Genomic DNA, 236433 nt, shown 5'->3' on the forward strand with positions numbered 1-236433 from the left:
GAATCTTAACTTCAGCACATTGGCCATCTTCCATTTTGGGGTAATTATACTCTGTATGTGAAGAATTTCCTCCGCCTTAGGCCTTCAGAAACATGACTGGATGGGGTCTCAATGCCCCAATCGCAACACCTCCTCCCAAACAAACCTTTTCTCATGGTGGTGTTAATTAGAGAAGTTTTGATACACAAGCGCACATGCACGCACAAATTCAGAACTCAGTGTTTTCCCCATACACATGACAATTTTATGCCTGCCATTAGAAAGGTAGGAGCACATTAAATAAACAATACTCAATTGGAAAAAAAAATGTATAATTTGGTTCACTATCAGACATTTGTGGTAGAAGTTTCTACCTCACCGGGGAGCTCATTAGGATAGAAGCTTTGCCTGGAGTGAAGCACAAGGGGACTGGCGCCATATCCTGGGCTTTTTGGAGGGAGGGTGGACAAAAGGGAACTGTTAGGCTGTAGGAAGCAGGCAGCTGGGACCAAGAGCAAATCGAGGAGATAGAAGTGGCCTAGCCAGCTGCTGTTTCAAAACCTTGAGTGGCTCATTTTTTAAAAGTTATGTATATTATACAGGCATATACATTCTATATTGCATTCAGCGTGGGGCAGCCCCTGCCCACGTCACTCCCTCACCCCGTCATTCCGTGAGCTGATACACTGCAGCCTCTCCTGGGCCTTTTTCCCTTTCAGAGTAGAGCTTTGACTACTTCCTTCGTCACGTGACTCTGAAGACACTGATTCTACGGCCCGCAGGTACGATGGCTCAGCCATAGGTGCAAAAGTGGAGTTCAGAATATGGCACCCATATAGCACTGGAAGCTTGTTTTAGTCAAGCAGGGCACAGGGGAGACATGCTATGTGATTGCCATTCTTCTTCCTGGCCCCACCCCTAACCAGCAAGGGACAGCCCAGGCTATTAAAGGATATTGCTGCCCTTTAGAATCCAGGTGCCCCAGCACGGCAACATTTAGCACACCTAAGCCCCGCTTTGTTACCACTGCCTTTCTGCATCCCGTTTGTGTAACAACAGGGTAACCCAGTGCGATGCCTTAATCAAAGCCTTGGAAAGATGCTCATAAAGATCAACCTCTCTCATGGCTTGGAGTTCGAAGTTTTCTTCTTTCTCCCTTTCTTCTTTCTCCCTTTCTTCTCTCACTTGCTCAGTTTTTAACATTTCATCTAACTCCCCTGAAATTGTGAGTCTACCCATCAAAGATAAAATGGGGGCTTCTCCCTAAGCAAGAGACTTTTCTGGGCCAACTAGAGCCAAGAGAGAAGCATGTATGCTCCGGGTAAGGACACGAGCCCTGGGAGTCTTAGGGAATGATGTTAGGTAACAAAGAGAAATCTACTGGGAACACTTCTATAAACAATAAGAACAACAAAAAATCCCATATACCCCCACAAGAGAGTTCAGTAAATATGAAGCGCAAACTGGCGCTGGAAGTTCACTCTGGGAGCAGACATTGCTGCAAAGGGAGAAGACTCAGCCAGGAGGAGGGTGTCCAGGGCATTTGGGAAGTGCCGGAGGCGGGTATTCAAAGACAGGGATGGAGAATAGCTGGGAACACGTGACAGACGCCCAGAACTCCAGGATCAACACAGTATTTTTGTGTAAAATGCAAACTCTCCCAGCTTTCAAGAAGCCACATTGCTTCGTTTTTCTTGATTGGGCGCAGCGCCATGGGAGTAGCTCTTGCACTCTGAATTTCACAGAGCGCTCAGGGACAGAAAATGCTAACTCCAGCAAGTAATTATCTGTTAGGGAGCGTGGTTAACGATCATGTTCAGAAGGTGTTAACAATCACGCTTGAGGAAAAGACTACGAGGGTTTCAAAGGAGGGTTCCTCCAGGCCACGTGACTGTGACACGGTCTGAGGAGCCTGCTTTAATGCAAAAATGCTTATTGTCATGGGGACAGGAGAGCGCCGGCCTGCTCACCACACCACACAAAAGCCCCCTATTTTGGCACAATCAGCTTTTAGTTCAAGATAGATTGTATAAATCACCAAATATGGAAAGCTAGATTCCACATGGTCTTATCTATCCACTGCTCTTGAAGACCTAAATTTCCAAAAGTGAATTTAATCTTAGAAAAAGTTTGGAACAGAAAGGAAGAAGAGGAGAAACCCCTAGTATCCCCACTCCGCCCAACACACACAAACACACGCACCCTCTTATTGCTTGTGGAATTGTCCTTGCACTAAGACACATCATCATCGGCTTTTCTGCTCATTTCCTCTGTTTCTTTCATAATGAAGGAGAGAGCATTTTAAATATTTTGTGATGCCTTAGAGATAAGTGCTCACCCAGAGTGAGTGAGGATTTATGGGGGTCAAGTAATAAAGAATAGGAATTTCATTTATTTTATTGCGTGTTTACCTCTTGGGGGAAGAGACAGCTGGTAAATCAGTTGGATGAGTTGGTAAATTGGGGAGGGGGGGCCTTTGTTTGCTGGGCCTAAAAGAAAATCACAGGATGGAAAGGGATCCAAAGGGTCCCTCCTTCACCCACCCCCTGCTGGGTAAGATTGCTTACAGAGCATATCAAGCAGAAAGCTATTAATTCTTCCTTTTAGAAATTCTAGGTTCATACAGACACACAGAACTTGGAGCCTCTCCCCATTGTTCCAGTTGCCTTTACGTCCTCTCACTCTCTAAGTACTTCCTTATGTGTAACCTAAATCCCTCTTGCTTTCCCAGTTAATGTAATTATTTCTCTTTTATTCATGTAGAGACTACTTGAATACAAGCATAGATATTCTGAGTACTGTCTCCTTCAAAAACTGGATTTCTTTAGGATTTCTCATCAGTTCGTAAAGGAATCGCAGAGAATCTCTAGTTGCTCCTCTTTGTAATAACAAGAACACTCCATACCCTCAAAGAGCCAGTTGAGAAGATGTGGACATTTCTTTGCTCTTTAATACGAAGCTCATCAAAACTAAGTTTAATCATTTCCTGAGAGGTCAGAGCTCCCACTAGGTGACATCATTATCTTTGTGATTAAGTAGGGATGATTTTTTTAGACCTAGTTTACTCCATAACATTTCATAAATACTCAGCGCCTCCCTGCCCTATTTGTTCTGTGATAAGGTCCTCGGGCTGCAAAAATGAGAAGTGTTGAACAGGAAAAGTGTGCAGGATCCTGCCCACACTCGACCCTGGGTCGGGGGGGAGTTGGTGTATGTTTTTAATGTACCGACATAGTGCTTTAAAAATTTTTTAGTTAGTTACCAACGTTTTATAAATGGGAAATTTAAATTAGAAGTCTGGAGTTTAGTATTTCTTTAAAAATGTAAAGATGTGGCAACAATGGCCAGTGTGGCCACAAGTGAAGACACATAGTGGCTGTCCCTCTTCATTTCTCCCTCATTCTTGCCAGTCCCTGTGGCACTGTACCCTGCCACTTAGCTCGTGTGATTTGCCTGGCTGCTCTTTTTTTTTTTTCACTATTACTTTATTCTTACTTGGGATAAGATTATATACCCAGCTGAAGTAACTTCTCTTTGGTTGTGAAATTTGGTGGCTGCTCATTCTCAAAAGGACATGCCCTAGCGGGAACTGACTAACCAGCACTGCCTCCCATCCTCTCCCCCAACCCCCAACGCCTTACAAAGGGACCTCCTGGGGGTCTGCAATAAGGGGCCTCTCTTCGAAGTCCTCTTTGACCTTCTGTCTACCCACAAGCTGCATCTCTCTCTGTGGCAGAGAATCCATATCACAGCAGCTGGGAAGGCACAAGACTTTTGAGCCAATCAAATCACCTCACAGCCTCCTCCAAGACCCTCTCACTCCTTTTCTTCCTGACTTGCAACCATCCCCACCTCCAGGGAGCCACATCCTTGTAATCCTCTCCCTTCAATATGGCGGAAGTGATGGGACGCCAATTCCGGCTTTAGTTTCTGTAAGACAGTGGCTTCCATCTCGGGTGATCACTCCCTTTTGAATTGTTTGCCCTGGGGGAAGCCGAGCTGTCCTGAAGAAGCTCACATGGTGAGGGACTGAGGCCAATAACAACCCCACGAGCGACCTTGGACATGGATTTCCCCCGAAACTAAGTCAAGACTTCAGATAAAACTCCTGCTGACAACTTAACCACAGACTCCTGAGACATCTTCTGTGAGGCTCCCAGCTCAGTCACACCCAGATTGCTGATCCACAGAACCTGTAAGACAGTACCTGTGTGTTGTTTTAAGCAACAACAGTTGATGCTGAGGTGGTGGGTCCAATGAACATACTCAGAAAACCTTGGCTGTGATAGAACAGCTTCCTCTTCAGTCTTCTGAACTGATCAGGCAGGGAAATGCTGGTCTTCAGTGTTTCTGAGTTCTAGAATGTTACGCATCCTTTCAGACTCCTTTCACCATATTGATGGCAGAAAAACATTTGACACATTGGTCTGAGTCACCAAAGAGCCCCACCCACCTTCCCTGCAGGTGGAATGATAAAGGGAAGGTGGCCTGGTTGGGCTGGTCCTCCCTCCTGCTGCCCATAGCTGTGGGAGGTTGTCAGGAGATCAAACTTCTCAGTTACAAGGACAGACGGGGCAAGGCCTGCTTATGCTGAGAGCACTGCAAGAGTCAGGGCCCAGAAAAGCTGGGGAGGTGAATAGAGTGTTTCTTGGGAGACCCTTATTGTCTCTCCCTTACTCCACCCTGGTGAACAGCCTCAAGTGCCTGGTCTGTGTCTCACTCTGTCTCTGGACTGAGTTACCAGTGAATCCACGGGAAGCTGCCACGTGTAGGCTCCATGTTCACACATACACTCCACACTCATGCATGCATTCCACATTCATACATGCATTCCATGTTCATGTGTACATACATACATGCAGGATATGTGTGTGCTCACACATACATTCCATATTCATACATACACACATACATACAGTTGTTCATATGGAAAATATACAATAATTAATAAATAATAATATAAGGATAAACTCTGTGTTTTGCATACCCATGATGGCAAACCTGCTTTTGCCCCACCCTGTATGTTCTATGTTCATATATATATCCCACAAAGCAGGAACCTTGCCTGTTTTGTTCACTGTCATGTACAAACACCTACGCTGTGACTGACAGGTAGAGGCACTCAAGTATTTGTTGAATTTACATGTTAATAGCTCAGGGTGGAACCTGACCAAAGGTAGGACCTCCTACAGGCCAGAGCACAACCCTTCCATTCCCGTTCCCTTTGCGGGACCGTCAGTCTCCTAGCACCCCTAGGAGTCTGGGAGGATTCGGAGAACACCCCTAATCAATTCAGCCAGGTCCACTGCAGTGGAGGTTCTCTGGTGCCTGGGGACAAAGTGTCTGGTGCCAGGAACCAGAAAATATAGAGTGACATTGTGTAATGAGAGCAACTGGCCTAGGGCCTCATTCGACCAGCATCAGAGGGAAATAAATCACGTGTGTCTAACAGATGTGGTGGAGAAATGTCCTGGCACCATGCCTGACATCCAGTAAGCACTTAATAAATATATTATCGAATGAATGAGAAAGATCTTAAGCCCAGCAATGTATTTATTGGTTGCCAGTGAGGAAAGGAAAGTCAGATTTGTGAAGCCAGTTGCCCCCTCTCATCCTCACAACCTACACACAGAAAGAGCAGGAAGGAAGGCCAAGAAAGGGCCCGCGAGAGGGGCAGGAGGAAGCTGTCTCTGCTTTGTAACATAGGTCGAAACACTTGCCCTCTCTGGGCCACAGCTGCTTGGTGACTCAGCACTGAGAGCCTGCATCTCTGTGCTGCTCCGAGCCCGTCCCTCCCAGCGACTGCACAGTCTGCCTGCAGACAGAGTGGGGGCTTCCCTTCCCTGGGCAGGAGCAGTGAGGAGGAGCCACTCTCATTCACGCCGTGGAATGGACCTTGTTCTCCACCCTAGGCTTTCACTGGGTGAGGAGCCCAGTTACTCCTTTTCTAAACAGAGCAGGTACTCTTCTTTGAAGACAGTTTGTAGGAGCACTGGGGAAAGGTTGAGGAGGAGAAGGTTCTGGTGAAAACAGGCCCTTCTTCTCAGGTTTTAATTTTTCATGTGCACTTTCATCCCTCTGCAGCAGGAAGCCCCATCTCCAAGAGCAGTGAGGAACAATAAAGGGCAGCACGGGCTCTGCCTGCGTGGGTCACTCATCTTGGTCTGCTACTGTGATGAGAGCGGCTGGGAGCAAGCACCGGCAGCTCTGCTTCTGGAGGGAGGAGATGAGAAGAGGTGAGAGCAGGTTCAGGAGAACAGGCTCTTCCGCCTCCTGCTCTGTGTCCTCCTAGTTTTGCCAACAGTGAAAAAAAGGTCTTTCTGAAAAGAGCAAAAGGAAAAAGTAGAAAAAGAAGTTTTAAAGTTAAATTATTAAATTATTTTTGTGAAAATAAGGCACTTATTTCAAAGTCAGTAGTATTTGTTGTAGTCAATACCCAACACCTTGCTGAATAGAGGACAAACAAATCAAAATTTGTACAGGAAATTAGAGGGATATTAACACATGTCACATGGCAAAAGGATTTAGTGCTCAACTTAGTTTGGGAAATGATTTATCGCAGGACTTCTCAGAGCCTTCAACATCTGACTGGGCATTAAAGACACTTGAAAGAGAAACTTCCTCAGGAAAGTAGAGTTTTCAGAAGACACTTTGGGAAACACTGGCTTAGGAGCGGTAACTCACTTCTCTTATTTGAAGACAAACAATGCAAATGAAAAAAAGAAATTACTCTCTCTAGTTTCAGGAGGCAAAACAAAAATCAGTACAAGTTTAAAAGTTACTAGTTTGGGGGGAATAAAATTTGTAATTTAGTTTCAACATGAACCTTTGCATGGAAGACAGAGGACAAAAGATCCAGGCTTGATATTCTCAAGTACTTGCTAACTATAGCAGCTATTCCCAAGTAAAGTCCATCTTTAGGGAGATTGAATAACCTGTCTCTGGAATAATGATAGCAGCCTCCCCAAGGGAGTGTTTGCTCTTGCTGACTCTCTGCTAAATATCATTATCTATGCCTCTGCCGGCATGGTTTAGTTGATTGGGGCGTCATCCCATATACAAAAGGTTGCCAGTTCAATTCCCAGTCAGGGCACACGTGGGCTCGATCCCCACAAGCAGAAGGCAGCAGATTCCCCGCATTGAATAAGAATAAAACAAACCTTTAAAAATAAATATCTATATACATGCAGGTAATGACATATAAAATATGTGTATATATGTTGTATGTGCATGAATTTATGTTTATATTCAATGTTTAATCTTTACAATTTTATATAAGGAGACTCCATCATTATCCCCACTTTGTAGATAAGAAAACTAGGGCTCCAGGACATTATATAACTTTCCCAAGGGCACACGGAGTGAAATGCTCAGCCAGGATCCAACGGCTGAGACATTGATTGCAGCCCTACTCTTCACCACGCCGCTATATTGATCCCCTGTAAGTCATCGGACAACAGCTGGGACAACCGGTCATGACAGGCGCATGGTAGACAACATTTTGATGTAGAAAATATGTGTTCTCTGTGACTTGCAGGGTCCTTCCAAATAGTTACGATTAGAGTTTTTCATCGACCTATCTAGACTGCTAATGATAGTATTCATAAAAACATTGAATTTAATTTTAGTGGCTGCTATGTGCCTTGCATTGTCAAAAATGCAACTGGTAAGAGATAGGGGAGTAAAAATTTCAAAGATGGTGTCTGCCCTCAAAAAGCTTATGGTCCCAGTCCTTTAAGACCAGGAACAAGATAGGGATGACTACTTTCACCACTCTTATTCAACCTATTACTAGATGTCCTATCCATAGCAGTCAGGCAATAAGAAGAAATAGAAGGCCTCCAAACTGGAAAAGAACAAGTAAAACTCTCATGACTTGCAGATGACATGATACTGTGTATAGAAAATGCTAAAGATTCAAAAAAAAAAAAAAAGCCTACTAGAACTGATAAATGAATTCTGTAAAGTAGCAGGATACAAAATAAATATTCAGAACTCAGTTGCATTATTATACACCAATAATGAACTACCTAAAGGGAAACTAATTTAAAAAATCAATTACATAAAAAAATCAATTACAATTACATAAAAAATATGTAAGAATGAATTTAACCAGTGAGGTAAAAGACCTGTACTTGGAAAATTATAAGATACTGAAGAAAGAAATTGAGGAAGATACAAACAAATGGAAGCATATATTATGTTCATGGATAGAATTAACATCATTAAAATATCCATACTACCCAAAGCAATCCATAGATTCAAAGCAATTCCTATCAAAATACCAAAAACACATTTCACAGAACTACAACAAATAATCCAAAAATTATATGAAACCACAAAAGACCCTGAATAGACTTACAAAAGAAGAACAAAGTTAAAGGAACCATGCTATCTGATATCAAACTATACTGTAAGGCCATAGTAATCAAAACAGCATGGCACTGTCATGAAAACAGACATAGAGATAACAGAACCGAATACAGAGCCCAGAAATAAACCTCACCTATATGGTCAATTGATATTTGACAAAGGAGGCAAGAACATACTATGGGTAAAGTTACTTTATTCAATAAATAGTGTTAAGAAAATTGGACAAATGCATGGAAAAAACAAAATGAAACTAGACCACCTTTTTACACCTATACAAGAATAAACTCAAAATGGATTAAAAACTTAAACATAAGATTCTAAACCATAAAACTTTTAGAAGAAAACATAAGCAGTAAAATCTCTGACATTTGTCTTAGCAGTATTTTTCCTGATATATCTCATTGGGCAAGGAAATCAAAAGAAAAAAATAAACAAATGGGACTACATCAAACTAAAAAGGTTTTGCACAGCAAAGAAAACCATATCAATAAAACAAAAAAACAACCCACTGAATGGGAGAACATATTTACCAATACATCTGAGGTGTTAATACTCAAAATTTATAAAGAATATATACTACTCAACAACAAAAAAGCAAGCAATTCAATTAAAAAATGGGCAGAGGACCTGAATAGACACTTCACCAAACTGGACACATAGATGGCTAATAGGCACATGAAAAGATCCTTAATATCACTAATCATCAGAGAAATGCAACTTAAAACCACAATGAGATATCACCTCACACCTGTCAGAATGGCTAGCATCAATAAATCAACAAACAAGTGCTGGTGAGGATGTGGAGAAAAGGGAACACTTATGCAATGCCGGTGGGAATGCAGACTGGTGCAGCCACTGTGGAGTATGGAGTTACCTCAAAAAATTAAAAATGGATCTGACTTTTGACCAGTGATCCCACTTCTAGGAATATATCCAAAGACACCCAAAACACTAATTCCTGAAAATATATGCATCCCTAAGTTCATTACAGCATTATTTGCAATAGCCAAGATATGGAAGCAATCCAAGTGCCCATCAATAGATGAGTGGATAAAAAAGGTGGTGGTACATATATACAATGGGATATTATTCAACCATAAAAAAGAAGGAAACCTTACCATTTCTGATAATAGTACCTTGAGGGGTTTATTATGTTAACTGAAATAAACCAGTACAGGAAAAGGCAAATACCATATGATCTCATTTATACGTGGAATCCATAGAAAATAACTGAACAAACACAACTGAAACAGACTCAGAGACACACAGAGCAGACAGGTGATCGCCAGAGGGGAGGAGGGGAGGAGTACTGAGTGAAAGCGGCGTAGGCGGGCGAAAGAGATGAAGTGGTTAAGGAGTACAAATTGGTAGGCACATGACAGTCACAGGGATGCGAAGTACAGTGTAAGAGATATAGTCAATGATATGGGAATAACTATATATGGTGTCAGGTGGGTACTGGAAATATCAGGGGGAACATTTCGTAAAGCATATGATTGTCTAACCACTATGCTATACACCTGAAACCAATACAAAATAATATTGAAAGTAACTTGTAATTGAAAAGTAAATAAATAAGCTTATGGTCCCACTCTGCTGTGCACAAGAAGCCAGCATTTGCTGCCTCTCACTTATATTTATACAAACATAAGAAAAAAATTCCAGAGCTGGGCAGACTTCCAAGGGCCAGCTCCTATGGATCCCTGCCTAGGACCTTTCTCTGACATCCACTTTGCTCATGCAGGATGCAGGACAAGCAGGGAGGGTCAAGGAATGTATGCTTTACCCAGCAGCCCTTGATCAATGGCTGTCAAGTGTTGGGTCAATACCCCAGTCCCCTTGCCCATCAGAAGGGTAATTCTAAGTCTACGCTGTCTGCATGTCCACACTGTTGCCCAGAACTGTCCTTGTACCTCCTGCTCCTACAGATGCATAGCATCCTCATTATCTGTGTCTCCCGCCAGAGTGTTACAACTCTGTTACAACTGAAGAATCTGCATTGACACAATATCACCCAAAGTCCATAGTTTACCTGAGGGTTCCCTCTTGGTGTTGTACTTTCTGTGGGTTTGGACAAATGTATGACATGTATCTATTATTATAGTATTTTCATTGCATTGCATTTTCATTGTCCTAAAAGTCCTCTGTGCTCCTCCTATTCACCCCTTCCCTCCATCACCAACCCTGGGCAACCACTGATCTTCTTCTGTCTCTATAGATTTGCCTTTTCCAGAATGCCATATAGCTGGATCATACAGTACGTAGCCTTTTCAGTTTAGCTTCTTTCACTTAGTAAGATGTTAACTGTCATTCTTCACTATATAGGAAAATTCTGTAAAGGAGAAAGGTGCCCGAGGAGCCGGGAATAGCTAGAACAGAGGAAGGAGAGCCTTGTGGAACGAGAAAGCAAACTTCACAGACATCACAATTTTGCCTAGGGCCTGCTTTGAGCTGAGCTTTAAAGAATGAATTTTACACTTGAGCTGTTCCTCATGAAACCCAAATTCCCACTTGTACTCAGAGACTTTCAAGCAAAGAGCAAGTCAGAAAACAAACCCTGCTGGAGCCTCTTCTAATAGCTGCATCTCTTAGTGCACCCTGCCAGAGCAGGGCCCTAACTCATTCTGTCTACGCTGGAGCAGCCAGCAGAGCAGATGATCAGGAAACAGCCCATCCAGGCTTTCCCAGGCTCTGTCATGAATGTAATCTTAACCCTCAATGGGCACATTTCATCGTTCAATTTCCTTGCCTAGAAAATGGAGTCACCTCAATACTCACCTCTGAGCAGACAGGATCTTTTAGCTTCATTGTTCTGTTTCCCTGTGGTTGCTAACTCCAGTCTTCCCAGAAAGGGAATCTGATTGCACTTGTTCAGTGGGACCTCCCCGTAAGTGAGATACAGCCACCAACCTGTGAGCGGGATTCGGGCAATGCAGGGTCTTATCACGCTGGCTTGTATGACAGGCTTTGTAAATAGGGGCAGATTCTGTTCTCTGTTGTCAACAAAAATGCCCAGTCTGAGGTTAGAAAGACAAGAGATTTTATTTAGCTGAACAATTTGCAAACCAGGGAATCACAGCCGCCAATGGAACCTGAAAGTACATTCCACAGAGCAAAAAGGAGGCCCCCCTTTTATAGAGAAAGTTTCTGTTCTGATTCCTGATTGGTGCCTTTTTATGCAAATGAGGAATCCAAATCTGCACAGTCCTGATTGGTCAGTATTGTGCATTCTATTAACTTGTTCTGGAGCAGTTCTAATTGGTCAATATAGATGCAAATAAGGATATGTTTGTGCAGTTCTGACTGAACGGGGCAAATCCTAGTCCATGGGTCGACAGACGAAACCAGGAACTCCTTTATAAAGGTTGACTTAGGCAGCAGGAGCCCAGTGCAGGAGGCTGAAAGGTTTGTGGCTTTCCCTTGATATGCAGGATCTGTGCAAGGTCTCTGTCGGCAATGGCTGCTAGGCTGTGATTATTAATTTGTGTCAACTCACCACAAGAAGTCCTTCTTGGCAGACGTATTCCTTCTTAAGGTTCACACTGTGAAGGGGCTGTGGGGGGAGAGGAGGGAAAGCCAGACGGCGTATATGAGGGAGAGCTGAGGGGACAGTTGCACAGGGGTATTTAGCCAGAAGAACTAGATGCAGGGGTGTCCAACCTTTTGGTGTCTCTGGGCCACACTGGAAGAAGGCTTGTCTTGGGCCACACATTAAATACATTGTAACACATAACCACACACACACAAAAAAATCTCATAATGTTTTAAGTAAATTTACGATTTTGTGTTGGGCCGCATTCACAGCCCTCCTGGGCTGCATGCAGCCAGCAGGCCGCAGGTTGGACACCCCTGCGAGAGAAAGGTTCCCTTGGCCTTCTCCAAGAGAGATACTCCAGGGAGCAGCAAAACATGAAGCTAGACCTAAAGGAGAGCGTTTTTGAGGATCCTAGAATCAGGCTACCCTCTTCCTCCCCGTTCACACCCCACTTTCAGGGTTTTCTGCTAATTCAACAACGAGAAAACAACTAACCACAGCGGGACACTGCGGAGCCCACAGACACACGCCAAAGTCTAACCATGGGAGCCCTGGTCCAGCTTCTGCCTCCCAAGCTAGCACATGAAGGCCTCTCTGGCGTCTTTCCCTCCACCTTTATTCCTTAAATTGGAACTCAAATTCCTCTCTGCCTCAAGCCACAGAATTACAGAGACAGGGAAGTGCACACAGTTCATCTCACTTTCAGATGCAGAAACTAGGACCCAGAGAGGTGGAGTGGCATAGCTGGGACCTGCCTTAGAGTCACGTATCTGTCCGGTCTGGCTACCTGTGTACCCTAATACCCATGGGACCTCTCCATAGCTGCCCAGAGGGGTCTCAGGGTCACACCAGCCACGTGGATGACCGGAGTCTTCCCAGACACCAGATGTGAGCAGCCTGGCAGTCCCTGAGCTTCCATGTCCTCGTAGCTAATAGAATTAGGAGCTGGGTCATCCTGGCTGGACAAGGAACATCTGTGGCCCCCTTTCCCAGGACAGCCTTGCAAAAACGAGAAACTCCAGCAAGTTATTCTGCCCACTGAGTGATAAGACATCACTGTTACTTATGAAAGGCTACCAGCCAAAAATCATTACTCATAATAAATGACGCAAGGTAGGGTTAAAAAGTTACAAAGGTGAAAATAATTCACTGCAAGTCATCTGGAAAAGGGGAAAACCAACTCTCGGACAAAATCTGTCCCAAAGCTGAGTAAAAGAATGCAGATGCTTAGCCCCTGCCCTTCCCCCTTGGTTATCTCGGGACCAGGCAACCCCAGCTCTGGAGGAACAAGGCCTGGATACAAACCCTGATTCCTTTGGTTACTAGCTGTGTGGCCTTGGCCAGGCAATTCACTAGTCTGAGGCTCCATTCTCTCATCTACCTAATCCCAGACTGTTGCAAGAATTCATCCAGATAATGTCTGCATGGGGCCCAGCCCTGGACGTAGGTACTAATGAAATAGTCATGAGCACTGTCATCGTCCGGTCCCATTGAGCCCAGACGTAACCATGACCATCGTCAAGCCAAGCAGGTGAAGCTTCAGCAGGCGAGAGCCAGGCTTCGGCTGGACCAGCTGCCACACAGTCTGCCCCGGACCTTGGTTCGTCCAATGCATGATTTCTCCACCTCGACACTATTGACATTTTGGATTGGCTAATTCTTTGTTGGGAGACCTGTTCTGTGTCTTTGAGGCTGTTCAGCAACATCTCTGTCCTCTACTCACTAGACACCAGTAGCACCCTCCCCTAATGGTAACAACCAAAGACGTTTCCAGGCATTGCCAAATATCCCCTGAGGGACAAAGTCATCCCTGGCTAAGAACCACTGGTCTAGTGAAATGTCCACAGTGGGTTTCTAAGGTGGGGTCAGAGGACCTACAGAGTTTCTGGTTACAAATCTCCAGCCCACGGTCACCTTTTCTAGTAAACCACGGAAGAACATTCATCTCACCTGTTTTACAGGCACTGCTTTTGAAAGAAGAGAATAAACTGGGGAAATAATCTGGAGAACATGTAACATTCGTACCTGTTTACAAGGGTGTTTCAACTCCCTGCTAACACATCTATGACTGAATTTCTGCGGGATAAAATGTTGGGATTTTCTAAACCGCAGGCACAGATGACAGGTTCACAGGAGCCCCTTGCCCCTGGGAAACATTGTGACCAGTCAGCAGCCCCCTTGGGGGCCCACAGACCTCCACAAGAGCATTCTTCTCAGGGATATTTATCACTTTCCAGTCCAGCATAACCAAGGCACTGTTCCAATTCCTGGGCCTCATCTTCAGGGGGCTCTTTATAAGGAAAATAACTTAAAGGATAAATGAGAGAAAGAATGAATGGAACCTCTCCATTTCATGTCACTTTTTGCTGACCCCTCTGACTCAGACTCACCACGTATAAGCTCTGCCCCAGCCACCCACCTCCCCATTGAAATAAATAAAGAAACAAACACAAATAATGGGCTGTGATTGAGACATACCTGGCCAAAAGTGTGTGTCTTGGTTCCCCCACCCCCCTCCCCCCGGGGCTCCGTCACCTGTTAGATCACCTTCTCCAGAAATCCACTGGGAGAGCCTTCTGTGGCCCTCGTAACCTCCTACCTTGAAAAGTGCAGAAACTGGTTCCTCCGAGGTGCAGGGAGCTGAAGTGGCTCCACAGTGAGCTGAGACAGGCAACCCCACCTCAGCCACTCCGAGGTACCAGAGCGCCCCGAGATCCTGGGCCCAGAGGGGAAAGGGCGTGGGAAAGGCACACAGGAAGTCGGGCGGGGAAGGCAGGCCTAAGAGGAGAGGGCCTTTATTGAGTCCTTACTACGCACCTCACAATAAGGCCTCCCATCAACCGGTACCTCCTTTTCTCCTCACCACAGGAGGGAGCTATTATCATCCCCAATTTCATCAACAATAAACTCAAGATGATTGGCCAGCTGAGACAGAAGCCAGGCTGTCCCACGGCAAAGCCCCTGTTCTTTGTCACACTTGGGGCTCCCCAGGCTGGCTAGGGAGTTCAGTCACCTGCTACAGATGCCACAGTCTTCACCAATTAAATCAGAATCCTGGCGGTGGAGCAAGCATTTATTTTTGTAAAATTCCCCCAGGTGATAATAGTGCACGCTCAGGGTCTAGAACCACGGCCCCCCACAAGGAGGGAGGTGTGGGCAGCAGGGCGCCGCAGTGGGCAGACGGGTGGTGCCCATGTTCGGTTCCCCACCCCCAGAGCTACCCGGTGCTGCAGGGGCCCTCCTCCCCCACGGCCAATCCGTGAGCACTGAGAGCCCTTTTAAGGTGCTAAATAAAATGCTTTGGGAAGATAAACCCACAGACGCTGCATGCTGCATGCTGCATGATACATGCCAGCAGAAACTGCTTTTGCATCATGGGCTTTTCCATATAGTATGTACCATGGTCTCCCTTCATTCCTGCAGAGCAAGTGCTTCTCAGGCAGGGACAAGTAGCTCCCCAGGGGATGTTGGGTGATGTCTGGAAGCATCGTTGCTTCTCACCACTCACACAGGGTAGGGAGGCGCTACTGGTCTCTAGAGGGCAGAGGACCAGGGATGCTGCTAAACATCTTACGATGCACAGGAGGCCCCGCCACAAAGAATTATCCAGCCCCGAATGACAATAGTACCAAAGTTGAAAATCCCACTTAAAAGAACAACAGTCACCACAAGATAGACACAAGGCCTTGAGTACAACCTTCAGGTCAGAAGCCTGTCCCTGACCAGGCATGTTGCAAAGGATCACAGAATCTCCGCACAGCAAGAGACTCAGAGGCAGATAGACCAACTGAAACCCCGCTGGGTTGTTAGGACAGCCCTGGAACAAAGCTACACAATGTTTACCAAACCATACTGTCCTACGTCGCTGGCTTCCCATTCTGCCCAGGTATGCGTAACAAATTAACTAAAAATGGTATTCCTTACCTCAAACTCTTAAGCATTGGTTTAACAAATATTTGTCGGGTGCCCAGTCTGTTCAGGGCACAGTGTCTCATTTCCCTGTTGCAACTGTTCCCCAGCCAGGGGTAGCCCTCTTTGTGTTCAAGGCCAGTGTAAGATCCAGGCAAGATACACAGGCTCAGAACCCAGCAAATCACCCAGCTGGGTTTATGGTAGCTTTATTGTTTTCTGGCTCATTGGCTAACTTGGCAAACTGGGACCAGGTACGCAAGGAACTGAAGGAAACCCATCCAAGAATCTCACGCAAGGTTGGGGCAAGGGGAGTTGCATATGTGAGGCTCCACACAGCCTGAAGCCCATGGGCAGCTGCCCAGCGTTCCTCCAAGATGGCCCAAAGCCACTCTCCGCCCCCAGCCCAGCCCTGCCCCCAGCTCCCTCCCGCTTCAGGCAGGTTGCAGGCAGCTGACTCTGGCCACAGAACCAGTTTCCACCTCTCTCTCCTCCTCCCCTCCCCCTCCTTCATTCCCCTCTCCCTCCTCCCCCCTCCTTCTCCTCCTCCTTCCTCTCCTCCTCTCTGGGTTATCTGCAAGAATAAGCGCTCTATTGTAACTTGCCACAGAAATGAAAACTGCTCAGGGGAAAAAATTGGGAACGTTTTGTAATACAGGGTCACAAAAGATTTAAAAGTCATTCTCTCTACTGGAGGTCTCATTTACACTGGGCACACACAGCAACAAAATAAAAACCTGTCGAATGGATTGCGCAAAAAAGGCAAAGGCTGCAGAGGCAAATCTAGTGAGGAGCGGAGAGGAAAGGGAGAGGCAGCCACACGAAGCTGCCGCATGAAAGAAGTTGAAGTCCAAGTGCTGGGAGTGCAGGGCACTGCATGATGCTGCAGCGGTGCCAGGGTGTCTCTCCGCTGCCCGGCTCCCTGAGGTGTCCCAGGTGCCGGCAGACCACCCCTCTCCATGCCAGGAGCACTGCTCCCTGCATTTCTGCTCATCCAGCGAAACTCCTGGGCACAGCTGTGCAACTAAAACCTGACCAGAGACAACGCTGGTATAAAGGGGGTGGGAGCCAAAGCCGCCTGGCATGGCGGGCCTGCGGTCACAGCATAAGCTGCCGTTGTATCTCCTGACTCTCTCCTCATTCTACAGAACTCTTTCTGAAAGGTATTTCCTCAGGTAAGGCTCCTCTAATCCCCCAGATTCATTCTTTCACTCAACAAATATATTTTGAATGAATACGAATTATTGAGCAGCCCCCAAGGTTTAGGTGCCCTTAAGTGTAATCTCTCATAGCAAACTACTCCTGTTGAACAACATTGATGGTAATTAATTAACTACTTAATGATTATTTCTTAGGGTTCATTCCCACCCCCAACCCACTAGCCTTTCCAGAATATTAAGCTACATGAGAACAGGAGCCAAATCTGTCTGGTTAATTGCTATATTCCATTGTCACTGATGGCGGGACATATTGAGTGACCGAGTAAACAAATGAATAAGCAAGTTGTCTTGGTCAGCGCTGTCCAATAGATATGCTAGTCACAATATCTATTAAATTATACACATGTAATTTAAAATTTCCCAGAAACCACATTTTAAAACATAAAAAGAAATCGGTAGGGATGTAAATTAAAACACAGAGAATATAGTCAATAATATTCCAGATGTGTAATGGAAATATGGAGGAGAACACTTTCCAAAGTATATGATTGTCTAACCACTAAGCTGTGCACATGAAACCAATACAAAATAATATTGAGAGTAAACTGTAACTGAAAAATAAAAATAAATTAAAATAAGAAAACCTTTAGCTCTGGTTGGGTGGCTCAGTTAGTTGAAGCAGCATCCCATGCACCAAAAGGCTGCGGGTTTGATTCCCAGTCAGGGCACATGCCTAGGTTGTGGGTTCTATCCCCAGCCAGGGTGCATACAGGAGGCAGCCAATCAGTGTTTCTCTCTCCCATCGAAGTTTCTTCCTCTCTCCCTTCCTCACTCTCTAAAATTAATAAATATATCCTCAGGCAAGGATTTCTTAAAAACTTTTAAAAAAAGAAATGATAGAATTAATTTTAAGAGTATGTTTTATTTAACCCGCTATATCTAAGATATTTTCATTTCAACATTTAATCAATGTGAAATAATTACAAAAGAGATGTTTTGCAATCTTTTACTCATACTAAGTCCTCAAAGTCTGGTATGTATTTTACTCTTACAGTACATCTCTATTTGGACTAGCCTCACATGAAGGCCTTAATAGCCACATGCGGTGACCCTATTGTATCAGACAGCGCAAGCCTGGGCTCCACGGGGGCCTTACCAGTGTGCTTGAATTCTGGTAGAGGAGAAGAAAAATGATGCTATGCCACACCAGGACACTATATGACCATTATGTTATGGTCTCTTGCCTGAGCCTGCCCGATTTGAATCCTATCTCACCACCTACTAATTGTGTGACCCAGAGCAAGTTATGTAACCTCTCTGTGCCTCAGTTTCCTCTTCTATAAAGTGGGGGGTGTTGAGGGTATTTACATGATGATAGATAGGTCAAGAACAATAAAGCCCTTAGAACTATGCCTGTCACACAGTAAGTACTCAATAATACTAACCATTTAACATTTTATTATGCATTTGTATCACAAATAGATATGTGTATTCACTCCTTGGCCCTAGAGATGGGAGGTACTGGTAGGACAAAAGGAAAGCCAATATCCGTTTTAGAACTGCACTCTGAACACATTCTTTTATGGACACAGCAGGATATATCTTAGCAAAAATGACTGATTATGGACATGCAAATTGCATAGGACAGAAAAAAAACTTTTAAATGCACATCAAGGAGAGACTTTACACTCTGCGAAGGCACACATTATCATTGGTGAGAATGGGAAGTTCTGGTTTAAATAAAAACCTTTCGCAATTCTGTACAGGTTGTTTCAATGCCTTTCTCTCATGTTAAATTCAAGTTCCACTGTACAAGATGCACAAGTCGCCTCTGTCCCAAACCAACACAGAAAGCAAGTGACGTTTACATCTGACTCCCTGTCTGGGATAGAAAGCCTGCTCAGGAAAGCCAAGCACTCAGCGGATTTCAGGCACAGGGCAGACGTCTTCCTCGTCCCGGCGGCTGTCATCATGGCCTTGGAGTGGGGGGTGCCACACTGGGAACAAGGGAATAATACCTACCTTACAGGAATGTTGTGAATTTGAAATAAAATGACATGAGTGACAATGCTTGACCCAACGTAGGTGCTTGATAAATGTTTCCTTAGGAGAACACAATCTGATATATGTGTCTTATAAGAGATGCCACAATCTCATTAAAAACGTCCTCTTTATTTTCAGCTAAAAATGTGTTCTAATTCTGCCCTTTACAACTATACAGAATGAGTCTAATCTCTCTTCCAAAAGCCCTCAAATATATGAGAGTAACTTCTCATACCCTCCCCACTAAACTTTCTCTTTTCCCAAAACCCTGATTTCCTCCAACAAGACAGGAATTTGTTGTCTTCAATGTAACTAGAAGCATCTGGGCTGTAGTGGATCCCAAGGCACATCTCAGCACCAATAACACGCCTGTAGCCCCACAGGATCCCACACATGGCCCTGTGGGGTATGGATAGAGTTAACCTCATGATTAGCCTAATGCTTTCTTTATTATATAAAATTCAAGGAACTTTTTCCATATGCTCTCCCCACCCCCACCACTGACTACAGATGCTGTTTTGTTTGAAGGAGACTGCGTTAAAATTAATACATTCTTCACAGCTGAAATCCAGCTCTGAACCCTTGAAGTGACATTTATTGTGGTCTTGGGAAAGGTTCGGTGGAGGTGAGAAGCAACAGCTGAGGGTGATAAATCACACACCGCTCAGTTTTCATTTAAGGGCGAACTACCTACCATCCAGGCATCCTGGCTCAGCCCGCAGCCAGCACTGGCAGTGTGTGATTTTTTATGTAAATGGTAATCGGAACATTGCACGGTGACAATTTCTTCAACTGCTAGGTTGAGCCGTCAGCTCCTGTTCTCTGCTTAAACTTGACAACTTAAGCTGCTGGTTAGAAGAGAGTCATGTTAACAAAAACATTTCAGGGCTAATCATAATCATAAAGCCTCTCTTAGGAATGAGGCTACTTGTACAGCATGTTCACGACACACCTTGTCTGCTCTGCCTCCTCAGTCGCGAATTGCCGGTGGCAATAGTCTAGCACTGACTGCCCAGAATGGCAGCCACTGGCCACATGTGGCCACTGAGCATTTGAAACCCAGCTAGCTTGAATCATGATGTGCTGTAAGTGTAAAGTAATACACACAGGATTTCAAAAATTTAATATAAATAATTGTAATATAGCCTATTAATAATCTTTATATTGATTTTATATCAAATTTGATAATATTTTGCATATATTGGATTCAACTAAACAATTTTTAAAATTAATTTCACCTCTTTCTTTTTCCTTTTTTCAATGTGGCTACTAGAAAATTTGAATTACATATGTCTTCATCATGTGACCCCCATTACATTTCTGTCAACTGCATTAGTTGCAAGGCCGGGAGCCGGAAATCACCCATTTCTCAGGCTCCTCCCCTGGGATCAGACTTAGCAGCCAAGGGCCTACGTCAGAAGTTGTCACTGACGTTACTGCTTCTCTATGGGTTATACTGCAGCAGTGGTCCTCAAACTTCAGTGAACATAAGTGCTATAGATTGAACTATGTCCCCCCAAAATTCATATGTTGAAGCCTTAACCCTCACGTGACTGCTTTGGAGATAAGGCCTTTTAAGGTGGTGGCCAAGGTTAAATGAGGTCATAAGGGTGGAGTCTTGATCCAACGGAACTGGTGCCCTGGTAAGAAGAGGAGGAAACACCAGAGCTCTCTCTTCTGCAGGAGGTGACACACTGAGAAGGAGGTGGCCATCTCAAGCCAGGAAGAGAGACCTCACCTGAAACCAAACCCTGGTGGAACCTTGATCTTGGACTTGGCCAGGCTCCGTAAGTGAGAAGAAACACATTTCTGTTGTTTAGGCCACCCAGTCTGTGGTATTTTGTTACAGCAGCCTGAGCAGATTAGGGCAATAATCATCACCTGAGGACCTTAGACGTGACTACAGGTTGTTGGGTTCTATTCCTGAAAGATGCTCATTCTATGATCTAGGATAGGCCTGGAAATTAGCCTTTTTTGAATGAGCAGCCTACGCATTCTAGCTCCATGAACTATACTTGCAGGTACCTAGACTCCTGTTGGCGCTGTTGCAGCCTGTGTTGGGAGCCATGAACTGAATCCCTAGTCCTACCACTGCAGGGATGGAAACCAAATTAGTTTGAACCTGAGCGCCGCCTTTTGGTAAAGCGTTTTTTACCTTTCGTGCAAACAGCCAAATGCACGGGTTTTCCCCATTATCGGAAAGTTGAGTGTTCCCATGAAACCTTTAGTAAACTGAAATGGTAACAGTATAAAGTAAAGAAGCAATAACTTTAGGACACATGTTGCTAATGGGTGCACAAAATGAATCTAGATGAAGCACAGATGCTTGTAGACACAGCTCCGGGTTACGACGGCTTGATGCTGAGCGTGGTTCCCGGGGAAGGAACTTGGTAGCGCCGGATTCGCTGCCCAGGGTGTGCGCTGCCTCTATAAAAGCTCGTTGTAAAACAAACACTGAACACTATTTGCACTTTTCACCTTTTTTCATAAAGGCAAAAATCCTCTTTAGATTTCTTTTGGCTGGAGAAAACAGGTAGTAACATCGGTCTTTCATAAAAGAGAAATGGCATAAAGCAAACTTTCAAAAAGTGGGGAATACTTGCATGCTTATTGAAAAGTTGCCTATGCCCAACTATAAATCATATACTGAATATTAGTAAAGTTCACTTTTGCATAAAAATAAGTAAAGGTAAGAAGTTACACTATTTTCTTCCTGGACCCCAGTGGATCACCTTTAGTCTGTAGAAGCCTCTCATTGAACAAGAAGTTGTATTTCCCTGCCTTTGCACATGCCGTTTTTATTCCGCCTTCTATGCACTTAGAAAATGACAAATCCTCAGGCTTCAGCTCGTAAATATCTTCTGCACGGCTCTTCCTTCCCGTCTGCTTTCCACAGGCGAAGGTGCTCCTTCAGCCCTTCTGCAGCACCTCTACTGACTGACCACACTGAACTGTAGCTATTTAACCTATTAGCACCTCGAGGCCACCGACTGCGCTTTGTTTCTGTTTCACCTGTGCCTTGCACACAGTTCCTGGTGCACACTATGTATTTTTTTAACGTTTGTGGTAAGCCAGCTAATGAACAAGAGTGTAGTTAATGAATACTTTAAGCAAGCTATTGCCCTTCTCCATAGAAGCAGAATCACCCCGGTGTATCATGAGAAACAACCCCCATGAAGGAGTACAGTGCAAAAAGCTACCTAAAGCCATCCTGGCTCTCAAGTTTGGGTTTACAAAAGCACATGGAATTCACCCTAAGCTGAGGATGAAAGCCCAGGGCACAGCCTAAACCACTCACAGCATGAAGAACAGAGAAGGTTTGGGTGTGCTTTTCTTTTTTACTGCTCTTTTTAATTGTTTGATTTTCTTAAGGTTAGATCCTCCTGGCAAAGGAGTACTGGATAGTCTGTGAGAGGTCTCAGCGCATGTTCGTGGGGCAGGACCAAGGCGGATGGGGAACGAGAGGGCTTTTTAAAGCGTGATAATTTGCGATCTAGGTCCAGGCCTGAGCTGCACAAAACGAAGGAATCACCTGGTCCAAGATCTAGAAACTTTATGGCTAAAAGTATCACCTTATGGAAAGATAGACCTGGCTTAGAGTGTGTAATAGCAATTGTCCTCTCCCTGTAAAATCTAATCAGCCTCATTGTTTAGAGGTTCACCTTCCCTGTTCCTTCGCAGGCATCGGTTCGGCTGGGTTTAGCGGTGGGGGCGGGGCTGAGGGGGGAGGGTTCCTAAAGTGCAGCAGCAGAGCTCCGGCTGGGAGAATTCTCTGGGTGCTCTCACACAAGTGCGGGGGCCCAGATGGATGAGATAAAGGCTTTGTCACTTCCCTGTTTACACAAAAGCTTTCCCTCTCCGCAGGGACTGGAAAGAAACCAAGTTGTGTATACTCCGTTTATCTTCTTAGACCCACTTGGAAAGACTGAGCCTGATACATTGAAAAGCAAAGTATGTTCTGTTTATGAATCCCTTTTCCAAGGTGATTAGTAAGTAACATTAGCAGGTAGACAGATTTCCATATTATTCCCCGAAAAGCAGAGTTGCCAGATTTAGCCAATAAAAATATAGGATGTCCAGTTAAATTTGAATTTCAGATAGATGATGAATAACTTTTCGGTGTAAGCATGTCCCAAAAAGTGTGTGCATCCTGCAGGTTATCTGGCAACTCTACCTGAAAGGGAAAAGCCTGTGCATAACCCTCGTGGGGAGAATGTCCTCTGTGTGTTTTTGGAAATGTTTCCCATTAGCTGAGAGGTATGTATTAATAAAAACATAAGTCTGAGAGTTGAGATATTTGAGTTCCCCTCTGCTTCACTCTCTCCATTGATGCAATCAATGTTTCATCCCATTTTTTGTGCATCTACTCTGAGCCAGGTACTGAATGAACTGCTGGAAAGTAAAGATGCCAGAGAATAACATGGTCCCTGACTTCTTGGAGCTTACAAGACAGCTCTGTGACCCTGAACCTCTCTGCACCTCATTTTAGTATCCATAGAACGAAGCGGTTGATAGCCTTGGGACTATGTTTCCCAAAGTGTGTTCTTTGCTAATAGGTATTGCATCAGAGAAGGTTCTCGTGGTCACAAATTGAAGAAACAGTGAGTTTAACAGAGTTAATGATATTTCACTCTGAGCCTTCTCAACACTTTAATGTGCCCGTAATCATTGTGATCTCTAAATGGTGCCTGACCCTGGAACTACCTCCTCAAGGAACCGGGGACCGGCGTTCTGTGGAATACACTTTGGGAAACACTACCCTAAACTAAAGCCTAAAATCCTTTATTAATCTGGATTCTGTGATTCTGTACTTGTCTTCTTACCCTTCTCTGCCTGTAGCTCCTTCATCCTTAAAGATTCAGCCCAAATGTCCCCTCCTCTGTGAAGCCTTCCCTGGCGGCTTTCCCCCCAACCCTTACCACCCCCACCCAACACACACCCCCACACCCCCACACACCCAGCGCAGGGACAATACCTGTCTCCCTCACTTCTGCATCTCAGCACCTAACACGAGCCCTGGCCCAAATGATGAGTTATAGCAATAAATGTATTTTTAAATTTATTTTTTATTGATTGATTGATTTTAGAGAGCGAGGAAGGGATAGAAAGAAACACATTGACAGGCTACCTCCCCTACGCACCCTAACCAGACATCGAACCCACAACCTAGGCATGTGCCCTGACTGGGAATCGAATCAGCAACCTTCCAGTTCACAGAACAGGGCTCCAACCAACTGAGCTTCACAGCCAGAGCAATAAATGTGTGTTTTTAGCAAATAAATAAGTAAAAGGCACACGCTGTGGACAGTTACCCTATTCCCTGCCTTCTCATAGCATGTTTTTTGTTGTGATGTAATTATTTATTTAATGTCTACTTTCTATTTATACTGGAAATATTTTGAGAACAGCAAAGAAATATTCACTTTTCCATCCCTAATAAATGAGTGCACTCTCTGCACACAGTTTGCTCTTACTAGACAACAATAAATAACAATATTGACTGTATCAGCCACTAACATGAATTATTATTTATCTAATCTTCACAACAGTCTCAAGAAGAATGTTGGGGAAAATACTGTGGATTGCCCAGCCTCTAGGCTGCAAAGCTGAAAACAATGTTTCTCAGATTCCTGCGGAGCTAGCTAGGGTTTTGCGTATTAATTAGGTTTCACTGGTTGTAAGCATTTGCAAGATGCTATTAGCATTTGGGAAGGTGGAAATGGCAGAGGCCACTTGCTGCACGCTTTGGCCGTTTCATTCTGGCAAGCAAGGGTGTGGAGACAGGAGATTTTTCTGTAGCAGCCATGTAGTTTTTCTCCACCTTCCTGGGCACTTGAAGCAGAAGCAGTGTCAACAGGCCACTCCAGTTGTGTGTCCCTGAACTTAACAGTTCCCCAAGGGGCTTCTGAGGCGCTAGCTCCCCCGTGAGTCAGGTCTGGAGGTCCGGAGGAGTGATTGACTTCTGGCCCTACCGACGATTGTGTAAGTAGATAATGCCCTGTATTAAATCCCTTTCTGCTAAAAATACTTGGAAGGTTTTCTATTTCTTATACTAATTACAGAAATTACTATCATTACCTCCACTGTCCAGAAAAAGAAAAAAAAACACTAAGGTATGGAGTGATTAATTCCCTAAAAGTCAGTCTATGAAGTGGCAGAGACAAGACTGAATTCAAAGGCCAGAGCTCTTTGTTATATCCCCCTCAGCAACATGAGGGAGGTGGGAGCAGAGTAGCTATTGGCCAAAAAGTCCGTATAGTTTTCTTCAGTCATTTAATAAAATAAAATTAAAATTTTATTTTAATTAAAATAAAAGAGTCATTTCATTTTCATTTTCATTTTCATTTTCACGACTAACTTTATTGCTTTGGATATTTTGAGTATGTTGGCTGTCTCCCACTACTGGCTTCTAGTGGGCAGAGGTCAGGGGTGCTGCTAAACATCTTCCAATGCATAAGACAGCCCCACAGCAAAGAATTATTTGGCCAAAATGTCAGTAGTACCAAGAAACTTCACAAACCACTTTTAACACGATTCAATTAGTCACAGCACCTTCTCCATACACTGTACAAATCTTTTTTTATGTGTTTCAGTTGCATTTTTACCTTTCTTAAACTAATAAAGCATAATATGCCAAATGTTGTAGATATTCTTCCATCTTTAATATTAAAATGGCTACACAAAAGTTCACCAATTTTGATAAGGTTTTTTTTTTTAATGCACACTGATGTGACAGCTGTCACAATTCAATCTAACAACATTTTTTTGAATGAAGTTAAAGACAACTAAGCACCATAGAGCCATTGTACAGAAAAAAACTAAACAAACTTTTCAGCCAACCCAATAGTAAAATGTATACAAAGATTAACCTACAAGTTTGTCTTTCAGACCATCATTTAATATAGAAGAACTTCAGAAAAAATCTCAATGTCTAATAACTGGAACTGGTTACATGAATTATCTACACAATAGAATTATGCAAGCTTTTAAAATAATGTTGCGTGAAAGAATATGATGTATAGCTTTATGCTAAGTAATTGGAAAGCCTGGCAAAAATAAAAAAACTTTCTAAGAAAAAGTTTATCAAAATTTACCAAAGAAGTGATACTAGAAAAAATGATCAATAAGTTTGACAATAAGTCTGACAAAAATTATAAAAGTTGCTGAGATTGCCCCTGGAGTGGGTGGGGGGTGGGGATACCTGGCCTCGATGGCTCCATAGATAAATTCTCTTAAATTTTCAAGGAACTGATAATTTGAAGGTTATCCAAGCCTGTTCCAAAGCGCAGAGCTTTCCACTACTTTTCAAAAAATCTGAATACTACTGACTTCAGAAACAAACAAAATCTCCACAAGGAAACTACAGCAATACATTAAAAGAGTAATGTATCAGGCAGGTTTTATTCCAAAAATAATTCAATATTAAGAAATCTATTCACATGAATCCCCGTATTAACAGCTCAAGGGAGAACAGCCATATGGCAATATAAATAAATGCCTAAAAAAGGAATTTGGTAAAATTGAATACTCATTCCTCATAAAAATCCTTAATAAGGTGGGACTTAGAGAACTAGAAATATGCGATTACATCTGTAACATAAGAAACACTTTATGTATATTTAGAGAGGGCTGGACAAATAGATAAATATGTAGATCTCAAGAAAGCCAGCTTAATACTTAATGGCAAATAACTATAGAAATACTTGCTCAAATCAGGATGATGGAAATGGTCCACTGTCTCTATTTTGGTCTAACAATAGCCTGCTGATTAATGCAATCAGATGAAGACAAATATGAGTTTTAGCAACTACAAAGCTCCCTACAGGTGTCAGCCATTGCTCCCATAGACCCCTCTATGGAAGCCGTAGAAGGCCAACTAATGTCTTAAATCAGCAAGACTTCTTCCGGGCCTGTTCATCAGTACGACTGTAAAATAATGAATGTTGACACTCATTCCCTTTCCCCTGTCCTCATACCCCAATACCAGTTCTTCAGATTTTTGTATGATGTCCACAGCCCCACGTGATCAACCTGTCCTTTGCAGCAATTCCAAGCTCCTGCTGTATCTCCTAAGGACTGAGCTCTTAGAGAAACACACCCCTGCCACGACGTTGGTGAGGACCAGGGGGTTGGGGCATGACCCTTCCCGGCAGTATGCTTCTTTGTAACACAGCAGCTTTCTAAAGACCAAATATCTTCCCTGACAGGAGGGACCTAATGGAGGGAATTTCAGGTAACAGTGGCAGATGCATGGTGCTCAGGAAGGAATTTCTGTCCTCGCTGAGCCTTTCAAAATGTTACAGCTACGGCTTCTGCCTAAAAGCTGTTCTGCATCTGACCAGGTTTTTGTTGTTGTTATTGTTCATTCTTTAATATTACATTTTGTGCATGCTTTCAAAATGGAAGTCACTTCCGATAAAAAGTAAGTAAAGTAAAAATCACCACGAGTAAACATCACATGCAGACTGGGCTTCCTGGAAGCCAAGGCAGAAAAGGAAATGCAACGCGTTCCATGCCTCTCACTGTTCCGTAAACCGCACTGTCGGCTTCTCGAGGCAAAGTTCTTCCTGGCATTAAACCCCAACATGCGCAATGCACACAGGCACACGTGTGCGCTCATGCACACAAGCATTGCACACCCAGGTGCTCCTTCACAAGCATCGTTCCAGAACAAAATTTCGGAACAAAGTTATCTGATAAAAATTCTGCAACAGAGATAAAAAGCCTTTGCCATACGTTTAAGTCCTTTTATTGGAAGATACCTCCTGTAGGGGAGGAGGGTACTGGCATCATGCAAAGGCAAAATCAGGGGGAAGATTAAAAAAAAAATTAGCTGGTCCTGATCACAAATGTGAAAGCGGGCTTAATCAGTTCGTACATGAAAAACACTCTCGAGTCTGAAAAAAAGCGCTGCATAAAGTATTCTTCATTATTGTTATTCATCAGTGTCAATGTGTGGCTTGTTTTCAATTCTTCTATATTGAAGCTCATGAGACATGATGGTAAAGTTTCAAGACAACGTGAAATTACTAGTGTCTCTTATTAGAAAGCAGCATTTTTCTTCTCAGGGTTATGCACCACCATTTTTCTTATTCATTACTGATGCCACGTCAAGCTGTGAACTTCTGCAGGGCTGAAAATAATTCATGCAACCAATCTTCTTTAACAAACTAATCATCTCTCCCCTTCAGGAAGTACAAGATATGGAACACTGGTGATGATTATGAAAAATAACAGTATTTATATAAACTCACTAGGCTCCATGGTGTCTTCTGTAAAGGTAAGGAAACTTTAACCGTGTTTAAACATCTTTCCACTATAACTCTCATTGAGAGAAAAAGGGCCTGCCGCATCTTCTGGACAGAAGTTTCCAAACATTGTTCTCAGAGTCCCTTTACATTCTTACCAAAATTATTAAGTACCCCAAAGAGCTATAGTTCACATATATTACAACTATCCATATTTGCCATATTAGAAATTAAAGCTGAAAAATTTTTTAAATGTACTTGTTAATCTTATTTTTAAAAACCTTTTACATATTAACATTGTTATAAAGCACAACTATAGTTCGTAAAACAAAAACATTAGTGAGACGAGGGGTGTTGATTTACATTTTTGCAAATCTCTTTAATGCCTGGCTTCACAGAAGATGGCTGGATCCTCGTATCTGCTTCTGTATTCAGTCTGTTCCGGTATCATACGTCATGTAGCATTTGGAAAACCCCACTATACACTTGTAAAAGAAAGAACGTAAAAAAGGAGGCACCAATTTAGTTTTATTAGTAAAACAGTTTAGACCCCACGAACCTCCTGAGAGTCCTTCTGAGAGGGACTGCGAGGGCTCCATCAATACATTTTGAGAACTGCTCATTTGGGATAAGACTGACTCCCATACGTACAAACTTAAGTTTAACTGTCCAGTGAAGAAAGCACTAGAACTGGACGAATAAAAGGTAAACAGAAGTAAAACCACAGTACCTATTTTAAGGGGGTTAAAATTTATTTTGCAATAGAGTAGTGGGTTATATTTCATTATTCGTCAAAATATCTGCAGCCCCTCTTGCCAGCTTCTCCTAAGTGGGCCCTCTCAACAGAGACTCTCCCTAAGGGACAATTATACCCTTTGCACCCAAATGTGTTCGTGTCTGGCCACCTGACTCACTTTGGCCAATGAAATGTGAATGGAAGTGACATTCTGTGCAGAAGCTTTAAGGGCCATCGCATGGTTTCTTCGTCCCTCATCTCCTCTCCTGTGAGACTCACAAGGCAGCAGGAAGCAGAGTAGCAGTCACCTCGTGAAATCCATGTAACAAAGCAGTCGCCCACTGAGAAGTTTGGGGTTGTTTGTTACTGCAGCATAACTTAGCCTATGGTGACTGATGAAGGTGGGATAAAGTACAATAAACACAGAGAAACTTACATACTAAAGTATCAAGAGTAGTTATTCCCACATATTAAAGAATATGAAGCTAGGGGTGATCAAGGTCAGCATCCTCAACTTTTTCAGCAAATATTTAATTAAATGTAACAAACACTATGGAGTCAGGAACTATGCTAGACATTGAATATTAGGGATGAGGAAGACATTGTCTCAGCATGGAAGGCGAGTGGTAGCTAGCAAGGCTTTAACATTAGATCTAGATGGGAGGCCTAATTCTGCCACTCACAAACTCTATGATTTCAGCAAGTTCCTCTGAGTTTCATTATTCTCCTCTGTAAAATGGGGACAATAATACCTACTTCAGATGATTGTGAAAATTAAATGATAGGATTATGTAAAGCATATAGCCTAGCATACTGTGTATTTTCAATAAAGACTACTTTCTTTCCCCATTTGTTCTCCCATCTCCCACCCCCCACTCCCAGATGAGGGTCTTGGGATTCTAAACTGGGTTTCTTAGTTACCTTCTAAATTTTAGTCTTTCCAAAAATAAAAAACTTCATACATACAACACACATATACACACACTCAAATATATTCATTTAAGTCTGTCATTCAACTAATAGTTATTAAACACTATACTTATTTTACAAATGGGAAACCTCAAGCAGTGAGAGGTTGAATAATTTCCCCAAGATCACATTGTCAGCACCTCGTTTTTTAAATGGCTGATAATATTCCACAGTATTGATAGATTACAGTTCCCTTAAACATTCCCTTTCTGATGGACATTTTCAAGTTGTGTTTGTGTGTCTATAATCACAACAAAGGAATATCCTTGTATAAATATCTTTTTATACATATGTGACAATATTTGTAGGATAAATTCTTAGAATTGGATGACTAGGTCAAAGAGTACAGATATTTAAATTCTGATAGATAACTGAAATTGCCTTTCAGAAAGCCTTTACCAATTTATACTCCTGCCCATAGGGCATGAGCTTGCCTTTTCCCACGAGTCTCATCTATGCTAGCTCCTTAACCTTCCACGGCCTATGCCTCTAGACCAGTGTTTACCGGACTGTGTCCCCAACACTCTCGTTGGGCACTGCTTAGGAAAGGCTGCTGCACCGAGAGCACCCCTCTTTTGTGTCCCTGCTGGGTTAATGCCTTCTTTCTCTGCTCTTACCCACAATGCATTTGGGGAGTCTGGCTGGAAGGTGGCTTTGTTCTGCTCCGAACTACACAAGAATAATTCATCTATCTGAAAGGTAACTTGTATATTGATCCAGAAACATTGCAGGAGTGTAGCTTTTTCATTGATTATTTCATAATGGGTCATTTCATTTCTATCTACTTCTGACTTCCCTATCTAACTCAGATAAAAAACCAGGTAACCCTGAGCACATAATTCATCTCATTGGAAAGCATTTTTCCTGTACTCACATTAGCTCAAAAAGTAACCTCGCAAACCTCCAAATCATTCAGAACAATGTGAAGATGGCTCTTCCAACCTGCCTTATTCTTGTTTAATATTTGGGCAAGAAACTAAAGGAGCATTTAGTTTGAAGCAAATTACATCTCCTATTTTCTTGGAATGAGACAAAAGCAAATCTAAAACATCTTTTCATGGAATGAGCCCACACTGACAAGAACACTTGTAATCGCTTCCATTGTGTGTTCTTAGCCAACTTTCAACTACATTCATTGAATTAATACCGATCAGCTAGAACTCTCAGAAGCCTAATACCCAGGGCTCTATTCGAGGGCAGCTGCCCTGACATTTAAATATTCATCGATGACAATTGGATGACAGATAGGGATGGACTCAGCCAGAAGTAAATTCAACCTGCTTGCACATGCATCCTAGCCAAGAGCCCTCCTCAGGCCACACAGATGCAGTGCCAAAAGGAATGGCATGAAAGGAACTTGGAGGATATGTGAAAACTAAAACATTGAGTCCAATAATTGTTTTCTTTAGTTAAAGGTAAAGATAAACTTCTTAAACATCACTTTAAACCAAATAGCCAACAAAAAAGAAGAGAATTTGGAATTCAACATTTCGCTTTCTGAATTCTGAATTTTCCTTCCTATTTCAAAAAATATTTGAGTGCTGCTGGACATTAGGCTTTCGATCTGTATAGAGATGAAAAGGAGCCCAGAGTAAGGAATAGAAAAAGAGGAAGGTGGAGGAAAAAAAGGCAAGAGAGGGAAAAGAAATTGATCAGAAAGAAAACACTGAAAAAAAACTATGATACAAGATCCTTTTCAACTCAGGACCTACCTTGTTAGCACTAGAAACATTTAATCATTATTTCCCCCAAGATGATTCAGCCTGCTGCTTCTACCTGATAAACAGGAAAATTACAAAACTAATCTAGCTGGCAGTGTTCATTGCCTTACTGGAGCATTTATTAGTCAAGATATGCCAGGTTATGCTGCAGTAACAAAGAACCCCAAAAATCTTAATGACCGAAAACCACAAAGGTTTATATTATGCTCACACCACATATCCATCTCAGGCTGCCAGGGCACTTTGCTCAGCACAGTACCCAAGGACTCAAGCTAGCAGAACAGCCAACTGCCCTTCAGGAGAAATCTTGCATCTGTAACTTAATGTTCTGGCCTGGATGTCAACGGCCCTAATGACTACCATGGAGGCCATGCTTAAGACAGGTCCGACTTTGAATCCCTTCTCTGCTTCTCACTAACCACGTGAACTTGAAAATGTTACTTATATACTTGGAAGCTCAGATTCTTTATCTGAAAACTAGGATAATATAATTGTAGAACCTAACATATGCCTGGGGCTCAGTAAATAATGGGCTTTTGGTTTTTTCCACATGAAAAGTCTTCCAAAGAGCCCACTGGGTTCACACAGATGTGCGCTTTTGCTCACTTGTACCACATTATAAACAAAATTCTTTAAAGCATATGTTAAACCACAATGCTTTCATGTCTCAAGGTTCTCACTGCCACCTACTGTGGTTTCTAACAGTTGAACAGTTTGATTTTGTACATGGTGAAAGGTCGCTTGAAGGTGATTGAAGAATTGAGTCAAGGCTGTTCCATAGTCAAGAAGGTGTAATGTTTAACTTTGTTCAGTCCTGATTTCCACTACAATCCTCTCTCTCATTGCTGTGCCTCACCATTTGTGCCTGGGGGCGAGAAGGGAGAATACTATAGTGCACTCCAGGACAGCATCTTTGGCAGCAAGCTTTTGGACAAAGATCAGATAAGTCAAAAGGTTATTGTTACTATTCATATGCAATGATTACTCTTTACAACTGTATTTCCCATAATTACTAAGAAAAATTAAAGAGATCCAAAACAATAATTACTACTATAAAAATAATAATAATGGCTAACATTTGCTAAGAACTTGCCCTGTGCTAGGTTCTATTCTGTAAACATTTAGAGAATTACTTCATTTAACCCTCACACTAACCCCAGAAGGTAGGAAGGAAGGTGACACTGCCCCATTTGGCAGGTGAGAGAACCGAGGCACCATGAGGTGGAGTGTCTTGCCCAGGGTCTCCTAAACAGTACGTGGCAGAGTCAGGAGTCAGGCCTAGGCAATTTTATTCCGAAGCCCATGTCCTTAACCTCCTCACTATGGCTGTAATTACTATATAGTCATTATTTTGAAATCCCGTTTATCCAAAGATGGGAATAGCTGCTGATGCAATTGTCCCATAGGGTCAAGGGCTGTGCTAAGAAGTGCAGGTTCATTCAGACATAAGATCTTACTCTTTTCTGGGAAAATACTCAGCATCTCCCTAACCAACAGGCAAGCTCTTGAACATGTAAAGAAAAAGCAAAAGGCAAGGGGCAGGTTGCAGCATGCAGAAGATGACCCACTGATATCTACTGAACGAGTGAACGGCAAATTTGCCATCACTAATTGAAAACTCAAATAGATGCTCTTCCTGTGGTAGGTAGTCAACAGCATCCCTGTCAAAAATGAAGTTCATTATTTCTACTTTGTCAGCCCCTTAATGCAAGACATGCATGCCAGGTTCTGGATATAGGGTCTCATTGCACCATGGCCTTTTCATAACCAAGGAAGACAATGTATGGAGCAATGTTTTAGGGCAGTGTGATAGGGTGGAGGCAGGAGAGAAACTCAGACTATCTCCAGGGAGAGGGGAGACCCCATGGATGGAGCAGGTGAGTTCCCTCAGGCCTATTTCCTGGCACTATTTCTGTGTTATGGAACCAATACACTGGAAAGAGAATTTAGTGCCTATTATTTAGTGCCTAAAGATATTTTTTAAATTCCGTATCTATGAATTTTTAGGGAGCACCAAGTGATTTGTGCCAACTCCCAAGATGTTATGGCTCATGCTCTGTCAAACTAAACAAATCACTTTCCAGATGAAGACAACATTAAATACAATTTTTCTGCATCTTTTTCAGTGAATAACCAATTAGCAATCACTGAGTCATGAACTAGTAGAACTTACTGGGTTCCCCTTCCTGATTTCTCAGAAATATTTGGAAATTAGCGGGATGCGATTAATCAGCCTAAGCCCATAAGCTCTTTCTAAGCCCTTGTTCCTTCTTCCTTTCCCATGACAGAGTGTGCTGCAGCTCACCATCTCTGCGATCACAGTGTACAATCACTATCGCTAGGCAGGAGCGGCAGGGTAACCGCCGTTGGCCAGAGTAGATTAGTGTCACAAATGAGGCTTTGCCAGTCAAAGACCCTCAGGTCACACACTCCTGCCTGCTGTCCACATCTCTTTAGCTGTGCTTGCTGAGAAAGACTCAGCCCCAGAGAGTGGGTGAACGGTCTGTGCTATGCTCTAGCAACGGGGATCAGAGACATACAGGCACTGAAAACTTGTAGGGGAGGTAGAGGGCAATCCTAACACACAGGTCCCAAAATAACTTATGTAACAGTCACTAAAGTTATTCATTTGTTATCAGTGACCCTCCAGCCAACTGGAAGAGAACAGCTTCCCTGCACCAACAGAGAGTCAAGGCGGCCCTTTCCCTTTTTAATTGTCAATGAGCCTTGATTTAAAAATTGTGGAAGAGCCCCTTCGTTTGAATCCTGAGTGACCTGGCAGTTCTCAAGACTAAGAGTGGCCACCCTCACATCTTCGTGATTTTCCTGGGATAGGTCTTGGTAGCCGCTTTGGAAATGGGTACTCGGCACCACCACCCTACACATACCTATGGACCTGTTACAGGAATTAAGTTGTTACTTCCCTCTGGACAGGAACTAACTATCAAATGGCCTTGTATAGTAGCCATAGCACATGTACCATTAATACCCTAAAATGCTTTCCAACTGATTGTTTATGTTGGATTAGGTCATACTGATGATACATGTATATATTGTCTTTAATGGCACCATGGCCCTGCCGATAAGTACCAAAATATATCATCTCTCACTTCCTGCGAGCGTAGTGGTTCTCCAGTGTTCCACAGAGTGCCAGGGTCTCGGGGAGGAGCGTGCGGACGGCCGCCGAGGGAGGAACGGGGAAAAAGAAGGTCAAGTGGGTGGTTCACCTATCCTACCTCCACAACCAAGGCTTCTGAATTCTGTTTAATACCTCAGGGCTATGGTTTTTCACTTGAAGAGGGGTCTGTTTCTTTAAAATTTTGAAAATCAAGGAGATGCCGCAATTATCAGAAAAATAAAATCAGTAGTTAGCGTGTCCCATCAAAGAGAAGCAGCTCACCCTACTGGGTAGCTCAGTTGGTTAGAGTGTCATCCTGATACTCCACAGTTGTGGCTTCAATGCATGGTCAGGGCACATACAAGAAGCAACGGGTGAATGCATAAAATAACTGGAACAACGAGCCAGTGTATCTCTTTCTCTCTCCTCCTTAGTCCCCCTCTCTAAAATCAATAGATAAAATTTTTTTTAGAAAAACAGAGGAGCAGCTTTGTGTATAGTAGTGTCCTGGGTTTCCAGAGTAAGGTATTTTTCTTTTTCAACAGTGAACATTAGTTACCTCTCAGTGTTCCAAGAAAAACCAGCAACCCAGAGGGCCTCAACAGGCTAAAAACGAAGTTATGTAAAAAAGGAGAAGAGGCATGAACAAAACAAGGAGAAAAACAGCAGCACTGTGCCCCCACGGAAATGCCATCCTGTTACCTTGCTCCATGGGAATTTACCCAGCTGTCGTTAAAGGGACGGTCAGACCAGCTATTGAAAGCTGCACACAATTTGAAGGACATAGAGGGACAAAAGGCTGAGTCGAGTCTGCTCTCAGAAGGCCCGTGGTGACCTGCCCACTGACAGTCTTGCTGAGTCTACAGACAGGGAGAAACTAGACCCCAGGCTGAACCATCTGTAGTCAATTCTGGATGCACCTCCAGACAAAACAGCAGGCAGACACCCTGGCACCAAAGACACGACCAAGAAAACACTGGCAAAAGATCTGTTTACAGGTCTGCGATCCCAAAAAAGTCCACAGCAAAAAGCCTTTGACTTCAAATGCATCAGACCATTTTCAAACTGGTTTTCCCTGCAACACACACAGCCCGAAGTGAAACGGACTTGGGCTGCTTTAACGTCCACCCATCAAACAACGAAGGCTCTCCAAGGTGGTGGGGCAAGAACGTCCTCCCGGGAGAAACCAGACTCCAAGATCTGAAGGGTCCGTGCTATTCCTAGAAGCCCCTGGGTGGGGACCCTTCTGTCTATGAAGTCCCCCTCATCTGTTCAGCCTCCTGGGGACCAGACAAATGTAGGGGGTCTCACTAGCCAGAGAGGAGAATGGGAAAACAGTTGATGGTGGGTGGAGAAAGAGACCCCAGGCTTGGGCGACGGGGTCTCAGAACTCTCAGCCTGCTTCTGGCTCGTGGGCCAGAGCGGCTTTTCCTTGCAGAAACTCTGATGCTTCCTCTTCGGGCACCTCGGGACACCTCCTGCCTTGCCTTTGCTTGAGCTCCCTGGCGTTCATCGCCCCTAACACTTTTCCACTGATGAGCTCCTTTCAGAGCAAGCCCAGGGGACTACTGCTTCTGAGGCCATAGCCTCACGGCGCCAACTACCCAAATGACCTTCTTTGAAGAGCTCAGGGAGGGTCAGTTTAAATGATTTTTCCTCCAGGCAGTAACTCAGGAGAAGCTTCAGGCCATCGTTTCCACTGTGTACCTCGGCCTCTGAGCTGTCTGCCTGAGGATTTTGAGGGGAAAGCAGACAGAGCGATGTGGACTATGCAGTGTTGCTTTCCCTGACACTCAGAGAACTTCCTTCAATCTGACCCAGCCTACAGGACCCTGAAGTCATAAATCGATCCTCTTTCTCCTCAAACAGAACAGCTTCTTTCACCGATATCACCAAGGCAGGCCCTCATCTTCAGCTTGGAAGGAGGTTCAGCAGCTTTGCTAGGGGGTAGCTTTGCTCTAGTATTTATATTTTATCTACACAAAAAATGTAGGGACATTTTGTAAACCCTAAAGACTTAAAGTGGATTTTTAGAGATTCATTAGCTCATGAAATCTTAGGTTATGTCATTGTTGAGTGAGAGCCAATAGAAAAGGATCTGAAATATGTGTCTCTGGTGGCCACATGGTGTTTCATAGTGAGAACTCTCTACAGCCAGGGGCCAACAGATGACCAAGTGGGGGGGAAAGTTCCAGTTCTTATTTCTCTGTTTGCCAACAAGTTGCTCGGCGGCCCAGGATTCATCTGTGAGGAGTCCCACAGGAATCCAGCAGTCACATCAGAGCAAGGGAATTTGTTCGGAGTCATTACAATGGAAAGTTACAGCAGTCATTTTCTCACATCGCTAATTCACAACAGAGACTTGCAGTCCTCGGGGGCTGAGCCGTCGTTTAGCTTACTAGGGAGGAGGGACATAAGGCTCGGCCAGAGGAGTTTGGGTCATCTTAGTACAATAGGATTTCAAGGCTGAAGGCCAGTCTACCAGTGCCGAGACAACAGGGAGAAGGAGGGACCGCCAGGGCAGGACCATGGCAGTGAAATAGTGAGGCAGTGAAAGATGGTGGCAGCCGTCACCGCCCTCGGGCTCTGAATTGCCACCCCAGCCAAGCTTGCCCCGGGGAGGCTGGAAGCAGGCTCCCTCTGCAGAGCCCCCATCTCCCACACAGCCAGCCTCCTGGGCAGTCTGGTCCACGGGCAGAGTCATCTTCCCTTCAAACTGAACGGTATAGGACAGTGACCTGGAGGAAAAGCTCAGAAGGAATTTCACTTTGAACTCCAACGCTCCTGTTAGATTACTCTTAGCCTACATTCCTTATGCGAAGGATTAAAGGCTAATGCTTTAGCTTCAAAGTATAAAGTGAAGGGCAAGGAGGGTGGTGAGCCAAGGGAGGATGGGAAGTAAATGCGGGTTAATGCCTTACTGTGTTGTCCACTGCTTCCCAACTAGTCTTAATGAGGTGCAGCCATTGCCCAATAGGTGCACCTTCTTGGCCACACAGGACATCTCTGGTGAGGCTATAAAGAGAAAAAAAAACATACCTCAGGACTGCCCAGCAAAGGGGAAAATGAAGAGAGACTTTACCTGCCTGTCTCCAGTCCATCAGCCAAAATGTCAGTGTTGGTTTCACGTCCCTGCATTTCTGAGCTGCATGGAATGGCACCCCTGCCCCTGAGGAAGCCAGACCCCCACCCTGTGCTATGATGCTCATTCCCGTCCAGAAATGGTGGGAGGAAGCGGAGACCGGGCATCAGAACTGCCCAGAGGCTTGCCAGTTGATCCCCTCCACAACGGCTCAGACGAAATAAGCAGCCACTTCTGGGAGGCAGGTGAGGCCAAGAGAATAAGAGACACCTGAGATGTGTCAGATAAAAATGACATGATATTTGGTTAAAGGAAATCGTTACCCTTTCCTCCTAACTTTCAACATAGCTGTGGTCAGTTCTGAATCCATCACTGGAATTGACAGAAGCTGAAGGCTAGGAAGCCTAATGTGAAGCAAGGGCCTCTCTGCTTCTCCAAGCAACCTCCAGGCGCCAAAGATGCTTAATGTCCTGCTCTGAGACCAGCTTTCTATTCTCCTTCCACAAACATGTATTGACCAGATGGACTCAGGTTTGGCCCATTGGGCAACTGTGGGACTCCTCGCTAGCTCTTGTTTGGATGCTGCACATCAAGAAGCCAAAAAGAACTACGCATCCCCTTTTCCATATACTGAAATGGCATCGCATGAGGCCGAGGAATTAAGGTGGGGCTCTGAAATCTGACTGCCTAACGTCACCAGGCCGCCACTTCGCAGTTATGTGGCCCCTGCCTCTGTTCTCTCATATGTAAAAACAGGCATAAAGTTAGAGCCTCCTCACAGAGCTGTCGGGAGGATGGAAGACATCCCCTATTCCTGAACTTCGTACCTAGAAGTAATGAAATAGTAGCTATTATTATTAGTAAACAGAAATTCTCTTGCCCGTTATTATACTAAATGTTTTCTCCTAGCTGCCAAAAGGTTGGGAGGTAAATTGCAATGGTACTGCTTACAAACTTGTTTATTTCTCCTGATTTCCTGCTCCACCGCCTTTGCATGGTCCTGTGCATGTCCTTTGGAACAGCTGCATCTTTTATCTCCTGTTCCATCATGTTTTCCTTCTTTAAGCAGCCCCACCCCATTCCCAGTTTTCCGGACAAAGAAACTGGCGGCTGGCTTGTGTCCTGCATGTAACACTCTTTCCAGGGTGGGTGTCTGGCTGAATGCTGAGCCTTCCATGGTTTGTGTCTGGAAAGGGCTTTGCCCTCCATTAAAAGGTGCATGCAGCCAGGTAGGATCCAGCTGTCACCATCTGGACCATCGGGGACAGGGAGTGCTGAGGAGGAGGAGCTAGAGGAAGAGCCTTAAACATGCACAAATCACTCATCAGACCTCTGCAACCTCCAAAAGCCCATGACCACCCCCAAGCTAGTTAGTACCGGCCAGTGCTCCGGCGGTGTGGGAGGCCCCCCGCCCCATCTTATGCTCCTCTGCTTTCTGCGTCCTAGAACGGTTAGTCTCTCCAGTAACGGACAGTTCATTACTCGAGATTGAAAACTCACAGCCTCAGGATACAAACCATTGCAGTTTCTTCGAGGCTCCTTGGGTCCCCAAAGGTCACACTTGCCTGCGCAATCCCTTCATAACTATCAGAAGGTCCCTGCTGCTCGCGGTGCTTTCCCTGAGCTGGCAGGGTGCCAGCATGGCCTTTCCTGCTGTAGACCCAGGGTGTATGAGGTGCTGGGAGAGGAGCAGGGAGCTCGCAGCTGCAGGGCGTGCCTCTCACCCCTGGGTGCTCCGTGCTCCCTGAAACTCGTCTCAGCTGTCCTCAAGTGTAACCATCCCGTCAGCCAGGAAGGTATGTGGGCTGCTGGGAGAAAAACAGTAGCAAGTGCCCCGACCCTATGGAGTAGAAGAAAAGCCTCCTGCTTCTTAGGAACTGCTGGTGGGCTTCCCCTGGGTGTCCCCGTGAGCCCAGGGCCTTTGTAGTCATCTCCATCGCCTGGGGCTGAGGATGTGGGTGAGCCCCGAAAGAAGGAGGAAGATTCACTGCAGACCACCCACAGCCCTTGTGTCAGGAACCCCAGACGGAGCCCGGGAACTGGGCTAAAATAAGGGCCTGGCCTCACAGTGCTGGGAAACCATTTAATCCAAAACAAAACAAGCAAAGAAAACTCCAATACCGTCCACCAGAACCAGGCCTGCTCACTTGTTCAGGCCCCAGCTAAGCCCAATAAAATAGACAGAGCCATTCGAATTTTATAAGCTCTGACTCAGACTGCCAAGGTATAACATTAATTTTATATAAATCAATTTAATTCGGTATCTGAGCCCCCATTCTGCTGATGGCAGCAAACTTAATCTGGTCAAATTTAAATAGATGTCCACGCACACCGCACCCTCCCCGGCCCCACTCTGGGCCTTTTTCAGCTCCTCCTTGCTCTTCAAGGGGACGCAGGACCTTTGGGGATTCTTTTTGCACCAAGATGGGTGTCCAGACTCCAGCAGGGTCCCTCAGGGACCCCGAATGTACTCCAGTCACCAGTGACTTCTCCACCTCTGTGGATCCCACATTCAGGGAACGCAGTCTCCCACGGTGTGGGGTCACCCACACTTATCTGAGGTTTCTATCGACATCTTCCCAACCTGGTGCTTGGCTCTGATGGTTTGATCCTTTCTCTGAAATACTCCCGACATCAAATTCAATTGATCTCCTTTTCTAACTCAAAAAAACAAAGCTGAAGACACTCCAAAGCCAAGAAGAAGTTTGTATTTGGCAGGAAAGACTGTTCTTATTTAATTATTCATTCTTTCCAGTTCTATTATGTATGAAGTCAACCTTATGATCCTTCAGGTTTTTTGACTGTGGGAACTCCAATAACAATAACAGCAATAATAACAATAATGATGAAGATAATTTTTAAATAGCAACAACGTTCCTCTGCTTGGCCAGGGACCAGGGGCTCCCTGCCGCTGGTGCAGCCCAGGGAGATGCACAGCCATGTGGCCGCTGAGGGAGCCGCCCCTCTTCCAGGCGTCCGCCCAGGGTGTCGAGCTAGAAAGAGCAAAGAAAGAAAGGGCTGTGTTTTTCAAATACGCAACCTTTCAGAGCCCAGAGGAAGTAAAAATGTCTTACCCCAAGCCAGTGCTGAACAAGCACGGGTCCAGCAGAAGCCAATGCCCCTGGCCGCCAAGAGCTGTGGCTGTCCCACCTGTCCCAAAGGGAAGCACCAGCTAACAATGGCGCCCTTCAGCTGCCATTTCTTGGTTATTTTCCCTCTTCTTTGTGAGATCCCCCTAACGGAGAAACAAAGGAAAGAAAGTTGAGAGAAGATCAGAAAGGGAGCAAGTAAGGGTCACAAGACTGTTTACTAGCCCATAAAATTTGGAAACTTTCAGAAAAACGTAGAGGTTGTTTTTCTCAGACACACATGCATCCCTAATAAATGATACTTTATTTTATTTGTAATGTCATTTTACTTTTTCCTTTATTACACAACCTATGATTTCTAACATTGATGTGATACTATTACCATCGATATTAAAATTTCCTCAATTGTCCTTAGGCTGTCCTTTAGAGTCTGATTTTCCCCATTATGCAGGAACCAGTCAAGGACCACACATTGCATTTGGTTGAAATGTCTCATTAATTTCCTTTGATCTGGGATAGTTTCCAGACATTGTGTCTTTTATGACACTGAATTTTTGAAGAATCCAGGCCAGTTGTTTTGCAGAATGTCCCCAGATTTGGATATGCTTAATTGTTTCTTCTTGACCAGACTCAGGCTCAACGTTTCTGGCAAGAGCCCCACACAGGCGGTGCCATGCCCTCCCTTGTCACACTGTGGTCAGTGTGCCGACTTGGCCATTCTTGGCGATGTCGCTTGATCACCGAGTTAAGGTAGTGCCTGACAGAGTTCTCCATCTTAAAAGTACCCTTTCCCCTTTTTAATTCACAAGTAATCAAGTAATCTAGGAAATGATACTTTGAGACTCTATGAACATTCTCTCCCCCCCAAACCCTTCACCCAGTGGTTTCAGCATCCATTAATAATTCCTACCTGAATTAATAATTACTATGGTTGTTGAAAAATAATGGTTTTGTATCATTCCTCTGTGTTTATTAATTGACATTCTTCTACAAAAAAAAAAAAAAAAAAAAGGCTTTTCCTTCTCCCCTCCTTTTTTTATTTAGTATAAATGGAGACTGGTAGACTCTTTTCCAATACAATGTGTTACTGTCCATTACTATTATTATTAACTTTGATGCTCAAGTTGTCTCAAATTTGGTTAGAGGAGCCCTTTTAAGCAAAGTCTGTGTCCTTTTGACATGTCCCCTTCAGTTTTGCACACATTATGTGGTATTCAAAGTGAAAGAAGGAGATGAAGGGAAACATAGAAGAAGGAAAAACCATGAAGGACTAAATGAGAGGGTAGTCATGGTCACAAAGGCAACTTTTTTCAACTAAAACAGAGGTCTCATTTTCAGCTAGAGTTTCCCATTGCCCACTACTGAGGTTCAGATACTCTCAGAAGCCGTAGGGGCAGGCCTGAGCACAGTCTATGTGCAGGGAAATCTCTGGGGAAGAACTCAGGACTTGTCCCCTAATAGGTTAAAAAATGTTGTTGCGCTTGGCAAATAACCTTTGTTCAGAAGGGCATGGAAAGGTAGGCTTCTCCTGGAAAAGGAGGAGGCCTGCACAACTCAATGGTCCTTGGTTGTTAGAGGAAAATAGAGAGTCTCAAGATGAAAGTGTGGGGGCTAATGCATGAATCCACTTCTAGCAAGTGCTGAATGTGAGAGAGAGGCATCTGAGATTATTGTAAAACTCTGTCACACATGGAAGCTCAAACAGTGCTGTTTTGGGACCCTTCTAGCAGGTGGTAACACAATGGTAAGGGACCCACTCTTCCCTCCGGCAACACAGCTCCAGGTAGCTTTGGTCCACTCTGCCTGGGGGAGCATCTGTACCTGGCGTGACAGAGAGGACCCCGAGGGTGGAGACTTCTTCAGCAGGACCTGGAAACTGGCCCCAGAAATACTTCAAATGGCAGAGAAGGCAAACTATTTAGATAATTCTGCATGCACAGAAGAGGCGAAAACCAGATTAATTTACAAAAGAAATATATCTGGGTGGCAAACGTGAAAATTATAATTACCCCTGAAAACAAAGGTTCGGTGGGATCCTGCTATGTCTCAAGGTCCACTAGCTAGTTAGTGGTATGTGCAAAGCTTGACTTCCCAGTCCAACATCTTTTGGAGCTAGCAGAAGGAAAGTGAAGAACTTTAGAAGAATGGAAAGAGGACAAATCACCACGGGGGGGGGGGCCCGGGGGGGGATGGGGCTGAAAATGACCTAAAAATAGCCATAGAATGATCTGTATACAATAGCCAAAGAGGCCTGCTTAGGAGTACACCGTGAAAGGGATGAGAGGGGTCAGGACATGCCTTACTAGCTCTGCCTCAGATGAGCGACGAACATGATCTAAAGAGAAATGGAGTGGAAAGAATAAAGGAGAAGCTGAACCTTGAGCCACCCAGAAATGACCACAAAGCAAACAGAGGGCAACAAGAACAATGAGAAAGAGTCCATGCTTAGACTTCAGTAGCTTCCATTCATTTGTTGGGCATTACTCACTATCCAAACTCTTCCTGATAGACGAAGATGCCTTCACAGAAACACTTGAACAATAGCACAGCATCAAACCTTGATGAGAATGGCAGCCCATCCCTAATACAAACCTTTACTTTTCTATTTTCAACCCCTGAGCATCACTTAGAAAAAAAAAAAATACACTTTCTTTCCAAGACCAAGTTCGCTTATATGCATTGTCTCTTGCCTCCCCCTAGTGATTGCATGTGTGATGTACACTAAGAATCCATTGGTGCAGTTGGAAAACTGAAAGAACCAATGAAAAATAATAACAATGCCTCTTTATACTTGCACAGTATTGAACATTCCTCAAAGAGCTCTCACATGTCTAACAGCTGGTCCCGACAGCAGCCTTGTGAAACACCGACCTGGCTTCAGAGCCGATCAACCAAAACTGGAGGAGAACAACCTAGCGATTTGGAGCCAGACCTGCATTTGGAGCCTGATGCCACCATGCGTCCCTCGGTGATTTCCAGCCAGCGGCTTAGAATCTGTACCTCCTCTTCCGCGGGTGGGAAATGGCGTTGAGACTGTAGGAAGGAATCGGTGAATAGCCCCTTGAGCTCTGTGCCTGGTGTGAGGTGAGGCCCGGAGAAATGTGAGGGTTGTTGCTGCCACTGCTACTGTTGTTGTCCGCACCACCTTTGAGGAGGCCTGTGCACTTCCTTAGAAACCCATTTATGGTTTCTGGCCCTACAGGGAGGCATTTTTTTCCTTGTATCTGACTGAAAAACCTGTCACTCTAACTACTTAAATCTACGTTCTTTTGTTCAATTTTCCTTATCTTCCAGTTATTTCTCCCTTTCGGCCTGGCTTCTGACCTGTCGTACAGTTCGCTTCTGAAGGAGAACCGTGGCATTGCAAGAGTCCTGTCCCGCCATCCCTCAGCTTCGGTCTCGGCCCAGAGCCACGTGGAAACCCCACAGGATGCCCTTCCCTCGGATTCCCTTGGCTCCATGCAAGTCTCTCCATCCACACCCCCCACCCCCGCCCCCGCAACCCGGGAGCTGAGCACAACCGGAAGAGCCCATTCACACCAGGCTTTGCCCAGAACAAATCCTCTTCCTGAGAGACTATATGCCCTGGTGGATAAAGAGGAACAAGTGGCTATGAGAAGGGGCAGGAAAATCCATGGGGAGCTCCTTAAGACTCTAACTCAGAGTTATTATCACTGAGCAAGCTTATAAAATGCATGCGTGTACACACACAAACCCACAGAGGTTCAGAGCAATTTCAGGCTCGTGAGATCTGCTTGGGGGAGTGGGAAGGAACTCCTGTAGTCAGCCACCAAAAATAGCTCCAGCACCTGGACCAAGCAGATGTCAGGATGAAGAGCAAGCAGCTTGTTCCTGAGCAAACACCTTTGACACAACAGGAGTCACCCAGGCCACCCTCGTCACTGGCGCTGGCCTCTGTCTCCGTTTCATGGAAGAGTCAAGAATCAAAGACTCTGCCAGGTTCCTGTAGGGTCTTACAAGAACACTAATGGGGGAGAAAGTAAAAAGGGAAATCGGAGACTGCCGAAACTTCTTCACCCAATGCCTCCTTCCTACCCCCGAAGAAAACACCACCCTGCCCCCTCCAAGGTGCAGGGGACTGGAATTCTCTGCTGTGAGGTTAGAGAACTTGGACTCCAGTCCCAATAGTCCCTGTTCCTTCAGTCAGCCCTGCAAGTCCACGCCTCGGGCCGACAGAATGTAATGCACCAAGGACTCACTCTGCAGACCCACCCCCAGGAGCCAGGGACACATGAGAATCAGAGATCATCCTGTTTGCATGCAACAAATATCTGCTAGATTGGACCAAAGGGTTCTATTCATATGTATTGGAAAAAAACCTAAGATGCCCCCCAGTGTTAGGTGATGATGGATTAAGGGTGTAAGACCAAGAAGTTGGCAGCTCTTGCCTTGGGAGATGAACATTCCTTGAGCACCTTCTTAGGGCTGGGCACTGTTAGGTGCTTGACCCACGTTTATCCTTAGCCCTCACAACGTCCTATGACAGAGCCAGGATTCCTGCTTGACAGATGCAAAGGCTGGAGCTCAAAAGTAAAGGTCATGTACCCATACCTGCATAGCTTCAGATACAGAATAAGGATTTGGAGCCAAAGCCTGGTTACTTTTAAGTGATCTAATTATAATGCTGACCTTCTAAGAGGTAGTAAATATCATTGGTGAGAGTTGCCACCTAAAAGATGGTACACCCAGTCAGGGATAAGCTTGGTTAAGGCAGCATTAGACAGGCCAGCTGTGCCCGGCTCAGCCCAGTTTGGACACAAGAATCTTGGCTGCAGTGGCCAGGTGGGCAACCACGCCATTCAGAAATTTGGAAGGGACCTTTCACTTAATGAAGGCAGGCAAAAGAACCAGATATACCACATTCACGCTGGGGAGTGGAGCTCAGAACTCCGGGTCTACCTCACATTGCCTGGGCAAAACCTTGTTTGGGCCACTCAGTAGCTGTGTCATCCTGGGAAAGACAATGAATCTCTCTGAGTCTCACTTTTCCCATCTGTAGAAGAGGGTAGTAACAGAATCTACTTCATTTAGTCTGAAAGTTAAATGAGATGATATGCTTAAAATATTTAGCACAGCAGCTGTTGCATAGCAATCACTCAATAAATTTTTACCTCTATTATTACCATCATTCAGTGAACAATCAGAATTATACACAACGAAATATACATAACCTACAGTAGGGTAGACACTGATGTTAACTTCTGATCTCTCCTTGGTAGGAATTGATGGAGAGCTTTAGTCAGGCATGGCTGAAGGAAGTGTCTTCCTTCTCTTCGGTTTTGCCTTTCATGCACATCCTGTTTTATGTGACATACGCCCTCCTCTTTTCCTCAGGCCATGCCTGGGGGAAGGCCAAGGTTCCTGGCTGTCAGTGACCACCAGTGTGATCACTGGAGCTTTCCTAGCTGCTGCCATGGAGTCTGCTGGTAGTACCTCTGGGGGTCCAAGGAAGAGAACCACCAACTGCCCTGCCCGTCAATGCCCCGCCACTGTGACTGGTCCCTATCCTGGGATCAGTCCTTAATACTAATGCAAGGAATAATTAATATGGGCTCCAAGTCCACATATAACTGTAAATATACCTCTATCTACTATATTTTGAAGGGAAGAGAGTTTCTTTCTTTACTACTGCTTGTTAATATGTATGTACAGGGTGCTACAGTATATTCATCAGGGGTCTCCAGAGAAACAGAAGGAATAGGGGTGGGTGGGTGTGTGTGTGTGTGTAATGAGAAAGAGAGATTATAAGAATTGACTCACATGATTATGGATGCTGACAAGTCCCAAGAGTCAGCAAGTTGGAGACTCGGGAGAGCCGATGGTATAGTTCCAGCTCAAAGTTCAGCAGGCTTCAGACCCAGGAAACGCCAATGTTTCAGTGCAAACCTGAAGGCAGAAAAAACCCATGTCCCAGGTCAAAGACTGTCAGGCAGGAGGAATTCTCTCTTTCTCTTGGGAAGGTCAGCCTTTTGGCTCTATTCAGGCCTTCAGCTGATTGGGCAAGGCCCACCCACATTAGGAAGAGCAATCTGCTTTCCTCAGTTGGCTGATTCAATTGTTAATCTCATCCAGAAATACACTCACAGACACACCCTGCATAATGTTCCATCAAATACCGGGGCACCCGTGGCCCAGTCACACTGACATATCAACCATCATGTATGTGCAAGGTAAGGGTTTTCCTCTCTGAGCTGGAGCTGTGACTCGCTGTGACCCCTCCATTTTCTGCCCATGATTTAGCCATGATAAAGGGTTTGCACTCTGCTTTTTCTGGTGGCAAGTCAACTTCCAGACTGAGTATGTACTGAAAAGCTCCCCCTATAACACAGCAGCAAATACCCCCCAAATGAAATTTCCTGAGCAACACTCTCATGAGCTGCAACAGCACAGTGAAAAGGAAATAGCCAAATCTTAGTGTCCAGACCTGGTTTGAATCCTGGTTCTATCTTTTTCCTCTTGGTAGATCTTGGAAATGCTACTTCTTCTCTTCAATCCTCAGTTTTCTCATCCTTAAAATGGGTATTATTAATATCCCACGCTTGGCAGGAAATCAACACAATAAAAGTAACGTGTGTGAAAGACTTGACCCTGTGAGGCAAGTAGTTAGTGGGGCTTTGTCATTATTCCCATGTAACCGCATCAAAGGTCCCGGGATGCAGCCGCTAGAGTGTGGTTTCTGCCCTGCATCTCACCCTGCCTGACCACACAGGGTCCTCCACAGACTCGTGGGCTAACAGTCCTCCCATGGTGCCCCTGATGCTATTCTTGCTATTGGGCTTCATTAATCGTTTCAGAAATCGCTAAGACACAACTCTCCAGAGGCTCCTGCTGTGCCCCAGAGAGCTTACAATTCTTCTCATTAAAAAATGAGCATGCTCGAGTCTTCATTTCTTACTCCAAGCCCTCCGGGACATGTTTAACACAATCATCAAAGCAGCATAACCAGGTGACTCAGTCTTGAATAAAACAGGCTGTCCCTAATCCCATTCCTCTTGAGCTCCCTAAATGAGTTTCCGTCCCACTGTAAATCAAGTCTTCCTTTCCAGGGCATGAGGCTGAGAGCCCTAAACGCTCTCTGCTGCCTGGCTCCTCCCGAGCTCCCCTCCAGTCCATGCTCACCGTCCTCTCTCAGCCTCCCAAGTTTCTTAGTCTCCTGCCCCAACGTCGCTATGATGGTGACAACTGATAACACTATGGGACACTATGTGCTGGACATTGTTCTAAGCAGTTTACATATACAAAGTTATTTATTTCCCACCACAAATTGAAGAAGTGTGTATGACCCTTACCCCTGTTTTTGACATAAGGTGACTATGGCACCAGCATATCCGAGTAACTAACCTAACCCAAGATCGCAGAACTAGTGGACGCCCATGCCCGCCACACATTAAGGAGCTTTCAGCCATCCTTGAGCCCTTCTTCTCCCCCATCTCTTCCCCAAGTCCTTACTAAGTCCTATCCCTTCTGCCTCCTAAATTGCCCCTCAGTCCATTCCTGTCTCTCATCTGCATGGCCCTGCTTGCGCGCAGGTTCTCCTGGGCTCCTGCCTGCATCCTCACCCCTACAACCTCTTCGCTGGTCTCACTGCCACTGTCTCCTTCCAACACCATCTTCCACACAACCATTGACTCATTCAGTCCTTCACTCACTTAAAGAAGTGTTGCTAAGCAGCTATTACATGCCAGGCACTGTAGACACTTTTGGAGTCAACAAAATGGTAAGATCGTCCCTCTCCCCAAGGAGCTCACAGTATTGGGAAAGTCAGACAGACACACCAAAATGAATAAATGCTTGGTGATAATGGAATGGAAGACAATGCAAAATGTAAGGTTGAAACTCAGAGGAAGGATTACAAGTTTCTGTCTAGCATGGTGTACCCATTAGGATTTATTTTGGCTGCAAATCACTATAGAGGTTTAAACAAAATCATGGGTTTGTTCATTTCTTTGTCTGTTTAACATAATCAGAAGTTTGGATGTGGGAAGTCGCAGTTGTAGGCCAAGTTTCAATGACTTCAGAGCCTATTCTTCAGCAATTCTTCTAGCTTGTCCTTCATGGTCACAAGATGGCTGCTGCATCTCCAGCCATTGTGTCTGTGTTCAAGGCAAGAAAAAGAGGAAAAGCAAAAGGGCTAGATCAGCTCATACATTCCTTTGTTCTTTCTTTCTTTCTTTCTTTCTTTCTTTCTTTCTTTCTTTCTTTCTTTCCTTTCTTTCTTCCTTTCTTTCTTTCTTTCTCTCTTTCTTTCTCCTTTCTTTCTTCCTTCCCTTCCCTTCCTTTCCTTTTCTTTTCTTTTCTTTCTCTCTTTCTTTCTTTCAAGAGAGCTTTCACTTTCCCAGAAGCCTCTCCTATACACTTATGCTTCGGGTTCATAGCCCAGAACCGGGTTACATGGCTATCCTTAGCTGCAAAGGAAGCTGAAAAAGTATTTGACTTTTCAGATCCTATAGTGGGAGGCAGCTAAGGAGGAGGCTGAGTATGGCTTTTAGATAGTCAGGTCACCCATGGTCAGGAAGGTTTCAACATAGATATGATGCTTGCTATCCTCCCAAATGTGTCCTCCCAAAAGTCATATGTTAAAACCTAACCTCCAGTGTGATGGTATTAGGAGGTGAGGACTTTGGGAAGTGATTAGGTCCTGAGGGATAATGCCCTTGTATCCCTCTACAGGGTGTGGTCATAGGTGTAAAAGAGATGAAGGTCTCTTCAGTTACAGTAGTCCAACCAGCGGCCCCCCACAGATAGCCACATACTGATCCCTGTACCCTGTGAACATGTTGTTACATGCCAAGAGGGACTTTCTTGAGACAAGATTATCCTGGATGATCCAGGTAGGCCCTAAATGTAATCACAAGGTCCCTGTAACAGAAGGCAAGAAGGCCAAAGGAGGAATTAGGAGATGCGACAACCAAGGCAAGAGACTGGAGCGATACAAGGAAGGGCTCGCCAGCCAAGGGATGCAGGAGGCCTCCGGAAGCTGAAAAAGGCAGTGGAGGGGCGCTCTTCCAGAGCCTCCAGAAGGAAGCAGTCCTGCTGACACCCCAACTTTAGTGAGATTGACGTTGCATTTCTGGCCTCCGGAGCTGTAAGAGAATGAAGTCGTTTTGGTTTAAGCCACAAAGTTTGTGATAATTTGTCACAGCAGCCGTAAGAATCTCTACAGGAGTCAAGGTCTAAATTCTGCGAGCTCAGAATGCTGGGCGGGAGACCCAGCGCAAGGTGAAATCGCCTGTGAGAGCTGTGGCCCCGGCATTGGAGAGAAAGCTCCCCGTGGATGCCCGTTTTTAACAAACCAGAGGAGCGACTAGGAGGTATCTGACTGGAGCAAAGAGAGTATTTCCAGACAGCGTGAGATTCGGCGCAGGAGGGGTATCAGTTTTCCAAAGGGAAGAGTTTTCAGAGGCATGAGGGGAAGGTTCAGGAGAGAAGAAAGCAAGGAGAGTCTCTGAGTCATGAGAAAGCACAGGGCAGTGTGAGGATGAGAGGCTGGGATCTGAACAGGGAAGGTTTAAAATAAAGAGTTGTTACTTATAACAGGGGATGTCCTATACAGGGTAGAAGTCGCTCTGAAGAATACCTTAGGGCTGAGGGGAAGCACCTGGGAGGACAGACTTGGGAGGGGAGGCCCGTGTGGCTGCCACTCAGGGATGGCGGAGAAGTTCACTGGGTTGCTCTGCGCCCCAGCTGGTCCAGTCGCTGGAAAAGCTGAACCCCAGGTACAGGAGACTGGAAACCACAGCCAAGAGCATTTCTATCAGTTTCCTGTGGCTGCTGTAACAAATTACCACAAACCCAACCAGCTTAAAACAACACAAATTTATTCTCTTACAGTCCTGGAGGTCAGAAGTTCAACCTGGGTCCCAGTGATATAAAATCAAGGTGCTGCTAGGACCGGGTTCCAGAGGAGGGAATCCTTTTCCTTGCCTTTTTCAGCTTCTAGAAAGTCTAGTCTTTGAGTTACCAAAAACTCAACTTAGGCATTGGAAAACTAAATATTCTAAAGACTATACTCCACCGGCAACATATCTTTCGGGATAACCTTTAAAAGTAGCAAAATGAAATATGCACTTAAAAGACTTAGCATGGTACCTAGAAAATGGCACTCAGTAAATGTTTGCAATTATTTCGATTCCCACTTGTTTAGTATTATTATCATTAATAACATGACCCAAAGTACACGTTTAATTAGTTGCATTATATGGGCATAGGTCATAATCTAGTTAAAAGTTGGGTGAGATATTCTAAGTATTATTCTAGGATGTTGGGTGAGGTAGTCTAAGGTGGTGAAACAGTTCATACTACACTCCTAAGCCATTCTGAGAATAATTAGAGAGTGAGGCCAGTCGTCTGTTAAGGCTACTTACAACATTCAAACCAGGTGCTCAGCACATGGAAGAAAGTTTTGTATATCTTATGCAAGTGTGGGTGAAAAAAAGCAGTTAGCTTATTCAAAATAGGTATCCAGTTATGGGTAAACTGCTACCAAGATTGATCATTGGAAAAACCCTGTTCCACCTGACCGGACATGTTTTCCCAACAGAGGAACAAGTCCACAGAGACTGTCAACTGAAGGGAACATGAAGGCAAAGACTCTGTAAGAATCTTTACACCTGAGTCTTCATATTATCCTCATGCTGCTGAGCGCATAGGTCATCCTGCCCAAGGAGATCAAAGTCATAACATTGGTTAATGGGAGAATAGCATTCATACATATCTGGGAGGAGGGCATAAAGAAACCCGCCGAAGAGGGAAAAACTTAAGATAACTTGTTTTAAAAAATTACTCCTTGTGTGACATAACAGGAAATATCAAGAAACACAAGAACACCAAAAAACCCAGTAGTTATCACCTGACTTTTTTTTTTGGCTTGTTTTGGGAGAATTCCGCTTTCATGGTTTACTGAACACTCCTCTCTCTCCTTTAGAAATGATATAAAAATAATTGGTGAATATCAAGCAATGTTTGAAAACAAGAAGAGCTGTTATTTGACAAGAAACTGTGAAGAAATTGCAGAAGACAAAAAGCAAGTTGAAAACCATAATGCATGATTTGCACGGTGTGGTCCTCAAACCAGCATCAGCATCACTTGGAGCTTGTTTGAAATGCACATTCTTGAGCCCCACACCCCAGATCTAACGAACCAGAAACACAGTTTGGGAACTGTGGGAATGCGTCATTGACAAATTTGAATTAAACAAATATACAATATCCATTCTTTTCAATTGCTCGGAATATTTACAAATATCGACCATGTGTGTAGTTAGCAACCAAATAATTACTGGAGAAAAATCATTATTGTATTTGATTTGGAGCTTCCTAGAGCCACATTCTTGTTTTGCTTGCACAGCTGGCAAGGAGGAAAACTAGATACAGGGGTCAGAAGAGCCTGCGCAATTTAGATGCTGATGGAACGTCACACAATTCGTCAAAGTAAGTGAATTTCCATTTTCTACCACTATAGCGAATAGATTAAATCAATAATACTGTGTTTCAGTATTTCAGATATTTTTAAAGGAATACTACATTCAGTAGATAAACAGAAAACTGATACTTGACATTCAATGCAAACCCAAGAATTCTGCATTGAATAATAGCTCAGGAAGAACCTGCTCTTACCTCAAAAACTCATAACTTCTTGAAGCTTCATAGCAAGAGAAAGAGACATGCATTAAGGTAAATAAATGTACATGACACCTTTCCCCACCTATTTTATTCTTTTTCCTGTATTCTTTAGATCATCAAAAATAAGTATTCCCCAACTCTTTCTCATTTTCTACCTGAAGAGTTTAAGAGCCAGCCTAATAAAGTAACTTGAAAATTCAAACTATTTCACATAATAACATTACTTCTTGCCAAAACTTAGCATTCTTGCTGGTAGCCTCTTTTATTCTAAAGTAAGACTAAATTATTTTTTTCTCTTTTGGTTTATAGTTTTTCTCAAGTCTCCACAAATTCAGAAAATTGCTGTCATACAGGCTATGTTCCCTGACCTAAATGTAGTAACTCTAGAAGACATTATTTAAAAATCCATGTTGTGAAAAATACATACTCCAAAAATATCTTAAAGGAAATCAAAATAAAAGTTACATAAAATTTTTATAAGTTGGTGACAACTTAAATGTCTCTTAGCAGAGAAATGAACAAATAAATTGTGGCATATCCACAGTTAAAAATGAATTAATAAAAGTTGCAGGCTGATATTGAGTAAATAAAACAAATGGCAAAATGAAGTTATGAAACATTTGAAAACATGCAAAATACTATTACATGTTGTTTCTGGATAGTGTGTATGTATTAATGGTATAACAACATGAAATTAAATGCTAAACAGCATCTTCAGCACAGTAGCCACATCTGGAGAGGGAGGGATGGGACCAGAAAAGTATATGCAAGATGCTTCAACTGTATCTAATTTTTTTTACTAAAAACAACTCAAGAAAATATGCAAGATGTTAATATTTAATATTGTGCACTATGCTTTTTCCCATTTTTCCATGATTTTCTATATGTTTGAAATATTCATGATATTTTTAAATTAAGAAATGAAAGACAATAAAATCACTACATAAAAAAAATCTGTGGAATGCAAAGAACCCACAGGAACACTTACAGCCTAAAATGAATTTTTTTTTTTAAAGAATTAAAAATATATGAACTAGCTTTCGGTATCACTCACCCTTGGCACATGTAGCATTTGGAGTAAGGAAACATCTTTGGACATCAGTCAGCTATCTATGCGGGACAAAATTAGAAACTCATGATGAGGCTTTGACTGGAATGTCATGTATGAAAGAGACATGCACAGATTCTGAATGCCACCAGGGAAGCTCTAAGGAATTAAGATTGACTTTGGAGGTCAATAAAAGTCCCTTTGAAAAATGGCCTGGTACCTTGCTTACATGGTTCACAGTAGTCTTTCCAGATAGGGAATGAAGGTTGCTTTTCTGGGAAATGGCAAAGAACGAACCTCAAAATATTTGGGGGGACCTCAAGAACCTGAGTCAACCAAATCTATAGGTATTTCAGGCAAAGTCTAATGGCAAAGGTGTATCATAGCTTGGCTTCTTAGCCCTGAGAGGCTAATTAAAGCTCAATCCAGAGATTCCTAATGAAATTCGAGCAAAACAGATTTAAGAGTTTATATGCTCAATTGCTATTCTTGCCATATGTGAACAACAGGCCAAATTAATTGAAATTAAACTCAGGCAATGAATTAGTCTTAACTTGGCTATCTTTGATAAAATGAGGATAATTTTAAAGAGAAAAAATTGTTTCAGTAGAAACTATAATGTGCAATCGGATATTATTAGATTCTAGTTTGGTGATTTGCTTTGAAGTTTTATTTTTCACCAGTGGACTGGACGGCATCCTGAACCTCTCTAGTGAGGTGTTTGGCTGCAGCCCTCTGGACTAGGGTTTCCCTTTTTTCTCCAACCTTTGCCTTGGAGTTGTTGGGCACGAAGACTTTTTTTCTGAGCCTTGCAATTCCCGACTGCAGCTAGATGACATACTGTAACTTCGGAGAAATGATCATGACCGCTCACGGCGGGCACGCCACACAGGGAGCTTGCTTGAGCACCTGATGACGTCATCGGGGCAGCTGGGCTGCAGTCCAGGGTAATCTGTCAGATTGTCACCGCCTGCCTTCCTACCAGCAGAAATGAAGTTCCAAGCCTTTCACCTGGTGTTCTTGACTGGCAGCCTTGCAGACTCAAAGACTGGCATAAGGATTGCTGTGATCATCACTTAGGTACAGGTATCCTGGCCTAGTGCTGCTTCGACCACGGCTGTGGTCTCTGCTTCTAACCTGAACCCGGAAAATGCCCCCTCTGAGGCTCAGGGACCGTCTTGGAAGAGGTGGGCATGTGAGATTGTAAAATCCAATTGCCTTATTTCCCTCAAGATTGAGGGATGAACAAAAAGGGGGAAGTTTTAACAGAGAGAAATGCTCCCTCTCTCGGAAGGCCAGCAGTCTAAGAGCTCTGCTATGGATATATGCTAATTAACTAGAGGAATTCTGCTTAAGGCTTGAGCAGCCACTCTGTCAAGCGGAGAGGTGGGGAAATACGCACAGAGAACTCCAGAACTCAAGATCAGTGAGGTCAACAGGGAACAAAGAGATGTAGAAATTTTGTGCTTTACTTTAGACCTCTTTTTGGTGCCTGGCTGTCTACAGCCTCTGTCCACCTCTGTGCTTGACCCATCCTGTTATCCGTGGAAGACAAGTTCCTGTGGTATCACGAGAAAAAGAATTTCCTGAGACCCGCACGGGAAGATGGGGCTCCGAGGTAAACTTCATTGATGTGTCAAATTAAGGGGGTTCTCATCTCCATCCATCTCTCCATGGAGAAAGTCTAATCTTATCTTCAGGAGGGAGCATAAAGGCTACTGCCCAGAGTTTCTGCTTCCTATGCAAGCACGGCCCCGGCCAGCCTCCGGCGACCTTCGAGTGTTTCCAGCTTCAGTCCACCGCTGCGCCGCGGTGTTCCGGCTCCCTCCGCGAGCTGGCACTTGGTGTCTGAATGGCCTCAGCCACGCAGCTCCTAAGGCCACATGGTCATGGCGGGAACAAGCACATGCTCCATGTGAACGCAGGTCAGCCAGGCGGAGGGGGGAGAGGGGGGAGAAGAGGGGGTCGGGGGGTGGGGGGAAAGAGACAGAGAGAGAAAGAGACAGAGACAGAGAGACAGAGAGAGAGACAGAGAGAGAGACAGAGATTTCTTTGTTTCCCTGGGATTATGTTAGTTTGGGTTTGGGACGAGCCTGGTGCTTTTTCAAAAGAACCAATCAACTTCCCAAGCTTTTACAGGCGTTTGATAGGTTTACACTCCCTGCTTAGGCTGACAGGCCTCTGATCCAGCACCTCCCCCTGCACCACCCCTGCCCCCAAAATCTGGTACCAAAGCGGGAAGGGAGGAGCGTTAATCCCCTTGGCAGAGCGCAATGCTGCGGTCCCCTGGAGTGCGAAACCGGTAGTTTCCTGGTGAAGCAAATGGGTTTGCGATCCCCAGATTATTAAACTCACTGTCTAGTGCCCCTTGCTCCCTTTTCTTAATAATTAATAATTAACTAAATACTGATAGTAACACTATCATATCCCATGATATATAAAATGCCTGAATTTTGAGCTCTCTTAATATGGATTTGAGAATTAGTTCTCCCATCTTCTCAATCAATAAAACTTAATTGAATAATGGCCTTTCTTTTGAAGCATCGGGCCCATGAACAGTGTAACAATTTTAGTAATCAAAGTAACTTTAAAATTATGCATGCATCACTGATTCATGAAAATGTCGTCTGAAATTCTGTGATGTGAAAATGAGATAAACTCCAAAGGGTATATGAAACCATTGTTGATAAGTTAGCTTCTTTATATTCAGGAAAGTTAAAAGATAATAAATTGTCCTGGCTATAAATAAAATATTGACATTAAAATAATGCCATGATATTTTTAAAAAAAATGAAATTTGAAGACAAGAAATTGGCAAAGTAACAAAATAAATCCAAAGAAAATAAAAAGATAAAAATGATAAAAACATAAGCAAATTAAACATGAAACAAAATATAACAATGACAAAAGAAGTGCAGATAGGGTTGCCCAGTATATTAAAAACAGTTAGAAAAAAAACCACTCTAGACCAGTAGCTTTCAAATTTTTGGTTTCAGAACTCCTTTTACTTCCTTTTTTTAAAATTGAAGTATCATTGGCATGCCATATTTTACTAGTTTCAGGTGTACAACATAGGATTTGACATTGGTATACCTACAAAATGATCATCAAGGTAAGTTTAGCACTTACCTGTCAACTATACAGTTATCACAGTGTTAATGATGATACTCCCTATGTTACACATTGCAACCCTGTGTCTTATTTTGTAACTTGGAGTTTGTACCTCTTAGTAACCTTCTCTTTCACCTGTCCCTCCATCGCCTTGCCCTCCAACAGTCTACAGCTTATCCTCTGTATCTATGCGTCTGTTTGTTCATTTGTTTTCTAGACTCCACCTGAGTAAAATGATATGGCATATCTTTATCTAACTTATTTTTATTAGCATAATAGCATCAATGTCCATCCATGTTGTTCCAAGTGTTAAGATTTCATTCTTTGCTATGGCTGTGTAATATTCCATTGTACATCCCTTACACTTTTATAAGATTTTGTCTTTGTTATTTCTGTCAATATTCAATGTGCAAGAAATTAAAATCAAGAAAAATATAAATGTTCATTTTTTAACTTATTTTAAAATACCAACATTACGTAACCCTAACCCCACCATTTCTTCACATCGTTTCCATAAATGCTGACTGACTTTGGCTAATATGCAGCTTGTAGATAAACAGCATGTTTGTGTAAGAATTCTAGGAGTGAACTTCAAAAGAAGCAGAGTCCGACCTTCAGGCATTCCAGCTCCGGGAAATTTCTGCTCTTCAACCACGAGACTGGGCTGACACACAAAACCACTGCTTGGCCTGTTTCAAAGTCCTCATCAGAATGGACTGTGCTGGTCTGCACATAAAGAACTTTTCAACTCCTGCCCCTTGATCTTTGTTCTGTTTCCCTCTCCCTCCTTGTAAAAACCTTTGCCTGCACTGAGATATTAAGATGGGCTTTGGGACAAGAGTCCTGCGTCTTCTCAGGTGGCCAGCACTTGAGTAAACACTCTCCTTATACCAGCACCTGTTTTCAAGTATTGGCTTTGGAAGTGGCAGGCAGCTAAACCTGCATTTGGTTTCAACTTTCAACAATGCATATGTTTTTTGTGAAATATAACGTTTTTCAAACAAATGAACCAAAGAGATGCAGTGAGAAGACTGGCACTGCTTTACATGTTTGCAAATTTCTTTAATATCTGGCTTAATAGAAGACAACTGCTCTGCATTCCATCTGTTGTAATAAATTGTTCTGGTTCAAGTATATGAAGAAAATCTGGCCTCATACAGATATGTCATTGGAAAACATAAAAGTAGCCATCTCAGATAATTGCGGATATTCTTTGATACTACAGCAAAACTCAACACATGGCAATTTCTTAAAGATTAGTTACAATATGGAATCCGAATCCCTATCAATAATTTTTTTGCATGTGGTACATTAAAATTCATTAGTTTCTCTTGCTCTTTGAGTGGATCTTTTACCCATGCACGATTCGTTAACATTGTGCATTGACATGTTGGTTCACTGAGTTATCCAAATCTTCCAAATGTTGACACACTTCATTACACATACCCTGAAATCATTTCCATTAGAAATTAAATGAATCTGATCTTGTTTTCACCGCAATAGTGGTGAAAATACAGTAACTACTAATTCAGTTTGGAACCACTGTTTTGATTTTTGTCGACATATCAGTGATTTTATCCATATGGTTCTAACACCATCAGCAAAGAAGGCAAATAACAGCACTGTGAGGGTAGTTTTCACCTTGCTGACTCCTATGATGGGATCTTGAGGATTCCCAGGGCTCTGAGAACCACTGAGGTTGGCAATCCCTTGGGAAGTACAATCAGGAGAAAATGAGAAGCTACACTAACATCTGGAACAACTGCAGGTAAAGAAAACTATACAGCCCTAGCCATGTAGCTCAGTTGGTTAGACCATTATCCCACTACACCAAGGTTGAGGGTTCTATACTCAGGGCACATAAAAAAAAAGCAACAAAAGAATGCATAAGTGGAACAACAGATTGATGTTTCTCTCTCACACACTTTATCCCTTCCTCTCTGAAATCAAACAAAAAAAAAGTTTTAACGATGTATTACTTTTTTTAATTGTAAGACTATACCTATATATTTATGTGACCATATATTCAATATGTGAATGTTTGAGTAAGTCAATCAAGCCAGAAAGCTTAGGTTGGAAATTGGAATCCTCTTTCCTCTTAGTAGCTGTGAGACTTTGGACAATATAATTACTTCCCTGTGCCTGTTTCCTTAGCTATAAAATGGAGATGATGCTAAAGGCACTCCAATATTTTGGTGAGAATTAGTTAAAGTGCTTAAAAAATGTCTGGCATGTGGTAAGTTGTATAAGTGGTATGTGTTAACTCTCTTGTAGAATTCCACCAGTGAATATGAAATGGCCCTATTTTCAATGAAAACATGACAAAAATCGAGTCAAGAATAGAAAAATCAACCAACCAGTTGGTTGAACAGCCTAGACTCGGTCTCATTTTACCCACCATGATCTTTGACCACATTCTGCAGCATGTCCCTCTTAAGCACGTCCTGAGCAGGCCCCACGGTTGCCCTCTGACTTTGGCTAGTATGAGTCCAGCCCACCCGTTTCATACCCCATCTCCCACGTCCCCCCAGTTCCGGCTTGACTACCTGCCTTAGAATCTGTTCTTTAACTCATTTGCCCTCCATCCTCTGGGGACCCAGATGAGGAAGGGAGAAAGGGACAAACATCTCTTTATTCAGCTGAGGTGCAACTACAGCCCTTCCCTGACGGTCACTTCTTCCTTATTTACACATGCCATCTGGGAAGGCCCCATGAATGGCAGGTGTCCACACGCCCTCCACTCTGGGACGCAAGACACATGGAAAATCTAGCCCTGGCTCAAACTGGGCAACACAGGTTCTGCCCAATGGTGCACACCCTACAGCCTCTCCCTGCTGGGTGAACACCTGCAAGCCACTGAAGCCTGGGTGCTCTACACAGCGTCACTGCCCTCCAGGGAACTTGCCAGCGTTGCCACACCAAGCAAGGTTCCAGCTTGGTTCATAGGCCTCCCCTCACTCCCCACCCCCTTCCACGTCTCTCCATTCTGTTTTGGGGGTAACAACTCTGCCGCCAGCTACACTGATCTTTCTCCTCCCTGTTGGTTCTCCCCGCAGTAATTTTCTTAGGGCTTCCTACCTCGATGGGCTGCAGTTGTGGCAAGGGGAGCCACTAGAGATCGAGGACACACGGCTTCCCCTTAGGTTTGATGCTCCCTTTCTCTCCCAGGGATCTTAATAGTACATGGGGCAAAGGTGGAGAGTTGGGGATGAATGCGGCAAGTAGGCTAGTGTGGCCTTTCATCATTCAGGGTAACTAAGAAACTGGGAATTCTTAACATAGAGGGGAATGGGCTTTGAGAGAGCATGGAGCAAGCTTGATATATGTGAATAACCGAATGGGAGTGTGATATGCTTTTCCTATGTGTCTGCAGTAAGGAAGTAGGACAAACTGATGCAAGTAACAGGAACAGAATTTTAATGTAACTTAAAAACCATTAACTCTCTCATATTGGAATAGGGATGCTGTGAAATTCCTGCTACTTCAGAGGCAAAAAGATGAATGTGTATTTGGCTGGGATGTTGAGGAAGAGGACACGAATTAATAAGACACTGGACTGAGTCCTCTTAGTCTCTTACAAATATTTTATTTTTTAAAAAAATACATCATAGAGTGAGGTTGAAAAATAATACAGTTATACAATTCTTCTTAGGAACTAAGCTCTGAAGGGAGAGAAAAGTAGCAAGAAAAAGTTGTCAGTCAGAAGACAGCATTTTTGTTTGTTCTTTTCAGGTGTTAGAGACATATGTATCTTTATAGGCAGAGAGAAGGAAAAAGAGGGAGAAGACGCTGATACAGTATCTGGCCTCCAGCTCCGTGTCCCAGTGGTTTGCAGAGAGCAGCCAGGCAGGGCCTAGGAAGCCCGCGTCCCCAGGCAGTCGCCCGGGCCCACAGCAGCCTCTTCCCTTCATCTCTACACACCTTAGAAATAGTATTTGATACGTGTGCTATGAGGTGACAAGGTTGGGAAGCAATACTTTAGGTAATCTCTAAGCTAGAGAAATAAATTTCACCCATTCATTTATTTAACTAGAGCACAATTAAGTATCAGGCACTTTCTCAGAGCTGGGGATACAGCAAAGAACAAAAGAGAGGATTCCTGCCCTCGTGGAGCTTACTCTGTGGTGGGGGACTAGGGAGTGACCGTGTATATATTGGAAGAGTATAAATGTTATGGGCAAGAACAGGGGACAGGGAGGCAGGGGGATACTGGATGAACAGGAAAGACGTGATAAGAAAGGTGCCATTTAAACAGATCTCAAAACTGTGAGGGAGCAAGTCAAGACAGGTATCCAAGAAAAGAAAGCTTTACGCACAGAACAGAAAGTGGAAAGTCCCCATGGTAGAAGTGCGACTAAAACAGCGGGGTGGCCAGGTACTTTAATGCTTCGATACTCAACTGCATGATAATTCGTCAGTGTGTTTTTAGCATCTGAAAGGCTCAGTTTTTCATCCAATTATTTAAAAAAAAAAACAACAAACAAAACTTTCTTCAACAACAAAAAAGGTAACACATGTAAACTGTAACACAGTGCCTGGCAAGAAGGAAACTAAAAAGTTAATTATTATTACTTAAAATAATAGGAAGAGTAAAAAATAAAGTGGAGCCCCTCAGCCTGAAGTGGGGTGGTGAGCCTGCCCCGCCCCGTGCTTGCCGGGTCCTGGCTGCAGCCCGCAGCTCCGCTGGGCGGGGGCGCACTGCGCAGAGCCGCCGAGGGGACGTGCTCCTGCAGAGGACCACACAGGCAACTATACCTATCTCACCTTGGCGGAAGGCTGCAATTGCTGATTGTGTTCTAAATTCTGCTGTCTATAGACCTAATAAAATCTGTTGAAAGCGCAATGAAATTAGAACAAGTCTGAATAATAAGCATCCCTTTATTTGCTGGCGCCATTACAAAAACCGGTTACATCAGCAACAAAAAGTGTTTGAGTTGAAGTCAGAGGCAGTTACTCCCCAAAATGTTCAGTAAAACAGTGTGCAATATCAGTATTAAAATGTTAAATTTTACATTGTCTTTACCACTTTTGATCTTCTGAACAATTTTATTGAGCAAAATAAGATAAAAGATTACATGTTTATTTTATCTTCAGGAATGTAAAGGTCTAATTATTCAAAGTTTTATTATAAAACTAAACTCTGAAGGTGTCTACAGAGTTGGCTTTTTTTTAATCTTTAAATCAGTAGTCTAACAAGGATTAGAAAAGACAGAGCTCTGTTCAGTGTTTCTGACGAAGTAGAAAGGGTGAAAACATAAATAAGGCTTTAATTTGGCAAAATATAATACAATGCCTCCTGTTATCCTTGAATGAACAGTTTCCCAATTACTTCACTCTGCAAAAGATCAGAAAGAAATAAATTCATTTTAAAACAGAAAAACAAAGGGCAATCAGAAACATCTATCAAGCACTAAAACTACACATTCCATTTGATCTAGCATGGTCCTTTTGATTAGGATCAAGGCAATTAAGATTAATTGTAATCAAAAACAAGAGAAAAATCTCAAGAACTCAGAAGAAGCTTTTACATAGATTTTAAAATATGTGAGCCAAAACCTTAGACTGAGAATAATATAAGGACTTTAAAATCCTATTTAAAAACATTTAAGAGAAAAACATTGAGAATCCATTTTTATTAGTTCTACTCAAGAGAAATGTAAAGCTCTTAAGGTGGGCAGCACTGAAAAGAGAGGCTGAAATTTACAGCTCTCCACCCCAGAGTACATAGGTTCAGACAGAGATTTTTCTGAAGTTATATGAAGCTTTCCAAGTCAGACAGAATGACTGATGAGATGAAACTTCAAAGGATTTTACCAAATCATGTGAATATTGATTGGATTTTGTTTTGGGAAAAATTAAAGATCTTTTGGGTATAACTGAAGAAACTTAAACAAATATGGATTTAACACTGGATGATATTATAAAACTACTATTTTATATCTTTTTGGATGTGGGTATAATTGAAAAGATATATATGGGTTTAATACTGGACGATATTATAGAACTACTGTTTCTATTTTTTTGGATGTAACAGTGATACTATGGGTTTGTAAAAGAATGTCTTTGTTCCTAGGAGATGTACATACAAATACTTAGGAATAAAATGTCATCAGGATACCTGAAAGCTACTTTCGAATGGTTCCATATCAACAAAATATACAAACATATAGAGAAAGATGAAGCAGATTAAGGTGTGTACATGTACTGTTCGATACTTCTTTATATATGAAATTTTTCAAAATAAAAAGCTGAGAGGAAAAGATACAATTAGAAAGTTAAAAAGCAAAATTATCATTGGCTATCATGTTCTCTAAAACAAGACTAACCGATCAGAAAGTCTAGATATTAAACTTAGGAAGTGCTATGTAAACACATTACGCAAAAGGAAAACCTGATCCATACAATAATAGTTAAGAGTGCAGAGGAAAAAGCCAGTTTTTATCTGCTAACTCTGTACTTCAGTAGCACTACAAAAGAACTTTTTTTCTTTCAGAAGCAAGACACAAGAGCAACATATAAGAATCTATCTATCAATGGGAAAAGGGAGAACACATACACACACACACACAGAACTTCACCTCAGTTTTTTCTGGATAACACTGAGAGCCTCTCTAATTCACTACTGACAAATCAAATAACAACTTAAGGAAAAAGTCAGAATTGACTAAAGAAACTCTAAGAAGCTGGGAACAAAGGATTAGACAGAATGAGGAGAAAAGAAATAAGGGGCAACAGCAATCAAAGCACACGGTGCCCAAATCAGGGATAACGGCCCTGGCCTGTGTGGTTCGGTTGGCTGGAGTGTCGCTCCGAACACCAAATAGGCTGTGGGTTCACTTCATGGCCTGGGCACATGCCTGGGTTGCAAGTTTGATCCCCAGTTGGGACATGTATGAGAGGCAACCAACTGATGTTTCTCTCTCACATCAATGTCTTTCTCTAAAAGCAATGCAAAAATGTCCTCAGGTAAGGGTTTAAAAAAAAAAAAAAAAAAGAGAGAGTACAGGTCCTGGGCCCAGACCATCTTGATTTAAATCCCAGCTCACCCAGCTACTAGCTGTGTGATCTTGGGCATGTTACAGAACCAATTTTGTGTCTGCTGTAAAATGGGAATTAAAAAATTAATAATACCTACCTCCCTACCTACTGTGCTGGGTTGCTGTGAAGATTAAATGGGTGGCAGTGACCATGTGTCAGAAACATGCTCATGCTTAGAGGAATACTCATGAAGCGTCAGCTATTAAAATTATCACCCTCCCTCCACAGGATTCCACAAACTGGTTCCAAAGTAAGGAAATCTCAGTGTTAGGGTCTGAATGTTTGTGTCCATCCAAAATCCCTATGTTGAGATTCTTTAACTCCCAATGTAAATGGTATTGGGAAGCGGGACCTTTGGAAGACTCCACTGGCATGAACAGGATTAGTGCACTTATGAACAGAGTCCCAGACACCTCCCTCACCCCTGCTGTCCTGTGAGGACACCATGGGACGATGCTCATCTATAAACCAGGAAGCAGGCTTCACTAGACACTGAATCTGCTTGTGTCTTGATCTTGGACTCCCCAGCCTCCTGTGAGAAATAAATTGTTGTTGAAGCCACCCAGCCTATGGGATTTTTGTTACATTGGTCCAAACAGATCAAAACACTGCGGTGACGACAGGTACACAACACTCAGAGCGCTAGGAAGGCAGACAAAGATTAAACATAAGGAAAAGTTGGTATCTGGGAACAAAAAAGTGTACTATAAAATACTAGTGGTTACCAGTCCAAAGTTACAAGCAATTACATTTAATTAAAAAAAAAAAATTCCCAAAATGGAGATGATAGCCTTCTTTGGGGGGGGGCGGGGAGTAGGGGACTATCAGAAGGGGGAAGGAATAGGAGAAGGGTGGGAAGACTTATACACAAGAAAAGTTAAAGTTTTACAAAATAAAGATAAATGATAAAATACCCACCCCTACAGAAATGCTAAGTACTGTGTATTAGGATTTAGAAAACTAAATTACTCTAGATCACTTCTCTCATTTGTCTTTTAAAAATAGGTCCCCCCCCCCAAAAAAAAGGAAAACCCTTTCCCTTTAAAAAAAGGGTTATCTTTTAAAAAGTTTCTTGATATCAGATATTAACCTGTTACTTACACTCTGATGATTAAAACATATTTACAATTTAATTATCCAGTAGTAATTTTAAACGATTTCACAAGAGGGAGGATATACTGAGCAAAAATGATTGCTTAAGTTAAAAACCTGAGAGCTAACACAAACTTTTCAACAAAGAGCTACGGAAAACAAGGGATCAGTGCGGAGGAGTTAGCATTGTCACTGCTGGGTGGAGTGTACGGAAGAAGCAGGGTCTCAAGCGCCGAGTGGCCCACTCCCTCCATACAGCTCACCCTCTCCTTCCTGATGTACTGCTCCTGCTCAGCCACCCCTTTCACTTGCCCAATTTGGACTTAAGCTCATCCGCTGACAAAAGAAAGCTGAGTTATCACTTACGGGAGCTGCCTGTCAAACAGATCCCTTATAGCTGTGTTGCCAGAGTATATGTATTTATTTTAACAAGTTACTATAATTTTATAAATCAGGGCCAAAAGGAACCTGAAAAATAAAAGTATCATTACCAATGATCAGTATAGATGTTAAATGTAATCTGATTTAAGGCAAATGTGGAAACAGGCAAATCAAAAATGGTTCACAAGATGTGTATGAGCAGCCCATGTGTTTGGGGGGAAAAAAGGAATTATTAAAGAACACCTTTGAGAGGCTGAAGAGAGACTGCTGACGAGGTCTAAGGACAAGAGGTAGTAGGTAATCTCAAAATTGCTTTAAACTCTTGGAAATGAAGCCCTTGCCTTACAACACAAAAGCCTATGGACTGACATCTGCATATTAAGCACATTTCAAAACTATTTTCAGTATCTTACATGCAAAAGAAGGACCTGTATTAGATCTAGCAATTAGGAAATCACTAATGACATCAGCAAAAACAGGTTTCATTGGAATGGCAGGAAGAGAAGCCGTTCTAGAGTGGGTGAATGAGTTAATGACAGGAAGCAGAGTAAGAACAGTGGTGGGTGGGGCAAGGGAAAGTGGTGGCGGGAAAATGGAGACAACTGTACTTGAACAATAAAAAAATTAATTAAAATTTTTTAAAAAGAATACTTTCTTATTTTAAGAATCTTTGTTAAAGAATGTAGTAATTAATATATATGTATATGTATGTGTATATATACATACACACACACACAGTGGTAACGTAAAGGAAGTGCATGGTGAACATAAGACATCTCTGAACATGTTTTCAAGACTGAACAAAAGGAGCATGAGGAGAGAAGAAAGTAGGACTCAGGACAAGGGAAGGAGAGTTTTTCTGTGAAGCAGGACGCAAAGGTATTCCTAATTTGAGGAAGGCAGTAATGTGGCAGAAGTGTAACTCTAGGCAACTGAAAGGTTGGCTGACTAAGACTAAAAGATTACAGAACAATTATTTTTGCTGACAGGTTAAAACAACGAGCTGGGTTTATTTGGAAGGTGTTTGTAAAGGCAACTGACCTAAAATAAATAACATTTTAAAGGAGAGTGTATGCTAAGGCAGGCCAGAAGATAATCATTCGGTAAATGCAAGACAGAATGCCCCTGTAATAAAAATGGCAGTCCATCCCAGCTTCTGGAGGACACCTAACCCACCCTGAGGTCTCTGTATAGACTGAAGAGTCTCAGGTATGGGTTCTGAAAAGGAAAATTCAGTGATGAATTGCCCCTTTGTGTTGCACAGGCCACTCACCAATCTCCAGGATACCATGATTATTTTAGAACTGATAGCTTTAAAAGACGAATATCTCAAGTATTCAGTGCATACTGGAATATCATAATTACCCAAGGCAGTATGACTTAAGTCATTCTTAAAACAGGCAAAACCCAGCAATCAATCAATCAATCAATCAATCAATTTTACTCACCAGCTGAAAGATAGGTCATTTTAAAAGTATGTACATTTTAAATTTATTTTTAAATTACAGTTGATATATAATACCAGTCTCAGGTATACAACAGTAATTCAACATTTATATACCTTACAATGTGATCACCACGGTAAGTCCAGCAACCACCTGTCAGTGAACATAGTTATTTTACTACTGTTCTTACTCTCTATGCTATACATACATCCCTGAAAGCCATTCTTAAGTGCCAACAAATCTGTTAGTGATGGGCTTATTTATCTTCAATTAAGGCCATCACTTCAGAAGTTAAAAAATGGATCTGATTACCTGTAAGCAAACAAACAACCAACCCCATCCCCAGCTTCCAATTTAAAGAAATTGTGATGACCTGATTTTTAGTTAAGAATCTTAACTTAGTAAAAACATTAGTCACTTGCTTTATCAAATCATTAAAAAAATATTGCACAGATACTTTATCAAACTTAGAAGAAGTTGCAGATATTATGACAATGAACAAAACTGTGTAAACAAAGTTACAAGAGCATCTGTTTTATGCAGGGGGCAAAGGAGGCAAAAATAAAGCCCTTCCCCCACCAAGCTACAAGACCAAAATATGTCCAAAGTAGAAATAAAACTCCCAGACAGCTGAAGCTGTCATCTGGAGATTCTGAAAGAGATAAGGGGAAATATTTCCACTAGGGCAATGACAGCTCCTGCATTTATAATAAACACACCCTACACATACATTCACATACTCACACTATGTCAATTACCAGTAGACAGTAATACTTGTTACTCTTACCTAATACAGGGTAGTGTTCTTTCTCTGTGAGCTGTTGATTTATTGCCTGAAGCAACTGTTGCAACTGTGTTACAGTCTGAATTAGACTTAAAGACACTGTCTCCTTCTCAGAAGACTCCTAAAAGATGGAAGTAGTTAAAAACTCCAAACATGAGAAAAGGACATTTGTAGTCAAAACCAGAAAATTTTTATTTTAAATACAACATAAAAAATCTGAAAAATGACATAAAAATCAACAATAAAAACCACACAGTGTTTGCTACCTAGTGATGCAAATTAGATTGCACCAAAGAAAATTGTCATAAATGTTGTCACTGACCCACAAAGGGAAAAATCTAGAATCTATGACCATCAAATATAAATTCCTTTCTTTCCTCATAAAAAAAAATTTTCCGGGCACCAAAGAAGAGAATATTCATAACAACAGTAAAAATATATTGAGCTCTTACTAAGTGCTAAGTGCTGTCGTGTTACCAACTATTTTAAGTGTCATATAGTAATTCACTTAGTCCTTTCAACAACCTTACAACATAGGCACTATTATCATCACTGCCTTTTACAAATGGGGCAACTAAGCACAAAGAGGCTAAGGAATTTGCCCAAAGTCACGTAACTACTAAGTAGCAGGGCCAGGATTCTAACACAGGCAGTCTAACCACAATACTTCCCAACACAAACCTTAAAATCAACATAATATCTCACTAAGCTAAAGTGAAAACAAACATTTATAAAAACACTGCATTTCAAATATAGGATATCAGTTAAGAAAGCAATGTAATTGACGGAAGCATATTACAAAGGCATTTTTTAAGTGATAGATGGATCTTGTACATGTTTTTTCTTCACATAGCTTATATACTCCAGGGATTTGAAGTTAAAGAAAATGCATACCATTTCTGGAGAAACATCACTATTCTCAATAACAGTCGTATCTCCAGCAGCTTTTACTATTTTTGACTGAATAAGATCCACTGACTGTTGAGCCTGTAAGGAAAGCAATGTGGTAGTTTCCAAGTACTACAACTGATAATTAAATGCAACAAGACCAAAAAAATGAGTAATTTTCTGTACATGTGTAGCCACTTTGTACATGATTAAAGCTCTTTTAAAAACACAATGAAAGCCAATCTATTCAGTTTTTTCTCCAAAATGAAAACAGTTTCCTCTCTCACCCAGATTATTAAAAACACATGGTTCACTGTGTTAAACAGTTCAAACAATACGCAGCTGATATTTAAGTTAACATAAGTCTAGTTTAGGGGTCAACCAAATCTGGCTTGTTTTGGTACAGCTCACAAGCTAAGAATGGTTTTTACATTTTTAATGGGTTAAGTTAAACAAACAAAGAACAGCATGTGAAAGAAAGCATAAATGGCCCTCTTCTGTGTATACAAAGCAAAAAAATTTATATAAATGCTCTTTAACTTACATGTTGTTTTATACACGTGCTTGTTTTATAAAGTATTTTGTTAACTTTTTTCATGTCGGTAACTATTTATTAGAATTTCCGATCAAGTGTTACGCGGTATTTCCATACAGATGTGGGGCAGTTCACTGTCACCTACTGCTGTCATTTCAGCCGTCATAAATAACATAGCATGTCCACTATCTTTCAGTACCTGTTTACTATCCTTAAAACGCCTTCTGAGAAACTAAACTGCTAGGCTAAAACTGCATGTTTTATAATTTTTGATCCAGAGGTCAAAAATTAAAATTACATACCAAAGTAGATTAGACCATTCAGCCTTGATATTGTATCACGTACCTAAGTTTTGAGCTCTGAAACAAACTTCCTAATAACACATTTTATCTACTAGTAACAATAATACCAAAATAATTTGAAGCAATTCTGGATTCCTAGACTTTTGCATAACATGATACTGAACCAACAAAATATTGGGTTGGCCAAAATACTCACTTAGTTTTTTCTGTACAGCAGCTCTTGTAAGTGTATAGTTGTCTTAAACTTCATTCAAAACAACTCTGTATTTTGACAGCTGTCATATCAGCATGCATTTAAAAAAACATCAATATTGGTGAATTTTTGTGTAGCCACTTCAATATTGAAGAAGGAAGAAAATAAGCAACACTTCTGATGTATTATGCTTTATTAATTCAAGAAAGGTAAAAATGCAACAAACACAAAATTTGTGCAGTGTTTGGAAAAGGTGCTGTGACTGATTGAATCGTGTTAAAAGTGGTTCGTGAAGTTTCTTGGTACTACTGACATTTTGGTCAAATAATTCTTTGCTGTGGGGTTGTCTTACGCACTGGAAGATGTTTAGCCGCACCCCTGGCCTCTACCCACTAGAAGCCAATAGCCAACATATTCAAAATATCCAAATCTAAAGTTATTGGTGAAAATGAAAATTGTGTTTTTTATTTTATGGAAAAACCATACAGGGTTTTTGACCAACCCAATATTTCTTTCAACTTTTGAACAAGTAACATATTTCTTTTAGTAATGACTATGTATCCTATGAACAATTATAACTCTAAAGCATCTTTCATAATACATGTGAATTACACTTTGAAAAATACCTCAAAATTACAAATAACTTGTCAACCTAATGCAAAAAATAAAAAATGTAATCCTAAAAACTGCCTATTTATATGGATTAAGAAAAATATATCCCCACAAAGAAATAAATGAAAGGAACAAACTTCTGAAACATCAGAGGTCTATATACATCTTTTAGATCCATGAAGATAAAAGTACATAAGCTAACTGCCCCCAAAATATATGGATGTAACCAAATTTTTTAAAAAAGAATAACTTCAATTAAATTTAAAGTTTATTCTATACTTTATAAATCAATTAATTACACAAATGTGATGAAATGATAAAGCAAATTAAGAATGAAAAAACACCCTGCGATCCCCACTTCTGGAAATATATCCAAAGGAGCCCAAAACAATTAATTTGAAAAAACATAAGCACCCTTATGTTCACTGCAGCATTATTTACAATTGTCGAGGTATGGAAGCAGTCCAAGTGTCCATCAGTAGATGAGTGGATAACAACTATGGGACATTTATACAATGGAATATTATTTGGCCGTGAAAAGGAAGAAAATCTTCCCCTTTGTGACAGCATGGATGGACCTGGAGAACATTAGCTAAGTAAAATAAGCCACTCAGAGAAAGACAAACACTGTATGATTTCACTCATGTGTGGAATCTAATGAACAAATTGAACTAACAAGCAAAATAGAGACAGATTCATAGAGAACAGGATGACAGCTAAGGGGGCAGGGTAGAGGGTTGAGGGACTGAGCAAAAAGGAAAAAAGGACTCACGGACATGGACAGCAGTACAGTGATTGCAGGGAGGAGGGGAGTATAAGGAGACTAAATGGTAATGGAAAATTAAAAATAAAAAAACTTTTCAAATAAAGAATGAAAAAACAAGCCAAAAACTTCAGTTCCAAAAACTGTATAACAGTTTAAATTTATAAACACATTAAAAAATGCAAAAAAATAAATACAGAATTAACAGTATGTTTGCTTAAGATTCAAGGCACAACATAGTTTGATGATGTAACATCTTCTTACCTTATGCAAGTCACCAGCTACCTTCTGTCTTTCATTTTGTTCAGTTCTAAGTTTTGCACGTGTTTCATTTAACTGTGTTTTTAACTGTGAAAATAAAAGAACACTATAATTAACTTTATTTTCATCCTTCTTTGATTATGCTTAGACCTCTAAGACTGAAGAATGAATGAGAAAGAATGGAATCTCTTAACAGTTATTTTGCACAGTGGATTAGCCAGTATGCTGCACCAGATGCATAGAAAAGCTAAGCAGGGGAGGCTGCCATCGGGTAAAGCTAAATATAGGAAAAGATATAGAAACAAACTAGAATAGAGTAGAAAGCTGCAAATATAAAAACAAAACCATCAAATTCTAGTAAAATGCCTTCAAAAACTGTTACTATCCACTATTCATAAAGTAGTTCATTCATATTTAAATTATTCCAAATTAAAAGGCAAGTACTCAGAAATTTTACTAATTAGTTTTTAAAGAATTTCTTGACCTATACAGTTATGAAAATTCAATTGTGTAACACTTTAAAAGACACTGAACAGAAGATTACAAATCCAGTTAACTGAAAACTTTAAAAATTTAAATGTTGACCACCCTTTAAGACATCACTGAAGAGACCAGGGCAAGACCACACTGGCCTAATAATACTATCAAGAAACGTCTTAAGATATATTTCTCAATAACCAACTTGTCAAAAGAGTAATGAAGCTCTTTAAAACTCTAGTGACAATATATAATGCCTCAAGTCTTGGTAACTGCTCCGATTACACATGAGTAAGAGAAATGGGCTACACTGACCAAAAAAAAAAAAAAAAGAACTGTCTTATTTAAACTCACCAAGCTAATTGATTTAGCCTCCCACCCACAGGCATGACATTCCATACAGGTCTGGAGACCCAAAAGGGGGAAATACAAGATGCTGACACATCCAACCGGAGGGAGAGTTGGTGTGGGACATTTCATGTGGGAATTTTATTTTTAGAACTCTAAATACCCAACTTCTTCAGTTTTTGTTCCTTTACTTTAACTCTGATTAAATATACCAGAGATTATTCCTTTGGCCCAAGAACACACATTATATGTATAGGCAAACAAGATAATTTTATCTTAAAATGCGGCAACAGTTTCCCTGAACAAACAAAAACTAAAATAAAGATTACAAACTCAATGCAACAAAAACACCTCTAGACAGAATAACCTCTAGACAGAAGTTGAGGAGCAAAAATTACAAAGGGAGCAAGCACCCGGCTGAATGAGGACTCAACCATGATCCTGTGGGTTTGATGACACTGCTGGAGTCAGCCAAAAAGCACCAAAGTTAGAAGTACTATCTCCAAGAACTGTAGGAGAAATTGTTTTCTGAGAACATACTCTAGAGTAAGGCTTACAGCTATGGCATAGCACAGCTCTCATCTGTACAATGTGCAGTTCACTTATGTATAAAACTAGTTTCACACTGCAGTGGAAATAATTCAATTAATGTAAAACGAAGATAAATAAAACAAAAATTTTACTTCAAAAATAAAGAACTGGTGGGGGGGGGCACCTATATTTGTACATTCCATAGAGCCCTATTCTGAAAACTTATTCCCATAAATTGCTACCATAACACAGAAGACCAACTACAAATGAGTAAGTTAAGAAGTTTTCTTTGGTACACACACCAGTACCAACAGGAAAAATGCAAACTGGGCAGGATTAACTTGGATTAAGGAAAAAACTCACTGTAATCTTCCTAGAGTTCATTCAGGTACTTTAAAAAATCTAATCACATGCTGTAATAATTTCTAAGTCACAGAAAAACATGATTGTTTTTGAAACATACTACAGGATAGTCATAATTACCTAACAACTAACCCTGTCACAATCCTATCAATTTCTGGAAATTTAAGAATGGGAATACAGAGTACTCTATGTCTTTATAAGACATTTAGCTAACTTTAGTTCAATCTTTTAAGTCTATAGTTTTATGATTGCTATGTCCTAAATGATATGCTTATCATAAAGAATTTCACAAGCTTTTTGTTATCTATAACCTATAGAAAGACCATGTAAAATAAGAATCTGGGTGGATTATTACCCTTGAATAAAGAGGATGGGATGCATCTTCAACTTTTAATAATCTCCTTCCTCATTAAAAAAAAAAGGTTAAGTTAACTATAAAACTCTGAGAAGACGATCTTCAGAAGCCAGTCAGTGTTTATCAGCTTATTTCATTTCTTTATTCATAATGCTAAGAAATTAAGTTTTATAAAAAATGGAAAATTTTTTGAGCAAGAGTTGCAAGCCGAACATGCCATTGTTAGGAGCTAAGAAAAGAAGAATCATCTTAGGAACCAAGAAAAGGAAGATCACCTTAGGAGTCATCAGAATATGAAGATAATCTTAAACTTGCAAAAAAATGCCAAGCTAAAGATGTTAGCATGGAGAAAAAGTTTGGATGGTTTCTCTGCTTGTCGACAAAAGTGTTTCCAGAGCCTACTTGATACCCAGTGGAGAACAAGCTTCTTACCAAATTTAGCTCTTCATTCTGTCTTACTGCTTCAGAATATGAATCATCAAGTTTTTTCTGCAATTCAGTCAACAGATCTTTCAGCTGCAATGAAGTTTAGAGTTTAAGATTGATCTCCTTACAGTAGTCCATGTTATGTATGCTACTTGGAAGCTTTGCCACAAACAACTAACACTGACGTATTTTATCAGTCTGTTATAAACTGAATTTAAATTGAAAAGCAAGGTTGAAAAAATTCTACTATAAATACCTCTCTGACTTCTGTAACGTAGGTAGACCGTTCAATTTCTGCCTTCTCTAGTTCCATTTCCAAACTCTCTCGTTCTCTTCTCAGCTAGCAATGCAACGAAGAAGGAAAAGTTAACAACACATTCAACATTTCCTCTTATGATGCTTCCCCACAATGGAGAGTTATGACACTTGAGTATAAAACTGTATCACCTCAAAAACTACAAAGATATTCTTAAATGCCTAACAACTACGTCAATAGATTAAAGAAGTCTTTAAGACACAGATCTTAAGAAAAACCTCAACGGTTAAAATGAGTCCACAGGTTACAAAACAAACAATGAAATAACATACATTTTCAGTATCTTTATTTTCTCTTCTTAATCGCTCTAGCTCTTGTTCCAAAGATGTGAATGACAACTGCATCTGAAATGTGAAACAATTGTATGACCATGTAAACCGCCAAGAATATAGAGGCTTCTATCTTCTAGAATTTTAATCCACTGGACACTTCAGGTCTTGAAATGCATCTCACTTAAATCCTTACTGACTTTTAAAGGATCTTAAAAAATGAGAGCATCACATTTAACTTGATTTACACTGCATTCAAAACCCACCCTATTTGCATGCCATTATATGAGGCCCTGCTGGGAGAGCTTAATGTTTAAATAATTAACTGATAACTGACTGTATTTAACCCCCAAATGCATTAACATAGAATACCATCAGCATCCCTAAATTCTGCACAGGTTGGCCCAGGAAAACAAGTGAACAACATATGACACTCTACCATGCCCAAGTAAATGGATAAAAAATTAAGATTGCACAAGAACATTCAGGTACCTGAAGAACAGGGCTTACTAACTTTTTCTTGAATACTATATCATGAGTCACAGTACAATGTTTTAAAACTCATTTTGAACCCCAAATTCTTTACCTCATGTTACCACACAGTAGTTCTGTAACTTTCAAAGCGCTTTACATTATTTATCATTATCCTTTAGTTGTACTCTAAACCAGTGATTCCCAATCTTGAGCGGGAATCACAATTACTTGAGGAGCTCTTTAAAACTTTTAAAGTAACATTTTCTTTAAAAATAGTACTGGCCCCACAGAGTTACAGATTTAGTAAGTCCTGAGTGAGACCCAAGAATGTACTTTCAATAAGTAACCAAGTAATATTGATGTTGCTAGCCCAGGGCCCACACTTTGAGAATCACTGTTCTAAGCTCTTCCTTTTTAAATACCTGTTTAATAGTCTTTTGTGATTCATCAACCTTAACTTTCCATTTATTTTCTTCTTGTTCCACACTCCTCTGTAGCTTCTGTAAAATACCTTCCTACAGACAAAAGTATAGTTGTTTTAAAAAATTCACATTCCAACGGTAACATAAGCTATTTAAGCCACTAAAGAGTAAGTTAATGATTTTTAAATGAAACCAAAATGTAGATTAAAAATCATTTCCTACTGTTTCTGCAAGGACGGATTTGTATTTTTCACATTCTAGCTGTAACAATGTGTGCATTTCTTCAGCTTCTTTCAATTTGTGCTCTAGTACCTGCAAAGAATGACATACAGAAAAATTCTGTAGTTTTATCAGAAAGTTTTGTGCTTCAAATTGGTTTCAGTACTTACTGGCACATTAATGGCAAATGGCTTCTAACTGTTTTATAATGAAACAATAACATTTCAACCTTCTTAAGGAGAAATAAAGTTCAGTGACCTTTTTGGTCATTTGGTTTTTGCTAATGTAACTCTCCAAGCCTGCTTACAACAAAACACATCACACAGTTTTATAATAGGCTGACTTGTCACTCTTAAGCAGGATGGTAAAATCAAAGCAGATCCACAGGTGAAGTAAAATCATAATACCTATGCTACGCACACTGGGAAAGGGGATTTTAATCATGCCACTTAACAAAGAAAAGTTAATCTCCCAAATTTCAATAATCAAGGGTAAAAACGTATCTAGGTTCTGAACACCTCTAGCGATATATTTGGGGATACATTAGCAAACCAGTCAGTTTCTACCTACCTACCTTAACTGAGCTTTACTTTTTAAACTCAGACCAAAAAGAGAGTAAGAGATAAATATTCAGTTTTTGAAATGAATTATATAAGAGTTAAAGAAATTACAAACAGTAACTTTGTATATAAATCTAATGCAAGGAAGACGTATAGCATTTTCACCGAAATTTATACAAAATGAAATCACCTTATAATTTCTCAAAAAATTATTAGTCTACTCATTATACCATATTTTGCCATGTATAATGCGCACCCATGTTTTTGTGCACATTATACAAGGGATTTCTTTTTTACCCATTATTATACCCATGGTATGTAATGATTATACCCATGTATAATGTGCTCATAAGGACAATTTCTGATTTACTACTTTTTTGGTTAAAATACCAATACTTCACTTCTTAAACTAACCTTAACCTCCTCTGAACCAGAAATTCCAGTCACACATTCTTTCGCCTTCTTTTCAAATCCATGCAACCATTCGCTATAACTCTGTGGAGAAGAAAAGTGTAGAAAGAACCAATTTCTAAAAATATCTAAATAAAATAGGTAAAAAATTCTTAAATAACCACATTAGATGGGTATAAAAGGAAGTTACATAGACAAACACCAACCCTCTGGAAACTTCAAAAAATAATATAATGCATAAACTGTACATAACCAAGCCTTGAAAACAAACACCAAAAATATACCCACATACTACTATCAAAATTAAATCTTATCTATCCAAACCAAGGCTATCGGCAACATATAGGTAAAAGGTCTGGGCTCCAATCCAGCCTTCCCACTTACTAGCACAAGGACTAACAGATTCAACCTTTAAAACACAGAAAATCTAGAATGAATAACTTTTCAAAACATTTTTTTCAGGTAAAACATTTCTCAAAAATCAAGTATTCTGAGATTATATCTAAAATTAACTAAAGATACTCTATTCAGAGGATTACTCTCTGAAGGTGCTTCAAGGATACTGAAAATATTTCAGAATAAATATGTATTAAAGGGCTTTTAAAATCATAATGAGAAATGATAAGAATACACCAACATTGACTTGTTTAAACAAACAAAAACTCTGTGCTCACAGATTAGCTGATGCAAACATAAGGCATATTATAGTTTTAGCCATTATTCTAAATTTTAGAACAAATTATTCTACATTTTTAATGCTTCCTATCTAAATTTTAAACTTTGATATAGTATTTATTTGTTAGATACTTTAAGTCAAAATTTCTTTTAGTCCTCTTCTAAGCCTTTGGTTTATTTTAATCTAACAAAAAAAAACCACTACTTATTAATTAAATTTATATTAACTGCTGTAATTTAAAGCTTTATTTACATGGCTGAATCAGGATTCTCTATACTGTATCAAGTGAGAAATAAAAATGAAAAACAAACTGAATGTTGAGATCAGCCTACAGTATGACAGTGTAATATCTGCCATGGCACAAGTTAGTCAAAAAAAAGCCTCCTCTTTTTTAAAAAACAAAATTACATTCTCACATCAAAAATTTGAACCAAGACTGAATGGATATTATGAAAATCCTACTTAGCTTCCAATACTAGGATTCAATATAAATACAAGTCAGCTGAAAAACTGATTAAGTAGTTTTAAGTTTGCAAACCTTCCCCTAGGTCACACAGTTTAGATCTCTCCTGTGCTGATGGAGTGGACAATATTGCCTATGAAGTTCTCTCGTCTTCACCCCATCCTGCTCTCCAAGTATTGAGCCTGGATATAATCAGGCCTCTGCTGACTACCAATTTATGGAATACACAAAGGACAGAGGAGCACATTGGTACTAGAGGGATTCAACAGCTAAATCCAGACTGGGAAACTGCATATAAAACTACCAGTTTTTCTTTCTTTCTTTTTTTTTTTAAGGGGGTGGGGATAGGGATTGCTAACAAATAGAAGGGAACCCATGGAATAAAAAAGATCTAAAAGATATCTTAAAAGAACCACATGTTGACCCTTACTTGAGTCCTAACTAAAACTACGATAAATAGTTATTTCATTAAATAACTATACAGACAACTGACATGACAATTAGAGAAATATATGGACTAGATGTATGAAATTAAGGATTTTAAAAAATATATAGTAGTATTTATTTAAGGAATCCTTATATTTTAGATATAGGTATACAGATATACTTATAGAGGAAATGCTCGGATGTTTGACTTCCTTCAAAATAATCCAGGAAGTGCAGGGTAGGAGGTAAAACAAGATGGTATATATTATGGATTCATGCTGTGAGTTAAAAAATTGTTGAGGCAGAATATTGGACTATTCTCTCTACTTCTGAGTATGTATACAATTCTCCATCGAAATAAAAGAAAGATCTACACTAGCATTTTAGGAAACTATATGTATTCACTGGCTTTCTCTGTCCTCAAAAAGTCAATGCATTAATTGTCTGAATCAAAGCAACTCTTCTCTCCCACTTAAGACACACCTAACTTCAAGTAAAAGAAGTTGTTCTGTTATCCTCAAGACTTTTACTTGAAGACCTTAATAGATGATCAAAATCTTGAGTTTTGAAATGAAAAGAGCTTGTTCATGGTATTAAATACATTTAATTAAAAAATAAAGTGTTCCTAAAACTAAAAAGCAATCACTTAAGTTTCATTCCGAGTAAAGCTGTTAAGAACATTACTGGCTTATTAACCAATAAGAGATCATTCTTTCCCAAATATGGTATTTATGATCTTCTCAGTAATGCCTCATATTTAAAGTTTATTAGAACTTCCAGTCACAATGGCAGCATGGGCAGACATGCTTGCCTCTTCACACAACCTCATAATTACAACTAAAATATAGAATAACCATCACTCGGAACCATCAGAAATCGAGTTGAAAGGAAGTCTGACAGCTACGGAATTAAAGAAACCATATCCCTCCAGACTGGTAGGAGGGGCACAGGTGCCGAATTGGCTGGTCCCACACCCAGATGTGGTGGATAAAAATTTGGGGAGGGGTATCTCTGGAACGAGGAGTCCCAGCCCCACACCAGGACCCCCAGCCCAGGGTTTCTGTGCTGGGAAGGAAAGTTCCCACAATTTCTGGCTGTGAGAATCAGCAGGGATTGAGTAGGTGGAGGAAACTGCTGGAGCCTTATGCTGTTCCTCTTAAACAACCCATACATGGACTCACCTACTCAGACTCACTCCCTCTGGGCTCCAGCACTGGTGGTATCTTGAAGGGCACCAGTGGTATACAGAAAGAAACTGAAGTCTGGCACCAGGTTGAGCAGAGGTCATTGTCCCTTTTCTAAACCCTCCCTCCACAGAGCTGGTAAGCTGGTGCCATATCTGAGACTCCATCAACCTAGTACTGTTTGACCTGCCTTGGAGATCTCCAAGGACTCTGCCGCACCTGACTTATGGCCCACCCAAGCTGCTTTTCCTTATGAATGGCAGGTGTTGGATCGTGCTGCACAACATCCTAAATCCTATCAAACCAGCAAGGGCTGGCTTCAGTGAGGCCCAGGCCCAGCTAGCAGCAGCCAGCTTAGATTCACAGCATGGCTTTGCATGGAAATGTCCAAAACCAGCACAAGTAGCAGCCATCTCAGATTGCTTTATAACACAGGCAGGATGCCCCAGGCAAAACACAGATAGGGGGTGACCTTGGCCTTTACCACCGGGAAAACCCCAGGGCCAGCACAACCAGTGGACAGCTACAGACCACACTGGAACACCACCATCCTGTCCCTGCACAGCTGATCCTCCTATGGAGGGTGAAGGTTGGGGGTCAGTGGTCATTGCCAGTCCTTGCAACTGACTGGCCTGGGTAAATCCCTCCCATTGATCTGCCAACAGCAACCAAGAGGAGGCAATACTCAGCCCATACGAAGGGTACACCTCGGGTACCCAGCTTGGGTGATAGGGGAGGCTGTGCCACTGGACCATAGAGGACATCCACTAAATTAGGCCACAGCACCAAGACATGGAGTCAAAGCAGCTCTACCTGCTATACACAAACAAACACGGGAAGGCTGTCAAAACGAGGACACAAAGAAACATGGCCCAAAGGAAAAAGAGCAAACTACAGAAAAAGAGCTAAATGAAACAGAGATAAGCAGTCTATCAGATGGAGAGTTCAAAACATGGTTATAAAGTGAGGACCTCAACAGCATAAAAAAGATCCAGTCAGTAACAAAGGATACACTAATTGAAATAAAGAACAATTTACACAGAAACAACAGTAGAGTGGATGAAGCTGACAATCAATCAATGATTTGGAATATAAGAAAGCAAAAAACAACCAATCAGAACAAGAAGAAGAAAAAAGAATCCAAAAAAAACAACAAGAAACATGAGGGTAGTATAGTAAGCAGCCTCTGGGACTACTTCAAGTGTTCCAACACTTGCATCTTAGGGGTGGCAGAAGAAGAGACAGAACAGGAAACTGGAAATTTATTTGAAAAAGTAATGAAAGAAAACTTCCCTAATTTGATGAAGGAAATACACATTCAAGTCCAGGAAGCAGAAAGAGTCCCAAACATGATGGATGCAAAGAGGCCCACTCTAAGACTCATCATAATTAAAATGCCAAAGGTTAAAGATAAAAAAGAGAATCTTAAAAGCACCAATAGAAAAGAAGTTAATTACCTGCAGGGGAATTCCCATAAGACTATCAGCTGATTTCTGAAAAGAAACTTTGCAGGCTAGAGGGGACTGGCAAGGAATATTCATTCAGTCATGAAAGCAGGGACCTACAGCCAACATTGCTCTACCCAGTAAAGCTATCATTTAAATCAAAGGGTATATAAAAGAGCTTCCCAGAGAAGAAAAAAAACTAAAGGAGTTCATTATCACCAAACCATTATTATATGAAATGTTAAAGGGACTTATTTAAGGAAAATAAGATCAAAACTATGAAAAACAAAATGGCAAAAATTTCTTATCTATCAACAATTTAATCTAAAAAACTAAGTAAACAAGAAGAATGGAGGCAGAATCATGGATACGGACAGTGTTTTAATGGTTGTCAGATGGGAGTGGGGAGGGAGAATGGGTGAAGGGGTGAGGGGATTAAGAAGTACAAATAGGGCCTTGGCTGGTGTGGCTCAATGGATTAAGCTGTGGCCTGCAAACCAAAGGGTCACTGGCTTGATTCCCAGTCACGGCACATGCCTGGGTTGTGGGTCAGGTCCCCAGTAAGCGGCGCCCAAGAGGCAACCACACACTAATGTTTCTCTCCCTCTCTTTCTCCCTTCCCCCTCTCTAAAAATAAGTAAATAAAACCTTTTTAAAAAAAAAGTACAAATAGGTAGTTACAGAATAGCCATGGGGATGTAAAGTATAGTACAGGAAAGGGTGTAGCCAAAGAACTTACATGCACGACCCACAGACATGAACAATGGTGGGGGGACTGCCTGAGGGAGTAGGGAGTGCTGGGTGTATGGAGGCCTAAAGGGTAAAATCAGGACAACTGTAACAGCATAGTCAATAAAATATAATTAAAAAATAAAGTTTAGAGATACAACAAAAGTATTAGCTGAGTAAACACAAATAAGTTTTGAATCAAGTTACTGACCTACACTATCTAAAAGCACCGTAGGTTAAAAATGGAAAAGAATAAGGAATTGATGCACTATTGAAACCAAGCGCAGAGTGCAAATGCTACTTATTCACAAATTACCTGAATAGTGATAAAAAATGTCATGTTTTGAAAAAATAATAAATCTTACCAAATTAGAAGGAACAGACACCTTTGGAAATAATTTTTTGAGAACTTCTTTAGCTTCCAACTCAACAGCTTCCACATGTTGCTGTCTTTCCTAAAGCAGAAGATCGAATCAAACTTACAAGATTATAGAATTAAAAAAAAACAAAAACAAACGTACAGTCTTTTAAGCTCTAAGGGAGGAAGAAGTCAAAATATCTTCAAAACTCATCTTAATAATGACAAATGTCAAAAGTTTCTCATTTTAAAATGTCAAACTGCTTCCATTAAAAAAAAACCCTGCAAAATCTCTAATGCATCCTAAATAACAAATAATGTCTTATGTTAATCAAGTCAAGGCCTTTGTCAATATGGACATTTTCCTTGCCATTAGAAATCAAGTGATTTTTCCCTCCAGGAACACATCAAAAAACAAATAAATAAAACTCAAAAAACAAAATACACTTCCTACAGCTAAAACTTTATAAACTGCGTGTACAAAAAACACTTTCTATAGCTCGAACTACATGCAAAAAGTATGCAGCTGGGTGACACAAGTGAGGCTTACTGTCTGGCAATCTCTACAAAAACACGGGTCACTGATGGACTCTAATACCAGGGGAATCTAATGGCAACTTCATTATTTCCAGCTTCAATGTCAGGTGAAACTACTTAGGCTGAACAAAAAAAACAAAAACAAAAACAAAAACAAAAAACAAAAAACAAAAAAATTGACAGGTGGTACATATGGGTAAAAGAAAAAGAGAAACTGATGCCATATTACTTTACCAATGCCAAGCATCAATCAAGAAGACTAATTCTGACACTTGTATATGGCCTCTGTCAGCTGTAAATGTAAAGTTTAAGTCTTATAAATGTAAGTCTAAATTTGGTGAATTTAACTCCAAATCCCAGTCTAATGGATGTCAATTAACTCAAAATCAGTTTGTCAAAATTAGGGTAATAGTTTGATCACATACAAAATAAAAATCAATTATTCAAACTACCTACGAGATAAAAAATGAGAGCTATAAAAATGCACATCTAAACCAAGCCAAAAAATCATGTCGAAACATTTGTGAAGTTCACAAGATGACAAAGGACAATTAAGCTAGCAAGATCTCAATTAAAAAGACCTATCCCCCCCCCATTTAAATGTTATCTTTGAAATCTACTACAGAGTTAAGATGCGTACACTTCAAGAAAATCTAATAACATGAAAATCTAAAGTCAAACAATAAAAAGCTAGAGATTAATCATATTCTCTTCACACAAAAAGCTGTTACTTTCTTCAGGATTAATGGTAGGATTTTAAAAAGAGATGTTTTAATAGAGTATTTTAAATAATTCAATAAAGTCTGCTATTTCTCCAAAATATACACCCACCTAAATGCACAAAATAAGGTATACTCATTCAAGGAGAATGCTTAACTGCCAATTTAGAGACAATTAAGAGGTCATGTTTTATCATCTGACCATAAAAATAACAGAGCAATATCTAAAGGAAATCACTTAGGAAAAGAGACACTGTGGAACAATGTTTTATGAAAACTTCCCATGGAAAAAAAGAATCTAAAGAAAAAAAGTGTCTAATTTTTAACCCAGAGACACAAAGATGAAATTACTTCCAGTTTGTACTAACAATTTTAGCTAAAAAGTTTTCATTTGACAAAGCAATTTGGTTGTGGATACAATTTCCCTTCCTCTGTAACATCTAGAAAAGATCCAATAATTGAAAATTGCATCATTATAATTTCCTTACTACCTTAATCTAAGTGTAATATATGTAAAGTATCTTTCTTGTGAACCTAACATTTATAGTAGCTCCTCAAGAATATTTACTCTTTACAGCACAACTTGTGGTTCTGGGTCAATCAATATCACTTTACACCTATGCTCTCTGAGGACTAGATTCCATTAAAGTAGAGAAAGATTGTGAATTCTATTCTCTGTAGATTATTAGCTATGCGAGAAGCCATCATGCACTTGGCGGTGAGTTTTGAAATGTGGATAAATTCTTATACTCATCACCTAGTACATGATGAAACATGGATAAACTCTAGCTTTCTTTTGGAATCATAATATGCCAGAATGCCCATGACAGGCAGCATATAACTTCTTGAAGAATGATTAGGAGATTAGTACTTCCTAGATACCCAGTCTCATTACCAAAATAAAAGCTAAAACATCGCTCTTAACTGCAAACAACAAAGCTTTAAAAACAATGCCAGAACCCCCATTGCTGACAGAACTGACTGCAACCACTCACAATGAAACAATGCCTTACTTGGACTAGATTTTTCTATTCCCTGGTCTAGATTTCTCTGCTCCCAACATCTGCCAGCTGTCTCAAGTTTAAGTTTTAGTGAAAATTAGAGACAGGTGGATAGGTATATAAGTAAATTTCCATTACACCAAAGGAAATATTACTACAAACATATATTGATTAAAAAATTTATAAAAATCCTACCAAAAAAATCCTTCAAATGTCACTAAGACTTACATTTAAAATTCAACAGATTACCTTGGTGCACAAAATACTCAGAATGCTGAAATGAATCACATAGTAATGAGCTTTATTAACCCATTCGTAAAATTCAATATTCCTAATTCCACATTTATTCTTGGTAGGAACTTTCAAAACACCTGACTAATATGGCACATTCAGTTCTCTCAATCTTTAAAAACAACTTCTCCTTATTTATAGTTCATTAGAAATCTTCAAACTCATGGAACAACCTGAACTCAGGGAGAATACCCTTTATGACATGGAAGACACGGAGAGAGAGATGTTTCAGGAGTACTGTATATACTCTGGTCAAGAGAATTATCTCTTATATTAATATTCCATACTAAACATAACACATGCATCATTACTGCCCAGCCACTTCAAAACTTCAAGTTTAATTTTATTTCCCTCTCTTGTAAGGAACCATCCCTAATAACATACCAGAAGTGATCCCTTCCCTGTACTTTTAAGACTTTTATTATTTTACACCTTGTGGTGTGCCCCTAAGAACCTAGGAGAGTTTACTGTGCATTGTAGGTGCATCCTAGGTATTCAAATGTATTTCTTAATTCAGATGGGTATTTTTGGCTCAGGTTTTCATCGAAGTTTTAACCAACACAAGAGGCACACACCATCTGACAGGCGCTTACATGGGAGGCACAGCTCCCCTGAGGCTCTTCAGCTTAAAGCAGTAATCACCAAAGCTTAAACAATCAGGTAATCACAACAAACCAGCATGCCCAAACTTAAAGTTTCAAGGAGTAGATGAAAAAAGCAGAGATGGCAGAGATAAATGTGGATGGATGAGGAGATTTTATATTTAAATTGCAGTATAATTAAATGCTTTAGTCTGTTTTAAGACAAGCTGCAGATTTTCTGTTCAATGGATTGCTTCTAGGAGTTAGCATTACAACCTTGGAAGTCTTGTTCACTTTGTCCTGCAGCATTTTTTCAGTTGATGCCAATGCTTCCATTGCTTCCCAGTTTTTCTCCCGAAGGTCCTAATCATTTTTAGAAAGAATGATTTCAGTTTATCCATTATTGAAAGATTTTTGCTTTTTACTTCATCAGTATTTTGCACTGCATTTAAATGCTGGTTACTGCAAAATTATTTCAATGGAAAAATATGTATATTAGCAAAAAAATAAAAAGCAATGTTTAGAAATTTGAATGAGAAAATAAAGATGCCCACTTCTTATGTTTTAGTATACACGCCAAATATGCCAGCTTTAAAGTAATTACTGTGCACATGTGACAAAGAAGAAAGCACTGAAAAGTAAACGCACATACCAAGATTACAAATATTAAAGGATTATTTGCAATACAAAGCAAATACACAGGAACTGCAAAAAGCTTTACAAGTGACTCTAAAACAAGACCTGTATCACTCATAGGACTTTCCACTGCAGCTTAACATTTTTTTTTCTCTAAATATGTTTTATTGAATTAACACATTTCAAGTCTACCTAGGAATGACATAGTAACTCACAGTGCTTCTGTATCTTTCTTGGCATGGTCAAATGTCTATGTCATAAAGCAACCTGACATGAACTGTATGAGCTACTTGATCCAGGCAAATCAGGAGGCAGGAAGGCTATAAAACACATTCTCTTGGAAGAGAAACAGAGGTCATTGGAAACTGAACTCTGAAAGATCTAGTTTAACAGCATTTCATTAACAAATACAAGAAAGGACAAACTGCTATATGTCAGTCATTCTTCAGATTTAGAAATTCAAACATTAAAAACAAAAAATAAAAAGCCAATAACCACCATTTATTGAATGCTCACTTATGTTCCCAACAACTGCACTTGGCACTTCACGTAAATTCTCATTAATCCTCACAACAACTCTAAGAGGTATTTATTCCCATTGTATAATTGGGAAATCCACAGCCCAGATAGGTTAAGAAAATAAGTCAAGTGTACACAACAAATGAAGTGGGAGAACTAGCAATCTGCTTGCCTCCAGTGTCCTGGCTCCTTTCATACACATCAATGCCTCCAGCGTTGCTGCTGCTGCTGTTCTTGCTGCATTAGAATGGCACTTACTGTGCCCTCCTTATCTCAGAATCCCGATAATAAAACACAGTTAGGATGTTAGCAGTAGATTGGCAAAAATCAACCCAGGTTTTGTGGCCAAGTGATGCTATTAGTAACAATGCTATTAGTAAGGTTACACAAACACATAAGGTCAATTCACATACCTAATTTTGACAAACTCAGGAGTACAGGGACATTCCAATGTGTTAAATTAATAAATTAATGCAACCTTTGAAAAATTTTACTTTCATTGAAAACACATCAATTTCCTATCAATATCCCCTTAGATTTCATTAACATTGTTAACCTTGCTTAAGTCTTAGCAATCATACTTTTGTGTGCAAAAATTCCATCTCTACCAAAATGTTTGTATTCTCCTCACAGATGTCACCTTCTGGTCAGAGAGAATTTAAGAAATTCATCTTAGTTCACTATTTATCTATTTACTAAGTGTAGTGGGATTTTTATTTCTTAGAGCAGTATCCCTTCCCATTTCAGTATAAAAGTATTCAGCTCTTAACATGCTTAATTTCCCAAATTTGAACCACCTCGGTTAAAAAAAGGTTCCAGAAAGCTTTGAAGATTTAATTATTGAAAATACTTCATCTGAATACTGGCATCACTTTTAGTTTACAAAGAGGAAATATCTTGATTTTAAAATGTTGAACTGAAGGAATAATTTTCCCAAATAAAAGTTCGATAGACAGTCAACTATATTTTAATAAAAAACATTTAATCTGAAGCTATAATAATTATAGCTTCAATATTTTAAATGCTATTCAGAAATACACAAATTGGTCTTTTTACTTATTCATTAAAAAAAATCTGTCTTCTAATAAAATTACCTCAATAATCCTCCCCCAAAAAGCTACACACAAAATAGTACTTACGAAGATTAAGAAAAATCTAAATTAAAAGATTTTTTAAAAATTCAGAACCATGAAATTTCAGTGAACTACTAAAAAGAAAAGCTTTATTTTGATAAAGGTATGCTTACATTATTTTTCTTCCTCTGGTGTTCAACAGCATCCTTCAAAAAATCTAACTCATTCTGGAGACCAGTTATTTCTTTCTCTCTTTCTGAAATTCTAAACCAGAACATAAACACATAAAGCAATATTTAAACAGTGAATATTTGTTATTACAAAATAAAAACAGCAAGTAAATGACACTTTCAAAAATGCATTAACTTAACAGGCAAACTCTTTAAGGTTAGCTACTATTACCATAGAAAGTCTATCCATGAATTCTTTCTTTCAGAAATAATTTTTTTAATAAATTTTTATAATATGACATGCTGACATTTGTGTTAAAGTGCAATTGTGCCTTAAGAAATAGTTCATGAATACATGAACTGCTGTAGTTGTGGTTATTTCTATTTTTATCTGGGGAGGCAAAGTAGCTATTCTCAGAAGAGTGAAATTGATGTAAAGGCATTCTCTTAAACATATTCTTTTTTTCCAGAAGATAATAAAATCAGTTGTGAATTTTTTAAAGTGGCTAACACACAATAAAAGTACATTATTAATGTAAGGCAGTTATTCCCTTGTCATTTTCATAAGTCACAAGGTTTTTGCTTTTCTGGTTCTGTTTAATGAGTTAGTTATCTCCCAGAAATGAGGAAAGCAATGGCAAAGACTTACAATTCAATCCTGTTACACTGGATAGCAGCTTGAGTAGAAGGTTAAATTACAAATACTGAATAGCTCTTCCCTAAGAATAAGGCTCTATATAAAAGGTTGGCAAACTAAAGCTCGGAGTCTGACCCACAGTCTGTTTTTGCATGGTCCTCAAGCCAAGAGCTGGTTTTATATTTTTGAAAAACAATATACACATATACACATATATGTATATATATATGAAACAGACCTATGTGTTTCATATAGGTCCAAAATATTCTAAAAGTCTAAAATATTCACCATCAGGCCATTAATAGAAAACGTTTGTCTACCCTTGCTCTACACGGTCAAACTCAAGACTCAATTTTACAATAAATAATTCTAGACTAGTAAACCACCAACTTTGTAAACAAGTCCTAATGGAAGAACATTTAGATCACCTAATAATTAATATGCTTGACATTTAGCATGTTGAAACATACCTATCGGAAACAACCTTTAAATGTATGTAGCTTCTTACAGAAAAATACAGGCCAACAATAAAAAATGTTTCAGTTAAAAAAAAAAAAGTCTCTTTAAAAGACGAAAGCATGAAGATTTTAAGATTTTTTAAAAATGCATAAGCTAAGCCAAAATGTTCATCACTTAATTCCACCATGATAGAAGAATGTGAAAATTTAAGTTAAATAAGTAAAGCCTTCAAAGTAGTTTAATTTGATTGATGTTTTATGAATGCCTAAAAAATAAAATCTAAATCTTCTTCAACAAAATGTTCTAAGAAATCCAAATACCATAAAAAGGTACATTAGCTCAGTCAAAGGCACAGCTAAGCTCTACTGATCTGCAGTTCAAAAAATCCAAATAGAAATGAAAAAATTGGGTGACCATTTGCAGTTACATAATTTGCTTGTTTTAGAACTATTTGGCACATAAAAAGTTACCACTTCCCAAATTATGAATCAAAATTATTACTTACACTTTTAAGAGTTCTTCATGTGGGGAAAAAGAAGATGCCTATTAAAAACAGTCAAATGTTATTTCAAAACAAATCTTTCTAGAAGACTTTAAAAACTTAGCTTACTCAGATATAAATTAACACCAAAGGTAAAAAGTACATATATTCTATATGTCACCAAGTAATTTTAATAAAAACACATATAAATTTGTAAAAAGTATTGAGTACTAAATAAAATCTGCCCTGTTACTATATACTTAAACTATTTAACAAATATTTATCAATTTCATATAAGGTGCAAAGGATAAGTTAATACCTTAAAATTTTCATACTGTGTATTTCCCATTTGACTGCATTAAGCTTCCAAAAGTCAAAAAATACCATAAATGATGTCAAAAGAAAAATTATGAAGTCAACTTGCCTATAACAAGATAATTTTACATAATATATAAAGGTATATAGCCCTTCACATATATTTATTCTTTGATGATGATTATATCTCAAACTAAACTACTACATGCTTCTTGTCAACAGGAACTAATTTTTTTGCCCCTCAAAATACTTCCAGTTTATCCATATAGGTTCATAAATTAAAGGATATTTTGATTAACATGACAAAAAAATTTTATTTTAACTAAGCAGAATTACACCTCAATAAAGTAATTAAAACAGTCGTAAACTATTACTCATAATATTACACATTTCTTAGTTTTTCTCCAATTATTCATGTTTCATTTGGGGTAAGGAGTGGTAGGGTATACACATTAAGTTAAAACTGACCTCTATGGGATTTTTAACTGACTTATTAAAAAAAAACAAAACAAAAACCAACTCTAGAAGATCTGAAAACACACACACACACACACACACACACACACACACACACAGATACACAGCAGATCTGGAATACAGATCAATATTATTTGTGCGTACTTTATAAATTATATATTTCATGTTGTATATGGCACAGCAAATTGCTTTGTTTTTCAGGAAATTTGATAAACACATAAAAATAACACATACTTTATTCTCAATGAAGAAGCAAAAAGGTAAAAATACTTATAAACCATCATGGGTTATATAATTTTTCACTATATAAATAAATGGCAAGCCATCTACTAGTACCTACCTGTTGGCAGTTCTGTTGTTTAAGCTGCTCAATTTGGGATTTAAACAATTTGTTTTCATCTTGTACCTCCTATTTAAACAAAAATTAGACATCAATACCTGAAGAGATTTTTATTTCATGTATACACTTTAAAACATATCATGTAAGCCAGGAAAATTCTAAAACAGTAATAATTTTAAGAGGGTATAATAATCCCTAATTATAAAATAATTGAATTATTTAGTACTAGCCTGAAAATGGGTATGTCTCAATGGAAGAAAACAGAATCCAGAAACAGACCCAAATACCTATAAAAATTTAGAATAGGGTGGCATTTCAAACCAGTAGGACAAGTTCTAGTGATACACTGAGCTAGCTATTACTTTGTCATGGGGGGCTGATAGGATGATCAGCGCTATCCATGGTCTTTATCAACAAGATGCAATAGCAGCCCTCCACTAGCTGTGGCAACCAAAAATGTCTCCAGATATTGCTCAATGTCCCCTGGGGGGTAGAACTACAGCGGTAAAATAATTATGGACTATTTAATAACGTGGCTAGTCTTTGTTTTAAATGACTATTTAAATGACTTTGTTTGAAATGTTATTCTCATAACTTACTCAAAGTACATAAGGATAAAACATCTAAACAAAAAGAAATCATAAATATTAGAAGAAACATGTGAAAATGTTTTTATAATCACAGCACGAGAGATACCTTTCATCCCTAGACTTAAAACTCAAAGAATTACTTACATTGGCATATATAATTTGTGTTTTCTTAAGATTTTATTTATTTATTTTTAGCAAGAGGGGAAGGCAGAGATAAAGCGAGGGAGAGAAATATCAATGTGTGATTGCCTCTCATGCGCCCCCCTACTGAGGACCTGGCCCGCAACCCAGGCATGTGCCCTGACTGGGAATCGAACCAGTGACCCCTTGGTCCGCAGGCCAGCGCTCAATCCACTGAGCCATGCCAGACATGGCCACTGGCGTACATAATAATTTTAAATTTCCAAAAGAAGGGGAAAAAACACAAATGAATTCAAAAGACAAACAAAGAAATCACCTCACACATGACAAGATTAATTTCCCTTATGTTAAAAAAGATCTTACAAATTATTACGAAAAAGTTAACCTGGAGGAAAATGTAGGAAACATTAAAGGCCAATTCATATAGAAAGGAAGAGTGCTTAACATCCGTCACAACAAAATGCAAATTAAAACAATCTGACCATCTACCAAGCAAAATACCAAATGTTTCATCTTTGTCAGTGTTGGAGAGGATGAAAAGGAAATGGCCCTCAACTGGTGGGAATGTAAATTAGTAAAAATACTTTTGGAGGATAATTTAGTATCATCTAACAAATTTAAAATGAGTCTGCTTGGAAGGGAGCAGGAATATGACAGAACCTACAACACCTGGAGTATGAAAGGTGAACACGGGTAGTCAGAGATAATGCAGTCTTCTAAAATTTGCCATCACTTCAAATGCATGTTCTGTAAGTACTTTCAATATTAACTACATGAAGGTGAGGATGTACTAATTTTCTATTTTAACTATCTCTTTCAAAAAGGAAATTTGAGAAACTCTGAAGAAACCTCTGAACCATAATTTTACTTCTAGGAATTTTAGGTACGGACATACTAGCAAAAGTACTGAAAATGTGTGTGCACAAATATTCACTGTAGAATAACAAGAACAACAACTGTAAATATCTAGGTATCCATAAACTAGGATGACACAACCATAAAACAAAATTCCACAAAACCATTAAAAGTGAAAGACAGAAAAGCGTTTATGTAAAAAGATCTCAAAAACGTTATAAACTGAGGAGAGGGAGCAAAATAAAGTATGTATGGTTAAATATAAAGAACAATTAAGTATACATATGACAGGGTGCAGGGGAGGGTTCCCCAAAATAGCAGAGCATATTCCCCACAATCCTCAGTGGGGGAAGGAGGATCCCCTAAGATACTTTGCATAACAATGGCAAATTAATAGCTATGCTGCTGCCCAGGACAAAAGGCAGATGTTTTCCTGGACCACCACATGGAGGCAGAGGACAATGTACCCCAGATCCTGAAGGAGAGGGCTGCTGAGAGCGAATGGTGACTCTGAAACCCACCAAAGGTATTTTCCAAAGAGAATGGAGATCTGCTTGTGCAGCCGGCTTAAGAACAGATAAGAATATGGGGAACTTCTGGGCATGATTTTGGCTTAGAGCCAGGTGGGGAGCAAGGGAAGTGCTGGGTTTCATGAGAGAACAGGGCTCTGAGCAGAAGTGCTCTCAGCTCCACTGAATTTGGAAACCTGTATATAAAAATCTGTTTCCTTCAACACTGATTGTTGGGTCATGTATCAAGGCGCCATGTGGCCAAGCCCTGGTTTGCTTGGTTACATACATACTCAAGCATGGGCATGTTCTCCAAATATACACAAACAAATGATAGTACTGAGATTTTTAACTGATTGAGAGTCATCTGTGAGGAATGAGACCCAATAGCAAGGTGGGAGGGAGAGTCATTCTGTACTCTATTTTCTTTTATAGTAGTTAAAATTGTTTCAAAAACATGCAAAGACAATAACTCACACAATTAATTTTAAGTAAGAATATTTACCTGTAGCAGCTTTGTTTTGATAGAAAGATCACTCTCCCTCTCTTTTAGTATACTTTCTACTCTCTTCATTTCATTTTCCTTTTCTTTCAACCTAGAATTTTTACAAAGACCTTATATTTAGTTATACATATAAAAAAGGACAGCCAGACTCCACTATCATCTGTAAGATAAAAAAACAATAGCAGAAACAATGCCTATCAGCTTTCTTCCCATATTACACCAACTTATAAATTTGTTTTAAAAGACAGTATTTCCAGAATTATTCAACTGAAAGTAAAGTATATCCTAAAAACTGCTACAATTTATTTCATACTTAATGTTCTTAAGCAAGTACGGCTTTATCTAGGGGGAAAATCTAAAATAAAAGCCATAATTAGATGACTCTACAACTTGATTCCAAAACCTTTGTACTGAACAGATGCTACATATAATTTAATCTCATTCTCCCTAATCCAGCATAGATGTGTCTTACTATATGTATAGACCACGTGAATCCCAATTGCCTTTGCCACCCTAAATGCAGATCTTTCTAGCATAACACTTAACAATATTAAATGATGTTTAATTATGTATTTCCTCAGGCAGAAACCCATTTTAGCCATTTCAGTATTCTTAGTGCCAGAGGGCACAAAACAGGCTCTCAAATATTTGCCAAGTTGAATGCTATTTTCATCCCACCTTAATCTAGAATTTCAACATGTTTATTAGGTCTACTTGAAAAATGACCAAAAAGCATATACAAAGAGTGGGATTAAGAAGAGAAAAGAAACAGCAAATCTTAAATGCATTATTACTAAGTGAAAAAAGCTAATCTGAAAAGGCTACATACTATATGATTCAAATTACATGACATTTCTGGAAAGGGCAAAATTACGGAAACTAAAAAGATCAGAAGTTGCCAAATACTTTGAGGGAGGGAACGCAGGGAGGGTGGGACGGTTGTGAGGGAGGGAGGGATGGAGGGATAGGTGGAGAACAGGAGATTTTTAGGACAACAAAACTATTTTTTTCTGATGTTGTAGTAATGGATATGTGTTGTTACATATTCTTCAAAATCCATAGAATGTATAAGACAATGAATGAACCCTAATGGAAACTATGGACTTTAGTTAATAACAATATGTCAATCTTGGTTCATCAATTGTAACAAATGTACCACTAATACAAGATGTAAATAAGGGATATAGTGGAGGAAGGTATATGACATGTCTATACTTTTCTCTCAATTTTTTATGTAAACCTAAAACTGCTTCCCCTACAAAATATACTATTAATTTTAAAAAAGTATAGTATAAATAAATCTAAAATTACATACTTTAAACATCTATATACTTAGTATAAATAGGCCACAATCGTATCTCTAATCTTTCTATTAGCAAATGTGACAAAAGCACCTAGTAGTTATACAATGCCCACAAGATAAACAATTAGTTGTTCAAATGAGCAATCTTAGTGCCAAGAATAAATAGAGATAGCTCCTTTGTCTTCCTGAACACAATGACTTAATATATATCCTCAATATCTTACTTCTAAAGACACAGATTATTAGTCCACTTCTTAAATATCAATAAAAACTAATGGCATTATATCGAAGCAATATCCCTTAAAGGTAATTCTAGAAGGGACCAAAAGATAAAGTCCAGGTACCCTTTTCACCACTATAAACTGATTTATTTTAAGAGAAACAGACTTTATAGGATAAAAAATATTCTCAGATGAACATCTACAAAGACTGATGCCTCCTACGCTATCAGATGCATTATTTTTACTACTCTGCACAGCATAACTTACAGAACAACAGATACCATTTTCCCTGATAAGCAAGTTACTTTTATATAAAGAGTAAATATTCATTATCAAGATTATGGTTAAAATTATCATCTGGTTAATTCAAAGATAGTTTTTCAAATACTAAAATAATTTTAATTTGAAATAATTCTAACCTCTAATTATAAAAACTGCATACTTTTTTAAAAAAACAAAAAACTTAAAACTAGTCTATACTAAGCAGAAACAATACTTCAGAAAATGGGTTTGAAGGGTTTGGAAATGATAAAGTCTGTAGGTATCTGAAAGCACTTAAAGGGCCCATGTTTGATTATACCAAACAGAGGCTTCGCTATGTGCCTCTGGACTACAATTCCTACTTAATGAGAAAGTTAATGACTTAGCAGAAACTTGTTAAAATATTCAAGCATGTTCTGAAAAATAATGAGAACTTTCTCTTTAAAATGCCAGCTAAAAGTATACTTACACAGTCTCAAGTTCTTCAAATTGTGAGGCAGAACATGCCTAAGAAACAGATTCACATTTTTAATTCTAACATTAAAAATCAGATACTATAACATACATACACATATAGAATACATTACCAGTAATATAAAAACATAACTGTATGTGATAAACTTAAGGTTGTATCATTTATAAAACAAAAACAATGAATTTTCTTTAACTTAATTTTTTTTCTCTTTTTTGGGTTTTGCATTTTTATTTTTTTAATTAACTTTTTGGAGCACTTTTAAGTTTACAGAAAAACTGAAAATTACAAAGTTTTAACTTAACTTTTAATATCTATTTCTTAAAATGATTACATATTAATACATCAATTAAACACAGGCACTTAAAGATAAGTTTAAGAGTCCACCTGAAAATGTAAGGATACAAACTGCTCTGAGGCTTAGGCTGACAAATCAAGAAGAAACAGACTTGACGGGGATAAAAGTTACCTTATTTTACCAACAACAAAGCTATGGTACAACAATAATTTTTTTAAAGGTTAAAAATACACCTTATTAATCAATACTGAATTAACTTTCTGATTCCACATCAGTAATATCATTAAGCCTACCAATTTTTAAAAATTAAATTTATTGGGGTGACATTGGTTAATAAGATTATATAGATTTTGAATGTACAACTCTATGATACATGACCTGTATTATTGCTGCTGTGCTGCTAATACATACTGTACTGTGTGCCCACTACCCAAAGCCGAATCTTCCCTCACCATATATTTGACCCCCTTTACCCTTTATGACCCCCACACTCCCTTCCCATACTGTTGTCTGTGTCTATGAGTTTTACAGTAATAATTTTAAAAGCAAAGAAACTCAGAGAACACATTACCTTCTTTGATTTCCAATACAGTAAAATAAATATTTCTCATTTAATATGTAATACGCTGGTAATCTGTTTATACTATACCTCTTTCAAGTTATGTTGCGTTACCGCCTGAACATGAGCTTTTAAAGATTCATTTTCTTCTTGAAGATCCTGAAAAAGAATAGGGTGAATTGAATTGATATTCCAGTATAAAAAATGTTGTTTACTTTTGTTTTTATCTTCTCACCTGTAACCATTTCCCTCTATTAGCTAGATCTTTCTCCTTCTCTTCTAAAACAATCTTCATGGTATTCATCTGTTCCTCCTTTCCTTTTAATCTGACAATAAGTTAAAAAGAACTATCAATGAAAAATGTTACAGACTATACAAAGCAAAAATAGTGAAGACTACAAAGTATATTTCAGGTTGTATTTCTAGCCCAAACTAACTAAAATACATTAAAAAGTAAATATTTTAAGTGTAAAGACATACAAGGTTTTAGAGCTATCAAATAAGAAGCATAAGATGATTAAAGCCATTTATCACTATAGATTCAGATACTAAATAAATTAGGGTGGCTCTACGCTCACCCCATAGCAAGCTGTTTAAGTCAATACAAATTTAGACAGCTTATTACAAATGCTTTGGGTATGAAATATATGGCCAGTTTCACAATGGCTATTAAAATGGGCAAAAAGCATCACCTCAATTTAAAGTCATTCAGATTATAAATCATGAAAAATAAAACTTCCCACTCCATCCTTATTACCATCAAAAAACCTACAGGTTAAACCCTAATGAAAACTTAAGACCTTGAGGTCTTTATGAGACATAATTTGATATCCCCTAAAATATTACTTGAAATCAAAAAAAAAAGAAGCTATGATTTTCATTGTAATTGCATTGAACTTGTTGAAAAGAGATACTGAGGAGAAATGAAAGATATGGTACTTACATGTTCTGAAGCTCCTGAACCTGAGAAGTGATAGATAACTGAAATACAAAGAAAAAAAGTAATTCATCATCATTTCAACTTACCTTATTAAAGTTTTTATGGTAAACTTTAAAATATTCCAAATTACAAAGATTCTAGCTGAATTATTCATGCCAAAATGAGATGTGTTTTGATTTTATCATCTCCTGACTCTACTGACAGTAAGAGTAACAAATTAAAAAGTGTAAGGTAGGCGGGCAGGTGGTGGTAAGAAATATAGTTATGAATAATGAATCTAAATAATGTGACACTTCTGTAATTGTGAAAATTAAACATTATACTGTCCATATACCTCCCTACCACATCAGAGATCTTCTTTCCAAGTCTTCAAGGCCACGTACTCAACAGCACTCTATATTGCCCCTCTTTAATCTCCCTTTCTTATCACACACAGTTTAACAGTACCTCTTATCACCTATAGTTCCTTCAGATCTTAGCTTAGATGTCAATTTCTCAAGAGGAGACTTTCCTGACCTCTCAATCTATATTTAGAGGAGTCCTGTCTTTTCATCATACCTCATTTTGTTCAGCACATTATCTTCAATCACTAACATAATGCTTTGACAAGCAGAGGGAACACCAATATTGTTGGAGGAATGAATGAGTCATCTCTTCCATGCAATCTCACATTTTTTTTTTCATTTACCCTTATTAGATTAAATTCACCAAAACCCATCTATTTCCAGTTACCATTTCTACCTCTGAAATCCTCCAATGAAACCTGTACTTTGTTCTAAAGGCAAACGTTGAACAATACATATTCTATAACAAAACATTACAGTCCATGCAGATTAAAAAAAAGTTAAAAGACAATTTAATTTACCAGTGTTTTGTGTTTTAAGTTGGTAAACTAAAATGAAACATTAATACAGAAAATTTTATTAAACAGAATCTTTAAGAGTTCAAAGACACATTGATTAAAATATCAAGAACACTTTCTTAAATCAGGCAAAAAAAAAAAAAAAAGTGAGTAACCCAATATACTTACACCATACTACTAAAAGATTTTTCCAAGTAACAAGAAAAAAGCCAAACAGCTCATAAATATACATACACTGACATATCTGTCATGCTATGGCTCTGGGATTTTTACCTGTTGAGCCTTTTCAAGCTGGGTATTTCCTATTTCTTCTTTTAGAGCCTCTATTTCCTGTTTCAAATCCTTGACAATGACAAAACAGACAAGATTGGACAATGGAAACACAGAAATTGACATAAAATGCAATGTACAGACAAACACATGAAATTAAATGGTATTCACTAAAGTTGATAAACAGAAAAACACAGTTTTCTCTCTCACAATACCTGAATAGTTTTCTCCTTATTAGCAACTTTGAGAAGTTCAGCTTCCAGAAGCTCTTCCACAGACTTGATCTTTCCATCTTTCTCACGAATTCTTAAAGAAATGCAGTATTAAACTTGAACAGAAATCATCACAAACTAAGAATAGCACCAAATCATAAAAAAGCTCACCAAATGAACTCTCCCCATTTTTTAGTAAAATAACAACATATCAGACATAAGGAGAAATAATGCTAAACGCTCTTTCTAAATAAGAAATAATTAGTAACTGCCAGGTGGCTGAAGCCCATGTATAAAAGAAGAAGCTGGTGACATGCTTCAAAAGCACACAAAAGAATACAAGATTTGTATCCTGAACAATAGTAGGGCAAATCAGGTTCCTCTCAACAATACTGGCTTTTAGGGCTATAAAAGCTGCGACAGAACTTATACACAATTATGACATCAAACTTTATAGACATCTCAGAAAGAAGATAAAAGCAAGGAACTTATCTCTCTATCCAATAAAACTTATTATTTAATAGTTCCTACCACAGAAAAAGAAAATTAACAATTCAATGTCACAAGTTAAGAAAATAAATAGAATAAATTATGGAAATAAATATTTTAACAATCACATTGTACTGGGGAAAGCACAGCTTACTCCATCAATGAAAAATTCTAGAGTGAAAGGTAAACTAACATACATCAACTATCTCAACTGCACAGTAAAACACGATTTATTTATAAAGCACTAAGAAAATGAACCAAAAGAGAAAGACCAGTTTAATAATGTCATCACTTACACTTTCTTAAGTTCTTCAACTAGAGATGCAACAGAAACCTGAAAATAGAAAGCCACCCTAGTTAGCCATTTGCTCAAAATATAGATGGGTCAGAAACAGAAAATACGTTATCCTTAAATTTTCCACTACACCAAAATCCAAATGGGAAAGGTAAACCCAGGAATTAATTCTGACTATTCTAATGTCAAAATTATGAAAATGAGAAGCACTTTGAAAGTAAGCAGCTTAAAGGCTACTTACGGTTAAGTGTATGCCAAAAGAAAAATCAACACATAAATACTAAAATTATGGAATTAATAATTCTAACCAGATAAAGAGAAAACTCAACTAAAAAGGGCAAAAAATTACGTCATTTTTGCCCTGGCTGGTGTGCCTCAGTGGATTGAGTGCCGGCCTGCAAACCAAAGGGCCGCCAGTTCAATTTCCAGTCAGAGCACATGCATGAGTTATGGGCCAGGTCCCTAGTAGGGGGTGCAGGAGAGGCAACCACACATTGATGTTTCTTTCCCTCTTTTTCTCCCTCATTTCCCCTCTCTAAAAATAAATTAAATCTTTTTTTTTTAATTACCTAATTTCAGGTAGCCTCTTCTACCATTATTTATATGATTCTCACTTTCTATTTGTATACTCAAAACCTTTTATCACTGTCATAAGAAGCAATGACCTCCTATGCAGAGTACTCTACCAAGTGCTTGAGATACAGTCAGCATCCAATAAACTGCTGCCTGTTACTGATAAACAAGTCACTAAACATTTACAGATTAAAACTATAATTGACAAATTCCACTTTGGAGAAGGCAGGAACAGACAAACAATACATTCTTGCTGTCTGAATGTAACGGGTTTGTTCATTGTCTAAAAAAAATGGTTGCAGGATCTAATATATTACCTGATCATTCTGCTTAGCTTTTAAGTCTTGAACTTCTTTCAGCAAAGATGAATTTTCCATTCTTATTGCCTTTTTCAAAGACACATAAGCAGAACATACTTTTACTTTCTGAAAAAAATAGCTGGCTTCAAAATAAACAAGATTTTTGTTTTTCTTTAGCTGTTTCTTTTTCTTTCTGGAAGGCCAAAGATCTCACTTCTTCCATAAGTCTACAATTCTATAACTTCTGGAGCTAACCAAATAGATTTTCAATTCAGGTATCCCCAGAAGTATTTCTATTTAAGTTTCTACAACCTTACAACCACAAAGCGCATCACTTGTCATGCTAAACTCAAAGACACCTTTTCAAATTATTTCTTTCAGCACCTTATCTATCCAACTCAAGTTAGTTAATGATAATCATAAAATAGAACTGCAGTGTTATTGTTGATTGCAATTTGAGCATGGGTAGATGGGGGGAAGTAAATTTTACAAACCATAACAATAGTATCTACACCATTAAGGCAGTGTAATAATCAATTATGAATTTTTGTATTTCTAATAAAATCTTAAATCTAATGAAAAAATCATGTCATAAAATGTGGGTAACTCACATGCAGTTTAAAAGCTATGGGAAAAATCTTACACAAATCATAATGAAACCCCTTCACATGGAAAACAAATCTAAAAGTGATTTACATTCAGTTCCTCTTCTTTAGTGGCCACCTGAATAAGTCCAGTTTCAAGTAATTCTTCCACAGTCTTCAACTTTTCATCTTTTTCTTGAATGCTGTAGTTATAAATTTAAAGCATATGTATGAAGTATTTTACCAGGTAAATGAATAACATCATTCTTAAATATTTTACATTTAACTTCTGTTTCCAGCGTTCCTTATAATATTTAATTCTAGAAATGTTTCTGAGGATCATTGATTATGGTTTAAGGGTACTTCACCAATAAGTGAAATATGTTCAAGTAATGCATGTTTACGTGCTAACCTAAACAAATAACTCATTGCCACAGACGTGGACACCCACGGACCTAATATAATCCTGTATCAAATTGCTCAATAGCATACCACTTGTCCACTATGAAGTACAAAAAGAATTTTAAGAATCTAGATTAATATAGTTAATAATTCTGTTATATCAAAGCTGGTAGAAGTAAGCCATTAAAATATAAGAAGAAAATTTTAAATTCTTACCATTTTTCCATTTGTTCCACAACATTTTTATTAGGCTAAAATAAAAATCACCAAAAAGTTTAATTTACCAACTTTGCATTGAGTAAAACTAGTTTAGAAATAGAATTCTATGAAAATTTTTTAGTTTAATTAAATCCAATATGTGAGAAGAGGATCCATATTTGAAGACTGCTAATAATTAATTAATTTACCAAACTTAAGATGAAGATAAGCAGCTATACAAGACAGAAAATGATGAAGTATCAAATGGGCTAGTATAATTTTTTAATTACTACAAAAGAAAATCTTAAGGATAATAAGAGAATTTGCCTCAGGTCCTTTACATTAATAAATTCAGTTCTTCAAATATTAAAAAAAAATCAAAGGTTCTAAGGTCTCATAGGTCAGGAAAGAGGCTTTGCTCTTTCTTTGTATAAATGGATTTTTTTAACTTTAAAACTAATATACAACATTTACATAGGCAAACATATAGATGTTATATAACCACCAACCAGACCAATATTTAGAACTGATTATAAACTACAGAAGCAACAACATGAACACATCCTCCTTGTAAAGCATTAAAAGATGACATGTAAGATGATCCCTGCAATTAGTCCCATCCTGCCATCCCCCCATACACACAAAAGTACCCACAGTCATAATTTATTGTGTGTCCAGAGGCAGGGCTTCCCCTCAGCATTCCTAAAGACCTCCAGGCAGCTAAACACCCTGACAAAACAGGTCGAGGGTCTTTTTCCTTGAACATACTATCTTCCTCCCATCTCTACCTGCTCTCTCCTAATTTCACTAGTTTCTTAATTTTTTTCCACTGTTATTATAACCATCTTTCACATACACTATTAATTTTTCCATTACCAAATCCAAATCCTAAAATTCACCCACTTTTCTTCTGTGCTCTAGGTTAGGCTCTCAGCTTTACTAATCTCAGCTACCACAACATCCTAATTCTTCTCCTTGCCTCTAGTTCATAAGGATTATTTTGTGAGGCATACCAGAAGAATTTCCAAACAGGAAAATTTTTCCTACCATCAGAAAGAAGATAGAAGCTTTCAAAAGTTTATTTAATTCAGTTTATAAACTGTGAAAAACAATCATGCAATAAGTTTACAAATCTTTAATCAAGATGGTTTTTGTCCATCTTTATTTCTGATGAATACCATCTCACATAAAGACAACACAAAATTTGTAACAACGTACAGTGGTGGATGGCAATTACACTTATAGTGATCAATTTCACAATATTCAAAGATATCAAATCACTATGTTGTACACCTTAAACTAATATAATGTGTCAATTAAAGCTCAGTTTTAAAAAAAAGACAACACTATTAAGTCCAAGTTAACCGTTTAGTTGTTTTTTACTTTGCATCCTATGTACTTTGCCCCTACATAAATTCAAACCCTGCACTGTCATCAGCATACTCTACCTAAAATGCAAGACCAAACACTTACTCCTGTAGCACCCTTTAGAGGCATACTTACATGCTAAATGAAGTTCATGGTCCTTCCTTACACAGCAAAAAAAGTTCATAATTAGGCCCTAGTGACTCTTTACCCCTGCACCTCATTCTTTGGACTTCTACAATGTGTTCTGAATATAGCAGTTTTACCATCTACCACCACGACATTTAACACTGCATCCCCTCGGTCTTGATTGCTCCTTAGCTGTCTGGCAAATTCATGGCCATTTTTCAAAATCAGGTTTAGCTCTCCCTTCTTCTCTGCCCACTTTCACCCTCACTCTTTCCAACAGAATTCATTATTTCTTCCTCCTAACCTATACACACGGTTCAAGAACTTTATTCATTACACTTTTCTGTGCTATATATCTATTTCCACACTAAACCATATTCTTGAGGATGGGAACCAAGCCTCACTCATCTCTGTAGCCTCAGCATGCAGTGCAGTTCCTAACATACTCAACTAGTAAATATTTTAAAAAGTGACAGTTCCTTTAATGAGGTCACAGTTTAACAAGCACTCTTGGTCAACTGCTCATTCAATATTCAAATCACAAAACTGACTCAGTTTAGCATCCATCCAACATTTTTACTTCATACTTTATTTCTAATCCAATCCAGTATTTTCCTCCCTAGATGATTTTCAAAACTATATCTTATATAATAATAAACTCTTCTGCAATAAAATACAACCAGAAAGGAGGGAAAAAAGAAAACTTCCTATTCCCATAGTTTTATTACTTAATAATCTTAATCACTGAATGTTAAAAATCTACTAGAATAAGAATAAGAAGTCCCCCTGGCTGGCGTAGCTCAGTAGATCTGAACACCGGCCTGTGCATGGAAAGGTCTTCCCAGTCTGGGCACATGCCTGGTTGGCAGGCCTGGTCCCTGGCTGGGGCTGTGCAAGAGGCAACTAACTGATGTTTCTTTCCCCCTCTTCCTCCCTCCCTTACCCTCTCTCTGAAAACTAAAAAAAAAAAAGAAAGTCATGTGGCTCCTTAGCTAAAGTCAAATGCTCAAAAATAAATAAATAAATAAAGGACTCCATGTCCTACCCACTCCTCTGGGCCCAGCTGGCTAAACTGTAAGCTCCCAGAAGAAAAGTCTGGGGCTGAGTATCCCTAAAGCAATGGGCATACAGTGGGTGCTCAATAAACACAACGGGCTAACCCATCCCGCCAAAAAAGGACAACTAAGAACCCCCACCCCAAAAAGTTTTATTTTATTCAGAATAAAATGAGAGTTTGTAACTAATCTATTTGCATAATCTATCTACAGGTTGACATCCTGAATTGAAGCTTTCTCTTCTTTAGTGTATAAATAGGTTACCTTACCCGGTATTTGTTGTCTCTCTGCTTCCTACACCTCGAGAAACAACAACCTGGCATCACTGTTGGTTTCTGCTTTGATAAACTCAATCTTTTCCTCCACAATATAAATCCATGGGGCAAAAGGACTAAATTTTTTTTTTTTACATAACTGAACTGTTCATCTCTCAACTGTCACTTGGAATTCTGACTGCTGGGTAACAAAGGGTTAAAGAAAGGTACAAATGGAAAAAATGAAAATTATACTAATCTTTATCTTTTCTTTAATTACCAGTAGCAATAAAAATGATCAGAGAAAAAGTCCAAGAGATGGTTTTTTGGTCTGCCAAGATGAGATAGGTTAAGTCAGAACTACAACCAAAAACACATCATAGTCCCATGTTTTTTAAAGCTTTTTTTTTAAAAAAAGCTTTCAGAACAAGAGAGAAATTCTAATTACCAAAGAGCAAATCTTAACTTAGTACCACAAAGTGAGTTTCCAATCTTATCAAATAATTCTTAAAAAAAAAAAAAGGTGACTATGAAATTTTTTTCTGTGGACTATTTGTAAAACTTATTCATCTAAAAAAAATCAATCTCATGCTGAAAGGTGTTATTTTAAAATACTTAAAGGCACACAGAAACATCATAGTGGATAAAAGGCTAAGATATTAGAGAAGTTTAAAAAAATATTTTTAACTTTTTATTATTAACTGCTACGTGTGATAGTTTACATAAGATACTAGAATGGCAAGTTTTAGGGCATCATGTTAACTTTAAGAAAAAGAAAAATTTAAGGCTAGTAGTTTTACTCGTCTAATGATGGAGAATACCACTTTTGGTACAGAACAAAAGTTAAAAGATTTTTAAAAATTCAGATTTTTTTTAAACCTAAGTAGGCGTTACCAGCACCTTTATGACTGAAATTTTAGGACAGATTCAGAAGTTTCTAGGCATTTGTTTTTATCTCCCATGAACTTAATTTTAGAGAGTTTAAAACTTTATATATTGAAATAGGGGTTCCAGAATCTCTGATAACCAACTCACAAAAAAATACATTCTGCTTTCCTGGGTAAGAATTAACACAACCAAAAAGTACCTATCATATTTAATCTAATCCAAGTCATTGATGTTGCATCTCACAGCCAGTATTTTAGGTAGTACTAAAAATTTAAAATGCTGCCAACTACGCTGACACCACAGACTGTAAGATACAACCAGACTTCAGAGATGGATGATAAACTACATAGTAGAACCAAATGGTAATGGAGAAAAAAATAGAATAAAGATTATGTTAAAGTAGAAAAAAAGCTTACAATTGAAATATCTTACCATTTATAAGCTATACCACAACAAAGTGAGATAAGATTAAGATTTAAGATAAAATTTAACACCACTTTAGAAATATGGAGGCATGAAGTCATATTCCTGCACTAAATATCGTCTGTTCAGAATTTTCTCATCTATTACCTTTAGTTTGCAAGGGTAAAGGATATACAAAGTAATAAAAATAAAGCAAAGCACTTAATATCAACTGAAGGGGGAAGAAAAATAAGTGGATTACTTCTTGACAAGTAAACAAATGTTAACAAAATACTTCCACAGTATTTGGCACACCAATACCTGCATAAATGTGAATTTTAAAATAAAAAAGTAAGTACACACCTGATGAAGAAGTGCTATTGTTTGCAATAACTTATATTTCAGCTTCTAATAAAAGTGCATTCTAAAAAATTAACAGTATCACAAACGCATGCAAAGCTTCTGTTTTAATGTGTCAAGAATTTCTAGAATATTTTTAAAAACTGAAATTTGAAGAGTTGTGCCAAAGAAGAGTATGAAGACAAGTCTTAGAAACAGACATAAAATGGACGTTGCCTGGAGCTCTAGTTTATGCCACGATACTCATTCAGGCTGCTACAGTTTTGATGGCTTGCTATAAATATAGAAAAAAGTATGATGGTAGCAGGGGCTGGAAATGAGATGGAAAAAAATAAATATTCTAAGGGAAAGATTTTAAGGTTTAAGATTCCTGCTATATGTGAAGCACTAGGCTAAGCACTATACATAAACTTTCCCATTTAAATCTACCAAGTTTATGATGTAAATAAAATGTGAAAGACTTGGAATGAGAGGTTTCAAAAAGGTTAAGCAATTTGATAAACGTCACTCTGCTTGAAGTGCTGGGTTAGGTTTCAAATCCATTCTCTTTTTTAAGAAACCATGCTGCCTTAGAGAAAGTCAGGCTCCAAGTTTAAAGACTTTTATCCTGAGAGTGCAATGTGTCAAAGTGGCTTTAAAAAATTTTTTTATGCATCCTATTATACTTTTCTTTCTTTTTGGAGGGATGCTTATTAACATGTTAGCATTAACTTCCTCTTAGGAACAAAAATTATATTTTACTTAATTTGGCTATTTGATAAGCACAGTAACAATAGAAATGCAATTAAAAGACATACCTATACTTTCCTCAAAATTTCCCAAAATGAATGAGCTGGTTACTATTTAAGAAGAAAAAGACTTGTAATATATTGGATATTTCTACTTTGTAACTCACAAAAAGCCTTACCTGTTCAGAAATAAGAGTCTGTAGCTTCTGAACTTCTAATTGTAATGCTTTGTTTTGGTCACTTAAAATCTGGGAGAAAGAATTTCAAATTACTGTTCTTTGAAGAAAATGTTAAAAAAGCAATCATTTGAATGGGTTTTTAAAAAAATATCAAGCCCATATTCTTGTTTAAAGTACTAATAAAGTGACAGGTGAATTATGTATTGATGTACTAAGAATGCAAATCTCACATGACTCCATTTTTCAGTTTCAATAAATACATTCCAGAATATAGGAATACAGTACTAGTATAAATTACATGTACAATAATCTCTAAAACCACAATTTCTACTAAGCCCCCTAATTCAGTCATGTGGTTTATCCCAAAACGGTGCTGAAACTGTTTCCATGTGTATTTCAAAGAGTTGAACAGTTCGTGCCAATGGAATTTGGAGAACCCTGCTTTCATTAAGTGAGTACTTTCAGGTGTCCAACCTGTTGCCCGTGGGCTGAATGCAGTCCAGCATGGCTGTCAACACGGCCCAACACAAAATCATGTATTTACTTAAAACATCAGATTGTTTTGTGAGGCGAACATGATAACCACGACACTAAAACTCTTAAAAGGTTGTTTTGTAATTAACGTGTCGCAGTGTATTTAATGTGTGGCTCAAGACAACTCTTCCTCTTCCAGTGTGGTGCAGAGACACCAAAAGGCTGGACACCCCTGACAGGCTTCCTATTAAATAAAAGCAAAAAAAAAAAAGGAAATCACTACACACAGAGATGCACCCTGGCAATCAGAATGCTCTGCAGCACTCAGGCTGTTCAGCCACAACCCAGAAACTAGCACCACACCAACAATGGAGCAGACAGAACCATCACAAACTACCAACTGAAAACTGTGAGAAAAGGCTGAAACAAAACAAATTTCAGAAGTCTATCCTAAGAAGAGATAAGATAATCTAGGCAAAAAGTCTATGATAAAATTCACTATTTATATAAGACACTAAATGAACTATAGAAACACTGTTTCAGTACTTCTAGATTCACTTCAATTGAAAACTATTACAAAGTTGTTCAAAAAGCTGAGATGACAAGCTTAATCACACACCTTAAATTCTTCCATTTTCTTTGAAATTTCACATTGTAGCTGCTCTTCAAGCAAACTTATTTTATCATCCTTAACGTGAATACTACAGGGGAAAAAAATCAATTGAAATACTTCATTTATTCAGAAAGTTTACATAAATTATGTGCACAACTAGCAGTTATAAGCAGCAATATTTCCTGTAATTATACTTGCATATAAACATATGAATGGCTCCATGTACAACAATACATTAATCACCTTTTTTGCATTTTCTCCAGTTCATGTGCTGCAGCAGCCTGTATTTAGAATGAGATGAGAATAATATCATTTCTCAGAAAGCACTCTACATTATTCTTTTACTTATTTTTACATATTAAAAAGTTACATTTTCATATACATGGCGTAAAGTTAAAGCAGTATCATACACTGCTATAATACTCTTTGCTGTCCAGTATTTTGTACTTCTCAGTGATCAACTTTTATCCTAATAAAAAGATATGTCCTTTTTAAATTAAATGGCACAAGGCTAAAACATATCAGCACAGTAAGAGTGCTGTAACTGTTCCTTTGGTATCTCAAAAGTGGTCAATTCACTGGATTGAACATTGATTTCAACACGAAAATAGTTAACATCTAAGTGAGTTGTGAGAATAGTAGTCAAATAGAAGAGGATTTCAACAACACACCATGCAGCAAGACATGAGTAACCAGTATGCTTATTTACTATCTACATGAGTAAAATTAGGGCTTATAATACCAATAAATAAGTATAAATGAACTAAAAATCTGAGGTAAATGCTCAAAAGCAATAAAGATCTACCTGTTCATTTGCCCGAGCCTGTAATTTTTGCACTTCAGCTTTTAATAAAAAATTCATATTCTGTATATCCTAGAACAAGAAGGAAAAATGGAATTAGAAATATTTAATATAACTGACTTCAAAGCTGTAAATCTCTTTTCTATTTAAGCAAAGGTCTCAAAGCAAAAGTCTCAAATTACAATTTCTTAAAATTAGAAAGAGAAACCATCAAATCCTGTTGTTCAGCATATTTCCCAAGTTATTGTATATGTCACGTGAGGAAAAACCCTTTAAACTTCTCTTCTTAAACAGCTAAAAAGGATTTTGTAGTTTAGAACGAAGCACTTTTCAAATGAATTCTAGAGTATTTTCCCATTCTTCAAAGACATGTATACTGATTGCAAGGTCAGGGCAATTCAATGCCTGTAAAATACTGCAGCCGTTTATAATAATTACAGTACCTTAAGTTCCTCCTCTTTACTTGTTAAATGATCGTGTTCATTTGCTAAAGAATCTTCAGTCTGTTTTATCTGCTTATCCTTTTCTGCAATCCTTTAACGAGAAATACATTTTTGTACATTCAATAAGCATTGGGAAACAAATCACAAATCAAAGGATTAAAAAAAGCCTTAAACATGATCATCCTTATTTTAGTAGTTTTTCATGTAAATGTACCCTCCATTTTTTAGCTCCTTTCAGTTTAGGAATAACTATCATATACATTACTATACCTCCTTAAAATACCTATCCCTATTTTAAAACTTGAGGTCAAAGAAGTATTTAAACTATGAGCCTGGCAACTTCAAAACCATATTTTAGGGCTTCTAAACTCAATTACACAATACAAAAAAGCCCCCCAGAATTTTGTTTTGGGCACCACCATACAGTTGGATACAGAGTACCTACAATTACTTATTAGACACAAAAACTAATTTACTTTCACTGATCTCAAATCAAAATTATCTCTCCCACATAATTGCTCAAGCCCAAATGAAAAAAAATCCCCAACTTTTTTTATGATAGAGACATAAATACACAGATTATGTAACCTGTCCAGGAAACAAATCACTGGGGGGGACTGCAGAAGTGCGGAGCAAATGTTGCTCCAAATCTACCTGAGAGTATTTTCTGAACAAGATAGAATATAAAATTAATCAGAAGTGTTCAATCTAACAGGTATCTGTTAATGGTGACTAAGCAAGTATAAGAAATGTAGCAAGGCAGGCTTACACTTTATGTAATTCTTCTGCTAGAACTGAAGCAGAGGTCTAAGAAAGAAAAACAGGTATCAACATAAAAGCATGTAAGACAAAGCTTAAAAGTTGTACAATAATAGTCATAACAGATTTAAAACTTAAAAAAACCAATGTATACACAATTATTAAGGTAGCATCTGGCCCATGATGAGAGTGCAAGAAATAGTAGCTATTATTTTGAAGGCAAATTTCATCACCAACAACCAACAAAGGAAAAAAATGGGAAAAACAGCTACAAAGTCCATTTTTCATCTCTGTGCTTCTGTTCCTAAGTAACAATTTGCAATAATGAAATGATACAGTTCATGAATAAGGTAAGAATTAAATTTTTTGGCATTATCTATGCTCATCTTTAATTTTTAAAAAGTACTTACAGCATCCTGTAAGTATTTAATTCCCAAAACATTTTCTAGAGCTACCTTTTAGCTAGTAACTTAAGATTTCAATCTAATTTGAATTGATAATTTAAATATACATAAATATCCATAAACACACAAACATCCTTTCCTATATTAAACCATTCTTCCCAATTAATTTTAGACTACAGTCTCTAAAAAGAAGGCAATTAGAAAAAAATATTTTCTATCTCAAAGTTTTAAAGTTTCTATCTCAGGACTTTAAATTTGCCTGTCTTAAATACAAGTTTTTAATGTTCAAACTATTTTTATATAGAAAAGTGACTTGTATTCTAAGCTAATACTTTTTCTTACAACCAATTTTTAGAATGATAAAGTTGAAGAATTAAAATTCATAGTATGTGTATTAAGGAAACAAGTACTCAGAAGTGTTTTTTCTCCTGAATGCTGTATAATTTATATTCTAAAGAATATATCTACATCTACCTATGTATTATGTTCCATAAAGATGCTGCTGAAGAAAAACAGGTCTTATAATACCACTTGCAAAACTTTGGAAGGTTTCCCCACTCACTATACTGAAATATAAATCTTAAAATGATCCTTTTGCATATATAATATGAGAGTCATAGTTAACAAACTGCAAACACTGAGGGCACATAAAATTTTCCCTTATGGCTAGTCAATATTACTAAGCATTTCTAATATTATTATGTCTAACATAAATTATTATTCTTGACATCATTTGACCAATTCCTCTTCTTTAATGATAGAACTGTGGACATTTTTTCCTCCTATGGAAAAAAACTCTCTAACCTACTTCTCAATTAGCTGGACTTAGATTGTTTTCCCTCTGCACTGTATATAATTATCAGAGTGTTCAGCACTCAGGATTATCAATGTTGATTCAATGACTAGTCTCCTGACTACTAATCCAGTACTCAGCATTCAACAGGCACTCAGATGATTAGTTACATACGTAGGAAGCTCTTAGTAATGATAAGCAATAAGAATACACCATTACCTGGGCTGCTATCTGGGAATGGAATTGTTGAATTTGAGCTTTCAAAGCTTCGTTCTGTTCCAAAATATCCTTTCATAAATAGGAACCAAAAAGGAGAGGGAAAAAAGTGCACTGTTAGCAAATATACCAATACACATGGAACAAAATGAGGTACACATGTTTATCTATAAAAAGGCATTCTTAGATTCCGAAAACATTTTTTTTTAATTATATGTTATAGATTATGTTACTACAGTTGTCCCAATTATTCCCTCCTTGCCCCACTCCACCCAGCAGCCCCCCACTCCCTCAGGCAGTTCCCACACCACTGTTACATCCATGGGCCATGCATATAAGTTGTTTGGCTACTCCATTTCCTGTAACTGTACTTTACATCCACATGGTTATTCTGTAACTACTTATTTGTACTTTTTAATGCCCTTTCACTCATTTCCCCAAAACCCCCCTCCCACCAGGCAACCATGAAAATGCTCTCCATATCCATGATTCTGTCTCTGTTCTTGTTTGATTAGTTTGTTTTTTGGATGCAACTGTTGGCAGATTTGTACTTTTTGCCATTTTATTTTTCCTACTTTTGATCATCTTTTTCTTAAATAAGTCCCTTTAGCATTTCATATAATAATGGTTTCATGATGGGAAACTAGTTTTTTTTTTTCTTTTCTGGGAAGCTCCTTATCCTTCCTCTGATTCTAAATAGTATCTTTGCTGGATAGAGCAATCTTTGCTGTAGGTCCCTGCTTTTCTTGACTTTGAATATTTCTTGCCAATCCCTTCTGGCCTGCAAAGTTTCATTTGAGAAATCATCTAACAGTATTATGGGAACTCCCCTGTAGGTAACTAACTGCTTTTCTCTTTCTGCTTTTAAGATTCTCTGTATCTTTAACCTTTGACATTTTAATTATTATGTGTCTTGGAGTGGGCCTTTTTACATTCATCTTGTTTGGTACTCCGTGCTTCCCAGACCTACATGTCTATTTCCTTCACCTAATTAGGGATGTTTTCTTTTATTATTTTTTCAAATAAATTTCCAATTTCTTGCTCTTTCTCTTCTCCTGGCATCCCTATGATGCGAATGTTGGAGTGCTTGAAGTTGTCGCCAGAGGCTGCTTACACTATCCTCATTTTATTGGATTCTTTTTTTGGTCATTCTGATGGCTTGCTTTTTGCTTCCTAATGTTCCAAATCGCTGATTTGATTCTCAGCTTCACCTGTTGGCAGATCAATGGGAGGGATTTACCCAGGTCAGTCAGCTGCAAAGACTGGCTATGACCACTGATCTCCAACCTCCACCCTCTGTGGAGATCAGCTGTACAGGAGCAGGGTAGTGGTGCTCTGACATGGTCTGTAGCTGTCCACTGAATGCTCAGGCTCTGAGGTTTCCAGGGTGGTGCAGGTCAAGGTCAGCCCCCAGCTGTGTTATGCCCAGGGCCACCCTGCCTGTGCTATAGAACAATATGAGACAGCTTCCACTTGTGCTGGGCTTGGATATTTCCAGGCGAAGCCAAGCTGTGAATCTAGGCTGGCTGCTGCTTGGTGCTAGGCCTGAGGCCATTTAGCAAGAGATGCAGGTGCTAAGGACTCATGTGGCTGGCTGTTGCTTGTTTAAGAGGATTTAGGAAATTGTGAAGCATGAGCCAAGACCAGCTATTCATATAGAAAAGTCTCTGTTAACAGCCTGGCGGGGGGGTGACTTGAGTGGTGGGAGAGCGCCTGAGGGGGTCTCCAGGCCATGGGAAACAATGTTAGCCAGGTTGATGGAGTCTCAGCTATGGCCCCTGCCTGCTGGCTCTTTGGCTCTGTGACAGGAGGGTTCAGAAAAAGGACAATGGCCTCTGTCCTCCTTTCTGTCTGCGAGAAAGCTGTCCCCAAGGTCCCCCCTTAATGCCAGGCACTTTGGTTCCTCCCTGTATGCTACTGGTACTTTTCAAGCTGCTACCCTACTGCTAGAGCTCAGACGGAGTGAGCCTGAGTAAGTGCTTGTGTGGGTTCTTTAAAAGGAACTGCTTGGGACTCTGGAAGTTTCTTCCACCAACTCAATCCCCACTGGTTTTTGCAGCCAGAAGTTATGGGGACTTCTCTTCCTGGCAGTGGAACCCAAGGCTGGGGGTTTGCTGTGGGGCTGGGACTCCTCATTCCTGAGATATCCCTCCTGAATTTTTATCCACCACTCATGGGTGTGGAACCTGCCCCTACTGCACCTCCACACCTCCTACCAGTCTGAATGGATGTGGTCTCTTTAATTTCACAGCTGCCAGACTTCTATTCAACTAGATTTCTGAGTGATGGTTACTGAATAATTTTAATTGCAATTTTGATGTGGCTGTGCAACAAAGGAGAGCCGTGTTTACCTATGTCACCACCTTGACCAGAAGCCAAGCATCATTTTATAACATCAGTGATTAGGCATTTTCTTTGGAGAGTTAATTCGTAAAGTAGAAATTAAGAATATGTTGTGCTATTCATAATCTAATACAGAAAGCCTAAGACTTGGTTAAGGACATCTTCAAGTATATATTCAAACACACGAAATTGCCTCAACTGCTCAAAGATGAAGTTTTAATTATTCATCACCACTCCAGAATTAAGATAAGGTCAACTATCCTATCTCTTCTATGTAGACACATCCTACAACTGCCCACCTTTATTTTTTAAAAGAGAGAAAATTTAGATACCTGAATTTGCATTTGTAGAGACTCTTCTTTGTTCACCCATTTTTGCTCCGATTCCATTAACTGCATTAGTCTTTGCTCCAATTGCTGTTTTGATACCAAAGTATCTGTAAGCTTACTATGCAGACTCTGTACTTCACTTTCTTTGGCCACAAATTTACTCTGTAAATCTGTAATAAAGCATTGCATTTTACAAAGGTCTCTTCCTTTCCTGGCTACCGCTACTCACCTTTAGTGTAGGCATTATCTCCTCTAGAAAACCCTCCTTTATCTCTCCCTTTGCTCTCCCCTTCCTGCTTATAGCTCCCACAAACAACCTGTGCTTACTTTTAATCACAGTAGCTGCCACATGGTACCAATTCAGCGCCTTTCCCAGCTTTCTGAAATCAAAGACTGCCTTTTCTGAATGCAGAGCTGGGTCCAAGGCTTGGAACACAGTACATATTGAATAAATGTGTTAACAGAATAGTATGTGGATGTTTAAAACTGTTGCACCATTTCTTGAAAGTAGTCTTTATTTCACCAAACACAGTTTAATAGTTTAGTAAGTACTTTAAGTGAATTTCTTGTAAATGCCTTGTACTCTCCTACATGGAAAAGAGAAAGATGCTAAAAGTTGACAAATGTCCTGGTATAAGATGAAGTAAAACTTTTTTGTCTGCTTCTCTCCTTAATGGTAACCTGAAACAGGATGGGGGGATGGAGAAAGAGAGCAGGAAGGAGAGAGGGAAAACACAAACTTTGATGCAATCAGAAATAAATGTAACTCCAAATCACAAGAAATTAAGACAAAATGGAGAAATTACCACTAACTTGGCAGAGATGAGGAAAGGGAAGTGTTCCAGAATCGTAGAAAGGCTCATGAAATCAAGATACCAGGCACTATGAGAGCTGCCTCCTGGCCCTGTAACAACAATTAAGTCCAAAACAGAGAGAAGGAATGACAGGAATGGATGACTAACACCAAGGATAGAGAAGCAAACACAGGGAAGAAGAGAAAATGTATGTGTGTATGTATTAGGTATGTCTTCAGAAAAGTAGGATGATTCTTCCATAAGACGACACTAATGTCAGAATGAAACACAATTCATTAAAGAGCTCCTGAAAATTAAACTAATGGTAATGTCCAGGATTAGAATTCAGAAGAGCATATTTCTTACCAACATCAGTATAAGTTAAATGTGTGGGGAAAATTATTTCCAACCTAGAACTGTATATCCAGTTAAAACATGAAAGTGGAAAGAAAAAAACATTTTCAGATATACAAAGCCTCAAGAAATGTACTTCAAAGCGTACTCTTTGAAGCCACTAAAAAGTGCTATTAAATGAGGGAGGATAGCAAAAAAGATGGCAGGGACACAGGATCCAGAAAACAGGAGACAGAAGGAAGTGTGCAGACAATAGCTATGGAGCAAACCTAGAAAGTAAAAAGCACTCAAATAGAAAGACTGAGGAGTCCAGAGGGATATCCCCTGGAAAAATAGGTAAGTCCTCCAGTATCTAATATGTTCAGAGGCTAGGGGAGGGGAAAAGGTTAAAGGGATTTTAACCATAAGTAAAAATTTAAACAATAAAACAAAGATCAGGCAACTTAAATACATAAAGCAATAATTAGCTCCAGAAAATTAAAAAATATTTTTCAAGAAAAGAACTGCAGTTATAATATTTATCTTGGCTCAGCATTGAGTACAGAGTCATAATGATACAAACAATGAATCAAAAAGTATGCATGGCAAAAAAAAAAAGTATGTGTGACAATATCAGGAGGATGAGGGGAGGGTGGGAGGAATGGTGTGAGAGTATTAAGCCCTTATTTTTGATGACAGAAGGTTAACAGAAGCCTTTCAAGAGATAGCAGTGCAAATACAAATAATATGCTTATTTAGAAATATGATACAAAACACTAAAAGCAAAAGTAACTGCTTCTGATCAGAGGGAGGTTTTACTGTTCATACTTATATATAGTTCACAGTTACAATTCTTTTGGAAAAATTCATGTGTGCTTTGTTGATGAAATATAAAATATTGATTTTAAAAATAAGCTAATGTATCTTAACATAAACTTTACATATAAAGAATAAGGCCTTCAATATCTTGGGTGTATTTAAATATTTAACCAAAGGGAAATAAATACTTAGGGGAGAAAAAAAAATAAAAAACAGAGGAAACCAAAGGTCTAAAGAGCCAAACTCTGCATGATCTACCCTATTGTTTAAAACTATATTTTATTAGCTCACTGCCTTTCATGGGAGAAAGGGAGTAGTGGAGACATAAATAACACACACAATGGAAGCTCCATTTTCTCACAGATGGAGTCATCAAACTAAGAGTAAGTTGTAAGTTAGTGTTTAAGTAGTAGGCAGTTTTAAGTCAACCACTTGGAATAGTAATGCTCTTGCTGCTTTTCTCTTCACAATATAGGAAGTGAGTGCTTCCTTAGAAACAAAAAAAATCAAATGAAGAGTTGACCACAGTGCCAAAGGGAATAAATAACTACAGAAAGGACACACACACATCTAGGCTCCCATTACCCTACTGTGGACTACAATTTTTCTGCAACTTAATGCTTCAGACAAAGCTACTAGAGTTCTTATTTTCAAAACCCTAGAAAATGTTAAAGAAAAAAAGGTACTCTGAAAATTTCAGAGCTATTTTTATTGACTTATAACCTAAATGCAAAATTATACTTTCTCCAAAAAGGGGAGGAAATTTTACCTGGAATTACATACTAATTTACATAAATACCTTTTCCCCTTACCTTGCTGTGCTGCCTCATGCTCTGCTGTTCTCTTCCTGATATAAGTCTGGACTTCTTCCCACCTTCTCTCTGCTTCTTGTAGTTGGACCTGGGGAACAGATAAAAATCAGCACAACCACAGGATTGCAATATTTTTTTTAAAAGTATCCTCTATATTTACTGTTGTATCATATAACTGCTTATTCCAATAACTACTCTCCTGTTTTAATAAGATAGGCAGATATGCCTAGCCTGATAGCATGCACAGATACTACTAGCCATAGTCACTCTACCCCCTACACAGGATTTACAGATTGGAAATTATTTCAGAAATAATATTTGTGCTGGTGGATCAATGTACCTACTACTATGTATATATCTGATCCACTTAGCTATAATCTGTTTTCTATTAATCTTCCTTCAGCTCACAGGTTTTTAAAGGTAGGATGGTATCTTTATTGCCAAATTTCAGTAGGTACCTATAATTTATCATTTGAGGTATAGCACAACACTTTACTCTTTAGTGTCATTATCTACTTACCCATATCCAGAAAACAAACTTTCATATTTATAAATGGCAGTGGTAAACACACCAGCAAGACAAATATTAAATTAATGACAATTATATCAATCTCCCACAGGGATCCGTCAAAATGTCAAGAAAACAAAAATTACACTATTTTCTACATTTTGTTTAGTCCCAATGGCCTTTTAAGCCCCACTACTCTATCAAGTAGTATCAAGTATCTTAACTAGCATCAAGATATGCTTGCATCAAACACCTAGGTAGGAAACTAATACATTTAACTTATACAAATTAAATTAAACTATACATTCAACAAATCCTGGCCCCAGTAAAAGGAGGAAAAGACCATTCTACCCATCATTCTACTCAAATGTGCATATACTATGCAGTTTTCTTTTTTCTTTCTTTTTTTTTAATAGAGGGGTGGGGTGACGGGGGAGATAGAGAGAGAGCAATATCGACATGAGAAACATCAATCAGTTGCCTCTCATTCGCACCCCAACCCAGGGATCCAACCCACAACCAAGGTATGTGCTCTTTCAGGGAATCGAACCTACAACCTTTTGATGTACAGGAGAATGCTCCAAACAACTGAGCCACCCAGCTAGGGCTACATATGCTATAAAGTTTAAGAGAAATGAATCTATTCCTCTCTCAGTCAGCCACACCAAACCCATGCATCTCTTCTCAATATGAGCATATCACTTTATCAAGTGTCTAAAGATGAATTCTACTGTCTAAGAAAATAGTGCGTGATTTTTGTATACTATGGTTCAAGTAAAGGCTCCTGGAGCATCCTTTGGTGTTGTGCTCAGGCAAGGGAAAAAAATGTATTCTAATGCTGGAAGAAAAGTAGGTTTTATTAAACTTAGTAAGAAATCCAAGTTATAGATAAGTGATGTTGAAGATAATTTTAACTACATGATCTTTGCCTTACACAGGCAGACCCTAACCTGTACATATAAGGTGAAATTCTACTGTTTATACCTGTTTATCAGCTAATTTTATTTTTCCTATCTTCCAAACAGTCTTTAACTTCAAACTTAAGCCTATATTCAACTCTTATGTTAGTACACATGCTTCTATATAGGCAGACAAGTCCCATTAAGCCTCAAACTACATTTTTAAAACCTATGTATACATTTAGGTCACTGAATTGAGTATCTAAATTATTTATGAAGTGATAAATAAAGGGGGACATATATCACCTTCAGCTGAGTAACTGCTTGCTCAGCATTCTTCTTTTGGACTTCCTCTTGCTGCAGCTTTCCTGTTTTCTCTGTCAGCTCATTCACCAATCTAGCATAATCCTGGCGCAGTTTATTTAGTTCAGCAGACTGCCTGAAAACAGTATCTGGATTAGGAAACTTCCATTATTACAAACCCATATAAAGAATAACAAAACTTTTTACATTTTGCTAAGACAACATAAATGTGTTGCTGAGACAATAATTCCACTCATAGTCAACTGAAAAGGAAGGCTGTAAATGACCACTAATAATAAAGTTTGAGCGTAACCTCTGAATAATTCCAGAATTTAGAGAAATTCTAAAATCACTATAATTAAGAAAGCAAATGACCACACACTCATAAGCAGAATCGCCAGTGTCACTCTCAAACTGATGTTCTGAAAATCTACTAAAATCAACCAGCTGGTTTAGTCAATGCAAGCAAGTCTTCTCTAGTATACTATTTCTTAAAGTATAACCCAGAGCCAACTATATAACTATGAAAGGAATGTCTTTTCTTTTCCTCCTTTTTATTGAATTTATTGCGGAGACACTGGTTAACAAAATTAAACAAGTTTCAGATAGACCACTCCATAACACATCATCTGTACACTGCATTGTGTGTCACCACAAGTCTTCCATGAACATTTATCCCCACTATACCCTCCTCAACCTCCCACCACACTCCCCTTGCCCCAGCAAACACCACTCTTGTCCTTGTCCATGAGTTTTTCCTTTTTGCTCAGGCCCTACAACCCTGCAAACTAGCCCCAGAACCGCAACCACCCAACAGCTGTCAGCCTGCTCTCTATCTATGGATCTGTCTCGTTTTTTAGTTAGTTCATTTTGTTCATTAGATTCCACGTAAGTGAAATCATATGGTACTTGTCTTTCTCTGACCGGCTTGTTTCACATAGCATAATGCTCTCCAAGTGTATCTACGCTGTTCCAAAGGGTACGATTTCCTTCGTTTTTACTGCCTAGTAATATTCCATTGTACCACATTTACATAATGGACATCTCATCTATTTATCTACTGATAGACACTTGGGCAATAATGCTGCAATGAACACAGGAGTGCATATATTCTTTCGAATTAGCATTCCGGGTGTTTTTGGATAAATTCCCAGAAGTGGAATCACTCAGTCATAAGGCAGTTCCATTTTAAATTTTTTCAGGTAACTCCATATTGCTTTCCACAGGAGATGCACCAATCTCCACCAAGAGTGCACAAGGATTCCCCTTTCTCCACATCCTCACCAGCACTAGCTGTTTGTTGACTTATTAGCAAAAGCCATTCTGATAGGTGTGAAGTGACATATCACTGTAGTTTTAACTTGCATTTATCTGATGATTAATGACATTGAGCATCTTTTCATATGTCTATGGGCCATCTATATGTCCTCTTTGGAGAAGTGTCTATTCAGATCCTTGGCCCATTTTTTAATTAGACTACTTTTTTGCTGTTGAGGTTTTTCTTTTAAGACTGTATTTATTTTTAGAAAGGGGAAGGGAGGGAGAAAGAGAGGGAGAGAAAAACCAATGTGGGGTTGCCTCTCACACGCCCTCTATGGGGGCCTGGCGTGCAACCCAGGCATGTGTCCTAGACTGGGATTTGCACCAGCAACCCTTTGGTTTGTAGGCTAGCATTTAATCCACTGAGCCACATTAGCCAGGGCTGCTGTTGAGTTTTATAAATTCTTTATAAATTTTGGATGTTAACACCTTATCAGATGTATTGGCAAATATGTTCTCCCATTCAATAGATTATCTTTTCATTTTGTTAATGGTTTCCTTTGCTGTACAAGTTTAGTTTGATATAGTCCCACTTGTTCATTTCTTTCTTTTGTTTGCCTTTCCCAAGATGATATATGAGAAAAAATACTGCTAAAAGAAATATCCAAAATTTTACTGCTTATGTTTTCTTCTAGGACTTTTATGGTTTCCAGTCTAAGATTTAATACTTTAATCCATTATGAGTTTATTCTTGTGTATGGTGCCAGGGGTGTCCAACCTCTTGGAATCTGTAGACCACACTACAAAGAGAATTGTCTTGGGCCACACATTAAATACACAAACACTAATTAAAACTGATGAGCAAAAAAAGGTTTTAACTAAATTTACAATTTTGTGTTGGGTCACATTCATAGCCATCCTGGGCCGCATGAGGACCGTGGGCCACAGGCTGGACATCCCTAGTACACAGTTGGTCTAGTTTAACTTTTTTACATGTATCTTTCCAATTTTTCCAACACCATTTATCGACTACACTATCTTTACCCCATTGTATGTTTTTGCCTCCTTTGTCAAATATTGACTACAATGGTGTGGGTTTATTTCTGGGCTCTCTAGTCAGTTCCATTGATCTGTATGTCTGTTCTTATGCCAGTACCATGCTGTTTTGATTACTATGTGTGGGGTTCCTGTTCAGGCATAAGATGAGGGGGGGTACCTCATCCTGCAGAGTCCCCCTGGATCGCCACAGATGGTGAAAACAAGTCATCCCAGACACTCCCAGTCTGTCAAGAAAAGGGGGTGGCAATTCCCTCTATTGGAGAATGCCCCAAGCCCTTCTCTTGAAGTGGCTTTTACTGAGAATGACATGCGCAGGGGTATACAGCACAGAGGCAAAGCCATCCATTAATGTCAAAAGGCTATCTATGATTGAAGGAACACAAAGGTTTGCCTCAGGTCAGGTTCTGGTATATTAGCTGGCACTCACTGGACCCTGAAACCTGGGAAACTGAATACATTCTATGCTCAACCCCAAACATCAGTACTCATTAACTTGAGGGCATTCTTAGCAAACTGTTTCATAGGATTTAATGCATTCCTTTTCCAGGTCCAATTATCCTCAGGAACTGCCTGATCCAGTTTAGGGCTGTACCTGCCTTTAGTATTGTTTCACTGACCTGGTCAGGCAGCGGGCAGAGCAATCAAGAGATACGGAGATTTCTTTCAGATAGAATGAGGACTCCGGCCATGACGAAGCCGAGGGATGAGGGTCTTTTGCCCCTTCTCTGTGTCCCCCAGGTCCTTCCTTGATGGCCCCCATGTGATTGTGCCTGGCTTAGGTTGCCCCTGCCATCGAAGGGTCTTACCCATCACTGACTAACCAGCCATCTTCCAGGGCCAAGCACAGTGCTGTGAAGGAAGCAGGGGCTATGCCCCTGCCAGGGGGACAGGTTTTGTCTCCTCAGTGGCCTATTTTCCCAAGGCCTCCTTGCTCAGTTCCAGCCTTAAAGCCCACTCACCTGTCAGTGAGGCTACAATCCCTGAAACCAGGTGGGACAGTTCCCAACAACTATGGCCTCGCAGTATAGTTTGATATCAGGTAGCATGGCTCCTCCACCTTTGTTCTTCTTTCTCAAGATTGCTGTGAATATTCGAGATCTTTTGTGGTTCCATATAAATTTTTAGAATATTTTTTCTAATTCTGTGAAATACGCCATTGTTATTTTGAAAGGAATTGTGTTGGATCCATAGATTGCTTTGGGTAGTACAGACATTTTAATGATGTTAATTCTTCCTATCCATGAACAGAGTGTATGTTTCTACTTACTTGTATCTTCTTCGATTTCTTTCTTCAGAGTCCCACAATTTTCCTAGTACAGGTCTTGTTTTCTTAGTTTCTTTTTCTGATAGTTCATTACTGATCTATAAAAATGCAACTGATTTCTGGGTATTTATTTCATATCCTGCTACTTCACTGAATTCATTTATCAGTAATTCCAGTTTGGTCCAGGAGGAGGCGAGTGTAGCTCCCACCTACTCTGCCACCATCTTAGATCTCTCTAGGAATGTATCTTAATATGTATATTCCTGGACTCAATCTCAGAGCCACTAAAGCATAATCTTTTAGGAATAGGACTCAAGAATATGATTTTTTAACTAACATGACAGATGCTCCTCAGAATAATCAATTTTAGAACTACTGTTAAAGGGAATAGATGGTTTTAAACTTGTAAATTCAGTCTCATAAATTTGTAGACTATTAAACTGGTGAATCGTATTTAACACAGTTTAGCTGAAGAGGTTCTTCACATATCCAGAGAAGTGTTTTTGAAAATTAACTCATTTTAGAAACAATTGCAAAAAACAAAAATCTAACCAATTACTATCAAACATCATTTTGATTCAAGAAAATACTCTGCCATTCAATTAAAACTAAAGCACATTTGGAAACATACTTGCTTTCTAGTTGGTTTGTAGTGTTGCTGACAGCATCTCTCAGTATGCCATTTTCTTGCTTCAAATGAGCTATCTCTGCTTCCATCTGCTCACGAACTTGCTGGAACTAAAATTATTTTACAAACATAAGATTTAGAAAACAGTGACTACCAAAGCTAACTTTTAGAAGATACTTTATTATAACAATGTAAAAAGCATCAAGAGAATGAAGTTTGCACCATCCGTAAACAAAAACAAATTTAAAGGATGAATTACATTTTGATAGTGATGGATGCAAATCAAATACCAGGTGTCACATAATTCAAGAATGCAAGTAGATGTTAGCTATCATATTTGAAATGCAAAATAAATACAAAGAGATGTTTCAGAACTAATGATTTAGAACTTCTTTCCTACCCAGTATACTCATATAGAATTAAGCCTGTCTTGCTCCTATGTCAATCTTATTTAGGCAATATTTTTAAAAGATTCCAGGAATCAAGTTTTAAAGTTTAAATTATGTTCAACACATTTATATTAAATTACAAAGCTCTAATCAAATAGATGGCAAATTCATTACACAACAATCTATTTGATAAAATATTCGGGCCTCTATTTTATCATTTCAGAATTATGGAATCAAAAGATGAAGAACACTGAATCCTTTATCTCCATACGGATATGTCTTACTTGAATATGTATGTGAAATAATCTTATAATTTTTAATAAACCTATTCAATTTAGAGAAATTAAAGTATATGTTTCTATTTTTCAGAGAACTTATCATATGGAATCTACATATTATGACCTCTATAAGCAATCAAGTAAAAAAAAAAATGATGAATGACTTCAATAACTTTCACCCTCAAGTAAAGATGTTGGGCCCTGTCCCAGTGGTCCTTAAGCCTGCTGCTGAGTAAAGAGGGGCAGTTACAGACAGTAGATCCCTGGCTAAAGGGGGCACAGAGTGGTCTAGAGACACTTGAGGAGAGACTGGAGACAGAGGCATTGAGGAGAGAACAGAGAGAGTAGACAGTGGGATCCCGGTGCTGATTCCTCCCCTATATGGTAGCAGCCATCTGGCTCAGGCAGTCCACTCCCTTGAGCAACAGCTGCTGAGAGGACCCAATAACCCTGTTCCTAGGAGAGACTCTGCCCCGCCCTGTGGTGCCAAAGCCTGACTGCTTGAGTGCAGACTGACTAGATTAACTGAAGAAGACAGCCACAGATGGTAGATTCCTGGAAGTCTCGTACAGTCTGCCTAAGGTCAGACAGGGTCAACATCTGACATCATCAGAGGCAGATCCAGAAAGAAAAAACAGTGATCTCCTACCATAGAAGTTCACACCACAAAGTCAGGAAGTCAAGGCACATCAATTTAAGAAGCAGAAGCAAAAAAGAAAAGTCTCACAAATAAGGGGAAGACAAAGAAACACTCCCCATCGAAGGGAAAGGAAAATCCCCAGAAAGAGAACTAAATGAAATAGAGGCAAGTAAACTATCAGATATTGAGTTCAAAACAACTGTTCTAAGGAAGCTCAATGAGCTCAGTGAGCTCAGAGAAAATTACAAGAAACTACAGGGAAACTATGAGGAACTTACTGCAAACTATATCAGCATGAAAAAGGACATAGAAACTATCAATAAGAGGCAATAAGAAATGAAGAATGAATAGAAGAACACAGAAGGCCTCAAAAGCAGGCTAAATGAAGCAGAGATCGAATTGGCAAGCTGGAGGATAAGGTAGAAAAAAAAAAAAAAAACTCCCAGAAGGAGCAAGAAAATGAAAAAAGACTCAAAAAGAATGAAGAAGCATTTAGAGAAATGCAGGACAAACTGAAACGTAATAATATCTGTATAATAGAGATACCAGAAGGAGAAGAGGAGGAGCAAGGACTAGAAAACCTGTTTGAAAAAGTCATGATGGAAAACTTCCCTAATTGGAGGAGAGAAAAAGCCACACAAGTCCAGGAAACACAGAGGGTCCTATTCAAGAGGAACCCAATGAGGCCCACTCCAAGACACATCATCATGAAAATGGTAAATATCAAAGACAAAGAGAGAATCCTAAAAGAAGGGAGAAACAGGTAGTAACATACAAGGGAGCCCCGATACAGCTAGCAGCTGACTTCTCAACACAAACACTACAAGCCAGAAGAGAAATGCAAGAAATATTCCAAGTCATGAAAATCAAAGGCCTGCCATCAAGACTGCTTGACCCAGTAAGGCTCTCAATTAAAATGGAAGGTGAAATAAGGAGTTTCCCAGACAAAAGAAGGCTAAAAGAATACACCTCCATCAAACCAGCACTGCAAGATACGCTAAAGGGACTACTTTAAGAAAATGAAGAAAAAGAGTAAGAAAGAGAGGAACACAAGTACAAAAGAAAAAATGAGTAAGTACCTACCAATAACAACTTTACATGTAAATGGATTAAATCCTCCAATCAAGACATAGGGTAGCTGAATGGATAAGAAAACATGACCCAGACATATGCTGCCTACAAGAGATCCACCTCAGAACAAAGGACCTACACAGACTGAAAGTAAAGGGATGGAAAAAAATATTCAAAGCAAATGGACAGAAAAAAAAAAGCAACTGTAGCAATACTTTATATCGGACAAAACAGATTTCAAAACAAAGGCCATAAAGAAACCCAGAAAGTCACTTCATAATACTCAAAGGAAGAATCTACCAAGAAAACATAAACACTGTAAACCTATATGCACCCAATATAGAAGCACCCAAATATGTACGGGAAATCTTGGAGGACTTCAAGAAAGATAAAGACAGCAACACACTGATAGTACAAGATTTTAACCCCCCACTGTCAACAATGGATAGATCTTCCAAACCAAACATAAACAAGGATATTGTGGAATACATTAGACCAAATGGACTTAACTGACATATACAGAACCTTTCATCCCAAAGAAGCAAAATGCACATTCTTTTCAAATGCACATGGAACAGTTTCAAAGACAGACTACATAATAGGAAACAAAACAAGCCTCAAAAAAAATTAAGGAAAACTGAAATCATAACAAGCATTTTCTCAGACCACAAGGGCTTAAAACTAGAAACCAACCTCAAGGAAAAAACTAAAAAATATTCAAACTCATGGAGACTGAAGAGCATTCTATTAAACAATGAATGGGTCAATAATGAGATCAAAGAAGATATCAAAAAGTTTCTGGAAACAAATGAAAATGAACACACACAGTCTAAAACCTATGGGAGACAGCTAAGGCAGTCCTATGAAGGCAGTTAATAGCAATACTAGCCTACATTAAAAAAGAGAAACATTTCATCTAAACGACCTAAACCTCCAGCTTCAAAACCTGGAGAAACAACAACAAACAAAGCCCAGAGTGAGTAGAAGGAAGGAAATAATCAAAATCAGAGCAGAACTGAATGACATAGAGACTAAAAGAACAATTCAAAGGATCAACAAATCCAGGACCTGGTTCTTTGAAAAGATAAAACAAAATCAACCAGTCTGTATGCAGATTCATCAAGAAAAAAAGGGAGAGGACCCAAATATATAATATCAGAAATGAAAGAGAAGAAATAACCACTGATACCACAAAAAATACAAAGGACTATAAGAAATTACTATGACAATTGTATGCCAAGAAATTTTAAAACCTGGGTGAAATGGACAAACTTCTAGAAAAATATAACCTTCCAACAATGAATGAAGAAGCAGCAGAAAGCCTGAACAGACCAGTAACAGCTGGTGAAATTGAAGCAGTAAACAAAAACCTCCCAGCACACAAAAGCCCTGAACTGGATGGTTTCACAGGAGAATTTTACAAAATATTTAAGGAAGAGCTAACCCCTGTCCTTCTCAGATATTCCAGAAAATCCAAGAAGAGAGAAGACTCCCAAACTCTTTTTATGAGGCCAGTATCAACTTAATCCCAAAACCAGATAAAGACACAACAAAGAAAGAAAACTACACGCCATTATCATTGATGAACATAAACACTAAAATCCTCAACAAAATATTGGCAAACTGCATCCAGCAATACATTAAAAAGATCATCCACCATGATCAAGTGGGATTCATCCTGCTGGTTCAATAATCGCAAATCAATAAACATAATTCATCCCATAAACAAAAGGAAAGACAAAAATAGCATGGTCATATCAACAGATGCGGAAAAAGCACTTGATAAGGTACAGCATCCATTTATGATAAAAACACTCAGCAAAGTGGGAATGAAGGGGGCATACCTCAACATAATAAAGGCCATATATGAAAAACCTGCAGCCCAAATCATACTCAACAGGCAACAACTAAAAGCTTTCCCACTAAGATCAGGAACAAGACAAGGGTTTCCACTTTCACTTCTATTCAACATAGTACTGGAAGTCCTAGCCACAGCGATCAGACAAGAAAAAGAAATAAAAGACATTCAAATTGGAAAGGAGGAAGTAAAACTGTCATTGTCTGCAGATGACATAATAGTGTATATAGAAAACCCTATATATGCTACCAAAAAACTACTCGACCTAATAAGTGAATTTGGCAAAACAACAGGATACAAAGTCAATATTCAGAAATCAAAGGTGTTTTTATACACCAACAATCAAATATCAGAATCAGAAATCAGGAAAAAAATCCCACTTGCTATAACAGCAAGAAAAATAAAGCACCTAGGAAATAAACTTAACCAAGTAGGTAAAAGACCTATACTCAGAAAACTACACAAGGCTGAAGAAAGAAATTAAAGAAGACACAAACAAATAAAAGCATATACCGTGTTCATGGATTGGAAGAATTAACATCATCAAAATGTCCATATTACCCAAAGCAATTTAGAGATTCAACACAATCCCTATTAAAATAACAATGACTTATTTCACAGATATAGAACAAACATTTCAAAAATTAATATGGAACCATAAATGACCCTGAATAGCTGCAGCAATTCTGAGAAAAAAGAACAAAGTAGGAGGGATCACAATACCTGACATCACACTATATTACAAGGCCACTGTAATCAAAACAGTCTGGTACTGGCATAAGAACAGACACACAGCTCAATGGAACAGAATAGAGAGCCCTGAAATAAACCCATGTCTCTATGGTCAATTAATATTCGACAAAGGGGGCAGAAGCTTAAAATGGAGTAAAAATAGCTTCTTCAACAAATAATGTTGGGAAAGCTGGGCAGCTACATGCAAAAAATTGAAATTCGACCACCAACTTAACACCATGCACAAAAATAAACTCAAGATGGGTAAAAGACTTAAATATAAGTTGCGACATCATAAAAGTCCTAGAGAACACAGGCAGGAAACTCTCAGACATTCCATGCAGCAATATTTCACCAATATGTCCCCTAGAGCAAGGGACATAAAGGAAAGAATAAACAAATGGGACTTCATTAAAATAAGAAGCTTCTGCACAGCTAAAGAAACCATCAGCAAAATGAAAAGGGAACCAACTGTATTGGAAAATATATTTGCCAATGATACCTCGGACAAGGGTATGATCTCCAAAATACATAAAGAATTCATAGGACTCCACTCCAGGAAGACAAACAATCCAATTAAAAAATGGGCAAAGGACCTGAACGGACACTTCTCCAAGGAGGACATACACAGGGCCCAGAGACATATGAAAGGATGTTCAACATCACTAGCCATCAGAGAAACGCAAATTAAAACCACAATGAGATACCCCTTCACACTGGTCAGAAAGGCCATCATAAACAAATCAACAAACAAGTGCCGTGAGGTTGTAGAGAAAAGGGAACCCTAGTACACTCTTGGTGGGAATGAAGACCAGTGCAGCCACTGCAAAAAACAACTTGGAATTTCCTCAAATAGCTAAAAATGGAACTGCCTTTTGACCCAGTGATTCCACTGTTGGGATTATACCCTAAGAATCCCAAAATACCAATTCAAAAGAACCTATGCACCCTAATGTTCATAAGCAGCACAATTTGCAACAGTCAAGTTCTGGAAGCAACCTAAGTGTCCATCAATAAATGAGTGGATCGAAAAACTATTGTACATTTACACAATGGAATACTACACAGCAGAAAGAACGAGGAGCTACTACCCTTTGCAACAGCATGGATGGAACTTGAGAGTATTATGCTAAGCTAAATAAGCCTGGGGATGAAAAACAAATACCATATGATCTCACCTATAAGTGGAACCTAATGAACAAAACAAACAAGCGAGAAAAATATAACCAGCAACAATGAAAGGAAAAACAAACCTTCAGTAACAAGAGAGAAGGAGGGAGGGCGGTGGCAGGGAAAAGAAGGGGGTCAAATCAAGGAACATGTATAAAGGACACAGCCAAAGTGGGAAAGGATTGGGGGTGGGAGGTGAGGGTGGGTGGGGCAGGGAAAGTGGTGGCGGGAAAATGGAGACAAATGTATTTGAACAATAAAAAAAATTATTAAAGATGTTGCTACAAGTACCTGACTAATTTTCAAATGAATAGTAAGTAGGAATTAAGAGGAAAATATCATTTGAGCTGGGGAAAAATCAGTTCTTCAATAACCTTATTTATGGAAAAACAACATTTCAAATTCCTGGGGGTTGGGAAGATGGAGGACTGGGCCAAATGAAAGTATAAAAGCAGCAGTGGATGGAGTAAAAACCTGACAACAGTCATTCACTTCTTTTTTACTATTAATGTAATTCCATGTTAAACATTTGGACATTGATAGAAGTGAAGAATTAATTTAAAAATTTTCAGCACACTAGCAATGTGATCAAAATAGTATCTTACAAATATAAACCTGGTACTAATCGCGTAAGAATGGAAATGAAAGAACTATGAAGAAGGTGCTATAATTATATTAGTATAAAATAATAAAATAATGTCCAGGAATTAAATGCAAGAGTAGGTCGATACAAAGTTTCTTTAAGATTTCAGAATAATTTATAGACTGGGTAAAGGAGAAAAAAGTCAAAGAATTTAAGTGTAATAATAATAATGCCTCAAAATATTAGAAAATAAAAACAACCTAAAAAAAAGCATGAGATTAAGTTTTGACATTTGTTAAATTTGAGGTGACGACAAGAGCTTCCAAAACGAAACATCAGCCAGCAATGGAAGTAATTTCAAAAAATTTCCTGGTCCAGAGCGTTCAATTAGGGGGAGTATTATAAGCCCACTTGACAAGCAGACCCAAACCATGCTCTCCAAAGACCTATTTATCAGTGATAAACAGAATATTAATCTCAAAAAAAGAAAGAAAACAAAAATCAATGGGCTAGACCTAACTGGAATTATGAAAATGGATGGTACAGAGTAAAGACAGACAGTAAAATCTGAACCTTCTGAAATGCTAAAAAACAAGTGAAAGAAGAAAAACAGACAAAACCAAAACCTTAGGAGTTATCCTTCATTATCACTTCTTTCTACCTCTCTTCCACTGTAGCACCAAGCCCTATTATATTACTCTCACTGATTCACTCAAAATCATCTTCTCATTGCCAACATCTGATTTCAGGCCTTTATTCTCTTGGGTTTCTGCAAAAGCCTTCCAAAAGGTCTATACTTTGTTCCATTCTCCATAAGGCTGCCAGAGTAATAATTAAAAATACTAATATAATCACACTGCTGAGTTGCTTTAATTTCACCGGCTCCCCAATGTTCAGTTACACGAGGCCCTTTAAGACAGAACCTCTATTTACTTCTCTAGATCTTCTCTTCTACATTCCAGCCCTGATTCTCAAATACCACAAGACTTACTGTATTTCTTACAAATTGTTATCTCTACACAACGTGTACTGGAAACACTTGGGGTGCACTCATTGGAAAGCTCAATCCTGGGCCCCAAAACAGACCCATTGAACCATCATTTCTAGGGATGGGACTAAGGAATCACACCAAGTAAAAACCTCTTATACCCAGTGCCCATTCTTTCAGTCTCTTAGTTGACAATACGTAATTTTTTCAAAAGATTCAACATAGTCTGCATATCATTTCTAACAAGTCTTCCTTATCAATCCTTCTCTGTTTCATCTCCTATCTGCATGTTCCAAAGCACCTAATGCTTATACCACTATTGTAATGATTTACTTGTCAGCTTCCAGTCTCCCCACCTCATCCCCACCTAGAAAAGTTGTATACTGAAGAAGGCAGCCAGTTTAACTAGCCATTGTACCATGGCCCAGCACAGGGCCTTGCACATATTAGGCACTTAAAAGTTTGCTAATTAAATGAATGCAAACATTTCATTTTGTTTTCAAAGAATAAAAAGATACCTTCAGCTGCATCTGTTGAGCCTCTTGATAACTGACATGCATTTTGTTCTGAAATACATTATGTTCCTTTTCTAATGTTCCAATCCGATCTTTCATCCTTGCTATAACCACACTGTTTCTTTCTTTCTCTGTCATCATTTCCTAGAGTAAACCAGAAAAAAATTATGAAAAACTTGTTATTAAAAAATAAGTACATAAGACTATAATAATAAGAAAACCTTTTTAACATCAGCAAAAATAATGTCAGTAAAAATGTCATGAATTCTGAAATAAGTACTTGTTTAAAAAGCAAGGTCAAATGTTAAAAAAAAAACCATTGTCTTCTGCAACTTACCCTCTCTTTACACCATCTCCCTTCATAAACACTGCTATTCTGTTTACTCTTATTTCAAATGCACTTTTTGTCTACGGCCATACCACCCTGAACACACCCGATCTAGTCTGATCTCAGAAGCTAAGCAGGGTTGGGCCTGGTTAGTACTTGGATGGGAGGATTTTATGTTCAAAAGAGGTTGGTCTCATAATGTCATGAAGTACCTATGTGAATGACGCAGATATAAACCTCATTTACTCTACCGTATTTAATTCCTCAAAAACAGAAACAAGTACTTTGGGAGGAATGAGACCACATTTTTTATAGAATGTCATTTACGTTCAGTCTACATGATTTTTTTTTGAGATTTAATTGATAAAGAACATTGTATTAGTGTACAACATGATGATTCGATATATGTATATATATACTGAAAAATAATCCTACATAGTTGTAAATTTCTTCCTTATGATGAGAACACTTAATATCTACTCTTCTAGAAACTTTCAAACACATAATACAGTATTACTTACTACAGCCACCATGCTGTACCTTATATCCCAGACTTTATTTTATAACTGAATGTCTGTATTGTTGGTATGATTTTTACATGAATTTTTAAAGTCTTTCTTTACCTCTCAGAGTAAAATTTCCAGGGCATGAAAAACTCCAAAGATTAAAAATCATAAACATTTATCATAAAAACCTTTATTAATAAATTACTTATGTCATACTTTTAATTTATCTCATACACTGGATTTAAATAAGATCACATTGAGTTTTGTGCTTCTATAGAGAACAATTCTAGGTCAGATCCAACTGAACAATGTTCCAAATGTCCAAATGCTCTTGTTATTCTGAAATTAGGATATCTGTAAGTACTGTTATTTTAAATTCATAATTCAACTGTAGGCTATATATAATACAAAAGAATAAGACCCTACCACCACCACCAAAACTCTAAAAGAAAATGACTTTCACTGGTATTACTTTTTTATACAAATAATTAACTGAGAAATTATGAACAATTTCTAAAATCCTTCATTGCTTCTGATTCAGAAAGCATATCCTTTAAATACAAGAATGTCTTCACCTGGGTTAAATGTTTACACCGATCCTTCATAGCAGCAGCATCTTCCTTCACAGCAGCAAGTAATTTGTCTTTTTCTTGAAGCTGATGTACAAGTGCAGTCAACTCTCCTTTACTTGACTACAATTGAGAAATCAATACAGTATTAGTAATTAACACAGGATAATGAAACTTATGAATTATCTAGTATTAAGTGTTCTTAGGCTAATGCAGAGTTCACTATTACATATAAAGCAGAATGACTACTAACTACTTATCAGTAAAACATCATTCAGAAAAGTCACTGTATCATTACATATTCTGATGCAGATAATAGGGTACATATAATCAAAAAACAGATTTTTACAAAGAATTATGGGTCTTCCAGTTTAAACCTTGAGTCAAGATAGCAATCTCCCCCTTCTCCTCCTAAAAGATCAAAAGAACAGTATGAAACCAAAATGCAAAAAGAACCAAAATGAAATAGCCATCTGTAACGTCAAAGCATAAAATCAGGAGAGACTGCCAAAAGTAGTGGAGGTCACACACAGGTGCTTGACCACCCTGTCAGAATATCACCAAAACTACAGAGGTGCCATGGGTGCACAGTTCTCTGAAATTAACAAGCATATTCGAGAAGTAAAGCCAATAATCCCCCATCTGATATCAGGAACAAGTGCAACAATAGAAGGTAGGAATTTTCTTGGAAGAAGGTCTCAAGAAGCAAAACAAAAAATGAAGAAATCACAGACAAACTTTACTCAGAGAGAGCAGCTAGTCAGTGAGGCAGTGTCGAAGGAGATTCTCTAGTGAAACTCTCTATAGTGAAGCTTTTATCAGGGAAGAAGGAAAGCCTAAAAGATTTCAATTACATACACATCCCTACAAGAACACCAGTTGCTCTGTTTGCCACTCCCAGGTGGTCTAGTGATTAGGACTCAAAGCTCTCACCAGTTAGCCTTGGTCCTTCATTATCAATCTCCAGGCACAGAGATGATTCAAGAGAAACACCCCTCACTGGAAGAGGAGCAATGATCAGAAAGAAATAAAACAGGGTCTATGTAAGATACAAGAAAAAAAGGAAAATAATAAGAAAAAAAGGCACGAAAAATCACCAGAAAAAGATTGGCAAAGGGTAAACAAAAGCTGTAATTAAAAAAATATCACCATGATTTTTAAAAATCTAACAGAGAGGTCATTTCTGGAAAAACAAGAGCAAAGAACAGAGCTCACACAAAGAACTCAGAGAAGATAAGACCACAGGATGAGATCAAATATAAGCTGGCAAAACCCAAAGCAGAAGTAAAAGTAACACCATCTCAGAAATATCCAAATAGAAGCAAAAAACAGAAAAAGACAGATTGCTAAGAGACATAGACTACAAGGTGAAGTAAACAAAAAGCAGAAATAAACCAAAAGCTTTATTTTAGGACTAAAATATGAAAGATAAAGACAACAGTCAAAGAAGATCCAACATATGCTTAATTGATACACATTATTCCAATTATTTTAAGGAACACTGAATCTCATTATTGAAAAAACATGCTTTATCCCAAGTAACATTAATAGAGAAGTCAACGTAAAGATACAGTATAGTAAAATTACTACTAAACTTTAAAGAAGCTGAATCCCTTGATGTTTGTACAGTAGGGAGGATGGTAGAAAGCCCCAATAAATAATAACTTGGTTGACTGCCCAAAGGATGTTTTTATCCTGAGTGTACTTTGACAAAAATACATGAATAGAGTGCAAAATTTAGGCTGGTCTCAGACCTCTACCCAGCAATATGAATGTAGAAAATAGTAAAAGCAAGTATTAAAATTTCTCAAAGAAAGTGACAACCAGAAACATTATCCCCCACCAAATTATCATTCACGTATAAAAGATGACAAAGAAGCATTTTAACTTGCCAGAATTTGGGAAATATAGTTTCCATGAGCCCTTCTTGAAGAAATTCCAGGAAAAACAACTTCAGCCAACCGAGAGATGAATACAGAAGCTATGGTAAAGGAACTGGTATCAAGCTCTGAACCCACCTTAAACTGTAGAATCAAGACTAAAACAAACATGAAAATTATAGTCACAAAACAAACATTATATATTAAAAGTATCTGATAAACAAATGCTATAATTAACAAAAGCTGAGAAGGAAGAAAGAGAGAAGGTAGGGAAAAATTTAAGTAAGCAGACTTCCCATGATACAGCATGGGGCCAAAACAGTTAATAATTTAAAGTTGAAAAATCACATAATTGAGGCAAGTACATTTGAAGTCCAACACTAAGTAATAATCAACTAAAATAATCAAATAAATCTTAAAATTTGTCTTATAGTAATCACATTAACATTTTTGTTAACATTTTTGAGCAATTACTGTATGCTAGGAACTCTAAGCAACTACTATATCTTGTCTCATTTAATTCTCACGACCTGATTATCATTCCCATTCCAGAGATGGGAAACCTGAGGCACTAAAGTTAAGTAACCTACGGCCACAAGCTCAACTTGGCAGAGTCCAGATTTGGATGCAAGAAATGTGACTCCAGAGCCCAGGATCTTAACCTACACTCTAAATATAAAGCACACATCTTACAGCTTAAACACAAGGCATGCACACACACAAACAACATTAACATCTAACTATGCAAACCCCCTAGCTTTTACTGTTTTCCCCTTTCAATCTAAGCATATCACTGTTACCTCTCCAAATCATTTGTCACTTATTTACAATCTAGTACTCCAATTAAACACTTTCCAATAAAAATATCAAATCTAGTTTTTCAATCCTTAGCCTCCTTGATCTCTCTAAAGCATGTTACTGTTAATTTTCCTACCAAGCTCTGAACTCTCAACCCTCTCTAAACATCTGTGATTCCACTGTCTCTTGGTATTTCTCCTCCTCCTGCTTCATGATGGCTTTCCCTGCCCTTTAAATGTTACTGTTTCTCAGGGTTCATTCTTTAACTTTCTTACCACACTCTACCTCCTCTCTAATCTAATATATATCCACTATGTGTATTGGTGATAGTAAATTACTTGCCTAAATCACTCCCGTTGCAATCTTTTTTTCAACTCCAGAGAAACATACATACACTCGACTGTGAAAAAATTATATCCGCTTAAATGATCCAAAGGAACCTAAAACAACTTCCTAAAATTCTTCACAATCCTCTACTCTCTTCCTCTGCAAACTGTTCAAAGATACCATTATCACATCTATTCAGTTACTCAAAAGCAAAAACAAGAATTCATTCTAGACTCTTCTTTAGCTACCATATGTAATTAGTTGGCAAGTCCTCCACCTCCTCTCTCTCTTTCCTAAGCCTATGCGAGTACTCCTGCATCTTCCCCCTTTCTCTCAAGTGATCTTATTAGATTGGAGATTCACTTACATCTGGGAGCTTAAGTCTATTAAAAGGTCTGACCAAGACTCAGTTTCTCTGACAGAAAAAGGGATAAATTAAACTTACCTAGTCTTCCCCAAATACAGGGGACCTATAGGACACTGAGTCCCTTCTGATGAGAACAGAACCACTCCATGAGAAACTCAGAACTGGAAGATTTTAGTCTAAAGCTCAACATTCCAAGGAAGGAGAAAAAAATGTAAAGTTTCAAAATACTCTATTTCAAAATGCTATCTTTAGCAGTCCCCAATTCCTCCTTGGCCTACCTAAAATACCCATCAAAGGGATTCTGATTTCCCATCCAGTTGCCGAAGTTCAAACCTGTCTCAGACAATAAAATGACTACTTTTTTTTTAATATATTTACCCAATTAAAGTACATAAAATGACAAATTCTTCAATTAAGAATTTCAAGAACATTGTTTGCAACAGAATAATCTCACTTTGTATCCAAAGTCACACAGTTATCACACTTACTCTGATTACTCTCAAACACCTTGTTTACAGTGGGACATTGCTGGCACCACAGAAAGACTGCTCAGTAAGCATATACACTGTAAAATGCCACAGATTTATAAAATGCATTATCAATAGATACTTGAAAGTATGGACACACTTAAAATCCTATGAGAAATGTTATGACAAAATAGTCCAGATAGTTATCAGAAACAACAGCAGAGAGAAAAATTTAGACTGAGAAATCAAATTACCTTTATATGAAGAAAGGGTTTTTTAGTAGAGACTTGAAAGAGGAATTAGCCAAGGGAGGAAACTGAGAGGTTGAAGGGGTTTGGGGGCATGAGGAGAGTGGGGACTTGGTACACTCCAAGCAGAAGAAAATGCTTGGTATGCTCTAGGGGAACCAGAAAAGACCTAGACTGGGTGAAATGTAGTGAGGGGATGGGGACGGTTATAGAGAAAGACAGGCGTAGACCTGCTAAGGAATTTGATTACATTCTAAATGCAAGAAGAAAGGCACAAAAGGGTTTTAATAATAATTTAACCTGATTGACCTCTTAAAGGTCACCTTGCAGGTGTATGGAAAAATAAGTTACATGGCAAAGATGGAAAGCAGAAATATCGCCTAGGAAACTACTAAAGGTAACCACGTAAGAAGTGATGGCTTGAACTAAGGGGGTCTTTAAGAAAATATGAAAGCCTCTCAATGTTTTAAAAGCAAATAACTGGTTAGGGGGTGGGGGCAGGTGTGTGTGTCTGTTTAGAAGAACTATTAAGGCCACCATCTAATAATGAATACCAGACACTGTATCGTCTTATATTACACAAGTAACATGTGAAAAGTTGTCACCTTTTCCAGTATGGCATAGTACACACAATATAGTGAGCATGACTCATGAGAAATGAAATACTAACTCAAAATTTTTTCTTTTACAATTTTCAGTCATAACAATGATTCTACTATCGAAATTATCTTATAAGAGTACTATTACACACACACACACACAACAACAGATTCCCAGGTTCTTGGAATGGTACTGCCTTTAGTCACAAAAACATTCGAAATATGCTATCCAGACATCACCTGACCTTGCTTTCCATACTTTCAGTCAGAGAACAGCATGGTACAACTTAGCTAAGAGCCAAAAAACCCCAAAGTGAAATAAAATCATCTTACTTATAAGCCATTTGCTTTTGTCAAAACATCAAATGACTCAGACACCTAACTAAACTAAATACGTGTAATGATTAGTATAGGTATATGAAATAACTTCTGAGGGCATTCTAGAACTTTTAAATGTGGCTATATGCTTTGGGGTATGAAGGATGAAGGAGATGATACTTTATTGCTCTAGCAGAAGTGCTACTTGGGGAACTTCTAATCATTGTTCCCACATATGCCCATAACCAAAACTATGCTCACCTTCTTTAAAGCCTCCTGTATCACACCCGACTTCTCCTTAAGCAGGTCTACAACACACTGGGCCTCATCTTCAGAAAATACCATAGTCTTCAAGGACAGGAGAAAATCTTTAAATTTCATTTCTGCATTTTCTTAAAAAAAAAAAAAAAAAGACACTTGACATTTAAAAGACAAAGTAACTTCAGCAAAGGTAAGCATCAAGAATTCCTAAGCCAGAAAATCAATAACCAAAACAAAACACACTTACACTGCTGGTTAACAAAAATAAATACTCCAGCCAAGAGAGAGAAGTGTTTATCACCTTTAAATGTAATATGGAATAATTACATTAATTGAAAATTTGCTCAAACTGTAAAATAACAGTACCAATATGCCATCACTTTAAAACGAGATCATTCAAATGTGTAGTATGTGCTAGCATCTCTACTAGATATGTTCACAAATATTCTCACTTAACCTTAATACTCGTGTCAGATAATCCAAACTTTACAGATGAGAAAATAAGCTTGAAAATAATTATCAAAAGGAAATCTGATTTTTCAAAGATCAGCAAATACATACAAGCATCCTGACATTTAAAAAAATAAATCTATGTATCAAACATCTGATTCATCCACCTCAATTCCTCGAGTGCTCTCATACTAGGCATCAATCTACTTTTCCTAAATGCCACTGCCACCCATTAGAACCAAAAATCCCACGGCTTTTAAGATTTCAGCTACACTGTAAGTTTAAAAAGGCACTGTGTACATGTGTGGGGACAACGGGTATGTGAGAATTCTGTACTTTCCATTCAACTTTGCTGTGAACCTAAAATTGCTGTAAAATACACTAGTCTATTAAAAAATAGTAATAAAAGGTGGTTATGAATCATCATAGACATCTTGCAAAAGACAGTTGTAGAAGGGAAAAGATTACCAGCTGCGAGCCCTTGGGCAAATCAAAGCCAGTGTCCAGCTCTATAAAACTGAAAACATTGGACTAGAAAACTATCAATAAATCCTTTAATACAGGAGTCCCCAACCTCTATCCTTTGCTACAGAGGTCCCCAACTGCCAGGCCACAGACTGGTATCACACAGCAGGAGACAAGCAAGCAAAGCTTCAGCTGTATTTACAGCCACTCCCCATTGTTTGCATTACAGTCTGAGCTCTGCCTCCTGTCGGACACCTCCTGTCAGATCAAGATAGCATTAGATTTTCATAGGAGCAGGAGCCCTACTGTGAACTGTGCTTGTGAGTGATCTAGGTCGCACGCTCCTCGTGAGAATCTAATGCCTGATCATCTGTGGTGGAGCTGAGACAGTGATGCTAGCATTGGGGAGCAGATACAAATACAAATTATTGTTAGCAGAGAGGTTTGACTACACAGAGACCATAAAAAATCAATTGCTTGCAGACTCATATCAAAACCCTGTCAGTGAGTGGCAAGTAACGATGAAGCTGCATCTTGTGGCAGGCTTTATAGTGGCAAGTAAGTTGATGTACTTCAATTGTACAGCTTCATCTGGTAGCATCCTTTAAGTCAGAATCTGACACTTATTTTAGTCCACGCATGGCCTGCCCATTATTTTATTGACCACTTCCATCCGCACCTCTTTCTCGCACTATGCACTTGTCTCAGTCACAATTTTGGTAAGCCACAAGTTAACCCTAGCTAAAATGAGTAAAACAACAAATGTTGCTGGAGAGCTTCTTTGAAAAGGGGGAAAGATCCAATGATGAGACAGCAAAAGACTCTAAGGCTGCCAACAAAAAGAAAGCTGCATTTAAAAGAAAATACCAAGAGTACTACTTAAATTATGGGTTTTTTGCAACAGGTGACTCACATTCTCCAAGCCCACTTTGCATATAATATCCTGCAATCAGTTTTCCAACAAAGCCATGAAACCTTCAAAACTGCTTAGCCACATGGATACCAACCACCCTGCATTAAAAGACAAGCCTTTGGAGTTTTTCAAAAGAAAAAGTGTGAACACAGAGAACAGAAGCAATTATTGAAGACCACCACTTCATCAAATGTGTCTGCACTAAGGGCATCATTCTTAGTGACTAACTGCATTGCTAAAGCTAAGAAGCCCCTTACTATTGGTGAAGAGTTGATCCTGCCTTCTATTAAGGACATTTGTCATGAACTTTTAGGAGGCTGCAGTTCAAAAGATGGCACATGTCCCTTTTGCAGCTAGCACCATAACTAGATGAACTGATGAAATAGCAGAGGATACTGAGGCACAATCGTTAGGATTGAGTCACCTTGGTACGCAATCCAGGTTGACGAGTCTACAGATGTTGAAAACAAGGCAACAATGCTTGTTTTTGTGCAACATATTTTTCAGGAGGATGTGCGTGAGGATGTTATGTGCACTTTAGTTGCCAACCTAACACCACAGCTACAAAACTATTCAAGTCTTTAAATGACTACATATCAAGAAAACTGAAACGGTCATTTTGTGTCGGTATACACACAGACGGAGCAGCTGCCATGTGGGTAGCTTTCTGGTTTCAAAACTTGTGTCAAAGAGGTTGCTTCTGAATGTGAATCTATACACTACATCATCCATAGGGACATGATGGCTAGCTGGAAAATGTCACCTGAACTTCTAACAATGTTTTGCAGGATGTGATTAAAATTATCAACCACTTTAAAGTGCATGCCCTTAACTCACATCTATTTGCGTAGCTCTGTAAGGAGAGGGACACAAAGCAAACGCGTCTTCTCTTATACACAGAAGTAAGATGACTTTCTAAAGGTAGATCACTGGCCAGAGTTTTTGAGTTCAGAGATTTCTTTTACAAAAACAGTCACCACCAGCAGCACATTTTAGTGACAGAGAATGGGTCACAAAACTTGCTTACTTGTGTGACATATTCAACTTGATCAATGAACTCAATCTGTCACTTCATGGGAAAACAACAACTGTGTTCAAGCTGGCAAATACAGTGGCTGCATTCAAAACCAAAGTAGAATTATGGGGGAAACAAGTGAACATTGGGATTTCTGACATGTTTCAAACATTTGCAGAGATTCTGAAAGACACTGAGCCAGGGCCTTCATTCTTTCAGCTGGTGCATGATCACATATCTCAGCTTTCAAAAGAGTTTGAGCATTACTTTCCAACCACAAAAGACCCCCAAACCAGGAAAGAATGGATCCGTAACCCATTTGTGAATAAGCCAGGTGAATCAACTTTGTGCTTGGTAGAAGAGGATCAACTGCCTGAAGTCACAAATGACAATGGCCTTAAGAGTACAACTGAGACAACTTCAGATCTCCATACATTCTGGATTCAAGCCGAAGCAGAATGTCCTGAGGTTGCCACAAAAGCACTGAAAAGCCTGCTTCCATTTCCAACATCCTGTCTTTGTGAAGGTGGGTTTTCTTCAGTGACAGCAACCAAAACAAGATTACGGAGTAGACTGGACATATGCAACATACTTCATGTGTCACTGTCTCCCATCACCCTCAGGTGGGACCATCTAGTTGCAAGAAAACATGCTCAGGGCTCCTACTGATTCTGCATTATGGTGAGTTGTATAATTATTTCATTATACATTACAATGTAATAATAATAGAAAGAAAGTGCAAAATAAATGTAATACACTGGAATCATCCCAAAACCATCCCCTGCACCACCCCCACCCCAAGTTCGTGGAAAATAGTCTTCCATGAAACCAGTCCCTGGTACCAAAAAGGTTGGGGACCGTTGCTTTACTACAGTATTATTGGGTTGGCCAAAAAGTCCATTTAGTTTTTTCCATAAAATAAAAGACACACTTTTCATTTTCACCAATAACTTCAATGATTTAGATATTTTGAGTATGTTAACAATCTCCCACATGATATTACATTGATTGTTCTCAACTAATGTCTTGATTTCATCACTACCAACTTCAACTGGTCTACAACCATGGAGAAAGAAATTCCAGCAAGAAATCTCCAGCACGAAACTTTCCATCAGTCACAGCACCTTCTCTATATACTGCACAAATCTTTTTTTGCTTTTCAGTTGCATTTTCACCTTTCTTAAAATAATACTGCATATTTTCTTCCATCTTCAATATTAAAATGGCTACATAAAAATTCACCAATTTTGTTAAGTTTTTTTTTAATGCACACTGATATATCAGCTGTCACAATAGAACCTAACAAAATTGTTCTGAATGAAGTCAAATACAACTAAGCACTACTAGAACCATCTTACAGAAAAACCAAATGAACCTTTTGGCCAACTCAATATATCAGTCTTTTACAATTCACTGTTTCTATAAGAAAATATACTCAACTCCATCGGAACTCAAAAATGTGTTTTTTTCAATATAACAGATCACCATAACCTGTATAGTACCTTTGTCAGTTTCTGTCTTCAGCTTTTTAGCCCCCATCTTCTGGATTCCTTCTACTTGGTCAGGTTTAATCAGATCAATAACCTCTCTCTTATCCACTCCAGGACTTGAGTCTGCATTATCCATCAAAGGAATATAAGTAGTTGCATGAATAAGAGGTTCATCTACCAAGACTGCAATTTAAATTCAAAAGAATTATAATTACTCATTGTTTTTATAACAGAGTAATTAACCAACATGCGAGCATATTCAAGTTTAATGATAAACGCAGTTCTTTTCATACCTTTAGTAAGTACTACGTAAACTTGGCTTTAAAATCCTGTTTTATTATTTAACAAATCAAAACACAGTACTAAGTTCAGTATTATTTCATAGCACAGTAAACATTTATATCACCTAAAAATTTGCAGCCTATCTCCTTTCTAATAGTTATTTGAAAACTTCTTATACATCCACTACATTTTAATTAGTTCTCATTTTTCTATTTTAACTAAGAGTCCATTCACATTTAATTAGTACTCAAGAAAAACTTAATTTTTCTTCATGTTGGTCCTTTACTGAATTCTTATTGCAATTGATAATTTTTAATTGAGTTCCTTTCACTTGCTATATCACTTGCAAATATCTTCTCACTTCTAATAGTTAAGCCTCTAATTTCTGTGGCACATCTTACTACACCGGTTAAAACTTCCAGCACAGTAGAAGTGAAGGAAGGAAGCCTCCTTACTTTGTACCTAATTTTAATAGGAAGAATTCTATGAGTGTGAACAAAAAGTCTGATGTCTGTTGGTTTGAGATACAAACTCCCACATTTATATGGAAATCTCTCTATATTCCTACCTTTTTGAAAAGACTGGGCCTGCATAATTCTTTTATTTGAAACATAATGAATATTTAACGTTATCAAATATTTTGGGGTCATATTTTTCTATACTGACTTGCTTGCTATAATTTTAATGCAAAAAATAGAATTTCATTTTTTCCCTTTCCAATTTTACTATTTTGTAGCACTAGTTGATACCATAGCCCAGTATTACTTGAAAAATCGCCGTTTACACTACATAAATTACTTAGCTAAGTTTTTCCTGTATAATTCTGAACACATAAAAATTGCACCATCAGTTTTAATTGGGTGTTTCCCATATATACATGCAAATTATATTCAGGAATTAGTTGGGAATGTTGAGTAATGAAAGATAAAGCTAATGTCTTTAAGCATAATCCTTAAGTGATAATAAAAAGTTAAGTATTTCAGGAATACTTTTCTTCTGTATGCTATTTACGTTATTTTTAAAACTTAGTTAAGAATGAGACTATTTATAAATGTCTTAGTTAAATTTCTAATACTTCTTCATTACAAACATATCCTGCCCATGTGTCAAAGCACTACAAAGCCACAAGGCTAAAGAGAACCCAGGACTTACTTGTATGGTATTAAAGCTACAACAGTATTAGGCTGGGGATTAAAGAGCATGTGAGGGCTCTAGGGTCCTTATCAGAGTGTATTTCTCAAGAATTAGTATTAATAAAATATATATCTACACATTTCACCATTTTCTGTCTTCTGCTTCTTCGATGAAACTTTCTTCTTTCCTGATCCACTTTCTTGTTTAGTCTCTTGGGGAACTGGTAATGATTCTTGTTTCTTCGAAGATGCCGTAAGAGTTTCCACCTTTTTATCCTGATCATCTTTATTAAAAATAAATGGAAGAGCATCATGTTAAAAATAAATGAAAATGATGACCACACCAGAAAAGATACAACTATTAATAAAAACTCACAGAATGCTTTACCACTCTGATTTTAAACTCTGATACATAATTCTTTCACTAATAACTTGTCATTCTAGCTTTCTTACTTTTACACCTGCTCTTTAACTTGCTCCTTCTTTTTTATCTCATTTCTCAGCCACTCCTAATCTACTATTTCTTTTGTGACTACCATAGTTTAGTAATTCAACTTAACATTGGAAAACTATAACCTCATAACTAATCTGTATCAAATACTGCCCCATGTAATTTGTACTCCCTAGTTCTGCCAAAGTTATCTTTCTAAAATATAAATCTGGCCATGTAAACTAACCTGTTTGAAAATCTTCAACAATGGCTAAAATATAGCAAACCAGCTCCTTTGCAGTACAAAAACCATCATGCTCTAACTACTCCATATCTTTTCAGCTTTGTTTCCTAACACTCCCTACCTCATATTTCATGGTTCAACAATACACTGTACTCCTATAACTTTGTGCCTTTACACATGATATTCTGCCAATGTGGAATGAGACTCCACTACTTGCTTGGTGAAGTGACTCACTCTGGAAGACCCAGCTTAGCCACTCTCCTGTATAAAGCTTTTTTGGCCCTGGTCCCCATAAGTAGTAGCTGTTTGGGCTTCTGTGCTTCTTCTATATGTTACCCATTCCTTGTATGTCACATTTTATTATTGGTTTACATGTTATTCTCCCCTATTCTTGGAATACCCTATTCCCAGAATACCCTATTCCCACCCCTTCCCAGCCACCCAAATAAACCAGCTAGTATTTACACAATCTTTTAGACTAATTTCAGTCATTATATGACTTAAGTGGCCAATATAAAACTCTTATTAACACTGGTTTAGATATACCTAGATCATTATACAAATCTTTTTTATAATATTTGTCTGTGTCTACAGCTAGCATGTGAATACCTTGAAACTACACTATTCATCTCTGTAGTCCTAGCACCTAGTATAATGCCTACCATAAAAGAGATGTATACTAAATGTCTGCAAAATCAATCAAGGGTGAAAAGATATCTGATCTATCTCTTCATTTTTAATTCCTATCACAGTCTCAGTGATTGGAAAGTACTGGCTGAAATAAATATAAACGCTTCTATCTGTTGGCACTTACAGGTCCTTAGTGGTGTTAACAAAACAGATTTAATATATTTCTATTAAAGGTCTTTCCAATATTTGTAATATGAAGTTTAACTATAAATGTGGTTTTACAATCAATACTAATTATTTCTATCAGCATTAAATGTTAACGAAAGCAAACACACGGTAAAAAGGATAATGACCATGGCTTCAGGCTCAGTATTTAACATTCTGTATGCACACCAAATAAAGTATCAATTTCAAGATATAAAATTATGAAAACAAATACAATCATCCAATAAAGTTAAATAGAGTATAATACCGCTTCCATTTTTAGACTTCTTCTGCCCTGGTTTCTTCTTTGAAGCAGCTGCTTCAGAGGGGGGAGTGGGCTGTGTAGTAACTGGGACAGGTTCTACTTTTTTGCCTGGAATCTTTGATACATCACTTTCTTTGGTGACCTGCTCTTCAAGCACAGGTTTGTGTTTCTTTTCCTTCTTTTTTCTTTCTCTAACACTACTTGAAGTGTCAACCACATTCAGTGCAACAGGTACAAGCTGCTCATCTTCTACAGCCAAGGCATCAGATAACTTAAAGTCCCGGGGTACACTCTCAGAATCAGACTCATGGAGGTTCCCATTCTGGATTTCTTTCTTTTTATTCTTTTTCTTTTCTGCTTTCTTTTTATCTGTTTTGGTAGGAATAAGCTTTTGTTCTCTTTTCTGTTTTGCAAGAACTTCATCATATAATGTCTCTTTCATGAAAAGCCAGAAGAAGAGGAAAATTACTGTAATAACTACTGAAGGAATAAGGACAATAAAATATGTTGACTCATAAAACTCCATCGTGGTTTTGTTAATATGATCCTATAAAACCTAAATGGGAAAGGAAAAAAAACCTGAGTTAGTCTTATAAAAATTGAACATACAAACCCTCTGCTATTTCAAGTGGTATTGTAGATCTAACCTAATCTACAAATGTAAGCAGGTTAGTTGTTTAAATCACATACTTTACTAAATATTCTATGAAAGCAAAATGTGTAGTAACTAGAGTGTAACACATCCTTCTATTTTTCAATCATGTGAGAAAAAAAAGTACACATTTTCCCCCCAAAAACCAACTTGACACTTGAGTATTTAGCTTTTCTTTTATGATACAATGTTGATAAATACTACTATATGTGGAAATGAAGCAGCATTAACTATTACCAACACAATGCATAATCACTAAAAGTATCACACTATTAATGGCAAAAAGAAATAGAGAGAGATGTTTCATTTAGAGAGTTGAGTCCATCTGCAGACTGCTTGAATCTTTATTCCAGTGACTAACAGCCTCATTATGTGGTGGAATACATCAGGAATATGGAAATATATTGTCAAAATCAAAACGTTAGGATGGCCCTGGCCAGTGTTGCTCAGTTGGTTGGAACATCATCCTGTAAACCAAAAGGTCAAGGGTTCAATTTCCACTCAAGATGCCTAGGTTAGGGTTCAGTCCAGGATGGGGGCCCATGTGAGAGGCAACCAATGGATGTATCTCATATGGTATTTCTCTTCCTCTCTCAATCTCCCTCCCTTCCTCTTTCTCCAAAATCAGTAAGCATGCCCTCAGGTGAGGATAAAAAAAATGTTAGGATGTATCATTTGGCATCAAAATAAATTATAAATTAGATGCTTTGCTTTTCTTGATTTTTTTAAAGGCACTCCTTCCTTGCTGAAAACAAGATACACTGCAAAAACAAAACTGGCCATCACCATCCTTCCCAACTGCTAAAAGAAGCTTTGCCTCATCAACAGAATATCAGCCCTACTTTTAGATTAACCCAATAGCTTCAGAAAATAAAAATGTGATTTGAATGTGCCTACCCAAATCTGCCTTGAATTATATCACTCATATGAAGGGTATTTTCAGCTAAAATTGAACCTCAAAGTAAGAATGATTCTGATGTTCAGTCTAGGTATCCGTATTCTTATAAGCCACGTAAAATGGCTTGTATTCTCATAACTCATCTCAAATTGTGCAAAAAGGCAAGGTATCTAATGCAAATTAAATTAAGCCCCTAGACATGCTCAAAGCTAATTAAAGTTAACTTTTGCGACTTTAATGTACAAATAAATCTGAGGATTTTAAAGGTTTTTAAGCCCTGACTTGTGTGGCTCACTGGGTTGGGCATCAACCTGCAAAGCAAAAGGTCACTGATTCCATTCCCAGTCACGGGACATGCCTGGGTTGCAGGTTCAATCTCCAGTCAGGGCATATATATTCAAGAGGCAGTCAATCGATGTTTCTCTCCCTTCCCTTTCTCACTCCTTTCCTCTCTCTTGAAAAATAAATAAAATCTTTTTTAAGTAAGTTTCTTAATTTTTGGTCTTAAGTCTTAAAAACAGGTAATGATTAAAGAAACCAAATTCCACCTAAACAGAAGAATCATTATTCTGTTTCAGAATTAATTATTTATCTCCTTTAAAGTTGGATAAATCCAATATAAGACTTCGCAAGAAACATTTTAATAGGACTCCTGAATTTTCCAAGACAAAATAAAGCTAGTAACCACTGTGTGTGTTAAATGCCAAGACAGACCTAAGAATCTTATATTGGTAACATAATAAACTTAAGCTCATTAAGTTTAACTTTGTCTTTCTACTTATATCTCATTTAAAAATGCAGATATACTTTATTCAAGTTACACCAGGAATGGTCCAAGTCTGAAAATAGCAAGAAATGTAACCTGAGAAAACAGATGTTTATTAGGCACATTATTAACCTTTGTGATTGAAACAGCATTTGTTAGTATTTTGCACTTTCATAAGCAATTTTTTAAATGGTATTAACACAACCCTGGACTTCTTAAGACACAGTTTTAACAAGCTGAAGGAGAAAAGCAATCATGTGCTAACAAAATACTAAAAGAAATTTCATACAGAATTGTTCTTTCCTGATAATTCATGAACTATCTTTTACATGATTAGACATATTTTACTTAGGAATGCTTTTAGGAAGGAGAAATCATGATTTATTTTGGTTTTCTTTCTTTGTTTGCTTCTTTGTCTTAACATTACCATCCACAGATTACACAGGCTGTTCAACTTGGATCTATCCTGAACAAAAATAAATTTTAAGACCGATGAAGCACTAAAATGAAGTTAAGTGTCTTGACTTTTAATGAACATCCTTCCTTGGCTCCAGGGATTTCTTCTTACATAGCTTTAAGGTCTAAACCACTTACACGATCTTGGAAATGCTAGGCCAAAAAATTTAAGTGATCCCAAGCTGGTGCTACCCAGAGTGCATGTCGCAAAAGCAAATGCACATGCTCTTTTCTCCTGAAGGTGAGAAGGTGAAAGTAGAGAAAACTGTTAAAAGACAACTAAAATAATCTAGGCAAAAGATGATTAAAGCAAGGTGGTTACAAGGGAGGTAGTAAGAAGTACTCAAATTCTGGATACACTATGAAGGTAGAGACAAGATGATTTGCAGGATGTGAGAGAGTAAGCAAAGACAAAGACAACTCCGAAGCTTTTAGACTAAGCCAAAAACAATAAAATTGCCCTTTACTGGGATGGAGAAAATATGGAAAGGACATGGTTCAGGCTGGAGACCTGGAGTTAGGTTTTAGACAAGTGAAGATGTCCAGTAGACAGCTAAACAAAAGAGTGCTTAGGCAGATGAGACATGGAGGCCAGAGATAGAAATTTAGAAGTATTTAAAACATGAATTCTAGTTAAAGCCCTAAACTTGGGTACAATCATCAACAGAATAGGTATAAGTAGAGGCCAGGTCTCAAGACTGAGCCCTCGGACAACTCAATAACAGGAAGATAAAGACCAACTTAGAAAGGAGACTGAGAAGGAGGGGGGAAGAAAATAAGAAGCACACTGCTGTGGTTGCTAAATGAATAAAGTGTATCTAGAAGGAGATATAGATCAACTTTGTCACATGGTGTTAGTAAATAAAATACAATTAAAACTAGGTATTGACTGTTGGATTTAGCAAAGTAGACACTGCTGGCAACCTTGACCAAAGTAATTGAGTGCTGGTGATAAAATCCTGACTGAAATGAATTCAGCAGGTATGGACAACTTTTTGGAGGAAAATTTCCTATAAAGAAATGAGAGAAATGAAGTGGAAGCTGGAAGAGAATATGAGTTTGAGTCTGGCTCCTAAAGATGGGAGAAACAACAACATGTTAATATGCTGACACACAGTCAGTCCAGCTGAAAGGGAAAGAGTGATGATGCAGGAGCATAAGGAGCAATGTTTTCAAATGGCAAGAGGGAACAGAATTTGTTGTACAAGTAGAGACTAGCCTTAGATGGAGGCAGACAGCTACAGAAACATATGGAAGGAAGAAAGCAGAGGCCTAGGCAAGAAAGTAGATACCAGTGTAAAAGTTTGTGAAAATTCTCTCCCTAATGCTACCATTTTCTTAGTGAAATGTGACACAAAGTATTAGTTCTGGGTAGGGTGAAAAATGTAGTGTTGGAGGTCAAAAAATCCATCATAATTATTATACTGTTAAATTTTATTAACAAATTGTGTTCATTTTGAATCATTTAAATTTAACATTTCTAATGGAAAATGCAAGATGTGTAGCAATGTTCCACAAATAGATTCACTTTTGATTTAGCTGAAGAGGCAAGTACACGGTATTTATAAACCAGGAAAACAAAAACAAAAACAAAAACAAAAAACCCTAACCTGAGCTTCAATGTGGTCCTGTTCTTCCACTTCAAGTATCATCCCTATAGCTAGTCCTCCTAAAATTCTAAAGCCCTTATTCTCTCCAAACACATTCACAGAATTCTATGAGATAGGAGACAGTCTAACAATTACTGAGAAGTAGTAATATACTGAAGTATAACAAAGATAAAAGAACAGACAATAATGGAACTCATAATCTGAAATGAATCCAAATAGATTTTTAAAATTTAGTTAATTGTAAATTAGTTTAAATCAGCAGAGGAAATGCTAAATCATTCAAATCAAAGAAAAATATCCAGACAGAAAAGTTTTAAACATAAAAAAACAAAGTATTTGAAGAAAACACTAAGTAGATTTTTATTTTGTAGTTATATATACTCAAAAGTTTACAAGCATATTACATCTGCAACAAAAATTTTTAAAAATTTGATTCTATAAATCAGTAAGACACCAATGAGAAAATCAGACAAAGCATTGTTTCTTTAAATAATCATCAAAATATAAAAACTCATCTAAATTCTCATTCTCTGGTCAGTCACTACGCCAAAACTATAATGGCCCCTGAGTCCACAACACAATTATAAAATTATCTTTTAAAATAAGAGGGAAAAGTTTCAAAGTAATCAAAAGACAATACAATCTAGTAAATCAAACATTGAGTTGCCTAACATGGTAACTCCATTTACAACAGCTTTTCTAAAATTAACTTTAGAGATTATATTGAAATCTCAAAGCTGTGGCGCAATTTCTCCTTTTAAACTGCAACACATAGTTATTTCTATGACTCACAGCTTATTACCACACTCCTTAAGATATTTCAGCAACAGCCATTCTGAAGTACTACTACTACTACCAAAACCTGAAACAAGTCCAACTAATGCCAAAGATGACTACAGAAATTTAATTTTTCCATTAGGTACCAGGTACCTTTAACACAGGAAACTTAAAGTAACACAGGAAACTTTATTTTTTTTAACTGAATTTATTTATTCTTTAAATTTAATAGATAAATCAGTTTGAACAGGTTCTCCAAGAAACTGAAAAGGTAGCTGCTGAAAGTTACACCAGTATCTTTCATACTTTTCCTTACCAATCCATCAAATCCAAACTAGTCCTCTTTCTCAGGAAAAGACATTACTCATTTAAAAACACTTCCACAGTAGTCTTATTAACCAATGTCACCCCAATAAATTTAATTAAGAAAAACACCTCCACAGGAGATAAGCTGGTTAAAAACTTATTTTATAAGGAAATCAAACTTATAGCTAGACAAACTAAAAGTTTTGGTTTTCATTAATTATATTTTATTGATTATGCTATTACTATTGTCCCTATTCTGTCGCATTTGCCTCCCTCCAATGAGGCCCCCCTAACTCCTCAGGCAATCTCCACACCATTTTCCATGTCCATGGGTCATGCATATATGCTCTTTGGCGACTATGTCTTATGCTATACTTTCCATCCCCATAACTTTTCTGCAACTAGTAATTTGTACTTCTTAATCCCTTCACCTTTTCTGCCCATCCCTGCAACTCCCATCTGGAAACGATCATAATGTTCTCTGTATCTCTGATTCTGTTTCTCTTCTGCTTGTTCATGTTTTTCATATTTAACTGTTGATATATATGGATTTATTACCATTTTATTGTTCATAGTTTTGATCTTCTTAAAGAGCCTTTAACATTTCATATAATGCTCATTTGTTTGTGATGAACTCCTTTAGTTTTTCCTAGTCTGGGAAGCTCTTTATCTGCCCTTCAACACTAAATGATAGATTTGATGGATAGAGTAATCTAAGTCGTAGGACCTGCTTTTTATCACTTTGAATACTTCTTGCCAGTCCCTTCCAGCATGCAAAGTTTCTTTTAAGAAATCAGCTGACAGACGTAGAGGAGCACTGATGTAGGCAGGTAACTGCTTTTCTCTTGCTGCTTTTAAAGAGTCTGTCTTTAACCTCCTGCATTTTAATTATGATGTGTCTTGCTGTGGAGCCACTATGGGTTCACCTTGTCCGGGGCTCCCAGTGCTTCCTAGACTTGAATGTCTATTTCCTTCACCAAGTTATGGCTTTCTGTCATTATTTTTTTTAATAGGTTTCCAATTTCTTCCTCTATTCTCCTCCAGCATCCCTGGAGGATGCAAATACTGGTATGCTTCAAGTTGTCCCAAAGACTCCGTACACTACCCTTTCCTCATTATTATTTTTTTATTCTTTTTCCTTATTGCTATTCTGAATGGTTGTTTTTTGCTTCCCTATATTCTAAATCGCTGATTTGATTCTTGACTTTATCCACTCTCCTGTTGATTCCCTGTAGATTACTCTTTAATAAGAGTATACTTCATTTCTGACTGGATCTTTTATATGCTGTTGAGGATATCACTAAGTTCTTTGAGCATCTTATAACCAGCGTTTTGAACTCTGCCTCCAGTAGTTTGCCTGTCTCCATTTGTTTATTAGTTTTTCAGTTTTGTTCTATTCTTTCATTTATGGCATTATTTCTTTGTCTCCTCATTTTGGCAGCCTCCCTGTGTTTCTCCGTATTAGGTAGTGCTGCTACGTCTCCCATACTTGGTAGAGTGGCCTAATGTAGTAGGTATCATGTAGGGTCCAGTGGCACAGTCTCCCCTATTACTCAAGCTGGGTACTTGAGGTGCAGCCACTGTGTAAGCTATGTACACCCTCCTGCTGTAGTTGAACCCTGACTGCTTTTGGCATGTCCAAGGTTAACCACTCCCTGTGTTCTGTCTGGGATCACACAGCATAAGCTACAAAGCAACCTGCAAATTACTGCTGCTTGTGCTGGCCTTGGAGGTACCCAGGCAAGGCCAAGTAGTGAACAAAGGCTGGCTGCTTCTAGTGCCAGGAGGTCTGGGTCAACTTAGCAAGAGGATGGGGCTCACTGAAGCCAGATCTGCTTGTTTTGACAGAATTTAGGAAAATCTGAAGCATGTGCCCATACAAGCCATTTGCATGGAAAAACCACTCAAAACAGCTTGGGTGGGCCTGAAAGTTGCATGGGGTGAGGCCTGAGAATAACCAGGATGAGGCAAACGGTGTGACCCAGGTTGATGGAGTCTCAAAAATGGCACTCCCTGCTGGCTCTCTGCCTCTGTTGGAGGAGGGCTCAGAAAAGAAACAGCAGCCTCTGCCAGCACTTCTGTCTGGGAGAAAGGTGCACCCCAGCTCTCACCTTGATGCTGGACAGTTCAGTTCCTCCCTGCATGTCTCTAATGCCTTTAAATCAGCTGCCTCTGCACCGGAGCTCAGAGAGAGTAAGTCAAAGAGTGTGTGTGTGGGCCCTTTAGGAGGAACTGCCAGGGAGTCCAGCAGTTTCTATCTTCCACAGCTTCAATCCCCACTGGTTTTTACAGCCAGAAGTTAGGAAGACTTCTCTTCCTGGCACTGGAACCCTGAGCCGGGGGACCTAGTGTAGGACTGGGACTCTGTGCTCCTGAGATATCCCTCTCAAATTTTATCCACTACATGTGGGACTGAAACCAGCCCATTACACATATCTGCCCCTCCTACCAGTCTAGATGTAGTTTCTTTAATTCCATAGTTGTAGGACTTCCATTCAACTTGATTTCTGATGGGTCTGAATGATGGCTGCTGTATAGTTTAGTTGTCATTGTGATGTGGTTGTGCAAGGAGGTGAGCCATGTTTATCTATACTGACATTTTGACCAGAAGTCCAAAATTAAAAGTTTTAATACCAAAAACTGACCACATTTTAAATACTCAGTATTTCAAATCAATACATAAAATCAGTTTCCAAAGAACATAAATCACATAAATTACTGAAAAATTAACATCAGAACATGAAACTCACACCAATAATGCAGTAACTGTAAAACAGCTATACCATATATAGAAGACTTTCTCCCCCTAAAATTTATAATCTTGATCTACCTTTACTTTTTCATAAGATTGCTTGGTTGGAAAGAGCCATCTAATCCTTCTAGCCCCCCGCAAAGATTGGAACAAGATGTATGGTCAGTGAGCCTACACCTGAAAACCAGGAATGTGCACCTTACATAAACCCCTTTTATATCTTTATAAAAGATGTCAGAACATTCTTTCTAGTTTTGATCTAAAATCTTATCTCTCTAACTTCTCCCTCTGGCCCTATGTCTATCCTAACCTCACCAAGTATGTCCAGTCCCACTACCATGAAGTAGTCCTGATAAGTGATGTCTTTTATCTGTTAAATTTTCCAGAAACAGAAAATCTACTTCAAAATCTGTTACCCGTTAGGAAAGTTTGGCTAGCATGTTGTAGTTGAACATAATAGGCTGATAAAATAATTGTCTGATGCATCATCTGAGCTCATTCAACAATGAAAGTACTAAAATGATAAAATGTTATATTTATTCTTGCTTATTTCCAGAAAAAGCATCATATTTAAAAACATCATTTCACATACTAAACATAAGATGGAAATGACAAGACAAGAATGTCAAACACTATCCAAAAGACTGTAAGGGAACTAATGATAAAGCTTCCCTTACAAAACAAGAATTTTAAAAACTTGCCCAAAAACAGTCAAATAAACACAAACAAAAATGTGCTTAAATACATAGGAAAATGTAGCATATCATCAACAGGGCATTCCAAATCAACAATAAAAAAGTAACAGATTATTTAAAAAGTAGCACTGGCACAAATGATGGCCATTTGGGAGTGGGGACCAGGAGGTATTAAGCCCTTATCTCACCCATATATGAATCAAAGTTTTATTTCAGGCAAAAAATGTGATAAACCTAAAAAAAATGACAAACGTAGCTGCCTTTACTTACAAATATCAGTTATAATGTGAGAAAAAGATGAACCAAAAAGGAAAATGGTTGAAGGACATGTTTATAAGGTTCCCAGAGGGGAAAAAAAGATAATTTATATGTATTTTTTAATGCAAATTCAGTCACATTAAAGAAATGCAAATTAAAACAATATGCTACCTCTCTCCACTTAGCCTGGCAGAACAAGAACATGTGGGAATGAGATTACAAGTGGCAGGAGGAAATACTGGAGGTGATATATGTATGTTCACTATCTTGACTGTGGTGATAGTTTCACCAGTGTACAGGTGTGTCAAAATGTATATTATTGTACACTTTAATTTGTCATTTATACCTCAATAAAACTGCCTCAAAAAATTAGGCATAGGCCAGAGTGTGAAAACCAGTATTCTCCTAGAGTGTTAGTTTTGTCTACAATCTACTTAGAAATTCAAACAAATCTTAAAGTATAAAAATAGTGCATATTACTTTTGTGGTAGTTTATTCTACAGATAGAATCACACAGATACAAAGATATAATCAAAAAACTTTTAGCCCTTGCCAGTGTGGCTTAGTTGGCTGGAGCATCGTCCCATAACCAAATGTTCAAGGGTTTGATTCCCCACCAGGGAACATGACTAGGTTGCGGGTTCGATACCCAGTCTGGGTATGTTCAATCGCCAGTACCTGTGCATAAAGGCAACAAATCAATGGGTCTCCCTCACATCAATTTCTCTCTCCCCCTTTCCCTCTCTCTAAAAGCAATGAATAAATGTCCCCAGGTGAAGATTAAAAAAAAAAGTTCACTTTTAACACTGTAACTTTATAAAACTAGAAAGATCCCTGAATGAATGGTGCAGCTCAGTTGGCTGAATGTTGTCCTGCAAAGTGAAAGGTTGCTGATTCCATTCCCGGTCAGGGCACATACCTGGATGGCAGATTCAGTGCCCAGTTGGGGCACATGTGAGAGGCAACCAATCAATGTTATCCTCTCACATCGATGTTTCTCTACCTCTCTTTCTCCCTTCCTTGCCCTCTCTCTAAAAAATAAGTAAATAAAATCTTTTTTAAAATAAAATAAATAAAACTAGAAAGAGCCATGTCCAGCATTAGGGAAATGACTAGTTAAGCTCACTGTAGAACTTCACATATAATATGGGAAACACTCAAAAAATGTTGTAAGTAAACCAAAATTTATAAAAAGCAAGTTGCAGAATAGTATAAAGTAAAAATTTTGCTTTCTGTGACAATTATGCTCATATGTAATTAGAAAACTCTTGGAAGACACAGCAGAAACTATTAACTCTACAGTGACTTCTAGGCACTTTTCCAGGTAAATTTTTACCTTAACATGTTTCAGAATATTTACATATTCCCGCCATGCACAAATATTACTTCTATTATTTAAATTTAAATTTAATCTATTAAATTTTAAATTTGTAAATTAAATCATGACTTTTAAAAACTGATTTGAGAAATTCACTTCTAGCAATATGAGCAAAAATTATTCCAATTAAACGTAACAAAGACTATTTTCCTTTAAAATAGGTAAGTTTTCTGGAAATTAAAGTGTTAATGGCCATGTAAGGCTAAGACAGGAGACACTGGGCTGTGAGCTGAGGAAGCGGAAATGAGACAGGTACATAAAACTGAGACTTTTCAAGGGTCCACAGTCAGCAAAGAATAAACTAAGGGTTAAGAAACCCTGACACTGGCACAAAGAAAAGCAAACGCTTGTCTGCTTTTCCTACCACCCAAAAGCTAGACAAAAAAATTTTCATTAAGATTTGATAACCACAGGTTCTATGATCGGCATCTATAATTCCTACCAGTCCAGAATAGTCCAACTCCTTCAATCAAAAATATTAACACAAGCCCTCAAACCTATATAATTATTTTTGCCATTTTCCAAGATTTATTCTTCAGTTCTCTGCTTTGCATCTTTTATAATCTCCTATAGATAACTTATTTTCAGTTTACTTTTATTTTTAAGTATATTGCCTTGATCATGCTATTACCGTTATCTTTTTTTCTTTTTTTTTCGCCTTTATCCCCCTCCGCCCTACACCACTCCTCTCACCAGCATTCTGCTGCCCTTAGTTCCTATCCCTGGGTCATACATATAAGTTCTTTGGCTGCTCCATCTCCTATACTATTCTTAACCTCCCCCTGTCTATTTTGTACCCACCAATTATGCTTCTCATTCCTTGTACCTTTTCCTCCACTCTCCCCCTCCCCCTTCCCACTGGCAACCTTCCATGTGATCTCCATTTCTGTGATTCTGTTCCTGTTCTAAATGTTAGCTTAGTTTCTTTTTGTTTATTTTTTAGGTTCAGATGTTCATAGTTGTGAGTTTGTTGTTATTTTACAGTTCATACTTTGGACCTTCTTCTTTTTCTTTGGTAAGTCCCTTTAACATTTCATATAATAAGGGCTTGGTGATGAGGAACTCCTTTAACTTGACCTCATCTGGGAAGCACTTTATCTGCCCTTTCATTCTAAATGATAGCTTGCTGGATAGCATAATCTTGGATGTAGGTCCCTTTCTTTCATGAATTTGAATACTTCTTTCCAGTCCCTTCTTGCCAGTAAGCTTTCTTTTGAGAAATCGGCTGACAGTCTCATGGGAACTCCTTTGTAGGTAGCTGTCTCCTTTTCTCTTGCTGCTTTTAAGATTCTCTCCTTATCTTTAATCTTGGGTAACTTAATTAGGATGTGTCTTGTTGTCTTCCTTCTTGGGTCCAATTTTTTGGTGATTCTCTGAGATTCCTGGATTTCCCGTAAGTCTATTTCCTTTGCCAGATTGGGGAAGTTCTCCTTCATTATTGTTTCCAGTAACTTTTCAGTTTCTTGCTCTTCTTCTTCTTCTGGCATCCCTATGATTTGGAAGTTGGAATGTTTAAAATTGTCCCAGAAGCCCCCAAGCCTCTCCTCATTTTTTTGAATTCTTGTTTCTTCATTCTGTTCCAGCTGAATGTTTATTTCTTCCTTCTGTTCCAAATCTCTGAGTCCTGGTTTCCTTCCCTTCACTGTTGGTTCCCTGTATATTTTTCTTTATTTCACTTTGCATGGCCTTCACACCTTCCTCTATTTTGCAATCATACTCAATCATTTCTGTGAGCATCCTGATTACCATTGTTTTGAACTCTGCATCTGATAGGTTGGCTATCTCCTCGTTGCTTACTTCCTTTTATGGAGTTCTTTCATTTGGGCCACATTTCTTTGTTTCCGCATGCCAGCTAAGTTATAAGGGGTGGAGTCTTAGGTATTTTCCTGCATGGGGCAACCCACTCAATGTGTACTGGCACTGTGCGGAGGCAGGGGTCCAAGAGGGAACAATGCTGCTTGCTTGGCTCTCACTGGCTTTCAGTCACTTCCCCTGCTACCCACAAGCAAATTGGGCCCTACTGGTGTCAGTTCCTAGGTGGGTGGGTTTATGTACTTTCTAGGGCCCCATGGGTCTCTCCAAAGAACTCTCCTGTGAGGCTGGGAGTTCCTCCTGCTGCCACAGACCCTACAGGATTTTACAGCCAGGGGTTCTGAGGCTTCCTTTTCCCACACTGGAACACTGGGTCGTGCGGTCTGTCTTGCTCCCCAGTTGTTCCTCCCAGCTTATCCACACACCTATGTGGGACCACCTGGTCCGCCAGCTGCAGCCTTGCTGCTTGTCCTCTCAGCCCTGAATGCCCATCTCTGCCCCTCCTACCACTCTGGATGAATGTTTCTTCTTTAACTCCTTGGTTGTGAGATTTCCATACAGTTCAATTTTATGGCAGATCTGGTTGCTTTTTGTTTTTAAATTAGTTATTGCCCTTTTGGTTGTGCGAGGAGGCAAAGTGTACCTACTTACACCTCCATCTTGACCAGAAGTTTGAAATCTATATCATTCTATTAACCAATGTATCCAATAAATACAATAAAAAATAAATAAAGATGAGTGGTATAAAAACAGTATTAACACAAAAATAGCCCCCAGGTCATAAAAGTCTCTGGAGAAAAATTCCTTCTACCCAGTCAAGCCTGCACAGTACAGTATTTACAGATTTGCTCTTGCTGAAGGTGAATTTACAACAGAAAAATGAAAAATAAAAAACCAAATAGATACAAACAAGGACTATATCCCTAAGAATGACAAAAATAATGTAAGAAACTATAAAAAAAAATTGTTTTCAACTATTAGATGCATAAAAGAAACTACACAATGAAAAAAGAATAAAACATTCATATAAAAGACCAGAGCAAGAGCTGAAGACACTAAGTAGTATGTGAGCATCCATATACATATATGCATACACAAACACAGTTATTAAAAACTAAATGGACTGATTAGAATACATAGTTGAAGAGTTATCAAACAGAATGATCTAATGAAAAAATGACACTGTAGCACAAAAGAATATGTTAGGAAAAACATGAAGGAAAAACTAACAGACATGAAGGAGAGAATGAGATGGCCCAGTAAGTCAAATGGAAATTTGAGGAGAGAAAAAGAACCAAGAAAGATAGTATTTGATGAGAGAATAGCTGAGAATTTTCAAAAACTGTTGAAAGGTACAAATCTTTTCATTCCAGACGGGCAACAAAATCTGGACAGTATAAATGAAAGAAACATATCTAAACAAATGTGTAGTAAAACTGTGTACCTCAAAAGATGCAATGCAGTTCTTAAAAGCAACACAGAAAAAATTATCTATAAAGAAATGAAATTAGACTTACATATTACTCAGTAATAGAAGCCCAAGTATAATAGAATAAAATCTCCAGAGAAACAATGATCATTAACACAATTCCAAATCCAGCTAAACATTAGAATATGCACTTTTCAGAAGCAAATATTGCCTGTCAGCTATGTGTAACAAAACTAGTTATTGTTAGCAAATAATAAAAAATACTATCTGAAACTTAATAACCAAGAACGTAGCTTTTGTAAATGAGCAATACTTTTTTCAACCAGAATATGACTGATTGACCCTATTATAAAACTCTTTCATTAGGGATTAGAGCTGACGTTTTTCCTAATAAACTTTTCAAGAAACAAGGGGGGAAAATGCTAGCAAAAAAATTTCTGGCCTTTCAATTACAGTGTTCAGAGCTTCAAAACACAAAGCCATATAAAATTAGGGCAAAACTGCACAGCATGTTACAATCAAGCACACAGTTAAATAACAGTAAAAGCCTGATTATTTTTTCTAAGACTGTGCAATCTATTCTACATCTGTATTTCAATTTGTACACTTCTACGGCCTATTTTTCAATTTTTATCTTAATGTCATTCCACAAATTCTAAACTCTGCTATTTGAGAGAAAAAAGAGAGTCTACACAAAAAGCAAAATTGTGAATACCAAAATCTTACATATACTCAAAACTCCAAGTACATACAAATGAAAGAATTAAAACAGGGCAAAGAAGTACAAAATAGTCATGGGGAGTAGGGGTGGGAGGGCAGCATTGAAAATACAGTCAACAGTGTTGTAGTAGCTATCAGTAGTGCAAGGTGGGTAGTTATGGGGGGAACACTTTGTAACCAGATATGTAATTGTCAAGCCACTATGTTGTACACCTGAAAGTAATACAAAATACTGACTATAAATGGTAAGTGAAAAAAAAATAGGACAAAGAAACTACTTATATATTTTCAATTTCATATTTTTCCAGGAGAATTACTTCTGTTAATAAATTGAATATTAACCCATACTGAAGTTACAGAAGCTTTTTTAAAAAACTAAGAAATTGTCCCATTCGCACATATTGAAATTAAGCACGATTTGTTTTTATATTCAATCTTATTTAGACACCTTTCTCTGAAATTGTACCTTGAGAACTATGGTTTAAAAAAAAAATTCACTGAAGATTTTTACTCACTGATACAAATTTTACTTTATACTATTGAAAATTTAAAATGTGGAATGAGTGGCTTTCCTACTATGTATGTTCTCTCCTACATACTATCTGTGACCCAAATACAGTGCTCAATGCATTAACACTGTCAAATTTAATTCACTAAAAGGCAACCAGCATAAATATCTGGGAAGAAATATAAAAGGTTTACTTCATGGCGTACCTAATTTAAAAGCAAAAATAATTTTACACAAGCTCTTATGAGTCCTTCCCTTTCAATTTTCAAAATTAACCTTCATAAATACAGTATACATCAATCCTATTTGTGTTTACCAGTACTCTGAAACATAAATCCAAGGATGTTTTATAACAATATAAACTTTATTAAAATGTTCTTGAAGCTACAAAAGGAATATACATCAGAAAAATAAAAATCAAAAAGTCCAGATAAAATTAACATGAACTGGAAATTAAGTGCAACTTTGGAACAAATGTTTAAACCTATTATAGAAAAAGGTTTGGTTTGGTTTGGTTTTTGGTTTTTGTTTTTTGTTTTTTTGCTGTTGACTCCACTTTTTTGCTATCATTCTCAATAAGCAACCTAAGCAAAAAAGAGCAAGAGAGGTTATCTTACAAAGAACAATCTCCAAGAAAAAGTCAAGTCTCTGAAATTTAAAAAATGAATTCCCACATTCTTAAAGCTGATTTATAAATTATGTTAACATAACTGAAACACTGTATACGGTGTTTTGAAATTAACACTGTCAAATTTAAAAGTGGGCCTTCAAAATTTGTGATAGCAAAGACTTTCTTCCAGACAACAGAAATATCACTTACAATGTACAAAAGCAATCAGTTATCAGAAATCAAAATTATAGCCACAAGAAAACAATTTCATTCATAATAGCACCAAAAACAATAACACTTATTAGGAATAAATGCAGCCAAGGAGGTGAAAGATCTATGCACTGAAAACTATGAAGACATTACTGAAAAGAAAGTGAAGACACAAATAAATGGAAAGATATCACGTGTTCATCAATTGGAAGTATTAATTTTGTTGAAATGTCCATGCTATCCAAAGCTACAGTCAATACAATCCTTATCAAAAATTCCAATGGTATTTTTTACAGAAATAAAAAAATCATAAAATTCACATCAAACTCCAAAAGACGCCAGGTACCCAAAGCAATCTCGAAAAAGAACAAATCTGCAGGCATCACACTCCCTGACTTCAAACTATACTACAAAGCTATAGAAATCAAAACAGTGGTAGTCACATAAAAACAGATACATAGACCAATGAACCAGAAACAAGACCCCAGAAATAAGCCCATGCAAGTACGGTCAAATAATATTTGACAAGGAAGCAAGAATACTCAATGGAAAAAAGATAATAGTCTCATCAATAAATGGTGTTTGAAAAACTGGATAGCCACAAGCTAAAGAATGACACCAGATCTCTATATTACAATACTCACAGAATTAACTAGAAACTGATTAAAGACTTAAATGTAGACCAGAAACCATAAAACTCCTACAAGGGAAAAAAAAACAGTAAATAAGCTCTTTGATAATGGTCTTAGATGTTTTGCTTATGATATGAAAAGTACAAGTGACAAAAGCAAAAATCAACAAGGACTATGTGAAATGAAAAAGCTTCTGCACAGCACTAAATAAATAAATAAATGGCAACCCACAGAATGGGAGAAAAATATTTGCAAAAATATTTATCAAAAAAGGAGTTAGTATTCAAAATATGTAAGGAAGGTATACAACTCAATAGCAAATAATAATAATAATCTGATTTAAAAATGGGCATAGGACCTGAATGGACATTCTTCCAAAAGAAATATACAAATGGCCAAAAGGTACGTGAAAAGGTGCTCAATGTTGCTAATGATTAGGAAAATGCAAATCTAAACTACAATGATATATAACTTCATATCTATTAGAATGGCTATTATTAAAAGGATAAGATATAACAAGTACTGGTTAAAATACAGAGAAGAGAGAACCTCTGTCCACTGTTGGTGGAAATCTGGAGGTTCCTCAAAATATTTAAAATAGAACTACCCTATAATCCAGCAATCCACATCTGGGTTTATATCCAATGGAAATGAAATCACTATCTCTAAGAAATACGTATCTACACACCTCCTCCATCCACTTCATTTAAGCATTATTTGCAATAGCCAAGACATGGAAACAATCAAAGTGTCTGTCAAGGGATGAATAAAGAAAATGTAACATATATACATATATACATATTAAAAATATAGTCTATCCAGAAAAAGTCCACCCATTCTTAATATAGTAAGAACCATTCGTGCGACATTCATGTAACCTGGCAGCCAAGGAGAGGGGTCTGGAATGCATGAACAATGACTTCACTGTACTAGTCTGTTGGGGTGGTATACACCTTTGAGTAAGCATGCGTACTGTGTGGCTGTCACATTCAAAACCACTGAGCAAGTGGAACAATGAATCTACATCAAATTTTGCATTAAGCTTGAACATTCCTCCACTGAAACTATTCAGATGATTCAGAAGGCATTCGGGGACAATGTAATGAGTGCAGCACAAATAAAAGTGTGGCATCAATGCTTCAAAGATGGTCAAAAATCTGTTTAAAGCAATCATATGCCAGAAGGCCTGCGACAAGCAGAACCCCTGAAAATGTTTACTGTGTACAAGCTGCAACCAACAAAGATCAGCAACTGACAGCTGCAAGAACTAGAAGCTGATTTCAGGATTCCAAAAACTACTACATCCAAGATTTTGACGCAGGATCTTGGCATGAAATGTGTCGTGGCAAAATCTGTTCCATTTCTTCTGCTTCCAGAGCAGAAGAAACATCATGACGCAATTGGTAATGACTTGATTCAAACCGCTACCAATCAATCAGATTTCCTCAAGAAGGTCATAACCAGAGATGAATTGTGGGTGCCTACTTTGAAGGAAGACTGAGGCATCATTGTCCTATGTACAGTGTTTTTTCTATCTTGTATCCTCTTCAATAAATGTATTTTTAATATGGCATGGCTGGATACTTTCTGGACAGGCCACCCACACCTCCCTCCTTCTCTCCCTCCCCCCACCATTCACACACATACACACACAGAATATTTAGCCATAAAAAAAGAAAATACTGCCATTTGCAACAACATGGATGGTACTTGAGGGTATTGTGCTTAGCGAAATAAATCAGAAAGAAATAAACACCATACGATCTCACTTACAGGTGTAATCTACAAAATCCCAAACTCACAGATAGAGAGGAGATTGGTGGCTGGAGGAGGATGGGGTGGGGGAGAATTGGTGAAAGTTGTCAAAGAGTACAAACTTCCAGTTATAACATGAATAAGTTCTAAGAATATCACGTAGAGCATGGTCACTATAGTTAACAATCCTGTACTGTATACTTGAAACTTGTTAATAATATTTAAGTCCTCACCACAAAAAATAATAAAAACAATAAATATGTGAAGTGATAAATGTGTTAACTAACCTTATTGTGGTAATCATTTTGCAATATATACCTATATCAAATCATCACACTGTACACAAATTTATACAATGTTACATGTTAATCATCTGTCAATAAAGATGGAAAAAAACAAAATAAAATACAGCCACAAGTAGAGGTCCCTACCCTACGGCCATCCTGCTCTGGAGAGTGTGCTTAGAAACTATGTTCATACAACCTAAGAGTCTTGCAAAGATAGATACTACCCTTAACATACAGTATATAGTTGCCATGATCCTACATTTCAAGATCCATGAAAGGCCTCTGCTTTTCCCACTACAGAAGATGCCTGAAGAGTTTTTTTTTTAAAAAAAAAAAAAAAAGAGCTGCCATGTACTAAAAATAGCAGAAAACAATCAAACTTAAATTGGTGAATTCAGCCCTGGCTGGTGTGACTCATTGGACTGAGTGCCGTCCTGAAAATTAAAAGGTCACCAGTTCCATTCCCCATCAGGGCACATGCCTGGGTTGCAGGCCAGGTCCCCATCAGGGGAACATAGTGGGCAGACAGCTGATGTATCTCTCACACATCAATGTTTCTCTCCCTCTCTTTATCCCTCCCCCCACAAAATAAATAAAACCTTTTAAAAAATAAATAAATTGAATTCATTTGTGGGTAAATTTAGACAGTGTCACTAAAAAATTTAAGACATCAGCCCTGACCGGTGTGGCTCAGTTGGTTGGGCACCATCCCGCAAAGCAAAGGTCGTTGGTGTGGTTTCCAGTCAGGGTACATACCTGGTTTGCCAGTTCAGTCCCTGGACAGGGCATCTAAGGCAACCAATCGCTGTTTCTAACTCACATTGCTATTTCTCTCCCTCTGTTTCTCTCTCCTTTCCCCTATTTCTAAATAATTTTTTTTTTAATTTAAGAGACCCAAAAGTCATTTACTATACACAAGTCCTTCCAATTCTACTTTTTTTTTTTATGATTTTATTTATTTATTTTTAAACAGCAGGGAAGCGAGGGAGAAAAAGAGGGAGAGAACATTAATGTGTGGTTGCCTCTCGAGCTCCCCCTACCAGGGATCAGCCCGCAACCCAGGCATGTGCCCTAGACTAGGAATTGAACCATCGACCCTTTGGTTCACAGGCTGGCACTCAATCCACTGAGCAGCACCAGCCAGGGCTCTACTCTTTTTTGAAAGATTTTTTAAACTTATTTTTAGAGAGCCTGGAAGAGAGGGAGAAAGAGATGGAGAGAAACATCAATCTGCCTTACATGCCCGAGGACCAAACCAGGCAACCCAGCATATGCCCTGGGCAGGAAATCAAACCAGCAGCGTTTTGCCTTGCAGGGTGACATCCAACCAACTGAACCACACTGGTCAGGGCCTAATTCCACTCTTTGTTTTGTTTTGTTTTTTTAATAAAAGGTTTACTAAGTCAGGAACACCCAATACACATTTTAATGTCTGATTTGGCCAAACACTTGATACAGTAGACAAGCTATTCATGGAGATAAGACAAGTACTAAACATGGCTGAATAGTATAGTAGAAATCGGAATATTTATAAGGTTAAATGATCACACCCTAAAGATGTCACTTAGTGGTTTAGAAAGTATCTTAATCAATAATCAAATGATTCTGCTCTTTGCCTGACCTTACTAACATTTTAATCAATTACCTAGCTAATGATAAGACAAGCTTGCCAGTTTATAATTTGTTGAACACAAAGATACACTGAAAGAGGAGAACAAAGAACAAACCAACTAAATAATGTTTCATAAAATAAGATTTTTATTGTATCCTCTGCTACCAAACCCTTTCAGTTCCATAACTGAACAGCAGGAATTCCAATATGAAAGAATATTGTATTACTTCAGTCTACAGACTTACCTCATTTATTCAGTTAACTGGTTTTCATTAAAGTGGCTCTTGGAAAGAATTTTTCCAACATTGGCCTTTTCTGGGATTAGTGATTGTTCACCTGAACACATAAAATAAATTTTCTATAAAGAATGAAATTTCAACATTATTTCAGCCAAAGACTCACTCAACAATTTATTCAATACAGTGGTTTCCAGTTGAAATACATCATGTGTATTGATGTACTAAACACATTTGGATAAATCCAGAACATTTTGCTTTGTGTACATATGCCAAGCAAGAGGAATGCAGAGCTATTATCATCTCTTACAACTCTTCAGGTTTTTCTGCCTATGTTCTATTTCCACATTGCTTAAAGACTTGTGTTTGGCTTTTATTCCCATAAAGGTTATTTCTGTACCACAATGTGACTTTTAAGTGCAGACTGAATGTAACATAACCCTGAGCTCCAATAATGTTGAAACTGGTGAGGGAAATGGTAGAAAAAGAATGATACCTCACCTGCCACTACCAAGTTTTCTCTTCCTCCTTTGGCAAGTACAATATGCTTTCATTTTAGCACATTACATTTTATGTTCAAAGTGGATTTATTTACTTTCAAATTGTGTTTATACTTACACAGACCAGTCTTCATTGCTAGATCAGTATTTCTCTACGTGTGGAAACTGACTGGTTGGGATGGAATGCAGCATAATTTCCCATTAAAATAAATGAAAGTACATTTTCATGTAATAGCTTTTCACAACTTAGCAGCAAGATTTTCAAGAATGAAAGTGACTCTGGCTAGTGTGGATCAGTTGATCAGAGCATCATTCTATAGACCAAAAGGCTGCAGGTTCGATTCCCGGACAAGGCATGTGCCTAGACTGTGGGGGGCTGCAGGGTTCAATCCCTGGTTGGGGCATATACCCTGGTTGGGGCATATAAGACAATGCAACCAATCAATGTTTCGATGATTCTTTCTTTCTCTCTCTCTCCCTTTCCTCTCTAAAAGGAATTTTAAAAAATATCCTTGAGAGAAGATAAAGAAAATTTTTTTAAACAATGAATTCAAGTCATTGAACAAATGATAGGTACATTTAATTCCCAAGTTTCAGACAAACAACAGAGTTCAGGCAGCAACGGTTACCAGTCCTACCTCAAAAAAGAAAAATGTCTTCAGCCCCAATTGGACTAGCAAGGGATACCTGTACTCCAAAATAGACTAAAGAAACACAGGATGAGTGAGATCCACTAGCAGAAATGAGAACAACACTGTACAGCTTAAGGATTTTAATTGATTGTAATCATAACAAATTAGTGTGATACTAAAATCAGATTTGTTCTAAAGTTGAATTAACACCCAACAAGATTTTGAAAGGGCAGATTTGAGCAATGGAAGGGAAGAGATCACTAAATTAGGGTACTCAGGATATATTCAGCTAAACTGCAATTAAAAAAGAAAAAAAGACTATAATAGGTAAAAATAAAGAAAAAGAATTCCAATAAGGATGCTTCTATTCCAAACGCTTTAAATGACAGGTGAAACATGAAAGATTATCAAGAAGACATGGCTAAACTCAAAACTAAGATAAACATCTTCCTGAGACTAAGATAAACATCTATGTGACACAGAAAAAAATAAAAATTCAAAACAGTAGCCCATACCTCAGATGGACTGTAGGGAAGAAAGAGAGGAGGAGATAAGATGGCTAGATAATGGCTCTATAGCAAGCGTATATCATAAATTCAACTCCTACAGATAACAGCAACAGAATAGAACCAGGTTTTCTGCTTGACACCAAGGGATGAGGATGAGAATAAAATTTGTACAGCTTGGGTGGGTGGAGCAAGGAGAAGGAGAAAGTTGGAATGAGGAGAAGAGAGGAAGAGAGGAAAGATGTACAAACAATAATTAGGCTGCAAACCTATTACCTAGAGCTACAGCTTTATAGAAGCTGAGGCTGGAGAAGAAAACATCCAGTCCAACAGCAAATTTAAATTTAACAATAATTCCTGAATATCAAATATCAAGCCAGTATTCACACTTCCCCAACTGCTTTGTAAATATTTTTTCAGTTATTCTGTTGATTATTTATTTCTTGTCTCCTTTCATACATCATCCCTATATCTCTTATTTGGTTTCTTACAATTCTTAGAATTCTAAAAACCAGGTAGTTGGGTCCTGCAGAGATTCCAAGTATGAATTTTGTTGATGGCATACCCATAGTAATAAATAAGTCTGATGTCTTTTCTATTTCCTATGAATTAGTAGTTAAATTTAAAGGCTAGATCAGGATCAGGATTATGACTTTAATGCAAGACTACCAATATAGGTCTATCAAAATAGGACAAAAGTAAACAGAAGCAATATTTAAAGAGCTAAAAATTTTCCAAAATTGAAGAAAGATCTGATTCTTCAGATTATATGTATATACACTAAGTACTAGCTGGATACACAGAGGTTCACCCACACAGTGCACTGTAGTAAAACTGCAAAATACCCAGTACAGAGATACTACTTGGTTGTAGTAACTAAAACTAATAGCTCAAAGAATTATTTTTTAAAGTCTACTAAATTTACAAGTTTGCCCATAAAAAAGTGAAATGCTAAACAGCAGAACTTTGGAAAAAACAGTATCATAAGGAAGATAACTCCTTCTTCAAGGAAAAGTTGTGAAAGACCGCATAAAACTTTATCAGACTACATGCAAGACTATCTTATAACACTGAGGAACGAAAGGACTTCTTAAGACACAAAGTACAAATCATAAAAGGAAAATAATAATAAATTCAACAAACTTTAAAATGTTTAACTTTTATTAGCAAAGACACCATAAGAAAGCAAGACAAGCCAAAGTGACAGACATTTGTGATACATAATCAGCAAAGAATTAGTATTCAGAACATTTAAAGAAATACCAATCAAAAAGAAAAACCATCCAACAGAAAAATAAACAGTGATTCCAAAGAAAAGGGAACAAAAATGGCCGGCAAATATTTGAAAAGATACAGAAATGCAAAACTTACAAGATATCAACTGATACCCAACATGCTGTCTGACTTTAGTATTTGTCGATACTAAGCATAGGCAAGAATGTGGAGCCTCCACACATAAACATCAGTAAGGGGAAAAAAACTAATACAATACATTGGAAAATAATTTGGCAATACTAGTAAGGCTGGAAATGTACCTCTCCTACAATTCAGCAATTGTACTCCTAGCTAGATATAAGATCCAAAACAATTTATTTAAACTGCAAATCTCAATTCATTAGTGGACAGAAAAAACCAACTTACTGGGGTTTGATTAACAGTCTTGTTCTTAATGAATCAGACTAGCATCACAGATTTTTTGCCCAACAAACTTGTTATATATGTGTACATGTGATAATGTACTGAGTCTAATAATGCAAAATTTACTTTTTTACTGGAAGCGATAACAAAATGTTTTTAAAAAGTCAATCTTAAAAACATGGATGGATGCAAGTACACCAATAGACCTGTACAAGGTGTTCATGGAAGCACTGTTTATAATAGCAGAAAACTAGAAACTATCTAAATGCCCACTGTCAACCTTTTAAAAGAAAAAGTTAAGTGACTCAGCTAGCAAAATAAAGTTTATTCAAGAATAGCAGAGAAATTGCATTTCAGGACAAACAAGCTATGGCAGATCACAGGCAAGTCCCGAAAATGCAGGGAACATTCTTTCACAGAGAAAAGGAGGAAACTGTGAGGGGCTCTTCTGAACAAGAGTTGGCTGGAGAAGAGCAAGAGTTCAGAGTTATTGTAGCTTTTCATAAGTTAGGCTGTTGCTGGGCAAAGAGAAAAATCTTCCTTCTTCTGGCTGGGGTATGTAAAAGTAAGTTTCAGTGAGTAGTACATGTGTGAGAGCACTCTCTTCATTGCTTCTCAATTCCATTTTGTATTATTTTCAGACCATCAACAGGCAATGAATAAGTTGGAAAATATTCGTACAACATAATTCTATGCCACAGTGAACATGAATGAATTAGAACTATATACACCATGATGGAAGAATAACAAAACCATAAAGTTGAGGGGGAAAAGGATGTTGCAAACAAACTCATACAGAAGGATCCCATTACAAGCTCAAAAACAAACAAAAACAGAAAATAATTTAAAAATATACACAGATGTGGCAAAATTTTTTAAAAAGCAAATGTAATGAAGACAGTAGTTATCTCCGGGGGAAGAACATATAAAGAAATAAATAGTTAGGATAATGTTCCTGAACTGGGTATTAGGTATAAGGCTGTACACTGTGCCTTTATTCTCTGCCTTACACACATTTTATAAGTACTACTCCAAGTGTACTTAATTTTAAAGAAAAAAATTTTTAAGTGCTGAAGGAAAAGTAGACAGGTATTTGGAACACAGGTATTCATTTTATATTTAATCTTTAAACTGTTTGGACACATTCTATATATTCTGGTACACCTGAATCATTCAATATTCATTTTAATGTTCAACAAAAATATACTAATTAGGAGAATCAAAATGCAGAGCAGTGAATGGAAGTCACACTGATCTCCTCCCAGGACCAATCTGGAATTACAACTAAATTGTGGAGAAATCACCTGGAACAAACAACCGAACAATAGCGAGAGAGAAGCCTTAAAACCTCGGACAGACAGAAGGGTCAGCTTTAGCACAACCTAGCTGTTAAGGAGTGCGGTAGAGACTCGAGAAGGTGGGCACGGCGCCACGGGCAACAGCACCAGAAGGATACTGAAACAGCACGTTGGATCCCCCTGAGAAAAACAGGATCTAAACCATAAATGGGGATCTCCAGCCTACAGCACCACAGTACACAGATAACAACCAGCTGTGAAAAACGGCAGGATTGCTCTTTGCCAGAGACAGGCAGCTAAAGATGCAAAGGGCCGTTTAAGGGGCCAACGAATAAATTTTGATTTGCAGCCACTTACCCTGGGCTCTGGCAAAGGCAGGGACAGAGTGGGCTAGAGACACCAGAGGAGAGACTGGGGAAGTAGGCTTTGAGGAGAGAACTAAGAGAGTAGCCGGCGGGATCCCAGTGCTGACTCATCCCTCATACAACAAGCGCCATCTTGCTCAGGCAAACCATTCCCATGAATGGCGAGAGCGTGACAGGACACAACAGTGCCACCACCAGCAGGGACTTGGCCCTAGCCCAGTAGTGCTAAAGCCTGACTGCTGAGTATCGAGTGGCAGTCACAGGCAGTAGGTCTCTGGCTGAAGGGGCACACAGTAGTGTAGAGACACTTGAGGAGAGACTGGAGATAGAGGCATTGGGGAAGAGAATGGAGGGAGTAGCCAGCGGGACCCTGGTGTTGACTCCTCCCCTATATGGCAGCAGCCATCTGGCTCAGGCAGAGCACTCCTCTGAGCGGTATCAGTGTGAGAGGACCCAAAAACCCCACCACCAGGAGGGGCTCTGCCCCACCCTATGCTGTCTAAGCCTGATTGCTGAGTGCAGATTGACTAGATTAACAACTGAAGAAGACAACCACAGACAATAGAGTAAATTCCTAGAAGTCTTGAATAGTCTGCTTAAGGCCAGACAGGGTCAACATCTGACATCATCAGAGGTAGATCCAGAAAGAAAAAACAGCGGTCTCCTACCATAGAAGTTCACACCACAAGTCAGGAAGTCAAGACACATCAATTTAAGAAGCGAAACAAAATAGAAGAATCTCACAAATAATAGGAAAACAAAGAAATACCACCCCCCATCAAAGGGAAACGAGAATCCCCATAAAGAGAACTAAATGAATAGAGGCAAGTAAACTATCAGATATTGAGTTCAAAACAACAGTTCTAAGGAAGCTCAGTGAGCTCAGAGAGAATTACAAAACACTACAGAGAAACTATGAGGAACTTACTGCAAACTGTATCAGCATGAAAAAGGACACAAACTATCAATAAGAGGCAAGAAGAAAAGAATACAATTTCTGAATTGAAGAACACAGTAGAAGGACTCAAAAGCAGGCTAGATGAAGCAGAGGATCAAATCAGCAAGCTGGAGGGTAAGATAGAAAAAAGCTCCCGGAAAGTGCAAGAAAATGAAAAAAGACTCAAAAAGAGTGAGGAGGCATTTAGAGAAATGCAGAACAACCTGAAACATAATAATATCTGTATAATAGGGATACCAGAAGGAGAAAAAGAAAAGCAAGAGCTAGAGAACTTGTTTGAAAATGTAATGATGGAAAACTTTCCTAACTGGAAAAGAGAAAAAGTCACAAGTCCAGGAAGCACAGAGAGTCCTATTCAAAAGGAACCCAATGAGGCCCACTCCAAGACACATAATTAAAATGGCAAATACAAAGACAGAGAATCCTAAAGGAAGCAAGGGAGAAAAAGGCAGTAACATATAAGGGAGCCCCGGTAAGACTAGCGGCTGACTTCTCAACAGAAACACAACAAGCCAGAAGGGAATAGCAAGAAATGTTCCAAGTCATGAAAAGCAAAGGCCTGCAACCAAGACTGCTCTACCCAGCAAGGTTCTCAATTAAAATGGAAGGCAAAATAAGGAGTTCCCCAGACAAAAGAAAGCTAAAAGAATACACCTCCACCAAACCAGCATTGCAAGATATGCTAAAGGGACTGCTTTAAGAAGATGAAGAAAAAGAGTCTGTAAATATCCAGTTCCTTTCACAGTCATCAATACTGGATATTACCAATATTTTTAATACTCATTAATCTGATTGTGAAAATTAGGTGTTATTTTGTTACTTTATCTGTTGAAACTAAACCTGTTTTTGTATATTTCTTGCCTATTTCTATTATTTTTAAAAAGCATTTTTTTAAAATGACTTTTTGGTATTCTTTATCCATTTTTTGACTTTTTTTTAAAATGTTTGTAGACTTTTTTCCCTAAAAAGAAAAAAAAACTATTAACCCTTTTTTAGATATGTTGCAAATACTTTCCTATTCTGTTACTTGTCCTTTAACTTTTTCCTATGTATATTACTATATAGTCTTAAAATGTTAATATGGTCATATTGTCAAAGTTCTACCTTATAGCTTCTGGGTTTGAATATTTTACTTAGAATAATAAAAATAATATTTGGTATTTTCTCCTAAAACTCCTTAGATTTTACATATTGATTTTTAACTCACCTGAATATTTTTTGTATAATGTGTGAAATGGGGCTCTATATTTGTCCAAGTAACAGTTGTTCACGCACCTTATTTGTTGAATAAGCCTTATTTTCCCCATTGATTTGAAATATCAATTTAATCATATATTACCTTGTTAGATAGATACGTTTGTTACTGGAATGCTCACTTTATTTCATTGATCTACTTGATTATTTCTGTGCTGGTGACATGTTGTTTTAATTGCTGAGACTGTATAATGGATTTAAATTTTTTAATATTTTATAATGGATCTTGACATTTAAAATAAATAAAATCTGCATTGGGAAAAAAACAAGAAAGAAAGGAACTCCTACCTTTTGCAACAACCTACATGGAACTGGAGAATATTATGCCAAGTGAAACAAGCCAGTTGGTGAAAAACAAACACCATATGATCTTACCTATAAGTGGAATCTATTCAACAAAATAAACTAATGAGCAAAATAAACCACAGGCATGGAAACATGGAGCTGAGTGAAAGTGAACAGAGGGGATGGGGAAGGAGGACAATGGTGGAAAGAAAGGGAAGGGACTAGACAAAGAACATGTATGAATGACCCATGGACATGGACAACAGAGTGGGAATTAACTGCGGGAGCAGGGGGTGGGGTGGGGTGGGATGCATGGGAGAGGGAAAACTGAGAACTGTAATAGAATAAACATGATTTAAAAATAAAAATAAAATTATTCACAGACGTTCACTCCAAAAAAAAGATAAGTGGGAAGGGATACACATAAATTAAAAACAGACAAGCAAAGAGGCATATATTTCCTTGCTTCTTAAATTTACATAATTACAATTATGAACAGTGCCTAATACCTCAGAAAGTTGTACTTTGGAATAACCCCCTCAAAAAAATTAAAAGCAAATGTTTTAAAATAAGAAACTACTAAAATTTTACAGAAAACACACAGGGTTTTCTTGAGTTAGCACAAATCTACCATAAGAAATCAGACAGACATAGTATCCAAGAGTAGTAACTAAAACTTCTCTCTACACCAGTAGTAGTATGTTATTTTAAATGCTGCTGGGACTTTTTGCTTAAATGAAGATTATATGAAACTAAAAGTATATGGAATATAATTACCTGATTACGTCAAGTAAATAATGCTAGAAGAATAGACAAGAATTAAGCCTTTCTCATTTTACAATTTATATTTATAAAATATTTCTTTTCTCCTCCCAATAGATAAGGTAATTACATGTAATTCCAAGGCTAATCTTAGATATATTTTACTTGAAAAATACTCCAAAAATTTCAAGCTCAGAAATACGTTTTTGTTAAATTGAACTATATTCCTAATTTTACACCCCCCCCCAAAAAAAAATAACTAGGGAGCAGAAGAACTAGGCCACTTTAACAAAGGACCAATTTAAACTTAAAATTATAAGTAACATCTAAGTCAAAGTGGAAGCCATTTAAGAAATTATTCTCATTCATCACCAACAGTGTACCAACCATAAAGATTAATACACCACAATACCTGAAAATGTACTCAAAAATGAGAATGCGAAATGATATGACCAGTTTGAGAAATCACTTCCCAGAAACCATGACATTCAGCCAACCTCAGACATCCAGATTATAAAAACTATGTAAAATAATTATGGAGCATGTTTCAAATGAACATCACTTCCCAATAAACTAGGGAAGTACAAGTCATAAGCACAAAAATGAATTCAACCTGTGTGTGCATATACTAAAGACTAAAGGAAACATTTTATATGTTCAGCAACGTAGCATTCAGAACACTGGGGGGCTTTCAGTGTACATCTTAGCTTGTTCAAATTCATTCCAAAGATAACTAGATCTAAACACTCAATCACTAAATTATTTATGTACGTATTTCACTCAGAACATTTACATTATTAATCAACAAGATTAACTGGTACTAATCACAGAAGTATTTTTGCTGAAATTTGTGTATCAAACTTTGTTTTACATTCAACTTTCAAGAGTAAACTTGAAACACTTATTCTTGAAACCTCACTTTACATGTCATTCCATATAAAATAACTAGACACGCTAATGGAGGAGGATGGCACAAATGACAGGTAAATGACAAGTAAAGTAGAAGGCTATTGAGTCCTATTTTCAAACACTGGGCAATTCACTATTCATCAAATTCAGCACTACCTAAGTACCAGAAATACAGTTTACAGTGAAGAACAAAATTCCTGCCTCACAGTGCTTATATTCTTTATAGGTGAGACAGATATCAAGCATACAATTAAACAGGCATATATAATAATGTTAGGTAGTGATTCATCGTGCAATGAAGAAAAATAAGGCTAAGACAAAAAAATAGAGAGGATATGCTTTTTAAGGTAGGGTGATCCAGGCTGGCCTTTTTGAGATAGCTGTTGAGCAATGCCTACAAGATAACAGGGCAGTAACTCATAATGTATATAAACAAGAACTGAGACTGAAAAAATTATTTCTTGGAAAATAAAAGGATCATAGCCTACCTACTGTTTTCTATATAAACATTTTATAGCATTTTATTTTAAGTGGCTTTTCCCATTTTCTCCATTTGGAAGACTTAAAGTCTTCAAAAGTGTGAATGCTCTAACTCTAGGGGTAAAAAAATGTTTATAACCTTAATGTACCTTTCTAGCCCCTAACATCAAATAACTGTACATGGACAGTACTTTACTTTTTCCAAAAGCATTCTTACAAAATCGCTCAATTGGTGAAAATGAGCTTTAGAGATACTAACTACATCAGTTCAAATTCAGGTTCTTCTTATTTACTCTATCCCTTGAACAAATTTTTTAACCTGCCTCCAGTTTCCACCAACTAGTACCTATCTCATAAGGCTGAGAGAATTAAATGATACTGTACATAAAGTATTTACAGAGCCTTACAGCAAATAAGCATTCTGTTAGCTATCAGTTATGTAGCAACTACTAAGATAACATAAGCAGGGCAAATGAGTCTCAGACCCGTTAAGTAAGATAGGTAAGTTTACACATACAGTAAGTGGTAATAACTAGCAAAGCTATATTCAAACCCAAGCTCTTCAGACTCCTTAGCACGCATGCTCTTTTCACTACATCACACATTCTATAATTGAAGAACTAAGCAACAAGAAACTTGCATAAAAACTTTAGAGTTAACAAGGTCGAAGACCTTAGGTCTACTAACTCACGACTTCCAACTTATTATACCAGGCTAGACTGTTTCCTTGAAACTTAAAAGACTCATGTGCAAGAATAAATAACTGGCCAACGTTTTCCAGTGAACATCAGGTCTCTTGATAGACAATATATATGAAAATCATGTAAATTCTGATAATTGTAGATGTTATTCAGAGTAAAAATAAAGAAATGTAGATAAATGACATTTTCCTGTACTATCATTAAGCAGCTGGGAACTTATGGCCCCTATAAACCCATTCAATATGGAAGCTAATTAAAGGACCTCTCACTGAATTAAATGACATTTTTCCCCTTGATAAAAATACATGGACTGATGTCTATAGAAAGCTAATGATTCTGGCTAGTAGTCTACTCTCCTGTGCACTCATTTATTTCTACAAATCCATCAAATATAAGAATATAAAGACAACAGCTGTTACTGCTATGAAAACTTAGTTAAATCCTATGAAAGGCCTCAATGAAGTAATGGAAAAATCTAGAATGACTTTAAACTTGGAAAGTTTCTAGTACCTACATTTTCATTCCACTTTAAAGGAACCAATAGTAGAAATCATCAACAAAGCTTTTAGGGTATGATTTACAGAAAAAAGATCAGCCCCCCCTGCCCCCACGCCAAAGAAGAGAGATTGATCCACATAAAACAGACAAATGTTTTCAGTTAAAACAAAACATTATGGTGTGCAGATATTTTCCGTTCTTGCTTTAATCAACTTTTTCAATTACCTAACCAATGGGCCTAATCACATGGGGCTGGCAAGAAGGTCTCCACCACACTCTAACATCATTCTCTCTACCAAGGGTTCCCAAAAGCCCCAGTGCCACTTTTATTCTTTCCGACTGTTCCTAGGAAAAGAGCAAACTACATGTGTCCAAGAATGAGGTATCCATCACAGTAAGAAACTGCAGGATAAGGATTTAATTCACTTGTCATTAATAAATCTTCATTGAACACATGCTATATGACAAGCATTGTCCTAAACCCTCAATAAACAAAGCAGACAAAACGTCCTGCCCTCATAGGGATCACATTTTAGTGTGAGTTTGAGCACAGAGAGAAGAAACAATAAATACAATCAACAGAATTTATAGTTTGTTGGAATGTGACAAGCGCTATATAGTAATGTACAAATCATAAGTAGGGGAGTGCAGCTTTAAATAAAACAGTAAAGTAAGACAGACCTTTTGAAAAATACTTTAAAAGCAAAGATTTGAAGGAGACATGAGAGTCAGCCATGCAAATACCCTAAGGAAAAAATGATCAAAGATGGCGCAACAACCAGTGTAAAGGCCCTAGCCAGCCAGCAGGGCTGAAGAAAAATAAGCAGGGGGGTCAGAATAGGTGCTAAAAGGAGGGGTGAAGGGTAATGGGGAAAGCAGGAGTACCCAACTTTCTGAAGGCCTTGTAGGTCATAAGGACTTCCTAGGCTTTTACGCAGCATATGGAAAGTCACTGCAGAGTTTTGAAGAGAGAAGTGATATGATCTGGTTGCTATGTTGAAAAAGACTGCAGAGATAGAAGCCGCGAGACCAGTTAGGAGACTCACTGCAAAAATCTAGGCAAGAGATAAGAATGGCTTGGACCAGCCTAGCGAGCAGTGGAGGTATAAAGAAGTGACTTAATTCTGGATATATTTTCAGGATGATACAGAGCCAAGAATACCAAGTCAAAGAGATAAGTCAGGGATGACTCCAAAAGGTTTTTTGCCTGAATGCTGGATGGAGCTGCCATCAAATGATATAAATTGGACTATACCTAAGGCAGGTTTAAAGAGGAACATGGAAGTTTAGTTTGAGTTGACTACTTAATGTTCAAGTGGAAAGGTGGAGTGTGGCAGGAAAGTCAGGGCTGGAGATACAAATATGACAGCCATCAGAATATAGGTATTTAAAGCCATGACAATGGATGAGATCACCCGGGAAGTACAAAATGAAAAGTGAACCAAGGACTAAACACTTCAACCTAAAGAGTAGAAAACGAATGAATCATTAAGACAGTATGAGCAAAGCAATCAGTAAGAAGAGAAATCCAAAAAGCAATGACTTGAAAAGGGGAGTGTAAACAGTTTCACTTAGTAAAAAATCACTTTGCTGAAACCAGACTTAAGTTAAGGTTAAAAGTTCTTAATAATCAGCCCTGGCTGGTGTGGCTCAGTGGACTGAGCGCCAGCCTGCGAACTTAAAAGTCTCTGATTCGATTCCCAGTCAGGGCACATGCCTGGGTTCCAGGCCAGGTGCCCAGTTGGGGACATGCAAGAGGAAGCCAGTCGATGTTTCTCTCCCTCCCTTTCTCCCTTCCTTCCCCTCTCTCTAAAAAGAAAAAAAAAGTTCTTTATCAGCCTGTACTAGTTAAGATGGTATGTAAAATAACTAAATTATAACTTTTTTAAAAAGTTGAGTATTTCTAACAGATTTCCTAGGAATACTATATTTCCTATTGGGGTCTCTACTAAAAGTATTCTTAGTATTAAAAGTATATTTTGCCTATTTTATCTTTGTAACAGAAAACCAATTAAAAAGCTGTACAATTTAAAAAAATAAAAAATAAAAAAAATTTTAAAAAGCCTGAACATTCACACTGCCCTCTCTCTCAAAGACTGAAAAAACATTTAAACACCAATTCAAAAGCCTGGCATGCAAATAGTTATAAATTCTTTACTTTCCCTTTTCTAGAGCTCAGATACAGAGGCTAAATTAATCAAACTACTTGGTTCATGGCACTTAAGGTTCTTCCATTTAGCTGAAGGCACCATTTATAGAAAAAAAATAGTTTATATTCTTATCTAAACCAACATCCTTACTTTGATTTGCACATAAACTGCATTTTTAAGATCACGACACCTGAAGTCATGTTCACAAAACTGAAAGGATGCAATGAAACTCTAATCTATTAATGCATAAGAGTGACCGTCAACATCATTTCTAAAGAAACAGTTATTTGCTTCTAGCCTCTACATATACTTCGAATTTACCTTCAAAAATAACTAAAAACAAACAGTTTCCACAGAACAGCCAGTTTATAAAATGTTATTCTCAAATATTTCAATGTTTTTGTAAAGCATGGTGTCACTATATTACCTTATAACATTAGCTCAGATTCCTAGGAAACCCAAACCTTCCTGAAGTCATTAAGATTAACTTTTATTAAAATTTAAATTTTTTACAAAGTACTGTGTAATCTTTTAGGTTAAAATTTCCTTTGCCATAAGAAACTATAATACACATGAAATTAAAAATAGATCTTCAGTATATTTCAAGTAAAATTCAAGTTAAGAACTTACTGATAGTAAAAATCCTAAAACCTTTAGAAGTCTCAAAGAAAAATCCTTCACTTAAGTCCTTTAGAAAAGCCATAGACTGCTATTTGCCATCTAATTATTAAAATGTTCTCCCCACTAAAAGCAGATTAAAGCTTATAAACTAGCAGGAGGCTTGGGGTGAAAGACCCAAGAAAACACACCAAGCAGTAAAGACTGCTGGTATTAAGGGAGGATACAGGAAAAATTAAACTGGAAACAAAATCATATATTAATGGCTCTTCGTAAGGTTGACCCTGAGTCATCAAGGTTAAAAAATACTCAATATCCTTTATAATTTTAAAGTGTTTAATACAGTTAAGAAAATTTTCCATTAGGCTTTGTTATATTTTAAGTTTCTGTATGAGTCTCAGAAAGGTAAATAAATAGAACACCTCATTCTCTGAGCTCACCTGATAGAGTACTGCTATGACTGTCAATGCTACAAAATTAGAAGAGATCCTAATTTAACATGGGGGCAGGGGTAATAAATGAATTTATCTTAGAACCTACAAACAATAAGGCCCAGATATTTCTTGCCAAATCCTTGAACTAAAGGGGTTGGGTGGAGCCCTTTTTTTTTTTTTTTTTTTTTGGGTCAGAGAACACAGTATGAAAATTTATATCAAGGCATGTAGACCCGAAATACAGATCAACTCAAGAGTGCTCCAGTATTATTCTTGGGAGGATCATTCCAGTCTCATCGACAACTGCCTTAGCCAAACTGGAGACAGTGCTACCAAGTGCCTACTGGGTGAGAAGTAGGAAGAACAAGTGCAACCTAACTAATTAGCCAGAACTCAAACTCTAAGTCCCTACACAATTCAGAATGTTCAGTACACTCCAAGGTGTTTATCTTTAGCAGGCTATGGGTGTCTACATTTTTCAGAGCATCTTAAAAAAAAGAAAAAAGAAAGAAAACTCACAACTTTGAACAGTTAACTTCAACTTCAGCTGTTAAAGCAGTGCTTATTCAGATACCTGCTAAGGAATCCTTCTTCTGGTATAGGCCTAACTACGAATTTAGACTCCTCCTTCCTCCTAGAAATAACATCTAAGATTAAACAGCCCACTCTTTAACCTAATCAAGGGTAGCTGGACGAGGTCAGGATAACGCTCCCCAAGCCAGTCTCTAGTGCATACATGCTCCTTCACGATCGACACTCGGGGCTGCAGAGCCCACACCAGGTGTCTGATTACCGAAAGCCTCTTCTAGTCTGCCAGCTTGGTTTTCTGCCGAGGTCCTCAACGCCAAAAATCTCATTGTTGGAAACTGAAGGGGGAGGGGGAATCAGTAAGGAAGACACACCCCTCAGGGAGAGGAAGGGATAACTTCCCTGGTCTCGAGACGGTCCACCTTCTTCCAAACTCTCCCTTCACCTGCTTTTCCATCCCTAACCGCCCCCGACCCAGAACCAGAGACAAGTACAGGGCGATGGGAGGGGGTACTGGGGAGGGGGCACTGGGAAAGGGGTGAGGGCCGGTTCACCAAGTATCAGGGGAGCGGCGAGGACTGAAATTCCAGCATGGCGTAAGCATGGCCCAGCTCCGGCCCAGGGACGCCGCCGGAGACGCGCTCCCTCCATCCACCAAGCGAGGAGGCGGTAATCCGCCTTCCCTCCCGGGGGCCCTTAGGCCCGGCTAAAAATAGGCTCCTCGGTCACCCCAGGGCCCTCTTCCGCCGACCTCGCCCTCGGGAGATGTCCCCGAGGGAGTCCTCCGCCGCGCTCGGAGGCGCAGCGGAAAAGCTGGGGTCGGGGCCCTGGGCAGCCCAGTGAGGCCAAGCGACCCTTGGACCCCGCCCGTCGCAGAGTCCCGACCCAAGCAGGAACCCAGCGGAGGAGACCCAGTGCCCGAGGCCTACCCCGCGGGCAGTGTGCGGGCCCCACGGCCGCGCCCCCCAACCGGTGCTGCCCTCCCGCCCTCCCTGGGACCCCGCGGCCAGTGCCGCCCTTGCCCAGCGGTCCCCAGGATCGGCTCCCGGGGCCGACGCGGCCTGCTTGCCCTTACCCTGCGCGACGGGAAAAGGAGACGGCGAAGACACAACGGCACAGTCACTAGTGCCCGAACCGCCCGCTCTGAGGCGCCGCCGGCGCAGTTGCTCAGGTGCCGTCGCGCCGCCCGGCACGGGGCGGGGCGGCCCCGGCACGTCCTGGCGTCTGGGCCAGCCGAGCCCGGAGACCAGCCCCTTAAAGGGACAGACGCCCTCTGCCTTGGCCTCCGCGCGGTCTGGTAAGCCCCTGAGTCCGGCTGGCGCGGGATTCTGGGGCTTTCCTCCCGAGATAACGTTCAACACCTAAGTGGAGGGTGGGAGCTCCAGAGTTGGAGGCTCCGCGGAACTCCTTCCATTCGTTAGTCTTAGTCTGTTCGTTTTCTCTTTCTCTCTCCCTCTCTCTACCCCCGCCCCGGTCCCCCTCTCCCTCTCTCCCTCTCTCCTGTCTCTGTCTCTCTCCCTCCTTCCCCCAAAGCTGGTTTCATCTTGCAAGGCCCTCCTGCCGAAGCACCACCTGGTCCTACACACTGGATGAAAAAAAAAATTTTTTTTTTTTTTTTGGTAACCGTTAGCAAATGGTACTCCATTTCACCCTGTCCCAGATTCTTCCCCAGACATCACTGGAAAAACGAACCATTTCTCTCCTCTGTCTCCAGAGTTTCTGAATACTCCTTCAGGCAACTCTAGCTTCAAACGGAGAGAAAAATTAAAAGCCGACCCAAATAAATTGTGTGCAGATATGAAGCTGTGTGTGTCTGCAGCTAGTGGGCATTCATTAAGGCGGGGTAAATTACTAGAAGCTGCAACCGAAAGGAAAGGTTGGCCAGAATCCTGCTTACAAGTTTGCTCTTTACTAAAAGGATGGCAGTGGTCTTCCTGGTCCACTGGCAAAGAAGATGTGTTGCTTATCGTTACATATTGATTATCAATCTCTTTCAGAATTCCCGGCACTGCCAAGAACATAAACAAAACACTACAAGTTCTCCTCAAAATTCATGACAGCTCAAAATGATTCCAATCCTTTGAGGGTGTGAATAAGAAATACATAAAATCAGGACTCATCAATAACACCTCCCCTTATATCCTAAGAGATAATAGAAGCAAATCTTTATGGGATGAACAGCAAAGCAATTTCTACACCAACAGAGAATTTCCTTTATATGGGCTGGCTAGAAGCGTACTATACATTTGTATTCTAATTATTGTTGTCTTAGCTTTCCAGAGCACCTCCAAAGGACAAATGAAAACTGAAGAGTTTGCAGTAGCCTGAGATGTTGAGAATTCTGCCAGCCTTCAGCCACTGTGTTCTCCAAACATGCATTCTGTCTTATTTTAACTCCAGAAGCGCCCTCTTTTTCCTTTCTCAGTAGGGTTACTCAGCACCTCAGTGGTTCCAATGCCCTCAAAGCAATTTATCTCTAAACCACTGGCTGTCTCTTGAGCGTGTGCCAGAGGACCCAGCTTTATTGAAGAATGATGCCACTAGTCTCTTAATACAAAGAGAAAAATGTGTCATTTCTATAATGGAGTTTAAGGACTCTTGATTAGCTTACAAACAACTAATTTCCTCTGGTTAGTACTAAAGCAGGTTTTAGGTTAGAATAAAACTTTCTGTCATTTTCCTAACTTCAGTAAAACCGCGGTGACATTTTAGAGGTACATTTGTACACAAAACAATAATGGAGTTTAGGGACATATTTACCCTATATATACAACTTTTTATAATAAGGGATTCTTATTTTTGTGTTTTATTATTTGAAACATAAATGTATCAACTGTTTCAGCTTTTCTGGGTGATCAAACTTTGACTTTTTGAAAAATAAGTGATCTATTTTTTCACATCAAAATAAAAATGATTTACTAAAACTCTTACGTATGGTAAGCCCTATTAGAAATTAAGAACCTACCCTTTAAGTTTTGAAGTATAGTATAATATCATTAGCTATAATTAACATATATAATTAGCCTAAGATATAATTAACCTTTGTTGCTGCTTACTACCCTTCCGTGTTCCTGAAACCAGCGACTAACTTGCTAAAACAGATTAGCACTCCCAGCATCTAAGGTACCTTTAGTTATAACAACTAAGAAATAAAATTTTTTTGAAACTATAAAGTATAAATCTGTTACCTAAAGAGTAGTAGCTCTTTCTCTTTCTCTCTTTTTCTCTTTTCTCTGCTCTTCTATTCAAGTCCTTTTCTTTGTGTTGTCACCCCACTGACCCTCACTTTTGGCAACCGTCAGTTTGATCTCTGTATCTGTGGGTCTGTTTCTGTTTTTGATTCATTTGTTTTGCTTTTTTAGTGTCTACATATGAGTGAAATCATACAATATTTGTCTCTCTGTGTCTGACATATTTCACTTAGCATAATCCTCTCTAGGTCCATCCATTTAGTCACAAATGACAAGATTTAATTCCTTTTTCTTTTTTTTAAGTCCTCACCAGAGGACACACTCACTTACTTTAGAGAGAGGAAGAAAGAGGAAGGAAGAGAAAGAGCGAGAGAGAAAGATCGATGTGAGAGAGAAACATGGATTGGTTGCCTCTTATATACATACAAGCAGGACCAAACCAAACCTGCAACCTAGGCATGTGCCCTGACTGCCCTGACCACCCAGATGGGGAATCAAACCTGTGGCCTTTCAGTTTACAGGATGATGCTCCAACCACCTGAGCCACCCAGGCCAGGGAAAATTTTCACTCTTTTTATATTCTTCCTATATCCACTATGGTGAGAGTTTTTACCGTAAAAGGATGTTGAATTTTGTCAATGTGTGGTTAAATCTGGTTTGCTAATACTTTGTTAAGAATTTTTGCATCTAAGTCCATCAAGGATATTGTTCTATAATTTTCTTTTTTTGTAATGTCTTTGTCTGATTTTATCATCAGGTAATGCTGGCTTCATAGAATGAGTTTGTAAAAGTTCCTTCCTCTTTAATTTTTTGAAATAGTTTAAGAAAGATAAGTATTAAATCTTCTTTGAATGCTTGGTAGAATTTACCTGTGAAGCCATCTGGTCCTGAACTTTGATTTGTTCGGAGGTTTTTATGGAGTTTTTTTGTTAGGTTTTGTTTTTTGTTTTTTTTTTTAAATTGCTTCGGTTACATTGGTAGTAATCCATCTGTTAAATTTTGTGTTTCCTCCTGGTTCAGTCTTAGAAGGTTAGAAATTTATCCATTTCTTCCAGATTGTGCAACTTGTTGGCATATGATTGTGCTATTCTTTAATGATTCTTTGTATTTTTGTGGTAACAGTTCTTTCATTTTTTTTTATTTTATTTATTTGACTACTCTCTTTTTTTCTTGATGATTTTGACTAAAGATTTGTCAATTTTATTTATCTTTCAAAGAACTAGCTCTTAGTTTTAGTGACCTTTTCTATTATTTTTTAAAATTTCTATTTCATTTTTTTCCACTCTGACCTTAACTATTTTCTCCCTTCTGTTTACTCTGGGTTTTGTTTGTACTTCTTTTCCTAGTTCCTTTTGATATAGAATTAGATTATTTATTTGGGAGTTTTCTTGTTTCTTGAAGTAGGCCTGTATAGATATAAACTTACCTCTTAGAACAGCTTTTGCTGTGTCCCATAAATTTTGAAAAGTTGTGTTTTTAGCCCTAGCTGGTGTGGCTCAGTGGACTGAGTGCCAGCCTGTGAACCAGAGGGTCATCAGTTCAATTCCCAATCAGGGCACATGCCTGGGTTGTGGGCCACATCCCCAGTATGGGGTATGTGAGAGGCAACCACACATTGATGTTTCCCGCGCTTTCTCCCTCCCTTGTCCTCTCTCTAAAAACAAATAAATAAAATCTTTGGGAAAAAAAAGAAAGAAAAGTTGTGTTTTTATTTTCATTTGTTTCAAGATAAATTTTTACTTTTTTTTATTCTCGCCCAAGAATATATTCTTTTTTATTGATTGTAGAGAGAGAAGGAGGTGGGGAGAGAGAGAAAGAGATAAAGAAACATCAGTGTGAGAGAGAAACATCAATTGGTTGCTTCCCATATGCATCCCGACCAGGGATCAAACCTACAACCTAGATATGTGCCCTGACCAGGGATCAAACCCACAACCTTTTAGTGTATAGATGACACTCCAGCCAAATGAGCCACCCAGCCAGGGCAGTTTTTGATTTGTTTGATTTCCTTTTTGATCCTTTTGTTGTTTAGTCTCCACATATTTGTGTTTTTCCAGTTTTCTTCCTAAAGCTGATGTCTAGTTTCATGCCATTGTGGTCAGAAAAGATGCTTGGTATGATGTCAATCTTACTGAATTTATTGAGGCTTGTTTTGTAACATAATATGTAATCTATTCTGGAGAATATTCCATGTACACTGGAAAAAAAAAATATGTATTCTGCCTAACCACTGTGCTATACACCCGAAACTAAAATGAAATAATATTAAGTGCAAATGATGATTGAAAAAATAATAATAATAAAAATAAATAAATCAAATATGTGTTTTGCAGGTTTTGGGTAAAATGTTCTATAAATGTCAATTAAGTCGATCCAGTCTAATGTGACATTTAAGGCCATTACATCCTTATTAATTTTCTGTCTAGATAATCTATCTATTGATATGAGTGGGGTATTAAAATGCCCTACTATTATTATATTACTGTGGATTTTTCCCATCATGTCCATTAATAATTGCTCCTCCTACACCACTGCCATCTTGGACCTCCTCTCTCTCTCTCCCTCAATCTACCAGAGAGCAATTTGCTTGAGACTGCCTTCTGACATCTAGCATGTAACAACTCTCTTTTTCCTGAATTTTGGAAATGTTTTAAAGACATGCAGTACACATCTCTCCAGGAGATAGAAAGAAAACCGGCTATTCCTGTTTTGTTTGGGAAAGACTTCCCAGAAGTGAGGAGTTATGTAGAGATTTGAGTAATAAGTGAGTAACAGATTACACCTCTTGTACCACCAAGTTGGAATGGCAGAGATGAAAGTATGTTAGAAACAATTCCCAGAACTGAATTTAAAGGGAAGATTCCAGGTCCACCTTCTCTACACAAATAATGGAGTGGGAAAGTTCATAGAAATATCTGCAGCTGCAGATCTAGAAATGATTGGCTATTCTAACAAAGTATCTGGCATATAACTGTGCTCATTAGAGGTCTACATTGTGCCCCCATTGACATGTAGTCTCTTTAAGTATATGGCATTGAAGTGCTTTCATCACAGACTAAAGGCAACTACAAATTATTTGCCACTCTTTGCACAAAATGGTGGGATCTGTGTCCCCTCCTCTTGAATCTGGGAGGACTCTGACTGCAGTGACCAATAGAATATCACACAAGCAACACTGCCAAGTTCTGGGCCCAGGCTTGGAACCGTTGATATTAGAACCCTGAGCTGTCATGTGGGAAGTCTAACTACTTTGCTGGAGAGACCATGTGGAGAGGCCGCAATCACATGGGGAGGGAGAGAGACCCAGTAGGGCCCAACCTTCCAACAGCCCCACCAACGTGCTGGATCTATGAATGAAGCCTTCTACTACTCCAGACCATCCACACCACAAGCTAAATACAAAGTGACCCCAGTCAGTACCACACGGAACAGAAAAATCACCCAATGAGGTACTGTTTGCATTTCTGACCCCACATAATTTTTGTGATTTTTTTGGATGATTTGTTGGCAGTAAAATATAAACAGAACATCTTTCCTCCACTTTTAAGTAGGTACAAGAAACATTAGTCTCATTTAAGTGGAAAGAAGTTTCCACTTCACCCATACAATCCCAAAACATCACCAGGGCCTTTCAAGGGAAATCTGGACAGGAATGGGTAAGAAGATAAAGCTACTTTGTAGCATACTTAATATTATTGAGACCATCTTAACATCTCCCATCTTCAAAGGCTCTTCAGTGATTAGAAACTGGTGAATTCTCTGAGGAAAGAGAAACCAGTACGTTTTGTGCATTTGCACTCTGTGGTATTTAATGTACATTAGCTCATACAATTGTCAAAATAACACTGTAGTATAGTACTAGACTTACACTGAAAAACTGGCTCAAGGACACAGAGCTCAAATACCAGTGCCTGGACCCAGGTCTCTTTGACCCCAATTCCCATACATGTGCGCCCAAGATACAAACCTTAGGTATACAAAAAATTAAAATATGAGTTTTTATTCATATACAGGTTTTACTTACCCATGATATCTTTTTGTTGTCATTAAAATAAAGAACAAAATAATAACATTAAGTTAAATTAGCAATATTAAAAATTGGGTCCTGATTGGTTGGCTTAGTGGGTTGGGCATTGTCCCACAAAGAGAAAGGTGGCCGGTTTGATTCCCAGTCAGGGCACATGCATATGTTGCAGGTTTGGTTCCTGGTTGGGGCAGGTGCAAGAGGCAACCATTCAATGTTTCTCTCCCTATCTCCCTCCCTTCCCCTCTCTTTAAAAGATAGATAGATAGATAGATAGATAGATAGATAGATAGATAGTTAGTTTAGATAGATATTGTCTGCCAACATCATGTAAACTCTTCTAATAGAATTTAGTATAGAAATATGTACACTTTGTTCTAGTAAACCTAGCAATTGGAAGAGGCAACCTTTAAAGCCTCTTTGATTGTTGCTTCCATGGTTTTATACACTTCTTACAAAAATTTTGTTAAATATTGAATTTGCAATCACAAAATCTGGTTTTGCTCCCCAACTCTGCTCCTTCCTCATTCTGTGACTTTGGAAAAGTCACTTCACTTCTCAGCGCTTTAGTTTCTTCTCTGATTAACTGAGGATAAGAGTACTTAGCTCCAAGGGTTAATATGAGAATTAAATAAGATCGTGTATTTTTAAATATTTTAAAAATGGTACTACTGGTTCTTACTCAATATAAATATTAAATAAAGCATTATTAAATACACATAATAACTGTCATATTAGCTGCTCTCATATATTGTATATAAGTACTGATTCTAACAACAATCAAATAATATGTAATTATGCTCATTTATAGTTGAGAAACCAGGGTCAGAAAATCAAGTAACTTGCTTGGGCCAAATGGCTCTCAAACTCCACAATCCATGCTTCTTCCACTCTGCCAGATTGCCCCACGTACCAGCAGGCCAGTTCATAACCTGCGCGTACAGCATAAAAAGAGTTGACATCTTTCTATTCGCCTCAGACCAGATACATAGAAAGTGTTCTTATCTCTTAAAACCTTTCATATTAATTCAACATCCTTCCTCAGACAGCTACTTTAGTGTTTAAACATTTACTGTCCCTCACTGTTGTGTAACTCCACTATGTTCTAATCTCGATCTTGGACATATTTTTAAATGCATGCTCGTTGTTAAAAAACACCTGGCAAATAAAAATAAATAAATAAGAGAAAGATATATATATATATGCACATGCATATATGCATATATAAAATCGCCTACAGACTCACATTTAGAGATAAGCACAGGTCACATTAAATTTCTTCCATTTTTAAAATCTGTGCTTATTTTTCTTGTAGTTATGATTACAAATACCAAATGAAGTAACATGCAAAAATTTTAGATAACATCTTGTTTATTAACATCTATTATTTCTGACTTTAAGATTAACTCATGAAGTTGGCAGTGATATTACATATTTTAAAAAATAGAACAAAAAATGTGATGTTATTCTTGATTGGATCCTCAAGCAAAAAAAAATTTATAAAAAATATTTAGGGTACAAATTGGGATTTTTTTTAATATGGACTGGGTGTTGGATAATGTTAAAGGACCATTATTAATTTTTTTAGGTGTAATAATATATGTACTTGCAATGTATAGAATACCTTTATTATTGAGAAACACCACTGAAATATTTAGGAGTAAAAATCACAATGTCTATAACACGCTTTCAAGTAATTTAACAAAAACATATATAGGTAAAGGAAATATAGAAAAATGCCAAAATTATTGAGCTTAAGAGGTAGGTACAAGGTATACATTGTACTGTTTTTCAACTTTTCTCTATTTTTACATTTTTTCACAATAAAATGCTGAGGAAAAATCCAAAAGAAACATAGCTATTGTGGAAAATTTGCAAAAAAACAGAAAAATGTTAAGACAAAAATTGGTATGATTTTAAACCTTATATCTTTGTCAAGCTCACATTTCTTGAAAAATACTTGAAGAATTTATTAAAATCAATCTTGCAATATTTTCCTTTCTTTAATTCAATTACTCCCAGGTCTTATTTTCCAGTTCTCTCCTCATTTTTGGGGTCCTCACTTAACATTTTTCATGGCACTCTTTAATAGTTGATGCTACATTTATAGTACTAAGAGATTAAATAATGTGCAGGGTAAAAGATTAATTCATAATTCCTTAGTCCTAACATGCCAAGTTTTATTTGTGCAGTAGGTTTGATCAGTTGATGAATATCAGCTAGTCAACGAGGCCTAAATTTAAAATGTGGTCAATGTGCAGGCTGCCTAAATGTCACATGGGGGAAAAACACACCTCTCTTTCACCACTAGTGCTTACACAAGTTCTGCTCTAACCACCACGTTATGGGGATGAACCATGGCTTGAGGAAGCAGTCAAGAGAACACTGGTGTTTCAGCTTAAACCATTAGCACTGCTGCCCAAATAATTCTTAAGAGCATGACCTGGTGAGGGCAGATGAGTAGCAACAAATCAAACCAAGCCAACATGCATGGCATCATGTTAGGTGTTTGAACATAAAGTGTGCATTTAAAAAAAGTTTTGTTCTCCAGAATGGTGCATACTTTTTAAAATACACTTCTGTGTGTTGGCTCATATTCAGCAACTAATGATAACTCATAGATCCCAGTCAGTCCTTACCCAGTGTTTTTTCTCCCCATAATATGACAATTGTGTAATTAGCCTTTCCCTGGCTTTGTTCCATTTATTTCTGACCATGTTTCCAATTTACCAATTTCCTTTGATCCAGGTCAACAATTTTTAAAAGCCATCTCTTGGTATTTCCATATATTGTTTTAGAAATTTAATGTTTATGAGAAAAGGTGAACAGATTGCAAGCTCCATTGCAAATCATCATTCTGTGAAGGCTGCAGAATAATAACTCTGGATGCCAGCTCTCATGACACAGAGCTCTGGATGGCAGCCCTCTCAGCCTCTTCAGGGACCTCACTCCATCAGCAATGCCCTTTCTGTCTCCATTTTAACCTTTCTACTCTATCAGCCGTTAGTGCATTTAGGGTTCTCTCCACTTAAAGGAGAGGGAAAAAAGTTCCTTCAAACTCCAGATCACCCCATATACCCGATCCCCTGGCAAGTCAGGTTTTTGGTTGATTGGTTGGTTGGTTGGTTAGTTGGTTGGTTAATTGGTTAGGTAAGAGACACTAACTTGACTGCTTTTTCACACTACCCATTCACTCACTCCTCAAACTACTAGAACCTGCTTCTGCACCCACAATTCCATTCTGAAACACTTCTTAAGGAAATCACAGTAATCTCCCTGCTGCTAACTGCAGTGGATCTGCTTGGTATTTACCTAATGTACTGTTAGGTACCTCTCCGGGTACCTCTCTGTCACATGACACCACTAATTACTTCTTAAAATGCTGCCCTTTCCTTGACTTCTGTGACCATACCCACAGGGCATCCACTCTGTAGTCTTTTCCTGCTCTCTAGCCTAAAGCTCCTTCTCGGTCTCTTTGTGAGTTTAGTTTCTCTATCACTTTTTTATTGATGTTCCCTAGGGTGCCAGGCTTGTACCTTTTATTTTCTCACCCTTCAGTCCCTCTCTGGTCTTATTTTATAAAATATGTCCCCTAGTGAAAGCCAAGTTGCTGCATTTTGCAACCTCTACCACCAAGAGAAAAGCATCTGTATTACCATTCTCCAGAGAAATAGAACCAATAGGATATATATACATATATGGTGGGGAGATGTTTACTTAAGTAATTACTGATTCCTTAATTCACATGATTGTGGAGACTGGCAAGCCCAAAATTATGCAGTTGGGCAAACAGGCTGGAGACCTAGGGAAGAGTCAGTGCTGCTGTTCAAGTCCCAAGGCAGTCTCCTGGCAGAATTCCCTATTCTTCTGGGGAGATCTAAGTTTCTCTATTAAGGCCTTCAACTGATTGGATAAAGCTCACAAATCTTGTGTAGGATAATCTGCTTTACTCAAAGACTGCTGATTTAAATGATAATCTCCTCCTGGCTGGTGTGGCTCAGTGGATTTTGTGCTGGCCTGCAAACTAAAGTGTTGCAGGTTAGATTCCCAGTCAAGGCACATGCCTGGGTTGGGGACCAGATCCCTAGTTATGCAACCACAGATAGATGTTCCTCTCCCTCTCTTCCTCCCTCCCTTCCCCTCTCTCTAAAAATAAATAAATAAAATATTTTAAAAATCAATAAATAAATGTTAATCTCATATTAAAAAAAAAAACTTCACAGGAACATCTAGAATAACACTAGACCAAATATGTGGGTTCTGTGTCCTAGTCAAATTGACACATAAAATTAACCATCAATGACATCTTTGAATTCTGGAGACAACATGTACCACATTTGGGTCTGCTACTCCAACTCATTTGCTGGCTAATCTATTAGGCTGCTAATTTTGCGTGGGATCCAGAACAAGAAAGAACTCTGATCCCTGGCCAGATAGCTCAGTTGGTTAGAGCATCATCCTGATACGCCAAGGTTGCAGATTTGATCCCCAGTCAGGGCCCATACATGAAGCAATCAATGAATTCATAAATAAGAGGAACAACAAATTGGTCTCTCTCAAAAAAAAAAAGACTCTGAAGCAGATCGACAGTTTGTGCACCCTACTGTCAATGGAGGCTTGTGATCCACTAGATTCAGTAATGCTGGAGGTACCTATAGAAAATGGGAATACTGGAGTTCCGGCCAAGATGGAGGTGTGGGTAGGTATGCTTCTCCTCCTCACACAACCGAAAGAAGGAAACAACCAATTTAAAAACCACAACCAGAACTGCCAGAAAATTGAACCATATGGAAGTCCAACAACGAAGAAGTTAAAGAAGAAACATTCATCCAGCCTGGTAGGAGGGGCAGAGATTGGCAACCAAGGTGGAGAGGAGAGTTGGCAAGGTGGCAGCTCGCAGACAGGAAGGATGAGACAGCTGCAGTGGCTGGAGGACAGGGTGGTCCCATACTCACCTGCAGATAAACTGAGAGGGACAACTGGGTAGTGAGGCAGACCATTCAACCCAGGGTTCCAGTGCAGGGAAATGAAGCCTCAGGACTTCTGGCTGTAAAAACTTGTGGGGGTTGTAAAACGGGAAAAACTGCCAATCTCTTGATAGCAGGGTGAGAGCCAAGCAAGAGGCATTGTTCCCCCTCTGACTCCTCCCCCACATACAGCACCACAACATAACAAAGTGGGTTGCTCCGCCCTGGCAAATACCTAAGGCTCCACCCTTGAAAACATAACAGGTGTGTCAAGACAAAGAAATATGGCCCAAATGAAAGAACAGATCAAAGATCCAGAAAAAGAACTAAGCAACAAGGAGATAGCCAACCTATCAGATGTAGAGTTCAAAACAATGGTAATCAGGATGCTCACAGAAATGATTCAGTATGGACACAAAATAAAGGAAAACGTGTAGGCTATACAAAGTGAAATAAAGCAAAATATACAGGGAACCAACAGTGAAGGGAAGGAAACCAGGACTCAGATCAATGATTTGGAGCAGAAGGAAGAAATAAACATTCAACCAGAACAGAAAGAAGAAACAAGAATTCAAAAAAATGAGGAGAGGCTTTGGAACCTCTGGGACAACTTTAAACATTCCAGCATCTGAATGATTGGGGTGCCAGAAGGAGAAGAAGAGCAAGAAACTGAAAACTTACTGGAAACAATAATGAAGGAGAACTTCCCCAATCTGATGAAGGAAATAGACATACAAGTCCAGGAAGCTCAGAGAATCCCAGAGAAATTGGACCCAAGAAGGAAGACACCAAGACACATCATAATTAAATTACCCAAGATTAAAGATAAGGAGAGCATCTTAAAAGCAGCAAGAGAAAGGGAGAGAGTTACCTACAAAGGAGTTCCCGTAAGACTATCATCTGATTTCTCAAAAGAAACCTCACAGGCAAGAAGGGCCTGGAAAGAAGTATTCAAAGTGATGAGAATCTTTGCAGGATTACTCTATCCAGCAAAGCTATCATTAAGAATGGAAGGGCAGCTCTGGCTGGTGCGGTTCAGTGGATTGAGTGCTGGCCTGTGAACCAAAGGGTCATCAGTTTGATTCCCAGTCAGGGCACATGCCTGGGTTGCAGGCCAGGACCCCAGTAGGGGTCGCATGATAGGCAACCACACATTGATGTTTCCCTCTTTCTCCTGCCCTTCCTCTCTGTCTAAAAATAAATAAATAAAATATTTTTTGGAAGGAAGGAAGGAAGGGAGGGAGGGCAGGAAGGGAGGGAGGGAGGGAGGGAGGGAGGGAGGGAGGGAGGGAGGGAGGGAGGGAGGGAGGGAGGAGAGGAAGAAAGGGCAAATAAAGTGCTTCCCAGATAAGGTAAAGTTAAAGGAGTTCATCATCACCAAGCCCGTGTTATATGAAATGTTAAAGGGGCTTATCTAAGAAAAAGAAGATCAAAACTCTGAACAGTAAAATAAAAACAAACTCACACTATCAACAACTGAACCTAAAGAGAGAGAGAGAGAGAGAGAGAGAGAGAGAGAGAGAAAGAAAGAAAAAGAAAGAAAGAAAGAAAGAAAGAAAGAAAGAAAGAAAGAAAGAAAAAAGAAACTAAGCAAACAACTAGAACAGAATCACAGAAATGGAGATCACATGGAGGGTTATCAGTGGGAAGTGGCGGGGGGAGAATGGGGGGAAAGGTACAGGGAATGAGAAGCATAATTGGTAGGTACAAAATGGATGGCAGGGGAGGGGTTTATGAATAGCATAGGAAATAGAAAAGCCAAAGAATTTATATGTGTGACCCATGGACATGAACTAAGGGAGAATGCTGGAGGAAGGGGGCTACAGGGCAGAGAAGGAGACAGGGGAGGAAAAAATGGGACAACTGTAATAGCATAATCAATAAAATATACTTAAAAAATAAGAAAATGAGAATACTGTGTAAAGTCTCTGGCAGGCCTCCATAGAATCGTTATGCAGATTTCTAGGTTTGGGGATATGTCGAATGCCACTGTGTCCTAATCAAGATCAAGTGTATGACCCTGGAACACTAAGTGACCAGGTAGCCTGATCTGTCTATCATGAATTGAGTGTAATCTGACGTATCCCATAACTTTAGGTTTGGGAAAATATGTTCATCATCAAAAAGATGATGTATGCAAGATTTAGCTTGAGCAGGTTCTGACAGCACAAATGAATTACAGAAGCAGGTGGCTCAGACTTCCATGCCATCTACTTCAGTGCCATGTCTCCTTCACTTACATCCATGGTCTCATAAGGAATTTAACTTGATCGAGGAAGAAAAAATTTGAGGCTGGTTTAGAGATGCAAATAACTGAACGTAAACTGATACAGAATCACAATCCCAGTCATGGGTGGCCCTGAAGCACCGTGGGGAAGATAAAGCTTCCCAGTGAGCAGAAAGTCAAGCCACATATCTGGTTGTTCACTGTGCCTGGAAGGAGACATTGCCATATAGTTAGGTCTACAAATTCTCGGGCTAACAATTAGGCTTGATGGTCACCAACTTAGAAGGTACAAAATTGAAGAGCTAATAAGGAGGTTTAGAAAAGAGGCATGTGGATGTGCCCACTTAACAATAGACACAGAATGTGAGGGAATTTTTTTCCTATGTAAATGCTCCTGTAGAGCATAAGATTGCAGTGCTCTATAAACAGGTGGGCAAGATGAACCACTGTGAGTATACCAAACTCTTCCCTTGGCCAACCCGCAATTTGTTCAATGAGCTCATGAAAAAAGTGGCTATAGTATCAGATATGGAGGTTGGGTAGGAATTCAAATATATGGACTCTTCTTACCAAGACTAATCTAGCTACCACCACTGCTAAGTGCCCAGCCCACCAACAGGAGAAACTTACATTGAACCCTGGTACACACCATTCCCTAGGGGAAATAACAGCTGTCAGATGGCAGGTTAATTTTATTAAACACCTTTAATTATGAAGGGAGCAGTTATTCATCTTCATTGGAATAATAGACACTTATTCTAGATATGGATTTGTCTTCCCTGCATTAAGCTTCTGCCATTACCACCATCTGTGAACATACTGAATGTCTGCCTATTTACTGTCACAGAATACCAGACAACATTGCTCTAACAAAGGAACTCATTTCACAGCAAAGAGTGAGGCAATTGGCTAAGGCCCAAATGATTCCCTAGAAGTAGCTGACATTATAGAATGATTGGAATGGCTATCAAAGACCCAGTTTGGGTGACAAATGAGAGACAGACAATGCCTTGCAACATTAGTGTGCTCTTCTATGTATACTCTGCAATATACATATATACTGAAGCAACTACCAATAGACACAACTTTCCCCCGCCTGCCCCCCAGAGTATATATTTGCAGACACCAAGGGGAAGAAGTGAGAGTGTCTCTTCTCATTATTATACATAATCGTCCACTTACAAAAATTTTGCTTCTGATCTCTGCAGGTTTAGAGGTCTTAGTTCCCAAGGGAGGAAGGCTTCCACTAGGAGACACAGCATATTCTACTTGAATTGAAAAGTGAGGCTTCCATCTGGCCATTTTGTGTTTTCTCAAGCCACTGAATAAGAGGAGAGATGTACTCTATTGATCGAGGGGATGATCTGTACTACCAAGGCAATCTGAGCTCTGCTTAGTTCTCTCATAACTCAGGTGACCAACTTGTACCAATTGGCCTAAGATTTTTCCAGTTTCCCATCCCAGGAAACCTTTCAGTCCCATTCAGTCCCAGGTAAACTAGGAGAATCGGTCACTCAACTAACTTCCCTGAGACATTGAAGGCATTCAGTAAATTTACTTAAGACTGAATGCTGTTTATGTCAGACTAAATCCATTCCCCCTCCAAAATATATCCTTGATGACATCCACACTTATTTTGCATCCCAAGGAGAAATATTTGACAATAACATTGGCTTGCCCCTTCATTTATTCCCTTTTCCTTACAAACATCATCTTTAGTGGCTTATATGCCTTTGAGGACAGTTATGCTTCCTTGGCAAGTTGAAGTTAAAGCCCTGGCTATCACATGCTTCAGTTCATTGATAGTCTTTGCTGAGATTCTCTCATTTTTTACAGGACATGAGTTGTGTGTGTGTGTGTGTGTGTGTGTGTGTGTGTGTGAATTCTCATTAATCTAATTTTTCTAGCACTATGGAAATTTATGTTAGATCTGAAAGAGGTCATAAAAATCACTTAATCTAAATCCAAATATTTCATGCTTATTTGCAATGCTCTGTTGCTTAAACTTCATTGTTTTTGTTTTAGATCATGATTTGTCATGTTCACCAAGCATTCATCTCCTTAACTGACCAGAAATTATACTGGCACATTTACCCAGTGAGTAACTTGTTTTTTGTTTGCATTATGATTGTGAGCTCTGACTTTCAAAACCTAGAAAAAGCTCAGTATTCTTTAGCATCTCCTCAAAAGTCATTACTCAATGAGGGCTTGTTGATGAGGAACGCCAGTCTTCTAAGTATTGAACATCAGTCTCATTTTCTATTGTGTCCAGGAAATGACATCAGTGATTGTTAAAAGATCTGTTTGCAGACAGACTTGGCCTACAGCACCAATCACAGACTGGAACTCAAGATTAAGATTAATTTAATTTTAGGTCAGAAACAACTGTTTAATTTCAGAAAACAGTACACTCCCACAAAACCTCCTTTGGTACTACTCTCAGCCAAATAAGGGGTAAGAAGATCACTAGTCTTGTGTTATGTTCACATGAGTCAGTTCTTCTAATTTCTCATGGACAATAGATAAGAGCAGAATTCGCAGAAGCAATGAATTGTGTACTAACCAAGAAATATTCATCATGCTTAAAAGCTTATGCCAGGGTTTGTCAGAGTCCATGTCCTATGAAATTGCCAGGAAAAAAAGGAGATTTCTACTATCCACTAAAGGCCAAAGAAGAGTTGTTGTTTTGGTTTTATTTTTTTTACTACTCTTTCCCCTCTTTGACTTTCTGTTTTAAGATTTGATTTTATTTTTTTTTTAGAGAGGAGAAGGGAAGGAGAATGAGAAGGAGAAAAATATTACTGTGTGGTTGCCTCTCACATGCCCCCTACTGGGGACCTGGCCTGCAACCCAGGAATGTGCCCTGACTGGGAATCCAGCCGACAACCTTTTGGTTCCCACTCCAGCATTCAGTCCACTGAGCCATACCAGCCAGGTCTCCCTCTTTGACTTTAAAATTACCTTTTATAACTCTATTTTCTTCTACTGAGTGCATTGGGACTGTTACAGGAGATCTGGATTCCCATTGGTTCAGAAGATTAAAAAGCAACCAAAATTACAGAAACACAAAGATCAGCAGCAACAAACTCCTTTCAGCTTCTAGACTGACAATAGAGGTATAATGTCAAGATTAGTAAAAAAAATAAATAAATAAAAAACAGATCCAAGCATTAATGCTCCACTGAGAAGTTCCATAAATACCTTTCTCAAAAGTGATTTAACATTAAGAAAAGAGCCCTGACTGGTGCGGCTCAGTAGACTGAGCACCGGTCTGCGAACTGAAAGGTCACTGGTTTGATTCCTAGTCAGGGCTCATGCCTAGGCTGCAGGCCAGGTACCCAGCAGAGGGCATGAAAGAGGCAACAAGTTCTCTCCTTCTCTTTTTCCCCCTCTTCCCCTCTCTCTAAAAATAAATAAATAAAAAGAAAAGAGAAATACCAGATATCTCTAAAAGAGAAAAAAAGTTTTGATTAAAAGGAGTTCAAATCAATAGCAGAAATATTACACAAAGCTTCAGGTTTGAATGACCTCTAATCTTTCTTTTTAGTTTCTTTTCATAAATCTTGTCATTAATCTTGTCCTTATGGTTAACCTTGTCTCATCAGTTGTAAGAATAGAAGTCTACTGTAGCTGGCAAACAATTCTCAAATGGCTTTGGAGCAGAATTAAAATCTAGGATAGAACTACATAAGGATCCTTTATTAAGAAGTAAAGGGGATTTAAGATGGTATCACATAGATCCTCAAAGAAAGGCCTTCTAAGGATTCTATGAGTCTATCTTGAAGGCTTTCTCTATTTAAACAGCGAGACTTCTAAAAATCTAAGGCCATTGTCCACAGCAGCTTCACAGGGAGTCTAAGGTAGATAAAAACTTATTTCAAAGATATTTTTGGGGCCTGGCTTTTATATAATTGAATGGATTATGAGTTGACACTCATGAAGTCCACAAAAGTTTTTAAAGTAATTATATTAGCATGATCTGAAAAAGATAAAGATATACAGCACCAGCCAGGTTTTACCAGCATTTCTCAAAGTGTAATTCACAAATATTTGTGATCTACATCAAACCTCCTGGACTGAACTTTTTCTGGGGGAGAGGAAGTGGGAGATATATCCAGGAATCGCCATTTTTTCATAGGTACTATTTATGAATGTTAAAGTTTGGTATCCACCTGAAACAGTCCTAACTACTCATCCCTAAATATATTATTACTTGTGGCACTGCCTTGCATTTTGTCAGGTTGGGATACCACCACCATCCTGTCCCTACTTGGCATCTTTGGTGTAAATGTTAGTGTATTCTGTGCAAAAAACAGATATAAGCATGTATGGTCAATTGATCTTTGACAAGTGTGTCAGGAACACACAATGGGGAAAAGATAATCTCTTCCATAAATGATGCCAGGAAAACTGAATATCCACATGCAAAAAAATGAAATTGGGCCCCTACCTTACACAAAAAAACCAACTCGAATGGATTGAGGACAAACTTAAGACCTGAAACTGTAAGATTCCTAGGAAAAAAGATAGGGGGAAAGTTCCTTGACACTGGTCTAAGCAATGGTTTCTTGACTATGACACCCAAAACACAGACAACAAGAGCAAAATTAGACAAGCAGGACTGCATCAAACTAAAACCCTTCTGCACAGCAAAAGGAACAATTGACAGACTGAAGAGACAGCCTACAGAATGGGAGAAAATATTTGCAAACCATGTATCTGAAAAGGGGTTAATCTTTAAACATCCATTTTAAGTCTCCTTGGAAGGCTGCCATAAAAAGTCACAGATCCATGAAGTGGCTTCCCCTTGCAACCTCGCAAGCTGTGCAGCAGCATCCAGGACAACGTGGACACAGCCCACAGAGCATGGGCCCAACATCACACTGCTCGGCATCACGTTCCTGCCAGGGACCACGGCTCCTGGCACCCAGGGGGCCCAGAACGCAGGCCTGGACTGAGAGACGGAGAGATAGGAGTATGATGGGGAAGAAAAAAATAAAACAGAGGGAGCCCTTGTCTTTGAGGTGTGAAATAAATGGGGAACCAATAATACCCTGCTCTCACACACACTAGCACTTCCATGCGTTCCAGGACTGCCGTTCCAAAAATTAATCGGGAACCTTTGTTTGGAGATTGGCTTAGAAGTACCCATTAGATCACAGCTTGAAGCCTTTTCTGCCTCTTCCTTCCTCAGAAGTCTCATAAGGCATGGCCCTGGGCTCACAACCTTGTATCATGGTTCTTTATCATATTGAAGACTGATGCTGAACAACAAGGATACTACCCAAAAGTGTGACTATGATTGGAAAGATTAATGAAAGGTTTGTATTTGGTTTGTGGCTTTACTCACTGCTCACTTCTCCACCTCTCAGGCTGCTCATTTCAATTCAAATTACACAGTGCTTTCTCAGACTGTGTGCCAGCATGCTGTAGGTGCAGCTGCTGCCTTCCATCCATCACAGCCCAACCTACTCCACTCCAAGTTCCAGGTCAGCATTTCCTGATTGCATTCCTTGTCCCCGTCATGCTTCGAGCTGCCCTACTTCTAGCCATTCATCACCCAGCAATTGTTGCTGTTAGCTGTCTTTCTCACATGACCAGTCCTGCAAAGTGTGCCAGACGGGAATGCCAGTGGGCTGGCTGTCGGCCAGGATGTTGCCCAGAATTCGATAGTGATTTTGAGCATCATAGATAAATACCACTAGTGAAATCTGTGCTGAACCTAAATGCAACACCCAAGGACATTAAAGGCCTTCCTCCTTCTCTTCGAAGTTAGGTAGCATCTTAGGCCCTGGCTGGGTAGCTCAATTGATTAAAGCATCAGCCCCATACACCAAAGTTGAGGGTTCGATCTCCATTCAGGGCACATATAGGAAGCACCCAATGAATGCATGAATAGGTGGAATAACAAATCGATTTCTCTCTCAAAAAAAAATTAAAAAAAAAAAAGAATTAGGAAGCATCTTTGATTCCATTCTTGGGCTGCAATATGGACTAGTGGTTATGCATACAGACTTTTCATTCAGACTATAGGGTTCTGCCACAAACTTGAGAAGTTACTCTAGCTCTGCTCACACATAACCCCTAGGTCCATTAAGAGAACTGAATGAGTTAATTTATGTAAAGCATTTAGAATAATGCCTGCTGCATTGTGCTGTTTGCTATTGCCATTTTCTGCTCACTCTGCTTAATATGCTTAGGCTGAACACTTTAGATCATTTATTTATTCCTTCAATCAATATTTACTGAGTGGCCTATGATGTTCCAGGCACTGTGGACAGTGATCCATTTCCTTTACAGTAAGCCTTGACATGGTCATCTGGAATCCCTTTGCACTCACAGCTGTGCTACAATAGAAGCAATAAGACTCCAGAGAAGAAAGCGCTGATTGATGCACATAGGAAGGCAGATCCTAGGCAGACTTTGATTCTCATGCTCTGAGAGACAGGCAGAGGACACACAAGACACAGCATCAACTTGACCCGTTGTTCACCTCTTTCCTCCAACTCTCCATTTGCCCATCGAAATTTGACATGTTCTCTGGCCCGGCCGGCGATAGGACGGAGGACAGGGGTTGATGAAGGGGTTAATAGAGCTGTAAGGTCTATGTATAGATTCATTTTTTTGCATGTAGATGTCTAATTGTTTCAGCACAATTTGTTGAAAAGGCTATCTTTGCTCCATTGTATGGCCTTTGCTCCTTTGTTAAAGATCTGTTGATTATATTTATATGAGTCTATTTCTGGGCTATCTATTCTGTTCCATTGATCAATTTGTCCATTCTTGTACCAACACATCACTATCTTGATTACTGTAGCTTTATTATAAATCCTGAAGTTGAGTAATGTCAATCCTCCAACTTTTTTCTCTCTTTCAATATTGTGTTGCCTATGCTGTGTTTTTGCCTCTTCATATAAACTTTACAATCAGCTTGTCCATATCCACAAATAACTTGCTGGGATTTTGATTGGAATTGCTTTGGATCTATAGATCAATTTGGGAAGAACTGACCACTTGACAATATTGAGTCTGTCCATCCATGAACTTGAGATACCTCCATTTATTTAGCTCTTCTTTGATACTTTTAATCAGTTCTACAGTTTTCCTCATAAAAGTCTTATATATATTTCCTTAGGTTTATACCTAAGTATTTTATTTTGGGGATGCTTATGTAAATGATAATGCATTGTAAATTTCAAATCACACTTGTTCTTTGTTTATATATAGGAAAGCAATTAACTTTTCTTTATTAACCTTGTATTCTACCACTTTGTTATAATTGCTTATTAGTTCTAACAGTTTTTTTATTAAAATTTCAAGCAGAATAAAACAGGATTATTTTAATCCTATCCTCTAGCAAACACCCTTCTTGACCTTATTAGCTATGCTTTTGGATCATCTTCAAGTCTCATTAAATATCTCCTCTTTATAGAGTCCTTCTCTAGCCTCTACATCAGTTTAAGAACCCCTTGCTTTATGTTATCATAGATCCTTGTTCTTAATATAATACTAATGCTTTATTTTGATTACTAATTAAAATTCTGTCTGCCTGACTACAATGTAAAGTCCATCGAGATCCTGTTTGTTACTGATGTGTAATATAAACTCTCAAGGAATATTTGTTGAATAAATGAATAATTATAACCCCTTTCCAATCACCACCAAAAAAACAACAACAAATTATCCTATATTTATCACACATTCAAATCAGGAAACTGAAACCACTCAAAGTATTTAAAGCAGAAGGAATTTACTACAATGAACTGGTAACATAGGAGACTAAAGAGGATAGGAAGACTACCAGGGAATGGAAGATACCCCAGATATTAGCAACAGCAGAAAGCTCTTAAGACCCTCAGGTTGGAGAGACAATAGGAGGAACCAGAGGCCTCAGTTCTGGTAGGTCAGAAGTCCAAGTTCAGCGTAGCTCAGCTGGGTCCTAGGGTCTCACAAAACTGAAAAGGGGTCGGCAGGGCTACATTCGTTTGCAGAGGTTCTAGAGGTAATTCTGCTTCCATGCTCATTGAGGTTGTTGACAGATCTCAGCCACAGGCAGGTACAGAACTGAAATTCCTGTCTCCTCACAGGGTGTCAAACTGGTGATTCTTAACGTCTAGGGGCTGCCCACATTCCCCGTCTCCTGGCTCTCTTCCTGCATCTTCAAAGCCAGCAGTGGCTTTCTCATGCTTCAGATCTCTCATACCTCCCCTTCTGAGGCCTCTCTCCTATTCCCAGTAAGAGATGTTTCTGTTCTTAAGGGCTCCTGTGAATAGAGTGAGTCTACTTTGATAATCCAGGACAATCTCCCCATCTTAGGTCCATAACCTCGATCACATCTACAAATTCCCTTTTGCCATGTAACATTTAACAGTTTCACATGTTCTGAGGATTAAGGCATGGCCATCTTTGGGGGACCATTATTCCGCCTCTCACTGGCCAAACTCAGCTAGAATCTAATTGACACGAGGGCCTTGGGAACAGCTGCAGAGCAGAACGAGAAATAGATCTGAGTGTAAGCAGGCTTAGGATCACCATGTTACTGAAGAGCAGGGTGGGGTCCTGCTGCCCGCCACCACCCTCTAGGCAAAATTCCAGAGGCAAAGATTTGGTGATAAAGGAAAGGAATCTTTATTCAAAAGCTTCACAATTTTGGAATAATAGCTTTCCATGTGCATTACACACTTAAACCTATCAATTAAGGCTAAACTCTTTAACACCTGAGTTCTCCTATCATTCCTTCTGTTGGTTTTTAATTATCTTATTTAGTTTACAAACTAAAACAACATGAGATACAAAAGTTACACAATTTTGGAAGAAAGGCAGGCTTCTGTCTCAGAGCCCATCCCCTCTAGAACACTCAAAGAAAAATAACCTTGCCACCCTCTGCCAGGCCAGCCCGATCCTAGACTGTGCCCTGAGTTCCCTCCCATCCAAAATACCATCTGTTGGGAAATACAGGCAGCTGCAGCACCTTAATCCAGGCACCCTCCAGGAAGAAATCCTGAGAACCAGCAAGCCAGCGAGCCAGCCCATGTCCCGCCCTAGAGCCCAGAGAGTGCTTTCTTTATTTCAGATCTTCTTGCCCATAATTTCATAGGCTCTGGGGGCATTTGGCCTCTCAGCCAATCCCATCCTAAGCTGTTTACCATTACTTTGGGCAACCGGCTCCTATAGCTCCTCCCTATCCCTGCCTAGTGATTTGATCAGATCTCTCTGTAACAACCACATTTTAAGGTAGCAATACTTTTTCTTCTTGAACTAGGACTGGCTAAGCAAATAATTGACCAGCTCCTAATTGCTGTCAAAAATAATAAATTAAGCTCATTTACTGGAAAAAAAAAAAGTGATAACACACCCTGCAATGAGATTGATTGAACTATAATGCAGTTGTCCATTGGCTTTCATTATCATTCCAATCCTGTCTTTCAAATGGGGGTGAATTAAAATTCTTATCTTCTGCACAAAAATATGAAGGTGAGGGTTAGATCAGGCAGGGAAATAGCAGATGATTCCAGTCTTAAGAAGTGCAGAGTTTGAAAGTGAGTTCCTGAATGTACAGTATGTTCTTGGTCCAATCTCTCCGGATTAGGCCATCAAAATAAGTGCCAACTAACCCAGAGATTCCTGGAATCTTTGTTGCTGTTCCAGAAGACACAGCCAGTCCTCCAGACCCAGAACTGTCTTCAACAATGTTAATAAACTGTCCCCAGGAGCTATCAAACTCCATCAGGGATCAGGGTTTTAATGCTAAAGCTTAAGTTCTTTTTTAAATTTTATTTTAAAATTAGACACAGTAAATTTTTCCTTCTTTGGTATACAGTTCTATGAGTTTTGACAAATAAATATAGAGTATAACCACCACCGCAGTCAGGATTCGGAAGAGTTCCATCATCCCAACAACTCCTCTAGGTTCCCCTTTGTAACCAACCCCTCCCAACCCCTGACACCCCCTGATGATCTGTCCTTACAATTTTGCCTTTTAACAATATTATATGAATGAAATCAAAATGCATGTTGCATATTGAGTCTGATTTCTTTCACTAAGCGTAATATGTTTGAGGTTTATTCATGTTGTTGTGATTTCAGTAGTCTGTTCCTTTTTACCATTAAGTAGTATTCCATGGTATGGGGTATTAGTTTCCTATGACTGATGTAACAAATTACCACAGACTTGGTTGTTTAAAGCAACAGAAATGTACTTTTTCACAGTTCTGGAGGCCAGAAATTCAAAATCAGTATCACTGGTCCCAAATCAAGGTGTTGATAGGGCATCTGGAGGGAATCCCTTCTTTGCCTGTTCAACCTCAGGAAGCTAGTGGCAGTTCTTGGCTTATGCCACATCACTCCAATCTCTGCCTTTGTGGTCACAGTACCTTCGTTGATGACTGTCTGGAGTCAAATCTCTCTTTGCCTTCCTCTCATAAGGATGCACACAAATCTCCCTATCTCAAGATCCTTAATCACATCTGCAGTCCTTTTTTTCTTTTTTCTCTTTTTGCCATGTAAGGTGACAGTCATAGGTTTCAGGTGTTAGGACATGGTATCCTCCATAGTGCCATTATTCAGCCTTCCACGTATGGATATGCCACAGGTCACTTATCCATTCATGTATTAAAGGACATTTGGATCCTTACCAGTTTGGGGCAATTAAAAATATAGCTGCCATAAATATTTGCATGAAGGCTTTTGTGGGAACATCAGTTTTGATATCTCTTCATTAAATACCTAAGAATGGCAATTGCTAGGTCAAATAGTAGTATATGTTCAACGTTATGAGAAACTGCCAAACTGTTTGCAAAGTGGTTGTACCATTTTGCATTCCTACCAGCAATATTTGAGAGTTCCAATTCCTCCACATTCTCATCACTCTTGGTATTGTCAGTTTTTATGATTTTAGCCATTCTAGTAGATGTTGAGTGGTATTTCCTGTGGTTTTAATTTGTACTTTCCTAATGACAATAATGTTGAGCATTTTTTCACATGTGCAAGTGTGTGTGTGTGTGTGTGTGTGTGTGTGTGTGTGTGTGTGAAAAGGAACTTTATTGGGTGTCAGGGGTTCAGATGAGATACAGGAGGATATCATCCTCCATGACACTGGGCTGCTGGGGGCCTGGGGACCCCAATCAGCAGCATCTGACCTGGCTGTGGAGCCCTCAGGGGAAGCTCTGCAGCCCAGGACTAAGCAGGTGATGGGTGCAGGAGAAGGGGCCCCAGATGGGGCTGCCCCCCAGCCCTGGCGTACTGGGGACAGCGATGAAGGGGCCCCTGGTGGCTGGAGGTTGTAGAGATAAGCCTGCGGTGGAGGTACCCTGGTCTGGGGCAGCGGTAGGTTGAGGAGGAGTCTCTCAATTTGGGTGTTGGCCCCAGAGTTCTGGGGCTGAAGGACACGTCCAGTAGGGGGAGGACTGGGAGTTGCTTTAGGAAGGCCTTGAACTGTGCCTTGGGGAGTCTGGGCAGCACCCTGGGGCTCTGGCTGCCCTGCAGCCACAGAGGCCCCCACCGTGCCCTGTGGCTCATGCTGTGCTGGGCGAAGCTAGAAAAGATTCTGAGAGGGCCTTGCCTGGTCCTCCAGAATGGGGCCCAGCGGATGGGGGAGGTGCTTGCTTTGTCCCCATCCCATGCTGCTGCTCCAGCTTCTGCTGCTGAGCCTGCTTGTAGTTGGTAATAACCTGTCTGCCAGATACTGTTGATGAAAATGTTCTGACCATAGGGGATGAGGCCCACGAAGATCATGCTGGAGGAGTGCAGGAGCATATGTAGACCCACCTCACAGGGACCATGTGACAGACTTGCACGTAGCCCGTGGTAGGTAGAGGACTTCGAGGGACCCAAAGTTGAAATGGAACTGGACCATCCTTGAGCTCTGGAATGAAAGGCCCAGTGCAGTCAGCAGCTGCAGGGAGAGGAGCGGGAGGATCAGCTTCTGAGTCTCCTGCTCTGTTTCCAGGTTCTTGCTGTGATTCACGCAGACCTGACAAGGCGGTGACGATGTGAGCTCCCTATCGATGTTCATCCGCCACATGTGGGCGTGGGATCTGCCCTTCTGTGTCTTCACCCGCCTCGCAGTTTCACTGTGGCCTCTTCTGTAAATCCCCAGTTGTGGAACTTGTATTCAGCTCGATGTCAGGCCATTCTGAATGAGGGTTGCTCTGTAGTTAAGTTGAAATTTTGATGTGGTTGTGGGAGGATGTGAGTACAGCCTTTACTTAAACTACCATCTTGACCAGAAGTCCCCAGGTGCTGAATTTTTAATGTTACATAATTTCTTGCCCTCTCTCAGCTGGCTACATTTTTACTTAGCTCTCTAAATGTGCTTTAGTAATGATTTAGAAATAATTAACCATTTAATGGGAAAAACTCAGAATTTTTAGCTTCTCACGAAATTAAAACTACCGAGTAACTTCTAATGTACAGAATTCTAACTAACAAAATAAGTCAACACAAGATGCAAAAAATATACCTACAGTTCATGGTTAGCATGAGATGATTAGTGAGATTGGTAAAGAGTGTCTCTTTAGTACACATGTGTTCTTTTTCATTCTTATGAATTTGCTTGAATTAAGAATCTGTATGCCCTGTAATAATTTGGGAAGTGTTCTCTTTTAAAATGTGGGTGTAGTATGATACATCTACCTCAGAAAGTCCATATAACTTAGGTCTTCAGGGCATGCGTGGACCTGAAGTTTAACCAACAAAATTTGCTTAGAAACAAGTTTGTTAAGCATGGAAATACTTCCTCTGAAACTGCCAGAAACTCCGAATATCATTAGGGTCTCCTGAGGCACCTGGATAGTAATAAGAGCCATTTGAATATGAACCCATCTTCTAGCCAATGCCAAAAATCTCATAGACTTGTTCATGCATAAAATATGCCTTCATGCTTCTAATAGCTTCAGGATAAATTTCCTATGCCAAAGAAATAAGAGACCAGGCAACTACTTCAGGAGGCCTTAGAAGACAGAAGAAGTGAAGATCTTGATACAAAGGACTTAAGCGTAGAATATCATTCTTTTAAAAAAAATCATTAAAAGATGTTGTATGGCAAGAATAGTAACAAATGGTATTGCAGTACCCACTGACATGTTAATAAAAGTAATAATTATAGTAACTATCCTTTATTGCATGTTCACAGTATCATGCCATACACTATTATAAATACTTGAAATAAATGAACTCATTTAGTACTATAGCTACCCCAAGGGTAGCTACTCTTTTTGTCCCCGTTTTATGGATGAGGAAACTGAGACACAAAGGGGTTAAGTAACTTGTCCAAGTTCCCAGCGGATGATCGGTAGGCAAATGGAAGCAGACAGACTCCATGACATCAGATGACAGCTGCTGTCCAGAAGCTGTTATGTGGCTCCTAAGACCAGCTGATGACGAGCCTGATGTGTGGAGCTTTTCAAAATTCCCAGGTCCCAGCCCCGGGGCTCGTGTTCAGTGTGGGTCTGGAACATGCATTGCTTTTTAGGCTCCCTAAGTATCTGAGCATGAGCTGGGTTACCAACATCAGGCTGGTTTCCACTGTTTCTGGTTCCTTGTTTCTGGTTCTAATACACCCTGTAGAAAGATCATAGACTTCCCAGGGGTCGTTGTTAAGTTCCTTCTCATGGTGATGAGAGGCTAAGACAGCACATATTCCAGATCTTAGACATGTCATTTGTCAGAGGCAGGTTTCTATTTGTTTTAAAGATTTGAAATACAATGAGTAAAAATCAGGATTTATATTTTATTTATATATTATATTTCTCACACCTGAGCTCATCATCTATTAAAATTTCATTGTTATCCATATTGTATATCTGTATTTACTCTTTCAGCAGGACTTATAACCCCATTGTTATTACTGGGTTTGTCCCAAATGCTGGTGATAACCAAATTTATATTTCTACTCTAGACCTTGAACTCCTAGCCTAAATATCAAATGGTATAGTGGACGTTTCTTCCTGGAAAAGCCTCTGATAGAACATGTCTGAAACCTGATCTCCACATACCACACCCCAGCCAAACCTGTTGCTAATCCTACATTCCTTTTCTTGGCGATTGGTCTCACTCACCACCCACTCAGTAATGCGAGCCAGATGCTGGGAGCCACTTAGACTCCACTCTCTCTTCCACTTCCCACCACCCAACGGTCACCTACTTTCTATCTCTTACGGCCTCCTGTTCCCGCTGCCTTGAACTTGGATCAGTTCGAGTCCCCACCACTTCTGGCCTGGACAGGGCAGTGGTCTCTCGGCTCCCTATCTCTCGACTACACTGCTGCCAGAGCTCTGCTTTCTCTTTCTTTTCTTTCTTTTTGCTGAAGAGTATACTTTTGGATCCAAGCCTAACTTCTCTTTAAATTGTGATATGTCAAATATATAGCTGAAAAAATAGAATACTATAACAAACAGCTGTGTTCTGAGTACCAGTTTTATCAAAATCTTAACCTTGTCATATTTGCCATTTTATTTTTTTAAAGAAGTTATATAGGTTTCTAGCTACTTTAGCCCACCTTGACTAGCCTGTTGCACACCCCCAACACACTCTAATGAATTTGCTATTAAGCTCATGTATGTTTCATGCTTTCTCAAAATATTTATGAATCGATAAAAAAACTTCAAGCATCGCTTTGGAGGTTTTGAAACCTCACTGAAATGACATCATACTGTATGCACTCTCTGCAACTGCTTTCTTCACTCAGTTTTATTTTTCTTCCTGTTGCTACACGTCGCCCTAATTCATTCGTTTTAACTGCCATGTGGTATTCCATTGGGTGACTATACCACAAATTATTTATTTAGTTCCTATTGAAGGATGCTTAGGATTTTTTTGCTAATGCAAAAAGTGCAACATTACTCTCTTTGAGCAGATGTTTGAGTTTCTCTAGGCTATATTCTCAGGAGCGGCATTACTTTCCTGGTCCCCAGAGCCAGGGAGACAAATAGTTTCTTGCCTCCCTTTCTCTAACCTACACTGCTGCCAGAGTAATTTTTCTGAAGTGCAAAGCTGATCCTGTCACTTCCTTGCCTAAGTCCCTTTGATTGAACCAACCTGCCATCCCTCAATAAGGCATTCAAGGCCACTGCGCTCCCTCAGAGCTGCTTTCTGCTTCCCTACAGGCTGGGTGCATGTCTGACCCCTTTGCACATTCTTCTCTCTCCCTGGGGCCGCCATCCCCTTGCCCCATCCCCTCCATCTTTCCTAGCAGGAAACACCTGGTTTTCAGGGTCTCTTATACACTGAAACATTTTCTCACCTGCCGGAGGTCACCAGTTCAATCCCACCCAGCTTCAATACTCACTAACTTGGGCAAATTTGAACCCTCTCTGAGCTCAGTGTTCTCAAGTGCAAAATGAAGGTAATAATAACACCTGCTTCATGTACCTATCATGATGGTTAAATCTGATTATTGATACTGACTTAGATTATTAAATTTGACCTTTGATTTAGAGCACTTCACACAGTGCCTGCAAATAAATATTAGCTCTGCTTCATTTATCTATTGAAGTATTTTATTAGAATTACGTCTCTTTGTTGCTGTTAGTTATTTCCTTACATATCTCCCTCGCTCTACTAACCGTCTGAGAACATATCTAATTCACCCTTATAATCCCTGGTACCGGGTCTGGCATAGAAAAGGCATATGATAAATGTTGAGTGAATAAATCAATGATATTTGGGTTCTCAGACCTGCTAGTTAAAAAAAAAAAAAAAATCAATACCTTGTCATAGATGGTATCGTATTTCCACAGAAAAATGCAAATTCTACTGACCTAATTTTCGTCTCCCTTTACTATCAGGGCTTTTTTTTTACAATAGCTTCCTGCCTCATGATTTATGCAAGCTGGTCAGTAAATAATATTAAAAGAACTTATTTTGCCACTTAGTTGTTACCTAAGGAAAGGGTTTGCTTAAAACAAAAACCCCAAGCGCCACCGTTCATTTGATTTTCTTGCTTGCTTACAATCTCTTGGAGCCATCAATTAGCACTGAGAATGTCGATGAAAAGGCGGGGACAAATCTGATCTATGAAAGTAAACTCATCGGTAGAAATTGCAAATAAAAAAGGAAGGGGGAGTGTTTCGAAATGAGAGCTGGGGGTGGAGACAACATCCGTTACTTTAGCCCTCTCGGCTCTGGCGCAGCCTTCAGCACCTGGGAACGCGCAGCAAACCTCAGGGCGGGAGCCGCAGGGCTCCTCCAACTTTCTGTGCGGTCAACCCAGGCGGCGGCCTTCCTGCAGGTCAGCGGCCCGCTCCGCCCCCCGCCCCCTCCCGCCGGGTGGAAGCTCAGAGACTCCTGCCAGCTGCCTTCCTCCAGCCGGTTTCTGCCCTCTGCATCCCCCGCTGCGCCCCCAGCAGCAGCCCTGCCCCAGAGACAACTCTCCCAAAGCAAATTGCCCCTCTGACTTCTGAAATTCAAATTTGATGGGCTGTTCTATACTTTTACTCGCTAAATCCAGTAACCCTAAACAGAGACCTCTTAATTTCAGGGATAGGAAATCCTACCCTGCACCCAGGCTGGCCCCAGTACTGAATCAGTCATGATCTTCTTACTCGCTTTGGCTAAGGATTGGTCTGATAATGGTTTATTACCCAGTTGTGATTCTTGAGATGAAGGGGAAATCTGTTGAAAAGAAAAGCCTTATGGGAAAACCCTATACTTTACCCTCTTCTTTCTGCCTTGGAAACAAAAACCTGAGACGTAACAATTATCTTTTCGCCACGAGGCAACAAACAAAAAGAAAAGAATCATCCCGTCTGGTGGTCCTCAGAGAGGCGTCCAAAGACCCTTGCGGTTCCCTCATGCCCTTTCGGGGGTTCTGTTGGTCACCCATTCTCCAGCTCTTATCCATGTGAGGCCGGATTCCCTTCATATATTTCAAACAAATGACCATGGCCCAACAGATTGCAGAAAAGGATATGGGAATCTAGTCCTTCAGGAAGCCAGAGATAAAAGAGATTTGCAAAACCATGCCAATCTTCTCACTGATTTCTTTTTTGTTTGGGAAGTATAGTTATTTTTCACAAAAATATGTTAATATGTAATGAGCTTCTTATTTTCAAATCAATTAATTTTTTTTAATGTATAAGTTCTCCAACATGGTAGATATCAATAGATATAACCCATATAAACCAAACCTCTTTGGGGGGTCCTCAATAATTTTTAAGACTATAAAGAGGTTGGAAGCCCAGAATCTGAGGTCCATGGACCCAGACAATGGTCCTGACAATAAAAGCTATTCAACTGCTGTTAGCAGCTACAAGCCTCTGGAATTCTTGTAATGAGAAAAATTAACCCCTGTTTGTCTGACTCCTGGCAGCTAATCACAACCTGAAATGATTTCTGAGCTAATTCAACAATGAGTAGTCCAGTCATTACTGAGGCACTCTTTAAAACCGATCAATTGAAAAGATAGTCTTAATTACTCATTATTAACTAGCAATAAAATGAAGTAATAAAATGACAAGGTCATAACTATGCGAAATATGATTTACAGAAAGAAAGAACAAAGCAAATTAAAATCTTCCAAAGACACAAAAGGATAACTTTGGAAATTTGCCGCATGATTTTCACTGACAGTCTCCTTACCTCTAGACAGGTATCTTCATAATAAATATTTAGTACTTGTATTAAATACATGGAATTAAATACAGAATAATTGAGAACAGAGTGTGTCTTCTATAGCTCCTGCCTAAAGAATGTACCTTGAAGGCTTTTAAGACCTTATTTACATTCTTTGATCTTGAAGCTTCTTTATTACAGATACTATCACTGGGCTCTTTTTTCCATCACATTTACCTTTCTGACCTTCTTATTTCTGACACATAATAATTACGTTATTCTTATAACATGCCTGTGTCTCTTCTTAAGCTGTTACCCTTCACACCTGCACCTTTGTTCACTGAGCGTCCATTCATACAGTATTAACAATGAGGCTTAAGTGTTCCCCCAGGTTATATGAAATATTTTTAATCCTTCCTCATTTTAAGAACAATTTAAAGAAAGACATAACTTCCTGTCCCCGCTGCAACAGTGGGGAATAAAGCAAATATCTCGGTGCACTTTTAGATAGCAGCATTAAAACTAAAAAATATATAAAGCTGGTCCCGATTTTGATGGAAACTAGTCATTAGGGTATTTGGGCATGGAGAGAAGATAAAAAGTATTGCATTCAGAATTGCTGTACTTTAAAAAACCATCTACCAGTATGAATTCTGCCTTAGCTCATTAACCTGATAAAAGCAGCCCATGTTCAATATGTTTTTTAAATTATCTGTTAGTTCTGGAAGGAGCATACAACTGTTGCCTTCAAATCCTACAGATGCTCACAGGTAAAATCTAGCAAATCTGGCATTGTATGAAAAATTCTTAACCGGCTTCATTTATTGAGAGCCCCGTAACTTTCAAGGACTAGTTTAAAATGAAGAATCAACCATTGTCTTCACTTTGCATTCTAAAATAATTATCAGAGACATTCATACACCCTCCCATATACTAATAAGAAATCTTGGAAAAGCTGGTCTTCTTTAAAGCTTTAATCATTTTTTATTGTGGTAAAAAAACGCATAAAATTTACCTTCTTAACCATTTTTAAGTGTATAGTTTACTAGTGTTAAGTACACTGATATTGTGCAACCAATCTCCAGAATTTCATCTCACAGAACTAAAACTCAGTGCTCACTGAACAATAATTCCACATTTTCCCCTTCTCCCAAGCTGCTGGCAAGCACCATTTTATGAGTTTGACTATTCTAGATACTGCATAGAAGCGAAACAATATGTTAATATTTTGTGATTGGCATATTTCCCTTAGTGTAATGTATTCAAGTTTCACCCAAGTTGTAGCATGTGTCAGAGTTTCCTTTCTTTTTGAACTCTTACCTTTTTTGACAGCATGGATGGACCTGGAGATTATGCTAAATGAAATAAGCCAGTTAGAGAAAGGCAAATACCATATGATCTTACTTATATGTGGAATCTAATGAACAAAATAGACTGGTGAACAAAGAGAAGCAGAGGCATGGACACATGGGACAGAATGACAGCTGCTAGAAGGCAGGGGGAAGGGGGGACTGTAAGAAAGAAGGTGAAGGGATTGGCCAAAGGACATATATGCATAACCCATAGACACAGACAGCAGTGTGTTAATGGCCAGAGGGAAGGGGGATGCGGGACTGGGTGGAGGTGGGCAAAGAAAGGGAAATGGAGACATCTGTAATAGTGTCACCAATAAAAATAAAGAAAAAAAAAGAATTTCATGTGCTTATTGGCCATTTGTACATCTTCTTTGGTGTAATGTAATTTTTAGATACATATTTTCTAATTATTGACCCTCAGTAATAATGCGACTTAATCTATTAGCATGTAATGAGTACTTTCTGCTATGCCTAGTACACCATGTGTATGCCAGCTAAGATAGCTGGGGTGACAATGCAAAGGAAGTTTCTCAAGTGGAGGGAGTAGGATGGGAATCTTCCAGGCAGCTGAGATTGAAAGCTGAAACTCTTCCAGCTGCCACAGCCCTTGCAGAAAGCAATTGATGACCATCATTCAGGGGCAGGCGTTTCCTGGCAGCCACAGCAAGGATTTCGCAGAATTAGAGTCACGCATATATTATAACAAGAGCCATAAAAATGCAGTCCTTGGATACTCCGTACTTTAAATTTGCACTCTGAGCAATTTCAGACTGGGAAACAAAGAATTCCTTGCAATGAGAGCTTCGGTTCTGACAGTGGAAAGCGATGCGGTCATCACTTAGTACAGACAGGTCTGAAGACAAGCAGGCAAGGGAGTGGGCCAGAACCAAGGAGGACATACTTCCCTTGGCCCCGCTGCCTGAAGGTCTCACCAATATCTGAAGGCTACAAGATCCCAGAGCCACTTATTCATAAATTTATTCATCAACTATGAACACACAGCCAGATGCTAGTTTAGGATCACAAAGGTGAACAAAACATGTCCCTGTAAGCTTAGCACTATGTTATTGGAAGAGGTAGGAAAATAAATGATCAGAAACATAATGTTTAAGCTGAGGATAAGTACTGTGTAGAAAACAGAAAAATTTTAAGAGTCATTTAATGATACCTATAAATTATTATAACTCTAGTATAGAGTTATATCTAACCTATATTTGTACACAGTTCATTCCATAATATGGGGTCAATCATCTCAACTAATCTTTCTCTTTTCTTTAAAGCCCTAAGAATGTCTGTAAGTTTTATTAAAGAGGGTAACCTGAGCCCAAGAGTGCCAGCCGGTGCCCAGGGTCTGTGTGCCAAGTAAGCAGCCCTCTCAGAATGAAGCCTGATGTGAATAATCAAGAAGTTTCACTGTTAAGTGAAAAAGGAACAAGTTGAAAATATAAGAGTCAAGATATTGTAAAGACAAGTCATAGGCTGGGAAAAAGTATTTGCTAAAAACACATCTGATAAAGGACTGTTATTTAAAGTAGACAAAGATCTCTTAAAACTCAATAATAAGAAAACAAACAGCCTGATTAAAAAATGGGCCAAAGACCTTAACAGATGCCTCACTCAAGAAGACACACCGATGGCAAGTGAGACTATGAAAAGATGCTCCACATCATGTCATCAGAGAAATGCAAATTAAAACAGCAGTGCGATACCACTACTGTACAGGAAAAACGCAGTGCTCCTCCTGCGTGTCCTGTTTTCTCTCACAGTACTTCCACACTCACACCACTTCCTGGACCGGATGTGGGGCGCGGCTTCCCCAACTAAGGAATTTGGTGCTGCACCAGCTGCGTGTCCTACAATTTAACTCAATTCTAACAGTGTCTACCAGGAGATAACATCAGATCCCTCAGGGCAAGGGCTCGGTTCGCAGGACTGCACTTTAGGTGCCAATCACAGTCACCTGTGCTTCTGACAAATCCTATGAATTGGAGGTTTCTAGCTCCTGCCCTCAGGTTCGACTGATTTGCTGGAGTGGCTCACAGAATCCAGGAAAACAATTTATGTACTGTTTACCAGTTTATTATCAAAGGATATGATAGAGGGGACAGATAATTATCCAGATGGGAGAGTGGAGCTCCCATGCCCTCTCTCATGGGGCTACTCTTGCTGCACCTCCATGCGATCACCAACCTGGAAGCTCTTTGAACCACATACTTTTAGGATTTTTATGGAGGCTTCATCGCATAGGTAGGCATGAGTAATCACTAACTGCATTTCCAGCCCCTCTCCCTCTTTGGAGGATGGGAGGCAGGGCTGAAAATCCCAAGCTTCTAATCATGGCTTTGTCTTTCCGGTGACCAGCCCCCAAGCAGGAGCCCACCGAGACTCACCTCCTTAGAACAAAAGATACTCCTATTACCCAGGAAATTCCGAGGGATTTAGGAGTCCTGTGTCAGGAACCGGGGTCAAAGGCCACCTATTAGAACAAAAGATGCTCCTTGTGCTCTTATCACTTAGAAACTTACAAGAGTTCTCAGACCTCCGTACCAAGAAGCAGGGGCTGATGTATATTATATATATCTCACAATTACATACTTATTAAAGTGGTCAAAATCCAAAACGCTGACAGCACCAAATGCTTGAAAGGTTGTGGAGCAACAGTAACAGAAAACTAGCGGGAAAGAAAAAATAGTACAACTGGTATATTTGAAAGTTGTTAAGAGAGTAAGTCCTAAGAGTTCCTATCATAATGAAAAATAAAGTCTTTTTTTTTTGCGTCTATATGAGATGATAGATGTTAAATAAACTTACTGTGTTAATTATTTCACAATATATGAAAGTCAAATCATTTGCTTTGTGTCTTAAACTTATACAGCACTGTATGTCCATGATATCTCAATAAAACTAGAAAAAAGAAAAAATGATACAGCCACTTTGGAAGGCAGTTTGGTAGTTTCTTGCAAAATTAAACATACTCTTACCATAAAATTCAGCAATCAGTTTCCTTAGTATTTACCCAAATGAATTGAAAATTTGTATTTACACAAAAACCTACACATGTATGTTCATAGCAGCTTTATTCATAACTGCCAAAATTTGGAAGCAACCAAATATTTTAATAGGTAAGTAGATAAATAAACTGTCACCGGACAATGGAATATAATTTGGTGCTAAAAAGAAATGAGCTATCAAACCTTTAAAAGATATGGAGGAAACTTAAATGCATATTACTAAGTGAAAGAAACCAATCTGAAAAGGCTACATACTGTGTGATTCCAGCTATGTGACATTTTTGAAAAGGCAAAATTATGGAAACAACAAAAAGATTAGTTTTTGCCAGGGTCTAGAGGGGAGGAGGGATGAGCAAACAGAACATGCAAGACTTTGAAGGAAGTGAAACTATTTTATATGATATTACAATAGCAGGTACAGGTCATTATACAGTTGTCAAAACCCATAGAATGTACAGCACTAAGAATGAGCCCAAATGTAAGCTCTAAACTCAGTGATTATAATACATCAGTATAGGTCCATCAGTTATAACAAACATACTGCTCTGGAGGAGGATGTTGACAGAAGGAGAGGTTTTGTGTGTGTGTGTGTGTGTGTGTGTGTGTGTGTGTGTGTGTGTGTGAAAACAGGAAGTACATGAGACCTTTCTATACCTTGTGCTCTGTTTTGCTGTGTACGTACAACTGCTCAAAAGAATAAAGTTCATTAATTATATAACAACAACACAGTGCCAGAATTCCTGGCCTGCATAAGTAGAACATCTGAGCTCTTCAAAGGATTGCACTCCTCGATGTCCTGATAAGGAGCTCAGAGAGACAACTAATGTGATTGATTGACTTGTAGTGACTGATGCTCATGCAGTAATTAGCATTCACTGCCACTCTCTGTGCAGCAGGCACTGCTCTAAAAGCTTTACATTAAGTTCTTGCCAACAACCAAGTGAAGTAGATACTCACACAGCAGTCATCTGAAGTAAAACTTCATTTAAAATGTGTAGACATTGAATAACACACTGTGATAAGGACAGTGGTGGGGGAGGGGGTGGAAAAACACTGCCCTACCTAGTTGGCACCACCTTCACAGAGAGCTGTTTGGCACTATCTGATCGACCTTACATATCCTTTGGTCCCTCAATTTTAGTTGTAAGAATGTATCTTACAGATTTACTAACACTTAATTACAAAGGAAATGTGCATAAAAATATTCATTGCAGTACTATTTATAGTAGACAAAAACTATACACACCTATCAAAATGACTAAAATAAAAGCAACTGACAGTACCAAATGCTGGCAAGTATGTATATACCACGTGGGGCAAAAGTAGGCTCACAGTTGTGACTACATGAAACACAAAGTTTATTCCTGTATTATTATTTATTATTGTATTATCTTCCATATGGATAATTGTAAACCTACTTTTGCCCCTCCCCCTGTATTGCTTGAAAGCGAAGTGGTATAGTCACTTTGGGAACCAGGTTGGCTACTGCTTATTAAGTCAAACATAAATTTACCATAAAACCCAGTAAACCCACTCCTAGTTGTTTACCCAAGAGGAATAAAACTTATGCCCACATAAAAGCTAGCATGCAATAATAGCAGATTTACCCCTTATTACACCCAACTGGAAACAACCCAATGTTTTATGACTGGTGAATGGATAAATATAATGTGGCATATCCATACAATGGAATATAACACAACAATAAAAGAAACCAATAACTAATATACACATACCATGGATAAATCTCGATTATGTTGTGTTCAGTGAAATAGTCATACTCAAACATCCTGTATGATCCCATTTATATGACATTTTGTAAAAGGCAAAATATAGGGACAGAAAGCAGATCAGTGGCTGCCAGGAGCTGGTGATATGTGCACAGGACTATCTATAGAAGTGCATCAGGGACTTTTTGGAGTGATGGAACTGTTCTCATCTTGGTTATGTTTGTACGACTATACATGTCTACCAAAGTTCATAGAGTTATACACAAAAAGGGTGAACTTCACTGCACTATACCTCAATCAACTTGACTTTTAAAGAAATACTGGAAATAACAATATCATTAGTGAGGGATTAAGTAAATTATGGTAAAGCCATAGTTAAAATACTGTGGTCATACCAAAGAAGAGGTAGTTCTAAACATATAAATAAATGATTATCATCAAAATGTGTACTTATAAATTTTTAAAAGCACAGTCTAGTAGACAGTGTGTTACCAACAGCTTAAAAGGAAATACTAAGTATTTGTTTGCATATAAGTGGGGATAGCTCTGAGAGATAAGCAGGAAAGAATACAAAAATTGCCCTTGAGGGGAGAAAAATGGGTGACTAGAGGCTAGTGGTCAGAGAGACTTGCTTTTTAATCTATAAGGTAATTTCTATTTAAATTTTTAATTATGTGCAGGTGCAGCCTGACAGCATCTCCTTTAGGCCTCATTGAGTATCTCTTCTTCATTGTCCTGGGAACTCAGGGGCATGCTTCATAGGCTGTAGATCCTCTCAGCCATGCTGGCATGATTAATTTTGGAAATATGAGGGAATTGTCATCTCCCTAGATGAACAAGTGATGGGAGTCGGTGGATAACCTATGTCTCAAGTGGACATTGCTGAAGCACCTCCTACGTAGGTTCTCAGCGCGTCTCCAGTGGGACTGAGCCCCAGGTGCCCAGAATGGGAAGCCGCTCAGTACCTCACCATTGCACTGGCTTTGCCTCCTTCCCTATTTCAGTCTTCGCAATTCTCCCAACTCCAGTTTCCTGGAATTCTTTCCCAAATAAACTACTTGTGTACTGCATAAATAAATAAATAATATTCATGGTATAATTCTATGTTTGTTTTTAAATTATGATTATAATTCATTAATGTTAGCATTTCTATAGAGAGAAGATAATTAACAGACTAGGCAGTCTCGCCCTGTGGTTCAGATTGAAGGCTCTGAAATTGGAGTGGCTGATTGGAGTCCCAGTTCTGCATCTTCTGTGATCATAAGTAAGTGAACCCTCCTCTCTATAAAAATGGGGAGAATAATAGTATTTCCCTTATACGATTGTCTGAGGGTTATACCTAATAATGCATGTAATCACTTAGAGCTCATTAAACAAACACGTAAATAATTAGGCAAACAAATAAATGTTAGTGAATATTATTTTCCATTCTCTTAATGAAAATACTCATTAAGGGGATTATATATTTCTGCAATACAGAAATTTTATACCATGAACATTTATTTCTTTTATAGTTTAAAAAAAACAGTTGAAGAATAGGTTGCTTTGCGGAATGTTTTCTTATTTGGCTCTTCCCTCTGTTCTAACCCTTGCTGCACAAAAAATTGTATGTAGAGGAGTCACAGCTTTTCCACAGCCTGTTAGAAATGCAGAATTTAGGGCCCAGCCTAGGCCTCCTAATCAGAGTCTACCCGTGAACAGGTCCCCTGGTGATTTGACGCACAACCATATTTGAGGAGCCCTGTCTATGACTACAAAAAAGACAAACCATGCTGTTAGTACATATTTCAGATGAAATAACATCTTATTTAGTTTCCTTTTTCAATACAAGGGCTGAGTTTAGAGTCCTATATTTGTCTTTGAATAAAATGTTGAACTCAAATAATAGCTTTAAAAAAAAGATTTATGTACAGAGTGGGGAAGGGATGGAGAAAGAGAGGGAGAGAAACATCAATGTGTGGCTGCCTCTCAAGCACCACGCACTAGGGACCTGGCCCGCAACCCAGGCATGTGCCCTGACTGGGAATCAAACCGGCAACCCTTTGGTTCACAGGCCAGCACTCAGTCCACTGAGCCACACCAGCCAGGGTTCAAATAATAGCTTTATATCACTGTTTAGACCTATATATTTTTAACTCTTAATGGATATTATCTATCCAAATTTTTTTCTGATTGAATTAAATTTTATGATACTCTAAAATGTACTTTGATTGGTGATCACTTCAAGATCATTGTATAGAACTTCTCAAAACTTAAAAAGGTCTTGAAAGTCAACAAATATCTCAAAAAATTTTTGTTCCCATGTTACATAAAATCATATTAATACAGAATGCATGATGTGCTCCTATTTTTTTTAATGTATTTGAGTGTAACCGTATGAAGAAGTCTTGCAAGATGCATGTTTAAATTTGGCTCCAAATTCTCTGCTGCTTCTCTCATGGAATGATGGGGTCTACATCTCTTTTCCCTCGAATACTGGCAAGCGTATGACTGTTTCAACCAATAGAGTGTGCTGGAATTGACACTGTGGATTCTCAAGTTAATTCATGAAAAGTCATGGGGCTTCTGCCTGGTTCTCTTGGAATGCTCACTCTCCAGAAGTTTTCTCTTGAAACAATTCTTTTCAGAACCCACCACCAAGCTGTGAGAAGCCCAAACTACAGCCCCCACACACTCCACACACACGGAGGCCAAATTTAGAGGTTCCAGATTACAGTCAAGAATCCCAGCTGAGTCCAGCCTTCAGGTCATCCCAGTGACCCTTTGATACTCAGGCCGGCACTCAATCCACTGGAGCCACACCAGCCAGGGCTGGAATATACAGTTCTTAACAAGCACGTGCCACGTGGCTACAAGTTCCCTGTGTTCCTGGAGTCTCTATGTATTAATGCCCCATCCCCTTTCCAGTGTGGAGATCCACCGTCTTGTTGCCAACCCAAACTCTGCTCCTGTCCATAAGTTCCCTTAATAGATTCTTCGTTTAATTCTGAAGTTATCAGCCTCTTTCCTTGGTATCTTGGCCCCAATCTCCTTTGGTGGTCAGTTTCAGTACACCATGGGAAATTTTCCCAACACTCTCAAACAAACGAACAAACAAACAAAAAACTCCAAAGAGAAACTCTGAAACTCCAAACTAAATGGAAAAGAGCTAATATCAATCTGTGGACTTGCATAAATGATCAGGTAATTATTTATTTGATCACATTAAATTTCTTTCCTTTTAAGAAACCAAATGATAAATTTTCTTCACATATTTTGAAAAATACCTGAGTTATCAAAATGGGTAACTCCTACTGATACAGCAAGAAGAAAATTACCAAGGTACATTTGGCATAGTAAATGTCACCAATTAATTATACAAACAAGTTGGAACAAGTTTAATTTATGTAAAAAATGTGTACAAGCTTGTAAACTGACTTTAATTACTATCCAAACTACCCAAAAGGGGGAATTAGCGTATCAGGTTTGGAGCAAGAGCTTGGTAGATTTTTTTATATTTAAAAATAACTTACACTTGTGAAGTACTTAATTTAAAGATCATTTCCACATATGCTATCTCATTTAAGCCTCACTCCAACTCCAGGTGCATGTATTCTAAGTGACATTTTAGAGACTTAGAAATTGTGAGTTACTCAAGGTCATATGGCAAGTAAATGGCAAAAAAAATTTTTACATGAGTCAAACTTGTGTAATCTGACTCAAACAAGCAGAAATGTTTTTCATCAGCTTCTCATGTAAGCTCTTTCTTCATCCTACAGCATCTCCAGGTGTAAAGAATTCATCTAAAGTGAAAGGGAACACTTCCTGTTCCACAGCTGTGTGGGCTGAAATTCAAAACCCCTGTCTTGTATGTCATTAGGGTCCTAGTCACAAGCATTGGCTGATTTAAGCAAGAAAGGAAATCTACTGGAAGATACTGGGCATCTCATAATCTTTGGGTGGTCATGAACCAGGCCAGCCAGGATCTCTACGCCGTTGGGTGTAGGGACGTTAGCACTGCTGCTGCCCCTGGGCGCAGCGACTTTGACTTGCACCACTGATACTGGACATTGGTATTGTTGCCAGAGACGCTGCCTCTGTGTCTCCAAACAGCTGTCAGATGGCATTCCATTGGGCTCCTCCTCTGCCTCGATTGACTGGTGCTGTGCCTCCCGCCGCCCCCCACCCTCCTGCTGCAGGAGAGGCTCAGAAAGTGCATCTCTGGTATTTTCAGCTTCAAGCCTGACTCTGCCTCACAAGGCTGCAGATTCCCTTGTCACAGGAGGTTCATAGGATGGAAAGACCAAAAAAATAAATTAATAATAATAAAAAAATAACCAATGGCTCTGCCTAAGGTGAGGACCTTTCACTCCCCTCAGGAGGAAACTGAAAGTTGGTATGGATTTTGCACGTAAGTGAACCTGCCAACACCTTGTTTGTGCAAATGGTGACTAGATAATAAACCAATGGCTACATGATTTTATTTTTACTAAATGAATAACACCATAATTTTTAAAATACCTACCATCTGTCAAGCATCATCAGGGGCAGATTTATTATGAAGCTAAACAAGGATAAACTTGGAGACTCTCAGGGGGCCTTTCCAAGATTTGTATTAATTTTGTTTCTGTAATTTTCTGTTCTTTCTCTTAAAAAAGGGACCTGCAAATTCTATATGTTTCTGAACCAACGAAACCTGGATCCACCTCTGAGCGCTCTGCGATGTCCTTTATTAGTATCACCTCTAATTTTCTCAACTACACAAGGTAGATCATTAAGGGCAAACAATTTGATAAGCACCTGTGATCACCTGCACACATACCTGTACCCATGCTCTTTTTTTTTTTAAGGGTAGTAGTTCCTTTGTTTGCTGAGGCTACCCACCTCAGTTATATGCCTCAGACCTCCTTGTAATTATGTGAATTGGTTGGCTTTTGCTGTGTAACAATCCTAAACTTGATGGCTCAAACCAATGGGGAATATGTGCAGCCACACCACCCAGATTCTTCAAGTGAGGACTCACTGCTTGATGGCAAGAAGTAGAGTTAACTGATAGCTTTCAAACTGAGGTCATTCTCATCACAGGGTAGCACCTAGCCAATGACTGAGCAAGGCTGTGGGATAAAGGCCCAGCCATTTCTGTCCAATGGAGGATTCTTCTAAGAGGCCATCTTTGTTTTGGAACTCCTCACTGGGCAGACAAAGACTTGTCAGGGATACCGTGCTCCGGTGGCCCCTCTAGCCAATTCCTGCTTCCTTCCCTTTTCTTTTCACAAGTATTTTGTATTCTTTACCCTGTCTTAGCATCTGCTTCCCAGAGAACCCAATTTGTACCAAACAACTATTTATTCAGTTCATTGTTCTATGGGTCATCAGTTTGGGCTGGGCTCAGCTGGGATGGCTCACCTCCGCTTCACCTGGTCTCTCATCCTCCAGCAGCCTAGCTGGACTTGTTCACTGGCTCACTGGCAGCTGGAAAGGATTCCAGGACAGAAAGTAAAAGATCTCTTAAAAAATCTAGATTCTAAATGACCACAACATCACTACTGCCACAGTCTACTAGCAAAAATAAATCACAAGTCCAGGTCAGACTCAAGAGAAAGGTAAACTACCTCTTGCTCAGAAGGGCTACAAAGTCATTGAAACACGTTGAATAAAATGTTCCCAAGAACTGCCCCATCTAGTCAAGCCCTACCGGAACAAATTGCTCCATCAAATTAAGTGAGTTAAGCTCCAGGAACGGGGGCAGTCATCAATAGGTGGTTATAAAACAATGGTCCAGGAACTACAATGACTTCTTTTGTTTTTCAAATCTAAAGCCAGGTCACCAACCAAAGAGACCAACTCAATACCTGGTTAGGAAAGTCCCTTCCTACATCCCATAATAAGTGCTGCACAATCCCAGAATGCTTTACTTCACTGATGTATACCCAGACATCAATGTTCATATACTATCAGTGTTCCAAAAAAGGAAAAGCCTGCTAACCTACTCCCTGATTGGCTAACTCCAGTAACTTCTGCATTCCCAAGCCATAAAAACCTGTAAGCCCCACAGTTGGGGCGCAGAACCTGAGGCCTTATCTCATTGTTCTCAGCCTCTGCAGAACCTCAATAAATCTGCCTTTGCTTTTTATCAGTGTCCCGGTCTAAATTTTTTTGTATCAGGAGAGAAGAACCCAAACTCGTTGATAACAACATTGAAAAGAACTTGGGCACAGGACAGAGTGAAGGATTATGGCCAATTTGCAAACTGCCACAGTAGGGTGGTCAAATGACTAAGTTGTTAACAACAATAAAATGTGCATTTATGAGCCCAGGGTCTTCAGACACAGAGCTGTGCCTCCTCCCTTCTCTCTTCTCCCTTCTCACCGTCTGGAATCCATCAGATTTTATTATGCAGATGATATCAATGCAGAGCAACATAGAACCTGGATTCCTGAATAGGAAGGGAGAAGAGCTGCCCTGCTGACCAGGATTATTTATATCTTAGCTGTTGCGAGACAAGGAGAGAGAGAGGAAAAAAGAGAGGAAGAAGAAAGGGAAAGAAGGAGAACTTTTTTCTTTAGACCACTGACTGCATTTTGTTACAGTATCTTGCCATTACCCTAATGCTTATGAAAATTGATGTAGGCACTGAAATCAGGGAGAAAGGAAAGGTGTTGAAGAAGAGACTTGAGAGAGCTTTTCTGCCCTGACCAGTGTGGCCCAGTTGGTTGGGCATTGTCCCACAAACGAAAGGTCGCTGGTTGGATTCCCAGTCAGGACACATGACTGGGTAGCAGCCCAGTCCCTTGTTGGGGGCGTGTGAGAGACAACCAATCAACGCTTCTCTCACATACTGATGTTTCTCTCCCTCTCTCCCTCACTTCCTCTCTTTAAAAATAAATAAGTAAAATCTTAAAAAATAAAAGAGAGACTTGCTGTGTGTTGTACAATGTAATCTCTTTATTTTTTTCCTCAGTAACCTGCAGTCAAGATCTTCATTACTCTTCAATGTGAATTTTGGCTTACTTTTCCCCAGAAATGTCAATATACTAAGCTGGAGCTTAACAAAGCATGGGACAATCAACAAGAAATACCTGCATGTGGATTACAGAATTATTACACCATTTTTAGAAAGGGACACTAAAGTTATATAGCAAATAACAGAGGGAAACAATATTGTGGTCCTGACTTAACAGACCCCAAACTCGTTTCCCACCTAAACATTTATTAGGTTTATTTTTCCAGTGTGAGAATAGAGGAGGTTTTATTTTCTGTATTATCATCTTCAGAGGAACCTCCCACACTACCTAATGGCAGGTGGTGGTCCAAAGGGATGCCTTACAGAAATGTGGCCAGGATTCCAGGACTAATTTTCTCTTTGGAGAAAGAAGCAAGAGAGTTCAGCCAAGTCATCCTCTTGCCAAAATTACTCCTTAGGTGAAATTATGACTCATTTGGAATCTTTATTAATTAATTTGATGGGGGAACAGCCGGATTGATGTTATCTAGGCAGAAACATAAAGGTGGCTTATGCTTCAGCCAGAAATCAGAAGAGGAGTAGAAGGAAGTTTAAAACTGGCAAAATCCTGCAGCAATCTCTCAGTCTTTTGCCAAGGGCTTTGTTTCTGGCCAAAATTGTAATATATTTAACGGTATTTGCATATCTCTTCAAATAATATATGTGTATATATGTGTACACACACAAAGGATTACATGGAAAACATACCGTTTTATAACTGTACTACTAGGCCAAGATTTAGTACCTTATAATTTTCTGCAGCTGAGCAGGAGGGGAAAAAATTCTAAAGCCTGGCACTAAAATTTGCTTTCCAGTTCCAAATAACAGTTTTAAATCTTAAGACTTAAAAAGCAACAGATTCAAAAAGGAATTTATATACATAATTAACTAAGTTTCCAAGTGATAGTACACTTGGTGAATTGAAACAAGAATGAAAAATGATGAGGAACTTACCGACAGCTAAATTAAAATAGGATTTTGCAAACACTGTCATATAATTCAAAATTATATTTATAGAAATAATTCTTTTGTACACTTCATGCAAAACATTCTAAGCAATAATGCTGCCTAAATTATTTCTCATAGGCAGATACTGAAAGTTAGTGGCTCTTAACCAAAACTTGAAGTTGGGAGAAGTCTTGCACAATATCTAGTCCAGCTCATCATATTAAAGATGAAGAAATTGAAACCCAGAGAGGATTGTTAATGAGTTCAAGATTATTATTAATTTTTTTTGTGCCTAGCCTTATAATTTGTGGATGAAAAAAGGGGACACATACTAAATCTGACAAGCTCACAGGAGGCCTACATAGTGGCCTTACAAACTCAGAGACCTGAAGTAACCACATAGAATGGTCTGAAATTCCAATTTCCTAATGAAAAGCAAGTCATGGCAAGTGGTTGTGTTCTAACCTGGTATCCTAACTGAGCCTGTCTATTGACCTTTTTTAAAAAAGATTTTATTATTTTTAGAGAGAGGGGAAAGGAGAGAGAAAGAGAGGGAGAGAAACATCAATGTGTAGTTGCCTTTCACGCACCCCCAACTGGGGACCTGGCCCACAACCCAGGCATGTGCCCTGACTGGGACTTGAACCAGCGATCCTTGATTTGCAGGCTGGCCCTCAATTCACTGAGCCACACTAGCCAGTGCTATCACCTTTTGCATCTACAATAATATACCTTTGGAATGTCAGGGTAATTTCCTTCCTGCCCCCCACCCCACCCCTCATCATACCAGCTCAGAATACAAAACCCCTCATTGTTACTGTTATGTTAATTGTTAACTGTCCTATACTCACAAATGTAAAAGAAGTATGTGTCTGTTCCTTTTACTTTTTTTATCCAATCCTGGAGATCCCCTGTTTGCTTTCTTGTACCGCCCTCCTCTATCACCAGTTGATTCCATTTAACCCCTTACACCTCCTCCTTTGATTGTACTGTATAAAATAAGATGCAAAATTGCTATTCTCTGGAGCAGTTTCTCAATCCATTGAGATTTTTTTTCCTGTCAATTGTTATAAGTGTGGCTCAAATAAACTCATGAAAATTCTCTACAGGTTTAAATGTTGCTTATGTTGGCAAATTTATCCCTCTATCCTTACTGTTTTTATTTAAGAATTTTCTTAATTATGGAAGTAAATTAGAGGAGAAATGAACACAAGTGGCAAAGAATGATCTCAGGATCCTAAACAAAATTATTTCCCTATATCATTAAGCATATTTAACACAAGCTAGACTCTTTCCACATACAGGTTTATCTTTGCCTGGCACATAGCAGAGTCTCAATATTATCTGAATGAGCAAATTCTTCCAGACTGAAAAAAAAAAAAAGGAAAGAGGACAAAGTATACCCAGCATACAGGTTCATTGAGGAAAGCTCTTTCTGTACTCCACACCCCAGGTAGTCCCCCTGTTGGACCTCAGGATGGCTCTAAACAACCCAGAGACTTGCAGGGACACCTAACTCTTGGCCTTTTTTTGAAAAAGATTTTATTAATTTTTAGAGAAGGGGGAAGGAAGGGAGAAAGATAGGGAAAGAAATATCAGTGTGTGGTTGTCTCTCACATACCCCCTACTGGGGACCTGGCTTGCTACCCAGGCACATGCCCTGACTAGGAATTGAACTGGCAACCTTTTGGTTTCCAGGCCAACATTCAACCCACTGAGCCACACCAGTCAGGGTGAACTCTTAGTTTTTATCTACCTGTCTCTGTAGATGAGGAACCAGTGGACAGTGCCTCAAGATATCTTTTCTGGGGTGCACACTCGCCAATGGGGAGAAATTTGATTCTGAGTCTGATAGGGGACTCAAATGTTGGAAAAATTTTAGTTTCAGATAATAGCTAATAGGCTTAGTAATCAAGGCGTGTAGAAAGCTATTGTTTCAGGAACTGAAGGTTTGCCCCACGTTGACCCCTGAAGACCATAAGCAGTTCCACCTTTGTGTCTAGGAGGGCTGCAAGCAATCAAGATGGTATCTGAGCAGTTGTGCTTCAGGGAGAGATGTCCACTCACAGCCCTGGGGACACAGATAAAGACTGGACTCAGATAAAGACCACAGCTCACCCCAGAGATGGAAGAATGCTGCAACTCTTATCTGATTAACTTTTTCCCTGCATTCCAAACCCCTTGCCTACACTCTTCTTCTACTTATAAAAAGAATTGGTTTAAAATGGAATTTAAGATGGTCTGTTAGGGTACAAATGTTCTGTCTTCTCAGATCACATGCCATCTGAATAAAGCACCCATCAAGATTGAATCCCTGCCCCTGCTTATGGGGTCTGGTAGTGACAGGCAACTCAAACACCAGCTTTTTGGTTTTAACTCCTTAAAAAAAAAGCAAATCTTTTGCAACACAGCCTGGCCCTAGTGTTAATTGGGTGATGGAGCCCTGGCCGAGTGCGCCAAAAGGTTGTAGGTTCTATTCCTGGTCAGGGCACATGCCTAGGTTGCAGGTTCAATTCCCAGTTGGGGCTTGTATGGGAGGCAAAGGATAGATGTCTCTCTCACATCGTTGTTTCTCTCTCTGTCCCTCTCTCAAATCAATAAACATATCCTCAGGTGAGAATAAAAAAAAGAGAGCCCTGGCTGGTGTGGCTCACTTGATTGAAGCACTGTCCCCTAAACCAAAAAGTTGTGGGTTCAATTCCCAGTCAGGGCACATACTTGGGTGGTAGGTTCATTCCCCAGTCGTGTCCATGCAAGAAGCAACTGATTGATGTTTCACTCCCTCTCTTTCTCCCTTCCCCACTCTCTAAAATCAATAAGCACGTCCTCAGGTGAAGATCTTAAAAAATGAGGCAATGGAGAATTTTGGCCAGTTAACAGCATCATTCATTTTAACATTACTTGTAGCTAGTCCTGTTTTGCAGTTTCCAAAGGACATGGACAGAGGTTCCATACATACTAGTGAAACCAGAAAAGCAGAGCTCGTGCTACCTGTCACTACCAGATTCCATAAGCAGAGACAGGGATTGAATCTTTACGGGCACCTTATTCATATGGCTGGCAATCTGAGAAGAAGGCGTTAACAGACTGTCTTAAATTCCATTTTAAACCACCCTTTTTTATAAGGAGGAGAAAGGTATAGGCAAGGGGTTTGGAATTCAGGGAAAAAGTTACCCAGATAAAACCTGCAGCTTTCTTTCATCTGTGCCCTGGGCGGTGGTCTTTACCTGTATCCTGGGCAGTGGGTGGTCTCACCCTGGAGTACAATAACTCAGATACCATCTTGATCGCTTATGGTCCTCCTGAGGCACAAAGGTAGAACTGCTTACAGCCTCCCAGAGCCAACGCGGGGCAAACCTTGAGTTCCTGACAGAATAGCTTTCCACATGTATCGATTACTAAGCTTATTAGTTATTACCTAAAACTAAAATTTTTCCCACATTTGAGTCCCCCATCACAAGCCTTTATGGCTCTCAGAGACAGCCCTGTAAACTACCTGTACACTAGAAAAATGTACCCAGATGGAAAGAAACATTCTAAAAAAATGGGTGGATGGGTTTGTCAGTCTTCTGCCAACATTTGGGTGGCAACTCAATTCTTGACATACTAAAAACTGTCTTTACAGGGCCAGAGGTATAGCTTCAGAAACAATTCAAAGCCCATCAAATCGTTTACCTTCCCAAAACCTTCACTATTCACTTCAGAAGGCTTATAGATAATTGGCCTTATAAAACCAAAGTCCTTCCAGGGGCAGTTTGCTTTTTTTCCCTGTACTTTTGAGATATAAATAATTGGTCTTCTTTTTTGGACCATCTTTTAAAATGCAAATTTCTGGGAGGTAAATCTTATTAAAAGGGGAAAACCTTAGCCATCTGAACAGAATAAAAATTATTGAGTCTCTAGATATTTTGAAATAACATGAAATACTGAAACATCAATTGGTAGACAAGTCTTAAGTTCACCTAACTTTTGGCTTCTTATTACAGAGAAGCTAGAAAATAGATTTGGAATTGTTAATGAATGTCTTACACTTTATTAAAAACATGTCTCTTAAAAGTGTGAGTGTGTTTGCCAGTGGAGGATCCTATATTTCTAGAAGTTATGAAATGTATTTGCCAATCTAAAGGATGTTAATTGCTTCCTTTTTCGTTGTCACTAAAAATTAAGGTTTCTTGAGAAAATAAAGCAACTCATAAAGTACCTGACAAGTGCAGAAAAGGCCAGCATACCTGAGGAGAGCAAGAGGAGATGGGCCCAACTGAAGTCAGTGGTGGCTTAGCGTCCGCGGCAGCGGCTGCTCAGCTTCTCCCTCCTCTGGTCTAAGGGAGGGATACATTATTACACGTTACTTTTTTAACTTGAGGAAGGGAAAAAGAAAAAGAGACTTCCCAACATTTCAACCATTCAGATACAAATTTTAAGCTTTGTAATAATATCTCACTATTTATAATATCCTTCTCTTAAGTTGTCAAAAGCAAAACTGTTGAGTTTACAATGACTCTCCTTCCTCAGACACCAATACAGGCAGTGCTCAATTTGCACCATAGTGTGGAAGTATAAAAATAACTACCCAAGCTCAAACTCTGCATCACATTCTTAATAACCAATGGGGAATATTTCAGCTGTTCCATGACCTTTAAATTTTTTGTCAAAACATTAAAAACTCTTTGTTAGTTATAATGCCTAGGGAAATTAAAGAAATGGTACAACTAATATTTATATATCACTCTATAATTGAAAATATTAGACTCATTGGGGATTAAAGTGTTTTCTTTGTTAAAAAACTATCAAAAAATTAAAGTTTCTAAGACATAAAAATTCTAATGAAGCTGGAAAGGAACAGTAGTGTTTTTGTAATAGATGATAAAAAGTATGGAGATAATTTTTTGAAAGAAAAGGAAGAATGTGAGTTGTTCCAAAGCTGATTATTTGTGAATGGATATGAAGAATTAAACTAAAGGGATGAGGAAAGTTGTAGAAGTTTTGTGAAGAGAAATCTTGAGAATAATGAACTTAATTAAGTAAATTAATTTAAATATCAAAAGTAAGCTACTATAGAGTTGGAGTTTGGTTCTTTTTCACTCTGTTAAAAGGACAAAGGTTTACCTTTTGCTTTCCAGATATAAGGAGGCATTTTTTTTCTTAAAGTATTTATATTTTCTCCCTATATGATCCCTCCAGAAGTTGGAAACTCTTAATGAGTATTATTATTCTCATGCCAATTGTTTGTTTGCATAAATCCAATAAGAATCTGTTGTCTTTATAAAAGGACACATAAAACAAGTTTCCAATGGTGGTTTTATTAACCAAGACTTTGACTAGAATGTCATATTTGAGAGAGATATGCCTATACTCTGGATGTCATCAGAAAACTTTAAAGAATTAATATTGATTTTGAAAGCTGATAAAAGCCTTTTGGAAAAACAGCCTGGTACCCTGCCTCTTTACATGGTCCACGGCGGTCTTTCCAGGAAAGGAATGAAGGTTGCTTTCCTGGGAGATGGCAAAGAAAGAACCTCAGGACATTTCTGGGGACCTCAAGAACTTGAGGGATTTACCCAAACCTATTGGTATTGCAAGCAAAGCCTGATGGCATTCATGTGGCTTGGCCTCTTCACCCTGAGAGGCTAATTAAAGCCAGCTTGGAAACTATTGTTAGGTAGCCGAGGTGGCTAAGAGAGGAACAGGAGCCAAAAAGGTCCAAATAAGGGCTTTTATTTGAGGTGGGACACTGTGCTCAGGCAGGCTGAGTCCAAGCAGACTGCAGCAGCAAGCGAAAGGGTAGAAGGGTTTTTAAGGGTGTGTAGCAGACGCCTGTATAGGGTCAGTCACCCTGCTGACCTACCCCAGGTGTCCAGGGTTAGGTGTTTACAAGACAGCGTCCGCTGGTCAGGGGTGGCTGATTCGGTGACAGAAAGTCTGGGAGATTTATGGGCCTTGTTTCTGGGAAAAGCTCAAGGGAGAGGGGAAGGGCAGTGACGATTCAGTCAGTTTCCAGCAGGAGGCCAGTGGCTGTGCCTCAGTTGCTTCTGATAATAGAGAACCTCGTTGTCAGGTGTTCGGCTGGTGACTCATACCTTCTTTGTTCCAGCATGGGGGATGGCTTAGGTCCTCCATGTCCCAGTACATTCCAACACTTATGAAATTCCAGCAAAGCAAATTTAAGAGAGCTCATATGATCAATTACTATTCTTGTGCTTATGTGAATAATGAGGCCAAATTGAAACTAGACTTAATACTATAAATAAATTTGTCTTAATTTGGCTCTTTGATAAAAATGAGGGTGATTTTAGGAGAAATTGTGTTTTATATAGGATCTATAATACACAGTTGTGGATATTACACTTTAGTTCAGTTAATTGTCTTCAGGGTGCTATTTTTCATCTATATGAACTGAACTAGATCCTGAATTTTTCTGGTTTTCTTAAACATTTGGATACAACCCTTCAAAATAATGTTTGATGTTTCTCCTCTCTTTTAATTTCAAACTGGCACTGTGTAAACCGTGCAGAATTACCTGAGCATCTGATGACATAACCAGAGATACTACTTGTTGATCAGAACAAACAACATCTAAAATTTAGGCAAACCAGCCTTGGGAGCCCCCAAGTACGTATGTGGTATGTAAGAAACCACATACATCCAGACTGATAGAGGGGCAGAGATGTGGAACAGGCTGGACCTACGTTCATGTGTGGTGCATAAAAATTCAGGAGGGGTATCTCGGGAGTAACAAGTCCCAGCCCCACACCAGGCCCCCAAGCCCAGGGTACCAGGGCCAGGAATGTAAGTCTCCATAACTTCTGGGATTGAGTTAGTGGAAGAAACTTCTGGAGTCCAAAGCAGTTCCTCTTGAAGAACCCCTACACTGACTTACTCAGACTCACTCCCTCTGAGCTCCAGCACCAGGGGTAGCAGCTTGAAAGGCACTAGGGGCATATAGGGAGGGACTGAAGTGTCTGGTGTCAAGGCAAGAGCTGGAGGACAGCTTTCCTTTAGACAGAGAGGAAGGCAGAGGCCATTGTTTTTTTTTCTGAACCCTCCTGCCACAGAGCCACAGAGCTGGCAGGGGTGTGCCATACCTGAGACTACATCAACCTGGCTCACACTGTTTGCCCCACCCTGAAGATACCCAGCAGCTCTGTCCCACCCACCTTACAGGCCCACACAAGCTGTTAATAGCAGCTTTTCTTTATGAATGGCTGGTCCTGGCTCATGCTTCACAACCTCTTAAATCCTCTCAAACTAGCAAGAGCAGACCTCAGAGAGCTCCCAGTACCCATACCTTTTGCTAAGTGGCCCCAGGCCCAGCACTAGCAGCAGCCACTTAAGTTTACAGCTTGGCTTCCCCTAGGAACCTCCAAACCCAGCACAAGTAGCAGCCATCTGCAGATTGCTTTATAGTTCATATAGGGTGGCCTCAGGAAAAACGCAGGTGGGGGCTAACCTTGGAATGCACCACCTGGGAAACCCCAGAGCCTGTCCACCCGGTGGACAGTTACAGACCACCTAAGAGCACCACCACCTTTCCCCTGCGCGGCTGATCCTCCACGGAGAGCAGAGGTTGGTGGTCAGTGATCATAACCAGTCCTTGCAGCTGAGCTGCCTGGGTAAATCCCTCCCATTGACCTGCCAACAGCAATCAAATCTCAATGACAAGAAGAGGGAGTGCTCAGCCCACATGTAGGGCAACTTGAGTACCCAGCTTGGGTGACAGGGGAGACTGTGCCACTGGATTCTACAGAACACCTGCTACATTAGGCCATGCTAGGTAGGGAGTCATAGCAGTTGTACCTAATACACAGAAACAAACAAAGGGAGGCTGTCAAAACAAGGAGACAAAGAAACATGGCTTAAATGAAAGAACAGATCAAAACTCCAGAAAAAGAGCTAAACAAAATGGAGATAAGCAGTCTATTAGATGCAGAGTCCAAAACACTAATTATAAGGTTGCCCTGGAAACTTAGTGAGGACCTCAACAGCATAAAAAAGATCCAGTCAGAAACAAAGGATACACTAATTGAAATAAAGAACAATTTACAAGGAAACAACAGTAGAATGGATGAAGCCTAGAATAAAATCAATGATTTGGAATATAAAGAATCATAAAACAACCAATCAGAACAACAAGAAGGGGAAAAAATTCCCAAAAAACAAGAATAGTGTAAGCTGCCTCCAGGAAAACTTCAAGAGGTCCAACGTTCACATCATAGGGGTGCCAGAAGGAGAAAAGATAGAGCAAGAAATTGAAAATCTATTTTAAAAAGTAATAAAAGAAAACTACTCTAATTTGGTGAAGGATATAGACATTCAAGTTGAGGAAGCATAGAGTGTCTCAAACAAAATGGATGCGAAGAGGCCCACTCCAAGACACATCATAATTAAAATGCCACAGGTTAAAGACAAAGAGAGAATCTTAAAAGCAGCAAGAGAAAAGAAGTTAGTTACCTACAGAGGAGTTCCCATAAGACTGTCAGCTGATTTCTGAAAAGAAACTTTGCAGGCTAGAAAGGATTGGCAAGAAATATTCAAAGTCACGAAAAGCAGGGATTGCTGCTTTTGAAAAGTCAAGATTGCTCTACCGAGCAAAAATGTCATTTAAAATCGAAGAGCAGATAGAGAGCTTTCCAGACAAGAAAACACTAAAGGAGTTCATCATCACCAAACTATTGTTATATGAATTTAAGGGATTTATTTATGAAAAAGAAGATCAAAACTAGAACAACAAAATAACAATAAATACATATCTATCAACAATTTAATCTAAAAAAACAAACAAGGAGAACAGAGACAATCATGGATACAGAGAGGTTGTTGATGGTTGCCAGATGGGAGGGAGTTTGGGGGCATAGGTGAAGAGGTGAGGGTATTAAGAAGTACAAGAAGGTAGTTACAGAATAGCCATGGGCTGTAAAGTACAGAGCAGGAAATGGAGTAGCCAAAGAACTTGAACTCATGACCCTTGGACAGGAACAATTATGTGGTGATTGCCTGAGGGAGTGGGGGATGCTGGGTAGAAAGGGGCAAAGGGGATAAATTGGGACAACTATATTAGCTTAATCAATAAAATATAATTTAAAAAAATAAATAAAAATAAAACAAAAATACACTGCATTTCCAACAATAAACAGGAGCAAGCTACCTTTCAAGCAAGCCCAACAATACTGGGACAGTAGTTCTATCTTGCACACTAACTTCGTTGAATGAATGAAAACATAGTCTTACATGTGCTTTACTTCATTCTTCTGTGTTGTCAACTGCTATATAAAGATCAAAGTGGGGGCAGGACAGTCCTATCACTATTTAAAAATGAGATTCAAAAGCCTTAAGGCAAACTGTTGTTTGAAATCCTCTCTAGCTACTCAATTGACTTATTGGACAACAAAAGAAAATGAACTGAAGTTTGTGGTTGTGTCTATCAAAATAAGTGAGGCAAGAAATAAGAACTAGCTTTTCAAAATGAAGTCAAATCTTCAAAAGCAATAGGAAGATCTAAACCAAAAATTAAAAGCTGTAACATCAAACAAAAACAAAACCGACTATAGTTTCATGAATTACAAAAATAAACAAAAGGAAGTGGCATACAATGGTTTATATACACTGTTTAACTCACATTTTGCAACTGGAAAATGTAGGTTAAACAGTGCGTTAAATCAGCTTCCAGAGAGGAAGTGCCAACCAAATGAAGCTTTTATCATCAAAGCCCAAAGCAGGCTCATGATAGCAAGGTTTCTGAACTCAGATCAAAGAGAGAATCCCCAGAGAAACAAGGTGTTGGACACTCCTTATATCATGAAAATGAATGTATCAGAGGAGACATGGGGAAAATAAAGATAAAGATGACAGTGATAACCTATTGAGAAATATAATTTAATGGGAAATATTTGGCTCTTGATACTCAATGTACTTGCTTTTGTGAAATTAAAAGAGAGGAGAAAGAAAAACAAAAAACACAAGGCAAGGCAAAACAGAATGTAGACGAATAGTCACTATGGCCATATTCTGATTTGTATGGTACCTCTAGCATTTCTAGCTTAAATTTTATGAAACCTTCTTGAATCTGATTCAGAAACATTACATTTTGTTCATCGCTGGGAGTTTGTGTGTGTTCTTTCAAATGCTCTGTAAACCATCGAGAATTGACTAACACACTATAGATAGCCAAAAGGATAATCTTTTGAAAAGGAAATTTACCCTTTTGTAAGATTGAAATTTAGAAGCCCCACTGAATACTTTGATTCAGAAAACAATGGTATCAAAAGGTAAACCAATAGTTTCATTAGGAGAACTTGTCTGGGTATTTTAAATGCTAAGGCTGGAACCACAATTCTTTACACCAGTGCTTCTCAAACTCCCTGTGATAAGGGACCAGGTTTTTTTTCTAACCTGTTGCAGAACGATACTTAAGTAAAATACAATAAAAATTTATTACTGCACTCTAGAGAATGTAATAATAAAACAAAGACATACTAATCATGAGAAACATCAGATAAATCTTAAGGGGCATTCTACAAAATATCTGACCAGTTCTCCTTAAAAACAAGCAAAGTCTGAAAAACTGTTACAGCCAAAAGGAGCCTAAGGAGACATAAAAACTGAATGTAATGTGATGTCCTGGATGGGATTCTGAAAGTGAAAAAGGACATTATATAAAAATGAAGAAAATCTGAATGAAATATGGACTTTGTTAATAACAATGTGTCTATATTGGTTCATTAATTGTAACAGATGTACCACACTAATGTAAGATGATAATAACGGGGAAAGTGGGTGTGCAGCAGACAGGAACACTCTGTACCACTTCATAAATTTTCTGTAAGTGTTCTAAAATAAAAAAAATACTTAAAATTTTTTAAAAACCAAAGACATACAAAATACAACACCCCCAAATTTTAAATGATTATGTCTAACAGACATAAAGTTACTCTCTCAAATCCCTAAATGCTATAAAAACTTCCTAAATTCTTACTGCCAACTTCTGTCCTTACCTCATTATACACTAGTAATGAACAGTTAATGGACTGGCACTAGTCCATGGACCACACTTGGTGAAGTGTCCATTGGGTATATAGCCAATGAGAAAAACCAGGATAATGAACCGAGCTTTCCATAAAGCTAATTTAATTTGATATAAAAGACCACCATTCTATGTTCCAAGATTATCTCCTTTCCATATATTTAGTGGTGTGTGTGAGAAAGAGAGAGAGAGAAAGAGAAACAATAGATAGAATAGGGCATAATTGTCTTTATTTGGATGTTTGTGTCTATAAATTATTGAAGAATGGCTTAAAGAATAAAGATATCTATCATTTTTCGTATAAGAAGCCTGTCCTTAAAGGAGTTCCAAGGTTGAGAAATTTT

General features: G+C 38.8%; 1 protein-coding gene and 1 pseudogene across 11 annotated transcripts; both read right to left on the reverse strand.

The window, feature by feature from the left end:
• Positions 1-61643: 61643 nt before the first annotated feature.
• On the reverse strand, positions 61644-180290 carry KTN1 (kinectin 1). 11 transcript variants are annotated; one of them, XM_054567517.1, is made up of 45 exons: positions 180163-180290; positions 144216-144768; positions 142586-142723; positions 141037-141207; positions 136692-136822; positions 131433-131549; positions 130027-130167; positions 121803-121909; positions 117592-117724; positions 115879-115966; positions 113124-113290; positions 110452-110520; positions 109046-109083; positions 108277-108367; positions 107837-107905; positions 107275-107312; positions 107038-107119; positions 105945-106013; positions 100603-100637; positions 100097-100187; positions 99419-99487; positions 98530-98567; positions 97748-97838; positions 97536-97604; positions 96404-96441; positions 95696-95786; positions 95551-95619; positions 94601-94638; positions 92347-92437; positions 89747-89815; positions 88639-88676; positions 87041-87131; positions 84916-85002; positions 81518-81607; positions 76233-76313; positions 75262-75351; positions 75040-75132; positions 74147-74218; positions 73815-73898; positions 73565-73648; positions 71062-71145; positions 68399-68491; positions 67508-67625; positions 66837-66873; positions 61644-62099 (listed from the first exon to the last, which is right to left on the reverse strand). In XM_054567517.1, exons 2-45 carry the CDS (start codon positions 144736-144738, stop codon positions 62090-62092), a joined length of 4113 nt encoding a protein of 1370 aa, XP_054423492.1. In that variant the 5' UTR covers positions 144739-144768; positions 180163-180290; the 3' UTR covers positions 61644-62089. The 11 variants fall into 11 exon arrangements, with proteins under 11 accessions (XP_054423492.1, XP_054423495.1, XP_054423494.1 ...); XM_054567520.1 differs by lacking the exon at positions 180163-180290 and adding an exon at positions 179353-179736; XM_054567519.1 differs by lacking the exon at positions 180163-180290 and adding an exon at positions 164581-164599.
• Positions 180291-204575: 24285 nt separating this feature from the next.
• On the reverse strand, positions 204576-205518 carry LOC129065681 (mediator of RNA polymerase II transcription subunit 25-like; annotated as a pseudogene).
• Positions 205519-236433: the final 30915 nt, after the last annotated feature.

The sequence above is a fragment of the Pteronotus mesoamericanus genome, unplaced genomic scaffold, assembly GCF_021234165.1.
Source record: "Pteronotus mesoamericanus isolate MK-2021 breed Mesoamerican mustached bat unplaced genomic scaffold, CSHL_Meso_final contig_182, whole genome shotgun sequence".
In the NCBI taxonomy this organism is placed as follows: Eukaryota; Metazoa; Chordata; class Mammalia; order Chiroptera; family Mormoopidae; genus Pteronotus; species Pteronotus mesoamericanus.

What these genes read in the sequence shown, in the direction of transcription:
- KTN1 (XM_054567517.1), bottom strand. Translation starts at nt 144,738, where the DNA reads ATGGAGTTTTATGAGTCAACATATTTTATTGTCCTTATTCCTTCAGTA. An exon ending in GCAGAAGAATTACATAAAGT is followed by an intron (nt 108,368 to 109,045) that starts GTAAGCCTGCCT and finishes TTCTCGTTAAAG; the next exon opens with GATTGCAGAAAAGGATAAGC. An exon ending in AGCTTGAAAAGGCTCAACAG is followed by an intron (nt 96,442 to 97,535) that starts GTAAAAATCCCA and finishes TTTGTATTTCAG; the next exon opens with TTATCTATCACTTCTCAGGT.